The sequence below is a fragment of the Callithrix jacchus genome, chromosome 13, assembly GCF_049354715.1.
Source record: "Callithrix jacchus isolate 240 chromosome 13, calJac240_pri, whole genome shotgun sequence".
Classification (NCBI taxonomy): domain Eukaryota; kingdom Metazoa; phylum Chordata; class Mammalia; order Primates; family Cebidae; genus Callithrix; species Callithrix jacchus.
Genome location: NC_133514.1, coordinates 5,111,203 through 5,399,560, shown reverse-complemented (window position 1 = coordinate 5,399,560; position 288,358 = coordinate 5,111,203). Strand labels below are relative to the sequence as shown.

General features: G+C 45.4%; 2 protein-coding genes, 2 non-coding genes and 2 pseudogenes across 61 annotated transcripts; 2 read left to right on the top strand and 4 right to left on the bottom strand.

The window, feature by feature from the left end:
• The first annotated feature begins 121,795 nt into the window (after nucleotides 1-121,795).
• LOC118147035 (U6 spliceosomal RNA) lies at nucleotides 121,796-121,895 on the top strand (annotated as a pseudogene).
• A 27,957-nt stretch (nucleotides 121,896-149,852) lies between these two features.
• On the bottom strand, nucleotides 149,853-149,968 carry LOC118146967 (U5 spliceosomal RNA). Its single transcript, XR_004733150.1, has one exon. It is a non-coding gene; the product is annotated as a U5 spliceosomal RNA (small nuclear RNA).
• A 12,734-nt stretch (nucleotides 149,969-162,702) lies between these two features.
• On the top strand, nucleotides 162,703-278,001 carry LOC100398008 (uncharacterized). Of its 50 annotated transcripts, XM_078347042.1 has the most exons (12): nucleotides 162,840-163,012; nucleotides 163,461-163,643; nucleotides 167,535-167,658; nucleotides 193,781-193,842; nucleotides 198,873-199,016; nucleotides 199,734-199,853; nucleotides 199,992-200,114; nucleotides 200,467-200,632; nucleotides 202,484-202,644; nucleotides 205,871-205,921; nucleotides 208,128-214,077; nucleotides 217,428-225,823. In XM_078347042.1, the coding sequence occupies exon 12, from the start codon at nucleotides 222,471-222,473 to the stop codon at nucleotides 225,225-225,227; it is 2,757 nt and encodes a 918-aa protein (XP_078203168.1). In that variant the 5' UTR covers nucleotides 162,840-163,012; nucleotides 163,461-163,643; nucleotides 167,535-167,658; nucleotides 193,781-193,842; nucleotides 198,873-199,016; nucleotides 199,734-199,853; nucleotides 199,992-200,114; nucleotides 200,467-200,632; nucleotides 202,484-202,644; nucleotides 205,871-205,921; nucleotides 208,128-214,077; nucleotides 217,428-222,470; the 3' UTR covers nucleotides 225,228-225,823. The 50 variants fall into 50 exon arrangements, with proteins under 50 accessions (XP_078203197.1, XP_078203192.1, XP_078203194.1 ...); XM_078347037.1 differs by lacking the exon at nucleotides 199,734-199,853 and having other exon boundaries at nucleotides 199,919-200,114; XM_078347059.1 differs by lacking the exons at nucleotides 163,461-163,643; nucleotides 167,535-167,658; nucleotides 199,734-199,853 and adding an exon at nucleotides 243,862-278,001 and having other exon boundaries at nucleotides 199,919-200,114; nucleotides 217,428-217,547.
• LOC118147017 (U6 spliceosomal RNA) lies at nucleotides 190,656-190,759 on the bottom strand. The gene has a single exon (XR_004733198.3). It is a non-coding gene; the product is annotated as a U6 spliceosomal RNA (small nuclear RNA).
• Nucleotides 197,488-246,062, bottom strand: LOC118146714 (ATP-binding cassette sub-family C member 6-like). 9 transcript variants are annotated; one of them, XR_013525419.1, is made up of 11 exons: nucleotides 243,920-244,233; nucleotides 241,635-241,830; nucleotides 240,365-240,557; nucleotides 233,215-236,007; nucleotides 232,798-232,938; nucleotides 216,389-218,881; nucleotides 211,002-213,737; nucleotides 209,969-210,148; nucleotides 208,471-208,544; nucleotides 206,012-206,106; nucleotides 197,488-203,428 (listed from the first exon to the last, which is right to left on the bottom strand). XR_013525419.1 is itself a non-coding variant. In XM_078347073.1 (10 exons), exons 7-10 carry the CDS (start codon nucleotides 211,085-211,087, stop codon nucleotides 206,063-206,065), a joined length of 384 nt encoding a protein of 127 aa, XP_078203199.1. In that variant the 5' UTR covers nucleotides 211,088-213,737; nucleotides 216,389-218,881; nucleotides 232,798-232,938; nucleotides 233,215-236,007; nucleotides 240,365-240,557; nucleotides 241,635-241,830; nucleotides 243,920-244,233; the 3' UTR covers nucleotides 197,488-206,062. The 9 variants fall into 9 exon arrangements, 2 of the variants coding, with proteins under 2 accessions (XP_078203199.1, XP_078203200.1); XM_078347073.1 differs by having other exon boundaries at nucleotides 197,488-206,106; XR_013525421.1 differs by lacking the exons at nucleotides 197,488-203,428; nucleotides 206,012-206,106; nucleotides 208,471-208,544 and adding an exon at nucleotides 245,954-246,062 and having other exon boundaries at nucleotides 208,939-213,737; nucleotides 243,920-244,086.
• LOC100402518 (palladin pseudogene) lies at nucleotides 269,673-270,408 on the bottom strand (annotated as a pseudogene).
• Nucleotides 278,002-288,358: the final 10,357 nt, after the last annotated feature.

Here is a 288,358-nt window from a genome sequence, read left to right as displayed (position 1 = left end):
TCATTACATAGACTGTTAAAAACGTATGCATTTGGCAAAGATATTTTAGAGTGTAACTGATCATTTACTTCATTTAGTTTGCACTGTAAGCGTGCAGTGGTGAAGAGCACTGTGACTCCTGGTGCAGTCTGGTCCTACTGCCCTGATTTCTCCTACGGCACCACCTTCATGTTTACAGCATTGAAACAATCGCCAATGCAAGAAAAAGACAAACAGCATTCTGGTTTTACGATAAAAGTAATTCTCACCATGAACGGCTGTTGGCTGCAACCAGGAATCTGAGGATCAAACTTTGGAGACTCTAAAATATGCTCTTATAAACATCACAGACAATTTTATCGTAAGGAGTATCGTTCTTTCTTAAACAACGCGAAGGTTACCTTTCAAGTTATTACCATAATAAATTGCAAAATACTCAGATTGCCTAAAAAGTCTTTTAGAATTTGAATCCATTTTCAATATTTTTCCTTTATAGTTTGATACTCTTATTAAGAGATGGTGTGTATTAAGTGAAAAGTAAACACATGTCCACATCGAGTGAATTAATACACGTCCCTTCTTTCATTTTTGGACCCAAATTGGCCCATCACAAAACTCTGGCATTTATTTTGAAATCCAAAACAAAAGATTGATACTTTAGTAATAATTTTTTCTTTTTTTTTAACTTTACTTTTCTTGTTGGTTTATGACTCGTTTGTATAGTTATTAGCAATGTGCTATTGTTTAAAAGTAATCTCCAAGTCTGATTTATTAACGATACTATGTGGCAATCCAACAGAAAGGAAAGCTCACTTGCACTTCAGTCTCTATATTATTATTTATGACTGACTTTATTAATTATATCCATCACCAAATAACAGGGTGGGCTTTTAACCAGATCCCTAAGATAATGTATACCCAGGGTGGGCTTTTAACCAGATCCCTAAGATAATATATACCCAGGGTGGGCTTTTAACCAGATCCCTAAGATAATGTATACCCAGGTGGGCTTTTAACCAGATCCCCAAGATAATGTATACCCAGGGTGGGCTTTTAACCAGATCCCCAAGATAATGTATACCCAGGGTGGGCTTTTAACCAGATCCCTAAGATAATGTATACTCTGGTGGGCTTTTAACCAGATCCCTAAGATAATGTATACCCAGGGTGGGCTTTTAACCAGATCCCTAAGATAATGTATACCCTGGTGGGCTTTTAACCAGATCCCTAAGATAATGTATACCCTGGTGGGTTTTTAACCAGATCCCTAAGATAATGTATACCCAGGGTGGGCTTTTAACCAGATCCCTAAGATAATGTATACCCAGGGTGGGCTTTTAACCAGATCCCTAAGATAATGTATACCCAGGGTGGGCTTTTAACCAGATCCCCAAGATAATGTATACCCAGGGTGGGCTTTTAACCAGATCCCCAAGATAATGTATACCCAGGGTGGGCTTTTAACCAGATCCCTAAGATAATGTATACCCAGGGTGGGCTTTTAACCAGATCCCTCAGATAATGTATACCCAGGGTGGGCTTTTAACCGGATCCCTAAGATAATGTATACTATAATTTTGGTGCATATCAGCTGCAAGGGATATGTCAAATTTTATACCCTTACGTATCGAATTTCACCGTGATTGTGACTTCTCTGCTTCTGAATTCAGTTAATGAAGGTTTTTACGTGATAGGACACAAATGAATTAGGCACATTCTCGATAATCCCTAGGCAGAATTTCAATAATGATAAAACCTGCCACCAGGTGAATGATAACATAGGCATCATCCATGGGCTTATTTGGGAATTAAAAAAAAGAGATAAATCTAGGTGTAAGATACATAGTCCACATGTAGATTATATTTATTGCAACACACATAAAATCAACAGATGGTTTTAAATATGGTCTTCACCCATGACCTGAATGGTTCGTGCATTTGAAGTTTTAGATTAGCTTCTTGGATCTTATGACTCGTATTTCAAACTGTTCTCCTTTAGAGAAAACAAAACAGATCACTGTGGAGAAGCATGTAGCTTGTTAATCCCTTCCCAAAAACGTAAAATGAGCCCCTTCCTCCCATAACAGGATTTCTCTACCTGCATCAATGGCACTCACCCCCATAAGCTCCAAAGTAAGCTTTGTTACCCGACTCAAGGGACCACTGCCCCCACAATTTCTCCTAAATTTAGTATATAACATTTTTTCCCTGCAATATGAGTACTCTCTAATCCATAACAAAAAATGAGCTTGTGAAATTTTAAAAGAACATTTTTTTACCTCGCCATCAGTTGCCATCAAAGATTTGTCTTCCTAAGTTCTATCCAGCACCTGTGAAATTTGGCCGTGTGTTCTTCGTTAACAGCAAATGTTTGATCCATACGTGCTTGATTGATCCTTGATGCCCAAGTTACATAAATGCTAATGCTCACATCTACAGTGAGTATTGTCACTGCAGGTGACATAGTGGCTTATGCTGTGTGGCTGGGCCACCTGTCTGACAGCCACATTTTTTCCAACCATGTGTGATAGGATTGCTTCGGATACAGAGTTCACAACAACATCCTTCAAGCATGACTGACCTAAATTTCACAGTCAAAACTGACTCAGAAAACCCCACTCCCATTAAGAACGCATCTCCTCTATGCCCTTACATCAAAATTGTGCTATCATACCATGGTGGCGCCACATTGCCTTATGATCTGTAGATGCTAAACACAGGTGCCACCTGACAGTGAATTTGGTTGCACCTCAGCCTTTCCTGGAGCCAGATACCAGATTTGGCTCATTTTGGTCTTGGGGATACACAAAGCCCCCATGTGATTTTTCACATTCCCATGCTTCTCCTTCACTTAGAAACGCATCTTGCTTTGTTTTCACATGAGAGTTATATTTATCCCGATGTAATAATCCCACCATGTTCCTCATCACTCATGTCAGTCCCCTGGAATCTCAGTCACTCTTTAAACCTCTTACCCGGGATCATCATTCCGTGCATTGGCCAGGAATTCTTTGAAACTACAAAAGTTAGGAAACATTATTTACATTTGTGTTACAGGTCGATAGAGCCCACTGGGGAGTGGTTGGAAACCCTCTCTTCACAGCTTGTCATTTGCCCACCCGCTTCACAGGTACATAACACAAGGCCATATTGCCACAGAAATAGATTTGACAGAAGCATCTTTCCAAGCTCCTGTCAACCTTGAAAAATGAAGGAGAACAAAGGAGTTGGGGGAAATTGAAAGGAAATTTGGTGTGTGTTTTTCTTATGTCCTTTTCATTCAGCGAATGGTCCTCTGAGGATTACCTTCTGCCAACCTGCGCTTGGATCAACTTTGAGCATCTTACTTTCAAATGGCTGATACACAGAGTGTGCTCTGAGGCTAATTTCAGGGTCATGGAACTGTTTCTGGGTCCAATGGTGCATTCATGCCCTTTGAGTCTCCAGGGCTGGAGAGGCTGCTGGGAAGCAGGAGGGCCCTGGTGACAGTTCCAGTGCCAAATGGAGCCGGCACCTGTGAAATTTGGCCGTGGGCTCTTCGTTAACAGCAAATGTTTGATCCATACGTGCTAGATTGATCCGTGATGCCCAGGTTACATAAAGGCGAATGCTCACATCTACAGCTCAGATTTGGCTTGCAGAAACTGCATTCTGTTAAACCATGCTTGCCACGTGAAAGCACCTCTTCCCGTCCTCACTGAGGATGGGGAAAGTCATTCTTATTGGACTGCAGAAACACTTCCCAATCCCCCAAAGCACAGTCCGTAGAATCATTAAACAAGCCACTTGGACCAGACCACAACACTTCTAGTTGTAGTTCTATGTTGTTATTGATGGACAGTTCACCAGAGAATAGTTTACAATCATTTTTCAAAATCAGTTCTTATGTTTTTGTCTATTTTATAACTATCTGAATTTAATATGAAATAATGTTAAAACCATGTAGTAAAACTAAGGTGAAAGCCACAACTCATTGACTTACACATTTCTTTGATTCTGTTAAACCTTGCAAGGTTTCATTCAGTTCACCATGGAACAAAGCCTTCCTGTGGTCCCTATCTGCCATCTGCAGTGTGGACACAGTGATGGGTAAGATGTATTCTTGTCTCTGTGAGGCCCTCAATGTGACTCAGGATTTCCAGTTCTCATTGTTGGAAGCTACTTATTGTAAACCATTCCCCGTCATGAGGAAAGCTAGAATCACTGAAAAAAAAAAAACATATTTTTAGAACCCTTCCTGAAGGCATCAGAGCTGACAACATAGGGAAAACTTACGAGTTCAGACTCCTGAGGAGGTTGGAGGCCAAGAGCATTTGTGGCCACCTGTTATCCAGGTCACAGGCCAGCTCCAGCGGGAAAACTCCAGGGCTGAGCTCCACTTCTGAAAAGAGCAAAGAGAGAGGGTAGAAGGCATCAGATCTCAGGGAAGAAGGTATATAATTAGGTCTTCTTTAATGCACAATTGTAAAAGACCACAAGATTTTGTTTGTGTAGTTGCTTCTCCCTGGAACGTTATTCTCCTCTGTACATAAGGAGTCAAAACCAGCTTCCAGCTTTGGATCATTTCTGAGGGGGGCTCATGGCTTTCTCCTGGACCCTGTATCTTACACACATCTGCAGTATCCTTGTACTTTTTTACAAAGTGAGAATACATATTGTTGATATCAGTTGTACCAGATGGAGGGTTGTGCGCAACGTGGTGTGAGTATGTCGACCAAAAACGTGGCACATGCATCAGAACCTGCAGCAGCTTGTCCAACGGGGCGTGTAACAGTCACACAGCGGTGTCTGCTCCTATGTAAACAGGAAAATGTTGCGAAAGAGTAACAAAGCCACCACAGGTATTACTGTGGAATAAACGTATCACTTTTAATAGTGCAGATATTCTAGTACTCAGAAGTATAACATAAGATTTTCAGGTTTTGTAACTGAGGACAAAGAAATCGGGACAAATTTCACACCGAAACAAGAAAATCTGAACAAAATAAATTGTAAGCCTATATCAAGGAATTGGAGAATTAATACAATATTCAAGAATTACCCATCCAAGATTCTGAAGATAATAAAATTAAGAGGGTAGCAGAGCTGCCGTCCTTCTGGCCTGGCTTCCACTCCAGAAGAGGCACCTAGTTTGGGATGCAGAGGCCTGACAGTCTGCAGAGCTAAGGAGACATCACTTGGACCGGTGAGCACCTACAAATCCATCTAGTTGCTACTGATGTCAAGGATTTCCTTCATATTGATCATGTACATATTAAGAATAGATTTATAAGGCTGGACGCGGTGGCTCACGCCTATAATCCCAGCACTTTGGGAGGCTGAGGCGGGTGGATCACGAGGTCAAGAGATTGAGACCATCCTGGTCAACGAGGTGAAACCCCGTCTCTACTAAAAATACAAAAAATTAGCTGAGCATGGTGGCGCGTGCCTGTAGTCCCAGCTACTCGGGAAGCTAAGGCAGGAGAATTGCCTGAACCCAGGAGGCGGAGGTTGCGCCATTGCACTCCAGCCTGGATAACAACAGCAAAACTCCATCTCAAAAAAAAAGAAAAAAGAATAGATTTATAAAGGTAGTTTACTCTAATGTATAAGAACTAGACTCAAACCCAACCCTTGGATTCAAATTCCATTGTGAACAGTTTCTAGGTATGGGATGTTAGGCAAATCGATTAAATTTTATGTCTCAATTACTCACATGGAAAATGGAGAAGATAACAGGGTCTTTCTCACAGGCAGACTGTATGCATTAAATGATTAAAGTGCTAACCGTAGTTCCTGGTAGGCAGTAAACACTGTGACGTGTTTATTGTCAATATTGCTATTAACATAATTAATTGATTCCTATGACCTTCATATTCAAGTATTTATGCTCAAGCAAAGGAGAGTTTTTCTCTCATTACATTTCCACAGTTGTGATTTTCATATATTAAAAATATTGGCTTCTATATATTAATGTGTATCCTCCTAAATTATTAAATGTTTTTATTATTTTTAATTTTTGTTGACTCCGGAATGTATTCCAGGCACACAATCATATTACCAGCAAAACGCGAATGCTTAACCCTCTTTGTCAAAATTGTATACTTTCCTCTCTTACATATTTGTTGAGGCTCATTTTCTCAGGATAAAGTTAAATAATATAAATATTAATAAAAATAATGTGTATCTTGTTTTGATCCAGATTCGAATTGTTCATGCCTGTTGTCTGTTTTTACATGATGCTAACTTTTGAGTTAAAATAGATTAATTTTTGTAAGGTTAAGGATATCCCATCTATTCCTTATGTAGTATCCCTTTTTTAGATTATCAATTAAGTATACTGATTAGAATAAAAGAGCTGATATCAATCAGGAGCCTTCTATACCACCAGCATGGCACTGTTTACATGCATTTACTCATTTCTCACAGTGTTACAACAAACTTACCATTATTATCCTCATTTTTCAGATAATCAAGTTGAGTGAGCCATGAACATGTCAAGTAATTTGTTGGAGGCTGGATGTCTAGGAAGAGGTAAATGTTGGATTCGAGGGCAGAAAGCTGCTCAGGTGACGGTATAGCCACCATGCCATCTCCAGTCTTGGAACTCGAATGCCACCTTTAACTAAAATACACTTCACTGAGATCAGTGAAAGTGGTCGATTCAGGAGTTTTCCAACAAATGTGTAGTTACCTTGTCAGAAATGTACTCCCTCTTCATGTATTAATGTTCACATGAAGGTGCACAAGTAAGACTTTGTTAGAAAAAACCTTTCTACAAGACCAAAGAATTTGAACATTGAATATGCATGTGGATTTGTGAGTGGTGCAATGGCATATGTGACTCAAGCATTACACACACTGAGTACATTTAGTAAAGGCTGGCTCAGTGGATAAATTTCATTTGTGAAAGAATATTCTTGAGAGATGCTCCGAGCAGATACACAAGAAGCGGATTTCAGCAAAGAGCGTCCTGCAGAGAGACACTCAACAATGGCCATAGTATCAACAGGCACTGCTCCTGAAACCCTTCCTCAAACAGGAGTTTTGGAACACATGAGTGGATATTAAGAATCGCCTTAATTAAGGCAAAATTTACAGACAGCAAGAAGTACTGACCTTAGTTGTACAATTCAACAAGTTCAAACAAATGTGCCCCATGGGTCAACATCATCCAAATCAAGATAGAAAATATTTCCATCTCCCCACAAGTTCCGTCAAGGGCTTCCCCGGCAAAGTTCGCCTTCTAGAGGCAGCCACCGCATAGATCTCCATCGCTGCTTAGTCAGTCATGCCAACCTTGAACGTCACAGAAAGGGAAGCGGAGAGTAAGCACCCTCGTGTGCCCTTTCATCATTCAAATGAGAGGCATCCGTTTCATGGCTACCAGCCACCCATGCATTTCTGTTCCTGAGTAATGTTGTGTTGTATGAAATGTTAAATGTTTCATAGTTTTCCCACTGCTGATGGCACTTGAATCAGTTCTGGCTCGGGGCTGTGGTAAACAAAGCTGATACGGGATGAACATTCATGTAAAATCCTTGTGTGCACTTTGGCCTTAATTTTTCCTGCGTTAATGCTTAGGAGTCCTAAGCTTAACCGTATAAGACCCTCATTTAGAGTTCTGAACTTCCATATTTCTAACAGAGTTTCCAAATAAAATTACACACTGCTTAACAACCGTAAGGGTAAAAAGGACTGCAGAGATGGCCGTGGCTCCACAGAACTATAATGGAGCTGAAAAATCCCTATTGCCAACAACATCGTGGCCATCATCACACTGTGGTGCAGGCATCATAGGCACTACTCGTGTGTGTCCGTGGTTTCTGTGGTGTTAATCCCACTGTGTTGCCAGGTCTATGTAAATGCCACACATGCAATTATGCTCAACACATCATACCTGATAATGATAATGACTGACTGTCTTAATGGCTTACATGTTTACTAGACCAGGCTTCTTATCATTATTCTAGAGTGTTCTTCTGCTTATCAGATAGGAAGTTTGCTGTGAAACCGCGCACCGTGCTGTGCTGACGGCACCTCGGGCGTCTCATGCTGACCTCATTCATCTCTTGGTTGCACCATTTTCTCTTGTGTTTGATTTAATTGTTATCACAAAAGAGTCAAAAAGTTTTCAAGTATTTAAAGGCTTATAAGGTAAAAAATTGCATTAAGCTAAGGCTACTTTATTATTGAAGAAAGAAAAATTGTTTTTTATGAATTGAGTGTGGTCTAAATGTGCAGTGCTTATAAAATCCACAGGAATGCACCGGGATGCCCTAGTTCACTCACTACTCACGTGTGACTCACTCAGAGCTACCTCCAGTGCTGCAGGCTTCATGCATGGAAGTGCCATTTTTTGTTTTCCTACTCTTTTCTTTTTTTTGAGATAGCGTCTTGCTCTGTCGCCCAGGATAGAGTGCAGTTACATGATCTCAGCTCACTGTAGCCTCCACCTCCTGGGTTCAAGTGATTTTCCTCCTCAGCATCCCCAGTAGCTGGGGCTACAGGTGCACACCACCACACCTGGCTATTTTTTTTGTATTTTAGTAGAGATGGGGTTTCACTGTGTTAGCCAGGATGGTCTCAATTTCCTGACCTTGTGATCCACCTGCCTCAGCCTCCCAAAGTGCTGGGATTACAGGCATTAGCCACCATGCCCAACTCCATTTTTTCATTTTTTATTCCATGCTTGTAGTATAGTTTTTCTATGTTTAGTCGTGTTAAGATACATAAATACCAATGTGCTACAGTTATCCACAGTATCCAGCGCAGTGACATGTTGTACAGTTGTGTAGCCTGGTAGCAAAAGACTATCTCGTATAGCCTAGGTGTGTGGTAGACTACATGATCTGGGTGTGGGAAGCACAGCCTCTGATGTTCACCCAACAAAATCGCCTAAGGATGCATCTCTCAGAAAGTATCTCCACCTTCAAGTGACATCTGACTATATATTTATAGCACCACATGTGTTTTTGTAAGAAAAAGAAAAGGACTCAATGCCATGATCTATTTTCTTGTCCAAGAAATGAGATAAAGATTTGCATACAAAACACAACATATGCAGATGAAAAGAAGTAACAGCAATCACAGTGGAAATTAATGAAATGGAAAACTGAAGACTTATATCTTTGAGTCTCCTAAAATTGATTCTATTTGGAGAGACTACACAGAAAAAAGAAACAAGAGAAAGAGAGAACATAATTCATTGCCAATTTATATTGCAAAATATCAACAGGTTATATCAACACAAATTATAAGGATATTGAAATAAAAGTAAGAGACAATTATGAACAACTTTATAACAATGTCTTTGAGAATTTAGATAAAATGGAAAAATGTCTTGGAAGACGCAAACTACCAAAGGACACTTAAGAAAAAATAGACAACCCAAATATCCCTATATCTGTTGAAGACAGCAGATTGAAAAATAACATGCATGGGCACACACACACACACACACACACACACACACACACATTTTTCAGGCCCAAATGAATTCACAAATTCTTCCAAATATTTATGAAAGTATGTATATGATTCTACATCAAATGTGCCACGAAATGGAAATGAAAAAGAATGGAATTCTGTCAGCTCTCTGTGAGACCAGAAGCACTGAGATACTAAAGCCAGAAAAACAAATTCCAATAAAGCAGTTTAACATTGGAAAGATCAAAACGGAAGTTACCGTATTAAAACTGAAGAAGGTCAAAATATGACAATCGGAGGCGGCTGAAAGAACATTTGATAAAATGTTGCATTCTTTCCTTGTGAAAATTTTCTGCAAGCTTGGAGGACAAAGGAACTCCATAAACCTAAGAAATGGCAACCATGAAAAGTTAAGATTGGATACATTTTCTATAAGGTCAGGAAAAAGGATGGGTGGATGGATGCTTCCTTCAAGATCTGTTTGAATATAACAGCCAGTATAATGATGAAAAGAAGGGTAATAAAGGCACCCAGATTGCACAGGGAGAAGGAAGCGGTTCTCCGTCCACAGGAGGCACGATTGTCTGTGTGGCTGCCCGGCGTGATCCACGGCAGAAAAAGAAGTTACTAGAATTGGCGAGTGAGCTCAGTTTTGCTGCAGTACACAAAATCATTTAACAGAATTAAATTTCTAATAGCAACAATTAGAAATTAAACCTGAAAATATTTAAAATTTAAAATACCATAAAATTAAGGAAAGCCTGACCTTTTTTCTCACGGTAGTGTGGGTGTAGAATACGCTCATGCAGGGCTCCCTTACCCTGTCAAAGGTGCTTCCTCTCCTCATCTTCCATTCAGATGGTTGACTTTTTCAGCTTCCACATTCAATGAAAGAATGTTGTCCCCACCAGCAACTTGATTTGATTTTCTGTTAAGCATAAAGTTTTGTACCACTAAAGAATATAGACATTTGTAAAGGAGAAAACCTTGAGCCCTTAACTAATTTATTCATTAATAAGTTAATACTTTTTATCTCTAAAGGAAAACACATTAAGAGGATTGCTGAAAGGAGAACATATTCCTCCAGAGCTGTAGGTATTTCAAAAGCCATCACCAAATCAAGCCACACCAACAGAATCCTGGATGCGTGGGCCACATGGAACTCCTCTCCTAATGCTTTCATTGGGTGCTTCTGGGCAGAGCACATGATGAGCGGGGGTCCTGGCAGAGCCATCACTGAGGCTATGTGAGGGCATTCCTCATTCTGATTGCACGGTGTACTCCACCTGAGGGTTGTCTGCTCTATCTCATGGTCAACTTGAATTGTACAACTGATTAAATTATCTCTTTTGAGTTGAAGACAGCACTTGAAACAACATGGAATTTGAAAGGGGAGCTGTTACCGAAAGAGCTACTTCTTTTTTGGGGGGGGGTGATGGAAATATTTTGGTGGTGATGGCTGCACAGCCTTCTGAACAGCCTTCTGAATATGCTACTACCAATAGATTGGATGCCTAAAGTGGTGAATTTTAGGGGCCAAGAAAGGAGGACCAACTGAGGCTAGGAATCAGACAAGCTTGGACGACATAGCGAGACCCCATCTCTATACAAGTTTAAAAAAATTGGCCAGGCATCACCGTGTCGCTGTAGTCCCAGTTACTTAGGAGGCTGAGGTAGAAGGATTGCTTAAGCCCAGGAGTTTGAGGTTGCAGTGAGCTATGATTCTGCCAAACATTACCGCCCTGGTGACAGACTGAGAATCAGTCTCAGAATAAACAAACAAGCATATAAATAAATAAATAAAATGGTGAATTTCATGTTATACAAAATTTTATTACAGCTCCCAGCTTCTATCAATTGGGAGCCAGCCTATGCTATTTTGATACAAGGGATTCTAAGTCCACATTGGAGTGGAAGGAAGGCTGTGCTGAGTCAGATACCTACCATGAGCATTCTTGTGGGGAGGAAGGGTCTTCATTGAAACACTGACTGAACCTTCCTGGAAGCCAAGTGTGCAGCCAACTCAAACACTTTTGACATCATAGTGGCCTGCATTTTAGATGAATTCCAAGGGCTATTAAGCTACTACATTTTAATTCTTTTCTAACTCCCCTTTTAATATATGCTACCTTGTACAATGTATAAGTTACCTATAAGCACCGCAAGAAATGCATTATTACTGTTTGTAGTTATTCCTTAATTAAAAATATCAACCATTTGTGTTTCAGAACCTCCTTTTTAAAACACAGCTGTTAAGAATAGTTAATGCAATTCCTCAACCGATCCAAGTATTGACGTGTTTTCTGGCACCTACAGGAGGAAAGAGGAAAAAGCACATTCCTGATTAGAATCGAACCCACCTCGTTTTTAAGTAGACACAGAGCAGGCTTATTCTGACAAATCCTTGAGGGTACGGTTTCCTGTGTGATTCCTGCCAGAGGCTAACTAGAAGGATTTGAAGAGATTAAACATGAATGTCTATTAGACCCACTTTCATTTTTCCAGTTCCTGAGATTTGTTCCTATTAGCAGGTATTAAGTCTGGTCATGACGGGGCAGCCCTGTGTGGGGGCTTTATGCTGTGCCACCTCAGCTAAGAGGAGAATTTACGGATTAGTCGGAGTTATGCAGCAGGGCGTGGCCAAGCTGATGCATGAAATCCAACATGACACCATACTTTCTGAGTTAGCAGGAGGCAACAGAGGCTTAATGCATGGTGTTTGGAAGGTGGACATGAAGCAAAATCCAGACCTTTAAGTTCTGAGACTGGAGCAGAGGCGCAGGCACCAGGCATGGCTGCTCTGGGTGCTGAGCGCTGTTCACCTCTTATCTCACCCTGGAGTCCAGAATGGGAGCTCCCACTGCACCCTGAGCACCCACACCCTCCCGGATGCTACCTCTGCTTCTTCAGTGCCAAGGCAAGATGCCCGTACTCACTTCCAAGATGAAGACATCCCCTTCTCTTTTCAGATATCCACATCCTACAAGTGGGAGGCATGGAAGGTGCTGTCCTCTCTCCCCTCACTACAGATCCATCTCTCCTCCCTGATGGGGAGCTGTGCAGACTTCAAGCTTCAGTACAGATGCAAAAATAGGAGCCTAAAGGTCCTGGACCCTAGCTACCCCTGCGCTCATAACTGCACACACACATCCATATTTTTGTGGTTCTGGTTTCTCTCACCACACTGTGCTGGATAGATCCTGTCCCAAAAACTTGTACTGGTTAAGGTAATGCTAAAATTTGAAATTTAAAAAAAAAAAGGTTTCTTCTTAATAGAAATTACTCACTTGCAGTCTTGCATGTGCTGGCATGTGCAGTCTTGCATGTGGGTGGCGGTGCCACTCTCTATGGTTGTGAGGAGACCCTGACTGATGGTTTTTGTGTCTTCACCCCAGGTTTTCAAGGTGGCCTATGCATCAATAATGAGACAGCTGGTGGGGAAGAATGCAAGCATCACCCAGGAATGTACATGAGCCAAGCTGCAGATGCCTCCCACAGGAGCCCCGTGGCAGGGCTCTGACCACAGCCTGTGGGCCACATGCTGCTAAATCAGCTGGAAACTTACCCTCTTTGTGCCCAGGAAAAGAAGGACACAGATTTGATGACCACATACCAGTGTCTTCCTGAGACCTCATCTGAGATGCTCTTTGAAGTTAACTTTGTTTTCTTTATGGAGGATTGAGGACAATATTTCAGATAGATTTCCCCGAAACAATGTTTTTAAGACTTTATGTTGTGAAATTAAATTACTGTCTTGCGCAGATCTGGTCTAGAGGATAGCGGTGCTGTGAGCAGCCTGCATTCCTTGTCAGCCCCGTCACAGATCCGTTTTGATCAGCGAATCGTCACCAACTCCTACAATCTGTATATGCCACTAGGAAGGTTACCTTTATGAGAAGTTCTGCGTACCCCCCTTCGAAGATGGAACTGAGGGTTGAGAAGAGCTAAGTGACACACCTCAGGAAAGAGAAATTGATGGAGCTAATTTTGGAATCTATTCTTTTTTTCCTTAAACAATCTTCCAACACTAGAGTATTCTAGAACTTCTGAGTCAATTCTGAGAGTTAGGTGTGAAGAATAAGAAATTACACAGAGTTTTTTTTTCATTGAAGTGTTCAGTTAAGGAAGCTTCTGCTTATATTTTACTGGTATATTGGTATGTGTTCACATAGATCAAAATTGCCACTTTAATTAGCAAATTTAACAACAATTTTCTGTCAAGTTTTTATTTATTTTTCTCTGGGTTATTTTCTTCACCTGCTGTTTGAGGTTTAGCAAGCAATATATTTAAATATACACTTTAATATAAATTTAACTATCTCCAAAATAATTAATGGAGATATATTTCAAAAATTTCACACATCACTGGTCAAATCCAGATGGCAAAATTTTCATCAAATCATGAACTAAAATTAGAGCTTGTGATTGATTAAAAAAAAAAACTTGATTATTTGAAAGTATATCCCGTTTATTTTTCTATTCCTTACAAAACGTTTCTTTTAAAGTAAAGATGTCTCATCAGTTTGAATACAAACTTTTTAATCTGAAATTCCATGTTAAAACATAAAGAAAAAGTCTTAAGAAACCTTTTTCTCAGCTACTTTTCCAAAAGTGATTTCTGCACTCACTGATTTGCCTTCCTGCTGGCTCCAAGACCCCTGCAGCCGGATAATACCCCAGAGTCCATATCTGACAGCAAATGCCAGAGTCAGGCAGGCAGATGGCAGTGGGGGGTAAAAAAGGAAACCAAGATACCATCCTTCCTCTAGGAGCTTAAAGATTAGTTGAAAAGTGGGTCCTATTTTTCATGATAATGACTTAGTAGTGGAGTAAGTAGAAAATGAGTGAACAAGTAAAACCGTAGAAGATTAGATCATTGCAGTCTGCTGTATTAGGCAGGGCTCTCCAGAGAAACAGAACCAGATGGAGGGATGGGTGGGTAGATAGATATTGATATAGATAAATAAGCAGATAGATAGACAGGCAGATAGGTAGAAGATAGATAGATAGATAGATAGATAGATAGATAGTGATGATAGATAGATATAGATAGATAGATAGATGATAAATAGATATAGATAGATGATAGATAGATAGATGATAAATATAGATACATGATAGATATATATAGATAGATGATAAATAGATAGATGATAGATAGATATAGATAGATAGATGATAGAGAGATGATAGATAGAGAGATGATAGGTAGATCTAGATAGATAGGCAGATAGGTAGAAGATAGATAGATAGGCAGATAGGTAGAAGATAGATAGACAGGCAGATAGGTAGAAGATAGATAGATAAATAGATGATAGATATAGATAGATAGGCAGATAGATGATAAATGATAGATAGAGATAGATAGATAGGCAGATAGGTAGAAGATAGATAGATAGGCAGATAGGTAGAAGATGGATAGACAGGCAGATAGATAGATAGATAGATGATAGATAGGCAGATAGATGATAGATGATAGATATAGATAGACAGATAGATAGAGATATAGATAGATAGATAGGCAGATAGGTAGAAGATAGATAGATAGGCAGATAGGTAGAAGATAGATAGATAGACAGGCAGATAGATAGATAGATGCTAGATAGATATAGATAGAGAGATTGTAGATAGATATAGATAGAGAGATGATAGATAGATATAGATGATAGATATAGATAGATAGATAGATGATAGATAGATGGATGATAGATAGATAGATGATATAGATAGATAGATAGGCAGATAGGTAGAAGATAGATAGGCAGATAGGCAGAAGATAGATAGACAGGCAGATAGATAGATAGATAGATAGATGCTAGATAGATATAGATAGAGAGATGGTAGATAGATATAGATAGATAGAGAGATGATAGATAGATATAGATGATAGATATAGATAGATAGATGATAGATAGAGATAGATAGATGATAGAGATAGATAGATGATAGATAGATAGATAGATGATATAGATAGATAGGCAGATAGGTAGAAGATAGATAGGCAGATAGGTAGAAGATAGATAGACAGGCAGATAGATAGATAGATGCTAGATAGATATAGATAGATATAGATAGAGAGATGGTAGATAGATAGATATAGATAGAGAGATGATAGATATAGATGATAGATATAGATAGATAGATAGATAGATAGATGATAGATAGAGATAGGTAGATAGATGATAGATAGATGATAGATAGATAGATAGATGATAGATGATAGATAGATAGATGATATAGATAGATAGATAGATAGATAGGCAGATAGGTAGAAGATAGATAGGCAGATAGGTAGAAGATAGATAGACAGGCAGATAGATAGATAGATGCTAGATAGATATAGATAGAGAGATGGTAGATAGATAGATATAGATAGAGAGATGATAGATAGATATAGATGATAGATATAGATAGATAGATGATAGATAGATATAGATAGATAGATGATAGATAGATAGATAGATGATAGATAGATAGATAGATAGATAGACAGACAGACAGACAGACACTCTCAATGCCCCAGTAAAGTCATCACTGAAGTGGACAATCATAACCTTATTTTCTTAGTTGATCTTCCATTTAGCCAGTCCCTTGAGACTCACAAAGAATAAATATTTCTTTTTAAATGTTTAAGTTTCTGTAATCACTGGATTTGGGAAATTGCCATGTGTAATAATGTTGGATGTGTCATGTACTGATAAGACACAAAAGCTGGAAAAAATTCAAGATTTGAAAACACGCAAAGACAGATTCACATCTTGGCTTCATCCAGTAAAGATTATAAAATCCCAGATAATTATTAACAGAAATGTCCATTTCACATTGTTCAATGACCAATATAATCTTAATTTGTGCAGGTATAATATTTGTTTTTCCTCCCTTCCATTTTAGGATTCTATCTGACCGTAATCCTTCTCTATTTGTCCTTCTTTTCAATTTTTCCTCTCATAATCCTGCTCAAAATGTTGCCACAAAATTAACCTTTCTTCCTGTCCTGCTGACCTTCCAATCCTTTCATTAATACCCTGCAGAACTCCACCTGACATTCACATTTTCACACCTTCTATCTTCAAGACCCTGTGCATGACAGCAATTTTCCCTTCATTACTTATAGCTTTCTGGGGCCACTTCCTCAACTGAAATCTCTTTAAATAACGCCTTTATTTTCTTAATTCATACCTCTGTGCTCTGCTAAATGAGTTAGCCCAGTCAAGCTTTTGTAGTCTTTTGAATTTATTTCCTGCCTCTTTAAAAGCTATATCCTCCAACTTTATAAAGGAGAGAAGAAAATAAAGGACTAATAAAGAAAAAGAAAGATAAGAAATAACTCCAAGTGAGATTACTTTGTTAACACCTTAAAATAGGAAAGAAAGGTTTTTTCCTGAGGTTTAAACACATCTTTACATCTTTTCCATTTAAAAAATGATGATTCGTTGCTACTTAATTTTTATTCTTTTTAGAGGACTGCTTTCTGAATGACTTAAAACTTAACAATCCTCACTCTAAGTCTCAGTTTTTTCTGAGGCCGGTTAATGTACCGATGGACCTTTCTCTGTATTGTATAATGGTTAGCAAATTTTTGTTAGATTGATTCTTGTTAAGAACTGATTCTTGTTAAGAACATTTTCAAAGTATTTGCTTTCACCTTTTGTAAAAGGAATGAAACAAATAGCTCCGGCATGTGTTAGTCAGATCAAGTTCTATTTAGGTCTGAAAGCAGGTGTGTTTACGTTTCCTCCCCATCAGTGCCAGATCCCAAGGCAGCACAAACGTTTCACTACGGTTTTATCCTGTATTCCGCATATGGTTTTATTTTACATTGGATCAGCTTTTAAATATATTCTTCACATGGACAATCGCTGGCAGAGTCCTACGTGTTGTCATAATACATGTATATACGTGTTGTCGTAATACATGTATACATCTTTAACCATGACGTGAAAAATATCCATTCTCATAGCTTTTGTGGTGCTTCTGAGGTACAAGTAGATTCAATGCCTTGTGAGTTTTATTATTATCTCCTAAAGTCAGCCAATTAGAGATGCACTGGTTTTCTTCATCCAGGAAAAATAAAGCTAGAAATTATAAGCTCGTGCAGAGCTATTACAGAACTGAAAATGCAAATGAAAAGACACCTCTTGAGGAGGCACTGGCATGGTAATCTCCCTTTTCTTTTTGATAATTAAAGGTGGAGGGAAACCCAGTCATCCGTGGTATTCTCTCCCCTGAACACCAATCCAATGTCCAGGTGAGTGGTAGAATCCAACCAGATCTAGTTGTTTTTTCTGTTCAGTAGTAAATCCATTTACCACTGTACTTACAATGCATTTTTCACTGCACAATTCACTATGGATTTATATTATACCTGTGTATACCCATTTCCTATTTGTCCTCCCCATTTGAAAGTAAATCCCATGGGTAAGAAACACCGTAGCCTGTGACCAGGCCTGGTACTCAAGTCTAACTTGTTCCTCATCATCAATGCATCTGGAGTTCCTCCTCCTGTTTGAAAGACAGAAAATTCAGGGTAAGAAAGAAAAAGTGAAGAAGGAAGAAAGGCAAGACAGAAGCAGGGTTGAAAATGAGGGAGAAAAGGAAGGAAAAACATGTAGATGAATAATAAGCTTTCTTCTTTATTTAAGTCAATAGCACACTGTCTACCAAGTTGCCCCAATCAAAAATCCAAGAAGTCATCTTTGTTTTCTCTCCTTCCCATAAACTCCATGTCCAATTGCCCCACCTCAGAAGCCCCAGAGGCGCGACCTCCAAAGTGTAAGGTTTTCCTGCACCTCTGACCCTGAACAAACCATCAAGTGTTCTCCAGACCCTGAATCTGCCTCCTCACTGCCTGGCTTCTTCTTCCTTTTCTGCTTCCCAGTAGCACATTTTACAGAAGGCCCCTAAATATTTTTAGAAAGCCTGAATTATTTTTATAGCACACCCTCCTGAAAACATTCTGAAGCTTTACAATTTCTATTAAAATAGAATATTTTTCTTGATGTTTTCTGTTTGTTTCCCCTACTCGAGTATAAATTTACTGATGGGAAGAATCATATTGAGTTTATGACTGCATTTGCAGCCCTAGGGCACTGCCTGGCTTAGCGTCATCACTCAGGAGATATTTATTATGTGACTGAATTAGGAATGAATGAATGAATGAATGAACTTTGTGTGCTCCAGTGTTTCTGCTGCTGCTCTGTAACAAGGGAGGCCCTGCTAGTTTCACCTCCCCCATCTTGGGCTCTGTCATGCTGTCACCAATTCAGGTTACACGATCTGCTAGTCACACCTCCCCAATCTTGGGCTCTATCATGCTGTAATCAATTCAGGTTACACGATCTGCTAGTCACACCTCCCCAGTCTTGGGCTCTATCATGCTGTCATCAGTTCAGGTTACACAATCTGCTAGTCACACCTCCCCGATCTTGGGCTCTGTCATGCTGTCATCAGTTCAGGTTACACGATCTGCTAGTCACACCTCCCCAATCTTGGGCTCTGTCATGCTGTCATCAGTTCAGGTTACATGATCTGAAATGTTCCCATTTTTTGTTTTGTTTTGTTTTGTTTTGTTTTGAGACTGAGTCTTGCTCTGTTACCCAGAGTGGATCTCGACTTACTGCAACTTCCGCCTCTGGGTTCAAGCAATTCTCCTGCCTCAGCTTCCTGAGTCACTGGGATTACAGGTGCCTACCACTATGCCTGGCTAATTTTCATATTTTCAGTAGAGACAGGGTTTCACTATGTTGTCCAGGCTGGTCTCTAACTCCTGACCTCAAGCAATCTGCCTGCCTCAGCCTCCCAAAATGCTGGGATTACAGGTGTGGGCCACCACACTCAGCCACATTTTAAGACTTTTGTTTGCCATCTTGCTCAGCTCTTTGCATAATGATAGACCAATGTGTTTTCCCTCGGTCAATCCTAATACTTCTTAGAAAAACAAAACAAAACATAGTCTGTAGGCACTTCCCAGTAAACAACGGCTTCCCTCACTCTGGGAGAGAAACACCAGCTTCCAGGCACAGGCCAGTGTCTGCTTGTTCTTCTCCTGTGAAGTCACAGGGGTCACACCTGCTGGCTAGGTGGGCCCTCATGGCAGGCATCCGGGTAAGCTCAAGTCAGTGGAGAGGAGGAGTCCCGCTCCCTGGAGCATCCGCAAAATAACACTGGTTACCACCATGACAGTGCTTCCTTGGGTGTGGGTTCTAATTCCATATCTAAGACCCACATCCGTGCAGGTCAGCTGTCAGGGCGGAGCCCATAGGATTCTGGAGTGAAGTGACACCTGCCCCATCAGCTGGAGACCCCCAAGGATGCAGGAAGCTGACAGGCACTGCAAAGGCTTTCCATCTGAGACACACCGGTGCCTGCCTCAAGCTGGAACAGAGCCTCTGCCTCCCAGGAGGTGCCGCATGCCCCTGCTGCCTCCAGCTGTGCCCAGAGCTCAGCCTGGCTGCCTGGAGGAGGTTGCTGGGTTCCTGCCTTTGCATGAGTCTATTCCCGTATTCCTGCATGCATCAGTAACACCCTCGAACAGAAAGAAGAGGATTCTATTTTGTGACACTTTTACCTAAAATCAACCTCACCAACACACAAATAAGATAACAGACAGATAAACTAACAGTTGAATTCGAGTATGAAATATTAAATCACATTACATACCAAGTATCAAGTATCTAATTATATAAAATGCAAAGTATGACCCATGGAAGTGAATAAGCAATTCTAATGTCAGAACCAGCTGGTACTCAGGAAAGGAAGTTAGAATGCCCTGGGACTGTGAACTTTCACGCCGGCATCTAGGCAGATAATGAAGGGGGGTGGTGCCTTTAGACCTTGGCTTTAGTCTGACGTGGGATTCTGGGCATGGTGAAGGCGGCTGTCAGGTCACAGCCGACATGGTCTGGTTAATTCCAGGAGGACTTCATTCTCACACTCTCCCAGCAGAGCCCCGGATAGGTTCAATCCAAGATCTAGTCCGTCTTGCTAACTTAGCCACTACTTTGCTTTCTCTTTCTAAATTAGGTCTCTTAATTCTGTCATCAGGTTATCAAATTTATATTTTTATATGTAAAATAATATAGTAGAAAAAGCACAATTTAAAAAATCAATCACATGGGAATTACATTTGTGTTCTCACTCCCGGCAGAGAGGAAACCACTCCTTATGTTGTGTTTTGGAACTGTACTTCTGAACTGTATCTTTCATTTTAAAGGTAAGAGGGCTGATTGGCCAGCCATTGTACTTACTTGCAGGACAAAACAAATTATATACTTCTCATCCGTCTCATACTACTACCTGCACAAACAAAGCAGCACGCTACACCTCTGCATCAGTAGCAGGGGTGTCCGCTGCCTTTTCTTTCTGCTGGAGAATCCTCAGGCTCGTTTTTATTCTTTTAGTTTGGACAGCTCCTTCTGAAACTCCAGAAGGGTGTGGTACATCTCTGCTGCAGGTTCCTTTACTTTGTATGCTGCTTTTGCTTTATGGTGCTTTGCAGATATTGCATTTTTCACAAATTAGTATTTAGTTATTTGTTTGACACACTGTGATGGTACATATTTATGGGGTACAGTTTAATGTCTTCATACAGATAAAGGTTATGTAATTAATACATCTGAACATTTGGTTTGCCCATCGTTTTATGCATTTATCATTTCTTTGTGGCGAGAAGCTACAGAAGCCTCTCTGGCAGGTTGCAGTGGCTCAAGCCTGTAATACCAGCACTTTGGGTGGTCAAGGAGGCAGATCACTGGAGGCCAGGTGCTCCAGACCAGCGTGGCAACATAGTGAGACTCTGTCACTACCAGACTTAAAAAAATTAGCCAGGTGCAGAGGGGCACGCCTGTAGTCCCAGTTACTCGGGAGGCTCGTGTAGAAGGATCGCTTGACCCCAGGAGTTCAGGGTGGCAGTGAGCTATGACCGCATTGCTGCACAACTTATATTCTCTTATAATGTTTATTTTTATTTTTTTGAGACAGAGTCTCAGTCTTTTTGACCAGGCTGGAGTGCAACTGCATGATTTCGGCTCACTGCAACCTCCATCTCCTAGATTCAAGTAATTCTTCTGCCTCAGCCTACCAAGTAGCCAGCATTATAGGTGCCCACCACCATGCCTGGCTAATTTTTGTATTTTTAGTGGAGATGGGGTTTTGCTGTGTTGGCCAGGCTGGTCTCGAACTCCTGATCTCAAGTGATCTGCCCACCTCGGCCTCCCAAAGGGTTGGGATTACAGGCATACACCACCACTCCTGGCCTTTAATTCTTCTCTTTGTATCTACACTGGTTTTTGGCAATCTCACCCAGGATATGGCTTTAATACAATCCATAAACCAGTGGCCCCCAGAACTATATCTACAATTCAATCTTCCTACAATTTTCCTAGAATTTCAAGTGAACTCTTTAAACTGCTTAACCTGTTTCATATTTTAATTCCAGAATCTTATACTCAATGTCTTCCTTCACATTTTGTTTGGGTATCTAAGTATCTAAAAATTAATGTTGTGCCAGCTAATATCCCCTCACCAAACCCTTGCTCTCCTGCAGCCAGTGCTCAGCAGAACATTCCATAGCAATCCTTATGTAATTTGATAATGATTGTTTTTAATTTTAAAGGAGCTACCACTGTCCATAACAAAACAGTTTTGAAAAGTCAGAAACCCCACTTAAGATTAAACCATATTAGAATCTCACAGCTATTGTTCTATTTATTTTGTGAATAATGCCTATTTAAAATTCAAATGCTAGTTTTCACTGAGCTTTACATTTGCCTTAACAAACACTCCATAGCATTTCCCTGAGCCTCAGAGGATATTTGAAACTCAGCCACAGATTAGAACAAGAACTTTGAGCACTTCATAGAAAATTATATATAAAGCAGAAGGAAGACAGTTGTTTTCTGAAAATAGGGAGTTAACCACCTGGGTAGGTTTCAAAACTTTTCTAGTAAAAGCCAAAGCAATTCCCTATCTCATTCTTCTTAAAAATGAAAAGGAAAACCAGGCAAAGCTTTGTTCTAATTCCCTGATTTCTCTCACTTGTAACTTTGAAAATGCACAACAGAGTTAATACTTAGGTTTCATTAGAAAGCTCTTCCTTCGGTCCCAGTTGGAAGCTTTTAAAAACAGCGATGAGATAGAAGAATTGCTGAAGTTCTCCGTTACACAATATTAGAGAAAATTTTCATTGAAAAAGATACTTTTCCTGATTGCAAAGTATGGGCATAATAATTTATTCATACATTAAAGAGAATGGGGCTGTGGCTGCATTTGATTAAGCTCTGCTCATTTGTTTCCTCCAAAAGGCCAAAACATGAATACTTTGATCAGGTTTTCCTGACCTTCCAATGCAGGATTTTTCTCAGCCCCCTTGCCGGACTCATGGCAGGAGAGCCCCTCCACTCAGCCCGCTGTGCCCAGCCCCTTGCAGGAGGAAGCACATGAGTGAACAAGTACGGTGTCTGGCCGACTGCTCCAGGTGCTGATACAGGAGCAAGCTCCATGCACGGCCTGCAGTGGGGCCCAGGTGGAGTTGCCTGAGATCCCAAAGCCCCAGAGGGGTGCTATAGTGCTCTCTTAGTTCTGCCATCCGCAGACAGCAGCGTGTTAGCAGCTCAGTTGGCCCCTTCTCTTGTCACATGGGGCTGCTGCCCCCGACTGGTGAGGGTGAAGGACCGGTGTGATGGCCTTTCTGGATACTCACTCGGTAGGTCTCAAGCTCTTGTCTGACGTCCAGGTTGCGCGGACGACTGAAGAATGGGGAAGGTGGAGAATTTTACTGAGCGATGAAAATGGCCCCTAGCAGAGAGGGGAGCTGGAAAGCGAGCACCTGCGTCAGCACTGAAAGTAACCATTATTCTCATCTCCATTGGCATACATTAGTTTTGCCAGTTTTTGAATGGCAAGAAATGGTACCCAACAGTGTACATGGCCTGTTCTTGGCATCTGTTGCTCAACATCATGTTTTTGAGATCCATCCATGTCATTGCAGGTAATTGCCTTCTTTTCTTTGCAGTGTAATGTTTCATTACAAGAACATACCAACATCTATTTACCCATTCTTACTGGATGGCTATTTGAATTTCTTCCAGCATTGGACTAATGTGAGTAAGGCTGCTATAAACTTTAACTTTTGTAGTGTCTTTGGGTGAATATAAATCTATTTTTGTTGAATATTTATCTAGCAGTGGAAACACTGTGTGTTAGGAAATATTCACAGGTGAGTTTAGTAGACACTGCCAGTTTTTCGAAGGCATGAATCAGTCACAGGCCTTCCAGGAATATGAGAGTTTCGGTTAAAGATGGTTAATATAACTAAAAATAGACAGTAGAACAATTTTAGAATATAACAGAACAGCATTTTTTAAACAACAGAAAATACTAATTATAAAAGGAAACAAAGGGGTACTACATCGCACTACATTAAAATTCAGAATCTCAGCTTATCAAAAAAGTGCCATAAAAAGAATGAAAGAAAAAGCCAGAACAGAAGAAAAGGCTTGAAACCTGTTTATCCAACAAATGACTCCTACCCTGGATGCATGGACACCTGCCAGAAATTATCGTGGGAAAGGACAGACAACTCCATTCAGAATAAGCACAGGACGTACACAAGCACTTCCCAGAAGATGCCAAATGGTGCACTCGTGGCCAAGTGCTCAAAACCATCAGGCATGAGATCAGGGCAAACTGGATCATCAAAAGTATATCCTCACCAGAACGAGAAATGAATATGGCTGGCAGTGGCTGGTGCTATCTAGAGATGGAAGTTTACTTTTTTTTTTTTTTTTTGAGACGAGTTTCGCTCTTGTTACCCAGGCTGGAGTGCAATGGTGTGATCTCGGCTCACCGCAATCTCCACCTCCTGGGTTCAGGCAATTCTCCTGCCTCAGCCTCCCGAGCAGCTGGGATTACAGGCCCGCACCACCATGCCCAGCTAATTTTTTGTAATTTTAGTAGAGACGGGGTTTCACCACGTTGACCAAGATGGTCTCGATCTGTTGACCTCGTGATCCACCCGCCTCGGCCTCCCAGGGAGTTTACTTTTAATTAGGAGAGATTTAAATACATTCAGCCACATTTGGACGTTATGCTCTAGTTAGAAATCAGAGTGTGAAAATACTACAATTAACACCTCTTAGTATAACTAGTCCAGACAGGATCTGGTGTGTGCTATATGCACAGTTAAAAGGTTAGTAAAGATTTTGGATAGATCAATAAGTATAGAACTATAACAAAAACAAACTAAAAATTCTACCGAACAATAAACAATGATTTGAGACTTTAATCAATTCTACGACAATCCAGTCAAACAGTAAGTTACCCTGGGCTTGAACGTGTACAGGGATAGGATGCACTGCCTCCTGAGGGGGTACATCTGCCTCCTGAGGGGGTACATCTGCCTCCTGAGGGGGTACATCTGCCTCCTGAGGGGGTACATTCTTTCTTTGGCCAACTCACAGATCTTTCAAAGTTTTTCTTAGGAAAAAAAATATGTCTTCCAGTAACTTCTACAAGTTAGTCTATATTTCACTTACCAAGATACACAAAGCCATCCTGTTATTACCTTTGCAAAAATAACAATTTCTCTTTTGTGTATCTGTATTTTAAAACTCAATAGTCATTGGTCCAAAAACTTGTCACATTAAATAATGCTAATATTTGAAACACAATTTATGATGCACGAGGTCCAATTCTTCCCTATAACTCTAAGAAGGTGCTAGACATGTCTCTCACAGATGCAAAATCCCAATCCATACCCAGGGCTCCCCTGGTGAAAGGTTAGGATGGGAAAGATTACCCCAAGCAGAGGTGAGTCTGATTGTGAGTTAATGACTCCAAAACACAGGGCAACAAAAACAAGAACATTGCACTCTGAATGTCTCAATACGGAGCTTGTGTTTCTGCCAAAAGATCTCCTGCAAGTTTCAGGAGGGGACCCTATATGCCAGTTACAAGCACTGCTGCAGCCCTCAACTCACGCCACAGCAGCTGAGCTGAGCCCATAGGATGCGCAGAGGCTGTGGGTGGTGGGACACGTCAGTGCAGCCAGGAACCATAGGGGGCCTTGCACAGAGGAGAGGTCCTGAGAGTGTGTTTAGCTGCACGCCTTCCCTGCTGTGGACCCCAGTCAGGAACGCACACCCAGGACTTCTGGAAAGAGAAGGTAGAACATTTGCATTCTCCACCAAACCACAATTCTGTGGCTCGAGAGACTTGCAGATAGCAAATACCCTCCCACCTGGCTGTCTTGGAAGCCACACAAAATGACCCTACAGCTGGCTCTGTCCTGAAGATGGCCTGGCTCCAGGTGCTTCTCTGACTCTGTGTCAGGCAGCAAAGGACAGCATGTGCCCAGCATGTCCACGTGGACTGGGGCTTTAACTGGGCCAGCGTGCCCACAGGGAATGGCTGCAGTGTCAGCACAAGGCCCTGCTACTGTCCCTGTACAGATGCATCATCTCTGAAGCTCAGAAAGCAGTGGCTTAAAGAGAGTGCCCTGTCTCCGGGCACACTGGCCTGCCTGCCTGATGTCCACATTGTCAGAGCTGCTTGCTCTATCCAATGCCGCCTTTTAACGGATATTTACAAAATGCATTCCTAATGCGATAGCGAGAAATCGAAGTTTCTCAGCAAAATGTCAACCCTTTGCGCTCTCCTTCCTTGGGGCAAAATTCTCCCATTTCAGCCACACTACAACAGTGGCAAGTCGAATTACCACCCAGCAACGTCGGAGAATCTACTTAGCGGGTAAGCGCAGCACAAACTACAGCCTGACTACCCCAGGTGCATTATTGATGATGCTCTCTTGAGCCCTAAAACCAAAACTGTGCTGTTGTCCCGTAAAGCCAGATTTCAGAAACAGATATGTGATGTTTGTGGGGATTTTCGTTTGTTTTGTTTTGTGGTTTTGGGGGTATTTTTATTATACTCTAAGTTCTGAGGTACATGTGCAGACCTTGCAGGATTGTTACATAGATATACACATGCCATGGTGGTTTGCTGCCTCCATCCCCCATCACCTACATTAGGTGTTTCCCCCATTGTTATCCCTCCCCAACCTCCCCACCCCCCCGCTATCCTTTCCCTAGTCCCCCACCCCGCAACAGACCCCAGTGTGTGATGCTCCCCTCCCTGTGTCCACGTGTTCTTATTGTTCAACACCCGCCTATGAGTGGGAACATGCAGTGTTTGGTTTTCCATTCTTGTGTCAGTTTGCTGAGAATGATGGTTTCCAGATTTATTCATGTCCCTTCAAAGGACATGAACTCATCCTTCTTTATGGCTGCATAGTATTCCATGGTGTGTATGTGCCAACCTATCATCAAATCTTGATCACATCAATCTAATATTATTTATGGTATTAAATGGGTTCAGATTAATCAATCTAACTGCACAAACTGTCAGACACCGGATTGTCATTCTGTCTCTGCATGACCTCACACCTGTGATGGAGTTATTTAGGCTCCTCCATTAATGGGCTAATGGCATAACACCAAGAGCCATCTTGGTTTAATGCCCTCTAATGTCATCATTTATCTCCCCCACATTGTGACTGGGTGGGTTCTTGTTCCCAAATATTTTCTGCCCTGCCTGAAAGGTGATCCCAGACGCACAGCCTACCACACCTCCCTGCTGTTCAGCATCACATGGTGTGGATCTGCCACATGTTAGAGATCTCTTTTCTACTCATGGAGGCCAACATCGGCCCTGGTTTGTCATCGTGACTAGCTACGCAGCTCTTACAGTCCATCTACGTGCCCCCATGGCCCTGGTGAGGATGTATCTCAGACATGTAATCAGTGTGAGATGCTGATCACAGACGCTGCCTCTAACCTGAAATAGTGCCACTTCATATTATTATTATTATTTTGAGATGGAATCTTGCTCTGTCTCCCAGGCTGGAGTGCAGTGGTGCAATCTTGGCTGACTGCAACCTCCGCCTCCTAGGTGGGAGCCTCGGGCTCCCAAAGTGCTAGGGTTACAGACATATTTCTTAAACAGATTGAGTTAAGCCAAGAAGATATCAATTTTCCAAATCTTTTTTTAAGAGAAATTCAGCAATTTCATTAACATTTCACAATGAGTTGGCTTGGATGTTTTCAAAACACCAGGTTCTTTCTTATTAGAGAGATAATGCCCCCTACCAAATAAGATACATTCTAATAAGCAAAGTAATTTAGAAATTCACTTTGTTCCTGTGTCTATTTTCCTAGATAAAGGTAATTACAAGGTCCTTCTGTACCTGTCAGAGGCTGTTTTTTTTTATTTATAATTCATTTTCATATAATTTAATATTAGGCATTGCTTTAGCTTGCAGGAATATTTAAAATGAATTTGTATTGATTTCCTTACTTCTCTGGAAGATGAGCCTTAATTCGTTTTCAGAATAATAAAAAAGTTCCCATCTTAAAATTGCTTTATTCATTTTTATTTTGGGTTTTCATAGGGGACCAAATAGAAGATATCTGGCCTTCTCCAAGGCCATCCTGCAGACACATATGGCAGCAAACACTCAGCAAAAAGGTATTTCTCAGATTGTTTTTACTTTCTATGTCCCAAATATCCAGTTTCAAAACTGCAAGGAGAAGAAAAGAAACAAACACAGGTTTCTATCTTGAGGTCCTAAAAGCTGCAAATGAGAGCTGTCTTATGAGGAAACAAAAGAGAGCCTCACGTCAGTCAACGTCACCTTAGAAGCCCTTGTTTGCAGGTGAAAACTGAGCTGGGATTGAAGGTCAGGCTGTAACCTTGGACAGGGTCTTATGAGGAAACAAAAGAGAGCCTCACGTCAGTCAACGTCATCTTAGAAGCCCTTGTTTGCAGGTGAAAACTGAGCTGGGATTGAAGGTCAGGCTGTAACCTTGGACAGGGTCTGGGAATACCAAAGAGCTACACAGGACACTCTGGGAACTTCACTAGCGGAGCCACCAAGGTGTGGGTCAGCAGGAGGGCATGATGTAGGGACAGCCCTGCTTCTACCTGAGCAGTGCATGGTTCCTGCAAACGGAGCCACCCAAAGTCACGCGATCACAGGGGCTTTAGAAGACATCCCCCCTCTGCTCAGCTGGCGAGTCTGAAATGATGACCATTACAACCCCTGACAGGGCTGGCCCAGAGCTGGGGTCTCCAAGGCCCCTATTCACAGTGACCCACAGAACAGAGGATCCACTGTCTAACACTAACCTCACCAGAGCATTACTATGACTGCTTCATGGCAAGTGCCACTGTGACTCGTCATCGTGAGATAGAGAAGAGTTTCCAAGAGGAACCTTTGCTCAAAGACATTGAGGGGGATCAGAAGATGCTACCAGAACAAATGCCATGCTGGCCTGAGGAGTATTTTGAGCTGATGGCAACTGAGGAACAGCAAAGGCAGGAAAAGCTCTAAAACTCTTTGGTAAACGAAATTCACTTTTACAAAAGATATTTCTATTTACAAATGTGCCTTCTCTCTTACCTGAAAGAGAGCAACTCGTATTGCCTGGGATGACTCTTACCTGCATAACAAACCTTAATAAACATCCCTTACCTGCATATTCTCCTCGTCTTCCCATAACTCATCCCCCAGAAGCACCAAACTTCCCTTCCTTCATCTCCCTTCTTCTCCACACTTGATCATCCTTAGTAAAATCTCATCTTGAATTTTAGCTCCCATAATCCCCATGTGTCATGAGAGGGATGAGGTGGGAGGTAATTGAATCGGGGGGTATGTTTTTTCCCCATGGTTGTCTTGTGATAGTGGATAAGTCCTACAAGATCTGATGGTTTTATAAAGGGTCATTCCTCTGCACATGCTCTCTTGCCTGCTGCCATGTAAAACATGCCTTTGCTCCTCCTACACCTTCTGCCATGATTGTGAGGCCTCCCAGCCATATGGAACTGTGAGTCCATTAAACCTTTCAGAGTTTCACCACCAAGTATCAGCTTACCTCATTGTCTCATTTAGTTTTTAGGGGCAGAGACTTTGAGCAACACGAGGAGAGAGGAGGGCCCAGGAGAGAGGGTCTGTGCTTCCTGCCTGGGATTGACTGATCACCTGATCACCTTCCAGGGCTGTTGCTGAGAAACTATACCTTGGCTTCCACAGAAACAGCAGCAGAAGCCACTGAGAACAAGTGATTGTAGGGGCCAAGGGAGAACTTGTCCTTCACCATCTGAAGGTTAGCTGAAAAATCAACTCACAAAAGGCAGGTTAATCAGAGAAAAGGCACATAAATTAATGTGTAGACACAGGAGCCTTCAGAATGAACACCCAAAGACATATGCTTAGGTTCAGTGAGGTATGGACAGCCATATAGAAATGTGATTGCAGTGCCGGGTGTGGCGGCTCACGCCTGTAATCCCAGTACTATGGGAGGCCAAGGTGGGTGGATCACCTGAGATCAGGAGTTCAAGACCAGCCTGGCCAACATAGTGAAACACCATCTCTACTAAAAATACAAAAATTAGCCAGGAGAGGTGGCAGGTGCCTGTAATCTTAGCTATTTGGGAGGCTGAGGCAAGAGAATTGCTAGAACCTGGGAGGTGGAGGTTGCAGTGAGCCAAGATTATGCCACTGCACTCCAGCCTGGGCAACAGAGCAAGACTCCATCTCAAAAAAAAAATATGATTGTACAAAAAGGCCAATGCTCTCCTTCTGACAGACTGACCAGGGAAACCCAGCAAGGACTGCGTGTCAAGATTCTTCTTGGCCTCTCTGGACAGGATTTCTTCCTTCTGGGTGTGGAGCAGGACCGTCTGTGGAATGGGGGTCTTAGGAACTTCAGTCAAAGTAGATCAGATACTTTCTTTATCTGGCTACTTTTTACACAAAAAGGCAGGGGGAAAGTTAGAATCATATTTTTAGGTTTTGTGGCTGGCTTTGGGGAAAAGGGGTTCTTGTTTCTAAGAGCCACCTTTGATGAGAGGGATTCTAGTTTCTATGGCCAGCCTTGGGGAGAAAGGGCCTATGAGATAGGAAGGCAGGAAGTAAGAGAAAAACTTTTGCTTCTGAGGCTGCTTCCAATGTCTTCATTTTGGGGTATTCTCTTCTGAGCCCCAACATGGTGCAGAATCAGGAGAATCCAGGTTCCTCCCATAACACGTGGGAATTATGAGAACTAGAATTCAAGATCGGATTTGGGTGTGGGCATAGCCCAACCATATCAGCTGCTAAGACCTATCAGCTGTACGTTCTCTCTGCTGCTTTCACCTGTTCATGCTAGAAGACAACAGGATGCCTGGTGTCTCCTCCTAGCTTTATAAAGATAATCCATTTCAGTTGCCAAACACCGAAGCACTGATAGTGAAGGTCACTGAGTGCCTTCAGTCGCTCTTTGGCATCTGTAAGTGGAAGAGAATCCAAAAAAGAAAGGAAAATAAAACAATACAGGGATAACCCAGCGCCAGATAATGCAGGGAGACAAAGAAAGGATCCGCAGTTTCTAGGAAGGTAAAAGTTCTGTGCAAAATAAAACACATCTAGAAAAAGTCGGTAGGTAATTGTTTGTTCCTGCACGGCTGGAAACTGTTCTTTCCTGCACGACTGCCTGATCAAATGCTTCGTCTGCAGGAGCCGCAGATCCCCAGTGATGCACCCTACAGATTCAACCCACAGATTTCCCCAGTGCGCACTGCGTGGGCCTAGAGATGTTCAGAGTATTTTGTCGTTATGCTTTTTCTCAAAATGATACATTTCCCTGCTCCAAGACGCAAGATGCATCACCAGGAGAGAACGTCAAACACCAGCCCCGCGCCTCTCTTAAAAATGTGGGGAGTAAAATTCATGGGGAGAAGGAATTAAATCAGTCCGCTTGAGCTGGAGGAGATATCTACTCAAGGCATGACTTGCGTGGTGTGTCTGGAATTCGTTTGAATTTGCTGCCCTCGAGTCAGTCGGCATTCCCATTTGCCTTGTGTTCAACACCAAAAAAAATCTTTTCAGTACTGGAGTGTCTGAAGTTGAAGCAAGTGCCTCATCTGTTAATGTATTTGTTCATTCAATGATTACTTTTTGACCTCCAAGTGTGTTACAGGTGCTGTGAGAGGGCTGGGATCCAATGTGAGCCAAAGTGGGGGCCGAGTCCTCACGGGGCCCATTCACAGATGAAGGATGTGGGTGTGGTTCCGACTGCCATAAACACAGAGGGAGGAAGCTCTGTCAAGGCAGGGAACCGTTGTCAAAGAACATATTTCAAAAGCTGTGTACTCTGCAGAGAGAGGTGTTTGTGGAGAGTGCTTTGGAAAGAAGCTGTGCACGACTGGATCTGTTAGTGATAGTGGGCTGTGGCTGGTTGGGAAGGGCTGGGTGGAGAACACTCTCCAGACAGGGACACAAGCAGGTGCCAGGGCCCTGGGGCAGAGAGTGGGCCTCTCATGTGTCCACAATCCCGCAAATACTCTGTCCCCTGTCTCCACAGTGCCTTGGACTCCTCCTCAAGGAGCATTCCCCACGGCAGCGGAGGTAATGTTTTCCAAAGGCAAATCTCACCACATCACTCCTCTACCCAAAATCCTTTGATGGCATCCCAGCATATTCAGAATTACAAAGAATAAAATCATTTTCCAGCTGGTCTGCAAAGTTCAAAAACAGCACTATCCGATAGAAATAGAGGCAAAAAACATACATAATTTAGGTACCAGCAGACACTACGTAAAAGTAAACAGAAGCAGGCAAAAATAACTCCAATAGTATATTTTATTTAAGCCGATATGTCCATAATATAACTATTTCATTGTGTATTCAAAGTGAAAAATATTGACCTATTTTACATTTTATTTTGTACTGAATTTTCTAAATCCAGTGTGCATTTCACAGCTACATGGGGAAGAAAAGGAGGATCATCCTCGGCATGCCACCCAGATTGCTTTTTAATTATACATTAGCAGCGCAGAAGGAAGTCACGGGTCGTATTTCTTGAAATAAAATGCTCCAGCGCGGCCAGTACCCTGAGGATAAAGATGCTAAAGGAGCCCATGCCTGCTCTCACTGCTTACATCATTTTTAAAAAGAAAAAAAGAGCTCAATTATGTGTCACAGGGTATGTGCATAATTCTCACTAAAATGTAAAATCCAAAACAAGCTAATGGACATATCCATTACCTCACATGTTGACCTTGTGTGTGTGGGTGTGGTAAGAACATTTAAGATCTATTCTCAGAAAATTCCAGTATATAGCATAATATTGTTAGCTATAAGCACTGTGTGTTTGGCTTATATCACTCAACGTAAGTCTTCCGAGTGGATCCATGTTGCCTGCCACAGATGGCAGGATTTCCTTCTTTTTTAAGGCTTTATGTCAAATATCATCTCATGGGACATGTGCATGGTCCATTTTCACCACAAGCAGATTTGAAAAGAGGAAATAAACAGCACTGATTAAAAAGTATGAAATACATAGATACCTTTTTATTTTTCAGATCAATAACAATGCAGCTCAGCAGAGCAACAGATTCAAGAAGCAATTAGATTAGACTCCTTCCACATGATTTATGTGCATCATTAAAGGTCTGTAAGAATTCATTAAGAAGTTACCTAAATCACCTTTTTTCCTTACATCTGGGTTTCTTACACATACAGACACATACTTATGGAAGAAAACAAAGGCATTCCATCACATTTTCCGACCGTAATCAAAATGAGTGGTTAGAAGCATACTGACACAAAGGTACTCTTTTTCTAAATTAACATGAAAAATTGGCTATTTCTTTTCCATTTATGCATTACATTTTTGTAATGAATTTATTATGATACCATAGTTTGATTCTTGAAGAATGAAGTCCTTGCTTACTCACTAGAGGTGGTCAACTCTCACAGCATTTTCTGAAATCATAAATTTGACATTTGAGTGAAAAGCTCAGTCATATCTGTTACTTACTGAGACAAAGGACTCTTGACAGCTGCAAAAAAACTCACCCTCTTTCACTTAACAAAGAAAACCCATAATTGCATCACTCCTGCATTTTGAAATTAACACAAAGAAACAGAGAAATCTAAACGTGCAGTGTTCCCCCACAGTATTTCCACACCCTTTGCTACTTGTGAGACTGTGTCCAGGCAGATGCGTAGGTGCATGGAGACCTTCTCAACGTGTAGAAAGTGCTTTCCCACAATGTCATGGCTATTTATTATATGTCTCGCATTTACTTGTTCTCCATAAACTAATTAATGTCTTATGTTGCTGGGACATTACTTCAACCCAAGCTTGACCCCTGCAGGTGTTGAAAATTCCCCTGTGCCTCACAACTCAGCACAGAAGTCCTACACCAAGCGGTAAACGGAGTTGCAACAACTTTCACTCTAGGATTTTGCATAAATATATTTCGGAAGTCCTGGGCTACCTAGGATGCTCTGTAATTCTAAACTTCCCATCTGAATGCATTTTTATTTGAAGCAGACAGTGTTCCAGCATGAGATGCAAAAACCCAGTGACAAAGACGTTAATGCTAGTTTGAAGCAAAGAAGAGAGAACAGAAGAAGATTTTGAAAAAAAAATCAGAAATGGAAGGGTAAAGGTAATGCAGATGAGGGGAAAAAAGGAATAGAAAAGAATAAATACCTGTGCATGTGCCTGTGTGTGTGTACTTGTGCATGTACACAAAACCACAAAAGCCATGTGAAAGACTCTTATTAGAAAGGCAGGGATGCATTTTTATTTAATTCTGATCTCTACCATAAAACAAAATGTGAGACATTGCAAACTTCAGCAAGAAAATTAGAATTCAGCCTCATTTTATAAATTCAGGGGTAGAGTTTGGTCTGCCTTTCAGCAGCCAGACCACACCAACACGAAGAAGACAGACAGCCCACTCAGCGTTACTGGCATGACTCTGGCATTGGAAATCCAGATGAAAGATTTCTTGTCACTGACATAATTGCATTATTCAAGCCTTAAGGTAAATCAGGCTTAGGTTAATAACATTAATCTCTCCTTTATTTCCCTGGATCTTATATGTAATTCCTAAGGTGTGAGGATGATAAATCAACAGGGTTCTTAAAGGCACGTGAGCCTCTGTGTTTATTGCGTGAAAGCAGTGAAGGGTTGGCTCCACCATATTAAGCCACATAATACAAATGCGTACTACTAGGTGGAAGAAGCCCATCTGAAAAGGCTACATACAGTGCGATTCCAACTCTATGACATTTCTGGGAAAGGCAAGACTATGAAGACAGTAAAAAATCAGGGTTTACTGGAGTTTTGGGGAAGAGAAGGATGAACAGGCAGAGCACAGAGGGTTTTTAGGTCCATGAAACCACCCTGTATGATACCATAGTGGTGGGTACATGTGATTACACATCTGTTCAAACTCCTGGAACCCTACAACCCCAAGAGTGAACCCCATTGCAAACTGAGGACTTTAGTTACCAAAAGGTGTCATGCTGGCTTACCAGTTGTAACAAATGCACCTCACTAGTGCAAGAATTTAACACAGGGGAGACCTAGGGGTGGGGTCAGAGGATACAGGGGAGCTCTGTACTTTCTGTTTAATTTTTCTGTAAACCTAAGTCTGCTCAACAAAGAAAGCCTATTAATTTTTTAAAAGATATGAAACTCTTTTATCTCTTTAAAAGATTTTTTTCTCAAATAAGATACTCGGTGTATTTTATAAACTTAAAACCATTACATAAATATTTTAAACTTCTGTGACAGAATTTCTTTTCAAGTAGATACAAAGATCTATTTCCTTTGAGGCACACTTATTTTTTTCTTTGTGAAACCATTACAGTTCAGTAAATCTTAAACACATAAAGTTTAACTCATCTTCAAGTCTACATTTATGAACCTGTGTAGGAAATGACCCTTAGGAATAATGAGTGGGGTGGAAGGGTTAATGATACATCATGTAACACGTGCATCTATCATCAAACAGGTGAAAAAGACCCATTCTCCCAAGTGATTGTATACATTTTAAATATATTATAGAAGATTGATTTATGATTGAGAATTTGAAAAGCATGATGTTATTATCAGACTTATAAATCAAATACTAAGTGAGAGAAATCTGCATTGATATTAAATCCATAATGGAAGGCAATTTCACACAAAATATCTCATTGTTTCCCTTTATTTCATTGCCCATTATGCTAATGTCCATAGTGGGAGGGTGGTTGAAACTGGACCTTGGAGGGGAATATTGAATGAAGCTTCCGTGTGTGTGTGTGTGTGTGTGTGTGTGTGTGTTTCAATTCATATCTAAGTCTTACAGAATTCGAAAACTGTAAATGCAAGGTGGAAGGCAGGTTTGGGAATCAGACTTGGCATTTTCTTACTAACTCCTTAGAAATATGCACAAGCTAGGGATTAAAAGTTTCCTTTTGCTTTGAAAATGATCATGACATGCATTTTTGATGCAAGCTCGATCCTTGGGCCATGCCTCCTCATTGAATCAACCTCAAATCCAGATAAAATTCAATCGCTTCTTAAACGCATCGATGAGCAGACAATTAAATAAGGAATTCTTACTCTCAGCAAGGTGAGGGTAAGAAAAAGCTGCAAGGAGACCACTGAAGTTGTCTTTCCCCCCACGGTAAGAAGTGAGCATTGGTTCTCACAGCCCCCAGGGTCTGAAACCTGGACCCACTCAGTAGGGAAATCCAGCTGGAGACTTTCTCTGTGACTGCAAAGTTGAGCCTCAAAGGGCTGCACCCCAGTCTGGGGTAAATCAGAAATGAACCCATTCACCATTAGTAGCAGGAAATGCGATGTCTCCAACTCCAGGGCCAAGGGGGCATGCACAAGAGAATATGAAGCGCAGGAAAGTCTCCAACCTGACTTCAGTCTAAAACTTAGAGTCAAGCTCCCGGCACCTGAGAGTAGCAAACCCAGTCCAGCTAAGCAGGAAAAGGATAGCTGAGAATATAATGCTTGAAAATGTATTTGATGGGGCTATCCAAATTAGTTCTAACTTAAGAATGAGTTAATGTTTCTTTAGCAAAAATATACTTATTTTACATTTTAAAAACGCATATGATCTATTGAAACACTGCAGCAATATGGAGGGGCAAGAACCAGAGGCTATGGCTGCAGTGTGTGGAGAACGAGCCACGAGCTGGGAGCTGTGCCGCCTGGGAAAATAGACAAGGACCTGGGAACAGGGTGTGAACAGAGGATGATACCGTATGTGACCTGGGAACAGGGTGTGCATGGAGGGCGATGCCATGTGTGACCTGGGAACTGGGTTTTCACAGAGAAAAACATTGTGTGAAACCTGGGAATGAGGTGTGCAGAGAGGGCAACACAGTGTGTGACCTGGGAACAGGGTGTGCTGAGGGTGACACTGCATGACCTGGGAATGCAGTGTGCACAAAGAGTGACACCGTGTGTGACCTGGGAATGGGGTGTGCACACAGAGTGACATCGTGTGGGACCTGGGAATCGGGTGTGCAGAGGGTGACACTGCGTGACCTGGGAACGCAGTGTGCACAAAGAGTGACACCGTGTGGGACCTGGGAATGGGGTGTGCACAAAGAGTGACACCGTGTGTGACCTGGGAATGGGGTGTGCACAAAGAGTGACACTGTGTGTGACCTGGGAACGGGGTATGCAGACGGTGACACTGTATGTGACCTGGGAACAAGGTGTGCAGAGGGTGACACTGTGTGTGACCTGGGAACGGGGTGTGCAGAGGGCAACACTGTGCGTGTGACTACGGCACACATTTACATATGTAACGAACCTGCACATTCTGCATATGTACCCTAGAACTTAAACAAATGTTCATAAAAAAAAGTCAATTCTAGATCTCCATTTGAAGTTTCCTGTGAATACAGAGAATTTAGATCCCACATTCACACTCCGGCATGCTGCAGGACATCCTTGGCAAGTTATGGGTTTTCCAATATTTCCATCCCATTGCTTCAGCTCTTGCCCATCATAGGTAGACAGCCTTTCCCAAACCAGATGGTGTGAACTAATTCTGCAATTGCTCTGCTGGTATCATCTATTGTTATTATTTCATAATAAACAGAACATAAACCGTTGTGCTTGCCATGAAAACATTTTGTGTATTGTGAGAAAACCATAATCACTCCATGTTAGAGAAGGCCTTTTAAATATCTGTAGCTTGGGATAAACTACTCACCATATGACAGAATTTTAGAAAAACTACTTTTTAAAAAATGGCATTATTTGTGAGCATTTCTGAATCATATCTGACTTTTATCTACAATAAATTAAATCACTTTTAAGAAAATCTAATTTTACTGTTCTAATACTTCCATTCTTTTTTTTTTTTTTTTTGAGACGGAGTTTCGCTCTTGTTACCCAGGCTGGAGTGCAATGGCGCGGTCTCGGCTCACTGCAACCTCCGCCCCCTGGGTTCAGGCAATTCTCCTGCCTCAGCCTCCTGAGTAGCTGGGATTACAGGCACCCGCCACCATGCCCAGCTAATTTTTTGTATTTTTAGTAGAGACGGGGTTTCTCCATGTTGGCCAGGATGGTCTCGATCTCTTGACCTCATGATCCACACGCCTCGGCCTCCCAAAGTGCCGGGATTACAGGCATGAACCATGGCTCCGGGCCAATACTTCCATTCTTTAGGTTGAGTTCATGACATTGATGACTGGTAACCAATGCACTGAGGGACTGATTTAAGCTTAAACTAGTTTTATGCCAAAAGTATAGCTTTTGTTCCTCCAACCTGAAAGTCTTCCAAAAGGAGACCAGAGCATTCAATACTGTATTTGGCAGGAGGCATCACGTTCCCTTCAAGATTCAACACCAGACGATGAAAAAGACAATGAGTTACCACCACATGGCCGGAGGCCTGGCAGCAACTCTATGCCGAAGTGAGTTTTTGCAGAATAGAGGCCACAGAGTGTCACAAAAGAGTTCATAATAATCCTGGGACTCATTATAAAGGAGGAGGAAAAAATACTGACTGAAGGAGACAAAGGAAGGCCCGTTGGCTTAAGTTCCCTGTAAATTCTGGATATTAGACCTTTGTCAGATGCACAGTTTGCCAGTATTTTCTCCTTTTCTGTGGGTCGTCTATGTACTCTGCTGATAGTTTCTTTTGCTGTCCAGAAGCTCTTTGATTTAAGTAAATGGTCACTAGACATTGAGTGTGGGAGTGCACAAAGAGGGAGACAAGAAGCACTGGAGCCTACCTGAGGATGTGGGAGGAGGAAGGGCGGGAAAGTCACCGATCAGTTGCTGTGCTCGTTACCTGAGGGACAGAATACTCTGTATAACAAACCCCCAAGACACATGTACCCCTGAAACTAAAATAAAAGTTAAATGAGTAAATAAGTAAATATTAAATCTGACCGAGTTAATGATGAGAGAATTAGTGAACTAGAAAAAAAAAACGTGTCTGGAAATCATCAGTACATGTAAACTATGTAGATAGTTTCTACATTTCACAGAATAGTTTCTAACATTTCACAGAATAAAAATTTGGTGAAAAATTAAAACGACAATGAGGTCGGGCGCAGTGGCTCAATCCTGTCATCCCAGCACTTTGGGAGGACAAGATGGACAGATCACGAGGTCAGGAGTTAGAGACCAGCCTGGCCAACATAGTGAAACCTCGTCTCTACTAAAAATACAAAACATTAGCCTGGCCTGGTGGCAGGTGCCTGTAATCCCAGATACTCTGAAGGCTGAGGCAGAAGAAATGCTTAAACCTGGGAGACGGAGGTTGCAGTGAGCTGAGCTGGCACCACTGCACTCCAGCCTGAGTGACAATGCGAGACTCCATCTCAAAAATAAAATAAAATAAAATGAGATACCACTACTTGACTATTAAAATGGCGGAAGCCTCAGAACATGCCTGCTGGATGTGCCCAGAGGAGTTTAAAACTTATGCCCACAGGAAAGGCTGCTGCACATAGAGGCTTCGGCAGCTTCATTCATCCTCTGTTTTCTCTTCCCAAACTCCCTGGTTGGCCTTTGGCATTCCTCGTCTCAGTAGGATAAAAAACTGTTTGTTTTTCCCTGTAGGGACAAATACATGAAACATCTAATAAAATGCATCTCTCTTTCCGTTTTATAACGGCCTACATGGTGGCAAAAAGATGTCTGAATCTCTTCTTCAGGGAAGTGTCTGTTCATGTCCTTAACACACTGTAAATACAGCATTTTCCAACTCGGCGACTCTCCATCCTGACCTCTGCTTCTCTTGTCGGCATAGGAGACCTGCCCATCTTCCCGGCAAAGGCAAGGCCCTCCCTTGGGTGCTCCCTAAATCCCCATCCTTTCTCACACTTTTCTCCCCATTTCTCTGGCAACACTTCTCATAACTACATCATTTCCATGTGCATCAAAATACACTGCCAATATCTTTCTGTAAAATAAAGAAGCTTGATGCCATGACTTCAGCCATAGCTCCGTCTCCCTGATCCCTTCATAAGAAAACCTCTTCAAAAGGGGTCATGTCTTTGGCTCCAACTTCTCTCCTTCCCTTTGCTGTTGAATAATCCTTCATCAGTCTTTCTTCCTGAAACACTCTTTGGAATGTCACAATTACCCCCACAAGCTGCTCACCCTGTCAGCTGCACTGGGATGAGTTCACAACTCTCCACAGAAGCCCAATCTTCTTACCCTGTCAGCTGTGCAGGGACACGTTCACAGGTCCTCCTCGAAGCCCTGTCATCATCGGGCTCCTGTGGCATCGTCCTCTCGTGGTTTTCCTGCCACTGACTTTGCCCTCGATCTTTTCACAACAACAGCCGTTCAGACCCCCTTTGTGTAGCTCAGGCAAAAAGCATGGAAAACGCTCCGAATCTTATCTTTATCTCACGTTCTACTTTCAATTTAACCAGCAATCCCTTTGGCTCAGTCTTCAAAGTGAATCCGGAATCTGACCGTTCTTCACCCCTCCGCTGTTTCCACTGTGAACCTCCCGTCGGTTATCTGCGATTTCCCACAGGCTCCCTGGGTGCCCCTCCTCCCACTCTCTGTCCTCAGTGCAGCAGCCAGAGTGACCCTTTGACCTGTGCTAAGTCATGTTCCCCTCTGCTCAAAGCCTCCAATGGCGTCCATGTATCCAAATAAAGCCACTAGAGCGGTCTGTCTATGAGGGTTGCAGGCTCCGTCCCTCCACGTGCCCTGCTGTGACTGCACCCATTACCACTCCCTCAGTATTGTGAGCACCCACTCCTTCCTCCATCAGGTCCATGCACAGGACAGGCCCCTCCTGCCCTGGGCATCACACCCGTCCTTACCGCTACCTCCCAGCCTTGGTCCTCCAATGATGGCAACGCTGGCCCCACACTCCATCAGGCTCTTTCTGACATCCCGTTTCCCTTTTCTCCTGTTTCTTTTTTTTCTCCTTAGTAATTATCGCCCTCTGACAGTCTATGCATTTGTTTATGTGTTTGTCTGTTGCTCATCTCTGTTAATGAGAGGGGGGCTTTCAGGAGAGCAGCCAGGGTATTACGGTTTGGATTTTTGCGGTTCTGTTTTGTTTTTTCCCCCATTGCGATAGCCGGTCAGATGTAGGCTCTCATTATTTGTAGTTGAAAGAGTGAACGATAAAGATTCTATAGTCCTACATTGGTGTGTTCGCTGTTTTTAGTTTTAGAATAACAGAGCCGTGGAGCGAGGCAGAATTATAGTGATCATTAAGTTGATATATGAGAAAACAAGGCCCCAGGTGATTCAGATTTTAGAGGATGGGAGAACAGATGTGTGACTGGAATTCAAAACTCCAAGTCTTCCACCAAAATTTTATCCACTGACCTCTTTAATCTACAAGATTTGTTGCATCGGTGTTTGCCACATGTGCTTGAAGTGCCATTATGCTATAGTAAAGGTTCATATCATTTTTAGCCTGGCAAGTTCTCGTAGGAAATCATTCAGCGATTACCTGTCCAAAATATAAACAGGCATTTCGGTGCTTATGATCTGAGCTCCAATATCTGCACAAATTTCACAAGCTTTTGAAAATTAATTTTAGAGCATTTCTGTGTGATTTTCCAAAACATCAGGAATGACACTGGGAGTGCATGTGTGCATGTCTGTGTACATGTGTGCGTGTGTGTGTACATGCGTGCATGTGTGTGTACATGTGTGCATGTGTGGGTTCGTCTCTGGAATCTCCCTGCTCTTAGTGCAGTTCCTTGAGATATGTTGGAGTATGTGCCTGACCTCTCACCGGTGGGAAGGCCAGGTTTATTGTGTGAAAGCATACATCTGTGGATGGATGAGCCCTTAATAACACAACCTCTTATATGTGAATAAGCTTTAAACAGGAGATGCAGGCTCAGAGTGGAGAATGCTTGATTTTTAGGTTCAGTCATTTGGGTTTGGGATGTGGTTGGAAGAATTACTAACTATATGACCTTGGAAAAGTAAGTAACCCTCGTTGAACCTCAGGACACTAATTCTTCTAATAAGGTAGAACTGTGGACCTATTTTGCACTTTTGAAACTAAGGTGAATGATAAGAGATGAAAGAAATTCAACCACAAATGCTAGCAGTAAATGACATGTTTTGTTCCTGTTATTGCTTAGAAATTTGTAAGACATACCCAAGTTTTCTTAAACTCCTCTTATTATAGTTTATTGTTAGCAAAGCAGAGGAAGCAAGACAAAGTACTCAAAAGTTCATCAGCAAAGGTAAACATTTAGAAAAGCAGAGATAAGAATGAAGGCAAAAATAAAAAGGAAAGGAAGTCACATTCAGTGGGTTAGTAACTGAGCAGGTGGTGAGGAGGGTGATGAAGACAGAAATGTGCAGCTGTAAAGTGTTTCTCTAGGACAGAGATCCTGGCCCTGAATGGGACCCCAGAGAACCGTGATATGGTTTCGCTGTGTCCTCACTCAAATTTCATCTTGAATTGTAGTTCCCATAATCCTCACGTGTCATGGGAGGGACCTGATGGGAGGTAATTTTATCATGGGGACAGTTACCCTCATGTGTCTCGTAATGGTGAGTGAGCTCCCACAAGATGTGATGGTCTTATTAGGGACTTTTCCCCCTTTTTGGTGGGCACTTCTCCCTCCTGCCACCTTGTGAAGAAGGATGTGTTTGCTTCCCTTTCCACCATGATTGTAAGTTTGCTGAGGCCTCCCCAGCCCTGTGGAGCTGTGAGTCAACTAAACCTCTTTCTTTTATAAGTGACCCGGTCCTTTATAAATTATCTGCCATTACAAGCAGCGTGAGAATGCACTAATCCAAACCATAAGAAAGAAAGAAAACATTATTCCCTCGCATATAAACAGTAACTAAAAATAACTCCAATTAAAAAAATCTTGGAGACACAAGAACTGCTTTGTATTTTATATCCTTGCATCTGCATTTCTTGAACCAGACCATTGCTGGCCAGTCTAAAGTCTACTTCTTCATACACTGACATATGTAAGCCAAGTCTGGTTTTGATGTTTTATTTAAACCTTGCCTAAACACAAATGCAGTGGCCTCCAGTGTTCACCTTCCCCTCCTTTCAGAATGCGTTTCTTGTGATTAAGAAACAGGGTGTAAACAGAATATCCATCAGTACTTTCTCTCCTGGCATTATCAATTAAGATCACAATAGAGACTTCTGCAGCAGATATTATGTTTATATCAAGTTTATGAAAATACATCCATCACTGAATCTCCGGGCACAAGTGTTCCGTAAAATGCAAAAGACAAAGCCTACTGACACAACGATAATTGTGCTGTGTCATAGATTGCAGATGGATTTGTTTGAAACAGAAAGCAGAATCCCAGTGGAGATGCAGTCACATCATTCCCTGAAGAAACTTGTTTGGTTTCTTGGGCCAGAAAAATAAGTGAGAAGGAAGAGGAAAGTGTTTAGCTCAGCCTGACTCTGCTAAGCTACAGAGCAAAGAAACAGAGGGAGAGAGGAAAAAATAGCTCTGGCATCCTGTTATGTGTGGCATGTTTCTATTCCTAAATGCTTCTTTCTTTATAGTTACTAAGGTCACACAGCACCACATTCAATGTTTTGCCTTTGACAGAAGATGAAAAAGACAATTTAAACATATGTTCTACTATTCGCATAGCCCTATGAGATAATGTTATAAAATTCTCTCCATCGTCCCCGTTCTTCACTCTTTCCCTTGTTCGTGCATCATTTTCTGTGGTTTCCATCATTTTCCTCACCGCGTTACTGCCTTTGCTGTGCGATGTAACTCTCTGTCTACTTCTTCTTTCTTGCTGTTTTAATTCCTGTTTTTCATGCCTTTCATATACTGTTCTACTCCAGAAGTTTCCAACTAGCTGCCTTCTGGCCACATCTGGTTTGTGTGAATATTTTATTTTATTTACGGATGTTTATAAAACAATATCAGTTCACAGGTAATATTTAAAAATTAGATGATATCCCTGATAATGTGCCATTATGACTTGTCTTGAAAAGTTAGAAATCTGGCAGAATCGGACCCACCTTCCAGATCGTCAACAAGTGGATGCTCAGTGTCACTGGGTGGTCTTTGGTGTTTGGAGTGGCTGCATTCTCAAGCTGGGGGACTTGTTTACTGCACCAAGCTGGCCCCTGCAGGCTCTTGATCTAAAGTTGCCACTTAGTATATTCGGTACTCTATGCCAATTGCATTTTTGCTGTTGTTGTATTTATTATTAGTCCATGACCGTTCAATACAAAAAGTGCACATGGAATACTGTGTACAATATTATTCTATAAACAAGCATTGGCTCTATGAGCAAAATAAGAAACATGTCTTCCTTTGTGGAAGCCTACCTTCCAGATGAAGAGACACCCATATCACCAAGTACGTGGGCCAGCGTCTAACCTGAGTGGTAAACTTTTTGGTTTCATGATTCACTGGTAAAAAATGAGTTATTGTGCATAGCCCGCCCTAGATACTCTGAGTAAAATGTTTCCCTCGTCCCCTGAAGGAATTAAGGTGCCTTTGTTTATGAAAACCTAACCTCAAAAGGGCAAAGATCTCAGGCACTGTAGTAGGAAAGAGGGCTTCATGGCATTAATGAGGCTGTAGGGAGTGGGGATCAGATGTAGAGACAAACATTCTTGCTAAGAAGGTCACAGTGTGGGAGCTGGAGGGGAGGTACCTGAGGGCTGGACTTGCTCCTGCTCCAGCTCTTATGTGGCTCTGCAGAGGCAGCAAGGGACATGAGGAGGCTTGTGCGACTGTTTGCAGACGTGGGGATGTCCCAAGGGCTCTGTTACTAATAATCACCTAATGAAATGGGTGGCTTTCCTCTTAGAAACCCTTAGAACCCACAGAAAGGAGGGAATGCTTGAAATACTGAACATCCATCCACATACATGGATGGAGACTTCACTCGGTTTATAAATTTGCCTTAAAAAATTAAAGGAATACATTTCATCAGCCTTGCACCTCAATTGCTTGAAAGAAACTTATACCCATTTCATTAGATTGAAAAACTATCACGGAGGCTTGTATAGACATGACTTAAAACAAGCTGAATTCTCAAGGGAAAAAGGATCCCACAGGAGGTGAAATTTCAATTGCATCGTTAAAAAATGATTGTAAGTTTGAAATAGAAAAGTAGGTCGCTAGGAGGCTATTTCAGTTAAAAGTTTTGGCATAAGCAAAGATTCGTAATTGTGAAAATGACTGTCTGTGGGGAAGCGGAATGGAAAATGAACGGCAGACCAGGGATCTAACTAGGAGATGAGAGGAGCGAAGCCGGGAGGACTTGGAAGCAGAGTGCAAACGGCTGAGCCTACCAAGATAAAAACAATGGCTTCATTCACTCAACCAATGCTGAGTCCTTTCAAGGGTACACAGCTCCTTGAGTGTGAACTAGTAAGGAGCCAGAAGTTCTACCCTGGCCAGAAGGTACAAGCAATAAGTTTCACCGGATATCAGTAGAGGAAGGTGGACTTCCACCCTCACCTCACGGTAGCGAGCAGCACCTGTCCTTCACATATTAAACAGTGTCGAGAGAAATAGCCGAAATAAGGATATGAAAAAGACAAAGCAATATAACATAACTTCCAAAGTGTGCAAACTTCAATGAAAGACAAAATCATTCATCATACCAAGAACCAGGGATTTCTCAATAGAATTCTTAAAAATAAATAGATACCAAAACTGAGATGGCAGATAATTGGAATTATATTATAAAGATTTTAAATCGCCATTCTAAAAAATGAAAAATCGTGATCACGCTTGAAAACAAAAAGAAAAAAGAAGAAGTCTCATCAAATAGAAAGTATTAGCAAAAAAATTAGAAGATACAAAAAGGGAACCAAATGGGAATTTTAGAACGGCAAAGTATAACCACAATAATATAAACACACCCACGATAGATGAGCTTAGCAGCAAATTGGAGGAGACACGGAAAAATATCAGAACAAATAGAGAACAATAGAAATAATATTATTCTAAATATAGAACAACAGAAACTACCCATTGTAATTGTTCATACTGAGTGTCAACTTGATTGGATTAAAGGATGCAAAGTACTATTCCCTGGTGTGTCTGAGGATGTGTCAACGGAGATTAACATTTTATTATTATTATTATTATTTATAGTTTCGCTCTTGTCACCCAGGCTGGAGTGCAATGGCGCAATCTTCGCTCACCGCAACCTCCGCCTCCTGGGTTCAGGCAATTCTCCTGCCTCAGTCTCCTGAGTAGCTGGGATTACAGGCACGTGCCACCATGCCCGCTAATTTTTTGCATTTTTAGTAGAGACGGGGTTTCACCATGTTGACCAGGATGGTCTTGATCTCTTGACCTCGTGATCTACCCTCCTCGGCCTCCCAATGTGCTGGGATTACAGGCTTGAGCCACTGCGCCCAGCCGGAGATTAACATTTGAGTCAGTGGAGTGGAAGAGGCAGACCCAACCTCAGTCTGGATGGACACCATTTAATCAGCTGCCAGCACAGCTAGAACAAAGCAAGCAGAAGTTGGAAAAGCAGACTTGCTGAGTCTTCATCTTTCCCCTGTGCTGGATGCCAAAGTTTCTTCATAATCAATCATAAGCAGATTTTTTTACATACAATTCCCTTCAACCTTCATTGTCATGTCAAATTAATATTTAAATATTTAAATTTAAATTAGAATTTTAAATTGAAATATAAGCATGTGGAATCCTATGAATGATGTAATTCCCAGAAGGAAAATAACACATATTTCCTACATGCATACAGAGAGCCATGAAACATTTCTAGGGATCGTATGTGAATATCAATGCTATCGTTGTGTATATGACCATAGGCTCACATAGTGAGGAAGAGACCACACAGGATACAATGGTTCGCAAAGTAGTCTTGAGGGCATGCGATCCGGATTTGAACCCCATTTCCATTATTCACTACTGATACAACCTTTCTGAGCATGATTTACCACCTGAGAAAAGTGGACACAGTCTCACTGCCTAGCTACTATGAAAACATTTTAAAGATAATATGTGTGAGTTATTTTATGACTTATATTGATGTCACGTGATATTACTGGGACTATATTTATTGGTAAGTGAAGCTCCTTTTCAAACTTTATCCAATTTCTCTCTCACTCACACTTATTTCCAACTTGTTTTTGTCATATTATGCTGTATATCCACAGGTGATTAAATCTTTTTTCACTTTGAAAAATATGGTGGGTCATTTATAGAAACATTTGTGAGATTGGCCACTGAGTAGTTCACAGTTTCTGGCTTACACTCCTTTTGTCTACCTATTATTTATAGACAATTTAAAACACTATGGACCAACCCAATGCCTCTTCATTCACCTTGAATGAGAATGGAGTAACTTTTTTAATAGGAATGTTAGAAATTCCTGGACCCACGGCTCCTATTTGCCTAGTTCATTTGAAAAGCCTGGAGAAACAGTTGCTGTGAAGCATCCTATTGTTGTATTGTATTTTGAAATAGCATTAAGAGGGCATTGCAGATATATCTAAGAAATGACGCATGCGATGGAAACATAGAAATAATAGCTTTCAGAACTTTTAACATCTTAAAATCGTATGTTAGAGAAAGTAACTACAGATAATCATCGCCTAAACTTTTATCATTAATAAAAAGTATCCTTACTCATTTGACCTCATAACTGCATATTTCAACCAAATGAGTATGTGGCTTAAGGTGGCAGAGCTAAGAAGCTCTGGAATGTGTCGTGTCCATCATTCTCAGAACTGTCAACTAAATTAGGAATGCAGAATCACTACCATCAATTTTGAAATCCAAGAGAAGGACACAGCTTGAGTTTTCAGATTGCAGGTTAAAACTTTGGGAAAAGTCCTATCTTTGAGATTAATTTTAAGTTAAGTTCATATTTGCCTTTGCACATGAATATGCTGAGTGTTTTAGCTATCTTTCCTGGTCTGCACGGGCAAGCTAGAGAAGACTTCTGTTTTGCAGGTCAAGATTTGCAATCACATAAAGCCAACCACCTTGCACTGCCCCAATGACTTTGGTGCAACAGATAACTAGCAGCCCAAAAAGCTGTGGGCAGGAACAAACCAAGATTTGGCTAAAAAAAAAAAATATATATATATATATATATATATATATGTATTGTATATATGAAATATATATTATTATATATAATATATCATTATTATATAGCATGTATTATATATTTTATTCAGATATATAATAAATATAAAGTATATAATATATTTTATAAAATATTTTTATTTTATTGGATATCTTATAAAATATTGTATATACAACATAATCTAATATATACAATATAAGACATTATATATCACATATATTTTCTTTTCCCTTTTGGTGGACCCTGCAAATGTCTGAATCCCCTAAGCTCTGAACCATCACTTCTATCAATACCCTCCAGTGAGAAAATATGTCTTTTATATAAAATGATACTTTCCTTTATTGCACAAAACATACTTGTCATTGCAAAACTATAATCCAAAATAAGCACCGAAAATGGAAAGAAAGAATTCCTCCCATTTCTGTGCAGTATTAGTGCCTTCGTGTTTCCTTTATGGTTTCTTTTGAGGAAGACACACAGTTTTGTATTTATCTGGTCTATTTAATTAATATACTGTTAACCAACAAGTATGTTCTTAGTGATGATTTGGGGGAAGTTCTGGGATGGAGCGCTTTTCCAGTAAGTTTACGTGGGGCAAATGGGCCGTCATTCATGTCATTATTTTGATCCTATTTGTGTTGCTCTTGAATACTACTGAGATATTCAGCCTGTGTTTTCCTGCAGAAGAAAGTCAAGGCAGGAGAGCAGCCTGTCTTCTGACCCCAGATAGGTTCTCTGAATCTTCTGCCTTTCTGACACCAAGGTCCTTACACCTTAGATTCCCCTTGCCTGCCTCCATTCGTCATTCTGAATTATCTTGTGGTCTTGCTTCATTTCCCCCATAAGTTTTGCTTCTAACTTTGCATGTGCATCATATGCTCCCTGTGTCTACAAACTGCCCAGCCCTCCTTTCCTCATTGCAGCTGATGGTGGGACACAGCTGTTCCCACAGAAATGCTCCATCTCCCCATCACTGACAGGCAAGCACAGCATCTTACTATTCTGCAATAAGATGAAGCTCCCTTCCTGTCACTAGCCATAAACTCCCCACCCCATCTCCTCTCCCTGCGCAGTGATTTCTCTTCCTCAGTTTCCCCTCCCTCCTTCACCAACCTCTCACCCATTAAAGGGTTCCATCTAGCCCGAAAGCAGCTCACTCTTCTCCAGCTTCAAATAACAGCCCTTAATGATGTTCCTTCTTTCAATGTCCGTGGATTTCACAATTCACACCCATGAGAATTACCCAGGGATAACCAGAGACTTTTTTTTAATGGAGACAACCGGGACCCGGATGACCTGAGCCAGATGGGTGATGCTGGCAGACATCAGAGCACAGTTAGGGAGCTGGCCTTGCAATGTCCATGTGTCCCTCTTCTCCTCCTCGCCAAGGCTCCTGTGGGCTGGCCAAGGATTCAAGGAGCCTCCTCAGGAGTCTTCCCTCTGGCTTTCCTCACCAGTTCCTCCTGCCTTCTCACTTCACCTTCTCTCCTTGGTCTATGGGATGCCACGGTGGCCTCGTTTCTACCCCACATCTCCAGCACTCCCCCACTCCCCCACTTCCTTCTTTGCTGACTCAACTCTGAAAGCAGAGGCTCCCTGGAGCTCTTCCTGAGCCCTCTTTTCTTTCCAGGCTCTCTTCCTAGGAAACACTCTCCTAACCCATGACATTTGAAATCACGTTCTCATGTTCCAAGAGGTTTCTCCTCTGAGCTCCAGGCTGGTTTTGTGTTTCTAAATTACCATTTGACATCGCTGTGTGGAAGTCACAGAATTATCTCAAATGCAACAGGTCCCAAACTTAATTACTTATTCTGCTTGTCTCCAAAAATTTATTCCAAAAATGTAAGCATTCTCTTCCCACTCTCAGCCTTCCTTTTCATCTTCACTCACATCTAATTCACCATCAAAAACTCTTCATTCTACCTCCAAAGCACAACGCAAAACCCTGCTTCTCTGTCTGGCCATCTCTGAAACAAGACATCAGTATCTCTTGCCCAAATTCACAGAACAGCTCGTAACCTTATGCCTCATTTTTAATACTATTCTCCTTATAGTTATTTGGCTGATAACATAATTATTGAATTCTTTTTTGTTTTTTTTTTTGAGATGGAGTTTCGCTCGTTACCCAGGCTGGAGCACGATGGCATGATCTCGGCTCACCACAACCTCCGCCTTCTGGGTTCAAGCAATTCTCCTGCCTCAGCCTCCCGAGTAGCTGGGATTACAGGCACGCGCCACTATGCCCAGCTAATTTTTGTATTTTTAGTAGAGACGGGGTTTCACCTTGTTGACCAGGATGGTCTCGATCTCTTGACCTTGTGATCCACCCGCCTCGGCCTCCCAAAGTGCTGGGATTACAGGCTTGAGCCACCACGCCCGGCCTTGAATTCTTAAGATAATAGCCCAATCATTGAAAACAAGGCAATAAACTAGTGTGAATGCTCTGCACTTTCATTTAAAATCAGTCAATGACTCCCTGGTAAACCTGGGATAATTCCAACACCCTCCCCCCCGGCCTGGTCCTAATACTCACCCTGTGACCTACCTTCCCAGAAACGCTGATAGTAATCCTGGCCACCTGTCTCTGCGCCGGCCACTCTCCTCTTGGGACAGAAGCCTGTTGTCCCTCAGCTACCGGCTCCCCGTACTGCTCACCTCACCACTTCGACAACTTTCTTCCCTACCATCTCCTCCCCAGTGTGAATATGTTTTTGTTAATCCTATTTTCCCTCTACCCTGTCTTGCTCACAATTTCAGAATTCCTTCAAACATGTCCTATCTCTCTCTTCTCTTTGTCCTTTTCCAACTTACAGAGGATGTCCACAGGCTCGTCTTCCCGTGCCTCTAAAAAACTGTCTTTCAGAGTGACCACACTTTTTATTTCCAAGAGTTCTTTTGTATTCTCTGACTGTTGCTTTTCATACCATGTGGATATTCATTGTAGTTCTTAGTATCTTCATTTTTCCTGTGTCCTCGGAGTTCTAGCTTCTGGTTTTTTGTATGTCGGTTTTTCTGGTAACTTAGTTTCTCTCTTTCGTGTTGAAAGATATTGCCCATGCCTGGTTACCCTGAGCACACAGTTTATACTTAAGAATGGGACACTAATGTTGTGATGAAATGCTTTGTGGGCCCAGGTCAGCCTCTGGCTGGTGGACCCCACTTTGCAGGTGCATTGGGTTCTGTTAGGGAATCTGTGATGTCAGTGTTCAGGCCCTTTATCTGTACCCATTTTCTCGACAGAAGAATCTTCCAACACCTTTTTCCTGCCTGTCCATCCTTCACTGCAGATGTCCTGATAGCAAGGTGAATCCCCATGTGTGTTCAGAGATATTCATCTGATCCTCCTGCTATGAGCTTCATGACTCAGTCTCCCCACACTGTGCCCAGGACAGAGAGCCCAGGCATGGACAGAGGCTGGCATGGACAGACCCTGGCATGGACAGACCTCAGCACGGACAGACCTCAGCATGGACAGACAGCAGCATGGACAGACCCTGGAAATGGACAGGCCCTGGCATGGACAGACCCTGGCATGGACAGACCTCAGCATGGACAGACTTCAGCATGGCCAGACCCCAGCATGGACAGACCTCAGCATGGCCAGACCCCAGCATGGCCAGACCCCAGCATGGACAGACCCCGGCATGGACAGACCCTGGCATGGACAGACCTCAGCATGGACAGACTTCAGCATGGCCAGACCCCAGCATGGCCAGACCCCAGCATGGACAGACCCTGGCATGGACAGACCTCAGCATGGACAGACAGCAGCATGGGCAGACCCCAGCATGGACAGGCCCTGGCATGGTCAGACCCCAGCATGGACAGACTTCAGCATGGCCAGACCCCAGCATGGCCCGACCCCAGCATGGCCAGACCCCGGCATGGACAGACCCCGTCATGGACAGACCTCAGCATGGACAGACCTCAGCGTGGAGAGCAAGTCTGAAATCTATAGGGCAGACTGGCAGGCTAGAAATATAAGCAAAAAAGTGATTGCACAATCTTTTAGGCAGACTGTGTTCTTTGGGAAACCCCAGTCTCTGGTCTTCTGGAGGAAATCTACCCATGTTATGGGGGACAATCTGCTTTACCCAAATTCTCCTGACTTAAAGCCAAGTCCCTTCCACACGGGAACTTCACAGCACACCTAGACTACTGTGTGCCGGAACCACAGGCACCACAGCCTCGCCAAGCTGATGTGGAATTGGCCATCTCACTTCCGAAAGGCGTGAGTCCGCTCCCCAGGAGGTGGTTCTTCCTCAGCTCTCCCTTAGAAGCTGCAGGATTTTATTCGTCATGGCCACACGGTCTCTAACCCAAATGAGGTCTCCAGTGTCTTAACGTTTGGCACTTGTTAGATGAAACATGCTCCAACTCATGTCGAGGCCAGGTAGGGTCCTTATTTAAATTGGATTCTTGTGTCTACATTAGACAGATTTTTGGGGGGATACCACACAGGGAGCGCGACTCTCCATTTCTGTGTACCTACTAAAATAAACATTAAATTATCATTTTTCCAGGGGATGTAAGGGAAGAAAAATAAAAGGAAAAATCACACACTTAGATAACAAAAGAATGGAAGGTGATTTGGTTTTAGGGGGGCATTTTGGGCTTTAAATCTCTGCAGACAACCCGGCTTCTAGCAGAGGTCCTGAAGCTCACTTTCTGCATGGTCAAATCACATAATTTACTCATAGCTCAGGATCCCTGGGCAGAGAAAACAGCTTGCTTTCTTTTCTTGCCAAACTCCCAAGAATACGCAGAAAAATCCTCTAACAATTTCAAAGATTCTTGAACAAGATGGAAAGGGATAAACAATGAAATTTGAAGCCCTTTTGGAAATTCAAATCCAAATTGTTGATTGACATCAAATGCAGAGAGAAACAAATTAGGTTCTAACTATGACGCAGCTTATTTTACAGATTCTCATCCAGCATAAAGAAATTATATTGTGACCTGGCTTCGTATTGCCTATCAGTAAAATACATAAAACAACCTCTACTTAATCATGTTTAGGAAGGAGTAGGATTTAGTTCCTTTGAAATTATATATTTGACTTTTTAAAATTTCTGTATCTTCATTTGCACATTTGAATAGATTGCTTTCACAGTGACATTTTTCTAGGTTTGTTGCTTCATGGTAAGGAGGGGATTATAGCTATCTGCCCTAAAAATGTAACCGTCTTAGACTATATGTGAAGGGAATGGGATGGAGTTGATATTTCTAGTTCATGCTATTAAAATAGTTTACCATATGAGATTTCAAATTCACACTTACAGTTTATATTATTTATAATAGTTTAGGAAATCTGTTTGCAATGTAATTCACTGCCCTGCAAAGGCATGCCTCTTGCTAATGAACTGGTGGCTCCCTACCTCTCAAAAATATATGTTTAAAAATTAATGTTTAATTTAATTTTCAATTTAGAAAATGTATAAAGACAAAAAGGAAATTTAGAAAACAGCATGAGAGATTTAGTAGTAGACATTTTTTCCTTAAATTTATCTCACCAATGTTCTGCCCTGAAAAGATTAATGCCATCTTATCGAAAATACCGCAAAGATAGTATTATAGTTTTTTAAGGCTGTTTAATATTCATGTAATCTTATTGCAAAACAGTTATTTTCCTTTAAACTTTATGAACATGTAACATCATTGACCATTTAAATAGGAAAACCACGAATCATTCTGAACATGTGGTTTCTGTGAGACCATCATGTTCATGTTTTGAAAGAAAACAAATGTCTATTACTATGTGATAGGATCTATTATTATTTAAAATCAAAGTTCCTTAGGGTTGTAGTGTTAAAATATTGCAACAGGGACTGCTTAATGCCATTTTGTTAAAATCAACTGAGATCCCTCCATGGCAGCAGCGTCAGAGACTCAAAGAGGTTCCACCATCTCATGACACCAGTATCACACCGTGCCCCTTGGCAGTTCCAGGGCAAGCCTGGGACCAGGAGGGCCACTCAAATACCCTAGCCCATCATGATCTGTGTGGTTTCTACTCACAGCTCACTGGTTATCGTGAGTCACAAGGCCACACCCAAAGTCAAGGCAGCAGGAGCGATGATGGACTACAGGAACGAGGAGAACTGGGTGTTGTGACTCTCAGTCTCGCCGACCCCACCCACACTCAGAGCACGGCAGAGGCAGAGTAGTGCAGGGTGGCAAGCACACATTCTGCAGGCACGTGGTTAGGGTTGGAAGGAAGGTGCCAGCATTTGCTTCCCTATAATACTGGGGCAAGTCATTGAAGTGCTGAAGACCTAACACTCCTTGCCTATAAACTAAGAAGAGAAAAATATCTGTCTCTGGGGTTCTGCTAAGAACTGAGTTAACACGTGTCAGGCACTGAAACGGTCCTTTGCACCCAGGAGCACTCAGTAAGCACTGTGTAATACTGTGAGCTGAGTCTACCAAAGACTCAGCTGTGCCGACCAAGACCACGTTTACCTTAAGCACAGTAAGTGGAAAAGCCCATACCTAGTTTAGAACTTCTTCCATCACTTGAAGAGAAAGAGCTCAGTCCAAGTTTCATTTTGGGTTTAGCATCGAATATAAGATGTCGAAAGGCAACAGGCTCAGTCCTCTTGGCTTCTTTTCCTAAGGAAGGGCTGAAAGGTAACCCCCAGGTTCCCAGGTGTCTGCAAGAGGTTGGGACACAGAAGAAGCAGTTTTGCTGAAGCAAGTGTATTCTTAGAAGCGGTAAAATTTCACCCCAAATATTTCAAATTTTTGCATTGAAGAAATTAGGAAAAAAAAATAGAAGATTATGCTACCAAGCAAAAGAACTATTTTCTTTTTCTTGGGATTTTATCCATGTTTTGATGGAATAAAGGACAAGCATTTTGCTCCAACTCCAAGCAAATACCAAGAAAGAGAAGGCCTTCCACACCTCCCCAGCCCCCACACTCCAGCCCCATTCTCTAGGAACCACTAGAAGAAGATTAGCACCAGCACATGGCACGGTTAGCAAATGTGTGTGTTGTTGCACTGCTATTCTTCAATACTACCTGTGGCAATTTTTTTCTTTCAAACCGTCTATACTTTAATGTAGCAGAATACATCTAGAACAACTTAATAGAAGATAATTTGGCCAGTTTTCGAGGGAATGCTTCTAGTTTTTGCTCATTCAGTATGATATTGGCTGTGGGTTTGTCCTAAATAGTTTTATTATTTTGAGATATGTTCCATCAATACCTAGTTTATTGAGAGTTTTTAACATAAAGGGCTGTTGAATTTTTTTGAAGGCCTTCTCTGCATCTATTGAGATAATCATGGTTTTTGCCTCAGCCCCCCAAGTGGCTGGGATTACAGGCACCAATCAGTGTGCCTGGCTAATTTGTGTATTTTTAGTAGAGATGGGGTTTCTCCATGTTGGCCAAGTTGGTTTTGAACTCCTGACCTCAGGTGATCCACCCACCTCAGCCTCCCAAAGTGCTAGGATTATAGGCATGAGCCACCATGCCTGACTGACATGCATTCTTTAATTATTATGGTCTAACACAAATGTTACTTGCCATACCAACACAATAAAAATAGAAAATCAGAGCATTTAACTCCATTTACCCCCTCAGTCCTCACCTTCGTAGCCATGCATTTTTATTTTATATATATGTTAAATACTGTAATTATTACTGTTATTTTTATAGTTGGTGTTCACTTAGACAATCTACCAATGGATTTTTTAATTGTTCTTTATCCTTTTCTGTATGTTCATGTTTCCATCTGAAATAATTTTATGTTGGAAGAACTTCCTTTAGGATTTTCTTAACTGCAGGTATGCTGGTGAACCCTTTCACTTTTTCATATTTTTTCACCTAAAATCTCTGTATTTTGCCTTCATTTGGGAAGAAGTCTCACTGGGCATGGAAATCCAAATTTGCAATTTTTTACTTTGAAGATTATATAGCTGTCATTGCACTTACTCTTATTTCTATCATCTCGGTTGAAAAGTCAGCTGTCTAAGTATTAATGCTGTCTGGTCGCTGTTATTCTTTAGTAGTAAACACATGAGCAGCTTTTCATCTGGCTGCATTTAAGGTTCTTTATCCTGGGTTTCATCAGTTTGATTAGCATGTGCTTATAGGTAATCGCTTTTGTGCTTATCAGACTTGGGATTTGTAGAGCTTTTGCAGTGCACAGCTTCAGAATTTGGCAAATTTTCTTTCTTTTTTATTTCAATTTTTATCTTAGATTCAGGGGATGCATGTGCAGGTTTGTTACAAGGGTATATTTCAGGATGCTGAGCTTTGGGGTATGAACAACCCCATCGCCCAGGTCCTGAGCATAGAACCCCATGGGTAGGTTTTCAGCTCTTCCCCCACTCCCTTCCTTCCCTCTTAAGCCATTCTTAATGTCTATTGTTGCCATCTTTATGTCCATATTTACCCTATATTTCACTCTCACTTATGAGTGAGAACATGCAGTGTTTGGTTTTCTATTCCTGCATTAATTCACTTGGGCTAGGCCTCCAGCTGTATCCATGTTGCCGCTGAGAACATAATTTTATTTTTTTGTGTGTGACTGTGTAACAACACGTTGTTTATCCAGTCCACCACTGGGGGGCACCTGGGTGGATTCTAAGTCTTCCATGTGTGAATAGTGCCAGGATGAAGGTATGAGCGCACGTGCATTTTTGGTGAAATGATTATTTTGGGTCGATACCTAGAAGTGGGATTGCAAGGTCAAATGGTAGTTCTATTTTATTTCCCTCGGCTCTCACAAATAATAACACTGATAATTTTGCTTGAGGATTTTTCTCATTTGATCTACAAATACAAGCACAAATTTCAATAAAGCTCTTTCAGAAGACAACTACATGTTATACAAAAAATTTTGTCCCAGAAAGTCAAAACTTTCTTTTTAATAGCACTGCAAGTACACTGTTGCTGTATTTCTACACTGCGACAGCTTGGAAAGGCAGGGTTTTGTGTACAGAAATTTGTTCTCCAAATATTCATGTTTAAAAGTTGATCCATATCACTTCTTGGCATATAAAGCATGCTTACGTCTGAATTTCCGTAATATATCCAATAAGGTAGAATTTTTCTGGAGAGCACAATTATCATCTACATATTACTAGAAAATGCAATCTCATATTATGCTCTGGTCTCATTACAGTGAGAATATGGCACTATGAGGGGGTTTTTATCAGTGCAAAATTGCATTATGTTCAAATTCATCCATATGTTAGTTTACATTAAATCCCATCTATTTCTACAGATGAATGCAAATTCTTGGATTTACTGGCCTGTATTTTACCTGGAAATTGGTGCAGATAGAAGGCGAAGAAGTAAGAAGGGTTGCTGTCTAGGAGATTTAAAACGAGTCAAAATTAAGTTTCCTTGGAACTACTATTCTTTTTTAAAGCCACGATTAAAGGAAAATAACATAGAAATGGAATTTATTCTAAATAGAAACAAGGAAAGCCATAGTCAACAAAACCCTTGAAAATTGGACTATTCTAACAAATTATACTAACGATGGGAATCAGCATTCCCATTAGGATTTGTAAATTTCACATAATCCCATCAGGCTTGCTTCTTCATTATCAAGGTTCTTTGAAGAAATTTCCTATTTGAATCCCTCAAAATAATGACTTTGGGGTTTGTTTTCACATCAGCTATGGGTGCTGTTTCACCAAAGCCATAGCTAAAACCTTGAGGCCGTCAGTATCCCTTTCTCCCCTGCAACAATGCCGTTCACGGAGGCACTCTTTCTTTCTTTCTTTTTTTTTTTAAATTTAAATAGTATTTATTGTTTTTTCCTATGTCTTTTTTTTATTGCATTTTAGGTTTGGGGGTACATGTGAAGAACATGCAAGATAGTTGCATAGGTACACACGTGGCAGTGTGATTTGTTGCCTTCCTCCCCTTCACCTATATCTGGCATTTCTCCCTATGCTATCTCTCTCCACCTCCCCACCCCGCACTGTCCCTCCCCATTCCCCCCAACAGACCTCAGTGTGTAGTGCTCCCCTCCCTGTGTCCATGTGATCTCATTGTTCAACACCCACCTATGAGGGAGAACATATGGTATTTCATTTTCTGTTCCTGTGTCAGTTTGCTGAGAATGATGGTCTCCAGGTTCATCCAGGTCCCTACAAAGGACATGAACTCATCTTTTTTGATGGCTGCATAATATTTCATGGTGTATATGTGCCACATTTTCCCTGTCCAATTCTTCTTCGCCCATCTTGTGCATAACGCCTTGGTTTTACTTACATTTGCCCTCATGATCTTGTTGTTCATTGGTTATCAGTCGGTCAGTCGTCAGTCGGTTGGTCAGTTGGTTGGTTTTGCTGGTTTTGTTTTCACAGCCTTATAAAGAAGGAAATACACATTTCACACAATTCACCCATGTATGGTGTACAATTGAATGGTCTCTAGCACATTCACAGAATTATGCATCCGTCACCACTTCCAATTATGAACATTTTCCTACCTGGAAAAAAAACATGGTTTATCGATCCATTCATTATCTGCTGGGCATTTGGGTTATTTCCACTTTTTGGCTATTATGACTATTGCTTCTTCTGAACATGTTTGTACAGGCTTCGTGTGGACCTGTGTTTCCTGTCTCTGGACTACACACCTGGGAGTGAGCCGTATCTTTAACCATGTGAGGGACGGCTGCAAACACTGCAGGACTTTCTGTCCCTGGTATCAGTCCTCTCTTACTTTACCATTTTAGCTTCATGACAGGTCTTGTGACTCTCTCTGCATTATTCTCCTTATATTATCTTGGTTATTTTTAACCTTTTACTCCTTGTAAATATTAAAACCCCCTCAACATCTGTATAAAAAGCACAGCTTGGATTCTGGAATTACAATTAACCTGTAGACTGTTGGGTGTACACTTGAAAGCACTTTAATATTGGCTACTGCTCATGGAGGTGGAATATCTCTATGAAGATAATCTTTAAGGATTTTTAATAAATGTTTGGCATATTTTTGTACAGTTTTGCACATGAATCATTAATTTTATGCCGATATATTTGATAATATTGTTGCTCATAGAAATGATATTTCTAGTTATATTTTATGATTGCTGTGTGTTTGCAATAACACTTGCTGGGACCTCTAATGAAATGTCACATGGGCACCATGAGAGCAGGCATTCTTGTGTGTCTTTTCTACATAAATAAATCCATCTATATTTTCTCTCAAGACTCTTTCTATTGTAGGACTTCTGTAGTTATCTCTTAGGAGGTTAAGAAAATCTTGTTATACTCGGAGTTCTCTTTTATTAATAAGTGTCACATTTTATGAAGCTTCTGAATCAATTGAGATAATCAAATGTTTTCTTTGATCTGTGATTGAGCTGAATAACTTTTACATGTTTTCTTTTTTTTGAGACAGAGTCTCGCTCTTGTTACCCAGGCTGGAGTGCAATGGCGCGATCTCGGCTCACCGCAACCTCCGCCTCCTGGGTTCAGGCAATTCTCCTGCCTCAGCCTCCCGAGTAGCTGGGATTACAGGCACGCGCCACCATGCCCAGCTAATTTCTTGTATATTTAGTAGAGACGGGGTTTCACCATGTTGACCAGGATGGTCTGGATCTCTTGACCTCGTGATCCACCCGCCTCGGCCTCCCAACGTGCTGGGATTACAGGCGTGAGCCACTGTGCCTGGCCAGCTTTTACATGTTTTCTATTACTTTTTCATCTTTGCATTAGAGAACCAAACCAACTTGGAAATGTGCATATCTGTAATATGATGTCGATTTTCCTGGCTAACATTTCGCTTATGGTTTTAGAATTGCATGTATCATTGAGACTGTCCTGCCATTTTCTTTTCTGCTACTGTCCTGTGTGTTTGGCATGGAGACTGCTTGCTCAATAAAGTCAATAAAATGCCCCCTCTTTCTGTTTTGTTTTGTTTTTTCTGCTTGTGTAAAATTGAAACCGTGATATGCTTTGGCTGTGTCCCCACCCAAATCTCATCTTGAATTATAATCCCCTCGTGTCATAGGAGAACCTGGTGGGAGCTAAGTGAATCGTGGTGGCGGTTTCCCATATGCTGTTCTTCTGATAATGAGTTCTCACAAGATCTGATGGTTTTATAAGTGTCTGGCATTTCTCCTGCTGGCACTCAGTCTCTCTCCTGCCAACCTGTGAAGAGATGCCTTCTGCCATGATTGTAAGTTTTCTGAGGCTTCGTAGAACAGTGAGTCAAGTAAACCTCTTTTCTTTATGAATTATCCAATTTTGAGTATTTTGGGTATCTTTTCATAGCAGTGTGAGAACGGACTCATACAAACTGTCTTTAGAAGTTTGGTAGAGTTATTTATGTAATTATCTGAGTGGTTGCACTCACCTGTAAAGTTATTGGAGACTGGAAAATCCCTGGGGCAATTTTTTGAACTACTAACTCAATTTCCTTGATAAAATTAATCAGACCCCTCTTCTCTTAAGTCACTTTTGGCAAGGTGTATGATTTAATAACTTTTCCACTTTTATAAGATTTGCATTTTATCTGAGATTTACAGAGCATTCCATTTTATCTTGGATTACTAAAAACTAATAAAATTTTTAATAGTTTCTAATTTTGATATCTGATACAACTGTGGTTATGCCAACATGTTATTCTCTATTATTATCAATTTTCCTTTCTCTTTTTCATCTCGCTCAACCTCGCCAAAATCATGCTCCTTTTGTCTATCTTTTTAAAACCATCCAGCTGTGTTAACGCCTTGCTTTATCTCTGCGGCTGATGAAGCTTCAAGGCCTTTGGCACTACTGTTGCCTTCTTCCAACTTCTTTGGGGTTGGGTCTTGCTCTTTTCCTCACATCTGAAAGTATTCCCTTCGCTCATTAACTTACAATTTTTTTCTGTTCTCATATTGTTTCTAATGCGTAAAATTCCCATGAAAGTCCTGCTCTCCCGGGACTGAGTTTTGATGTGTTGTTTGCTTCTATTGCCTGCTGGTGGCGCCAGAGGGTACAGTGAACATGACCCACCCACTTGATGTGAAAATGTGATGTCCTACTGATCGCACCCCAGGGTCCCCACTGCGCTTTTTATGTAACTTTTGTGTGGAACGCATAGGTTGTATTATAACCATTGGTCTACATGTCTCGAAAGCGGACAGTGAATTTCTTGAGGACAGAGTTGTGTTTCTCCTAGATTTGTGTTCAGGGATCCTAGGCCAGCTTTGTGCTGTTTCAAAGCAGGAACGTAGGAAAGGTTCTGGGAATATACATGTATAGTATGAAATGGGTAAGACAGAGTGTGCAATGATGCAGGAGAAATATGATCTGTTTGGTTATGAAGGCACAGAAAGGTATATAAACCACTTTGAAATGTGTGTTTATTAATTATATTTAACTTGGAAAGATGCATTCCTGCAGCATCCATTAGGATGAATGCAAATTATGCCAGCCTGTAAATTCGGCCATCGACCTGGTCCTTCTCACGGCAAAGTCACAGGTCAGCACATAATGGTTGTACATTATAACGCTCTCGGGAGCAGCCCTCTCACAGGGATGCCGTTTGAATCAGCTAATTGATGACTGCCAAGGGCTTTGGCGAGGCAAGGCTCTGCGTAACGGATAATTACTATTATCATCACAGGGACTGAGATATTCGGCATTGCTCTGTGAACAAAGGGCCCAGAGATGAATTTGCTGTAAGATATAATGTAGCTAACAAAAGAAGTGTGGAAATATGGAACATGCAGCATCTCAAGTAGCTGAGTTTTGTTTAGAACGTTGTTTCTGCTTTGTGTGCCTGATAAGAACATCAAAACGGGCAACATAATGGGCTTTTTATACACCCAGAAAGGCATCCCAAAAGATTGCTCGTTTCCTTTGCGTTAGAAATATGTGACTTTGCATGCAGAGAAGAGTTCTCAAGATTGCCAGACTGAGCACAAGTCGTCAGAAGTTTAGACAATAAAGAGACATCTGAAAGACACCTGAGACAAGGCAGAATATCCTGCTTTCAAGGTGTCATACCCAATGTGTGTAATTTCCTGGACCAATTTTTTTTTAATGGCAAACAGATTTTCTTAAATAAGTTTGGGACGTTCTGACCAGGTGCAGTGGCTCACACCTGTAATCCCGGCACTCTGGGAGGCTAAGTCAGGAGATCAAGACCAGCTTAGCTAACATGACAACACCCAGTTTCTACAAAAGATAGAAAAAATTAGCAGGGTATGGTGGCTCACACCTGTCGTCCCAGCTACTTGGGAGACTGAGGCAGGAGGATGGCTTAAGCCTGGGAGGTTGAGGCTGCAGTGAGCCTCAGTGATGCAGATGGCATCACTGCACTCCAGCCTGGGTGACAGAGTGAGACCATGTCTCAAAAAAACAAACAGTAAAATAATACATAAATTTGGGGCATTCTTTCTGTTATCCTGGCAGAGAGGGTTGGTTGGTTTGGGTTTGGTTTTATTTTTACCCTGGGTCATTAGATTACAAGAACACACACAAGTTTCAGCCGGAATGGGTGGCACCGCCCACTGATGTGGTCTGCTTCTCAGCGCAGCTCATGTCAGCTCACACCGTCAAGCCAGCCAGCTTCGCTGTAACCTGCCCAGAAGAGGAGCTGAGGAGCTACCGGCTGGGTTTCCAGTGATACCAAGTGGTGCCCTTCTGTCTTACACCACTGTCTGAAGCAGGAGGGGAGTAGGAAGATGGAGACCAAAATGGGGAGTCCAAGGAAAGCACAATCAAAAGCAAACAGTGCAAGGCCTCCATGGCCCACTGTGTTGGGCCATGGATCACAGGGTCGGAGAGCTGCAGCTGGGATGGTGAGATTATTTTCCATGTGAGCTCACATGGAAGGAGCTGAGCACCACTCCTGAGGGTCCAGTGCCCTGTCCTGTGATGACTCAGAGGAGCTACGCCTCCTGCTCCAAGCTCCCGAGCTGCCCCCAACGGAAGACCACTTCACCAGTGTTCTCCTGCAGTGTTTTCCTGGATCCTTTCCTGGGCACTAACAGGGATAGGAATGGGAGACAGAAGAGAGAAGAAACAAAGAATCCGTGACAGAATCTTTGTTAAATTCCGTAATTACAGAGGCTTTGGGGGCTTTCCAAAATATTATTACTGGGGGAGCAACAGCTGCTTCGGAGAGCCCAAGCCAAAGGTAATTCTACAATAACATGGCGATATCATTTGTCTGATTGGTTTGAGGAAAAGCAAATCAAAAAGGAAACAGTTAATGATCTTGGCTTCTAACATCATGGAAGGGTCACTTTCCCACACCCTGAAGCTGCGGGGCATTTTCCTCTCGGGGTAGCCAATTAGTAGCATTAATGGGAGGGGACTCAGATTAATTGCGGCACGAGCCACCTGCTAATGCATTCCACCCATTACTCTCAGCGTTCACCTGTCAAGCAGTCTTCGAGAGCTTCCAAGGAAACGATAAAACAGGTTGATCTGAAAGCCTCTCATCTCCCATCTTTATCTCATCCACCTCCGGCTGGGTAGTTAAGGAGCCACAAAATGGACAAAGGCCAGGGATTATAAAGAAATCCGAGGAGAAAGATCAGGATAATGGGCAAACTTGAGATGTGATTAATTACGGAATGCACTCACTCTCCCTGGGTGAATCAGCCATAAACCGTATGACTTTGCCCTGCCACCACGGTCTTCACCTATTTTATCCTCAAAAAGAGCAAATTGCAGCTCTGCAAGTGACATTTCGCCCCTTCTTTGGCAGGAAGGGTCAGCAGGTTGAATAACACGCTCCAGACAGGGCTGCTCTGGCTGCACCGTGCATGTGAGTGGCCAGGAGAGCTGGCAGAAATGCAGGATCCCAGGCAATGAGTCTGGGGGCAGGGCTAGGTGCTACAGGCCTGTGGTCTTTTAGCTGCAGGCACAGACCAGGCTGAAAGTTCTGCAGCTTCCCATCCGTCTGTTTGCACACCACAGCTGGGAAATATGTCTGGAACGGGGAAAGGAACAGTCACTGGAAAGTGAACGCCGTGAGAGCCACTTGGAACTTTTATTCTCTGCGCAGAATCCTGCAGCCCAGCTAAACACCATGAAGAGGTTCCTGATGGGAGTGGTGGCTCTACCTGCCTGGCCTCTGCTGAGTAGGCAATGAGAATACCCATCCAGCACCCAGGGTGTGATGATATCAGAACTGCTTCTACGTCCGTGGCAAAGGGCATGCCTCACATTCCACAATGACTTTGGACCCGAGTGGGCTTCTGGATCACCCCAATGCTGACTTGTTCCACGGGTTCCCACAGCCTGAGTTATGTTCCAGAAGACCTGGGGTGCTGTCACTCATGCCCAACACCACCCGCCAGGAACAAACACGTGGGAGCTGGGGGTGGGGGGCTTTCCAGCCCCTTCATTCTTGCGGTTTCATGGCCCAAAGACATCAGGGGGTTCCCCACGCTCATGCGGATGAAATACATACCAAACTTGGGTTTTAGATGAATTATTTTGCAGAAGAAATGTGAAATTATTCGAAGTATTTTATCTACTATAGACTAACTGTATTGTTTTTAATGTCTTTTGCAGATCTAATCGCCATAGTAAACTCTTTCAACTATATATTATGGAACATATATTTATCCAACAAGTAAATTATTTAAATAAGTGCCAAAGAGATTTCTAAGCAAAATCATTTCATATGCAAAAAATGGGACCCAGTATTAAAAATACATTTCAGCCACTGAAAGTTTTTAATTAGTATTTTAAATGACCCAGAATTCAAGTCCCTGTCTCTAATTTAGCTATTTTTAAAAATTTACATCTTTAAACAAAACATTTTCTCCTACATCTAAAATCACACATAGTGAACGATTTAATCGTGTTAATCCCACGGCATCACATGCCAAAGCAGACACTCTATCATGCCTTTGAGATGGGCTGCCGTGCAATCAATCACCATGTGCTTTTGTAGGCGTGTGTCCCTAACAACGGCACCATCTCTTCAACCTGACGTTCTGTTACTCTCAGCCACACTGGACACCTTTGAGGGAAGTGGGCTTCAGCGCTGAAGATTTGTGTTCGAGATCCCATGCTCCAGGGGCTCCATCCAGGCTGGCGGTGGCAGTGGGTGCCTTTCCTCAGGCACCGAGGCCCATGCTTTCCTGAGCCATCCTGGGTGACTGGATGACAGTCACTGCCCGGAGTCCTGCCGTGGACTCACTGCCCGTGTTCCCAACCAGCAGACCAGAATTGAGTGAGATGGCCGGTGTCTCAGGCAGGGAATGTGTTAGAGTTCACAGAACCCTTCATTCTCCCTCGGGACTTTGCTGGAGGCCTGTTGCCTTTCTGACAAGACAGAGAACTGTCCGTCTTGGCTCATCCCTTGGGAAATCCTCTTCCAAGCCGACCCTGATTGTCTCCGCCTGTGGAGGGGACGCAGACCGCAGCCCCTGCCTCGAGGTTCCCAGAGCTGCTGATTCCAGATACCAAGACTGACGCCGAAGACAGCATCTGCTTCCCTGGCATCCCGAGCTTTCCAAAAGAACAGAGTTTTAGAAACTAACAAAATAAAGTGAGAACTGGAAAAAAAAGTTTACATTAGCTCTGAGAGAATTTGCTCTATCAGTATTAGCACAGTGCCACCTAATGGAAACGTGAAATGAATGTTTAGTCTTGAAAATTAGATTACAAGACACCCTATCGAGTTATGCAGAAGGCACTTTTCCTCCATTTGTGTACTGTTTTTCAAGCAAATAATGACCTGGATGTTTTAGATGATTATGATTTTAGTTGGACAAAAATATCCACAGGCTAGACATTCACAGAATTCTTCTGTCACCATGAAAATATACTCAGAATTTTTATTTTTGTTTTGCTGTTTTGTAAAACACATAAAAATAGAACTTCACATTTTTCTTCATATTTTAAAAATACCGGGCCTGGCGCAGTGTCGCACACCTGTAATCCCAGCACTTTGAGAGGCCGGAGAGGGCAGATCATCTGAGGTCAGGAGTTTGAGACCAATCTGGACAACATAGTGAAACCCTGTCTCTACTAAAAATACAAAAATTAACTGGGCATGGTGGTGGGCACCTGTCATCCCAAATTCTCGGGAGGCAGAGGCCAGAGAATTGCTTGAACCCAGGAGGTGGAGGTTGCAGTGAGCCGAGATCACGCCACTGCACTCCAGCCTGAGTGACAGAGCAAAACTCCTCAAAAACGAAACAAAACATAACCTATTAATGGGGCACTCTAGTATCTTAAAAACTTTGTTTTAAGAAATAGCACAATTAATTTAGCATAAAATTGCATCATTTTAAACAGTTTTTATTAGAAGTAGATTTTCAAAGATGTTGCAAAAGATTTAGAATGAACTTAAGGAGATCTTTGCCCACATGTTACATAAATGACAATTGTAGGGGAATGCCGTAAAGATCAAGGTCATCTGTCACCAAATCTTTACCAGGTTTGACACAACATCTCTTTTTAATCCGTTTTAAATCTTCACATGGCCTCGGTGACTCAGAATGAAATAGACAACATTTTCTGGCATATTGTGTTATTCGTAATTTTACACCATTTCCTTTACATTTCAACGGATATTTCCTGATTCCTTTTGATGTTTAAGTGCCTGTATGAACATAATTATTTGTTAAAATGTCTCTCCATGATATGATCACACTTTAAAAGGAAAAGAACTCCTCTAATACACTGCAGGTTTTCCCAGGTGTAAGATTCTATTAATTATCATAAGAAGAGTCTCTAACCAAGTGCATGGCCATTCTCAGCTCAGCTTTACAAACAAGGCACATTCATGACAAACGTTCTACTTAAAGTGTCTTTATTCAGCCTTTCATGACAAATGTTCTATTCAAAGAATATTATTCTATTTAAATTTTAAGTATGTAAATTAGAATATTAAACACTATTCAAAGAAATGCTCTATTTAAAAGCTCTATTAAATAGCACATTCATGACAAATCTTCTGTTTAAAGTGTCTTTCTATTTTGCCTTCCTATTACTATAGTTAAAGAAAAAAATATAAAAACATGAAATTCTGCTTTGGTATCTAAACCTCTTTATCAGCGTACTCAACACACATCCACATATCACCACGGGCCACCCTGTGCAGACGGGATGAACCCCATTAAAAAATCGAACAGTAGAAACACTGAAATTGTAAAAGAAGAAAAGGAATGATTATTTCAATTGTATAGTTATGAAAAAACTTCAGTAACAGCAAATGTAGAAGTTTCCCAGGCCAAGATAATCCGCCGGAAACTAAGCAGATGGTGCCAGGCTGAAGTAATCAGAGCGCATCGCAGTTAACTTAAAGCTCCCCATGTAATGTCAAAACATAAAAATGAGATGCACATTGTCGGTCGGTTGTAGCAGCCTGTGGCCTCCGCCAACTTTTGATTAAGATCGTTTGATGTCAAGAACTTCCTGTTCTGTGAACAGTGGCATCCCATGGTTATTCCGCGATGCACATAACAGGTGCAGAAAGATCCTGAGGACGATATATACCATTTGTTTGGGTAACGAGAGCAGGAGTGAGTAGTTTCTATAATACTAGGATGTTTCTGTAAAATATACGTTTATGTTCTGGAAATTCTGCCTTTAATCTCAGATTAGCATGCTCTTCCAGGAAACAGGGCTCCTCATAAGAATTTTGAAGGATCTGATGAATTTGGAAAATTAAATACAAAATACACATTAAGCATAGGAAAAGTTTCACATCAGGAAAAATGTAAAAGGTAGTTCTAAGATGTTTTTTATTAGTATAGCAAAAATGTAAAATATGCTCCAAGCTCATGATCTACATGCAGGAGGAGCACTATATTGAATAAACTGATAAAGAAGAGATTCTAACGGTCAGTACATTTATTTATTTGTTTCTATGTTTGTTTGTTTTGAGATGGGGTCTCCCTCTGTCTCCCAGCCTGGAGTCCAGTGGTGCAATCTCAGTCCACTGCAACCTTTGCCTCCTAGGATCAAGCAATTCTCCTGCCTCAGCCTCCCAAGTAGCTAGGATTACAGGCATCCACCACCAGGCCCAGCTAATTTTTGTATTTTTTGAAAAGACACAGTTTCACCATGTTGGCCAGGCTGGTCTCAAACTCCTGGCCTCAAGTGACCTGTGCTCCTCTGCCTCTCAAAGTGCTGGGATTACAGGTATGAGCCACTGTGCCTGACCTCTAATGCTCATTTCAGAGAAATAAAATGTAACACCACAAAATGCAAAATCAAGTCTCAAAAGAGATGTTAAACTTTGGGGAACGGTAAAAGAAGGGTATTTCCCATTGACTCCTTTAGACCCTGGGCCGCAGACCTTGTCAGGCACAATGCGTCAGTTTAAACCTGGTGAGGCTGCTGTCAGCATCTTAAAGAGTCGGAGAGGCCATGTTGGTGCTGAAACTATTTAAAGGAGCCACTTGACCTTTTTCACAAAATAGGTCTGATTTTCCAAGTGAAACGTTGGAGGAGAAGGTGGTAGCTGGCGGCCACATGGTCCCTCGGGAAGCGCCTGTAGAAGAGAGGCTGGCAGCCATGACGACCAGACATCTGGGTGCCCGGTGTCACTAGGAATTATGGTGACACAGACAACAGGCTTGTGAAAAATCTCTGGAAACAACTGTTTTGGTTTTTTAGAAATGGTTTTAATAAAAATCCCCTAGTTGTATAATTTAGCCTGTCGTTCAGTGCTTTAAACGTCAGACAGCTCAATTCTATGTTTCCCCTAAAATAAAACACTTGGGAATACATGGCGTGAAATTTGTGTCACCCTTGTGGGCACAGCAGGCTGGCTTCTCTGTGTATTCCGCAGCCCAGGGAATGTCTTCCTTCCCACTTTTTTATCAGGACTAATTTTTCTCTTCTGCCAAACTTGTCCCAAAATATGACTCAATTCCACTTCTAATCTCCTAAACCCCAATGTTCTATCCCATTACTCTTTGACTAAAATGTGTTCCTTTCAAGCAAATACTCGGTTACATTTTCATGAGATATTTTCTTGTATTTTTAACAAGTGTTGCTAAAAAGTGTGGTTTAGGCAGGACGCGGTGGCTCACACCTGTAATCCCAGCACTTTGGGAGGCCGAGGCGGGTGGATCACAAGGTCAAGAGATCAAGACCATCCTGGTCAACATGGTGAAACCCCGTCTCTACTAAAAATACAAAAAATTAGCTGGGCATGGTGGCGCGTGCCTGTAATCCCGGCTACTCAGGAGGCTGAGGCAGGAGAATTGCCTGAACGCAGGAGGTGGAGGTTGCGGTGAGCCGAGATCACGCCATTGCACTCCAGCCTGGGTAACAAGAGCGAAACTCCGTCTCAAAAAAAAAAAAAGTGTGGTTTAAAAAAAAAATCAGTGCCATATATACTTCAAAGTCAATACTAGCGGTTGCTTAGTTTTATGTTTTCAAATTTTCTAGATTTCCCAGAATAAGTGTTTGGTTTCAAAACAGAGTTCAGTAATATGTCAGAAAAGAGAGACCTTCTTGCAAAAATACAACAGACTCAGGAAAGCTAACAATATATCTAAGTTCTGACTCAATTCTGGCATCCAGTTGCATCAAATGGTGACATAATCAAAGCTGGAGACGCAGTGAGGAGTTCAGAGAAGTGCCGAGCTCTCCCATCTGCTGTCGTAAGTAATCACTAAGAAAACGGAACGCTAGATTGAAAGACACTGCAGCTCTGTGACCCTTTCAAAATTATCCAAAAGCAGTAAATTAAAAAAGAAATTGCCTCCAGAATGATGGCAGTCTCACACAAACAGGTGTATTGGCAAAAGCCTGTGGAAACCAGGGATTTCACACTTCCCTTAGCAAAGCTCATGGTCTTCCCCCAGCCTGGGCATCAGCCTCAGGACTTGGCTACACTGAATGTCCAGGCAGATCTGGAAGAGTCCAAACCAGGGTTTACTTATCTGTTTATTGTGACAAATTGCACTAACACAAAATTTACTGTTTTAGTCCTTGTAAGCGCACAATTCAGTGGCACTAAGGACATTCACGTTGCCGTACAACCGTCGCCAAGATCCATCTACAGAACCTTTTCATCTTGCAAAACCAAAACTCTTACCATTAAACAAAATAACTCCCCATTCTCCCCACCCCCTGCCCCATGTAACTCGCATTCTGCTTTCTGTCTCTATAAATCCGACTACTCTAGGAACCTAATATAAATGGGATCATACATTCCTGACTGCTCTTTCACTTAACACAATGTCTTCAAGGTTCTGCTGTGTTGTAACATGGGTCAGAATTCCCCCCCTTTTTTTTAAAGGCTGAATAACATTCCACTGGGCTGGGGTGGTGGCTCATGCCTGTAATTCCAGTACTTTGGGAAGCTGAAGTGGGAGAATCCCTTGATCTCAGGAGTTTAAGAACATCTTGGGCAACATAGTCAGACCCCAACTCTACAAAAAGCAAAAAAAATTATCTGGACATGGTGGTACACAGCTCTTGTCCCAGATATTCAGGTTGAGCTGGGAGAACTGGTTGAGCCCAAGGAGTCAAGGCTTCAGTGAGCCATGAGAAGAACCCTTCACTGCAGCACGCTGTGTTTAAAAAAAAATTCATTTTATGTATAGACTGTATTTTACTGTTACATTTGCCCATTGGTGGACACTGGGTTGCTTTCATGTTTTAGTTATCGTGAATAATGCTACTATGAACAAGCCTAGGTTTGAGGACACTCGTCATGAAATATGCATCACAGGGGAGGTTTCAAAGCAGTGCCCAATCTGTATGCAAAACCCCGTGCTAACTGTCCAAGTCAGATACAAAGTAACTCAGGGAAAAAGATGGGACGTTCCCAGCCACAAAGACCTCGGGTGCCTTCCGGGTCTAATAAATCAGTTCTAAAAATGCACTCTGGACACCTGCTTGGAGCTCTGGGTTCAAGACACCAAGCATTCATTTTACCAACTATGAAAAACATCAGTCCAGTTTTAAGTTAGAGAAGAGAAGAAAAAGAACGTACTGCTTTCAGATGCTTTTGGTTCAGCTAAAATTCAAAACCAGCCTCAATACTTATGCTTACCCTTCTCCCAGTTTGGCATAGAGCTCAATCTTCAAATCCTCATTTTCTTTTGTACAAAAACCATAAAAATGGTCATTTCTTATTGCCAACGCCTACACCAACGCATGTTCCTAAGGATGATTTTTGCCCATTTTTAAAGCCCAAGAATACAGCAAATCATGTGCTATTGATGTGAGCGCTTACTAACTCTCTTAGCGTGAAAACTGAAATGTCTCCTCGATCCAGTGAAAGCTTCCACTAAATTTTGCCAGTGCCAGTCATAACATTTGGGTCACCTCTGTGCCAGACACCCTCAAACTGAAGAAGCTTTTAGGCACTACCTACATCTGGCTGGGCAGAATGGCTCAACACCTGTAATCCCAGCATCGCGCGAGGTCATTTAGCCGGGCCAATGCTCTTTCTCTCTTAGCATTTCTCAGACTATTCCTGTGAACACTTGTCCAGTGCTAAAAATTTAACAGCAATATCCTATTCTACTATCATCCTCACTGGACAGATTTAAAAACTAAATTAGATACGTTAGCTAATTTGTCCATGGTCACAAAACTAGTAAGTGAAATGACTTGGCTTTAAACCTAGAAAGCCTGACTGAAGTCTGCACCCTTAAGCATGTGCCACAAGGATACTGCTCTACTGTTTCAAAGGTCAGAGGAATTGGTAAACGGTGTATTATTTTCTCATAAAGGCTTGGACCAGCCTGGGCAACACGGAGTAACCTCATCTCTATAAAATAAAAATAAAGATAAAAGAACTAGCTATGCAGAGGCTGCCCAAACCAATTGCACTGAGATTTCTCTATGAGGGTCTCAGCATCTGTCCACACATTTCCGAACCGCCTAGGGGCCCTTATTGTACTTAGTTTTGAAGATCATTGCTCTAGAAAGTGATATATATTTTCATTAAAATTGAAGACAGAACCAATAATTTACCGATAAATTGAAAACCGATGAATAAATAATTAAAATTACAATGATACAGGGAAACTTTATGCTTCTTCACTTATCTTTATGCTTGTTCTCTTATCGTTTAGCAAAATTGTTTAGACTTTATATCTCTTTTTTTTATGGAGTTTTGCTCTTGTCACTCAGGCTGGAGTGCAATAGCACAATCTTGGCTCACTGCAACCTCTGCCTCCTGGATTTGAGCAATTCTCCTGCTTCAGTCTCCTGAGTAGCTTGGATTACAGTCAGGTGCCACCACACCAGGATAATTTTTGCATTTTTAGTAGAGACGGGGTTTCGCCATGTTGGCCAGGCTGGACTCAAACTCCTGATCCCAGGTGATCCACCTGCCTCCGCCTCTCGAAGTGCAGGGATTACAGGCAGTAGCCGCCATGTCTGGCCTCCTTTTTTTTTTTTTTATGTAAAAATGACATAAAACCTTTGACACCCCCCTTGGCTTCCACTCCAGTGACTGCATTCTGTGGCCACAGGAAACATCCTGTTCCTTCCGCTCCTCCCCACCCTGCTCCTCGAGTGCAGCCAGGCTACACCCATTTGTCAAATATTCCTCGATTCCCTCAACCTCATTGACCCGGTTCCTCCTGTGATCATCTGGGCCTGTACTTTCTCCTCGCTTCCTAGAACCCTCTAATCTTACACTTCACTCACACATAGATCAAGTTCCTCCGCTTCAAGGCCTCCAGAAGCTTCCCGAGCCCACGCCCTGTCGTTCTCTGAGTCCCCTCGCACTCAGCACCCCGCCTTTCCCTGGGAACCCCAACAAGATAAAACGATGTTGCTTCAGTTACCTTAACAGCACAAGCTGCCTGTCTCCCCTGCAGACTGTCAAACTACCGGCTCCAAATTCCTGGCAAAATGTGTCCACTACCTTCGCTTAATGATCGAGGGAGAGGCATCTGATAGGTCAGTGCAATAACAGGGAAGATGGTTCAAAGCAGACCTGGTTACGTTTGATGTCGTCGGAAACACCAAGGACTTGGTTCCCCACTAATTCCCAAGCTTTCTGAAAGCACAGAACGTGCTTTGCCCCCTGGCACACAGCTTCAACCAAGTATCTAATAAATACACGTTGGACTTAATAAAAACAAATCTTCCGCTTGTCTATACTTTGACTTATCCTCTAGTGAAGCAAATGCTCTTTCTATGTAACTAAAAAGAAGATTCCACACACCAAACAGGACCACTCCTTCTTCTGTGGTCCCTTCCCAGCACTTTGGCGTCATTTTTAGTGACTCTCTTTCAGCAGCCATGTTAATAGTCCCCAAATCTGGCTGGGAGCCACACTGAGATGTCTTTAAACATACAGACCTTAGGCTCCGTTGCAGCCTGAATCACAGCCTCCGGGGTTGCAACCCTAACAGTGTGAATTACTGATCACACACAAAAAAAGGAAAAGGATTATGATAGAGGTCATGTTGCTGTAAAGAAGATTGTGGTTAATGGAGGTTAAATAGACGGTCAATAAAGTTCTCTGTGTGTCGTGAGAACATGAAAAAGCCATCCAGTCAGAATGGCCAAGTGGAGAAGCGGGTAGTCTTGGAAGGCTCCCTGGAGGAGAGGAGGGCTATGTTGAATCCACCCTACCCAGAAAACATCAAAGAGGAGAAAAGGCGGATAGGAGTCAGAAGACCTGGTCAACTGTGTTCTGTGTGGGTTTGGACTGCAGGTAATAGAAAGTGGATGAACGCAGGAGTTTTTCCCGAAGAGGTCAGGTTGAAACTCGAGTTTTGGAAATGCCGTTCTGCCTGCATTATGGAGAAGAGGTAAGGATCCGCTTGCCTTCAGGCAGAGAAACTGTGTAGTAAAATGTTGAAGTGCTTCATGCAGAAGAACTTTTTAGCACAGAGAAGCTAATTCAGCCTACAGGAGGGGGCCGAATTGTCCTGAGGGGGTTTGGGTAGACGAATAAAAAGTCAAAAAAAATCTGAGAAGCGTTTTCCGAAGAGGCAGGTGAGAAATGCACTCACAAGTGTCAGAGCATCCCAAATGCTGCCTTTGAATCCTGCTACTAAGACAAGAGTAAGAAAGTAGCACACTTGGAGGTGCCACCCTCATGCTCTCCCAGTAAAATCAAGAAGCCCAGACAACATCAGCACCAAGCGTGCAGAGCCAGTGCCAGGTTGGGACCGAATACGGGGCGTCAGTGCAGGCTTGTACAAACGCTGCATTCTCAATACTCTTGATGGCAGGAAATAATGGCGGGTCAAAAATTATGAATGTTTGGGAGTCTGAGATTTTAAAATGATTAAGAAAAGGCTGATTCTGTGAAGTTTCAGGAATTCCTTTATCAATGTATTATAAGTTATATATATGTGTGTGTGTGTGTGTGTGTGTGTGTATGTATATACAGACACATACACTCGTACATAACATATATATGCAGACACATGCCAAGAGATGTATGTCTTAAAGAGTTCTTTAAAATATATGCATTAAGCATGGGCATAATCCTATTAGCAGCATTTTTCCATGGTGTGTACTGCTGTGGTGTATCTCACCATTAACAGCTTTTGGATTTAATGGAATAAAACGTTGGATTTAATAGAATGAAGTCTGATGTCTGTGTCCTTCTAAAATTCCTATGTAGAAATTCCTATCCCCAAGGTGATGGTAGGAGGGGGTGACAAGGGTGGGGCCTTTGGGAGGTGATTAAGCCATGGGGGTGGGGCCCTCTCAAATAGTATCAATGCCCCCATAAATGAGGCCTAAAAGGGCTGGTTCACCCCTTCCACCATGTGAGGATGCAGTAAGGAGCCTCCACCTATGATCCAGGAAGCCCTCAGCAGACATGGAGCCTACAACAGCCAGATCTCTGGCTTCCGGCCTCAGAACTGTGGGAAAGGCACATCTGTCATCTCACAGTGTCCCAGTGGTGGAATTTTTATTACAGCAGTCTGGATGGACAAGACCTATGGCTTCTGGGGTTGACTCATTCTCACATGGAGAAAGTGCTACAGTGAAGACCATCTTCATCAATCGTAGCCTAAATGGCCCCTGGAGAAATTTAGGGAGGTTTCAGATTACGTTTTCATCTCAATTAAGATGAGCTTTATCTATCTTTAGGTTTCAAACATTAAGTTTGCATTGTGGGCAAATCCAGGAAAGGCATATTTTAAATGTCTTAAATTTAGGACCCATGTTTTTAATCTGCTTGTACAATACGTCCCACAAGTGCAGTCATGTACTCCATAACAGTGCTTGAGTCAACAAATTACACTACAGTGGTCCCATACCCTGCAGTGGTCCATACACAAACACACACACACACGTGCGCACGCACACACACACACAAGTACATATATGCTGATGCATGCCAAAAGATGTAGCTCAAAATCTACACGGAGACAGAAATGTAGACGACTGTCTTGAGCACAGCTGTACTTCATCCAAACATAGCCACTGGTCCAACTTTACTTCAGAAATTTCACAGATTCTAAGATGTCTAACAACACACTTCTCCTTATTAAATGAGGCATGACTGTACATACTAGAGGGCAGGGAAGATAGTAAATGTTCAATTAATGTTGATGATTGATCAAATCAGGTGGGAGGGTAGGGGGTCGGGGGTGGGGGGTGCAGGGTAGGGGAACGATTTGTCAGACATTTTGGTGAATACAAAGCTTCGCTCAAGTCAAAACAAAAATATCCATAAAACCCAATTTAAACAAGAAAACACACAGACAACAAAAAACACAGAACAACAATGGCAAAACGGCCAAGCAGGACAGCGGCACGTGTCCCTGAGGCCCAGGCCATCCCTACTTCCCACCGAACCCCACGTTATGGCCCCATCCTTGCTCGGCCTCTCCTACCCTGACCACACAGTCCGTCAGGAGCCTTCCTTGACAGGAGAAGGAAATGGAAAGCATAGTTCATTTTAATGGAATCAAAATGACCTAGACCTTCACACATTAGTGTCACTAGAGCTAACTCACATTATTTGAAGATCTTCCTGAATGTCCAGCTTGGGTTAAGTGAAGCATTAATTAGAGATGAAAAATGTTATTTTTTTTTACATAAATTAACACTAAGTAGGTGAGTTTATTTGGTGTCTGAAAAAATAAAACCTGAATAACTCCAGCTTCAGACACACCAGACAATACAGTTAAACGTACTCAACTCACTTTTAAAGTCAGTCCTTTCCCGCTGGCGCTTCCTAAAGCGCCAGAGAAATCAGCATCTTTCCAGGATCGATTTGTTTGTGTCTCCAGGAGCTTGGATGAAGCCCTGGTCAGCTGAATGATTTGTTAAGATACCTTTTAAATGCTCTTTTGGGTATAGAAAGATCGACTTGGAATTTATGATAGCACAGAAATCAGCTTATAGAAATATATGAGAGCTGTCATACCAGGAATTAAATGAATCCATGATGAATAAGACGTACTGATATCCACTTGTTAAAGGAGCTCAGCACCTTTCTTGCTAACAGGCAACAGGACAGGCACACGCAAAGTTTACGCTCACATCCACCAAGATGGGAAACAAACGTTATTCCAAACTTTTTTATTGTTTACAATCAGGAAGCTTGCAAAAAGCATCTCTCCCATTTATTTCAACATCTGAATTATCCTTGAAGATCCTATGTGAAATATTTTCGTTTCTCCTTCTGCTTGTGCTTGCACATGTGGCATAAATTGGAAGTAAAACCCTTGAATGGTGTTTCATACCAAACGCCAACCCTGGTGTCCAGCTCTGAGCAAAGCTGTGAGAGGAGACAGCATCTCCCAGATGATTATTCTTTCTTTCTGTTGACGACACCTACCCATCAACGCCAACTCTGGCTGCCCGAGGCCACCATGCCAACACTACTCAATGGGGTACCGTGTGAACCCTGCCTGTGGATTTACCAGCTCCCGACAACCCAGCCAGAGCACGCCTGTCTCATGCTTCCTACCCTGCTCCCTGCTCACTAAAAGCTGGCTCTTCCATGCTGCCAGCTTGGTCTTCACTAATGCATGCATATGTTTCTCCTCCCGGCATACAGGTGTGTTTATTCATGTGGGCTCTCGGAACGTGTCCATCTCGCATGCAGCCTGGAAGCTCCTCCTCGGACCTTTAAATCAAATTTCACCTGATTCCATCCACCCAAAACCTACTGGGTACGACTGACAATTTTATTCAATTCTCAATTCCTCTAGAATCAGCTTTTCTGAAATGTAATTTCCTCTCGAAAGGAATCAATGGTGCATCTAAGATCAAGAAAACTTTCTCCTGCGCAAACGACAAACCCGTGCAAATGACACATTTATTTCACCATTGAAAACTGATCCACTGGAAATATTGATCATTCCAGCCAACAGGGAGTTTGTGTAGGGAAACATGTATGACCATGTATATTACTTGTAAAAAATGTGTTATTGGAATCGTCCTTAACCAGAAGCAAATCATGATTTAGAGACTAAGGTGGGTATTTGGGCTCCAGTGGATTTGGAGTTAAAATTTGGAAGTTTGAAAAAGCTGGAGGTTCCTCTGAGCCTCTTTTTAAAAGTAAGCTGCATAAGCTGCCAATCTTTATGAGGCCTCGTTTCATTCCCCTTAAACACGGCCTTGAAATTCCATATGTGGGAGAATACATGAATATTGAATCAAAGGTGCATGGCTGGCATATTTTATGAAGATTCCCTGCAATCTAACTATAAAGCACCACCAGGAAAAAGAAAATATTACTTTTATTCTGTTTGACACAAAATTATGCAGCAGAGCTTCCAGTCAAAACAGACATTGTTAGAAAATGTGATCATTTTACTTCAACATTTCCCCTTGCTTTCAGAATTTTTACAAAGATACTGCTCTGGAAGGCACAATGTGGGCACTCTTAAAATATGATCCACTGAGCAATTGCTAAGTTAAAATAATAAAAGACGAAATCACATTTAAACAACACAATCACCTGGGCTTAGTAAGTTGATATTATACTCCTTGAACATTCAGGAGCACAAAATAGTTACATAAACCCCAGGGATCACAGCAGCCTTCCTAGTCACCGCGGTTTCCAAATCACTTAGCAGAGGAAGAGCTCAGAACCGCTCTGCGGCACTGACAGTTCCCTCACACGGCAAATGCGTATGAGGCACCTGTGCACCAGAGAGCGTGCAGGTGACAAGCATACAGCCAAAGGAAGGGCTACGGTCCCTGCTTCTGCCAAGCTTACAGGCAGGCTGTAAAGGTGGACGTTTGACTGGTAATTAGCCAGAATCCCATAAAGGAGCCTCTCTTGGTTTAGAGATTAGGAAAGGCCTCTTGGAGCACTGGAGCAGCTTTGAACCTGAGGTATACGGGAGCAAGTGGCGTGGAAACGGAAAAGGCGGTGAGGAAAGCCGGGAACAGCGGAGCCCGTCAAATGCTGGAAACACAGGGCGGAGGGGCCACGGATCTTGAACCTCAGGTGATGGCAAGGCTGGGGGGACGAAGTTGGAGGGAGAGGTGGGCCGTGAGTTTGAGAAGGTTTTGTAAGTGATAAGTAATCTGGACATCTTCCCAAGGGCCAATGAAGGTTAAGAAATGATTTTAACACAAAGCCATTATGGAATGAATGGTTTCCAGTGATCATCCTCATGGTTGTGTGGAGACAGAACTCTCCAGGTGGTCAAATGGGGCGTGCAGAGTGACGGCTGAGAGGCCGCCATCCTTGTCCGAGGGAAGTGACTTTGGGTGGGAGTAGAGATGGGAAGAAGGGATGAGCTTGGAAACATGTGCAAGAATCAGAGCCTCAACTTTGAGCAGATTGTCCTTGAACAGCAGCCCCCACATGAGGTGCCGTCTAACAAGGGTGATGAGAAAGTGGACTCCCACCCGTACAAGGGTGAGGACGGTAAAGGCTCCTGACTCAGTGTCGTGTGAGAAATGCTGACAGAATAATAGTCGAGGTGGTACCTGTGAAAATCCTTGTTGATTTGTGAGCAAAGATGCGTAAGAGCTACCTACAAATGCAGGCAAAGCTGTCCTGTGAAGAGTGATCTTGTTTGGCTTCACAGAGCAGAACTAGCATCTCTGTGGAGAAGCAGCAGGGAAGCCCGTCTGAAGTCAGCCTGAGAGAGCTTTCTAACAATCGTGGCTATGAATCATGCTTCCTCCAGGACGGGGGTCTGTTCCCCAGGCGCAGGGGTTCAGGTGAAGAGTCAGCAGTCCCCTAGCATGAGGCGGGGAAGCACAAACATCAGCGAGTATTTGATTTAAAAATTCAGTTCAAAGAGAAGGCAAAAGTAGGCTCTGGGTAGCAGACGTTGGGTGGATTCTAACATAAATCCTTCTAACAGTTTATGTCGCTGGAAACAAAAAGGGGAGAAGGCTTTTCAGAAAACACTGAGGTTCCTACGTTCTTGCAATCTGTGAAGACTTCTTGCTCCTTTTAATACCAAGTGACATATGAGCCATGATTGAGAATCACAAGCAGGAAACACACGGTACAGGACGCCTTGTAAATATTGATTCTTAGTCCAACTGCAACTCACCTGAGGGTGATGCTTCCAAAGCAGCCACTGGGCTCACGTTGAGTCAAAGCAAAGCAGAGTCACCCCAGCCCAACGCCTCTGCTGGAACGCCCAGGCCCCAAAAGCAGGAGAAGGACTGGGTCGCTTGCCCAGGCAGGGGTGTCTTCCGGAGCCCATGGCTGCAGCGTCCACAAGCACACTCACCATAATTGGCACAGAGGGCACAGCACACTCACCATAATTGGCACAGAGGGCACAGCACGCTCACCATAATTGGCACAGAGGGCACAGCACAGTCACAATTGGCACAGAGGGCACAGCACGCTCACTGTAATTGGCACAGAGGGCACAGCACACTCACAATTGGCACAGAGGGCACAGCACGCTCACCGTAATTGGCACAGAGGGGCCATGTTGTTGTTTGTAGCATCTCAAGCTTCCCTCCCTGAACTCCTCCTCCAGGTCAGCAGAACCATCCTTGGACACCAGGGGAGAGGGGCTGCTGCTCTGGGCCTGGTGCTTGAAAGCTCCTATGCTGGTCCTTCATCTGCTCCTACAGGGCAAAGAGTCCACTGAACCAAAGGCAAGCCCTGACCTGGAAGCTGAGCCCCCTCCATGTACACTCATTCAGCTGAATGAGACCAATAGCACACACAATCACATGTGTGTATTCACACACACCAGCTCCTGGCCCTCATCACCCAGGTGGCCCATGTCTGACCCAGGCTCACCTGGGTATCTCCTATGACTGTGCCCTCATCATGGGAAGCCTTAGGCCTAAAGGCTGGCTGAGCTCAACAGTCTATAGAAAGGTGCGATGGAGCCTGGGCTCATGGTCTTGGATGGGGTGTCCACACACATACATAGGAGGCCCCGGACTGGGGACCTGGTGACGGGCAGGATGGGAAGGCGGAAGGTCCCCGCTGGGGGCCAGCCCTCCCCAGGTCCCCACTCCCTGGCATGCAACTCTAAGAAATAAGAATTCTAAGTGCAGACCCATCTAGTTCAGACGTTGGCAGAGTTTTCCATAAAGCACCCTACAGTAAATAGGTTGAGTTTGATTGGCCACGCAGCCTCTGTCTCAGCCCCTATCTGAGCCTTGTGGCATGAAAGCAGCCAGCACGTAAGTGGCTGAGTGTGAGCTCTGCACAGACAAGACCCAGATGTGAGTGAGCTGCGCTTCACACCCCCAGCTCTGTGTGTGTTTGTCAGGGTGAGGGGCTGGAAAATAGAAATAACCTCTCAAGTATTTGGACAAAATACATGGGGGCCTCCTTGTGTGCCTCCACCCCATCTCCCATGGGTCGCCAGGGTGTCCTTGAATCTGGGGGCTGGGAGTTCAACAAGTGATCTTCTGTTAGGAGGGCAGCATCTCAGATGAACACAGGGACCACAAAAGAGGCAGAAGACCCGGAGACCCCGGTGCCCGGGCTTGACCACCCTTGCAGGAGGAGAGTAAGAGGGGGATGAGCAGGGGCTCTGATCCTATCTCTCCCTTGGAGACACGAGTGACTTCACCTCTGCCTCCTGGTGTGGGCGTGACTGTGCTGGCCTTGGAATGCTCACAGTGGGTCCTTCCCTTCTCCCTCTCCACAGCTACCCACACTTGAAGGCCAGGCTTGCATCCACGTTTCCCTGCAGGTCTCACAGACACCACCTCTGACCAGGCTTCTCTGGGTCACTCCAGCTCTGTGGGGCCAAGCAGTGTGCATCGCAGCACCTGACATGCTGTTTCTGGTAGACTCGCGGGTGTGTCTTTCCACATACATTATAAAACCCTGGGGGCCCTCACAGTGCCCTTATGTCTGTCACTATCCCCACCCCTGCATCAAGCCCAGGGCCTGGTACCTCACAGGCACTTCACAGAGGCACCTGGGTTGGCACTGCATCCTCGTGGGAAGGAACGAATTGTGGAACTCGTGCCAGCATGGGTACTGTCCACCGTATGTCCCGTGTCGTCGGGATGAGAAGGGGAAGTTTGGTTGGCAACCAGGAGTTCACTTCTCACCATCATTTAAGCCAGAGTTAAAATTCTGTTTCTGTTTCAAGAAAAACACAGAAGGTCGGTTTTTAAACAGATCCCTCTGCTGCTCTCGCTGGTACCTGAGCAGACCCACCCCTGCCAGCTTGCTCTCTCTCTCTGCATGCAAGCATCTTTTCAACAAGAAAGGCAATGTCTGCCTTCTTCACAACCAGGTCCACTCACCATGTCCACTCGGGGAGAATTCAGCAAAATATGCTCCCTTAATTGTTATAATTAATTATTGCTCTTTAAATTCACCCCAGCAGTTGCGATCTGGCTGTTAGCCCTAAAGCCCACTTAGCAGTTTGGGGTGTTTTTTAGGTTGGATTGAGCTGTTCTAATTCTCCTTTTTGGGAGCACTCCAGGCACTCCAAACAGCTCACCCTCACTGATAAATGTCCTTGGGTCAAAAATAATTACCGAGTGCAGATGGAGCCATCAGAAAGGAGACCAGGCCACGTTCCCACTGCCCTGCGCCCCAGGGCCCACGGTCCTAGCATAACAGCTGAGACAAAGTGTCTTCACCCAGGCAGACAGCTCTCCTGGAAAAGCTGCAGAGACCCCAGCACTGCTGGCCCAACCCATTCTCATCTTCAGAGCCTGATGATGAGAAAGAGGAAGAAAATCGGGGCAGGATTCTCTCCACCCCATGACCCCAAAGAGGACACCATGCAATAATTCAGGACGGTTTTCACAGGCCTCTCAGACCCGGCCTTTCTCCCCGAAGCACCCGATTCAGCCCACAGCAGCTCCTGATTCCTGAGGCCGCAGCAGGGCGCTAAGCGGCTGCAGGTTCTGTAGGTGATGGTCAGACGCTGCCACTCAGGTAGGGATGGACCCACCTTTCTTCCCATGGTTAATGCAGCCCCCCTCCATTCAAGGTTGAGAAAACACACAACACACAGTTCCCCACAGCTCCAGAGCCACAGCCCGAATCAAGGCAGTGATGTCCTCATTTGCATTCATTGATCCTTCCCTGAGCCCCAACCTCAGATGCTCCCCATGACACCTGACTCCAGGGTCCAGGGGGTGGGAAAGGCCTGTTCACATGTGCCCATGTATGTGTGCACACATCAAGAGACACACTTAGGATATTCCAAACAGAAAGAAGAACGGCTTCAGCAGGTATAAAGGCAGGCGTGCACTCACACCTGAGTTCAGGGCAGCAAGCTGGGGGGACGTCAGCGATACCATGTAAGCGGCCAGGGCGTCATAAGAGTTTGTGGAAAAAACTCATAGAAAATCAGAAAAATTGACCATTGATAATTCTCAGTCTCCATCAAAATTGAGCAAAAAGCACATAATTTCCCTATGGGCATAACACACTTGGCTACTTCTGTCCTCCTTGATATTACATTTACTGTTGGCTCATGGATCATCACAGCCTGGCACCCAGCACCACGCCAGGCCCCAGACTGAGTCCTACAAAAGTCACTGACCTGGCGTGAGGCTTCAGAGACAAGCAGGAGCTTTCTCCGCACTGGAAGGAATGGACGCTGCATTCCATTAAGCACGTTTTGCGCACTGTGAATGACATGCCCCCTGTGATGCAGAAGAGGCCACGCCTGTTGAGATGGTCAATTTCAACCTGTCCAAGGGACTGGGCTAAGAGATGCCCAGGTTGCTGGCACACCTGAATTTCTGTGAGTGTCCATGAGGGAGTTTTTGGAAGAGATGAGCATTAGATTCAGTGCACAGAGTAAGGACGATCCCCCTCCCCAGCGTGGGTGGGCTCCATCCAATTCATGGAGGACTCAGATAAAACAAACAGGTATCCAAAGATGCTCCTCCTCCTCCACCTTCCCCGACCTTGAACACTGACCCTCAACGCTCAGGCCTGCAGTGCAGGGAGTTACACCAGTGACATTCCAGGGTCCCCACCTTGCAGACCATGGGACTTCTGAGCCACTGTGATCACAGAAGCCGATTCCCATAATAAACCTCCTCCTGTGCCTCACTGTATGTCCTGTTGGTTCTGTTTCTCTGGAAAGCCCTGACCAATACATCTCTTCCTCCTCGCCTAGCTTCCTGGAGGAAATTATAACCCTGTTGTGCCCCGAGGTAGGCAGGAGTGAGCCAGGGGAGAAGGGCAGACATGGAGAAAGAGTCAGCCAAGGTGACGGTCACCAGGACTCACCATCTCTTCATGATGACACATGATGACAGCAGAAGAACGCTCATCAGCCTAAGGTCACCATCCTGTCTATCGTGGGCCAGTCCACGTGACTCTGTGCTGCGGTCACACAACCGGCACTTGTGCCTTGGCCCACGCACACTGGAAGAAGCACTTCACTGCCCGGGAGTGGAATAGTGGAAGAATGGTGTGACTCAAACACACCAGACTTTGAGAATAAACAAGCAGACGTTCAACCCCGTCCAGAGAGCCGGGAGAACCATCACTCAGGGCTGAGGCCATACTCCAAGGTGAGATGCAAAGCAACCCTTGCACCCTCCTCTCTACAGCCTCCCAGTGCCACCAAAGCAGAGAGGGGCTACGTGGGGATGCCCTGCAGGGAGGGCCTTGCTCCCCACATGCAGGCAGCCTCCATGAACTGGCAATGCCAGGCCCTCTCGGAAGTCCAGTCCCTCAAACCTGAGCAATGCGGAGGCCGCTTTGATGGAAAATATGTTATTCTCAGAATATATGTTTAGGTTCCATTTTGAGGAACACTGACCTCAGAAGCTAAAAATACATCCCAGAAGGGAAAAATAGGTGCATGTGCATTGCAGATGACCCCTTGCCAAGTGATTAGCCTTCACGATGAGGAAAAGCAATTTTACTGGACTCTCACTGAAATGAAAACACAAAATTTTAAAAGAAAATCCTTTTTGTTAAATTTTATTGTGCAGAGAGCCTGAGGATTCTAATTTGAGAACTCCTGATCTCAGGGGTGTATTTATAAGACTTGGGGAAAGAAGAGAAGCCTCAGTGCAGTCCTGCTAAAAATCAGAGTTGAGACTTGGTTAAACAACAAAGGAATTTGGAGAAGGAAAGCGTGCTTTGAGCAGATTTCAGCTTTGCCGGTCACATTTCCTCGTTCCGCTGACTCATGACCAACTCCTGTGGCAAAGGCTCTGCCAGAAAAAGCAAGTAAAATTAATAGCCCTGAGTGGCCTGATTCCTAAGGAGACGCGCAAACCGGCCTGCGGGGAAGAACCCAGTGGCGGGGGATTTGGGGGCAGGTTGTCCTGGGCTCAGGACGTCACCGGGGAAACACACAGGTGCAACCAATGTTCGCCTTAGGAGCAGAACCGGCAGAGACGGCCCTGGGCAACAGTCAGAAGGGCAGGGACAGCATGTCCAGGCTCACAGGCCTGTGCTGGGATGGCCTGGAACCCGGGGGCAGGTTCCTGAGACCCGCTGTCCTGTGCAGAACAGGAAGAGGAGAGCTGGTACCCAGGGGAGGGCTCTCTTTGCACCCTGGGACTCAGAGGGAGTGGCTCGACGTCAGGGCTCTGTGTATCCAAGAAACCACGCCCATGGAAGCTGATGCTTTGTTCTTCCTGGGAGACTTTCCGCATCACCTTGCTACTGGGCCTACAGAAATCCGAGTTGTGTGCAAGATTATAAGCCTAATTTTCATCCCTTACAGTAAATAAAAGGAGGCTCGTAGGCAGCAAGACGCTCATTTCAACAGCCCTGGTGTCCAGTCTACAGATGGCTTCTGCCCATGCTTGGCAAAAATACTGCAACGACTGCCTTGTGCGCTGTTGGAACCGTCTAGTGTCCATGGCAGAAAACCTCACGTTCTCTAAACATAAAAGGAATCCCCATCGAAGTATCCACTGAAAAGCTGGGGCTGACTGGGGTTAGTGTCAGAGGCATTTGCTGATGTCTTCTGGTCCTGACTTCTGCTCTGGGGGCCTCAGCCTCACCTCCCATTCACCCTGGACAGATGCCCTCCCCACCGTGAGCTCTCCTCCAGGCCGCCTGCTCCCTGTGCATCTGGGCTCAGGACCAGCTCTACCTGGGCAATTGGGTTTGGCATAAATCACGCCACCCCACCCTAAGAGAGGTTCTGCCCCACGCCTGAGAACAGTGCTCCTCGGCTATGGAGCAGACAGGGACAAGGGCAAGACTGGCTGGTCCAGGAAGCACGTGGGTGCCCAGACCATGTCAGAGCAAACCTCCAGGCCCAGGCGGAGACGCAAGCATGTCAGCCCTACCACGTGTGCGCAGTTCTCAATCTTCCAAACTACTCTGCCCAAAATATTATCTTCATTTACACACGAGAAAGCTGAGTTTTACAGAAATTGGAGACACTTGCCTGGTTCACCAGAATATTGGTAACACAGTGTGTGTTCAAAGCCCAGGCTTCTGATGGGAAATCCCATGTGTTGACAGCATAGTGCTTTTGCTCTGATTTCCTTAGGAATGGGATTTCCCCGTGGCTGAGTGCTGGGCCCAGACTGTGTTACCACCCCTCTCCCACCCCCATCACCACCCCTCTCCCACCCCATCACCCATCACCACCCCTCTCCCACCCCATCACCACCCCTCTCCCACCCCATCACCCATCACTACCCCTCTCTCACCCCATCACCACCCCTCTCCCACCCCCATCACCACCCCTCCCACCCCATCACCCATCACCACTCCCTTCCCACCCCATCACCACCCCTCTCCCACCCCCATCACCACCCCCTCCCACCCCAACACCACCCCTCTCCCACCCCATCACCCATCACCACTCCTCTTCCACCCCATCACCACCCCTCTCACACCATCACCACCCCCTCCCACCCCCATCAACACCCCATCACCACCCCTCTCCCACCCCATCACCCATCACCACTCCTCTCCCACCCCATCACCCATCACCACTCCTCTCCCACCCCATCACCCATCACCACCCCCTCCCACCCCATCACCCATCACAACCCTCCCCCACCCCTCTCCCACCCCCATCGCCCCCCCACCCCATCGCCACCCCTCTCCCAGCCCATCACCCATCACCACTCCTCTCCCACCCCATCACCCATCACCACCCCTCTCCCACCCCATCACCCATCACCACCCCCTCCCACCCCATCACCCATCAACAAACCTCTCCCACCCCTCTCCCACCCCCATCGCCCCCCCACCCCATCGCCACCTCTCTCCCACCCCATCACCCATCACCACCCCCTCCCACCCCATCACCCATCATCAACCCTCCCCCACCCCTCTCCCACCCCCATCACCCCCCACCCCATCACCACTCCTCTCCCACCCCATCACCCATCACCACCCCTCTCCCACCCCATCACCCATCACCACCCCCTCCCACCCCATCACCCATCATCAACCCTCTCCCACCCCTCTCCCACCCCCATCGCCCCCCCACCCCATCGCCACCTCTCTCCCACCCCATCACCCATCACCACTCCTCTCCCACCCCATCACCCATCACCACTCCTCTCCCACCCCATCACCCATCACCACCCCTCTCCCACCCCATCACCCATCGCCACCCCCTCCCACTGCATCACCCATCATCAACCCTCTCCCACCCCCATCGCCCCTCCACCCCATCGCCACCCCTTTCCCACCGACTCCAGCTGGCAGGTCTCAGTCATTCTTTCCCCTGTGTGTAATCCCTTTTCTCTTGGGCTGAATGTTCTTTCATGACTGTGATCACTATCGATTTTTAACTTGATGTCTGAGAAATATGACATTTCATCCATGTCTGTGATATGTCTGAAAACAGGATTAACCACAAAAATAAAAAATGGAGGACGTGAGTTATTGACTTTAGTTCAGAAAGCAAATGGGGCTGAGGGCTGGCGGCTCTCACCGCATGGTGGGGGAGTCACACATTAAACCTGCCCTGGGAAATACCAGCCCAGGTTCCCGCCTTCTGTGCAGAGCCAGCAGGGGCGCAGGGGAGGCGGAGTCTCCTGTCACGTGCAGAACCACCTGCGGGATACCCTGTCCTCTGTCTGGGATGACCAGGAAAAGCAGCACTGTTTCCTGGCCGGCAGGAGGTGACAAGGCCTGGGGCTGTCTGCTCTCAGCTTTGCTGCTTGGTGGCCACATGAAGAACTGGACCAAAGGACCTGGGAAGGAGATGGACACGGACTGATGTCACGCACTCTGCAGACCACCCAGCCCTCAGAGAGACCACCCTGAGCTAAGATGACACAGCCCAGGAGTGGAGCACTGAGTGTCCTCACATGGCCTGTTGGTAAAAATGTCCTGGTGAGGAGTGTTAGTCCATTCTCACACTGCAATAAGGAACTATCTGAGACTGGGTCGTTTATGAAAAAAGAGGTTTAATTGACTCAGAGTTCCCCACAACCAGCATGGCTGGGGAGGCCTTGGGAAACTTTCAGCCACGGTAGAAGGGAGAGGGGAAGCAGCTACATCTTCCCTTGGTGGAGCAGGAGAAAGGGTGAAGGGGCACATGGTACACACTTTCATTTATTATTATTTATTACTGTTAGAGACGGGGTCTCACTCTGTCACCCAGGCCAGAGTGCAGTCTCTTGGCTGACTGCAACCTCTTCCCCCATCAGGTTCAAGCAATTCTCATGCCTCAGCTTCCCCAGTAGCTGGAATTACAGGTGTATTCCATCATGCACAGCTAATTTTTTTTTGTATTTTTAGTAGAGACAGGGTTTCGCCATGTTGGCCAGGCTGGTCTAGAACTCCTAGCCTCAACTGATCCACCTGCTTCAGCCTCCCAAAGGGCTGGGATTACAGACATGAGCCACCTCGCCTGGCAAGCTAACACTTTTAAACAACCAGATCATCACGAGAACAGCAAAGGGGGAAATCCACCCATGATCCATCCAATCACCTCCCGCCAGGAGCCCACCAGTGTTGGTGTTACAGTTCCACGTGAGACCTGGGTGAGGACACAGAGCCAAATCATATCACTGAGTAAACTTGTCGTTATGATTTGGACAAAACAGTTTAGTAACTAGCATGTAAACAAGTTATAATTGTTTGTCCCACTGTCCTTGGCTTTTAACGTTATTTATTTATTTGTATCAGAGACCAAATGTGACCCACTTCCATCAGGAAACACATGTACTAAACTAGAATGTAGGTCCCATGAGTTCCTATCTTGATTTGCTGCTTACTGACTAGCTGCCCTCAGACTCTTTCCTATTTATAAAATACTAAGTCAACCAAAGCCTTGCTTAGTCCCACATCTGAGAAGTCCCCTCATTCAGAGGCTCGGTTGGAGGATGGGATGGAGGACGGTAAGGATGCTTTGTGATTCCTCTGCATCCTCTCAGAGGCGGATGCGTAAAAATTACCTTAAGTGAGAACATCGGTATTCTTTTCTGTAATTTCTTTCTACTTTAAGTTCTGGGTTACACGTGCAGAATGTGCAGGGTTGTCATATAGGTACACATGTGCCATGGTGGTTTGCTGCACCTGTCAACCCATCACATAGGCTTTAATCCCCACATGCATTAGGTATTTGTCCTAATGCATCCCTCCCCTTGCCCCCCACCCCCTAACAGGCCCCAATGTGTGTTGTTCCCCTCTCTGCATCCGTGTATTCTCATTGCCCAACTCCCACTTATGAGAGAACAGGCAGCCTACAGAATGGGAGAAAAATGTCGCAATCTACCCATCTGACAAAGGTCCAATATCCGGAATCTACAAGGAACAAGTTTACAGGAAAAAAAGCAAAAAAACCATCAAAAAGTGAGCAAAGAATATGAACAGACCCTTCTCAAAAGAAGACATTTATGCAGCCAGCGAACATGAAGACAAGCTCAAGATCAGCCCTCGCTAGAGAAGTGCAAATCAAAAGCGCCGTGAGATACCATCTCACGCCAGTCCCAGCGGCGATCATTACAATGCCAGGAACACTGGCGTCCGAATAGGATTTCTTTGCACATTGTCACTTAAGCCTGTTGGAATTATGATGCATTTATTGTCACTTCCACTGTCTCAGAGGAGACAGAGTTCCTCCGTGGCTATTGTGCAAGTGATGATCTCCTAACACCAGAGATCAGATTGATGCTCTGAGCCTTTCTGCTGTAGCTGGCTTCTGTTTCCTTGTAGACCATATTAATGTAGCCACATCACTACAAACTCAGTGTGAAGAAACATGGTCAATGTTGGCTGGTTGCAGATAGCGTCAACTTCTCCCTTAGGAACTTGATGTCTGCAGTGGACAAGGATCAGCGGGAGGAGGAGGCTCTAAACTGTTCCTTCCTAATCACAAGGCTGCACAGAAGCCGTTGCTTGCAGAGACGTGTCACACACCGACGTTTCTGTCCTGTAGCTTCAAACACTCAAGTAGTAAGTGAGGCTCAGAGACGTACTGGCTTCTGAGAGAAACTCTAGCCCTAGAACTAACAGAAAGTGGACATTTACAGAATAATTCAGCAAACTCTTAGCAAACTCCTACTATAAGAAAAGCGCTTGGGTAGAGATCAGTAAAAACTGTTCTCTGCTGAAGAGTTGAAATCACTCCATTTCAGCACAGTTTCACAATGAGACAGGGGTAACACCAACCATTATGCGGACGTGCTCAACCCCCGGGATGGTAAGTTCAAATAGAACAGGAGCTGAGTACGTGTCCTTGTCAGTGCAAAAGTCAGAAAAAGGCTTTGCAGTCAGATTTAAAATCCAAATGTGAAGTTTCTTATTCTAAGCTGAGCCTATGTCCTGGAGAGGGAAGGGGACAGGTGGTCCCTGCTGCTGTGTATCACAGAGGAAGCAGGAAAAGGTCTCTAACGCCTGAAATCTAGTCTAGGGGTACCCAGCAGCCTTCTATGTTTTCCTCGCCCGGGAATCTGGGAGAGTGGCCCCTCCACCAGCTTAAGGGTGGACTTGGCCATGTAACTTCCTGTGGCGGAGGAAATACAAACAGAATCAGGCAAGGCTGTTCTGGAGAAAAGCCTTCCAGCACCAGTGACTCGCTGGCCTTCCTGGCAGCTCCTGCCAGCTGACGGTGATGCCAAGGGGCCACTGAGGCAGACCACGGTGACCACAGCCCGGGGCCTGGGGCAGATCCTGACTCCAGGGTTCCAGAACTAAGGCAGAAGGAGCCGAAGGTACAACTTGCTTAAGACTTACTGATTGTGTGGGTGTTTTCCTGAGCCAACCAACTTAGAGCATGTTTAGAAAAGCAATGATAGGGATGGGCGCGGTGGCTCAAGCCTGTAATCCCAGCACTTTGGGAGGCCGAGGCGGGTGGATCACGAGGTCAAGAGCTTGAGACCATCCTGGTCAACATGGTGAAACCCCGTCTCTACTAAAAATACAAAAATTAGCTGGGCGTGGTGGCGCGTGCCTGTAATCCCAGCTACTCGGGAGGCTGAGGCAGGAGAATTGCCTGAACCCAGGAGGTGGAGGTTTCGGTGAGCTGAGACCGCACCATTGCACTCCAGCCTGGGTAACAAAAGCGAAACTCCGTCTCAAAAAAAAAAAAAAGAAAGAAAGAAGAGCAATGATAGAAACATAGTTTGGTTTAGGAATGTTATTCTGATTAACACTCCACTCCATTGTCGTTCACTGCAATGCAAACTCAGAAGTGCCAAGTCCACACCCATTGTACTCCTCCTTGTGTGGTATAAGCCCAGCGCGCAGCAGGCAGAGAGTGAACGGTGCTTGAACAAATGACGGAGCCGTGGACAGAGAAGTCTGGGAGGTGGTGGGGATGCACAGGAGCCGGGCGGTGGGCTTGCATCAGAGCTGGGAGGTTGCGGTCTCTGTGGGTAAAGTGCATCATGCTAAATGCCCCGTGGGAAGCAGGTGCTGGATTCACAGCCAGGAAGGGGCCGCTGCTGCCTGTGAGGAAGGGAGGACCCAGGAAAGCTTCTGCAGTCAATGCCAACAGTCACCATCACTGCGCTCACCTGTTACAACGTTGTCCTGCTGATGATTTTGTTAAACCTCTGCCTTCACAAATATGAAGTCAACATTTTTCTTTCATTTGTATTGTCTCACAAGAGGGAGAGAAACATTCATTAAGAACAAGTCACCTGCTGTAATTGAGGAGTTATAGACAATCACGGAATGAAGCCACCACACCTTCCCCAGGCGCTCCTAAAGGCCGACCCCTGGAACACTGTCCCTGAGATGCTGGAACCCTGTGAGATGAGCAGGGAAAGTATCTCGGAAACACCCGCTACCCACAATACCTTGAAAGATTTAATTGGGTTTAAATTTCATCGCAGAAAAGGTTATTTCTTGAAAACGCATTTGAATAAATACTTAAATGGGGTGGGGGGAAGTGCTCATTACCAATTATGCAGAAAGCAAAAAATGTATATATTAAATACATTAAATATCCCCCCTCCTCAAACACGCAAGTACTTCAAAATAACTGGACGACGATCTGGGTTTCATCAGTGATGGGCGTGGTCGTGCCAAACCCACTCCTTGCTCCTGACCTCCGTGGACTGGACAGAGTCGCCTGCGTTAAGGGCGATATGCACAATTCAGGCAGGAGGCTCAGTGGACAGAAAGGGGCTAAGTCCTGCAGACAAGGCTCCGCCCATCCTGGGGAGCCGCTCGGCCCTGAAATACGGATCAAGAGCGCCGCCTCGTGGCCACAGCGATTGTTGCGGCTGCAGCTATTGGGTTGTTCGTTGTTGATTTACACAACCTTTCTCTTTTTGTTCATCTCTTTTCTTCTCTTGTCTCGGATTTTTTTTTTTTTAAGCAAAGGTCTGTGAAGAGGCCTTGCGTGGTGGCTCAAGACTGTAATCCCAGCACTTTGTGGGTCCGAAGCAGGAGAATCACCTGAGGTCATGAGTTCAAGACCAGCCTGGCCAATGCGGTGAAAACCCGTCTCTACTAAAAATATACAAACTAGCCGGGTGTGGCGGTGCACGCCTGTAACTTCGGCTGCTTAGGAGGCTGCGCAGGAGAATCGCTTAATCCCAGGGCACGGAGGTTGCAGGGAGCTGAGATCGGGTCACCGCACTCCAACCTGGGCGACAGAGTCAGACTCCGTGTCAAAAAAATATATATATATATATGTGAAGAAAATCACCTGGAATCTCTAAAGGTGCACCTTGCTCTCCTTGGAGAGGGCCCAGGGCTGCAGTCAGCCAGAGCCAACACAGCCCCCGGGGTCCAGGCAGGAGATGCAACCGGGAGGCATTCAGGCCACAGCCTCCCCGGAGTCCAGGCAGGAGATGCAACCAGGAGGCATTCAGGCCACAGCCTCCTCGAGTGCTCTCGTCATCACATAAAATCACGCTCCTGATTCTTATACCACAACTTATTGTTTAAACGCCTCAAAATTAACATGTAAGAAGTTCTCTGTGTTGGAACAACTCGTTTTCGTTTCATATAAAATTGAATACCTTATTAAGGAGCTTGGTATTGCTGGAAGATAACCCATGTCAATGTATCTATGTCATCATTACTACCACGTGTTTCCTTTTATTTTCTGAATCCACACAACAGATCACAGACAGCACAAACCCTGCAGCCAACAGGTCTCAGTGCGAAGCCTGCAGCCACGCTTGGATCCACTCTCTGACAATGAGAGGAAAGATGCTCACCTCACTTTTAGAGTCAAGAAGAACAGCAACCTAATGCTTCCTACGTTTTTGTGTTACAACGTATATCTGGTCATTACTTTTCTTGTGCTACAGTTATGTAGCCCAAAGAAATAAAATTCACTCTCCCACCTTATCAGCTACGTTGACAACAAAAAAAGATCTTGTTTTCTGGAATTATGGACATAATTGGGGAGCTGCTGAGTCACCCAATGCCAGGGTGAAGCCCTCACAGGACAGCGTGACTCTCAGGGACAGCTATGCTGGCAGGGAGCTCCCTTTCCAGTGCATGGCTTCACCGCAGCTGAGTGAGATCTGCCTAGAGCTACAGGACTTCCTGGCAGGCCCATGGGCAAGTGCCCGAGAAGGGCTTCTTGGTGACCTGCGGCCACGCCAGCCCTTCTCAGGTGAGCTTCCCACTGCAGCTGCCCTGCTCTGGGCTTGGGTTCCTCTCCCTGTGCTGATTTCCATGTAGAGACTTTGAAAATTCCAGCAAGAATTCATGCATGTGTGAGAGTGCACAAGTGTGCACGTGTGTGCATGTGTGAGCACGTGTCTGTGTATTCATGTGAGACTGTGCACGTGTGTGCATGTGTGAATATGTGGCTGTATATTCATGTGAGATTGTGCACATGTGTGTGCATGTGTGAGCACGTGTCTGTGTATTCATGTGAGACTGTGCATGTGTGTGCATGTGTGAATATGTGTCAGTGTATTCATGTGAGACCGTGCACGTGTGTGTGCATGTGTGAGCACATGTGTGTATTCATGTGAGAATGTGCACGTGTGTACATGTGTGAGCACGTGTCTGTGTATTCATGTGAGACTGTGCACATGTGTGCATGTGTGAGCATGTGTCTGTGTATTCATGTGAGACTGTGCACATGTGTGAGCACGTGTCTGTGTATTCATGTGAGATTGTGCACGTGGGTACATGTGTGAATATGTCTGTGTATTTATGTGAGACTGTGCACGTGTGTGTGCATGTGTGAGCACGTGTCTGTATTCATCTGAGACTGTCCACGTGTATGCATGTGTGAATGTGTCTGTGTATTCATGTGAGACTGTGCACGTGTGTGTCTCTGTGTGAATGTCTGTGTGTGTGCATGTGATAGTGTATGCCTGTGTGTGTGCATATCTGTGGATGTGTGTGCATGTATGTTTGTGCACGTGTGTGCATGTGTACACCTTCACTCCTGGCCTGATCCAGCCCCTTCCACACAGAGTCCTCTTTGACTCTTTTGCTTCACGCACATTTATTATGACTATGCACCCTGCATTTTATTTTATTTAAGTTCTGGGATACATGTGCAGGATGTGCAGGTTCGTTACACAGGTTAACATGTGCCATGGTGGTTTGCTGCACAGATCAACCCATCAGGTAGGTATTAAGCCCTGAGTGCATTAGCTGTTTACTCTGATGCTCTCCCTCCCCCTGCCAACCCCACTACACAGGCCCCCATGTGTGTTGTCCCCTTCCTGTGTCCCTGTGATCTTACTGTTTACCTCCCACTTATAAATGAGAACCTGTGGTGTTTGGATTTCTGTTCCAGGAATACACACCCACTTGGCAAGTCTTAAAAACCTTGACTTGCCAAGTGAAAATCCATCGTCCTGACCATGACTAAATGCTCCTCTGAGCCGGAGGTTGCGGTGAGCCGAGATCGCGCCATTGCACTCCAGCCTGGGCAACAAGAGCGAAACTCCGTCTCAAAAAAAAAAAAAAAAAAATGCTCCTCTGTCCTCCCGTTATGCGGATCTTGGCCTCTACTTCCATTGTCATATTCTCTCTGTTCACCTTTAGCTCCCACAGCTCTTCAACCCTCATCCACCCTCTATTTCAACATGAGCCTTCAGCGCCCCGGGGGAAGATAATTTAGACACGGAGGGATGCAGTGTGAGAGTGCATAAGTGTGCATGTGTGTTCATGTGTGAGCACGTGTCTGTGTATTCAGGTGAGACTGTGCACGTGTGTGCATGTGTGAGCACATGTCTGTATTCATGTGAGGCTGTGCATGTGTGTGCATGTGTGAGCACATGTCTGTATTCATGTGAGGCTGTGCATGTGTGTGCATGTGTGAGCACGTGTATGTATTCATGTGAGGCTGTGCATGTGTGTGCATGTGTGAGCACGTGTCTGTGTATTCATGTGAGACTGTGCACATGTGTGCATGTGTGAGCACGTGTATGTATTCATGTGAGGCTGTGCATGTGTGTGCATGTGTGAGCACGTGTATGTATTCATGTGAGGCTGTGCATGTGTGTGCATGTGTGAGCACGTGTCTGTGTATTCATGTGAAACTGTGCACGTGTGTGCATGTTTGAGCACGTGTCTGTGTGTTCATGTGAGACTGTGCATGTGTGTGCATGTGTGAGCACGTGTCTGTATTCATGTGAGGCTGTGCACATGTGTGCATGTGTGAGTACGTGTCTGTGTATTCATGTGAGACTGTGCACACGTGTGCATGTGTGAGCACGTGTCTGTATTCATGTGAGGCTGTGCACATGTGTGCATGTGTGAGTACGTGTCTGTGTATTCATGTGAGGCTGTGCATGTGTGTGCATGTGTGAGCACGTGTCTGTGTATTCATGTGAGGCTGTGCATGTGTGTGCATGTGTGAGCACATGTCTGTGTGTTCATGTGTGAGCACGTGTCTGTGTGTTCATGTGAGGCTGTGCACGTGTGTGCATGTGTGTGAATGTGTGCAGTAAAAGCACTCATACATTCCGCTTCCGTCTTCATCCAATTCCATAGATCGTTTCATCATCTGAAGGAGTTGTTCATGGAGTCATGACTCACAACGTTAGATTCACAATAGCCTCACTCGTGCCCAGACCTCGTCAGGCGTATCTCAGGGGCTGAGATGGGCACAGCCTTCAGGGGGCTGCCCTCTCAAGCCCTGAGACCCCCCCTTAAAGGACCCCCAGCTCCAGGCTGCCTCCCCCTCCCTCCTCTAGCTTTTCAGGGTGCTGATCATATTCACACCCTCTCCCAAACTGGGGATGAGGGAGAGAAAATGCTGAGACACACGTTTTTATGTTTCATACCCATTACTATCATACTGGAATGCCCTTTAAATCAGCAAGAGGCTATCGTATAAAGAAATACTCCCTTCCCCCAAAAAATATGGTCCTGGATTGGTTTTCTATCTTGAAGCTTCTTAGGGGATAAGGTTTGTGCCAGGCACACAATGAGAAGGGTAAGGATCCAGCCAGTTCCCAATTCCAAATCCCGGCAGGAGAACAGCGCTCAGACCCTTCTCAGTCAGTCGGCTAAGAGAAAACCTCTGCTACGGACCCCTGCTGCCGACAGGCCTTGTGTCTCTTGCGTCTGCCTGTGAGCATGTGTCTGTGTGTTCATGTAAGACTGTGCCCTCATGGAGGGCAGAGGGCAGGAAGAGAGACCCACGGAGCTGTCACTCACTGATGTGCCCTCTATGTCACGACATCTCTCGCAGCCCTCATGTGTCGAAGCTTTTATGTGCTCATTTTGCAGCTATTTATGTGCCTGTTTCTGCCAATGGGCCATGATCTTCTTCCAGCCATGCAGCAAAACTTTACCATCTTTTTAACCTCACAAAATGTCTCAGGATAAAAAATAGGTATAATTCATCAAATGTCCACTTTGTGCCATAAATGGCACTATTTTATTTCAGGTGTATAGACACTGGGATGTAGTTCAGTTAGCCTCATTTTACAAACTTGTGCTCTGAAGCCAGAGATGAGACCCCCAAGATGCCCATGTGGCCCACACAGGAGCAGAGTTTCTACCTGGCCATGGGCCTCCACCCAGGACCACGGCCCCCAAGCTGGAGCGGGATTTCCACCCGGCCATTGGCCTCCACCTGGGACTGTGGCCCCCATGCAGGAGCAGAGCTTCCACCTGGCCATGGGCCTCCACCCAGGACCACGGCCCCCATACAGGAGCGGGGTTTCCATTGGGCCATCGGCCTCCTCCCGGGACCATGGCCCCCATGCAGGAGTGGGGTTTCCATTGGGCCATCGGCCTTCTCCTGGAACCATGGCCCCCATACAGGAGTGGGGTTTCCATTGGGCCATCGGCCTCCTCCCGGGACTCCACCACTGTATGCTCCCCCCAGCATGCTGAATTCCGACAATTCAAACAGAAGAGAGGCTACTGTAATTTTTGGCTATTTTAGAAGACAGAACAGGACCAGTGGATGGATGATAGACAATGGCAGCTTTAAGCTCAGCACAGGGAAGCAAAGCAGTCCCACACTCTTTTCAAGCATCAGGGATTTTCAATTCCCTCAAAGGCTCCACACCATAAACTCATCTTCGGATCTGCCTCCTCCTCTAAGTGTCCTTTGCTAGGCGTCTGTGTTGTAGGTCTAACTAGCCCAGAGAACAAGAAAAATTACATGTATTTAGTTCTGAGACACAACTTATATTTTAAGATTTTATTTTTCCGATATGTTGTCTCACTCTGTCGCCCAGGCTGGAGTGCAGTGGTGCAATCTCAGCTCACCATAACCTCTGCCTCCTGGGTTCAAGCGATTCTCCTGCCTCAGCCTCCCAAGTAGCTGGGATTATAGATGTGCACTGCCACACCCAGATAATTTTTTTTTTTTTTTTTGAGACGGAGTTTCGCTCTTGTTACCCAGGCTGGAGTGCAATGGCGCGATCTCGGCTCACCACAACCTCCACCTCGTGGGTTCAAGCAATTCTCCCGCCTCAGCCTCCTGAGTAGCTGGGATTACAGGCACGCGCCACCATGCCCAGCTAATTTTTTGTATTTTTAGTAGAGACGGGGTTTCACCATGTTGACCAGGATGGTCTCGATCTCTTGACCTCGTGATCCACCTGCCTCGGCCTCCCAAAGTGCTAGGATTCCAAGCTTGAGCCACTGCGCCCGGCCGATATTTTTTTTTTTTATTTGTAGTAGAGATGGGGTTTCACTGTTTTTGGCCAGGCTGCTCTTGAACTCCTAACCTTATGATCTGTCTGCCTTGGCCTCCCAAAGTGCTGGGATTACAGGCATAAGCCACCATGACTGGCCTTATTTTAAGCTTTTAAGATGTGCCATAGAGTCAATGACATGGGAAATGGGCACCATGGTTTTTAAAAGTCTGGATTCCAGCTTGATGACCACATGGAGAAGGTGGGTCTCAGAGTTGGGTTGTAGCATCTGACATACACATTCTACATAGTTTTCAACTTTTCCTTATGATTCCATAGTATGTAACACTCTCCACTTGTGAAAGAAATCACACAAACACCCCTTTATCTAAAGAGTAAATGTCTTCACTGTCTGCTTTTGATCTTCTAATGTCCTATTATTTATTAGTTAAAATATTCGAGTATTTCATAAACATCTGAAATACGCCACCGGAACAGGAGCGTAAACGTGCATTCATTCTCAGAACTTCCCAGTCTAAGGTCTAAGGCCAGTTGCTAATTAGCACAATAAAAACGGGAGCCAGAGAGGTGAGCTCGGGGCCTACAATCACAACTGCAGCCTGTGTCTCCCGATTATTTTACGTTTTATCCACACAGAGTTTAATTAAAGTGGCCTCAGTTATTAGGGGAGAATAATGCACTCATTATACCATAACCTACACAGTTCAGTCAAATACAGCAGTGCTGGGATCTCGTGTTAATGAAAGTGTTCCACAGCTGGGAGGATTCCCTGGCCTGGATTTTATGGATGCTGGGGAGGAAACTGCCTGCAGAGGAAGCTCACAGACCCCACTATCAGCATTCATGGGACCCTCCTTCCACACGCTGCCTCTTCCCATGTGGGCAGATCACCTGAAGCATGGGAGCGGGTTGTATTTTCTCAAATCCACGGCTCTAAAACACAAAGGGAAATCAATTTGTCTGTGTATCATTGCTCAGTAGGCAACTTATGAAATTACCATCGTGATTGAATCTGTTCAGGAAGATAGCTAGGACACGGTTGTTCTGCCCGGGCCGGTGGCTCCTGCTCCCGGGGGCTCCACGTCCTGCCTGGGACACGCTGATGTCAACAAGAGAAGCTGCGGTGCCTTCCGGGTAATTCGATTCTTTGTTTCCCTTAACTCAATTCCCAGGAATCCAATTCCTTCAAATCATCTGTCCTTTACGTTCTGAGATGGGCTTTAATCACTTTCACTTTGTTTTGTAATGTTTAATTCCATCAGGATTGATTGAAACCATCCCTGGAAATAAATTTCTTTTTAAAGCCACTTGCAGAGGTGGTGCTGGCAATCGACAGGAGACGGTGCCTCTTCCTCCCCCGCCTCCCTGCTCAGGCTCTCCTGGCGTCTCACTTCCAGGAGGGTGTTTACAGTGTCTGCGCCGTATCCAGGCAGCCGTCAGCCGACGAGTAGAACTGCTGCTTTCCTACAAACTGACCCTGACAGATTTCCCTTTTTTTTTTTTTTTTTTTTTTTGAGACGGAGTTTCACTCTTATTACCCAGGCTGGAGTGCAATGGTGGGATCTCGGCTCACTGCAACCTCCACTTCCTGGGTTCAGGCAATTCTCCTGCCTCAGCCTCCCGAGTAGCTGGGATTACAGGCACGCGCCACCGTGCCCAGCTAATTTTTGTATTTTTAGTAGAGACGGGGTTTCACCATTTTGACCAGGATGGTCTCGATCTCTTGACCTCGTGATCCACCCGCCTCGGCCTCCCAAAGTGCTGGGATTACAGGCGTGAGCCACCGCGCCTGGCCCCTTTTTTTTTGAATGGACTTTTGCTCTTCTTGCCCAGGCTGGAGTGCCATGGTGCCATCTCGGCTAACTGCAACCTCTGCTCCCAGGTTCAAGCCATTCTCATGCCTCAGCCTCCCAAGTATCTGGGATTACAGGCACCCACCGCCATACGCATCTAATTTTGTATTTTTAGCAGAGATGGGGTTTCATTATGTTCGTCATGCTGGTCTTGAACCCTTGACTTCAGATGATCTGCCTGCCTCGGCCTCCCAAAGTGCTGGGATTACACACATGAGCCACCATGCCCAGGTTGCCTAATTATTTTCAGAAGTGGTTCAGGCCATAAATGATACTCCAAGCTGGAAAGTGTGTTCTCTTGTGTGGGGTAAAGGGGTCGGCCTGAGGAGAACCCTCCTCCAGAGGGACGGATTTCTCACAGACATCACAGAACGCATACGGGTCTGAGGGGCACAGGTCGGGCGTGTGTGTATTCAGTGAAGGGAAGGAGCGGAAGGGCACCTAGAGAGCCTGGAGCACCTGTCACTGCACGTTACCCCAGGACGCAGAGGCTCACTGCAGCCATGTTATCACCTGTCCCAGTTTCTAGGTAGGAGCTCGGGCAGGCTCACCTGGTGAGCTCTGTGTTTCCGCTAAGGCAGTGGGTGATGCTCAGCACTGCAGGGGCTGGACTGGGGGGTTCAGGACAGCGTCGTCCACATGTCCGGTGCCTTGTGGGGAGGCTGCAGGGTACACGGGCCCAGACAGGGCCTGCAGGTGCTGGGGATTTAGGGAGATGCTGGGAGGCCTCGGGCTGATGGAGTTCCTGAGCTGCACTTTGGGACCGTGAGTTCCAGTGAACAAGGCAAAGCAAGGAATTTCTAAGCCCCCAGGGTCACCTTGACAGTCCTCTGGGTGTCCGGTGCCACCAGGAGAACTCCACGGGAACGCTGCTGGCCACGGCTCACCTTTGCCAGGTGAAGCTCCTTGGCTTCACTGGATCTGCCCAAGGGCGGGCAGCGCAGACAGTTTTGCAGTTGCCTTGGGTCTATACCGCAGGCATCCACCCCGTCCCGGAGCCTCCAAAGCTTCTCTGAAGGGTGCCAGCCCCAGCTCACTGCCATTTCAGTTGCCGCCCACCACCCAGTCCAAGGCCCATCAACAGCAGGTGTTTTAGGTTTGCGATGACAGTAACCGACCTTAACAAACAATGTTTCTGTCAGTTGTGCATTGCTGGTACTCAAACCACTTCCACACAGACCGGAAGCTGTGGGGTGAGTGATGGGGGCTGAGACTGCCTTCCCACGCTCGAATCTCCAGGACCTGCCAGCATACATGGAATACGGTAATACCCAATACATATTCTATGAACGTTAGATGAATGAGCCATTCTCAGCTATTGACAAGAAAATAAGCCCGAGTGACGCCGGGGATCTTCAGGATCCCATTAAAATCAGCAGGTTCTGCAGCACGATTCAGACTGAATGAAATCAGAAGACACAGTGTTGGCTCTGAGAACCATTTGTTTTCTTTTAAGGCACTTAGCCATTAGTCAGTGTCGGGAAGAAAGAGACAGACTTTTGGTCAAGTGTTTCCGAATAATATAAAAACATTTTTTTTCTGCCCTCAAAAAGGAAGAAACATCATCAGCATGTTATTTCCGCAAGTCCTGCCTTAAAAAATAAAACTTTGAATAAATTATTGGAAAGGAGAAAAGATCAAATATCTGAAATATAAGTTTTCCAGAAAAGTATTCATAAAATTGTGCGTGTGTGTGTGTATATATATGTGTGTATATGTGCATAGAATATGTATATGTATGTGCATATGTGTGTACGTGTGTGTGTGTGTGTGTGTGTGTGTGTACAGGGGAAAGTCAAGGGAGGAGGATGTGATTTGGGAATATGTCATCTACAATAGAAAACACTAATCATTACTTAAATCAGAAGAATAGATCCTATTTTATGTAAAGCTTATTTCAGCAAATGTTTAGCCAACTCCAGCTGTCAATATGACTATAGATATGGTCACTCAATCCTGGCTCTTAAATCTATATTTCAAATTTGTAATTTTCAAGATGTCTTTTATAAATAGCATGAACACAGCTAAAGACATCAAGTTTGTAAGCTCCATCACAGCAGCACGCATCAGTAAGTCAGAATGCTTGGAATTAAGTCACTTAAATTTCCATTTAAAATAGCAGTTGAGAAATGCTACATCTCACAAACACTCTGTTCCTATTTAAACAACTTACCAATGCAAATGCCTTCATCCCTTTTTAATGAATAAATATGTGTTTAAAAATCTGTGAAAATAGCTTATCACAGTTAAACTCTACATTTGAATGTGTCCACGGAATGCAGTGGTGTTCATCAGAATAGTGAGTGAGTATCGAGCGCCTCAATGCTCGCCTGGGGTAACATTGATTCTCATAAGAAATATAACGTTTCTATTCAAATGGGCCATCTGTTCCAAGCTTCTCACAGGATTAGGAGTACAGTGTTTTGCCGTTTCATCTCTGCCCTTCACAATCCTTTCACCCTCCCCAGTAATGCATGAAGAGTTCTGAATTCTGAGTCACAAATTACCTGTGCATTTTGCATTGATAATTAAACTAAACTTGGGAAACTTGTACAAAAATATTTTTTAAATGGACATGGGTCTTAGTGGCTCTGACCCTCGGTCTAGCTGCTTACGTCACAAGCGGTGAGAATCTTGAAGGAAGGTTAATCTTGTTGTGTTGTGAAGGCTGCCTCCACCACCTGGCCTGGCCCCGTTCTGCACTGGGCTCCTCCTTCACGGGGCCACTCTTTTCTGCCTGGGCTGCCATGGCGCAGTGGCCCAGGCTGAGCTGCTCAAAACACACGAGTTTCTTTCCTCGCAATCTTCGAGGCTGGAAGTCCCAGATGAAGGTGTGGGCGGGGCTGGCTCCTCCTGGGGTCTCTCTCCTCAGCCTGTGGACGCTGTCTTCTCCCTGTGTCCTCACAGGGTCCTCCCTCCGTGTGTGTCTGTGTCTAAACTCTCCGTAAAAGGACACGGGTCAGATTTGATCAGGGCCACCCATACGACCTCATTTAGCCTTAACCGTCTCTTCAAAGGCTCCATCTCCAAATACGGTCACATCAGACGCTTCAACACATGGTTTGCAAGGACACAGTTCAACCATAATGACCCCTCCCCATGTCGGTGAGGGCAGACGGAGGCATCAGATAGGGCCTGGGTTCTCCTCCAGGCGTTCAGCCCGGTGGGGAGGTCCCCACGTCTAAATGTCTGAATGGACTGCAAGCACATGTGCGATTGTAATTATCCAACCTGGAGTGAAAAGAAGGCACACAGAACCACCTGTGGGGACCTGAAAATCTCCACGAGACCTTGGCACTGGATCTGTGTTTGTAGGATGCCTGCTGGATGCAGGAGGGAGTTAGGGCCAAGGGGAGCCAGCTCACTCAGAGACAAAGGGTTAGATGGCGCATTGCTACTGGGTGAGTTACATGGTGCATTGTTATCCCACGGTCCTCAGTGAACCAAGACTCACACTTACCTTTGACCCCACGTGTCCCTGAGCTCTGCCTGAACAAAGAGAACAAGGCCGAAGCCACACTGGGCTGGCCCTGGACTTGAGTCCTGGGAGGGCCAAGCAGCTCCTACGTTGGCCATCCGGGGGCAGCCGGCTGCCACAGAAGAATCCACCTACCCTGGAACTGCCTCCTGGAGGACTGAGCTCCCCGCACAGCCAGCACCACAGAGCAGCCCTGTGAGTGGGGATCTTGCAAGTGGGTCCCCCAGCCCCAGTTGGCCCCCCGCAGAGCAGTGAGCAGGGAACACACGGTGATGGCTTTAAACAAGGTGACGTCACGGTAGAAATGAGGAATGCAGGGAATGCACACAGCTGCAACCAGAGCTGCAGCTTCACCCTGCAGCTGACGGAAAAGTTAAAACCACATGATGGCAAAACTGCAGCAACAGTCACAATAACAGTGTGTGAAGGCAGGTAACGTGTCCACACTGACAGCGGACAGAAGGAATTCTCAGCCTCTTTGCCGTTCCCACACCCTGTTGCTCCCAGCGCCACTGACGCAGTGAGGTGTCTTACGCTGTGATCATAAAACGGGCTCTCACCAAACAGATGACCTGTGTTCAGGTGCTCACTGTGCCCAGCGTTTCAGCTATCAGTGTGAGGAGTTTTGCTTAGGAATACAAATAAGTCATGTTAAATGTGAGAAACAAACTCACCCGCCCAAACCCAAAGAATGGACTCAGAGACCAAGAGAACAGTGAAAGTGAGACTTTTTTTTTGAGATGGAGTCTCTGTCACCCAGGCTGGAATGCAGTGCTGTGATCTCAGCTCACTGCAACCTCCGCCTCCCAGGTTCAAGCGATTCTCCTGCCTCAGCCTCCCGAGCAGCTGGGATTACAGGCACCCGCCACCACGCCCAGCTACTTTTTGTATTTTTATTAGAGACGGGGTTTCACCATATGGCCAGGCTGGTCTTGAACTCCTGACCATATGATCCGCCCACCTCAGCCTCCCAAAGTGCTGGGATTACAGGTGTGAGCCACTGCGCCGGAAGAAAGTGAGACTTTTAATGATGGCCTTGCAAGACGGGGTGTCTGGTCAGGCACACCACACAGTTTATCCCCTAGTGTGCAGCCGGGTCCCTCCCCCACTCCTCACAGGCTGAGTGCTGTGGGGTCACAGCCTTCCCGGACGTCACCTGCTGGTTGTTGGGCTGGGGTGGTGGCTGTTCTCTCTAGGGTTGTCCTGCTGCATTTTGTTGCAGCCCACAATGCATTGCAACCGCAGTCAGCTCAGGGCCTCTTCAGGTGTTTGACTTATGAGGGAAGTCGGGGCAGGCTGATAAGGACAGACACAGGGAGCTATTTTCAGGCTGGTAAACTTCCACCTTAGACTAAACGTCTTTGGTTTGGGTGAGGACAGCTAAGAGCAGGGAAGGCAGGGAGGCCAACAAGCAGGCATTGACTATCCAGACAGGGCCCCAGTCTACCCTGAGTCTTCTGGACTTTGCTCACCTGAGCCGGTTCAAGGCCCTTTGTCTTGGAAATGGACCACTGTGTACATTGTCTCCTTCATAAAGAACCTCAATGATTCCAGAAAGCCACCCAGGCAGGCGTGTTGCTAAAGAGTACCTACCACACAGGAGACACACTGCTCAGGCCCCACCCTCCTAAAGCACATGGATCCCAGAGCAGGGACACACAGGATTCTTAAAAACCACGGCAAAATCTGAGCTGCATCCTCACATCCTCGGCAGAAGTGAAGGAGTAGAAACCTCCGAAGCTATTCCAGGCTCGCCTGACTCTGGGTGATAATGAGCCACCGTGCTCCTCACTCAGGGCTGGAAGGTCGGCGTTTGGCTCACATTCTCAAAGATCCAGCATCCACCCGCGACGGAGCGCCTCTGCCTAGGTCACTCCTAGTCCTGATCTACCCAACCCTCCTCCGTCGCAGTGAGCCTGTCTTGGCCCTGATGTCCACAGCAAGGCACCAAGGCAGCCTCTCCTTCTGCCCTCCCACCCCAGACCTTCTTGCTGCCCTGGGAGCCGTCACTATCATGGCTGAGCACAGGGGCAGCTGGGTCAGGGTGTGGGCGGGGCAGGGGGTAGGAGGGGAGTGCTGATGGAGAGACGCCCGGACCGCAGTGAGGACAGGGTCACGGTATGGGGCGGGGCATGCGGTGGGAGGGGAGTTCCGGTGGATAGACGCCCGGACTGCAGTGAGGACGTGGTCAGAGTGTGGGTGGGGCAGGGGGTAGGAGGGGAGTTCTGGTGGAGAGAGGCATGGACCACAGTGAGGACTTGGTCATGGTGTGGGGCGGGGCAGGGGGGTAGGAGGGGAGTTCTGTGGAGAGACGCACGGACCGCAGTGAGGACGTGGTCACGGTGTGGGGCGGGGCAGGGGGCAGGAGGGGAGTTCTGGTGGAGACACGCACACGCCTCAGTGAGAGTTATTATGGCCACGAGCAGATAGGAGCAAAAGGCTGCTTTCAAATAGTATTTACAGCTGGGCGCAGTGGCTCACTCCTTTAATCCCAGCACTTTGGGAGGCTGAGGTGGGTGGATCACCTGAGGTAGGAGTTGGAGATCAGCCTGGCCAATATGGTTAAGCCATGTCTCTACTTTAAAAATACCAAAATTAGCCAGGCATGATGGCAGACACCTGTGACCTCAGCTGCTCGGAAGTCTGAGGCAGAATTGCTCGAACCCAAGTGGCAGAGGTTGCAATGAACCAAGATCATGCCACTGCACTCCAGACTGGTGACATCTGTCTCCAAAAACATAGTTTTTAGGTTGTGTTTTTTATATGACTTTCTTTCTCTTCATCTTCAGGATACTGAAAAACAAAGTTTAATTTCCTAACCTCTTTTAAGATCTTTTTTAAGACCAAAAATTTGAAGCACATGTGAATGATCTGTATGTGGAAGAACTACCGGAAAACAGTCCTTTCAAAAGTCCTTCATGGCATGGAATCCCAAGGCTGGAAAACATCATTCAAGTGGGCAGATTAAATTTGTTATTAAAAGGTAAGATGATAATCTGCAGACACAAATTCAGAAGAGATTAATTTGATGAAGATGGGCCTTTGTCCCCCTCTCATTATGACTCATTTATACTTACAATTAACATTTAGATTCACTTATTGAACAAACATTTATTTAGTATAAGCATCAGGATCTAACAAGAACCTGGTCCGTGGGAGGCTTTATATTGAGGAAAATGCAATTGAGAGTTATTGAGCATTTTTGGGGGAAGAAGGCAAGAATGGCACACACACATCAGTCACTGGTGCATCCAGAAGAGAGGGAACGTGTTTCAAAGATGAGTAAAGGCAGGGAGGTGTCAAATATGCTCATATATTCACATACCTCACCCATTCTGTGTGGGGTGACAAGTGCCACGTGGGCATGGCGGGATTGCAGAGATGGACTTGTGTGGCCAAGTGGAGGAAGACCTCAGAGCTCACAAGAGCAGTGGCGGTCATTAAATGGTCTCAGCAGTTCCCTCTGAAAATAATTTGGATCCGCCCTTTAGAAAGGTTATTCTGGCTCGATTTTGAAGGGTAACGCATGGGTGGTTTGAGGGTGGAAGGCAGGAACAGAAGGCCTCTCTGCTGATGGAAGGAATGTAGAAGTGGGTACGGTCTTGCCTACATTGAGGCTGTGCATCATTGGGACTGAGTTCTAAGGGAGAGGACTGGTTTAAGACACTGCTGCTTGCTGTGCTGTGGGAAAGTTCATCTAAGATTCAGAAACAGAACTGAGCTGGTTTGGGAGAAAAGTGACTTTTGCATATTTATCTTATAAAACAGGTGACTGTGGAGACATTCAGGTGGTCTCACCTGAGTGTCTCTAAATTGCTATTTTCAAAATTCAAGTCACCAAAATGATTTTTTTCACTATCAAATAAAGGCAAAATGGACCATGTTTAAATATTGGCTGGGCACAGGGGCTCATGCTGGTAATCCCAACACTTTCGGAGGCTGAGGCGGCTGGATCGCCTGAGGTCAGGGGTTTGAGACCAGCCTGGCCAACATGCCATAACCCCATGTCTACTAAAAATACAAAAATTAGCCAGATGTAGTGGCACACACTTGTGGTCCCAGCTATTCAGGAAGCTGAGGCAGAAGAATTGCTTGAATCTGGGAGGTGGAGGTTGCAGTGAGTTGAGATCCTGCCACTGCACTCCAGACTTGGTGACAGAATGAGAGTCCATGTCAAATAATAATAATAATTAGCAGTGCACAGCTGTGTGAGAAAGGCCTGTAAATTTCTTCTAAAAGCTTTATTATAATGCTAATATCAGCTGTGTTTTTACAGATCAGAACTTCTTACAATACAACTGAAGTTACTCAGCCAAGAACAAATACAACAGGTAAAATAGTCGTGAAATCCTTTTCAAAGGCACAGATTCATCTTTATGCTTTCAAAAATTAATCTTTTAAAATGATAGAACTGCTTATTCCTTCACCTCCCAAGAAATCTTGCAGAAACTCAATACAGGAACTCCTTGATATATTAATATGGACAGATGCAGTGTAGGCATAACTCAAACTTTTTCTTTCTTTCTTTCTTTCTTTCTTTCTTTCTTTCTTTCTTTCTTTCTTTCTTTTCTTTCTTTTCTTTCTTTCTATGCAGAGGCTCACTCCGTCACTCAGGCTGGAGTGTAGTGGTGTGATCTCAGCTCACTGCAGCCAGGCTCAAGCAATTCTCCTGCCTCAACCTCAGCCTCCTGAATAGCTGGGATTACAAACGTGCAGCATCACGCCTGGCTGAATTTTGTGTTTTGTATAGAGATGAGGTTTCCCCATATTGGCCAGACTGGTGTCAAACTCCTGGGCTCAGGTGATCCTTCTGCCCGAGCCTCCCAAAGTGCTGGGATTACAGGTGTGAGTCACCTCACCCGGCATTAAGTTTTCAACTTTTACCGGTGGTATCCAAGAGAATACAACGTGTGGTGCACATGCAAGCCACATAATTTGACATCTTCTAGTTTAACCTGAAATCATTACAAATATGAAGTATTTCATGTTCTCGACTTCATACACATATATTCTTTTTGTTGGCAATTGGTGCGTCTTTCACAGTCACAGCATATTTCAGTTTCAAGTAGCCACATTTCAACTGTTCCAGGATAGCAGTTACCTGGATTTAGACCTGAATGTTTATTCAAATACGCCCTGTTCCTAAAATAGCAGATACCGTAAGTGGCTCGTGAATATCACAGTCTAAAAGGAAAGATCTAAGAAGTCTCCGTTGAACAAATGGTGTTACTTTCTTCTTTCCTTCCTTCCTTCCTTTTTCTTTCCTTTTCCTTTCTTTCTGTTCGTTCTTGCTTTCTCGCTTTCTCTTTCCCTCCCTCCCTCCCTCCTTATTCCTTCCTTCCTTTTTTTCTTTATTTTCTTTTCTTTTTTATTAATTGTACTTTCGGTTCTGGGGTACATGTGCAGATCATGCAGGATTGTTGCACAGGTACACACATGGCGATGCGTATCACCTACAACCCCCCATCACCTACATCTGGCATTTCTCCTCATGTTATCCCTCCCTGACCTCCCCACCCCCTCCCCACTGTCCTTTCCTTGCCCCCCCGCCAAGGCCCTAGTGTGTGATGCTCCCCTCCCTGTGTCCATATGTTCTCACTGTTGGACATGCACCTATGAGTGAGAACATCAGTGTTTGGTTTGCTGTTCTTGTGTCAGTTTGCTGGGAATGATGGTTTCCAGAGTCATCCATGCCCTACAAAGGACATAAACTCATCATTTTTTATGGCTACATAGTATTCCATGGTGTGTATGTGCCACATTTTCCTTGTCCAGTCTACCATCAGTGGGCATTTGGGTTGGTTCCAGGTCTTTGCTATTGTAAACAATGCTGCAATGAACATATGTGTGCATGTGATTTACTAATAGAATAATTTATAATCCTTTGGGTATATACCCACTAATGGCATTGCTGGGTCAAAAGGAATTTCTATTTCTATTTCTAGGTCCTTGAGGAATCGCCACACTGTCTTCCACAATGGTTGAACTGGTTTACACTCTCACCAACACTGTAAAGGTGTTCCTATTTCTCCACATCCTCTCCAGCACCTGTTGTCTCCAGATTTTTTAATGATCACCATTCTTAGTGGCATAAGTTGGTATCTCAATGTGGTTTTGATTTGCATTTCTCTAATAATCAGTGATGATGAACATTTTTTCATGTTTGTTGGCCTCATATATGTCTTCTTTTGAAAAGTGTCTGTTCGTATCCTTGGCCCACTTTTGGATGGGCTTGTTTGCTTTTTTCTTGTATATCTGTTTTAGTTCTTTGTTGATTCTGGATATCAGCCCTTTGTCAGAGGGGTAGATTGCAAAAATTTTTGCCCATTCTGTTGGTTGCCAGTTCACTCTAATGATTGTTTCCTTTGCTGTACAGAAGCTCTGGAGCTTATTTAGGTTCCATATGTCTATTTTGACTTTTGTTGCCAATGCTTTTGGTGTTTTAGTCAAGAAGTCCTTGCCTGTGCCTATGTCCTGAATGGTTTTGCCTAGGTTTTCTTCTAGGTTTTTTGTAGTGTTAGGTCTTATGTTTAAGTCTTTAATCCATCTGGAGTTAATTTTAGTGTAAGGTGTCCGGAAGGGGTCCAGTTTCTGCTTTCTGCACATGACTAGCCAGTTTTCCCAACACCATTTATTAAACAGGGAATCCTTTCCCCATTGCTTGTTTCTGTCCAGTTTGTCAAAGATCAGATGGTTGTAGGTGTGTAGCATTGCCTCCAGGGCCTCTATTCTGTTCTATTGGTCTATATCTCTGTTTTAGTACCAGTACCATGCTGTTTTGATTACTGTAGCCTTGCAGTATAGTTTGAAATCAGATAGCATGATGCCTCTGGCTTTGTTCTTTTTGCTTAGGATTGTCTTAGCTATGCAGGCTCTCTTTTGGTTCCATATGAAGTTTAAGGTGGGTTTTTTTCAGTTCTGTGAAGAAGGCCATTGGTAGCTTGATAGGGATAGCATTGAATCTATAAATTACTTTGGTCAGTATGGCCAGTTTCATAACCATGAGCATGGACTGTTTCTCCATCTGTTTGTGTCCTCTCTTACTTCCTTGAGCAGTGGTTTGTAGTTCTCCTTGAAGAGGTCCTTTACATCCTTTGTTAGTTGTATTCCTAGGTATTTTATTCTCTTTGTAGCAATTGTGAATGGGAGTTTGCTCATGATTTGGCTCTATGTTAGTCTGTTATTGGTGGATAGAAATGCTTGTGATTTTTGCACATTGATTTTGTATCCTGAGACTTTGCTGAAGTTGCTTATCAGTTTAAGGAGATTTTGGGCTGAGATGATGGAGTCTTCTAAATATACAATCATGTCATCTGCAAATAGAGACTATTTGACTTCCTCTTTTTCTAATTAAATACCCCTTTTCTTTTCTTGCCTAATTGCTCTGACTAGAGCTTCCAATACTATATTGAATAGGAGTGGTGAGAGAGGAAATCCTTGTTTAGTGCCGGAATTAAAAGGGAATGCTTCCAGTTTTTGTCCATTCACTGCCTGTGGGTTTGTTGTAAATAGCTTTTATTGTCTTGAGATATGTTTCTTCGATACCTAGTTTATTGAAAGTTTTTAGCATAAAGCACTATTGAATTTTGTCGAAGTACTTCTCTACATCTATTGAGAAAATTGTGTGGTTTTTGTCTTTGGTTCTGTTTATGTGGTGGATTACATTTACAGACTTGCATATGTTGAACTAGCCTTGCATCCCTGGAATGAAGCCTACTTGATCGTGATGGATAAGCTTTTTGATGTGCTGTTGCAATTGGTTTGCCAGTATTTTATTGAAGATTTTTCATCTATGTTCATCATGAATATTGGCCTGAAGTTTTCTTTTTTTGTTGAGTCTTTGCCAGGTTTTGGTATAAGGATGATGTTGGTCTCATAAAATGAATTGGGAAGGATTCCCTCTTTTTGTATTGTTTGGAATAGTTTCAGAAGGAATGGTACCAGATCCTCTTTGTACATCTGGTAGAATTCTGTTGTGAACCCATCTGGACCTGGACTTTTTCTGGTTGGTAGGCTATTAATTGCTGCCTCAACTTCAGCCCTTGTTATTGGTCTGTTCAAGGTTTCAACTTCTTCCTGGTTTAGGCTCAGGAGGGTCCAAATGTCCAGGATTTTGTCCATCTCTTCCAGGTTTACTGGTTTATATGCATAGAGTTGTTTGTAGTAATCTCTGATGGTAGTATGTGTTTCTGTGGAATCAGTGGTGATATCCCCTTTTTCATTTTTTATTATATCTACTTGATTTTTCTCCCTTTTCTTTTTTATCAATCTGGCTAGTGGTCTATTTTGTTGATCTTTTCAAAAAAACCGCTCTTGGATTTATTGATTTTTTGAAGGGTTTTTTGGTGTCTCCATCTCCTTCAGTTCTGCTCTGATCTTAGTTATTTCTTGTCTTCTGCTAGCTTTTGAGTTTTTTTGATCCTGCTCCTCTAGGTCTTTCAATTTTGATGATAGGATGTTGATTTTAGATCTTTCCTCACTTCTCATGTGGGCATTTATTGCTATAATTTCCCTCTAGACACACTGCCTTTAATGTGTCCCAGAGATTCTGATATGTTTTGTCTTCATTCTCTTTGGTTTCAAAGAACATCTTTGTTTCTGCCTTCATTTCATTGTTTATCCAGTCAACATTCAGGAGCCAGTTGTTCAATTTCCATGAAGCTGTGCAGTTCTGAGTTAGTTTCTCAATTCTGAGTTCTAATTTGATTGCACTGTGGTCTGAGAGACTGTCATGATTTCCATTCTTTTGCATTTACTGAAGAGAGATTTACTTCCAATTATGTGGTCAATTTTAAAGTAGGTGCAATGCAGTGCTCAGAAGAATGTATATTCTGTGGATTTGAGGTGGAGAGTTCTGTAGATGCCTATTAGGTCTACTTGGTCCAGATCTGAGTTCAAGTCCTGGATATCCTTGTTAATTTTCTGTCTTGTTGGTCTGTCTAATATTGTCAGTGGAGTATTAAAGTCTCCCACTATTATTGTGTGGGAGTCTAAGTCTCTTTGTAGGTTGTTAAGAACTTACTTTATGTACCTGGATGCTCCTGTATTGGATGCGCATATATTTAGGATCCTTAGATCTTCTTGATGCATTGATCCTTTTACCATTATGTGATGCCTTTCTTTGTCTCTTTTGATCTTTGTTCATTTTAAATCCACTTTATCAGAGACTGGGATTGCAACCCCTGCAATTTTTTCCTCTCCATTTGCTTGATAAATCTTCCTCCATCCCTTTCTTTTGAGCCTATGTGTGTCTTCGCACATGAGATAGGTTTCCTAAATACAGCACACTGAAAGGTCTTGACTTTTTATCCAATTTGCCAGTCTGTGTCTTTTGATTGGGGCATTTAATTTATTTACATTTAGGGTGAATATTATTATGTGTGAATTTTATCCTGCCATTTTGATGCTAGCTGGTTGTTTTGTCCATTAGTTGATGCAGTTTCTTCATTGTGTTGATGCTGTTTACCATTTGGTATGTTTTTGGAGTGGCTGGTGCTGGTTGTTCCTTTCTTTGTTTAGTGCTTCTTTCAGGAGCTCTTGTAAGGCAGGCCTGGTGGTGATGAAATCACTCAGCAATTGCTTGTCCATAAAGGCTTTTCTTTCTCCTTCACTTATAAAGCTTAGTTTGGCTGGATGTGAAATTCTAGGTTCAAAGTTCTTTTCTTTAAGGATGTTGAATGTTGGCCCCCACTCTCTTCTGGCCTGTAGGGTTTCTGGTGAGAGATCCACTGTGAGTCTGATGGGCTTCCCTTTGTGGGTAACCCAACCTTTCTCTCTGGCTGCTCAAGGGCATTTTTTCCTTCATTTCAACCCTGGTGAATCTGACAATTATGTGCCTTGGGGTTGCTCTTCTTGAGGACTATCTTTGTGGTGGACTTGAATGGTGGCCTGGCTTGCTGGGTTGGGGAAGTTCTCCTGGATAATATCCTGAAGAGTGTTCTCAAGCTTGGATTCATTCTCTCTGTCATATTTGGGTATACCTATCAAATGTAGCATAGGTCTTTTCACATAATACCATATTTCTCGGAGGCTTTGTTCATTTCTTCTTACTCTTTTTTTCTCCAATCTTGCCTTCTCATTTTATTTCATTGAGTTAATCTTCAGTCTCTGATATTCTTTCTTCTGCTTGGTCGATTTGGCTATTCAAGCTTGTGTATGCTTTGTGAAGTTCTCATGCTGTGTTTTTCAGCTCTTTCAAGTCCTTCATATTCATCTATAAGCTGTCTGTGCTAGTTAGCATCTCATCTAACCTTTTTTCTAGGTTCTTGGTTTCTTCTTGGGTTAGCACATGTTCTTTTAGCTATGAGAAGTTTGTTATTACCCACCTTCTGAAGCTTGTTTCTGCCAATTCATCAGATTCATTCTCCATCCATCTTTGATCCCTAGCTGGTGAGGAGTCTTGATCCCTTGGAGGAGGAGAGGTGTTCTGGTTTTTGGTGTTTTCATCCTTTTTGCTCTGGTTTCTTCCCATCTTAGTGGCTTTATCTACGTGTGGTGTTTGTAGTTGGTGACTTTGACTTTCAGATGGGGTATCCGAGTGTATGTCCTTTTTGTTGATGTTGAAGCTATTTCTTTCTGTTTCTTTGTTTTTCTTCTAAAAGCTGGGCCCCTCTGCTGCAGGACTGCTGGAGTTCCAATCCAGACCCTGCTTGCCTGAGGATCACCCATGGTGGCTACAGAACAGCAAGGGCAGCTGCCAGTTTCTTCTTCTGTTACCTTTGTCCCAGAAGGATACCCACCAGATGTCAGCCTGAGCTCTCCTTTATGAGATGTCTCTTTGGGTATATGGGGGTTGGGGAGCTGCTTGGGGAGACAATCTGTCCCTTATAGGAACTCAAGTGCTGTGCTGGGAGCTCCATTGTTCTGTGCAGAGCTGCTGGGCAGGTACCTTTAAGTCTGCTGCAACCGAACTCATAGCCCCCTGTTTTCCCAGGTGTTCTGTCCTAGGAAGGTTGGCTTTATTTATAAGTTCCTGTCATGCTGCTTCCTTTTTTCATAGATGCCCTGCCCTGCAGGGAGTAGTCTAGTCACAGTATGCCAACAGAGGTGTTGCTGAGTGCCACAGGCTCTACCCAGTTGCTATGTGAACTGTCTCGGTAGTGGTGGTGCCTCAGTAGTGATGGTTGCCCTTTCCCCCACTGAGCTGGACCATCCTGGGTCCAGCTGCGCTGCTGCCAAACTCTCAATCCAGAGCATTTCAGATTGCTTGTTTTGTGGGGTGGTGCCCGCCGAGCCAGATCACCTGGCTCCCTGTCTTTGCCCCTCCCTTTCAGTTGAATGGGTGACTCTGTCTTCCAGGCATTCCAGGTGCCAGATGTAATGGGCACCCAGGTTTGTGTGAGTTTCTATGTGACAACCCAGCACTGGCTGAAGCCATTATGCTGAAAACTCATGGCACTTTTCAGTCCGGGAATATCCTGGTCTGTGGGCAGTGAAAATTCATTTGTATATGTGGTGGGCAGTCACCCTCTGAGTTGTTCTTGCTAGGAACTGCACTCTGGAGCTGTTTCTATTCTGCCATCTTGGATCCTCCCCTTCCCCTTTTCTCTTTCTTTTCTTTCTTTGTCTCACTCTGTTGCCCAGGCTGGAGTACAGTGGCACAATCTCAGCTCACTGCAACATCCACCTCCTGGGTTCAAGCGATTATCCTGCCTCAACCTTCCCAGTAGCTGGGATTACAGGCATGTGCCACCACGTCCAGATAATTTTTGTATTTTTAGTAGAGATAGGGTTATGCCATGTTGGCCAGTCTGGCCCCGGAACCCTGTCCACAGAGCATCCTCCCGTGTCGGCCTCCCAAAGTGTTAGGATTACATGCGTGAGCCACCGTGCTTGGCCTGTTTTCTTTATTAGAGCTCTAAGTGTACCTTTCTTTCTTTCTCATCTTTTTGTTCACCATTGTGCATTGTCAGAGTAAGTGACCACAATTTCAAGATCATCTACTACATTAGGAACTTACGTTGCCAAGAAGCAATAAATGACCATGTAGTGTAAACTTACACATTTTCAGTAAATAATTGTTGGGAATCAAGTGTGAATTTTGTGTCTATTAAGTGTTTACAAATTGGCACAGTTAATCATTTTCATGAATATTTAAGTGAATTAGTGTTCTCAAGTTGGGTTAATGGATGTGTCCTAAAATACTGCTCCTTCAGCTCTCATAGTACCTTGGGGAAATTAGTGAAGGTCAGTCAATGTGCCAAATAGCTTTTGTTTGGATTATGGCCTGGAAAGGGGTTGAGAACTTCTGTAGTAGAGTAAGAAAATTATCCTGGTCCAGCGGTCCTGCAGTGGAAAAGACAAAACTCAGTGCTTAACTCATAAGTTAACCTCCTCAGCTTTTTTTTGAAACAGAGTCTTTCTTTGTCACCCAGACTGGAGTGCAGTGGCATGATTGTGGCTCCCTGCAATCCTTGCCTTCCAGATTGAAGCAGTTCTCCTGCCTCAGACTCCTGAGTAGCTGAGATTAAGGCTCACACCACACGCCTAGCTAATTTTTGCATTTTGGAAGAGACGGGTTTCATCATGTTGGTCAGGCTGGTCTTGAACTCCTGACTTTGTGATCCATATGCCTCAGCCTTCCAAAGTACTGGGATTACAGGTATGAGCCATAGCACCCAGCCCTCAGCACGCTTTTGATTTAGCCCAAGAATCAAAGTATTGGTGAAGAATTGAAGATTCAAACTTACATATGTTTTGCTAAGGGAAGTCATAGAAAAAGAAAATATTCCTGGAGGTAGATCTCGAGTGTGGATGAGTTTAAACATGAGGAAACCTGTAGAAGGCTTCATTCTCAAGACAAAGCTCAGATTCGAGGTTGTGATGAGGGCGGTCACCGCTTTTGTTATGAGCAGTTGTGACAGTGACTGCGGAAACTGAGAATGTGAAGCCTGTACTATATAAAGCATATGCCAGTGCCATAGAAGACACTGCAAGGGTTGGGTGCTGGAGCAGTGCCAGGCCTGCCATCGTCACCAGAGTGCAGCAGCTGTCATCAGAAGGAGAATCTCCAGTTTTGCCATCACTAACAGCTGTTGACCTTCTCCCATTTAGAAAAGATCTTGGAAGGAATTAAAGGTGCTTGGTGATTGATTCCTCACTCTAACATAACCTTACCTGACCTGCCAGTGGACCATGAATTTGTTTCTGGACAGGACACTTCAAATCACAGACCACATGGCAAAAGAATTTTGTGGCCATCAGAATTGTCTGCTTAAACCCACCATGGGTATACCCTGTCCTCAGCTTGGTGAAACATAGCTGTCACACATGAGAATGTGGTGAAGACAGGGACGTGATAGAGCCTCCAAGAGTGGAAGGTAACACCTGGCTCTGTGAGGAGAGTGTGAAGTCCTACCTGGGAGGAGCAGATGCTGGAAAAGGAGATGAGGGTAGGCAAAAGAGGAGGCCGAGCAGCGAGCGAGTAGACGTGCTTCACCTCAGAGGAGGAGAGTCCGATGTCTTTATTGGTAGTGTCCAAATGGGTTTCATTCCGGAGTTATTTTCTGTGGCTGAATGTTTCAACTACTCTGAAATCCATGGGGAAAAAACAACTCATACTAAACCCCTGAGATGCTAAGCCTTCCTTTAAAGTAAGGGAAATGTTACAAGATTTTCTGAAACCAGCAACCTCTGGCAATGTTTTCAGACCTTCCCCAACATTTCCACTGCCTTTGTCAGCAATCAGAGGTGACCTCCACACTGAGGCGAATCTTCCACTCCCTTCACCCTGTCTCTTTTCCTCGTTCCCTCCTTTCCTCATCCAGTACCTCCAGTTGGCCTCCATTGGCTCCAAGTCCACTTTCCTCCTCATCCCCAACTCCTCCACACCAGCCCTGAACACCTGCTCATGTAAGTGACATTCTATGTGTCTTTATTTTTTATTTTTATTATTTTATTTTATTTTATTTTTGAGACAGAGTCTCGCTCTGTTGCCCTGGAGTTCAGTGGCATCATCTTGGCTCACTGCAATCTCTGCCACTCTGGTTTAAGTGATTCTCCTGCCTCAGCCTCCCACGTAGCTGAAACGACAGGCACCCACCACCACACGTGGCTAGTTTTTGGATTTTTAGTAGAGATGGGGTATCACCATGTTGGCCAGGCTGGTCTCAAACTCCTGACCTCAGGTGATCTGTCCACCTTGGCCTCCCAAAGTGCTGGGATTACAGGTGTTAATCACCATGCCTGGTTCATTATTTACTATTTATAAGAACGTGAGCTCACTCCTCGTGTAACATTTATCCCTGTATTTTAGATGGGAGTTGCTGAGAGGGTACGAGGTTTGGTGTCTACATCCAGCCTCTCAGGGAAATCGCCACTTTGTTCAGATTCTCAACTGTATTAATGAGGTTGTTTGCCAGCTTCATAGCTTACTACTGTAAAGTAAGTTATAAAGAGAATTTTTTTAATAAAAAGAAATAGATTCCGGCTGATTGTGGTGGCTCCTGCCTGCAATCCTAGCACTTTGGGAGGCCAGGGTGGGTGGATTGCCTGAGCTTAGGAGTTTGAGACCACCCTCAGCAACATGGTGAAACCCCATCTCTACTAAAACACACACCAAAAAAAATTAGCTGGGCCTGGTGGTAGATGCCTGTAGTACCAGCTACTTGGGAGGATGAGGCACAAGAATTGCTTGAGCCTGGAAGGCAGAGGTTGCAGTGAGCTGACATCACGCCACTGCCAGCCTGGGTGATAGAGATAAACTCTGTAAAGAAAAAAAAGAAATAGGTTGACTCAAAGGAGGGGGACCCTCTGTTAGTAAAATATATCTAGTACCAGATGCTTTTTGATCTCCTAATGACCTATCAAACTGCAGGTCTTTTGGCTTTGTAATATATTCAGTTCCACATTTATTCATTTAAGAATTGAAGACTTTTTATATCTCCATTATGTGCCAAGTACTGGGTGGAACACTAGGTGGCAGAGATGAACAAATCTCTGTTCCCAGGATTTCACAGTGGATGTTGGAATTTAGTGCCATTTAGCTTCATTCAATACTGCAGTAGTCCCAGGATTTTCCAGATGATGCTATCCTCCAGCGTCCTCTAATTCAACTTCAGAATATATCCCAGACTCTGTCCCTCTTCACGCCTCACTGCTGCCACCCTGCATTCATCTGCCATCATCTCTCACCTGGATTATCTCAGTAGTATTGTAACTGGTTTTCTTGTCTCCATGCTTACCTCCTTCAGTCTACTCTCTTTCTCTTTATTTCTTTTTTAGACAAAGTCTTGCTCTATTGCCAAGGCTGGAGTGCATAGATCTAGGCTCACTGCAACTTCCACCTCCCCAGTTCAAGTGATTGTCCTTCCTCAGCTGTCCTAGTAGCTGGGATTACAGGCATGAGCTACCATGCCCAGCTAGTTTTTTGTATTTTTGTTAGAGACAGTGTTTCACTATATTGGCCAGGATAGTCTTGAACTCCGGTCCTCAAGTGATCCGCCTGCCTTGGCCTCCCAACATGTTGGGATTACAGTAGTGAGCCACCATGCACAGCCAGTCTACTTTCAATATAACAACTAGAATAATCCTTTTACAGTGGAATTAAGATCATGTTTACCCCTCTGTTCAAACTCTCCAGCGGTTTTGTTTTGTACATGACCTTGCCCCCGCTACCTGTCTCACTGTGCTTCCTGCTGCTCTGCTGCTCTTACTCCTCTTTATACGCACTGAGCTCATGGTGTTTCTTTTAGCATGCCAGGCAGGCTTCACCCTGTCCTGTCTCTGGGCCTTGTTTCCTCTGCCTGGAACATTCTTCCCCTAATGTCTGCATGGCTCACTCTCTTACTGCTGTGGATTGTGGTTCAAAAGTCACTTTATCAAGAGCCTCCAGGCTGCTCTGAGACATGGATCACTGCTTGCGGAGGTCAGTCCTGCAGACCTTGACTTAGTAACAGATGAAGGAAGTATGCTCTTACATACAGAATACAGTGTAAGAGTTGGGCTAAGGGGTCCTCAGCTGCTTTTAGAGGGTGATTGCAGCTAATTGACTATAACTCCTTGTTCCTTCTTGTATTTTATTCAGTATAGCTCTAATAACAGAGGTTTTAAGTCAACATGCTTGTGGATAATTCACATGGTTAAAAGACTGGTTTTACAAATGATAAAAACTTTGGTTCTTGGACCCAGAATAAACACCATTAACGGGTAATTCTTTTTCAACCACCCCTGAGAGGGCCATCTAGCACAAAGTTTACATAAGTAAACAGAGTAGAGACAAAGGAATGTGGGGTAAACAGACTTAACTGGGGGAGCTTTTATTATCTTAATCTTCACCTTATGACTTAAAGCTCTGAAGCAAGAACTGGCTGTCTTCAGCTTGGCTCATTAAAACTTTTTTGGCTCTCCAAAATGTTTGAGACTATAATCTATGACTTCCCTAATATTTCCCTTAATATTTTGCCAGCCACCCTGAGTGAATCCGAACACTGCCCTCCATAAAATATGTTCTTAATTCATATTTTCTATTTGATGTCTGGCTCCCCCCCCTCCTTCACTAAAATGTAAGCTCCATAAGGAAAGGGATTTTGTCTGTTTTGTTCTGTTATATCCCTAAATACCTAGAAGGTACTCAGTAAATATTTGTTGGTTGAATGGATAAATCAGCCTATTATTGAATCAGTTAATATCTTCTGTAGAAGGGCCTTCTCATACCAGTGGGAAGGTATGAAAGATGGTATAGGGAAGGACATGGTCAGAATGGCTCTATCTGTGTGGAATAGTTTTGCTTAGCATAATCCCAGCAGGCTCCTATTGGGGTTAAGTCACAATTTTAGCCTTATTAGTATCACTCTTTAATCATAAAGTCAGAGGATGTTAAGATTGAAATTGATCTGGGAGACTATTCTGTCCACTCTTCTCATTAATGATGTGAGAATAACAGAGCCTAGAGAAAGTAAGCTGATTACTCACAATCGTAAAGCTGGGGGTCAACCTGAAATTAGGCTTCTGACATCAGATTCTGTCGTCTTTCCTACATGTGTTCCCCCCGGCTGAGACAGTTTATGGGCTTTCAGATTTGACAATTTTCTCTCCAGTTTTTAAACAGGGGCTTTTATCTGGGCATCTATGTAGCATAGCTGGACGAGGACCCTGCAATGTGTGGAAGATCCCAAAGGTTGACCCGTGTGAATGGGAACTACCGCAGCTGTGTCAGGAGTACCACAGGCACACTCACACCTCCATTCACTGGAGCTGTGTATGGTGGAAAGGAAACACAAATCAAGACCCTTTGCTGCTTCAGTGCTTTTATTGCATGTCACAGTCTAATGTGTCTCCACTTAAAGTCAGACTTTTTGATGAATGGTCGGACCAGCGGCAGGCCCTTTGGGTTGGAGGTCTCGATCTCACCAACTGTTCATTTCCTTGGTGGACTTCCTTACTTCAGGCACGTGTGTGTAGCTGGTCTATTGTCGAGTTGTCAGAGGGGTGTGGAGCCCTCTCTTTTTGGGACAGTTGGTTCTCCTCGTGCAGCATGTCCTGAAGCTGGCCTGTCTCCATCCTCTTTCTAAGTGTGTGAGGTCTTTTGTTAAGCAGGGTAAAGTGAGAAAGGACTCCTAAAGAGAGAAAAACTCCTCCAGCATTTGCTAAAACATGTTTGTGAACTGACTAAGATGTAATTGGATGGCATGAAAAGGCTAAACTTTATTTAACTTTTTGCCATCTGGTTTGTGATATATGGTGCCTTAAATGGAGTTTAGTAGAAACTCCATTTTACATTTACATAAAATGTACATTTTACATTCACAGAAAACTTCATTTTACATTTACATTCAGTAGAAACTCCATATATATATATATCCCACACATATATTGAGATAGGGATTTTTTTCTGTTGCCCAAGCTGGAGTGTAGTGGCACAATCTCAGCTCACTACAACCTTTGCCTGCTAGGTTCAAGTGATTCCTCTGCCTCAGCCTCCCAAGTAGCTGAGATTACAGGCATCTGCCACCATGCCTGGCTAATTTTTGTATTTTTAGAAGAGACTGGGTTTTACCATGTTGGCCAGGCTGGTCTCGAACTCCTGACCTCAGACCATCTGCCTGCTTTGGCCTCCCAAAGTATTGGGATTACAGGCATGAGCCACTGCACCCGGCCGAAGGTGTCATATTTAATTCTACTACCTGTGGCCTCTTATAATATCAGTCATGCATGAAGCCCATGGTTTTGTTGCATGTAGTTTTACTGAAACAAAGGCTATGGACTTTAATAGTTTATGCTGACATATTCTAGTTTGCATCTGAAATGTACTCTGAGGGTGCTGACTTCCAGATAGTCATTTTTGGCTTCCAGATAGTTATTTTTGGGTCAAGGGAATTTCCAAGTCTTTTGAGTATAGTAGCCACACCACTTAGAGAGTTTCATTTTAGTTTGGTTAAAATTTTTATTTTAGCTTAGTTTTCTTAGATTAAGTGGGCAAAATAAGAAAGAGCAGAAGCCTTTGGGAGGCTGAAGCAGGTGGTTCACAAGGTCAGGCATTTGAGACCGGCATGGCCAACATGGTGAAATTTGATCTCTACTAAAAATACAAAAATTAGCTGAGTATGGTGGTGTGTACTTGCAATCCCCACTACTTGGGAGGCTAAGGCAGGTGAATTGCTTGAACCCAGGAGCTGGAGGTTGCAGTGAGTCGAGATTGTGAGTAGAGATGGGGTTTCTCCATGTTGGTCAGGCTGGTCTTGAACTCCCAACCTCAGGTGATCCACCCACCTTGGACCCAAGTGATGTGATTATAAGCATGAGCCATTGCGCCCAGCCTCTATCTGTTTTTACAATTATACTGTTAAATACATGATGTTCCATGACAGTGGTAATTTTTAACGACAATTTTTAACTGAGTGGAATTACCGTAAAAATAATAAAAGTGGAAGTTAATATTTACTGAGCTGTTATTAGGTGCATATAAATACCATAGATTTTAAGCTCCCCATAACTCTTCCTTCTTTCACTTACCCATTCCATCTTAAATTACTCATGCTTGCTTCAGTAGCACATATACTAAAGCTGGAGCAATAGAGAGATTGGCATGGCCTCTGTGCAAGAATGACGTGCACATTTGTGAAGTGTTCCATATGTTTTTAAAACAGAGAGAAATACCACTCCTAGACTTCCACTGTTTTTGTGCATACGACCTGTTGTTTAGGTTGAATTATATCCAAAGGTGATATTTCCAGAAATGAGATTACTGTGAGTCACAGGGCATTAGCATTCTTATTACACTCGATGTAAATTGCCAAGCTTTCAGGCGTGGTGGCTATTGGCCTATAATTGCAGCGCTTTGGGAGGCTGAGGTGGGAGGATTGCTTGAGGCCAGGAGTTGCAAGAGGCAGTATAGTGAGCCACTTTATTATTTTTTTTAAATTTCCAATCTTTACCCTGGAAGGCTTGTATACAATTGAAACACCACTAATAGTATAAGAAAATGTCCTTTTCACCGCACCTTTGCTGACACAGGGTATTATAACTTAACAAGTTATTTTTTGTTTATTTTTAATAAATAAAAGACTTCATATTACTTTATTTTTGTCACATTTTAATATATTTTCTTCTATTAACGTATTAGCTTGCGTGCTTTTCTTTTGTGTGTGCGTGTGATGAAGTTTGACGCCCAGGCTGGAGTGCAATGGCCTGATCTCTGCTCACTACAACCTCCTCCTCTTGTGTTTCAGCCGTTCTCCTGCCTCAGTCTCCCGAGTACCTGGGATTACAGGTGTGTACCACCATACCTGGCTAATTTTGTATTTTTAGTAGAGATAGGGTTTCTCTGTGTTGGTCAGGCTGGTCTCAGACTCTGGACCTCAAGTTTTCCACCTGACTCAGCCTCTCAAAGTGCTGGGATCACAGGCGTGAGCTACTGTACCGGCTAGGTTTATTTCTTTATTGTCCCCCTTTATTTTTTGAGAACAAATCTCGCTCTGCAGCCCAGGCTCGAGTATAGTGTGTAGTCCCGAATCACCACAGCCTTGACCTCTGGGGCTCAGGTGATACTTCCATTTCAGTGACTGGGAGTGTAGGTACTTGCCACCATGCCTGGCTAACTTTTTTTATTTTTAGTAGCGATGAGATCTTGCTATGTTTCAGGTTGGTCTGGAATTCCTGGCCTCCAGCGATCCTCCCACTGCCCCCTCCCCAAGTACTGGTATTATAAGCAGGAGCCACCATGGCTGGGCTGTCCATGTCTTTTCTGTTTATTTATAGAGTTCATGTGTCTTTTACTAATTTGATCTATTTATTTAACCTACTGTTAAATTATGAAAATATTAAATACTTTTAAATAAAGAAGTGAAAATTTTCCTTTACTCTTTAGACTCATAATCTTACCTCAGGAAATAATTGGTCATATTCCTCAAGACACATACAGGCTAACTGGATATCGCTTCTCATTTTCATATTTCCTGGACATCTGTTTAAATGCCTATTGATCTGTCTTAATCTTCTTCACAGTTGCATAATGTTTTATTACATGGATGTATCACAGTTTACTAGTCAGCTGCTGTAGACATTTAGGCTCCTTCTAATATTCTCTGTGAGCTCTTTATATCATTAAAAATTAACTCCCTCAGCCAGGTGTGGCAGCTCACACCTGCAATCCCAGCACTTTGGAAGACTGAGGTGGGAGAACCGCTTGAGGGTAGGGGATCACCACCAGCCTGGTCAACATAGCGGCACTTTGTCTCTACTAAAAATTTAAAATAAAATGAGCTGGACGTTGCAGTGCACACCTGTGGTCCCAGCTACTGGGGAAGCTGAGACTGGAGGATCACTTGAGCCTAGGAGGCTGAGAGGCTGAGGCTGCAGGAAGCTGTGATCACACCACTGCACTCCAGCTTTAGTAACAGTAAGACTGTGTTTCTTAAATAAAATAAAAATTAGGTTGGAAGATTACTGAAGCCCTGGAGGTTGAGGCTGCAGTGAGCCGTGATTGTACCACTGCAGTCCAGCCTAGGCAATAGAGCAAGATTCTTTCTCAAAAAAATAAAATAAAAATTAACCCCTTAGCATATTTCCCAGCAGCACCTTCCCTCCTACATGTTTCCTAGAAGCTCGTGGATTTTGTTTGCTTTACACATACCATTTAAAACTTCTAACTACTGATGTCAATGTCATTCCTTCTTTTATTTTTTAAGAATGTCTTTTTGTCACTTCCAGCTGGATCTACCATGAAAGACTTCAGAGTCTGGGAAGAGACTGACTGGGCAGCATGTTATTCAGGTACAAAAAGACTTAGATGGCATCTCAGAAATGATCAAATAATAGTGCATGTGTCTAGTGCAATGAGGGCTCTTCTGGAGAATGAGAGAAGTTTCCAGATAAGGTGGCCTTGAGGCCAGGTTTCGAAAGATGAGGAAGAGTTGTATGAGAGTGGGGAGGGAAGGGGGAGGTGGAGGCATGGGGAGCAGGCTGGGATGGGATGGAGCGTTCCCGGCAGGGAAAGCAGCTCTGTAACGACCTGGACAATTAAGAAAGCACACGTTGTTCAGGGAATGGGGAATTGAGTGTGGCAGGAATGCTTTGGAGAGAGTAATTTTCCGGTATGGAATTTTGCTCTAGAGACCCCATTCCAGTTTCTAATATTTTGATGTTGTCATCCACCACTGTCCCTGTCAAATAGTTTGGAATAGGTGTCATGTTCACGATAACGTAAAGCATAATATTTCATGAATTCTCCCAAAATCGCAGGAAGGTGCCACAGTTATCCCCATTTTATGAATGAAGTGATGAAGACGTAGGGCTAGTGAGTGCTTTGCCGAAGCTCACATGGATATTAAGACTGAGTCAGACGTAGGGTCTGGTTTGAGTTTACTGCTTGCTCTGTGGATGAGCACCATGTGTTGCTTCTGCTGTGTGGTCAAGCAGGCAGGTGAAAGAAAAGCCTGTTTTTCTCTCTAGTCACACACTTCCGACTGAACGTGTGTGTGGAGTTTCTACACCAGATTCTCCAGTGCTCTGGATATTAACTGAGTATCTCACAACATTGTTCTGACACTACCTGGAGCTGGTGCAGATCCTACAGGTTAGGGGCTCAGTCCCATGAGACTACCCTCACTTCAGATTCCAATGGCAAGTACCAGGTTTTCACCTGTACTTTTGACCAACCTGTTACAAATCGGGGGTTTCCAAGACCCCCTTGTTGGATTTATTTGCTAGAACAGCTTATAGAACTCAGAAAAACAGCTTGTTTTCTATTTTCCTGAGACACAGTGTCTCAGTTTGCTGCCCAGGCTAGTGTGCAGTGGTACACTCATAGCTCACTGCAGCCTCCACTTCCTGGGCTTAAGTTGTCCTCCCACCTCAGCCTTCCTGGTAGCTGAGACTACACACCTGCACAACCACATGTGGCTAATTTCTTTTAATTTTTGTAGAGATGGGGTCTTGTTTTGTTGCCCAGGCTGGCCACAAATTCCTGGACCCAAGTGATCTTCCCACCCCAGTCACTTAAAATGCCAGGATTACAGATGTGAGCCTCCACATCTGGTCAGTTCATTTCCTATTACTGGTTCATTGTAAAGGATACATGTCAGAAACAGCCAATAAAAGAGATGGCATACTGGATGCAGTGGCTCACACCTGTGATCCCAGCAGTTTAGGAGGTCGAGTTGGGAGGATTTCTTAAACTCAGGAGTTTGAGATCAGCCTGGGCAATATGGTGAAACCCTGTCTCTGTAGTGTGGTGGTGCATGCCTGTAATCTCAGCTACTCAGGAGGCTTAGGCAGGGGAATCGCTTGAACCCAGAATGCGGAGGTTGCAATGAGCTGAGATCATGCCACTGCACTCCAGCCTGGGCTACTGAGTGAGACTTCATCCCCAAAAAAGAAATGAAAATAAATAAATAAATAAATAAATAAATAAATAACCAGGTGTGGTGGTGTGCACCTGTAATTCCAGCTACTGGGAAACTGATGTGAGGATGACTTGAGCTGGAGACTGGGGAAGCTTAGGTTGCAGTGAGCTGAGATTGTGCCACTGCACTGTAGCCTGGACGAAAGAGCCAGACCCTGTATCAAAGAAAGAAAAGAAGAAAAGAAAGAAAGGAAGGAGGCCGGGCACGGTGCTCAAGCCTGTAATCCCAGCACTTTGGGAGGCCGAGGCGGGTGGATCACGAGGTCAACAGATCGGGACCATCCTGGTCAACATGGTGAAACCACGTCTCTACCAAAAATTACAAAAAATTAGCTGGGCATGGTGGCGCGTGTCTGTAATCCCAGCTACTCGGGAGGCTGAGGCAGGAGAATTGCCTGAACCCAGGGGGTGGAGGTTGCGGTGAGCCAAGATCGCGCCATTGCACTCCAGCCTGGGTAACAAGAGCGAAACTGTCTCAAAAAAAAAAAAAAAAAGGAAGGAAGGTAAAAGGAAAGGAGAAGAAGGAAGGAGGGAAGGAAGAAAGGAAAGAAGGAATGAAGGAGGGAAGGAAGGAAGGAGGGAAAGAGGGAGGGAGGGAAGGAGGGAAAGAAGGAAGGAAGGAGGGAAAGAGGGAGGGAGGGAAGGAAGGAAAGAATGAAGGAATGAAGGAAGGAAAGAAAGAAACAAAGAAAAGAAATGAAACAAAGAAAAGAAAAGAAAGAAGCAAGCCCAAGGGAAGGTAAGTGGGGAGGGGCACAGAGCTTCCATGCCCTCTGTTGAACATGCCACCCTCCCAGCACATCCTGTGTTTCGCCACCCAGAAGCTCTGCCAACCCTGTTGTTCAGGGTGTTTATGGAGTCTCTATTACACAAGCATGATGGATAAAATCTTTGTCCTTTGGTGATTAAGTCAGTCTCCAGCCCCACTTCCTCCTGGAGTTCAGTGGGTGAGGCTGAAAGTTTCAAGCCTCTACTCATGTGGTTGCTTCCTCTGTCAATCAGCCCTCCTCCTGAAGAAATCTAGGAGCAAACAGCCACCCAGTCATTTCAGCCACAACCTGAAATGTGTTCTTATCATGCTGGAGATCCCAAAGTTCTTAGAGGGTCTTGTGTTAGAACGCTGGGACCAAGACCAAATATTAAAACTAAAGATGCTCCTATCACCTCTATCACTGAGGCCTTTATAAGCTTTAGAAGCTCTGTGCCAGGAACCAGGGACAGAGACCAAATATGTATTTCTTTTCTTTGTTTGAGACAGAATCTCCCTGTGTCATCCAGGCTGGAGCACAGTGATGTGATCATAGCTCACTATAATTTTGACGTTCTGAGCTCAAGCGATCTCCCACCTCAGCCTTCCAAGTAGCTGGGACTACACATGCACGTCACCCATGCCCAGCTCATTTGTGTAGAGATGAGATTTAGTTATGTCTCCCAGATGGATCTCAAACTCCTGGGCTAAAGCCATTATCTCATCTCAGCCTCTCAAGTAGCTGGGACTACAGATGCACACCACCATGTCCAGCTAATATTTATTTTTTGCTTTTGTAGAGGTGGAGTCTCACCATGTTGTTCAGGCTAGTTTCAAACTCTGGGCCTCAAGCATTCCTCCTACCTTGACCTCCCAAAGTGTTTGGATTATGGGTGGGAGCCACCATGCCCAGCAATCACAAAGATCTTTATGAAAGAAAGAAGGTAGGAGAATCAGAATTGGAATAGGAGATGTGGTGATGGAAGCAGAGGTCAGAGAGGGAGATTTGAAGATGCTTCACTTCTGGCTTTGAAGATGAAGTTAGGGGCCATGATCCAAAGAATGGGGGTGGCTTCTAGAAGCTGGAAAAGCGAAGGGAAGACCTTAGAGCCTCTAGAAGGAATACAGCCCTGCTGATACCTTAACTTTAGCCTTAATAGATCTAGTTTGAGCTTCTGACCCCAAGAACTATGAGATAGCAGATTTGTGGTATTTTAAGCAACTAAATGTAGAGTTGTTTTTTGGCAGCAGCAAGAAGAAATGAAAATGAAGCCAGGTATGGTGGCTGATGCCGGTAATCCCAGCACTTTAGGAATCCAGGCAGGAAGATCACTTGAGGCCAGGAGTTCAAGACCAGCCTGGGCAACATAGGAGACCCTGTCTCTATAAAAAATAAGACTGGCTGGTGCAGTGCCTCACTCCTGTGCTCCCAACACTTTGAGAGGTTGAGGAGGGTGGATCACCTGAGGTCAGAAGTTCAAGACCAGCCTGGCCAACATGGCATAACCCCATCTCTACTAAAAATACAAAAATTATCTAGGAATGGTGGCACACACCTATAATCCCAGCTTCTTGGGAGGCTGAAGCTGGAAACTCACTTGAACCTGGGAGGTGGAAGTTGCAGTGAGCTGGGATTGCACCACTGCCCTCCAGCCTGAGCAAGAAGAGTGAAACTCCATTTCAAAATGAAATAAAATAATAAGCCAATCATGATGGCATGCACCTATAGTTCCAGCTACTAGGGAGACTGAGGTGGGAGGATTGCTTGAGCCTGGGAATTCGAGGTTGCAGTGAGCTGTGATTGCACTGCTCCACTCCAGCCTTGGTGACAGAGTGAAATCTTGTCTCCAACAAAAAAAAAGAAAAAGAAAAAGAAAGAAAGAAGAAATCAACATGGTGAGAATGGGGGTAGATGGAAATGTTAAACAGACTGGTCAGGGGCGGCCTCCTAAGTGAAAACTGAGCAAAGACTTGTTGGAGGGGAAGGAGCTGTCCAAGGTGCTGAGGGAAGAGCATTGTATTCAGAAACAACAGAATAGTGTCTTCGATGTGTCTGAGGCTCTGGAAGGAGGCCAGTGGAGCAGAAGGAGACAGGGAGAGAATTAGGGGAGGAAGCCAGGGAGTTGCTGGGCGGGGATCAGTACATATCTTGTAAGTTCTGGGAGGTTATTGCTGGATCTTTGGCTTTTACTTTGAGATGGGAACTGCGGAAGGTTTCCGAGCAGAGAGGCGACATGATTTGCCTCCCGATTTAAAAGCCTTCTCTGACTGTTTAGTTCAGAAACCATGTGGAAAGATTTGGGTAGAAGAATGGGGGCCAAGCTGTGGCAGCATCCAGGTAGGAGATGATAGTGGTCCTGACCAGGGTCATGGCAGTGATGAGAGATGGTCAGAGGAGAGAAGTAGGGGAGGAGGCCAGGGAGTTGCTGGGTGGGGATCTGCAGTACATGCTGAAGACAGTCAACCGAATTTCCTGACAGACTGGACGTGGGGTGTGAGAGAAGGCAGGGGTCAAGCTTTACTTTGATTCTTATTCAATTATTAAGCATTTAAAAAAAAACACTACTGCCTTTCCCAATCTTACCAAGTATGGGATGCTAGATTAAAGAAATCTCTTCAGGCTCAATGCAGTGGCTCATGCCTCTAGTCCCAGCTGTCTGGGAAGCAGAGATGGGAGTATCTTTTAAGGACAGGAGTTCAAGACCAGCCTGGACAACATAGCAAGACCTACTCGCTACAAAAATATTTTTCAAAATTTAATAAAATAAAATAAAATAAACATAGCTAGGTATGATGATGTGTACTTGTAATCGCAGCTACACAGGAGGTTGAGGTGGGCAGATCTCTTGAGGTCAAGAGCTTGAGGCCAGTTTGGACAACATAGCAAGACTCCTCACTCTGCAAAAACTGGTATGGAGGCACTCAACTGTAGTACCAGCACTGGGGAGCTGAGGCAGGAAGATGGCATGAGCCCAGGAGGTCGAGGCTGCAGTGAGCAATAAGTGCACAACTGCACTCCAGCCTGAGTGACAGAGCAGGACCTTGTCTCACGATGCAAATAGAGATACAAATAAAATAGTGAAATCTCAAGTCAGAGCCCTTTGGTTCTGCAGCCCTTGTAACTTCAGAGCCAGGCAGTAGGATTTTTATCACTGGAAATGAGGAGACCCCTGTCCAGTGCTGTTGCCTTACTAATCAGGGTTTTTAAAAATATATTAATTGGAATGGGCATGGTGGTTTTTGCCTGCAATTTCAACACTTTGGGAGAATGAGGCGGGTGGATTCCCTGAGGTCAGGGGTTCAAGACCAGCTTTGCCAACATGGCAAAACACCGTCTCTACTAAAAAAAATACAAAAATTAACCAGACATGGTAGTGGTAATTCAAGCTGTAATTCAAGCTACCTCAGAGGCTGAGGCAGGAGAATGGTTTGAACCTGGGAAGCAGAGGGTGCAGTGAGCTGAGAATGCACTGCTTCCCTCCAGCCTCAGTGAAAGAGTGAGACTATTTCAAGAAAAAAAAAGTATTATATCAACATGTAATGAATGGTTTTATTATTATTATTATTTAAGATGGAGTTTCACTCTTGTTACCCAGGCTGGAGTGCAGTAGCCTGATCTTGGCTCACTGCAACCTCCACCATCTGGGTTTAAGCAATTATCCTGCCTCAGCCTCCCGAGTAGCTGGGATTACAGGTGCCTGCCACCACACCTGGCTAATTTTGTGTTTTTACTAGAGACAGGATTTCACCATGTCCGAGGGCTAGTCTTGAAATCCTGACCTCATGTGATCTGCCCACCTTGGCCTCTCAAAGAGCTTGGATTATAGACATGAGCCACCGTGCCTAGCCAATTTTATTATTAATATGTAATGAATAATAAATATTTTTAAATTTTTGTTTTATATTAGTTATATCAACATGTAATTATTTTATTGTTAATATGTAATGAATAAAAACATTTTTAAATTTTTTTCCTATTTTTTAACTTTAATTATTTATATAAAGAAAAAGTCTTAGAGATCTTATATTAAGGTAAAAAATGTAAAGGGATGCTAGACCCCAAAAGATTTAGAACTTCTAGTTTAGAAATATTCAGAGTAAACCACATACAACTTGCTACTTGATCTATTTTCTTTCTTTCTTTTTGTTGTATGAGATGAGTTCTCCCTCTGTCACCTAGGCTGGAGTACAGTGGTGCGGTCACAGCTCACTTCAGGCTTGAACTCCTGGGCTAAGGATCCTCCTGCCTCAGCCTCCTGAGTAGCTGGGACCGTAGGTATACATGATGACACCTGGTTAATTTTTAAATTTTTTCAGGCTGGGGACGGTGGCTGACACCTGTAATCCCAGCACTTTGGGAGGCCGACGCGGGTGAATCACGAGGTCAAGAGATCGAGACCATCCTGGTCAACATGGTGAAAACCCATCTCTACTAAAAATACAAAAAATTAGCTGGGCATGGTGGCGCGCACCTGTAGTCCCGGCTACTCAGGAGGCTGAGGCAGGAGAATTGCCTGAACCCAGGAGGTGGAGGTTGTGGTGAGCCAAGGTTGTGGTGAGCCGAGATCGCACCATTGCACTCCAGCCTGGGTAACAAGAGCGAAACTCCGTCTCAAAAAAAAATTTTTTTTTTCTTACACATGGGGTCTCACTTTGTTGGTCAGGCGGGTGTCAAACTCCTGGCCTCGAGTGACCCTTCCACCTCTGCCTCCCATCCTAGAGGTATGATTCACCACAACGAGGACTTGTTCAATTTTCTGAAAAAATAGAAATTTCTAAAGTAAAGCTGTGGGATGATGGCAGGAAGATAAAAGTTAAAAAAAAAAGCAGAAGAATCAATTGTAAAGATTTATTCCCACGTATTCTTTTGACAGCAAGAAAAACTTGTAGTAGATACGTTTTTTACAAACAAACAAAAGGCAAATGAACAATGTTGTACAGGAACTTCAACACACACTGTAATATTCCCACTTTTCCGGTCTCAGTTATGGAGATTCTTCGTGGATCACTTGACTTTCACCATCGGTAGGTCGATCCTCTGATCATTCTTATCAGCTTCCTCATCTGGTAACTTCTCTCCAAGGTATGTCATGTCATGATCATATCGTGACATGCTGCTGCTGCACGAACACAGCCAGGGTCATTCTATTACACACGTAGAATACTTCACTCATTTCTTTTTTTAGGTTCTGTCTCTGTGTTTTGCATTTTTCTTACCTTTAGTGTCAGAAACTTCAGAAAGTCAGTTCTACTAATTTATCGCCATTTGCTTCATTAATTTATACTCTGCTTATATGCGACTTTCCCCAACAGACCTCATAACAATTTCTAACCTGTTTTTTTTTCTCTTTCTGAGACAGGGTCTTGCTCTGTTGTCCAGGCTAGAGAGCAGTGGTGCTATCACAGCTGACTACAGCCATAATCTCCGAGGTCCAAGTGACCCTCCCACCTCAGCTTCCCAAATGGCTCAGACTATAGGTGGTTGCCACTATGTCCAACCAATATTTGGACTTTTTCTTTACGTGGGTTCCAGAGGACTGACTGCGAAATGTGAGTATGCATGAATTTTGGTACATGCTGAGATGTGGGGCTGGAACTAATCTTCTCTTTATACTGAGGGATGACTGTGTATATGTTTTTAAAATTATGCTGTAGGACACATATTGTTCCATAGCCTTGAAAATGATAGTTTTTATGCCAAATAATTTTTTTTTTTGAGATGGAGTTTTGCTTGTTACCCAGGCTGGAGTGCAATGGTGCGATCTCGGCTCACCGCAACCTCCACCTCCTGGGTTCAGGCAATTCTCCTGCCTCAGCCTCCTGAGTAGCTGGGATTACATGCACGCGCCAACGTGCCCAGCTAATTTTTTGTATTTTTAGTAGAGACGGGGTTTCACTGTGTTGACCAGGATGGTCTCGATCTCTTGACCTCATGATCCATCCGCCTCGGCCTCCCAAAGTGCTGGGATTACAGGCGTGAGCCACTGCGCCCGGCCAATGCCAAATAATTTTTAATTGAGTGGAATATTAATAATAAAAGTAGCAGCTGGCCAGGTGTGGTGGCTCACACCAGTAATCACAGCATTTTGGGAGGCTGAGGCAGGAGGACGGCCTGAGGCCAAGAGTCTGAGAGAGGCTGTGGTAACTACGGAAGTCACCATCCCTAGAGAAGTACATGAGCTAGTCTAGTGTGTGGCAGGTGCCTGTAGTCCTAGCTGCTTGAGTCCAGGGAGGCTGAGACTGCAGCAAGTCATAATCAGGCCTCTGCACTCCAGCCTGGGTGACAGAGTGACACCCTGTCTCAAAATAACAAAAGACTAGCAGTAACATTAACTGATCTTCGCTTAACCACTCTGTCTTAAATTACTCCCAGATTTTCAGTGTTTGTGCAGATGACCTTTTGTTTAGATTGAATTGTCTGCCATGGTATTTCCAGAAGAGAGATTACTGTGAGCCATGGTGAATGGGCATTCTCATTGCCCTGGATATAAATTGACAAGGTTTTGGGTGCCTCCCAGCTACAGTCCCAGCACTAAGGCTAAGGAGGGAGGCTAAGGCAGGAGGATTGCTTGAGGCCAGCAGTATGGTGAGACACTGTCTCTATTATTTTAAAATATTGCCAAGCTTTACCTTGGAAGGCTGATATACAATTTAAACCCCCCCAGTATAAGAAAGTGCCCATTTCACTGCATCTCTGCCAGCACGTGGTATTATAATTTAATGTTTTTAAATATTTAAATAGAGAAAAGACCTCATTTGCTTTATTTATTTGTCACATTTCAACACCTTTCCTTATCTTAGTTTATTTATTAGCTCTAGTTTTCTGTCTGTAAATGGTTGTCTTTGTTGTTTTGTTCTTTGAGACGGGGTCTTGCTCTGTCACCCAGTCTTGACTGTGGTGTCATAAATCATGGCTCACTGCAGCCTTGACCTCCCAGGCTCTTACTAACCTCCCTCTTCAGCTTCCTGAGTAGCTGGAACTACAAGTGTGCACCTCTACACCCAGCTGATTTTTTTCTCTTTTTGGATAGAGATAGGGTCTCGCTGTGTTGCCCAGGCTGGTCTCTAGCTCCTGCCTCGATCAATCCTCCTGTATTGGCGTCTTAAGTTGAAGGAATTTCAGGCATGAGCCACCATGCCTGGCCTTGGCTAGTCCTACATACTCTCTCGAGTTCTCTTTGCTTTGTGCTAGCCAATCTCTCATTATGCTGTTCCCTGTTAATAACGAATAACTCTCTGTGTCAGGTTTTGCCACTTTAAACTCTTGAGTGGTTTATGTCTCATGATTGGACTCTGACTAACACAGAGTTGATGCTAGGAAGGGTTCCAGGAGATAGACCCACACAGATGGGGTTTGGGCATAGGTTTGGTTATCCAAGGGGCAGTGCTGAGCTCCTTGCCAATGGGAAATGGGATGCTGGTGATTTTGGGAAGTGACCTTATCATGACCCAGACTACCACTTACTGTTGATTGTGATGAAATGCCAGTGGACGTACTTGAGCAGGGGTGCCCAACCCCTAGGCCACGGAGCTGTAAGGACCCACACAGCAGGGGGTGAGTGGTGTCTAGTGAGGGAAGCTTCACCTGTATTTCCAGGCACTCCCTGTTGCTCACATTCCCCCCTGACCTCCGCCTTCTCTCAGATCAGCAACAGCATTAGATTCCCTGTTGTGAACCAGGCATGCGAGGGATCAGTGTTGCATGGTCCCTGTGAGAATCTAATGCCTGAGGATCTGTCGCTTTCTCCCGTCATCCTCAGATGGGACCATCTAGTAGCAGAAAGACAAGCTTAACATGCCCACTAATTCTATATTTGGTGAGTTCCATAATAATTTCATTATATATCACAACATAATAATGGAAATAAAGTGCCCAATGAATGTAATGTTCTTGACTATTTTGGCTCTGCTCCTGCCTCCCAGCAGCCTCTCCAGGCCTAGAAATGTTTCCAGTTGGCCTCTACAGGCCAAGCTCATAGCTCACAATGGTCCATTTAGGTCCATACCCTGCCTCATGGTTGTCTTTGCAGATGAGGCTACTGCCTCACAGCAGCTTCCACAGGCCCAGGTTCATCATTACAGTGGACTCTCTAGGTCCAGCTCCTGCCTCCCAGCCTTCTCTCCAGGCCCAGAACTTCCTCAAGTCGACCTCATCAGGCCCAGCGCTTGCCTTTCATCATCCTCCCAAGGGCCAGCTTTTGCTTTACAACTACCTTTCAAGACCCAGCTTCTGTTTTACAGTGGCCTCTTGAGGCCCAACTTCTGCTTCCCAGCAGCTGGTACAGGCCCCGCTCCCCCCTTACAGTGGCCTCTCTAGTACCAGCTCCTGTCTCTGGGTGGCTTATCTGGGCCCAAAGTGTCCACAGGTCGACCTCTCAAGGCCAAGCTCTTCCTCCCAGCGGTGCCCAGAGGGCCATCGCCTGCCTCACAACAACCTCTTTTGGCTCTGCTCCTGCCTAGCTCCTGGCGGCCTTTTTAGGCCAAAAACCGCCTCAAGTCAAGCCCTCCAGGCCCACCTTCAGCCTCCCAATGGCTTGGACAGGCCCAGCTCCTGAGTGACAGTGGCCTCTCCAGCCCAGCTCTTGTCTCACAGGGGCCTCTCCAGCCCAGCTTTTGCCCCATGGAGGTCTTCCCTGAGTAAGTTTTTACCTACCTCCTGGCAGCCACTACAGGCCCAGGTCCTGCCTCACACTGACCTAATTAGGCCCAGCTCACAGCAGCCACTACAGGCCCAGGTCCTGCCTCACACTGACCTAATTAGGCCCAGCTCACAGCAGCCTCTGCAGACCCAGCTCCTAGCCCCTGACGGGCTGTCCAGGACCAAAACTTCCTCAAGTTGGCCTTTTTCGGGCACAGCTCCCGCCTCTCACTTGCCTCTTCAGGCCCAGTTCCTGCATCTCAGCCTCAGCAGACAACTTTCTCAAGTCTGCCATTCCAGGTCCAAATCCTGCTTCCTATCAGCCTCTCCAGGCCCAAACTCTGCCTGACAGCAGACTCTGCAGGCCCAGCACCTGCCCCTGACACACTCTCCAGGCTGGAATCTTCCGGAAGTCGGCCACTCCAGGCTGAGCACTTGCCTCACACTGGGCTCTTTCGGCCCAGCTTATACCTCTTGGCAGCCTCTCCAGGCCCAGCTCCTGCTCCCATCTGCCTCTACAGGCCTAACCTCTGCCTCACAGCAGACTTCATGCCCAGCATCTGCCTCACTGTGGCCCCACAAAGCCAACGTCCTGCGTTTCAGCAGCCTCTACATGCCCAGGTCCTGCCACCCAATGGCTCCTTTGGGCCAAGCTCATGCCTCACAGGTGCCTTTCCAGAACCAGCTTTTGCCGCATGGCAACCTTCCCTGGTCAAGTTGCTGCCTATCTCCCGGCAGCCTGGATAGGCCCAGGTCCTGCCTCCCACTGGCCTCTCCACGCAAAGCTTATGCCTCACAATAGCATCTCCAGATGTAGCTTTGGTCCAACAGTGGCATCTCCACGCCAAAAACTTCCTCAAGGCAGCCTCTCTAGGCCCACCTACTGCCTCCTGGTGGCCTCTGAACACCCAAATCCTTCTCAAGTTGGCCTCTCCTGGCCCAGATCCTGCCTCCCATTGGCCTCTAAAAACCCAGTCTCCGCCTCATGGAGGCTTCTCCAGGCACAACTAAACGTCTTAGCTGACGGTACAGTCACACCTGGTGCCTCATGAAAACCTCTTTTGGCCCAGCACCTGCCGATCTGCCATCAACAACTATAGGCCAAAACTGTCCTTCAGTTCACCTCTCCAGGCCAAACATCCGACTCCCAGTGGCATGTGAAGGCCCAGCTTTAGCGTGAGAACACCCTCTGCACAACCCACACTTTACTTCTTGAGCCTTCTGGCCGCCTCTCTGGACCGAGCTCATGCCTCTCACAGCCTCTCCAGGCCCAGGTGCTGCCTCCCGGAGTCCTCTCTGGGCCCAGCTCTACTCCCAGCTACATCGACAGGTCCACCCCCTGCCTCACAACCAACTCGTGGACTCAACTCCTGCCCAGCTCCTGGCAGCTTTTGTAGGCCCAAAAGGTCCTCAAGTCAAGCTCTCCAGGCCCACCCAGCTCATGCCTCATGGTGGCCTCTCCAGCCTCAGCTCCTTGCCCTCTGATGGTCTCCCCAGGCCCCAAACATCCTCAAGCTGGCTTCTCAGCCTGGCTATTGCTTTCTCCCAGTGGCCTCAGCGGGCCCAAATGGTCCTGAAGTCAGCCTCTCCAGGCCCAGCTCCTGACGTCCCGGCAGCTTGTCTGGGCACAAAACTTCCTGACGTGTGCCTCTCCAGGGCCAGCTCCTGCTTCTGGTCAGCCTCTTCAGGCTCGGCCTCTGCCTCAATCATGGCAGCCTCCGTAGTCCCAGCTTTTCCTCCTGGCCATGTCTACAGGCCAAGTCCTGCCTCATGACTGCCTCTTTTGGCTCAGCTCCTGGACAGCTCCTGGCGGCCTTGCCTTTGTAGGCCCTAAGCTTCCTCAAGTGGAGATTTCCAGGCCTACTTTCTGCCTCCCAGTGGCCTTGACAAGCCCAGCTCTGGCCTCCCTGCAGCCTCCCCAGGACCAGCTGCTGCCTGGCAGTGGTTTCCCCAGGCCAAGTTCCTGCCTGCCTCCCAGCTGCGTCACGTTGGCCCATTGAGGCCCAGCTCATGCCTCTGGTAGCCTCTCTGGGCCCAGCTCTGGCCTCTAGTGTAGTAGGCCCAAGTCCTCCCTCACACTGGCCCAGCTGTCTAGGCCGAGCTTATGCCTCTGATGGACTCTCCTGGGCCAACTCCTGCCTCCCAGTGGCCTCTCCAGGCCCAAAGCTTCCTCTCATGGGCTCTCCAGGCCTGGCTCCTGCCTGTGGTAGGCCCCTCCAGGCCCAGCCTCTGCCTCCCAGTGGCCCCTCCAGGCCCAGCTCTTAGCCTCACCATGGCCTCCTCTCAGGCCCAGCTCTTAGCCTCACCGTGGCCTCCTCTCAGGCCCAGCTCCTGCCTTTTTAGCAGCCTGTATGTACAGGCCCAGCAGTGGCCTCCTAGTGGCCGCTTTAGGCCAAACTGGTGCCTCCCAGCAGCCTTTCCAGGCCCAGTGTTGGCTTTCTGGCATCCTCTCCAGGCCCAGAATGCTTCCAAGTTGGCCTCTCCGGGCCCAGCTCTTCCTCCCAGCTGTGTCTACGGGCCCACCTCCCACCTCACAACAACCACATTTGGCCCAGCTCCTGCCTAGCTCCCGGCAGCCTCTGTAGGCCACAGCCTTCCTCAAGTCGGGCTTTCCAGGCCCACCTTTGGCCTCCCAGTGGACTGGACAGACCCAGCTCTGGCCTGACAACAGCCTCTCCAGGCCCAGCTCTTGCCCTTGACATCAGCCTCCCCAGGCCATCTCTGCCTGCCTGCCTGCCTGCATGGCAGCAGTGTGGACAAAGCTAGCTCCTGCCTTTTGAAGGGCCTCTTTAGGTGCATCTCATGCCTCACCATGGCCTCCCCAGGCCAAGGGAGGCTCCTGCCTCTCAGCAGCCTCTGCAGGCCCAGCTCCTGCATCCCAGTGGCCTCTGTAGGCCCAGCTCGTTCTTCACAGTGGCCTTCCAGGCCCAGTTCCTGGAAGTCTTTTGGCAGCCCCTCTGGGCCCAGCTCATGCCTCTTGCAGCATCTCCAGGCCCAAGTGCTGCCTCCCGGTGTCCTCTCTGAGCCCAGCTCTTCCTCCCAGCTGCATCTACAGGCCCACCTCCTGCCTCACCTCGCAACAACCTCTGTAGACTCAGTCAGCTCCTGCCCAGCTCCTGGTGGCCTTGTAGGCCCAAAATGTCCTCCAGTCAAGCTCCCCAGGCCCACCCAGCTCATGCCTCACGGCGGCCTCTGCAGGCTCAGCTCCTGCCCTCCGATGGCATCTCCAGGCTCCAAACTTCCTCAAAGCAGCTTCTTTCAGCCTGGCCCTGGCCTCCTCCCAGTGGCCTTGGCAGGCCCAAATGGCCCTGAAGTCAGCCCCTCCAGGCCCAGCTCCTGCCCTCCCAGTAGCTTGTCTGGGTGCAAACTTCCTGATGTGGGCCCCTCCAGGGCCAGCTCCTGCCTCCCATCAGCCTCTCCAGGCTCAGCCTCTGCCTCCCTCATGGTGGCCTCCCTAGGCCCAACTCTTCCTCCCCGCCTGGTGTACAGGCTCAACTCCTGCCTGGCAACAACCACGTTTGTCCCAGCTCCTGCCTAGCTCCCAGCAGTCTCTGGAGATACCGATTGCTCGGACAGACCCAGCTCCTGCTTGACTATAGGCTCTTCAGCCCAGCTATTCCCTGTATGGGCCTTTTCTGGCCTCGTTACTACCTGGTTTTCAGCCATTTTTGCAGACCTTTCATTTGACTCACAGTGGCCTCTTCCTCCCCATCCTCTGTGTCATGTCTGCCTCTCAAGATTCACCTTTTTTTTTTCATGGCGGCCTTTCTTATGCCAGCTCGTGCCCCACCATGGCCTCTCCAGGCTTCTCTTCTGCCTCTTAGTGGACACTCCAGGCTCATCTCCTGCCTCATGGTGGTTTTTCCTGCCCTGCGCTTGCCTCACAGTGGCCTCTTCTGGATCCAGCTCTATAGGTCTTTGATGGTCAGCAGCATCCAAAAGCCCGAAGCTTCCCTGGACTCTCATTTGTTCACTGTTTAGCAGTGTGTCTTGGCTAAATGCCTGTCTCTAATTTTAACCTGGAGAGTGGAGTTTTCACAGACTTGTAGTAAATTCTGCCTGTGTCTTTTTACAGTGACGTCTCTTTTATTTAGTGTCTCATGGTTTTTCTTGTCTTCCGGGGTTCGGAGGGGAATGGGCCTCTGCTTGGGCTGTTTGTCTCTGCCCTGGACGTGGTAGCTTCTCATTTCATGTCTTCTTTTTTTTATATTTTTTACAGTTAACTTTTTTTCCTTAGGGTCTTGCTCTGTCACGCAGGCTGAAGTGTCATCATGTGATGGTGGCTCCACTGCAGCCACGGCCTTTTGGCCTCCACTGATTTTCCCAAGTCAGCATCTTGAGTAGCTGAGACTACAGGCATCTGCCGCCACCCCTGACTAATTTCTGATGTGGTTTGAGAGGTTGGTTCTCACTGTGTTGCTTAGTCTGGTCTTAAACTTTGGGACACAAGCACTCCTCTTGCCCGGGCCTCTCAACGTGCTGAGATTACAAGCATGAGCCATCATCCATGGTCTGTCATTTGCTTGCCATGAAGTACTAGGAATTCACTTTTTGATTAATATTAAATGTATCATTAGATACATTTGTGAATATAGAGATATTTTAAACTTTTCTGGGATATTAATTTGTCTTTCAGGCTGGAGCACAGTGCTGTGATCTCGGCTCACCGCAGCCTCTGCCTTCGTGGCTTAAGTCCTCCCACCTCAGCCTCCTGAGCAGCTGGGACCCTAGTTACAAAGGTCCATGCCCATCTAATTTCTATATTTGTTGTAGAGACACACTCTCACCATGTTTCCCTGGCCAGTTTCAAACTCCTGGGCTCAAGTGATCCTCCCCATCAACCTCCTGCTGTGCTGGACTACAAGTGTGAGTCACTGCACCTGGCCTGTCATTCTCTTTTCATGGATCATTAAGAATTTACCTTTTAATTAGTATACTATAAATACATATGTAGATATGTGTGTATATATTTGTATGTGAATATGTGTGTATATATATTTATATGTGAATATATGTGTGTACATATTTATATGTGAATATATGTGCATACGTATTTATATGTGAATATATGTATGTATTTATATGTGAATATGTGTGTATGTATTTATATGTGAATATATGTGTGTATGTATTTATATGTGAATATATGTGTGTATGTATTTGTATGTGAATATATGTGTGTATGTATTTGTATGTGAATATATGTGTGTATGTATTTGTATGTGAATATATGTGTGTATGTATTTGTATGTGAATATATGTGTATATATATTTATATGTGAATATATGTGTGTATGTATTTATATGTGAGTATATGTGTGTATTTGTATGTGAATATATGTGTGTATGTATTTATATGTGAATATATGTGTGTATATCTTTTCAAAGCATACACACACTCCCACATACACACTGTGAAAGAGATATTTCCATACCTAGAAATTGATAAGCTGCTTCCAGCTTTTGAAACCACCCTTAGCTTAAACACAAAAGGAGTATAAAATATTATTATTAATGGCCATGGACCAAGATGATGATGAGTCAATAGTGCTTTGCACCTGAATCCCCTTTCAGCGGAGCATCTCAAAGGGCTGGATATATCTGAACATCATACCCTTTCACATAGGTTAGCACGCTTTGTAATTATTACTTCTGTTGAGACTTCAGTGTGACCCTCGTCAGTGTGAAATCAGAAACTGTTTCCCAAATCATATCAATGTTGAACAACAGGCTTGGTCAGGAAATAGTTATTGCACTTGGTTTTGGAATATTGGGGCTCAGGAATTCAGGGTGCCCTCAGCTCCCCTGAGAGGATTTTCTCCATGCTCTTGGTCTCCTGCCCTCTCAAGAATGAGAGAGGGGACCACAGTAAATGCCAGACTCAAAGTGTTTGTAGATTTATTTAAAAAGAGAAAAACAGGAGAAGGAGAGAGAAAGAGCGAACTCTCACACTGAGTGAGAGAATCCAGAGAGATGGAACCAGGAGGGGAAAGCAGCTTCCACACTGAGTGGACTGGAACAGACAGTATTCATGGAAGGGACTCAAACACGGAGTCCGAAGGGGTGTGGACGAAGGGGACTTTTAACCTGGGAGGAACCCCCACCTTCTCTAAGACCCCAGGCCAAAGAAAGGAGTTCCTTAGAACTTCTGCTGGAGTGACTGACTCTTAGTTTCCTCCTGCGCCCGTGAAATTGAAACATAAACCATTAAATCTCCCAGAGGGAGAGAGACGGGAGGGGGCGTGGTGCTAGGAAGTTCTGGCTCTTAAAACTACGCCCCCTGGTGGACACGGAAGAGAACACATTCGCTCATTCTGTGGAGACAAGTTCTGGCTCTTAAAACTACGCCCCCTTGTGGACACGGAAGAGAACACATTCCCTCATTCTGTCAAGACAAGTTCTGGCTCTTAAAACTATGCCCCCTTGTGGACACGGAAGAGAACACATCCCCTCATTCTGTCAAGACAAGTTCTGGCTCTTAAAACTATGCCCCCTTGTGGACACGGAAGAGAACACATTCGCTCATTCTGTGGAGACAAGTTCTGGCTCTTAAAACTACGCCCCCTTGTGGACACGGAAGAGAACACATTCCCTCATTCTGTCAAGACAAGTTCTGGCTCTTAAAACTATGCCCCCTTGTGGACACGGAAGAGAACACATCCCCTCATTCTGTCAAGACAAGTTCTGGCCCTTGAAACTACGCCCCCTTGTGGACACAGAAGAGAACACATCCCCTCATTCCGTCAAGACAAGTTCCGGTCCTTAAAACTACGCCCCCTTGTGGACACGGAAGAGAACACATCCCCTCATTCTGTCAAGACAAGTTCTGGCCCTTGAAACTACGCCCCCTTGTGGACACAGAAGAGAACACATTCCCTCATTCCGTCGAGACAAGTTCCGGCCCTTAAAACTATGCCCCCTTGTGGACACGGAGAGAGAACACATCCCCTCATTCTGTCGAGACAAGTTCTTGGCTTAGGCAGATGGAATATTGTAGAAAAATTGTCTGTGTGTGTGTGTGTGTGTGTACATTCTTGCACACAGATGTGGAGGTAGAAGTAGGGGGTTGAATTTGATAAAACCAGGAGGGAGCAGGCTGCTGAAAGGGGCACTGTTTTGGCAGCAGCTGTGTAACTCTAGAGTTCAGAAATAATTGTAAGCCTCAGTTTTGTCTCCTGCAAAGTAAAGATTATAATTTCTGCCTTGATATATCAGTTAGGTGGTCCGCTATATGCAAAACATCTAGTATATAACAGGTGCTGAATAAATCCTACTTTCTGTAGCTCATTCTTAATCACTGCTTAATTTTTAGAACTTTAGAATAACAAAGGCTCTTGTAAAAATTATTTGTAGTTATTATATAAAATCCAAGTCTCATAGAAAAGTACAAAGAGGCTGGGTGTGGGGTGGCTCACACCTGTAATTCCAGCATTTTGGGAAGCTGAGGCAGGCAGATTACTCGAAGTCAGGAATTTGAGACCAAAATCAGCAACAAGCAAGATCCCATATCCATAAAAAATAAAAAACCAATTATGGTAATGTGCACCTGTAGTCCCAACTACTCGGGAGGCTGAGGCAGGTGGATCTGAGCAACAGAGTGAGACCCTGTCTGAGAGAGAGAGAGAGAGAGAGAGGAGAGAGAGAGAGAGAGAGAGAGAGAGAAATACAGAGAAGCAAGTAACAAATAATGAAATTTTCAACGACCAAGAAATAACTCTTAACATTACGTGATATAGCTGGGCGAGATATCTCATGCCTCCAATCCCAGCACTTTGGGAGGCCGAGCTGGGCAGATCACTTGAAGTCAGGAGTTCGAGACCAGCCTGGTCAACATGGCAAAACCCCATCTCTACTAAAAATTCAAAAATTGGATGGGCATCATGGTGGGCACCTGTAATCTCAACTACTCAAGAGGCTGAGGGGCAAGAATCGCTTGAGCCTGGGAGGCAGAGGTTGCAGTGAGCCAAGATTATACCATTCCACTCCAGCCTGGGTGACAGAGTGAGACTCTGTGTCAAAAACAAAAAACAAGCAAACAAAAAAATAGCTGATAATTAATTCAAAACTCTTTTTGTGCTAATAGGTAAACAAATGGATTAAAAATAGCTACTTATTTTGTGTGTGTTTTAGTTTAAATATATATGTAACTTTCATTTTGCTTGATACAACAGAAGCTCAAGAAGTAGAAACTGAGGTAAGGTGGGAGCATTTCCAAACTTCAGATAAATGCCCGTGTGCAAGTGATACCTTTTCATTCAACATTCACTAAAATTATGAAAAGGGTAAAAGTGTCATAATTCTTTTAATCTACAGTTTCTACTTTCACCCACAGCTGCTGTATTGTTGAAATTGGTGCATTTTGAGAGTTTCTATTTAATGAGTGTATTCTCGGATGACATCTTTCTTGGGAGAATATTCTTGATTCATTTTCCATTTTTTTAGTTCTTTCGTTAAGTTCTGACTCTACTGTCATCTAGTTCTGGCTGGGGCTATGGGAAGGTCTGAGGCTGGCTGGAGGTTCCTCTCACATGTGCGGTACATTTTCCTGCTGAAAGGCCAGTGGCTCACTGCAAACTCTGACTCCCGGATTCAAGTGATTCTTCTGCCTCAGATTCCTGAGTAGCTGGGATTACAGGCATTTGCCACCACATTTGGCTATATTTATATTTTAAGTAGAGAGGGGGGGTTTGCCATGTTGTCCAGGGTGGCCTCAAACTCCTGACCTGAGGTGATCTACCCACCTCAGCCTCCCAAAGTACTGGGATTACAGGTGTGAGCCACTGCAACTGGCATACCTGGTTAATTAAAAGTTATTTTTGCTGAGAAGGGGGTCTCAGTATGTTGCCCAGGCTGGTCTTAAACTCCTAGCCTCACATGATTCCCCTCCTTCAGCCTTCCTAAGTGCTGGGATTACAGGCATGAATCACCATGCCCAGCTTCATTTTTTATTAATTAGCTCAGTTTCAATTTCCTATTATAGAAATACCACCAAATAGAAAATGTCAATGTTAAGGAGGATTTCCATGAAAAGGTGGCAAATCACAAAATCTCTCTTCCTTGATGCTTATTCATATCTTTTTTCTTTTTTGAGGTGGAGCCTCACTCTGTTGTCCAGGCTGGAGTGTCATGGCACAGTCTTGGCTCACTGCAACCTCTGGCTCACTGAAACCTCCACCTCCCTGGTTCAAGCAGTTCTCCTGCCTCAGCCTCCTGAGTAGCTGGGATTACAAGTGTGCATCTCCTCACCCAGCTAATTTTTGTATTTTTAGCAGAGATAGGGTTTCACCATGTTGACCAGACTGGTCTCAAACTCCTGCACCGGCCTCAGCCTCCCAAAGCACTGAGATTATAGACAAGAGCCACCGTGACTGGCCCCTTAATACTTATTCATTCTAATGACATTTATTGCATGCCTACTGTGTGCAATGACTAGATTATGTTCTGAGAATGAACAAGATGAGACTCTTGACTTAGGGAGCTTCTGTTCTGATTCAGCCTGAGTTTGAGAGAAGACCATGCAGACAAGCAATTCAATAGATAACAAGCTGGTTTTTGAGCGTCATATCTGCTTTGAGAGAACCAGGTTGGGCGAGGCAATGCAGAGGGGCATGATTTCTCTTCATAGGATGAGGAAGGATTTCCTTGTGGAGGTGACGTGTGAGCTGAGGTCTGAAACAGGAGAAAAATCCAGCTCTGGCAGGAGGTGTGGGAGTCCATTTTGGGCAGGGAAGAGCACGTGCACAGGTCCTGAAGAGGGAATCCACTTGGCATTTACAGGAGCAGAAAAGAAGCCCAGATGCCCAAAGCGCAATGAGAAAGAGGAAAAGAATAGAGGTGGCAGACAGGGTCAGACCATGCTAGGATTGATTTTTTTTTTAAAGCGACATGGTCTCACTCTGTCACCCAGGCTGGAGTACAGTGGCGCAATCCTAGCTCACCGCAGTCTCAACCTCTCCTCTCTCCTGGGTTCAAGGAATTTTATCATCTCAGCCCCTCAAGTAGCTGAGGCACAAACCCCAGCAGGCCTGGCTAATTGCTTTTCATTGTTATTAGAGGTGGGAGTATTGCTGTGTTGCCTAGGTGGGTCTCAAACTCCTGGACTCAAGTGATCCTGCCATGCTGACCTCAAAAAGCACTGGAATTACAGGTTCGTACACTACATCTGGCTAAGATTAGTGGTTTAAAAATGCTTTAAATGTTTGTGGGTGCATAGTAGGGATATATATTTATGGGGTACATGAGGTATTCTGATACAGTCATGATATGTGTAATAATCACATCAAGGTAAATGGAATACCCCTCACCTTAAGCATGTATCCTTACAAACAATTCAATTGTGCTCTTTTCCTTTTTTCTTCTTTTTCCGTTTTTTTGTTTGTTTGTTTTGAGATAGAGTGTAGCTCTGTCTCCTGGGCTGGAGTGAGATGGTGCAATCTCAGCTCACTGCAACATCCACCACCTGCCCCCCCTTACCCGTTCAAGTGATTCTCTAGCCTCAAGTTCATATTCAAGGGAAGAGATGACAAATGCAAAAAATTTGAAGACAACTATTCACAATAGTGAAGAGTTGGAATCAACCTAAGTTTCCTTCCATCAATTGAAAAAGAATAAAGAAAATGTGGCAGCCGGGCATGGTGGCTCACACCTGTAATCCCAGCAATTTGGGAGACCAAGGCAGGTGGATCACCTGAGGTCAGGAGTCTGAGACCAGACTGGCAAACATGGCAAAATCCCATTTCTACTAAAAATACAAAAATTAGCTGGGTGTGGTTGTGTACACCTGTAATTCCAGCTAGTTTTGGGGCTGAGGCAGGAGAATTGCTTGAACTTGGGAGGCAGATATTGCAGTGAGCAGAGATTGCACCACTGCACTTCAGCCTGGGTGACACAGTAAGACTATGTCTCAAAGACAAATAAATAAAATAAAAAATCAAAGTGAATCAGACGATAAAAGGACTACATTAAAGCAACTGAAAAAAGTGATGGAAATTGGAGACCGTAGTCTAGCACTGGGTTGTCAGTTGGTGACCCTGAGTTAGAGAACCTAAAAAAATCCAAAAAAGCAGGGCTGGGCACGGGGTCTCACACCTATAATCCCAGTGCGTTAGGGAACTAAGGTAGGAGGATAGCTTGAGAACAGGAGTTCGAGAAAAGCCTGGGCAACATAGGAAAACCCCATCTCTAGGAAAGTAGCAAAAATCAGCCAGGTGTAGGGGTGCATGCCTGTAGTCCCAGCTACGTGGGAGCTGGAGGTGGGAAGATATTTTGAGCCCAGAAGTTTGAGGCTGCAGTGAGCTATGAAGACACCACTTTATTCTAGAACCTGGGTGACAGAGCAAGGACCTGTCTTGAAAGAAAGGAAGAAATGTAAGAATGGAAGGAGGGAGGATGGAGGGAGGGAGGAAAGAAAGCAGGGAAGGAAAGGAGGAAGGGAAGGGAGGGAGGGAAAGGAGAGAGTGAAAAAGAAAGAAGGAAAGGAAGGAATGCAGAGATAGAGAAGTACATAATCAGTAGTCAAAGGGCACACCTTATACCTGGAAAAACTATTACGGAATGACTGGCCTAGAGCCATCTGGCTAAGCTACTGAACTTCAATGATTAAAAAAAAAAAGGACTCCACTGGCCTTTCAGCAGGAAAATGTAACGCACATGTGAGAGGAACCTCCAGCCAGGCTCAGACCTTCCCATAGCCCCAGCCAGAACTAGATGACAGTAGAGTCAGAACTTAACGAAAGAACTAAAAAAATGGAAAATGAATCAAGAATATTCTCCCAAGAAAGATGTCATCCGAGAATACACTCATTAAATAGAAACTCTCAAAATGCACCAATTTCAACAATACAGCAGCTGTGGGTGAAAGTAGAAACTGTAGATTAAAAGAATTATGACACTTTTACCCTTTTCATAATTTTAGTGAATGTTGAATGAAAAGGTATCACTTGCACACGGGCATTTATCTGAAGTTCGGAAATGCTCCCACCTTACCTCAGTTTCTATTTCTTGAGCTTCTGTTGTATCAAGCAAAATGAAAGTTACATATATATTTAAACTAAAACACACACAAAATAAGTAGTTATTTTTAATCCATTTCTTTACCCATTTGCACAAAAAGAGTTTTGAATTAATTATCAGCTTTTTTTTGTTTGCTTGCTTTTTGTTTTTGACACAGAGTCTCACTCTGTCACCCAGGCTGGAGTGGAATGGTACAATCTTGGCTCACTGCAACCTCTGCCTCCCAGGCTCAAGCGATTCTTGCCCCTCGGCCTCTTGAGTAGTTGAGATTACAGGTGCCCACCATGATGCCCATCCAATTTTTGAATTTTTAGTAGAGATGGGGTTTTGCCATGTTGACCAGGCTGGTCTCAAACTCCTGACTTCAAGTGATCTGCCCAGCTCAGCCTCCCAAAGTGCTGGGATTGCGGGCATGAGATATCTCGCCCAGCTATATCATGTAATGTTAAGAGTTATTTCTTGGTCGTTGAAAATTTCATTATTTGTTACTTGCTTCTCTGTATTTCTCTCTCTCTCTCTCTCTCTCTCTCTCTCTCTCTCCTCTCTCTTTCTCTCTCTCTATCAACAGGGTCTAACTCTGTGGCCCAGGCTGAAGTCTCAAACTCCTGGGTTCTAATGATCCACCTGCCTCAGCCTCCCAAGTAGTTGGGACTACAGGTGCACATTACCATATTGGTTTTTTATTTTTTATGGAGATGGGATCTTGCTATGTTGCTGATTTTGGTCTCAAATTCCTGACTTCGAGTAATCTGCCTGCCTCAGCTTCCCAAAATGCTGGAATTACAGGTGTGAGCCACCCCACACCCAGCCTCTTTGTACTTTTCTATGAGACTTGGATTTTATATAATAACTACAAATAATTTTTACAAGAGCCTTTGTTATTCTAAACTTCTAAAAATTAAGCAGTGATTAAGAATGAGCTACAGAAAGGATTTATTCAGCACCTGTTATATGCTAGATGTTTTGCATATAGCGGACCACCTAACTGATATATCAAGGCAGAAATTATAATCTTTATTTTGCAGGAGACAAAACTGAGGCTTACAATTATTTATTAACTCTACAGATACACAGCTGCTGCCAAAACAAGTGCCCCTTCCAGCAGCCTGCTCCCTCCTGGTTTTATCAAATTCAACCCCCTACTTCTACCTCCACATCTGTGTGCAAGAATGTACATACACACACACACACACACACACACATTTTTCTACAATATTCCATCTGCCTAAGCCAAGAGCTTGTCTTGACAGAATGAGGGGATGTGTTCTCTCTCCGTGTCCACAAGGGGGCGTAGTTTCAAGGGCCGGAACTTGTCTCGACAGAATGAGGGGATGTGTTCTCTTTCCGTGTCCACAAGGGGGCGTAGTTTCAAGGGCCGGAACTTGTCTTGACAGAATGAGGGGATGTGTTCTCTTTCCGTGTCCACAAGGGGGCGTAGTTTTAAGGGCCGGAACTTGTCTCTACAGAATGAGGGAATGTGTTCTCTTTCCGTGTCCACAAGGGGGCGTAGTTTTAAGGGCCGGAACTTGTCTTGACGGAATGAGGGAATGTGTTCTCTTTCGTGTCCACAAGGGGGCGTAGTTTTAAGGGCCAGAACTTGTCTCCACAGAATGAGCGAATGTGTTCTCTTCCGTGTCCACAAGGGGGCGTAGTTTTAAGGGCCAGAACTTGTCTTGACAGAATGAGCGAATGTGTTCTCTTCCGTGTCCACCAGGGGGCGTAGTTTTAAGGGCCAGAACTTGTCTCCACAGAATGAGCGAATGTGTTCTCTTCCGTGTCCACCAGGGGGCGTAGTTTTAAGAGCCAGAACTTCCTAGCACCACGCCCCCTCCCGTCTCTCTCCCTCTGGGAGATTTAATGGTTTATGTTTCAATTTCACGGGCGCAGGAGGAAACTAAGAGTCAGTCACTCCAGCAGAAGTTCTAAGAAACTCCTTTCTTTGGCCTGGGGTCTTAGGAAGGTGGGGGTTCCTCCCAGGTTAAAAGTCCCCTTCGTCCACACCCCTTCGGACTCCGTGTTTGAGTCCCTTCCATGAATACTGTCTGTTCCCATCCACTCAGTGTGGAAGCTGCTTTCCCCTCCTGGTTCCATCTCTCTGGATTCTCTCACTCAGTGTGAGAGTTCGCTCTTTCTCTCTCCTTCTCCTGTTTTTCTCTCTTTTTAAATAAATCTACAAACACTTTGAGTTATTTTCCCATAATCCCCCCCATGTGATGGGAGGGACCCAGTAGAAGGTAAATGAATCATGGGAGCTAGCTTTTCCCATGCTGTTCTCATGATCGTGAGATCTGATGGTTTTACAAAAGGCTGGTTCCCCTGCACACGCCGTCCTGCCTGCCACCATGTAACACGCGCCTTTGGTCTTCCTTTGCCTTCCATCATCATGGTGAGGCCTCCTCAGCCACCCTAAACAGTGAATGCATTAAACCTCTTTTTTAAATAAATGACCCGCTCTCAGGCATGTCTCTATTAGCAGCATCAGAATGGATGAATTCAAACCCAATAGCCTAAGTGGGTCCAGCCACCACTCCAGAAGATACAGGATGATGAACCCTGGCTGCATCCACACAGTGCTAACTCAGCGTGTGTGCAGAGATGTGCGCTGTGGGGTACGGCAGCCCCACCTAGATTTGAAAACACGTACTACACAGCCAGGAGCCCCTGGCTGAAATTTGTCACAGAGGCGGAGCCACTGCAAAGACTCCACCAGGGCAAGCCTAATGGAGCTGCAAGGGTGGGGCCACCGCTGAGAACCAACAACTGTAGAGTTTTTAAATTTGTGTGTTTTTTTATTTTGCCTCGTGAACACAAGGCCTCAAAAAATTGTATAAAGACTCATAACTGTTCCTCTCCATGGAAATCTTTAGTAAAAGGTGAAAGATTTATAGGACCTGTAGAGAAACCAGAGTATTAGGTGGTTTTTGTTTTGTTTTTTTTTTGAGACAGAGTCTTCGTCTGTCACCAGGCTGGAGTGCAGTGGCACAATCTCAGCTCATTGCAGTCTCCACCTCCCAGGTTCAAGCCATTTATTAAGTGTGACTTAATGAACTCGGGGTCCTTACCGTCTCATACCATGGCTAACGCAACAGGTTGCATCTCCATTATTCTTTCATTTCTTTAGTGTGTTCCACATACTAGCAGCTGATAAATGTCTTTAAGCATCAGATTTATTGTGTGGTTTCCCTTCAAAAAAAGTCATAATAACTTGTCATAAAATGAGAGACTGATACCCAGGCTATTGACAAGGCATTTCAAAACCCCAAAAGTATAACCCTAATCTAGCTTTTTTTTTTACCTTTTTTGAGATGGAGTCTCACTCTGTCACCCAGGTTGGAGTACAGTGGTGCAATCTCTGCTCACTGCAATCTCTGCTTCTTGGGTTCAAGCAATTCTTCTACCTCAGTCCCCAGAGTAGCTGGGATTACAGGCGTGCGCCACCGGGCCCAGCTAATTTTTGTGTTTTTAGTAGAGACGAGGTTTCACCATGTTGGCCAGGCTGGTATCAAACTCCTAACCTCACGTCATCCACCTGCCTCAGCCTCCGAAAGTGCTGGAATTCCAGGCATGAGCCACTCACTGTGCCTGGCTGATCTGTCGAGTGAATAACGTGCAACTCCAGCCTGGGAGAGCTGAAGACACGTTACTTCAACCCACGAGAGCTTCTGCGCGAACTGAGCCCAGCAGGCACAGCAGCATATTAGCCCTCTACTGCCAGCTCCAGAGGGACAGGGCTGCCCTAGGCTTTGGGGACTCAACCCTCCCAATGTGTCCAGGCAGCAGCACAGGAAATAAACATGATTCTGGAATCCTAAGATTTAATTTGTCTGCCTTGCTGGGTTTTGGACTTACTTTGGACATGTTACTTCTTTCTTTAGGCCTATTTCTCCTTTTTGAAATGAAAATGACTGCCAGGAGTAGTGGCTCATGCTTGTAAGCCCAGCATTTTGGGAGGACAAGGTGGGTGGATCCCCTGAGGTCAGGAGTTCGAGACTAGCCTGGCTAACATGGTGAAACCCCCCTCTACTAAAAATACAAAAATTATCCAGGTGTAGTGGCAGCCACCTGTAACCTCAGCTACTCAGGGGCCTGAAGCAGAATTGCTTGAACCCTGGAGGTGGAGGTTGCAGTGAATCAAGATTGTGCCACTGAACTCCAACCTGGGCAACAAGAGTGAAACGCTGTTTAAAAAAAAAAAAAAGGAAGCCTCTACACTATGCCTGTCTTACCATTGTATTTTGGAAGCACATCACTTTATTTTTATTATTATTTCACAGGCTCACAGCCGGAGGAAAATTTGCCTCAAGATGAATTGTGCCTTGGGTCTCGCCCATATCTGATTTAAATGAGACTCTGACGTTTAAACTTTTGCATCGGTCCTGAACGAGTTAAGACTTTTGGAGCTATTGGGATGGAATGAATGTATTTTGCATGTGAGGACATGAATTTGGGTAGTCAGGGGCAGAATGCTGTGGTTTGGATGTATCTCCCAAAGCTCGTGTGTTGTAAACTGAATCCCTAATACAACAATGTGGAGAGGCGGGACCTTTAAGAGGTGATTAGGTCATGAAGACTGTGCCTTAATGCATTAATGTGGTTATTGTGGGAGTGAGGCTCATTATTACACGAGTGGGTTCTTTCTGAAGGATGAATGTAGCCCCTTCCTGCTCTCCATCACCATAAGATACTTTCTGCCATTGTCCGACAGAGCAAGAAGGCCCTGTACCTGGACTTCTTAACCTCCATAGCCCTGAGCCACAAAAATCTGCTCATTATAAATTACCTGTCACAGCAGCATAGAATGGATGAAGACAAGTGCCTCTGAGTGATTCACCCTGGAGAGAAGAAACTGGTTAAAACTGCAGATTTTTGAGTGTTTCCGAAAGCTCTGAATCTAAATCCCTAAATGTATAAATCTCTGGATAGCTAATTTTTAACAACTTTCCTGGTGATTCTTAAGCACATTAAAATTGGAGCACAGGCTGGGCGCAGTGGCTCATGTCTGTAATCTCAGCTCTTTGGGAGGCCAAGGTGGGCAGCTCACAAGGTCAGAAGTTCAAGACCAGACTGGCCAACATGGTGAAACCCTGTCTCTACTAAAAATACAAAAAAAATTAGCTGGATGTGGTGGCACTTGCCTGTAGTCCCAGCTACTAAGGAGGCTAAGGTAGGAGAATTGCTTGAACCCAGGAGGCAGAGATTGTAGTGAGCTGAGATCATACCACTGCACTATAGATTGTAACAGAGCAAGACTCCATCTCAAAAAAATAATAATAAATAAAGCACATTCTTAGATCTCTGCTGGTGGGAATCACATATGAAACAAAGGCCAAGAATCTACATTTTTTAAATGCTTTTTTTGAGATGGAATCTCACTTTGTTGCCCAGGCTGGAGTGCAGTGGTGCGATCTTGGCTCACTGTAACCTCCACTTCTTGGGTTCAAGCAGTTCTCTGGTCTCAACCTCCTGAGTTGCTGTGATTACAGGGTGCCTGTCACCATGCCCAGCTAATTTTTGTAGTTTTAATAGAGCTGGGTTTCACCATGTTGGTCAGACTGGTCTCAAACTCTCACCTCAGGTGATCCACCTGCCTGAGCCTCCCAACCTTCTGGTATTAGAGGTGTGAGCCACCACGCCCAGCCAAGAATCTACATTTAAACGCAGTTGTTAAATTTTCTAAGTAACTACACACATTTGTCTATTTTGTGGAATTGCTGGAACGTAGATCAGTTAAATTTTGGATAGCTTTAACCCAATATGGTAATTTTAGGTTTTGAATGGCAGTTTATTTTCAGCCATTGCTTCTGAAAGAATTTAATCTGATCCAGTGTTGGATTTTCTTTCACTCATAGAGACAAGAATAAAGATAATACCTAGAGCATTTATGGAGCACTAACCACATGCCCACCACTTGTTCCTCATCAAACCCTCTGAGGCATGGACCACTGTGCTATTGCCATCCCCATTTTATGGAGAAGATAGCGAGGCAAAGGGGGGTTAAGTAACTTGCTAGGCACGGGCAGCTATTAATGTGGTAAAGCTGGGGTCCCAAGCCACTCTTGTCACCAATGCAACACTGCATCTCTGGACTCCAGACCAATTTCTCTGATGCTCAACATTTGCCTGCATTAAATGCACTTTTGTGAAATATATTACTTTTATTTATTTTTTGAGATGGAGTCTCACTCTGTGGCGTGATCTTGGCTCACCGCAACCTCCGCCTCCTAGGTTGAAGCAGTTCTCCTGCCTCAGCCTCCCGAGTAGCTGCGATTACAGGCGGCCATCATGATGACTGGCTAATTTTTGTATTTTTGGTAGAGACAGTGTTTCACCATGTTGGCCAAGCCGATCCTGAACTCCAGACCTCAGGTGATCCGCCTGCCTTGGCCTCCCAAAATGCTCGGATTACATGCATGAGCCACCGCACCTGGCCAAATATATTTCTCACATAAAAGGGAAAGTTTTCATTGTGCTGTGTTCTACTCATAGCTAAAAGTTTCCTAACGTGGGCTTTGTTCATTTTTCTTCTTCTTCCTCTTCTCTAGAGAAACTAGAAAGAAAGAGCATTGCTCTTAACCCAAAGAAGCCTCTTCTAAAAATTTCTGTATCAGTGAAACTAATTAAACTGGAAAATATCACCAAGTAAGTAAATAAAACAAGATACAACTTTTTGCTAATTATTTTTGAATAATTTATTCCTGGGCTCCCTATGACTCATTGGGGAATTGCAAGATACTGGGAAGTCTCTAATTAGGGAGTTTTCGAATAAACAGAAGTATAAACATTCATAGGAGTTAGATTGGAAGATGACTGCTTTTAACATACAGACCCACCAGAAAATAGCATCTTGGTGGGAGTTATTTATTAATGTTTTAGTTTGAACAGAGAACATGCACACTGATGACCTCAAAGGTGTTCTTATCCTCGTATAGTGAAGGAAATGTACGCAAGGCAAGGTGAACGTGGTACGCAGGGAGATCCAGGCACAGCTGGTGTTTGGCTTCGCTATTGGCTGCAATGTGGACTGTGGACAAATGAACTCACACTTTGTGAATGGTCCTTAGAGAGGAAATCCTAAAAGGATTGCAGGACTTGCAGCCGTCACACAGGAGATTGAGTCTTCAAGGGAACAGAGTGCTGGAGAACACGGAGACACTCAGGTTAGCTAAAGAGGATGAAACATGAGGCTGGGCACAGTGCTTCACACCTGTCATCTCAACACTTTGGGAGGCCAAGGCGGAAGGATCACTTGAGACCAGGAGGTTGAGGCCAACCTGGATGACATAGTGAGACCCCCATATCTACAAAAACTAAGAAGAAACCAATTGGACCAGGAGCAGTGGTTCATGCCTATAATCCCAGCACTTTGGGAGGCCAAGGCAGGCAGATCACCTGAGGTCTGGAGTTCAGGATCAGCTTGGCCAATATGGTGAAACACTGTCTCTATTAAAAATACAAAAGATTAGCACAGCATAGTGGCATGCATCTGTAATCCCAGCCACTACAGAGGCTGAGGCAGGAGAATCACTTGAACCTGGGAGGTGGAGGTTGCAGTGAGCCAAGATTGTGCCATTGCACTCCATCCTGGGCAATAGGACAATACTCTATCTCAAAAAAAAAAAAAAAAGAAAGAAAGAAAATAAAAATAAAAACAGAAACCAATCAGGTATGGTGGCATGTGCCTGTGGTTTCAGCTACTCAGGAGGCTGAGGTGGGAGAATTGCATGAGCCTGGGCAGGTGAGACCCTCTCAAAGAGAAAAAGGAGGAGGAGGAATAGGAAGAACAAGGAGAAGAAGGAGCAGAAGGAGGAGGAAGAGGAGGAGAAAGAGGAAGAAGTAGAAAGAGAAGGAAGAGGAAGAGGAAGAAAAAGAAGAATCTGGCAGAGCACAGTGGCTCGTGCCTGTAATCCTAGCACTTTGGGATGCTAAGGTGGGTGGATTACTTAAGGTCAGAAGTTCAAGACCAGCTGGACCAAGATTGTAAAACCCTGTCTGTACTAAAACTACAAAAATCAGCTGGGCATGGGTGGCAGCTGTAATCCCAGCCTGTAATCCCAGCTACTCGGGAGGCTGAGACAGGAGAATCACTTGAACCTGGGAGACAGTGGTTGCAGTGAGCTGAGATTGCACTACTGCACGACAGTCTGGGCCACTGCAGAGTGAGGCTCCATCTCAAAAAAAAAGAAGAGGAAGAAACAAGAAGAAATGGTTTCTGAGTGGCCATGAAGAGTAGGAAGGAAACCCAACCTACCTCTTGCTAGGTCTATGGGGAAATCGTTGATTAAGCAGAAAAGGTCACCTGAGAGAGACTAGGTTTGGTGATAAGAGATTCTAAACGCTAGAAGGAAAGGAAGATACTGGAGTTACTCTTACTGAGTAATATATGACCCCAAAACTTTGGGCACTTAAAATAAGGATTATTTTTTTTCATGGTCTGGGAGTTGACTGGGGTCAGGTAGGTGATTTTCACTAAGGGTCTCTCAGGCTGTTGCAGTGGCTGGGGCTGGAGTCATCGCAAAACCTACCTGAGTCTCAGGTCTGGCAACTGATGCTCGCTGTGATCTGAAAACTGTGCTGGGACTGCTGACTGGAAGATGAAAATGTGGCCTCTCCCAGTGATCTGGGCTCCCTCACAGCGTGGCTACTGGGAGAAAGAGCGAGCATCCCAGGAAGACCATGGACAAATGGTGTCACCTTTTATGACCTACCGTGAATCACTGCTGCCAGTCACAGACCTTCTTGAATTCAAGGGCGAGGAGCACAGACCTGATCTCATCATGGAGCGATGTTAAGGTCATGTTTGAAGAAGCACGTGCTATTATTATTGTTGTTATTATTATTGTTTTTAGGAGGGGCCGGGTGTGGTATCTCACGCCTGTTCTCTCAGCACTTTGGGAAGCCATGGCAGGCAGATCACCTGAGGTCAGGAGTTCAAGACCGGCCTGACCAACATGGAGAAACCCCATCTCTACTAAAAATACAAAATTAGCTGAACTTGGCGGTGCGTGCCTGTAATCCCAGCTACTCTGGTGGTTTCGGAGAGCCGAGATCGTGGCATTGATCTCCAACATGGGCAACAAACAGCAAAAACAACAAAGAGGGAGTCGCCACGTCCCAGGCTGGAGGGCAGCGGTACGATCCTGACTCACTGCAACTTCTGCCTCCCGGGTTCAAGTGATTTTCCTGCCTCAGTCTCCTCAGTAGTCCACAGTCTATACTGTTTCCTATTTAAAATATTTAAAAATTAGGTCAGGCATGGTGGCTCACATCTGTAATACCAGCACTTTGGGAGGCTGAGGCAGGCAGGTCATCTGAGGTCTGGAGTTCAAGAATAGCCTGACCAACATGGAGAAGCCCCGTCTCTACTAAAAATACAAAATTAGCCATGTGTGGTGGCAGGCACCTGTAATCCCAGCTACTCAGGAGGCTGCGACAGGAGAGTCACTGAAACCTGGGAGGCAGAGGTTGCAGTGAGTGGAGATCACACCATTGCATTCCAGCCTGGGTGACGAAGTAAGGCTCCAGTCTCAAAAAAATTTTAAAAAAATTAAATATTTAAAAATGAGGAGCACAAGGGATAGCAGAACTTGTTGCTGCCACCTTGGAAAATATAATCTGCCACAGAAGGCATGTAGAAAGAATGTTAGAGTTGAAGATTTCAGAAATCTAGCCGTTCAAAAGATCACAAGAGCCATTCGTGTGGCAGCTTAAGGGGAGTAGAAGCAAAGGTCATGAAGGGTGGTGAGTCAGGTGAACTGCATGCTCATCCATGTGGACGATGACATCCTCGGGAAAGCAGAAGGACTTCAGAGAACAGATGACAAAATACGATGTCATTCATTATTATTTTTTAGAGACAGGGTGTTTCTCTGTCGTCCAGGCTGGAGTGCAGTGGCTCAATCGTAGCTCACTGTAGCCTTGAACTCCTGGGCTCAAGCAATCCTTCTGCCCCAGCTTCCTGAATAGCTAGGGCTACAGCGTGTGCCCCCATGCCTGGCTAACTTTGTATTTTTATTTTTTGCAGAGATAGGGTCTTGCTATGCTGCCCGGGCTGGTTTGTAACTCCTGGCCTCAAGCGATCCTCCCACATTGGCCTCCCAAAGCATTGGGATTACGGGCATGAGCCACTGTGCTCCACCAAAAAACACTCTATTTTTTTTTTTTAGATAGAGTTTCACTCTCATTGCCCAGGCTGCAGTGCAATGGTACAATCTCAGCTCACCAAAAGCTCCGCCTCCTGGGTTCAAGTGATTCTCCTACCTCAGCCCCTTGAGTAGCTGGAATTACAGGCATATGCCACCATGCCCAGCTAATTTTACATTTTTAATAGAGATGGGTTTTCTCCATGTTGGTCAGGCTCGTCTCAAACTCCTGACCCCAGGGGATCTGCCTGCCTTGGCTTCCCAAAGTGCTGGGATTAGAGGCATGAGCCACCATGCCCGGCCTACAAAACACTTTTTTAAAACTTTTCATCTTTTTTTTTTCCGGAGGGGTGAAATAATCTCTATGATGAGGACTTCCTCTTTTGGGGGAGGAAAAGATGTTTGCTGTGGGCCTATTGTTTGTGCAAACATCCTAATAGCAAACATTTTTTGACTGTCCATTCATTCAATCAAAATATGTATACTGGGGCCAGGCATGGTGGCTCATGCCTATGGTCCCAGCACTTTGAGAGGCTGAGGCAGGTGGATCACTTGAGATCAGGGGTTCGGGACCAGCCTGGTCAACATGGTGAAACCCTGCTTCTACTAAAAAATTAGCCAAGTATGGTGGCTACTTGAGAGGCTTAGGCAGGAGAATTGCTTGAACCTGAGAGGCAGAGGTTGCAGTGAGCCGAGATCACACCACTGTACTCCAGCCTGGGCAACTGAGTGAGACTCCTTCCCAAAAACAAACAAAGACGGTGGCTCAAGCCTGTAATCCCAGCACTTTGGGAGGCCGAGGCGGGTGGATCACGAGGTCAGCAGATCGGGACCATCCTGGTCAACATGGTGAAACCCCGTCTCTACTAAAAATACAAAAAATTAGCTGGGCACGGTGGTGCGTGCCTGTAATCCCAGCTACTCGGGAGGCTGAGGCAAGAGAATTGCCTGAACCCAGGAGGCGGAGGTTGCGGTGAGCCGAGATTGTGCCATTGCACTCCAGCCTGGGTAACAGGAGCGAAACTCCGTCTCAAAAAAAAAAAAAAAAAAAAAAAAACAAAAAAAAAACAAACAAAGAAAAAACCAAAATACCCACAATGAGAGCCCCCTACAGAGTCATCAAAAATCCTCAAGCTGAGAGCACTGACAATGCAAAAGATTGGGAGGATGTGGTGTGACAGAGACTCGTGTAGCTCTAACGGGAGGTTACATCGGTACACCCACTTTGGAAACCTGTTTGGGAATGTGGTGGTGGTGGTGGTGGGAACACACTTAGATCTCCTTATTTTATTTCCTTAAAGACAGTTTTCCTCTGTCCCCAGGCTGGAGTGCAGTGGTGCCATCTCTGCTCCTTGCAACCTCTGCCTCCTGGCCTCAAGCAATTCACCTGCCTCAGCCTCCCAAGTAGCTCAGACTACAGGCACCCAGCACTATGCCTGGCTCATTTTGTATTTTTAGTACTGATGGGGTTTCACTGTGTTATCCAGGGCAGTCTCAAACTTCTGACCTCAAGTGACTGCCCACCTCAGCCTCCCAAAGTGGTGGAATTACAGATGCACACCTGTAAGAGAGCATACTGGCTGGGTGTGGTGGCTCACACCTGTAATCCTGGCACTTTGGATGGCTGAGGTGAGCAGATCACGAGGTCAGGAGATCTATACCATCCTGGCCAACATGGTGAAACACTGTCTCTATTAAAATACAAAAGTTAGCTGGGCATAGTGGCACATGCCTGTAGGTCTAGCTACTAGGGAGATTGAGGCAGGGGAATCACTTGAACCCAGGAGGTGGAGGTTGCAGTGAGCCGAGATCATGCCACTGCATACCAGCCTTGGTGACAGAGAGAGACTTTGTCTCAAAAAAAAAAAAAAAAAAAAAAAAGAGAGAGAGTCTACTGCAAGAGGTCGGGCTGGCCAAGACACTCCATCTGCTAACACTGGGGCCCACCACAGGCTTCATGCTGAGGCATGCTCCTCCCAGCCTGTGCCAGCCAATGACTCTGCATGCCAGGAATTTCAGATTCGGGCCATTCCTGCCTTACGACAGCTCCTACGTGGACAGTCTGCTGGGCTCTCTGCAGAGCATCAAACAGTTGTCAGACCTGCACTGTGGCCAGTACGCTCTCCAGGAATATTTGTTTTGTTTATTTTATTTTTAATTTTTTTTAGACAGGATTTGGAGTACAGTGGCTCAATCATGGCTCATTGTAGGCTCCACCTCCTGGGCTCAAGCAATCCTCCCACCTCAGCCTCCCCCGTAGCTAGGACTACAGATGCATACCACTATGCCAGGCTAATAATTTTACTTTTTTTGTAGAGACAGGGTCTCGCCATATTGCCCAGGCTGGTCTTGAACTCCTGACATCAAGTGATCCCCCTGCCTTGGCTTCTCAAAGTTCTGGGATTATAGGCATGAGCCACTATGTCCATTCATGCCTTTAAATTTTTTTTTTGTTTTTTACTTTTTATCATTATTATTTTTGAGATGGAGTCTCGCTCATTCTGTCACCCAGGTGGGAATGCACTGATGTGATCCCAGGTCACTGCAACCTCCCCATCCTGAGTTCAAGTGATTCTCCTGCCTCAGCCTCCCAAGTAGCTGGGATTACAGGCACCCATCACCATGCCAGGCTAATTTTTGTATTTTTAGTAGAGATGGGGTTTTGCCATGTTGTCCATGCTGGTCTCAAACTCTAGACCTCGGGTGATCTGCCTGCCTTGGCCTCCCAAAGTGCTGGGATTATAGGAATGAGCCACCTCACCCAGCCCATCCATGCTTATTCTTGCTCCCGCTTTCCTTCATTCTTCACTGGCTTTTTTTTCTTCCTATAAATCTCTTGCGCATCAAATTTCACCTTGGCATCTGCCTCTTGTGTTATGTAACCAAACTGGTATCAGCTGGCCTGGTTCCTCCTGTGTTCATCGTACTCTCCTGCACAATGGCTACCGGGAGTGCCCTTCCTGCAGTCCGGGAAGTACAATTTACGTTGATGAAAGATCCTTTGTCTCAGTGATAATTTTTCTTTGTGGCACAGAGCATGTATTTCCAACACTACCTGAGCACAGGAGTTCGAGACCAGCCTGGGCAATGTAGCCAGACCCCATCTGTATGAAATTAAAGAAAATTAGTCAAGCATGGTGGTCCACACCTGCAGCTGGGATCACAGGCACGCACTACCATTCCCAGCTAATCAGCAGAGGCAGGGTTTCACCATGTCGGTCAGGCTGGTCTCGACCTCCTGACCTTAAGTGATCCACCTGCCTTGGCCTCCCAAAGTGCTGGGATTACAGACACGAGCCACTGTATCAGGCCCCAAACATTTTTTATTAAAAAGACAGGGTCTCCCTTTGTTACCCAGGCTGGAGTGCAGTGGCACCATCATAGCTCACTGCACCCTTGAACTCCTGGGCTCAAGAAGTCCTCCCACTTAACCCCCTGTGGAGCTGGGCCCACAGGCACTCTTCTACTTCCCACAATTCCCTCCTCTTTTGCTTTATAATTTTCCTTTTTAAACCTTTTTAAACATGTTTTGGCTTAGCTGTTCCGCCTGAGTTTTTATTATTTATTATTTATTTATTTATTTGAGACGGAGTTTCGCTCTTGTTACCCAGGCTGGAGTGCAATGGCGCGATCTCGACTCACCGCAACCTCCGCCTCCTGGGTTCAGGCAATTCTCCTGCCTCAGCCTCCCGAGTAGCTGGGATTACAAGCACGCGCCACCATGCCCAGCTAATTTTTTGTATTTTTAGTAGAGACGGGGTTTCACCATGTTGACCAGGATGGTCTCGATCTCTTGACTTCGTGATCCACCCGCCTCGGCCTCCCCCGTCTGAGTTTTTAAAAGAAAAAGCTTCTCTGTCTTTTCTCTTTACACTTTTTCTATTTAGTTTTACCTCCCACCTCTCTCTCACACACACACTTTCTCTTACTATTTTCTGACATACATGAATCCCTTTTTAACATTTTGCTGGCCTTGGGCCGCTGCTTGTGCTGCTGGCTATGTTTACCTTCTTGCCTATCACGTTGTTCAGTGACTTTTCAGGGCTAAGTGCCTGGAATTTTTCTCGAAGAAACTCAAGCTTTTTTGTTAATGTTCATGCTTGATGGGCCTGCAGGCACTGCACCGTCTCACTTGGAGCCCCTGAATTGACAGGGGCACCATCTACCCAGGTAGTCGATGCTATCTCACTCATCAATTCCACTCCGGATGTATTCCCAATAGAAATGAGGGCTTATGCTGGCTGGGCGGGGTGGCTCTGTAATCCCAGCACTTTGGGAGACTGAGGCAGGAGAATTGCTTGAACCCAGGAGGCAGAGGTTGCACTGAGCCATTATTATGCCATTCCACTCCAGCCTGGGCAAGAAGAGCAAAACTGTCTCTCCAATTAAAAAAAAAAAAAAAAAGAAAGAAATGAGGGCTTATATCCACCAAAATTCATTCATAGAATGTTCATAGCAACTTAATTCGCAATAGCTAAACATGAGCCAGATGTCCAACAGCAGTAGAATGCATAAATAAAATTGGGGATATCTAATATAATGGATTATTACATAGTAATGAAAAATAACAGTCACTGTCTGCAATAACATGGGTAAAACTCCCAGGCATAAAAGAAGGCAGATGATCAAGAAATCTCGTTAACAAGAGATCTCAAAGGAATCAATAAGAGGGGAAGCTGCAGAACTCCACTTAGATTTATGAAAATCATGGATGCAGAGTCAGGATGTTTTATTTTATTTTATTTTATTTTATTTAGTAGAGGCGGGAGGGCGGTTCACCATGTAGGCCAGGCTAGTCTCAAACTCCTCACCTCAAGTGAGCCACCTGCCTCAGCCTCCCAAACTGCTGGGATTGCAGGCGTGAGCCACCTGCCTCAGCCTCCCAAACTGTTGGGATTGCATGTGTGAGCCACCTGCCTCAGCCTCCCAAACTGCTGGGATTGCAGGCGTGAGCCACCTGCCTCAGCCTCCGAAACTGCTGGGATTGCAGGCGTGAGCCACCTGCCTCAGCCTCCCAAACCGTTGGGATTGCAGGCGTGAGCCACTGTGCCTGGCCCATAAATCATTTTTTCAAAATAGTTTTTAAATTTAAAACATACTTTTGCAGATTAAAAAAAGGTTTTGCACAGGTTGCACACAAAGTGCCTGGAGGTGGTGGTGGGAAGATCAGGTCATAGGAGGATGGCTCAGGAGCCCAAGCATTGGCCAGAGTTGATTTGGATTGTGTCAGAAATATCAAGTGATGACGAAAAAGGGAAAAAGGCTGGCAAGGGGTTGGCATCCCAGAGGGAGGGACCGACGGCTCACCCAGCCACCCACAGTGGGATCCTTGCTACAGGTTCCGGGCCACCGCTCCCCCAAGGCCCTCCCTCCCGGTCCCGCCCCTCGCCCCGGCCCCGCCCTTCACGTGCGCCGCCTCGGTCTCCGCCGGCCAATCCAGCCTCCTCGGCGGCTGCGCGCTCCACCCCCGCCCTCCGTGCCCATGCGCACCTTCCCTGCTCCGCCCGCCTCCTTTTGGGGCGGTTGGGCCCAGAGCAAGCGACTCAGCCAATGGGGTGTGGTGGCTGCGTCGCCCAATGGGCGGCGGAAGGAGGCGGAAGCTTGGAGGGGTTAAATGGTGGCGTCCTTCCTCCTGGTCCTCCCGGGAGTGTTGGTGCCGCCGTGGGGGCGGGTGCCCCTGGTACGGCCTGTGCCCGCTGGAATCCCGCTCTCCACCTACGCCTACCGCGCGGAGCGGGAGAAGGAGCGGCCGCCGAGCACGCGGCCCTCTGCGACCTGGGGCCCTGGGTGAAGTGCTTCGCCGCCCTCGCCTCCAGGTAGCCACCGGGGAGTGGGCCGGGAGCGGGGACCGCGCCGCGGGGGGAACGGACGGGGTGGCGGCTGGGTGTTCCTGCCCCAGGGACGGCCTGAGCCCGGGCCTCGAGGTGCAGGTGGCAGGCCCAGAGGCCGCCAGGGACGGATGAGGTCACAGAGTGCAGACGGGAGGCCGGAGCGGCCGGGGTGTGGTCGGGCGGGTGCCGCGCTGGGCTAGAGAGCGAGGGTCTGAGGAGGGTGGGTCCCGGCCAGCCTGACTGGTTTCCTGGTTCTCAGGAGGTGGGCTGGGGTGTGGGACCCTGTCTGCTGCCCCCGCGAGGTCAGCGGCCACCTCTTGTCCCCCCATCCCTGCAGCCGAAGCTTTGGGAACAGCGCTGACTCGGCGGGGGGAGGGTTTGCATTTCCCGGTGTCTTTCTGATGCTAGGACAGGTGTCTCCTTTGTGCTCCAGCGCTACTCAGAATTTGCAGACTTCCTAGGACGGTGACATTTGCGGGCAAACACGAATTGGACCCTACTCTGGAAGAAGATAGCGGCACTTAACATATCTGATTTCTTGGATTTCCCCTCGTGTATCTCGGTGTGCCAGGAGGGGGAGTGGTCTGAGTTTAAGCTTAATTGGAGAAAAGGACAAGTATGTTACCTGCATGGTGGTGTTTCAGGCATTGGGATGACTTTTAAACGCTGTTGCTTATTAGTGTAATAGGAAAACCCCCGACAGGTTAAAAATACACGCTTCGCTAAACTTGAGCAATTGGTTTGTGTTACTGATCATTTTAGTTTTTTTAATATTGTAATTGGTTTGTCTGTTACGTTTTGTTTTAATGCATTAAATTTCCTAGGCAAGTTACTTTGAAAAGGGGAGGAATTTACATTTCAAAGATGGCTACTGTTTTTTCTTTTTTGGGTTAGTTTGGGGGGGATTAAAAACATAACAAAAGTTGAAGGAATGATTTCAGAATTTATAGGTTACGATTTTAATAGAGACTGTCTAATATTGAGATGTTTGTTGTGGTCACATTTGAGCAATTTCTTCCCCTCCTGTTCATTGGTAAATTGGTATGGAGACAGAAATGTACAGCTCACTAGTTTATTTCGACTCACATATTGTTGATTACGTGAACAAGGTAGCATTGGAGTTTGTCCTGTTGTTGGTTACAAACTTCAGGGTGTGGATCTTTCCACTTAGCCTTCTCATGGACCAGATACTCTATCTCATTTGCTCTTAAACCAAAATCCTGTAGCTTTTTACAGGGGAAATAATTATCATGGCCAAATGAAACATTTTGAAAATGCATTTAAAATGCGTTTACAGGGGAAACTACATAGATGTGACAAAAAGCTCACATTTGTTGTTAGTGGTTATTCCGAACCAAGATAATAGGCTGATTAGACTCTCAGATACCCTTTGAGAAACATAGTGTCTTTTATGCAAAATGTTTGTTATTTCCACTTTGGGAAAGGTGTTTTAAACTCATAAGTACCTTCCACCTGAAGTTAGTTGATTGAATAAATAAGGAAAACATGATGCAGCAGCACGTTTCTTGTATTTAAGAAACAAGAGCTAAAAATAACTTTTCATCTGAGGTTAATATGGAATTTAAGCAGAATTATTACCAATTGTAGACTTTTTTTTTTTGAAACAAGTATGTGGGCAACACCCCCCATGGGCACTAAGGAAGGAGAACTGCAGACCCCAGGCACAAGCAGTGCCTGAAGAATATCTTAGTTTATAGTGTTCTTGCTCAGTTGTTTCCTTTATATAATCCTGCATATGTAATCATATATTAGTTCATAGAATTAGTGTTTGAAGTGTAACTTACTGCTTACATATATCTGGCTTATATAATCATGCTTAATACTTGTATCTACTTAGTCCTATATAATCTTTGTATTTAACGGTCTAGGTACTGTAGTCGGAGCTGTACTGACACATTCAGTGCTGATTTATATCATCCTTCTATATAACCATACACTAGTTTGTAGGAGGAGGAATGCCTAGAGCAGTCACAGAACAGAAGCAGTAAGGACAAGAACCAAAGACCCAGGCGGTGGCGTCCCTGCCTGAAATGGCATGGGACTGCTGTATGGCAGGCTTGGAGCAAGAGCCTCTCCACCTGATAAAGGAGTTGTAGCACCTTGCATCCAGTTCCTGTGGAAAGTAGGCCTGAGGCCTGAGATCCTGGAAGTAATCGGGGGAGAACAACCCCCCTGGTGTGACCAGTCACAGCGGCTGTACACCCTGTCAGTCTTTTCTTGCTTCTGTGCTAGCTCGAATCATCCTCCCATAAATATCTTAAGAGAAGAGCACAAGTCTGTCAGCTCCTACTGCATGTAATTTACAATATCCTTCTATTAGAAATCCTTGGAAGTCTCCAGTCCCCAGATAAGCAGTGTTGTGCGTGACACCTGTTGCACACAGCCCACCTCCTTGCCTCGGTGACCTAATGGGGGGTGGACCCCTTTTCTGCACATGACCCTCCACTACTGTGCAGGGTACCCTGCTACGCACAGCCCACCCCTTTGTCCAGGTGACATAATGGGGTGGACCCCTGGCTTGTGACTCACATGATTATGTATGCCCATTACTAAGCCTATAGATGATGACTTCACTCGTGACCCTGCCCCCGCTTATACCTAATAAATACACATGCTCATGGGCATTTGGGGCCATCACTGATCTCCACTCACAAGTGGCAGGAGCCCCCGAGTCCAGATGCTCTTCACCAGTTCTTCAGTGTCCTGTCTCTTTACTTCTCTGATCCTGTACCTCAACACAGCATAAGGGACACCCCACAAACCTGTGGGGCCCCAACAGCCCTACACAAGTAGTCTAAAATAAACGGACCTTTTAACATTGGGGCATGGAAGGAGTGCTTTACTATATGCTTAAGTTCTTAAAATTGACTTTAAAAAAAAAAAAGTTTTGAACCATTTAATAAGCATACGCTCCAAATGTTCTCATAGTGATATGTCCTGCAGGAGCTGCACGTGTGCATCAGAAAACATCAATGAGTACATTAAAAGTATGTGTAGGTACATGTAGGACTCGAGGTAACTGGATCTCTTCACAGTTTCCATTTCAATTTAGTGTGTTGTGACTGAAAGTGCTGTTTCGGTGTGTAGCTGTGGACATAAAACAGTTTAACTTAGACGCTTGTTAAAGGTAAAAATAAGATATGCTCAGAAGAGTAACTAACTTACTTGCTCTCTATACAGTAAAATTATTTTAAGAAACTTGTTCGGTTTGATCAACCTGTTTATAAACTACTTACAAAAATCAAGTAGTTTATGAAATACTCATTTAATAAATGAAATTTACAGGTTAACTTATTTTGGAAATTAGGCTGATCAAAATCACGTATATATACGTATATAATCATATATATATATATATATATATATATACACACACACATATACAGACTAAATTTCTTTTGGAAGTAGGTAGACAAACTTTGAAAGTCTTTATTTTGTCAAGCTGAGAGACTTAAATGAAAGATGATTATTGGACACCTCAAGTTAGTTTCTTTTGAGTAGCGATTGCCAGGTAGCAGTACTACTCAAAGATGTGACCCTTAAGAAAAGAAAGTTTGAGCCCAGCTGGGTGTGGTGGCTCATGCTTGTAATACCAGGACTTTGGGAGACCGAGGCAGCAGATCACCTGAGGTCAGGAGTTCAAGACCAGCTTGACCAACATGGAGAAACCCCATCTCTACTAAAAATACAAAATTAGATGGGTGGGCTTGGTGGTACATGCCTGTAATCCCAGCTACTCGGGAGGCTGAGGCAGGAGAATTGCTGGAACCCAGGAGATGGAGGTTGCAATGAGCCGAGATTACACCATTGCACTCTAGTCTGGACAACAAGAGCGAAATTCTGTCTCAAATAAATAAGAAAGTTTGAAGCCACCTGGCTCACGCCTGTAATCCTAGCATTTTGGGAGGCCGAGGCAGGTTTATCATCTGAGGTCAGGAGTTCAAGACCAGCCTGACCAACATGGAGAAACCCCGTCTCTACTAAAAATACAAAATTAGCTGGGTGTGGTGGTGCATACCTGTAATCTCAGCTACTTCAGAAGCTGAGGCAGGAGAATGACTTCAACCAGGGAGGCGGAGGGTGTGGTGAGTCAAAATCACACCACTGCACTCTAGCCAGGGCAACAACAGCAAAACTTCATCTCAAAAAAGAAAGAAAAAAGGTTTGAGCCCAGAGAAAAGTTAACAGATGTAAAAGGTTCTGAAGAAAGTCGTCTTCCAGGACCCGGCGTCAGCTCATGGTTTTGGATGGCTTACACTCAACTTGATTCTCATTTCACAACCCCAAATGTCCTCCTCCAGACACAATAGGGTGAGGTTAAAGAGACAATCTTGAGGGGCATGTGTTATCCGTGTGTAAAGTCCCCTATTATTTTGGGGTCATAAGTATGTAAAAGGCCAGACTTTTAGATTTCTAAAGAAATATTTCCCCAGAATTAGGAGGCTACAATAGAAATGCTGATTTTTTTTTTTTTTTTTTTTTTGAGATGGAGTCTTCTCGCTCTGTCACCAGTCTGGAGTGCAGTGGGGTAATCTCAGCTCACTGCATGCTCTGCCTCCTGGGTTCAAGTGATTCTCCTGTGCCAGCTTCCTGAGTAGCTGGGATTACAGGTACGTGCCACCACACCCAGCTAATTTTTGTATTTTTAGTAGAGACAGGGTTTCACAATGTTGGCCAGGATGGTCTCAATCTCTTGACCTCCTGAGCCACCATGCCTGGCCTGATTTTTTATTTCTACCAGGTACAGCCAGTAAAAAGAAATATCACACTACTATCTCCCGTCACTCAATTTGAAAGAACAGAATCTCTCACCATAAATTTTATTTTTTATTTTTTTAAGATGGAATCTTGCTCTGTCACCAGGCTGGAGTGTGGTGGCATGATCTTGGCTCACTGCAACCTCTACCTCCATGGTTTGAGTGATTCTCCTGCCTCAGCCTCCTGAGTAGCTGGTACTACAGGCATGCACCACCATGCCCAGCTAATTTTTGTATTTGTAGTTGAGACTGGGTTTCACCATGTTGGCCAGCTGGTCTTGAACTCCTGACCTCAGGTGATCTGCCCACCTCAGCCTCCCAAAGTGCTGAGATTAATGGCATCAGCCACCACACCGAGCCCTAATATGCAGACTATTGTATGTAGGAATTTCCTATATATTAGACGCCCTCTAAGCAGGGTTTCTATGTAAGAATAGTACACATGATCTGCAAAGGCTTGACAAATTTATGCTGCTTAACACTGTAAAGGTAGTCCAGTTGTCCTATGGTACATGCATGGGACACACACCATAGGGAGTTGGTTCCAGGACCCCGATTTCTACCAAAATCCTGGCATACTCAAGTCCCCACTACGAGCCCTGCAGATACTGGGTGTGTGAAAAGTTGTGCCTCCGTGTATGTATGCATGCCTGCATTTGGTTGAAAAAGATCCACGTATAAATGGGCCCATTCAGCTCAAACCCATGTTGTTCAAGGGTCCACTGTATTTGAAAATCAAGTCTACAAAAAAAGTTGCCTTGTTTTACAAAATGTTGGATTGCTACCTCTCCCATATCCTAAAAAAAAAAGTACCATCTATTTACTACCCTATTGAGATAATAAAACTTTTAGAATAGAACCTAGGGCAGGTATGGTGGTTCATATCTGTAATCCCAGCACTTTGGGAGGCTGAGGTGGGCAGATCACCTGAGGCCAGGAGTTTGAGACCAGCCTGGCCAGGATGATGAAACCCTGCCCCTACTAAAAATATAAAAAAATTACCCGGGTGTGGTGGTGTTCACCTGTAATCCCAGCTACTCCTGAGGCTGAGGCAGGAGAATCACTTGAACCCTGGAAGCGGAGGTTGTAGTGAGCCGAGTTCATGCCACTGCACTCCAGCCTGGGCAACAAGTGAAACCCCATCTCAAAACAAACAAACACCCTAGAACTATTTATTGCTCCTTGCTCTGCCTGAGACTCAGAGGTTAAGTGACTTGCCCAAGATAACACAGGTCATGGAAAGTTGAGGCTTGACACCTGGCTTCCAGGGTACTTATTCAGGGTCACCTGTGTACCCCCATTGTACAAATTAAATCTTGTCTCGGTAATGCATTTGCTGCTTCAGATCTGAAAGATAACAAGGCCTGTACAGTGAAAAGTCTACTTATCCCTCCCACAGACAGTTCTCCCTGTCAGTAGCTGCTGTGAAACTTTTCGGAGCCATTTGATGCAGAGACTAACATCCATATGACCACATTTTTCCTCCCCCCTTTTTTTTGTTAACAGGGGTGTGTCATGTGTATGTTCTGATAGGTAGCCTGCTTTGGCTTGGCATTTGATCCATTACTCCCATACTTAAATGTTTGTATTTATATTTAGTGAAATGTTAATAACTGCTGGCACATAAAAGAGAATTTGTTCTAGTAGTTTTGACTAACCCAGATGAATTTCAAGAATAAACTTCTTAACATTGTCATTGTTTCTTGGTATGGAAATTTTAGAAGTGGGTTGAACTGCAAAGAGTCCAAGAGGCATAAAGAGTTATCACAAAGAAGTGAATCTCGACTGTAGTAGAGATGAATGTTAACACTTACAGATGATACTTACTATGTGCCAGGCAGTGGTCTAAGTGCTTTACACGTCTTATTGAAGTCTCACAAGAGTCCCATGAGGCAGGTAGCTTTTATCACCATTTTACAGATGAGTAAACTGAGCCACACAAACTGACACTTGATCCAGGTAGTACAGTGGCAGAGGCCTGATTCTAACCCAGGCAGTCTGGCTCAAGAGTCCAAGCTCCTTACCACTACTCTTTCTTTCTGTCTTCCTGTCTTCCCTTCTTTCTTGTGTTCTTCCTTTCCCCCCCCCCATCCTTCCCTCTCCTTTCCTTTCCTCCCCTCCCCTCCCCTCCTTTCCTCTCCTTTTCCCTGCCTTGCCTTCCTTCCCCCTGCCTTGCCTTCCTTCCCTTCTTTCCCTTCCTTTCCTTTTTTCTTTCTTTCCTTTCTTTATTTTTTGAGGCATTGTCTCACTCTGACTCCCCAGGCTGAGTGCAGTGGTGCAGTCATGGCTCACTGCAGCCTCAACCTCCCATATCAAGTGATCCCCCACCTCAGCTTCCCAAGTAGCTGGGTCTACAGGTGCACACCCACCATGCCTGGCTCATTTTTTCTGTTTTTTTTTTTTTTTCTGTAGTGACAAGGTCTCACTTTGTTTCCTGGGCTGGTCTCAAACTCCTGGCCTGAAGCGATCCTCCCACCTTGGCCTCCCAAAGTGCTGGGATTACAGCTGTAAGCCACCACAACCAGCCTGTTACCACTACTTCAAATTCTACTCAGATCTAATATTGTTAGAGTGATAATCGTATCAACCAGATTTTTTACATTGCCAAAAAAAAAATGCTGCCATTTTTGGTATCCGTAGGACAAAAAGATACAGAGTTTGTATTACAGCTTTTACCTGTTCAGAGCACTCTTCGGAAAGGCAAGGACATTACTGTGAAGGTACTGGTATTCGAGAAGTAAATTCCTGGAGTGTTTTTCTTACAATCCTGATGGTGTGAGGGCTCGGTTTGTCACACCCAGTTAGCTAACAGATAGGCAGTGGGGGTGAGCTATGCGGAAGACTTAGCTGCTTAGCCTAGCGGGGAAGGAGATAGGGGATCTAGGCACCTGGAGGGAGGGAGAGGGAGCAGAGTTTGTTTGAACTGTCCTAGGTTGGGGTAGCTCTTTCTGAGGGAGGCCTTGTCATGTGGACCTGCCGCACACAGAGATGGGAGAATTGGACCTGAGGTGAGCTAGCTAAAGTACCACACAGATCTGGAAGTTTAAGAGGAGTTCATTTCCTCCATCATCAGGAAGAACTTGAAAGGGTAATAAACTGTAGTCACTTGAGAAGAAGAGCAAGTGGTCATATTTGAATGTAACATACTCAGCTGGGTTGGGAAAGAACCGGGATCTAGAGCTTGGCCATAAAAAGTGCAAAACCAGGCATTCTTGTAAACCATGTACTGTTGTAAACACTGACGAGACATGGCACTGAGCCCCGGGCCTTGCTTCTGAAAGCTTGTACAGGCTGAGGATCCCTAACCCGAAAATCCGAACTCTGAAATGCCCGGTGAGCATTTCCTCTGAGTGTCTTATTGGCACTCACAGTTCTGGGGTTTTGGAACATTTTGGATTTCACACTTTCAGATTTGGGATGCTCACCCGTATATAATGCACATATTCCCAAATCTGAAAAATTCCAAATCTAAAGTACTTCTGCTCCAAAGCATTCAGATAAGGAATACTCAACCTGTAATGGATTGTACTAGACATGTATTAGATTACCAGTGTTCAAAATTTGTATCTCAGAATCCTTGTTCTGTGTCAGTGAAACAGGGATTTATATGCCTTTGATTCACATTTTAATGTTTTAAACTTTAAAATGTTATAAATGTTTACATACACTCAAGTGCATATCATGCTAAATTTTAATATATTGGGACAACTGATTTGTACAACCAGGTTATCTCATGAGCGTTATACCGAGTGAAGGCTGGGCATGGTGGCTCATGTCTATAATCCCAGCACTTTCTGAGGCCAAGGCGGGTGGATCACCTGAGGTCGGGAGTTCAAGAGCAGCCTGACCAACATGGCAAAACCGTGTCTCTACAAAAAATACAAAAATTAGCCAGGCATGGTGGTGCATGCCTGTAATCCCAGCTAATTGAGAGGCTGAGGCAGGAGAATTACTGGAACCCGGGGGTGGAGATTGCAGTGAGCTGAGATTGCACCACTGCACACCAGCCTGGCTGACAGAGCAAGTCTCTGTCACAGACACACATAAAAGAGAGAGTTGAAGGTTACATACTGTATGTTTGCATTTATGTAACATTATTAAAACTGCAGGGATGGAGAACAGATTTAGTGGTTGCTAGGAGTTAGGAATGGGAGGTGAGGGGTGGTGTGGTTCAAAGTGGTAGCATGAGGGAGCTGTGTAGGGATGGACAGTTCTCTCTCAGGTGTGTCATAACATTTCATACAGCCACACGCACACACATACTGCACACAAATCCCAGCATTCTCAACTCCCATTTTGCATACAAAACTGGTGAAACCTGAATAAACTTGGGATTGTACAAGGTCAGTTTCCTGATGGTGACAGTTTACTCGAGTCACATAAGTAGCAACGTTGGAGTGATTTGGGTGAGCGTACTTGGGACCTCCCTGTGTACTTGAGGCAGGTGGGTCAGCTGAGTTCAGGAGTCCTTTGTCTGCCTGCACAGGGGCTGCTGGGCTGCCATGGGTTCAGTGAAGCTGCTGTGTCTTTAATTTACTCAGGAAAGTTGGGCCGGCTCATGCAATGGTGGCCGCCCCTCCCCCACCGAGCTGGATCGTTCCAGGTCCTCCCTAGGTGCAAAACTGCTCTGAGAGTATTTTTTCAGTCTGCTGGGCTTTATCGAGGGGAGTGGGGGGGACCCATCCTGCTGTGTGGGCTGTTTCCCTGTTTTTAGTTCCCCTGCCCTCTGGGAAACCAAAAACAGGGAAAGAGCCCGCACAGCAGGATGGGCTGTGTGACCCGTCCAGTCGGCTTTCTGGCTTTTCCTCAGCCAGGCTTCTGCCTGGATCTATGCCGACAGCTCCCGCGCTGGCCGAAGTTGCTGCTCTGCCCTGTTCAGGCAGCTCGCTGAGGCTTTTCAGCCCGGCAGAGATCTCCTGTTCTGTGGGTTGTAGAGGGCTTGGGGGGAGCACTGTTTTCGAACCGCAGTCCCAGAGGGGGAGATCCCCCTGTCCTCCTGTGGTTGCATGCACCTCTTGGGTGGGGCAGTGCCCTGCCTTGCCTCAACTTGCCTGATTTGGTTTATACCCACTGTCCAACCAGACCCACAAAATGAACCTGGTACTTCGTTTGGAATCGTGGAGACTACTCAATTTCTGCATCTGTCTCTCTCGCTGGGAGCTTGACCATCTTGGAATCCTCCTCCCTGTGGCTTCTTATAGAAGTTTGATATCTGATAGGACAAATATGCTTATTTTCCTATTTTTCTTACCTGTTCTGATGAATTTACTGTTTCCAGTAAATTTCAGAATTATTTTGATGGGTTTTAAGACAAATTTGATTCGAATTGTGCTAAATTTATAGATGAACATGGGAAGGAGTCAGTTCTCACTAGCAGGTCTTTCCATCGAGGAGCGTACTGTATGTGTCTGTTCTGGAGGTGCCTCTGATAATGGTTTTCACCAAAACGCTCCTTGTAGCACTGTTTTCTTCTAAACACATGTATTACAGTATTACAAAAATAGAGTAAATTAGTTGAAAGAAACGCCTCACGTCTCTCCCTGTTTTTATTTCTCTTTTCACTTTTAATTTTGGGTGTCTCGAGACTTTATCATGATACGTGGTATATGGATACTCAGGCTCTTGTAACACTTGGCAGTGTGGTATGATCTCTCTTTCTTACTGTCATTACTGTAATGATTAAGGACTAAGCAAGTTGATAACTATACTTAACTCATGTTAGATATGAAGGCTGTTTCCAGTTTCTGAGAGTACACATTAAGGTAGTGCTTTTACTCTTCCCTTATTTGAAAAATGTTTCAGAAGGAGTTGTTTTATTTTTTTGGAAAAAACTCTTTGAGATAATATGTAATTGTTGTGAAAATTTCATATAATATTGTAGCTTATAAAGAAGAAAGTACCTTTGCGAAGGCGAGAGTTTTGTTCTCCAAACTTTGAGTCACTGAAGTGCCTCCTTGTTACTTTTGCCATATATTTCTGTCTTCTGTACTGTTAATTCATAACAGTTTTCTTAAAATTCACTAAAAACTCAAAATCCTTAGTGATAAGAGCTGTGAACTCACACATTGATGTATATTAGATGGATACATAATGTTGATTCATGTACACTGCTGTATATGAAGAAATGTATAACTGATGCATATGAAATAATTTATTAAAAGTATGTATACTTTGCGACACACTGGCACAGTGAGTGGAAGTACAGGTTCTGAAATCAAGGTTTCATGGTTTTAAATCCTGATTCTGCTGTGTCCTCCCTCAGTGATACTAGATAATGAACATAGGCCTCTGCTTCCATTTTATTTGTTAAATGAGGTTAGTATGCCACCGGCCTTGTGAGGTTATTATGAAACTAACCAGCAGGTGCACAATCAGCCAGCACAGCCCTAGTACGTAGGTGCTCCACAAATACTAGCTGTCATTCAGTAGGATAATTTGTAAGTACTGTGTATCTCCTGCAAAGCTAGTTCTCATGCAAGCATCTCATTTTAAAGTGTTTACATAGTATTCCTTGTAAGAATGTACTATGATTTATGAAACTTAGCATTTTATCATTTTTTTGGTCAGGATTGGTTTCTAATGTGTATCACCAGATTTCCATCCCAAAGGAACATATTAATTTGCTGTTCTGTCAGTTTAGACTCTGTGATTTAAACTGTGGTGGGGGGCAATAGTGAGTTTAAAAATAAAACTTGTTTCTGTTTTACTTAACATTATTATTCACCAGTCATTAAGGAAAACATAAATTAATATTTATTCTTGTTGAATCTGTGCAATTTTCTGAGAGGTAGGTAAGCCTCCCACCCCCTCCGTGTGTGTGTGTGTGTGTGTGTGTGTGTGTGTGTGTGTGTGTGTGAGATGCAGTTTATGTGTCTGGTGCTAGAAATTGAGAAATTACGGTAATTTCATAATATTCTGGTTGGGGATCCCTGGAATATCAGAGTCGTCTCCAATCTCTAGCCACTGTTTCAAAGGCTATAGGGTCCCTGGGAGAAAGATTGGTATTAAATATTTGCACTGACAAATGGAAAACAAAAGGACTGTGCATTTTATTCTTAACTAGGTAAAGACTGGAATGAGCCCAGCTGGTTGATGTGGAAATGCTGGGTTTTTGGAATCTAGTTAAACTTAAATTGTTTCAAACTAAAGTAGGCCATGAGATGAACACTTTCCATCTCCGCAGTTGTCAAACACACCTAGATCTTCCCCTCATTTCACTCCTTTTGTCAGTTGCCCTGGTCGTGTAACCAGAGCGAGCCCATTTGCCCTGGCTGACTGCTGATCTGGCCTTGGACACCTTCCCTGGCCTCTTCTGCCAAAGCAATAGGTTCGGCCCTGGCTGTCCCTGACAGTGTGGGGTACAGGAGGGAGTGACAACCTTTTCAGCCACTTCAGTCACATGGAAGGAGAGAAGTAAGCTTGATCTGTGTACTGACCTTTTAACAGTGATTCTGCCCAGTGACACACAGACCCAGTCAGTGTTCTCACATCTGCCTTCCTCCTTCCTGAGAGTCAGGAGAAAGAAGAGCCCAGGCTTGATTTCTCATCTCAAAAGACAGCACATAAAAACTTGCAGCCATTCTCGGCCGGGCGCAGTGGCTCAAGCCTGTAATCCCAGCACTCTGGGAGGCCGAGGTGGGTGGATCACAAGGTCAAGAGATCGAGACCATCCTGGTCAACATGGTGAAACCCCGTCTCTACTAAAAATGCAAAAATTAGCTGGGCACGGTGGCGCGTGCCTGTAATCCCAGCTACTCCGGAGGCTGAGGCGGGAGAATTGCCTGAACCCAGGAGGTGGAGGTTGCGGTGAGCCGAGATCGCACCATTGCACTCCAGCCTGGGTAACAAGAGTGAAACTCCATCTCAAAAAAAAAAACAACTTGCAGCCATTCTCAGAAGCATTGGTTTTCTGTTGCGTTGTTGCTTGTGTCAAGTCAGCCAGAAAGAGGTAGAGTAAAAACTGACTTGCTGAGAGTTACACATAATCCATGTCCCCCCACAGCTGTGCCTCAGCCTCCTGCCAGTGACTTCTTACTCCTGAGATGTTCTTTGCTCTTTCTTAATGGTTCATGACATGTTCTTCATTTTCCTCCTATCACTTTCAGTTTTTTTCTCTGGCTTATTCTCCTGTATTTGGCCATTAAATGTGGATGTTCCACCAATCAGCCCCAGGCCCTTCTGTCATTCTTCTTTCCCTAAACAGTCACAGCCATGTCCATGGCCTCAGTCATGGGCGAATCCAACATTTTCATCTCTACCCCAGCCTCTACTATTGAGAACTCCATCTGCTATTGCCTGATTGCCTACTGGACATCTCTACTTGGAGGTCTCAAAAGTATTCTAAATTCAGCATGTCCAAGATTTATTTCATATTCTTCCTCCGAAAATGCTGTTTGCTAGCTTAATGAACGGCATCACTGCTTGGGCACGGTGGCTCATGCCTGTAATCCCAGTACTTTGGGAGGCTGAGGCGGGTGAATTGCGTGAGGTCAGGAGTTCAAGACTAGCCTGGCCAACATAGTGAAACCATCTCTACTAAAAAAAAAAAAAAAAAAAAATTGGCTGGGTGTGGTGGTGGGTGCCTATAATCCCAGCTACTTGGGAGGCTGAGGCTGGATAATTATTTGAATCCATGAGCAGAGGTTGCAGTGAGCAGAGGTTGTGCCATTGCACTCCAGCCTGGGTGACAGAGCAAGACTCCATCTCCAAACAAAAAGAAAAGAAAGGCATCACCACCCAAGCAATTGTGCAAGTCAGAAACCTGGGACATTTCCGGGATTCTTTCTCTCTCCTCCCTGCCCCCCACCAAATCCAGTCAATCACCAGGTCTCATTGATTGTTTTTAATCTTTTTCTATTGTGAACTATAACATACACACAGTGCTGGGCACAGTGGCTCATGCCTGTGATTCCAGCACTTTGGGAGACCAAGGTGGGCAAATCACGAGGTTGGGAGTTTGAGAACAGCCTGACCAATATGGTGAAACCCCATCTCTACTAAAAATACAAAAATTGGCCAAGCTTGGTAGCACATACCTGTAGTCCCAACTACTCAGGAGGCTGAGGCAGGAGAATCACTGGAATCTTGGAGGCAGAGATTGCAGTGAGCCGTGATCGTGCCACTGCACTCCAGCCTGGGTGACATAGTAAGACTCCGTGCCCCCACCCCACCCCCAAAAATACAGAAAAATCATTGAGCATTTTTTGTTGTAATCAACAAACCCTGTAACCAATATTCAGGTCATTAAATAGACCAATGCCAGTGCTCCTACCAGCCCTAATCAGCTATATGCCTCCTCCTCAAAAATGTTACCTCTCTCCAGACTTCCGTGAAAATCATTTTCTTACTTTTCTAAGATCGCACCCAAACTTGGTAGTTTAGTTTTCCCTGCTCTTTGAACTTTATATAAATGGAACCATTTAGTTTGTTTTCTTTACTTGGCTGTTAGCACTCAGTGTCATTTTGTGAGATTCACCTGTTTTTGATGGAGCTCTAGTTTGTTCATTAGACATTGCTGAATAATAGTCTACTATGAATCGAACATAATTGTTGTATTCACTCCCTCTCTTTTTTTGGAGACTGAGTTTCACTCTTTTCACCCAGGCTGGAGTGCAGTGGCTCGATCTTGGCTCACTGCAACGTCCACCTCCCGGGTTCAAGCAATTCTCCTGCCTCAGCCTCCCGAGTAGCTGGGACTACAGGTGAGCACTACCACACCCCACTAATTACTCTATTTTTAACAGAGATGGGGTTTTACCATGTTGGCCAGGCTGATCTCAAACTCCTGACCTCAGGTGATATACCTGCCTTGGCCTCCCAAAGTGTAGGGATTAGACGTGAGCCACCATGCCCAGCCTTCACTCTCTTTCTGATGGATATTTGTCTCCAGTTTACAGAAATTATGAATACTGCTGCTATGAACATTTTTTTATATCTTCAGTTTTACTCAGTAACACCAGACTGTTTTTCAAAGTGGTTGCACTAGTTTAGATTCCTACCAACAATGTGTGAAAATTCCTGCTTATCCACCTCTCTATCAAGGCTAAGAATTGTCAATCTGTTAAATTTTATTAATCATTCTGGTAGGTACATAATGGGTTTTTGTGTGTAACTGAGGTGTATATCATACACAATAAAATGTGAAAATGTGCAGCCTAAAAGAACATTTTACTTAAAAACATATCTCTGTAACCACTACCCAGATGAAGATATAGAATATTTCCATCACCCCAGAAAGTTCTCTGATGCTCTTTTCCAGAAAGAAGGTGCTATTCTATCCACACTGTTTTGACTTTGGCCTCTATACATGCGTTTTGCTTGTTTTCCAACTTCACACAAATGAGCTCAGAAGGTGTGGACTCTACTGTGTCTGCCTTCTTTTACCAGCATAATGGTTTTTTGCGATTTATCCAAGTTGTTGATTACTCTTTTTTTCTTGCTGAGTTCTGTTGTGTGATTATATTACATTTTGTTTATTCATTTTCATATTGATTCTAGGTTTTGGATATTGTGAATTAAGCTGCTATTAACATCCTTATTCTTACAGTTATTCTCTTGGGTATGTATCTAGGAGTGGATTTCTGGTTTATGGGGTACATGATTGTTTAACGTTATTAGAAATGACAGAACAGTTTCCCTAAGTGGTTGTACTAATTAACACTCCACATTGGTTTAATTTGCATTTCTCTGAGTACTAATGAGGTTGCGCAGCCTTTTATGTTTCTCTGTTGTTACTGTTGTTTGGCCATGTGTATATCTTCTGTTTGAGGAGCTCAGTGAAGTCTTTTGCCTAATTTTTTGTAGGTGTTCCTTATTGGTTTGTATAAGGGATTATATATTGATCCCCTCCTCTCCCTGCCCCGTATCGTTGCAGCGAGGAATTACTAGCTAGTGGCTAGCCTTTTTATTCTCTTAAAGGCATCTTTTCACAACAGAAAACTTTTTCATTTTTGTTTTTAATGATTACGGATACATAATAGCCATACATATTTGTGGGGGGATGCGGTATTTTGATGCAAGCACACAATGCATAACTACCAGGTTAGGGTGGAGTCCCCATCGCCTGAAGCATTTCTCGTTTCTTCATGTTGGGAATATTCCAGTCCTAGTCTATTAGGTATTTTGAAATATAAATTACTGTTAACCGCGTTGCCCTCTTGTGCTATTGAACACTAGACTTCCTCGTTCTTTTTAACTGTATTTTTGTTCCCATTCACCCATCCCTTCTTATTTCCCACTTCCCGTCCTGTCCTCTGTCTACATGGGTTCAGTTTTTTTCTTTAGCTCCCACATATGGGTGAGAACGTGCAGTGTTCGTCTTTCTGTGCCTGGTTATTTCACTTACCATGACGTCCTTCAGGTTTGTCCATGTTGTTGCAAATGGCAGGACTGCATTCATTTTGATGGCTGAATAGTACTGCATTGTTTACAAGTACTAGGTTTGCTTTATCCATTCATCTCGTGATGGAAACTTAGATTGATTCTGTGCTTCGGTCATTGTGGACAGTGCTGCAGTCAGCATGGGAGTGCAGGAATCTCTTCAGTGTACTCATTTCCTTTCTTTTGGGTGTATACCCAGCCGTGGGATTGCTGGATCACACAGTAGTTCTATTTTTAGTTTTTTTGAGAACACTAAAAATTGTACTACTTTACATTCCTAACAACAGTGTACAAGGGTTCCCCTTTTTCCACATCCTCGCCATCATCCATCATTGCCTGTCCTTTTGATAAAAGGCATTTAAGTTTGAGTGAGATGGTACCTCATTGTAGTTGTGATTTGTCTTTCTCTGATTAAAGAAATTTTTCGTTTTAATGTCGTTGAACATTTCTGACTTTCCCTTTGTAATCAGGGCTTTTTATCCCTGTGTGAAGATAATGTACATTATTTTCTGTTATTGTTTCCTTTCACATTTAAATCAACAATCTCTGGAATTTTTGAGTGTGTGGTGTGAGATGGGGTCAGTTTGCTTTGCTAGGTGACATGATGATGATGATGATGATGTCATTTAGTTCCATTTATTGAAAAGGCCATCCCCTCCTGCTCTGTAGAGGTTCCTTGGTCACAAATCAGGTGATTGTGTATACAAGGATTTGCCTGCCTCTTCTATTCCTGAGACATTTTCAGAGTGGATGTTGGCCAGGTCAGAACTATTTTCAGAGTAACACTTGGTGATTTTTTGCCTCAGACTCATTCTCTCACAAGTGTACCATAGGGTTTCCCAGAGGCCACATGAAATGCTGTGTTGCAACAGATTGAATGCAGACACAGATGAGAGAACCAAGCTGTCTCCCAAATAAAGATTTCCAAAAATGTCAAACAGTGCAACTCTTCTCACTCATTTTTTTATGTTTTGAAAACCAGTTAATTTTTATTAAAGTGCTACTTCTGTTAGCATATAATAGATTTCTTGTTATTTTTAAATGAATGAATGGACATTAAAAAATTTACTGTTTTGGCTGGGTGTGGTGGTTCATGCCTGTAATCCCAGCACTTTGAAAAGTTGAGGTGGGCAGATCATCTGAGGTCAGGAGTTTGAGACCAACTGGGCAACATGGTGAAAACCTGTCTCTACTAAAATTACAAAATGAGTGGGATGTGGCGGCGCATGCCTGTAGTCCCAGCCACTTGGGAGGCTGAGGCAGGAGAATTGCTTGAACCTGGGAAGCAGAGGCTGCAGTGAGCCAAGATCATGCCACTGCACTTCAGCCTGGGTGACAAAGGGAAACACCTTCTCAATAAATAAATCAATTAATTGATTTTCTGTTTTAATTTCTAATGTGATAAATGTAATGGCTATAACCCATGTTAACTGAAGCATTTTAGAATCTCAGTAGTTTGCAGGAATGTCAAACCAAAAAGTTTGAGAATCACTCATCTAGTTTCCTGTCTTGATATTCAGTGGATAATAAATCTTGGTTATGTGTGGCCCTGGGCCCTGTGCATTTTTCCACATACATTTTAGAATCAGCTGTGATGTTCCACAAGAATATCTGTTAGGATTTTGATTGGAGTTGTGTTGAATAGGTTTGGAATAATTGAAAATTTTTTGTTCTGTTTTGTTTTTAGTTACACCTGCTGTGATGGGAATTTGAAATCTTTATACCATTCAATCTTCTGATTCATCAACATTATTTCTCCATGTGTTTTGGTCTTTAATTTTTTTCCTCAATATTGTTATATAATTTTCTGTATAAAGGTTTTGCACATTGTCCAAACAGAATTTTTTAAGGAAAAAATTCTACTTAGAAATAAACTAGGCAGGCACAGTGGCTCATGCCTGTAATCCCAGCACTTTGGAAGGGAGGCCAAGGCAGGAGGATCCCTTGAGCCCAGGAGTTTGAGACCAGCTTGGGCAATACAGTGAGACCCTATCTCTACAAAGAAAAAGTAAGATAAACTTAATAATTAACAAGAATTAACAAGAAAATGAAAGATACTTCTGAAAAATATTATAGAACTTTACTGAAGCTTGCAAAAGAATTGAATAAATGCTAAAACATACTTTGTTCTTGAATAAGATAGCTCTCACATTGATAACATGTCACTGTCCCCTCTAAGTTGCCATAGTTTATACTGTTAAAATGACGCTTTTAAAATATATATCTGTTATGATTTCTAAGGTTAAGGTATGCCTTAAAACCGAAGACATCTTCCAGGTACTTCCGGCCATGTGGTAATCATGAAGTTAGGTTAGGAGCATCTTAACCAATTTATTTTACATAAACTTTCCTTTGATTATAAGCACAAGTCAGGAGTGATATGAAAACAAAAGCGTTTAAGTCTAAAGAAGCACGTTCAATTGGCATAAAATAACTGCATCTTACATTGGAAATGACTTAAATTTAGTGAAATAGGCCAGGCACAGTGGCTCACTCCTATAACCCAGCACTTTGGGATGATAAATGTGTCCGCACGTGCGCGCGTGTGTGTGTAGATATATACAGATATCTACACACACAGGCATATAATTTGTGAATTTAAAGTAATCCCAATTAATATTTGAATAGGCTTTTCAAAACTTGATTCTTAGATTTATATGAAAAAAATTTTTTTCACAAAAATTCTCTCTGTTCATGAAGGGGTACTGGTGCTGTCAGATGTTAAAGTGTATGTTGGAGCCAAGCCAATCTGAGCACCAGGTCGCTGGCGCAGAGTTGAGAGCGCTAATGTAGCCTCATTTATAGGAATGTTTTGTGTGGTCAACACTGGTATATGATGAAAATAGTGAATTATTTAGTAAATAGTATTGGATGAACTGAGTAGTAGCCATTTGGGAAAAAAGAGAACTTGCTTGCTGTCTCACTTTTTCTTTTTCTTTTCTTTCCTTTTTTTTTTTTTTTTTTTAATATATGGAGTCTCCTTCTTGCTTCAGGCTAGAGTACAGTGGGGTGATCTTGGCGCATTGCAACTGCCATCTCCCAGGTTCAAGTGATTCTCCTGCCTTCACCTCCCAAGTAGCTGGTTTTACAGGCATCTGCCACCACATCTGGCTAATTTTTGTGTTTTTTTTTAGTAGAGACGGGGGTTCACAATGTCAGCCAGGCTGGTTTTGAACTTGTGACCTCAAGTGATCCATCCACCTTGGCCTCCCAAAATGCTAGGATTACAGGCATGAGCCATGAAGATCGCACCACTGCACTGCACTCTGGCCTGGGTGACAGAGCGAGACTTCTCATCTCAAAAAAAAAAAAAAAGAGAGAAAGAAAACAAAAAAATAAAACAGACAACCTAGACATGGCAGAAACTCTAGTATAAACAAAATTGGGACTCCAGTGATAAGCTGGGAGAAAGTAGTTGCCATGCGCATGTTCAAAGGGCTAATTTCATTTACAAAGCCGGATCGCCTGCTGATAGAAAAGGCCGACAGCCCAGCAGACAAGTGGGCACATCAGAGACAGTTCAGAGGACAGACACGTGGCTTCCATACATAAATGTATGAAATGGTCCTCAGTGTCAGTCGTTATAAGAGAAAAGCAAATTGAGACCATACTGAAGGCATTTAAAAAATATCCAATTAGCCAAGATTAAGAAGTTTGATTAGCTGTTGGCTAAGGTGTAGGAAAATAGATTTCTGTATATTAATTGTAAGATTCTAAACTCTATGGAGAGTAATTGAATAATTATTAAAATTTAAGAACACACATACCTCGTGTAGTATAGATAAGTTTAGATAAATTGTGATGTATTACATAATGGGATACTATACAGCAATAGGAATGAATGAATTACAACATGAATGACTCACAAATATAATGCTAGGTGAAAGAGCCAAACACAGAAATATACGTTCAAAAAGAGACAAAACTGTTGTGTTAGAAGTCAGGCTAGGATTACTCCTGGGAAGCTCACTGTATGGAGACATGAGGGGCTTTTGGAGGCTTATAATCTTTTTTTTTTTTGTCTGTGTTAGATGGGATTATATTGGGAAAATTTATTGAGCTATGAACTTAAGAATTACGTACTGTTCTGAATGTATGCTATACTTCAGTACGCATTGTTGTGTAAATAAAAACAGCATGCATACACGCAGTCACACAAAGAATGCACATAACTTTTGTTTCAGCAGTTTTATCCTTGGCATATAACATATACTTACACACTTGCATATGTGAGGGTGAAAAGTAGCACGAAGGTATTCGTTGCTGTGTTTGTAAGCATAAAAGTTTGTACAAAACCTAATTACTCATAAGTAGGGAGCTGGTAAAATAATTAAGTCATATAGTGGATTAGTAGCAGCTCTTAAACGGAGTAAGGCAGCTCGATATGAAGTAATTTAGTAAAGTCTCTAAGGTGTAGTAAATGGAAAGGCCAAAGTGCACGACCAGTATGTGTAGTGTGCTGCTGTTTGTGTGTGGGTGTGTTTTATCTCAAAAGGCGTACATTTGCAAGCACATATAGATAGAATATATTTGGAAAGATGAGACTATATCCTAACACTGGCTGTCTCCGAGGAGTGGAACTGAGTGGCCAGAAGGCACAATTGGGTGATACTTTCTGTACTAATTTGTGACTTAAATTTTAATTTTGAATTGTGATAAAATGCATATACTAAAACTTACTACCTTAAACATTTGTGAGGGTACAGCTCAGCAGTGTTAAGTACCTTCATATCGTACCACCAGTCTCCAAAACTTCTTCATAGCCCTTAAACAAGTACTTAATCCGTCCTCCTGCCCTCGGCACTCACCATTCTACTTTCTGAGTCTATAAATTGGACTGCTCTAGACAGCTCATGCCAGTGGAATCATATAGTATTTGTCTGTCTGTAACTGGCTTGTTTCACTTAGCACAGTGTTCTCAAGGTCCATACTATTTTGTGACTTTTGAATTCTGTTCATTGTTCATTTATTACCCATTTTCAAAAGAGCGTTAAAGTAAAAAGACATGGCATTATTCAGAGCTCGTTGATGACATAGTTAAAAGTTGATGGCTGGTGTGTCTTTTTCATTTGAACCAATATTAAATGCCAGTTTGGCCAGCGAAACAACTTTATGCCAAAGCACCATTTGAAGCTGTGTTTATGACATGTTTCTCCGTTTGTCATCTGTGGGTACCCCCAAAACACAGGCTCAAGTCCCCGGCCTCTTGATTCTGCTCAACAGTTTCCCACCTTGGCTTACTGTCCAACTTTGGCCTGCTCTTCCCAGTCTACCTCTTTTCCCCAGCAACAAGCTGCTTCTTTCTATGCCAAGGTCATGGCTTCCTCCTTGCAGATTTTCCTCACATCTCTGATGTGGAAAAAGGGGGGGTTTCATTCTGCTTTTTAGTGCTCCTTTGAGATCATTATTCTGGAGCCCTCTGTAATAATATTGTTTCTCATGGATTGAAACTTACTGTTTCCAGTAGGATTTTTGACTAGATGTGGGAAAAGAAAAACAAGTTGAAATCACTCTGAAGCTTATGGGAGGATTGGGTATCGTTAACTGGCACAGAGGGAGAAAGACGGGCTCTAGGTGGAAGATATGTGACTTGCTTTTGAAAATAGTGGTGTGAGTTTCAGACGTGTAAAAACAGCTAAGGTTATGAGCTGGAAATGGGGACTTTAAAAATAGGTGTGTGCGTGTGTGCACGTGTGTGTATTGAAAATACAGGAAAATAAAATGTTACCCATAAAATAGGTCATGATTCTTCATACTTTAAGTGAATTAGCTTCTATTTTTTTTCCTCTGGTTGTATATGTATGAAAGTATTTATATAGCCAGCGTGGTGGCTCACGCCTGTAATCCTAGCACTTTGGGATGCTGAGGCCGGAGGATCACTTAAGGCCAGGAGTTTGAGACCGGCCTGGCCAATGGTGATACACCATTTCTACTAAAAATACAAAAATTAGAGCCAGGCATGGTGGCATGTTCCTGTAGTTCCAGCTACTCGGGATGCTGAGGCATGAGAATTGCTTGAACCCTAGAGGCAGAATTTGCCGTGAGCCAAGATTGAACTGCCTAGGTGACAGAAGATTCTTCTAAAAACACACACACACACACACATATATACACATACAGACACACACTTTAAAATGTAGAAATTATATTTTGTTTCCCACTCTGTGAATGAAGAAGTCCCAGGCCAGTTGCATAGTACTGCTGTTAAGAGAGAGCCCCGAAAGAGGCCATGAACGAATTCGTGGGACTTGTTAACATTTTACAGGGTGAGATCCTACACAGTTGTAGAAGAAAATGTGGCAATATGGGAATTTGGAAACTTGCCTAGAGTTTAGTGTCAAGCTAAGAAGAGCAGAGCACATTCCAAGATAAAAGGAGGAAAAACATTGTTTGGTGTTATAAAGAGGTAGAGCTTGATGAAGACTAAGCCTTTAGGTGCGCAATTGAGGGCATAGTGGCATGCATATTCTTGTAATCCCAGCACTTTGGGAGGCCTAGGTGGGAGGATGCCTGGAGCCCAGGAGTTTGAGGCTGCAGTGAGTTATGAGCCACTGCACTCCAGCTTGGTCAAGAGTGAGACCCTGTCTCAAAACAGCAACAACAAGATACAAAATTGAGAAACTATTACTTGAATATATATTTCTGTCCAGCAGTAATGGAATAACAAAGACTGGATTTACCTTGCTATTTTAAGCAACTAGAAAACTCGACAATATATGAAATAGCAATTTATAGGCACCGGGTGACAGGCAACACAAAACTGTGGTCACTGAAAGGTGGGAAACAAACCTGCTGAGTTGTCTGGTTGCTCCAGTTTATTATCTGGAGGTAGTTTTCAGGGTGCAGAGCAGGGATGGGGAACCCAAATAGAGCCTGGTGTCTTATACTGAAGTGAGAGGACAAGATGGGGATTGGTGGGGAGGGAAGATTATCATAATTCGTGAGACAGAGTACCAGAGAGGTGGGAGTTGTACAAAGAACTCGAGGCAGGTGAAGGAGCCTCCTGAAGTCAGGTTGAGTCCTGACCTACACATGCATGAGAGGAGAGCACATGAGGCCGGAGAAAGAACCCCACTGGAAAGGAGCAGGCCAAACGATTCCTGGAACTCACACAGAGCCGGGAATAATCTGTGTTGCCATTAGCCAGAGTATATACAAGGGCATCAGAAGGGCATGGCTTTCTGTAATGAGGCTAAGTTAGCCCTAAGTGAAAGGGTACTCTGGACCTACACTAACAATGAAAAAGCAAGGCTTGGAAGATCCAACCGATGTAAGGGATCTTACCTGTGTGTTAGAGCAAAGTCCCCTGCTATTTAAAGGAATATACAAAATCCACAACACAGAACTCACACTGTTAGGCATTCAATAAAATGACCAGGCATGCAAAAAACCAGGAAAATGTGACATAATCAGGAGAACAATCAACAGAACTAGATTTAGAAATGGCAGAGATGATGAGATTAACAAAGACATGGAAACAGCAATGATAAATATGCTCTCAGTTCAGAAAAGTGGAGGAGACGGTTAACACAATGGGAAGAGAACTGGAAGGGATATTTCTAAAAGACCCAAACAGAACATCTAGAGTTAGAAATAAATGTTAAAGCACAATGATGGCATTAACAGTAGTTGAGGCAGCGCACATCAGTGAACTTCAAAGAGAGCAGCAGAATCTGTCCACAATGAGAACAGAAAGAAAAATGGAAAAAATTGATAGAGCATCAATGACTATAACAAGGACAGTTGTTAGAGACAGAAACAGTCTGACATATGTAATCAAAGCCCCAGAAAAGAGAGAAAGGGGAGAACAGAAAAAAGATTCTAAAAAATAATGACCAGAAAATTTCCAAATTTGATGAAAACTATAAGCCCACATATTTAAGAATCCCAATGAGAGTAACTATAAAGGTAACCACACCAAGGCACATCATCATCACATTGCTGACAACCAATAATAAAGAGAAAATCCTGAAAGCAGGCAGAGAAAAAGTACACATCACTTACAGAGTAACAGAGGTAAGAATAACAGCAAACTTCTCATCACAAATTTACCACATCAACAGACAATGGAGAGACCTCTTGAATTTTCTTTTTTTTCCCCCCTGAGACGGAGTCTCACTTTTGCACAGACTGGAGTACAGTGGCATGATCTCAGCTCACTGCAGTCTTTGCCTCCTAGGTTCAAGTGATTCCCCTGCCTCAGCCTGCTGAGTAGGTGAGATTACCGGTGCATGCCACCACACCTGGCTCATATTTTTGTATTTTTAGTAGAGAGAAGGTTTCGCTATGTTGGCCAGGCTGCTCTCAAACTCCTGACCTCATGATCTGCCTGCCTTGACCTCCTGAACTGCTGGAGTTACAGCTGTGAGCCACTGCACCTGGCCTGGAGACACATCTTTAAAGTACTTTTTTTAAAAGCCTACTGGGGTTGGGTGCAGTGGCCAACACCTGCAATCCCAGTAGTCTGGGAGGCTGAGACAGGAGGATTGCTTGAGTCCAGGAGTTCAAGACCAGCCTGGGTGACATGGCAAAACCCCATCTCTACGAAGAATACACACACTAGCCATGGTGGCACATGCCTATGGTCCCAGCTCCTTGGGAGACTGAGGTGAGAGGATTGCTTTAGTCCAGGAAGCAGAGGATGCAATGAGCTGTAATTGAGCCACACTGCACTTTAGCCTGGGTGACAGAGCAAGACCCTGTCTCAAAAAAAAAAAAAAAAAAAAAGGCCTACTGGAACTTGTTGCCAGCAGACCTCCACAAGAAATGCTGAAGTTGTTCAGGCAGGAGGCAAATGATTTAAAATGGAAACTTAGATCTTCACAAAAAATTGAGAAGTGCTAGAAATGGTAAAAGTGGAGCAAAAATAAGACACTTTTTTTTAATCTCCTTAAAACAGTTGTATTGAAGGTGAGTGCTAACAGGTATGAGATTTCCCTTTTTGCACGATGGACATGTTCTGCAGTTAGAGGCGATGGCTGCACAGCATTGGAAGTAAAGAAACGGTAGCTGCAAAAATGATCATGCATTTTAAGTTTTACAACACATGGGAGTAAGAAGTATGACAGTAGCACAAAGAATGGAGGGGGTGGGAGGGTGTAAGGAACCTTAGTAAGGACTGATCGGTTGATTGATTGGTTTATGAGACAGTCTCGCTTTGTTTCCCAGGCTGGAATGTGGTGGCACAATCCCTGCTCACGGCAACCTCTGCTTCCTGGGTTCAACAATTCTGCCTCAGCCTCCCCAAGTAGCTAGGATTTCAGGTATGCACCACACCCAGCTAGTTGTTGTGTTTTTAGTAGAGATGAAGTTTCACCCTGAGGCTGGTCTCAAATTCCTGACCCCAAGCGATCAGCCTTCCACAGCCTCGCAAAGTGCTGGGATTGCAGGCCTGAGTTACCATGTCTAGCAGAAGCATTAGTAAGGTTCTTAAGCTGTACACGAAGGGGAATTGTCAGATTTACATCTAGAAAATTAAAAGTTTACGTTCCCACTGCAAATGTGTGGGAGTGCCAGTTTAACCATATCCTTGTCACATGTGATATTCATTTAAAAACATGGCCACCCAGATTTTTTAAAAACTTGATACCCCAGATAGCCAATCCTTACCATGCTTGAAGGATATTACTTTGTTTCTGAAATCTTTGAAATTCTATCAGAATCTCTTTGCCTGAAATTTGGCTAAAACATAGAATGTATATATTCATTGTTCCTTCCTTCTCTTGCCCTCTCTTCATAAGCATAGTTTGCTTCAGTCACTGCTTCAGCTTCATTTGTTGTAGAATGTGAATATTTTGAAGAGACATTCCATGTCTCTCTTATTCTCTATTGTATCATGGCTGTAGTATACTAGATACTTGATGCTCAGTACATTTGTCCAAAAATGCTGTTTTCTTTCTATACTGGTAAGGTTGATCTGTAGATTTCTTTTCTTTTTTTTTGGAGACGGAATCTTGCTCTGTCACCCAGGCTGGAGTGCAGTGGCACAGTCGACTCACTGCAACCTCTGCCTCCCAGGTTCAAGTGATTCTTCTGCCTCAGCCTACCTAGTAGCTGGGATTGCAGGTATTCACCACCATGCCCAGCTAGTTATTTGTATTTTTTTTTTTTTTTTTTTGAGACGGAGTTTCATTCATGTTACCCAGGCTGGAGTGCAATGGCGCGATCCCGGCTCACCACAACCTCCGCCTCCTGGGTTCAGGCAATTCTCCTGCCTCAGCCTCCCGAGTAGCTGGGATTACAGGCACGCGCCACCATGCCCAGCTAATTTTTTGTATTTTTAGTAGAGACGGGGTTTCACCATGTTGACCAGGATGGTCTCGATCTCTTGACCTCGTGATCCACCCGCCTCGGCCTCCCAAAGTGCTCTGATTACAGGCTTGAGCCACCACGCCCAGCCAGTTTTTTGTATCTTTAGTAGAGACGGGGTTTCACTATGTTGCCCAAGCTAGTCTCGAACTCCTGACTTTGTGATCTGCTCATCTCAGTCTCCCAAAGTGCTAAGATTACAAGCGTGAGGCACCGTGCTCAACCCAATCTGTATATTTCTAACATTTTTTCTTTCATCTTGGTCTATTTTGTCCTTTTGAGTTGTGGGATAACTCATTAACTGATTTTTTTTATGTTACTAATTTTTGTTTGGTAATATTTCATCTGCTACTTACTGCTGCTTTTGCTGTTTTAAATTTTGCAAACCCTGCTTTTCATCTCTGAAATCTTTCCTCAGATTATTCTAATTTCATTTTTAAAGACGTAAAATTTACTCAAACCTTGCGTTTTATTTTCTTCAACTTATACCAGATACTGTGAGACTGTCAAGCTTTTAAATCTGTTTTTCAGCTCTAGGGCATTTAAACTTCAATATTCGTGTGTTTAAAACCCGTTAGGACTAGGAAATAAAAGAGAATGGAGTACCCATTTCTTCCTTCAATCCAGCCACCTCAGCACACAGTTAAAATGTGGTATTGGGGCTGGACACAGTGGCTCACGCCTGTCATACCAGCACTTTGGGAGGCTGAGATAGGTGCATCCTGTGAGCCCAGAAGTTCGAGACCAGGCTGGGCAACATGGTGAAACCCCATCTGTACAAAAAAGTAGCCACACATGGTGGCTGGTACCTGTGGCCCCAATATTCGGGAGGCTGAGGTGAGAGGACTGCTTGAGCTCAGGAGGTTGAGGTTGCAGTGAGCTGTAATTGTACTCCAGCCTGGGTGACAGAGCAAGACACTGTCTCAAAAAAAAAAAAATGAAATTTTTATTAGTATAAAGTTAGGTATAAGAGTTTCATTTGCAAAGATTACCATTTGGGAGTAATCTCTAGACATTTTTCATTTCCTAGACTATTTTGTTAGACCCCCAAAGGTGGAGAACTGGTTCAGGAAAATAAACAGAGCTTGAATACACGCTGCCATTTTTGAGAGGAACACGAATTCAGAACTCGAAAGAACTGGAGTTATTCCTTTTTTGTTTTAAATCATACAGAACGCTTCACGAATTTGCATGTCATCCTTGCGCAGGGGCCACGCTCGTGTCTGTATCATTCCGATTTTAGTATGTGTGCTGCCGAAGCGAGCACAGAATTGGAGTTCTTTCTTTCCTGGATTACACGTTGGAGTTTGGCCCTGGGGACAAAGAAATGAATGTGAGTTCCTCTTCTCTAGGAGTCCAGTCTAATGCTAGACATACACGGTAACAAGCACAGTCAGTGCGACAGGAATCGGTCATGTGAAAGTAAAGGAGAAGAGATACAGAATTCATGTTGATGTTTTCCACTGAGGGGCCAGCATGGGTTTTATGCAGAATGGAGGACATTTGAGATTGCATTTTGGGGTTGTAGGAGACTATAACCTGGGATGGGTAAAAATAATTACGAAGCAATGCTTACGCTCAGGTTGGAAACCTTGAATTTGTGCTGGTGCTAATTATGGTTTTTTCCTGGTAGGATTTACTGCCCATATACAGGGTGGAAAAGGAAACTAGTGCATTTACTCAAAACAGGTGATTTGAAGGAAAATGGGACTGAGCAAAGTAGTGCTTTATAATCAGCCCCAGTTTTCAGGATAAGACTGCTAGAGACTCATCACTTTTCACATTCTGATGTGAAATTGATCATTGAAGCCTAAAGTAAAAATAGAGGTTTTTGGCCAGGCGTGGTGGCTCATTTCTGTAACCCCAGCACTTTGGGAGGCTGAGGGGGGTGGATCACTTGAGATCAGGAGTTCAAGACTAGCCTGCTTACCAGCAGTGTGAAACCCCATCTCTACTAAAAATACAAAAATTAGCCCAGTGTCCCGGCTTATGCTTGTAATCCCAGCTACGTGGGAGGCCAAAGCAGGAGGATCACTTGAACCCAGGAGACAGAGGTTGCAGTGAGCCAAGATCACACCACTGCACTCCAGCCTGGGAGACAGAGCAAGACTCAGTCCCCGCCCCCCCCACCCCAAAAAAATAATAATACTGGTGTGTTTCAGCCCGTTGCTCTTACTCTCCTTGTCCAAGCTCAAATTGTCCCCTTTTTAGCCTGCAGTGCCACTTCTGCTTGGCTCTTGGGCCTTCTAACAATCCCGTTTATACTTAGTTTCCTTGTTGTCCAGGGTGACACAATGTTCTTGGCTAATCTTGTGTATACGCTGCCTAGCAACTTTTCCAAGAAAAATGTGAATGTTTAAAAAGAAAACAAAGTTTCAGTGCCCCAGTCACACCCCAAACCAGCTTAATCAGAATCCCTGGTGATGATAAGGCCCAGATACAGACAGGGTCCTCAGAGTGGAGTGCAGTGGTAAGATCTCAGCTCACTGCAACCTCTGCCTCCTGGGTTCAAGTGATTCTCCTGCCTCAGCCTCCTGAGTAGCTGGGACTACGGTTGTGAGCCACCACTCTAATTTTTGCATTTTTAGTAGAAACAGGATTTTGCCATGTTGGCCAGGCTGGTCTCCAACTCCTGGCCTCAAGTGATCCACCTGCCTTCGCCTCCCAAAGTGCTGGGATTACAGGCATGAACCATGAAACCCCGCCAGGATACAGTATTTTTTAAAAAGTATGCCCAGCCTTGGATGGAAAACCACTTGAGGAGAGTATGCTGCCTTATCGGGCTCTGTAAACACCTTATCTCTGCACGAGGCTGGGACTTTGAGTGCAGTCCTTGGCTAAAGCTCCCCTTGCTACATGGTGACCTGGCTTCCTCTCCTGCTTAAAGCTTGTCTTTCAGAATTTTGACCTGAATCCATCTGTGTTGAAAGCCATCCCAGGATTCTGTGTCAGTCCCTTTCCTTGCCTGTATGTTGAGTTGGGGCTCATCTTCGTGCCTCTGGGAAATAAGTTATTTGATAGCTTGCTTTGAGTCTCTTAGTACTTTCCCTTGCCTTTAGAAGGAATACCACAATATGTGGCCTGCAGTGTAGACTGCTCAGGCCCCCTCTTGGTTCCTGGAGTGTGCCATGCTTTGTGCTACCACCGGGCCTTTGCACATACTGCTGTCTGCTGGGATGCCTTGCCTTTCCTCGTTAGTTCTCCTCTACTCGTCTTTCAGTTGCTAGCTTGACAGTTTTCCTCAGGTAGCCTTCTCTGACCTTCATACACCGGATCAGCCCCCATGCGCTAACTTTGTCTCATCGGTAATATTTCTCTCCCTTCAGGACACACAGCAAGGCCCAGAAGTCACAGTTTTGTATTTGTTCATGTGATCATTTGATGCATGTCTCTCCGGAGTCTGACTCTTCGGGGTCGCACGTCCTATCTCCACCACTTCTAGCTGTGGGAACCTTGAACAAATTATTTCTTCTCTGGTCCCCAATTTTTTATCTGCGAACAGAGATAATACTTTGGCCTACCTTGTGAGGTGGGGATGAAGATTAAACAGGGTGATTGGTGTAAAGCAGTTAGAGCTAGCTATTGACAGGAGAGAACGCTGGCAGGTATTACCGATGACTACTGCCGTGGACCACAAGCTCCATACGGGCTGGGTCATTTCGGTCTGTTTAGATTTGTATGCAGGGTGCGGAGCACATGGATGGTGCTCAGGAAGTATTTGTTGGATGAATGAATGAAGTGGAGATAGTAGTAATACCATGTTTATAGAATTCCATGAGGATATAAAATAATGCAAGTATATAACCTGTCGGTAGCATGTCTGGCTCATAGTAGGTGGTCAATGACTCAATGAGGAAAATGGGGACAATAGGAATACCAGCTTATGAGGCTGTTGTGGGGATCTAAGGTAACCCTGTAGTACCTTGTAGAGTGCCCAGCACATAGTAGGTGCTCAGAAAATATTTGTTGAATGAATGAGTGAAGTTTGGATGATGGCAACACTGGCTCCTAGGGTTGCTTTGGGGATAGAAGATAAGGCAGGTCGATAGCTTGTATTGTGGTTGCACCTGGTAGACACTGTTGAGTGAAACAGGAGAAACTGCTGTGAGTTTCTTTCTCCTGGTGCTTAAGAGAGAATCCTTTTGGGGTGCAGAATTACCATTCTGCACACTGGTCCTCTTGAAGGAAGAATGGGCAGCTGACTACTCCTTGCCAAGCTCTGGCCTGGATGAAAAGTTGGATCGTTCCTTTACCTATTCCTCCCTAACCTGTTCTTTCTTTCCACTAGAATCCTTGCCCAGAGTCCAGCGCCTCTGTCCTGTCCAGGATCAACTTCTGGTGGATCACAGGGTAAGGCTGGGCCCCCAAGACCTCAGGGAGGTGGTGGGGAATGAATGAATGAATGAACATGCTGAGCTGCCTCCTCGACTTCGCTCTCCTTTGCTCTTCTGAAGAGTTGTCTTGACTCTGCCTGTGCTGGTCATGTGACCTCAGAGACACCAACTCTGTCCTGCAAGTTTATCAGCTTGAATGTGATAAACACGTGAGCCAGGAGCAGCTTAAAGCTCTGCAGAAGGCTTGGCCTGGGACAGCCATACCCTGGACTGCACTTGCTTTAGCTTCAGATTTGGGTATTGTTTAGTGTTTTATTTCTTGCCTAGGCATCATGTTCAGTATGACAGATTTGGGTTTTTAAAATATTAGGTATAGTTATTACTGACATTGTTCCCCTTCCACTCTCTGTCTCACCGTAGGAAATGTGGGTTAAACCCACATGTGCAGATATGTAGTCAGGAAGCCCCCAGAGGCAGCCGCTGTCATCGTTTTAGCATGCCTCCTTCTGCTCTTCCTTCTGCTTTTTGAGCTGCAGTCTCGCTGTCTCCCAGGCTGGAGTGCAGTAGCACAATCTCAGCTCACTACAGCCACTGCCTCCTTGGTCTAAGCGCTTCTCCTGCCTCAGTCTCCCAGGTGGCTGGGATTACAGGCGTGCACCACCATGCCTGGCTAATTTTTGTATTTATAGTAGAGACAGGGTTTTGCCATGTTAGCCAGGCTTGTCTGGAACTCCTGACCTCAGCTGATCCACCCGCATCAGCCTCCCCAAGTGCTGGGATGACAGGTGTGAGTCCCCGTGCCCAGACACCTTGTGCTTTTCTTTTTGTACATCTTTTTCTTTCCATTGTCAACATCTTATTGGGGATTATTTGAAGAATCTTTCACCCTAATATGCATCATCTTTTTGTGGTTTTTTTTTTTTTTTTTTTTTTTTGGAGACAGGCTTTTGCTCTGTCGCTGAGGCTGGAGTGCAGTGGCACAATTGTAGCTCACTGTTGTCTCGACCTACTGGGCTCAGATGATGCTCCTGCCTCAGCCTCCTGAGTAGCTGGGACTATAGGCACGCTCCACCATGCCCAGAAGGTTTTTTTTTTTGGCAGAGACGGGGTTTCACCAGGTTGTCCAGGCTGGTCTCCTGGGCTCAAGTGATTCTTCTGCCTCAGTCTCCCAGAGTGCTGGGATTATAGGAATGAGCCACCATGCCTGATCTCATTGTCTTTATGAACTTTTTGTAAACATCTTTTTAAAAAATTAGATGTTTTAAATAATTGTTTCAAACTACTATTAAAAAGCATCACTGGGACAGTTGATGTAATTTAACATTCATTCTTGTTTTGGAAAATTGTGCTCTAGTTACATAAGAGCATGTCCTTGTCCTGGATTGTAAGGGGATACGCTTCTAGTTTTTTGGGGGTAAAGAAATGTAGAGCCTACATATTAATTTTTTTTTTTTTTTTGAGACAGAGTCTTGCTCTGTTGACCAGGCTGGAGTGCAGTGGCTTGATCTGCAGCCTCTGCCTCCTGGGTTTAAGCGATTCTCTTGTCTCAGCCTCCTGAGTAGCTGGGATACAGGCATGCACCACCACGCTTGGCTAATATTTGTACTTTTAGTAGAGATGGGGTTTCACCATGTTGGCCAGGCTAGTCTCAAACCCCTGGACCTCAAGTGATCCATCCACTTCAGCCTCCCAAGGTGCTGGGATTACAGGTGTGAGCCACTGTGCTAGGCCTTTAACTGTTTGAATGGTTTAGAAAAAGATGATGTGTTTGCGTGTGTGTGTGTGTGTGTGAATAGATAGAGACAGAATGATACTGTAAACTTGGCAACATGTTAATTCATAGGGGTGAATTGACTGAATTCTTAGTATGATTTGAGTAATTTTTCTATAAGTTTGAAATTATTTTTAAAGAAAAAATGGAAGTGTTTAACTTTTTATTATAAAAGTATTCTTTTGAAGTCCCAGCTACTTGGGAGGCCAAGGTGAGTGGATTACCTGAAGTCAGGAGTTTGAGACCAGCCTGGCCCATGTGGTGAAACCCTTTCTTCACTAAAAATACAAAAGTTAGGCAGGCATGGTGGCAGGTGCCTGTAATCCCAGCCACTTGGGAGGTTGAGGCAGGAGAATCACTTGAATCAGGAGGCAGAGGTTACAGTGAGCCAAGATCCCACCACTGTACTCCAGCCTGGGTAGAGTCACATAGAAAGACTAATATAATAAAACACAATAAGCTTATCACCCAGATGTCACAATTGCTAATGCTTTGTCATGTCAGCCTTTTTTCCCCTCCTCAACCTGTTTTCTTCTTCTTCATCTTCGTCGTCTTCTTCGTCTTGTTATTCTTCTGTCTGGCTCTGTTGACCAGTCTGGATTGCACTAAAACAATCACGGCTCCCTACAGTCTCCACCTCCTGGCCGAGAGCAATCCTTTAAAGTCGCTGGGACTACAAGTCCTTTCAAGTCGTGTGAGCCATGATGACTGGGCAACTTTTTTATTTTTACTTTTTATAGAGATAGTCAACCTATGTTGTCCAGGCTGGTCTTGAACTCGTGGGCTCACAAAGTCCTCCCACCTTAGCCTCCCGGTGCTAGCATTGTAGGCAACAGCTACTGGGCCTGGCCCATATTAGCCTTTTTTAGTGTAAAGTTTTTTAAAGTTGGCGGGGCATGGTGGCTCGTGGCTATAATCCCAACACTTTGTGAGGCCAAGGTGAAAGGACTGCTTGAGCCCGGGAGCTCAAGACCAGCTTGGGAAAGAGAGAGAGACTCTGTCTCTACCAAAAAAAAAAATTAGTCATAATGGCTCACAATTGAAGTCCCAGCTACTTGGGAGGCTGAGGCGGGGGGATAGCTCTAGGCCAGGAACTGGAGCCTGTGGGGAGCCTTGATTGTGCCACTGTACTCCATCCTGAGTGACACAAGGAGACTCACCAAATAAAGGACTGAGGCTAAGCATGGTGGCTCATGCCTGTAAATCCCAGCATTTTGGGAGGTCAAAGCAGGTGGATTGCCTGAGCTCAGGAGTTTGAGACCAGCCTGGGCAACACAGTGAAACCCCATCTCTACTAATATAAAAAATTAGCCAGGCATGGTAGCATGAGCCTGTAGTCCCAGATTTGAAGGCCGCAGGAGAATTGCTTGAACCTGGGAGGCAGAAGTTGTAGTGAGCTGAGAACACGCTACTGCATTCCAACCTGGGAGACGTAGCGAGACTCCTCAAAACAACAAAATAAAAAAAAAAACCATAAATGAATGAATGATAAAAAAGAGTGAATTAGAGCCATCTTGATATTTCCCTCCTAATAATTTTTCCCTAAATCTTTTGTATGCACCCCCCAAAAGAAAGCCCTTTTATCCTGCATGACCCAACAGAATGAGCTATAATAACCTTGTAATATGTGCAGATGTCTATCCACATTCAGACATCCCCAGCTGCGTGGCTGCCTTTGTTGTCAGCGGGCAGTTGTGCTGGAGAGGGACACAGCATCAGCATTCGTGTGGAGTGAGTGAGCCCCGTCCTCCTCCTCCTCCTCCTCATTGAGAGATACAGTCCCTGCTTTTATCCTTGCTTTCCTGCCGGGGTAGGCAGCCAGGGTAACTCACTTTTATTCTTGTGCCTGTCCAGAGAAGACCACTCATTTCATTGACTCCATCCATAAATATTTTTTTAAATCAAACAAGTAAGTTTTATTGGTGTCTAAAAACAAAAATTCACCCAACATTGAAACATACTTCAAGATTTATATTATTGTTTTCTTTACGTTTTACTCACTGCAGTGTGAGGAACAAATCACAAACACTTTCGAGAAACAGAACATAGTGTAGATTTTACAGAATCCCCGTTTTAAATCTCTGTATTGTGTTCCCCCAACACCTACAGCCAGTCTGTGCGTAAAAAATGACAGTGTTGTCTATACCCTTACAACTTGGCATCAGCCTAAAGATATGGGTAAGACGTACTACTACTACTTCCTGTTTTGAAATTACCTATTGCCTTATCCAACCTAATGACAGTTCTCTAAAAAACTGTTTATTCTATAGGAAATCTCTGACAAGCTGTTATTCATTTCCTTGAGGTTAAAAAAATCTGAGGGCAACGTTTACATTTTGTTAGAAAACATTTTCAAAAGTTTACCTACTATGTTCATATTAAGAATATCTATGGCTGGGCGCCATGGCTCAGGCCTATAATCCCAGCACTTTAGGAGGTTAAGGTGGGTGGATCATGAGGTCAGGAGTCCAAGACCAGCCTGGCCAACATGGTGAAACCCCATTTCTACTAAAAATACAAAAATTAGCTGGGAATGGTGGCAGGCACCTGTAATCCCAGCTACTCGGGAGGCTGAGGCAGGAAAATCACCCGGCAGGTGGAGGTTGCAGTGAGCTGAGATCATGCCACTGCACTCCAGCCTGGTTAACAATGAGACTCTGTTTCACGAAAGTAAAGTCAGTCGAACAATTATTTTGAGAGAGGGGTGAACATGAACATCAGATTATTTCTGGCAGACAAAAGTGAACAAGTATGGTCTAGTCAGTCATTACCTGTTACAGAGATACAACAGCTCTACAGAGGGTATCGCTGACCTACTGAGAGATGATGATCCCTGTTTCTGTGCCTTCTACCACTGGTTCACCTTCTGTATCAGCAGCTGTCACTCTTGTTATGTCTGTATATTTGTTGAGCTCCTACTATGTGCAGTGAACAATTCGAGCCTGTCCTCACTGAGTGGATGGTGCAGTGAGCATGGGAGACAGCATACACTCAAGTATATGAGCCCTGAAAGGGCTAGAGGCAGGCAGTGCTCTGAAGAAAGCAGCGTGGGAGGGGATAGAGGAATGCGGGGCTGAGAGAGCTCTACATACATCAGAGATCTGCAGGATGTGAGGAGGTCATATGGGGAAGAGCATTCCAGGATCAGCAAACCCCCAGTGCTGAGGCCTGGGAGGCCTCCTTGGGCAGCAGGGTAAGAGGGAGGGGAGGTTGGGGAGTCACAGCTTTCTAGGATGGACTGGGAATTCCTTACTCTCTCCCTCTCGTGATCAAAGGCACCCTGGCAAATCCAGGAAACAGCTCTGCCCAGCAGCTGGCTCCAGGTGGGCTGAGTGGAATTCTGGAACTCCTGCCCATGCTACCGAGAAGACCTGGATTTTCTCAGGCACACCAGTGTCAACACCAATGGGGGAGAAAAGGTGGGTACACATCCCCCCCCCCCGCAATCCCAGTCGGGCACAGGGTGCCACCAGGTGGATGAAGCTAGCTGCAGCATCTGCCCTGTCACTCACAGCTCCACACCTCCGCTTGAATGGCTATTGCAGCAGTTCAGAGTGGATTGTGGCAGTAAAAGTTAGAGTGCATCCAACTTGTAGAAGTGAAAGCTTTAGGTGAACTGATAGTCTGAAGACCAAACGAGCCCCACAGATATGTTCTGGAATTTTTTTTTTTTTTGAGACAGGGTGTCACCCTGTTGCCCAGGCTAGAGTGCAGTGCTGTGATCTCAGCCCACTGCAACCACAGCTTCCCAAGTAGAGGGACTATAAGTGGTTGCGACTACAGGCATGTGCCACTATGTCCGGCTCATTTTTGTATTTTTCATACAGATGGGAGGGATCTCACTATGTTGCCCAGACTGGTCTGGAACTCTTAAGGTCAAGCTATCTGCCCGCCTCAGACTCCCAAAGTGCTGGGATTACAGGAGTCAGCCAGCATGTCTGACCCCTGGAAGAAGTCTATTTTTTGTTTTGTTTTTTTGTGGGGTGGGGGGCTTAGACAGTTTTACTCTGGCATGAACTCAGCTCACTGCAACCTCCATCCCCTGGGTTCAAGTGGTTCTCCTGCCTCAGTCTCCTGAGTAACTGGGACTATAGGTACATACCACCACGCCTGGCTAATTTTTGTATTTTTGGTAGAGACAGAGTTTCAGCATGTCGGCCAGGCTGGTTTCAAACTCCTGACTCAGGTGATCCACCTGCTTCGGCCTCCCAAAGTGCTGGGATTAAAGGCATGAGCCACACTGTGCCTGGCCCTTGGTAAGTCTTTATGGCTTATGTCATGAGAATTTTTGCATGCATGCTGCTCTGTGATACACCTGTAGGAGGGTAGAGGAAGCCCATCTCTCAAGAGACCAGGGAGAACTGGAGATGAAGCATGTTATTATTGGCCATTAGCTGGAGAACCTAGTTCCTTCAGAGGAGGATGTGTGGAGACCAGGTCATGGCAACTGGCACAGAAGAGCTGCTTGAATCTCTGACGTATTTCAACAGCTCATAATGGGAAACTCACCCTCGGAGGTGTGAAAAACAGCTTGGAGAAATGAGGAAACGCCTAATGATTAGTTAATAGTTACTGAGTCGAAACAAATAGGGCTTTGTTGGAAATTCCGTCTGCCTCTTGTGTTTCTCTTTTGAGGTCTCAAGTAACCTTTAAAAAACTGAAGAATTCCTTTTGGGAGCCTGGCAAAGGGAAGAGAATCCTTCTTGACCTCTGGCCAAAACACCCTTAAAGGAATGTCTCTGGGCAGTGGGTGAGGGAGGGGGTGTGGAGTTGGGTTGACCAGATGACTGATGCCTGAGGTAGGGCAGAAATAAGGGCACTGTGGGGTAGGGACAAGTCCAGATGCCAGCATTCCCTTCTATCCTGCAGGTTGGCATCGTGGGGCAGATGGTGGCAGACAGGAGCTGGGACGTCGTCCCTGACCCTGGGCATCTTTCGGATCAACGAGTCTGCCAAAAGGAGTGATCACTGTTGACATCAACATCGCCAAGATGGGCCTGCATAACCTCCACTTCAAGATCACCATCATCCCCAGGTGGGGTCTGGGTGCCACGAAGGGGGTGAGCCAGGGGTGGCATGCACTATGACTGCACTAACAGTGATGTATGTTTAGTTTGGGGACAAACACGTGTGGCCCTATTTTTTTTTTTTTTTTTCTGAAATCGTGTCCATGCACTCTGTTGACTGCAACCTCCACCTTCCGGGCTCAAGTGATTCTCCCACCCCAGCCTTCTGAGTAGCTGGGACTACGGGCACATGCGACCACATCCAGGTTTTTTGTTTTGTTTTTTGTATTTTTTTGTGGAGATGGGTTTCACCATGTTGCCCAGGCTGCTCAAACTCCTGGGCTCAAACGATCCGCCCACCTTGGCCTCCCAAAGTGCTGGGATTACAGGCCTAAGACCGCACCCGGCTTTCATTATTTTGATTAGGATATGCTGCTGCTTCTCTGAATTTCCTGTTAGCACATGATTAACAATGTGGAAAATCACTGAGTATCACTTCCGACTTCCTGTCAGTGGTAGTTTTCTGAGCATCTAGAAAAATCCAAAAAGACATGGTCTTCTCTCTGCTGTCAGAGTCAGACTGAGAATCTTTACCCCTTCTAAGAGCTAGACAGGATAAGAATGTTTTGAATTTTAGGTCACGGACTGCACGTGCAGGCCTGTTACATAGACCCTTGGGCGCCTATGGGTCTCATCACCCAAACACTGAACAGGGTGCCTGATAGATTCCCCTTCTCCATCTCTCCTTACTTCTGGACGCTCTGGTTCTGTTGTTCCCATCTTTACATCCATGAGTACCCAGAGTTCAGTTCTCATTTAAAAGTGAGAACACACAGTATTTGGCAATAAAAAATTGTTTTTGTTTTGTTTTTTTTTTTTTTTTTGACACACAGTCTCACTCTCTCCCAGGATGGAGTGAAGTGGTGTGATCTCAGCTCACTGCAATCTCTGCCTTCTGGGTTCAAGTGATTTTCCAGCCTCAGCCTCCCAAGTAGCTGGGATTACATGTGTACACCACCATGCCTAGCTAGTTTTGTATTTGTAGTAGAGACAAGGTTTCACCATGTTACACATGCTGGTTCTCAAACTGCTGACCTCAAGTGATCTTCCTGCCTCAGCCTCCCACAGTGCTGGGATTACAGGGGTAAGCCAACATGCCTGACCAAAATAAGAATTTTCTAGATCAATGCCTGCAGGTGGATTCCTTAATGTGTTGCCTTCTAGTGTAATCTTCCCTAAAGTTCCGTAGAAGATTCTCTTTTGGAGGACAGAAATCCACAGGACTTTACCTTTAGGATTTACCTCTCACTTCTGGAAGTTTCTCAACCCATATGCATACTGACGGCTCTAGGAAGTTCTATGGAAAGGAAATCCATCTTACTCTGTCACACTAAGATTTTCCAGACTTTTTTTTTCCATTATTAAGGAATTTATTTTGGCAGGGGGACAGTCTTGCTCTGTCACCCAGACTGGAGTGCAGTGGCCTGATTTCTGCTCACTGCACCCTCCGCCTCCTGTATTCAAGTGATTCTCCTGCCTCAGCCTCCCAAGTAGCTGGGACTTAGAGGTATATGCCAGCATGCCCAGGTAATTTTTATATTTTTAGTAGAGACTGGGTTTTGCCGTGTTGGCCAGGCCGGTCTTGAACTCCTGACCTAAAGTGAAGTGCCCACCTCAGCCTCCCAAAGTGCTGGGATTACAGGCATGAGCCACTGTACCTGGCCTTTTTCTTGCTATTAACATCACCAGAAACTGATTCCAAGGAGCTCTGAAACCCCACCTTCACCAGTCCCGGCCAGAAGTCTTTAGTCTCACCTCTTCTCTGTCCATGTCATTGTGACGTAGGCATCACATGCTGCCACACTCTCCTCTCTGAACAGGACCCTGTTTTGTTTTCGGGTTCCTTCTGCATGAACCTGAACCCGTTCAGCTAGTACTTGATGGTCTGGATGTCCCTGAAGCTGGCTCACCTGAAGGACTTCATGTCAGCCCTTCCTGATAAGCTGGACCACGAGTGCCCAGAAGGTGGAGAGAACCTCAGGTAGGTGGGAGTAGACTGAGGAAGGGCTTCATCTGGGTAGGGGTGTTTGAAGATTCTGTCCAGATGTGTCAGACCTGGATCTGAGTCCCAGTTGTGCTGCAGATGACCCATTTGTCCCTTCACCCCCAGAAACCTGGAGCCTCAGTTTCTGTATCTGTAAAATGAGTCTTAATCCAGGCTTTTTGTACCATGAGGTATAATAACCAGGATGAACAATGCATTTCCTTTTATATGCACCAGCCCCGTTCAGTTGACGTGGCTATCAGCTGTTAAGCTATAGAAAGGCTTCTGTACCAGTTGGTCACTAGCACTGGTCTGAGCCCCCCTAGTCCCCAGCTGTCTTGGTCCTTCTCCCAGGATACTCGAGATCTGTCCATGACCCAGCAACTAGGGCATTAATGCCTAGCAGGGGAACCTCTGGCATCCTACTCTGGTATTGTCAGTGCCTGGTTCTGGTTTGATTATACGCCCCATGACAACCAACCACAAAGTCTCAGTCACATTCAACAATAAAGCAGTGATCTTTGCTCCCTGGTGAGGGCAGTCAGGCAGGTGGCTCTGCTGATCTTGGCTGGACTCACATCATGTCTCAGGATCAGCTGGCTGTCAGCTGATCTGCTTGGCCTCAGGTGGGGCAAGAAGGGTATGTGTGCATTCCTCATTCTCCAGCAGACCAGCTTGGGCATGTTGTCATGGCGACGACAGGGTCACAAGAGCATACAAATTGCCATGTGCATCTCGCAGTATTCCTTTGGCTGGCGTCCCATTGGCCAAAACAAGGTACCTGAGTGATAGACCCATAGTTGGATAAGGATGGATGACTATGAGGCCTCTTTTTATTTTTGAGGCAGGGTCTCACTCTGTCACTCAGGCTGGAGTGCAGTGGCACAATCTCAGCTGCAACCTCCACCCCCAGGCTCAAGTAGCTGGGACTGCAGGCACATGCAATCACACCTGGCTACTTATTTGTTTTTAGTAGCAACAGGGTTTCACTGTGTTAGCCAGGATGGTCTTGATCTCCTGACCACATGATCCGCACCCATCAACCTCCCAGAGTGCTCAGATTACAGGCATTAGCCACCGTACCTGGCATTATTTATTTATTTTTTAGGGCAGGGTCTTGTTCATTGCCCATGTCACCCAGGCTGGAGTACACTGTCACAATCATGGCTCACTGCAGCCTTGAACTCCTAGGCTCAAGTAACCTCCCCACCTCAGCCTCCCAAACAGCGGGGACTAGGGTTTTATACCACCATGCCTTGTTAATTTTCGTATTTTTGAAGAGATGGAGTCTCGTTATATTGCCCAGGCTGATCTCAAACTCCTGGCCTCAAGCGATCCTCCCTCCCTGGCCTTCCGAAATGCTTGAATTACAGATGTGAGCCACCACACCCATCCAGAAGGGTTATCTTGAACACCCACCATGGGTCAGGCATGCATCTATGCTCATAATAACCTCCATTTCACAGATAAGGAAATTGAGGCACAGAGAGGTTCAGCCACTGGTTTAGGATCCTACTCCTACAAATCTGCAGTTCTATGCACAGTTGCAGCCTGACAAGACTGTTGAAACATCAATCTAATCATATTTTATCACTTGCCTGTCCATAGCTATCTCTTGCTCTTAAAGGAAATTCCAGCCAGGCAGGAGACTCACACCTGTAATCTCAGCACTTTGGGAGGCTGAGGTGGGTGGATCACCTAAGGTCAGGAGTTTGAGACCACCCTGGACCGAGGTGAAACCTCATCTCTATTAAAAATACAAAAATCAGCCAGGCATGGTGGCGGGTGCCTGTAATCCCAGCTACTTGGGAGGCTGAGGCAGGAGAATTACCTGAATTTGAGAGACAGAGGTTGCAGCGAGCTGAGATTGCGCCATTGCACTGCACCCCGGGTGACAAGAGTAAACCTGCATCTCAAAACAAAAAAACCTAAATTCCAAAAATTCTTATCTTGCCCCCACTCATTACCTGCCAGCCTCATGGGACCCCTTTCTCTGGCACCCTAAACCACTTACCACTTTAGAGCCATTGTGCCTGCTGCTTCCTCTGCCTGGAGCACTCTTTCTCTTGCTCCGATTAGTTCCTTGACACATTCTTTGGGGAAGCTCACATGTCACTTCTCAGAGCATCCTATCCATACCAACCGTGACCCTCAGTTGGTCTCCATTTCATCATTTTTTAAGAGGCAGGGTCTCACTCTGTCACCCAGGCTGGATTGCAGTGGTATGATCATAATTCACTTTACCCTTGAACTCTTGGCCTCAAGCAATCCTCCTGCCTCAGCCTCCCAAAGTGTTGGGATTACAGGCGTGAGCCACTGCTCTTGATCATTCTCCAATTTTTTTTTTTTTTTTTGAGATGGAATCTCACACTATCACACAGGCTGGTGTACAATGGCACAATCTTGGCTCACTGCAGCCTTCACCTCCTGGGTTCAAACAATTCTCCTGCCTCAGCCTCCTGAGTAGCTGGGATTATAGGCGCCCACCAACATGCCCAGCTAATTTTTTTTGTATTTTTAGTAGAGATGGAGTTTCGCTATGTTGTCCAGGCTGGTCTCAAAATGCTGACTTCATGAACCACCCACCTCGGCCTGCCAAAGTGCGGGGATTACAGGCGTGAGCCACCGCACCTGGCCCATTCTTACTTTATAGCACTTAACTGTTACCAGAGACCGCCTGCTTTTTAGCCTGCTGGGATAATTATTGTCTATCCTCACTAGCATCCAGTCTCCACCAGACTTAGCCTGGCACACAGTGGACATTATGTGTGTGGTTGCCAGGTGGATGAATAAATGGGTAGGTGTGTGGATGAATGGATGGAAAGATCAAAGAATGGATGAACAGCTAAACAGATGTGTAGGTGAGGGAATGGCTGCTATGTATTGTTGGATAAAGGAGTAGGTGGGAGAATGGACGGGATGAATGGGTAAATGAGTGGGTGGGTGGATGAACATCTAGGTGGATGATGGGATGGATAAGTAGGTGGGTGAAGGTACGTAGCAGTATAGAACAGGAGAAACACTACAAGCTTCAGAGTTAGACTGGCCTAGATTTGAGTCCCAGGCTAGCTATGAGGACACAGAGAAGTCTTTTAACTTGGCTGCAAGTGAGCTGTGATTACATCACTGCAGTCCAGGCTGGGTAATGAGCCACTCTCTCAAAAATAAATTGTAAAAGACTTTTTATGTATGTCTGAAATAGAGCTATTGTATCTATTTTTAGTGTGGTTGTGAGGATTAAGAAAACGAAGGTCTAGAATGGTGCTCAAGAAAGGTGAGTATCACCACTGCCAACTGCTTCATCTGGCGGGAGGACTTGGGCTGCTGGGGGTGGCAGCAGTGGGTGGGCCAAGCAGGTGCTTACCCTGCCATATTGCATGCTGTCCTGTCATGGTCATCTAGAGGAACCACTGGGCTAATGAAGTGGTGTGGTCCTTCTCAAGGACTGACTTGATGGACCTGTTTAGAGGAAATAAAGATGAAGTCAGTGTCTCTCCCAATGGTGGGTGCATGTGCCCAACCCTCAGGCCCACTGATAGCCACTGAGCTCAGGGTATACTCTCTAGTCATTCACTCGTTCCTTCTCCCTGTGTGGTACCCAGCTAAATGCCATCTATTACCCCAGTCAAGCAAGCCCATTCTTCTGATGCCATTTCACAGGATGAACGTAATTTGCCCACCACTGGAACTCTGTTGTCAAAATTTTACTTTCTTGAGACAGGGTTGTGCTATGTTGCCCAGGTTGTTCTCAAACTCAGCTCAAGCAATCCACCCCTCAGCCTCCCAGAATGCTGGGATTACATGCATAAGCCGCTGCACCCATCCTGTTGTCAGAATTTCCATTTTGGCTTAAGCTTTGGTGCAATTGTTTTGCCCCTACTGTTTACCATCAGATTTGTTAGTCCAACTTGACAGAATACAAATTATGCACAATTCTGATGCTGAAAACTTTTTGAATGTCTTATCTGTGGATAAGTGAGCTGATTTAACCTCTGTCCCTTGGTTTCCTGGGCTGTAATAACAGCAGCAATATCTATCCATGTATATCTGTATATACTTGTCTACCTACCTGCTATGTAGTTTAGCCTAAAGCTGCCTCCTTACATATTTTAGGTTTGGCCTAAAGGTTTTCCCATGTAGTGAACTGTAAACTGGACTCCTACACAGACTGCAGCCTACTCATGTGTCAATCACTGAATTTCAGCCAATCAAAGGCAGCCAACTGTTTAAACCACATTCAAACAAAGCAAATGCTGAGCTGCAACCAATCTGGCTGTTTATGTACCTCACTTGTTTTCTGTCCATTCATCTTTGACCATGTGGCTATACTAGAGCCTCTTTGAACATATTCTGATTCAATGGTTGCATGATGTGCGGGTTATTTTTTACTCAACCTCTGTCAGCCAAGTGCTGTGACTCATGCCTGTAATCCCAGCCCTTTGGGAGGCCAAAGCAGGCAGATCCCCTGAGGTCAGGAGTTCGAGACCAGCCTGGTCAACAGGGCAAAACCCTGTCTCTACTAAAAATACAAAAATTAGCTGAGCCTGGCTGCACACACCTGTATGTAGCTCCATCTACTTTGAAGGCTAAGGCACAAGAATCTCTTGAACCCAGAAGGCAGAGGTTGCAGTGAGCCAATATCGTGCCACTGCACTCCAGCTTAAGGGGCAGAGAGAGATTCCATCTCAGAAACAAAACAACGAAAATAAAGCTTTAGACACATTAAATTTGACAGAGGTGGTTATTATTTTATGAGATGGAGTATTGCTTTGTCACCCAGGCCAGAGTGCAGTGGCACAATCTCTGCTCACTGCAACCTCCACTTCTCAAGTTCAAGCAATTCTCATGCCTCAGCCTCCTGAGTGGCTGGGACTATAGGCGTGCAACACCATGCCTGAATAATTTTTGTATTTTTAGTAGAGACAGTGTTTGGCCATGTTGGCCAGGCTGGTCTCAAACTCCTGATCTCAGGTGATTCACCTGCCTCTGCCTCCCACAGTGCTGGGATTACAGGCGTGAGCCACCATCCCCAGCCTTAAGGTATCTAAAGGTTTTCTTTGAACATGACTACCTATCCATCTGATCTTACTTCGAATTCTTGTGCACTGTGAAGACAGTGGGATTGGTCAGTGTGTGACTGAGAAGTGTCCTTAGGGTGGCTAGCTCGGATGGGATCAGCCCCAGTGATCCCCACGGGCGATTGCCACCTTGCACTCCTGCATTGAAGGCACTTAAGCTTGAACTACCTGGTAGCAGTGGCCTGTGGTTCTGCTTCCTAAGACCCTTCTCATTACGAGGGGAGAGTAGCAGGCAGCAGGACCCTCTGCTCCAGACAGTGAGCTGAGAGAAGAGGGGACCGCAGGCCTCCTCCTGGCCTCTTGTCCATGTATTCTGGCCAGCAAGAAGTGGTGCTGTGTGCATAGACCCAAGCCCTGTGCATAACCACCGTGCCAGGCCCTGTGACTGATGCTTTTTAACAGGTGGTTAACAACTATGAGGAGGATCTTTATTTGGAACCAGCCCTGCCCTACTGCAGCATCGAGACAACTCTAGCAAGCTGGCTCGGCCGCCTTGAAAACATCCATCATGCTGGAAGGCATTTGTTCATCCCACGAAATGGCCCTATGGGGACCTAATCACCTTGACCAACTGGACCAATTTTGGTGAATTATCCCTCAGCAGGGCATCATGGAGGAACTTCAGCAGGTGCTCCATCCCTAATGTTGTTGGTTGCCCCCCTAAGTGCCTGAGATGCAGGTAGTCCCCTCAGCTACATCAGCTTCAGCCTGTACCTTTCTGAGTGTGGCAGCATGGTGGACTCACCTCTCAGGTCTAAGCTGGGCCTCCTGCCTGTAGAGGAGTCTCTAGGGTCCTCGTGCTGGTCCCAGGCTCTGTTTCTGCAAGGTCAAGAGAGTCCTGTCACACAACACGGTCCAGATACTCACTTGGACACCCATTGACCATGTGGCCTTAACTGCTCTGACCTCCATTTTCCCTGTTCTGGCTCCTGCCACCTCTCCAGCAACCTCAACACCCCACTCTTGAGTTCTTCCAGGAACATCATTCAAGCATTCACTCAACTCATTCATTTTTTCAATCAGTGAATATAATTGAGCACCTGCTGTGAACCTATGTTGGAAAAACAGCAGTGAACACTGTATGGAGGTATCTCTGTTTCCTCCAACAGCCTTGCTCAAGCAGTTCCTTGGGTCTGGAATGCTCTTTTCTGGCTAACTCCCACTTACCCTCAGGTACCATCTCTCCCAGGAAGGACACCTCCCCACCACCATCCCCCAGATGTGCCAGTTACTGAAAGCAGAGCTGTAGAAGTTTAACCACAGACCTGTAAGCAAGAAATAACTGCTGTGTAAGCTGTTGGGAGTTGGTGGGGCCATACTTGTTAACCAGCATCATCGCAGCAAAAGCTGACCAATAAAAACAGGAAAGCTCTAGCTTCAAGCTTCATGACTGGGACACTGTGAATCAACCAGCCAGGGTGGGCCAATGCTAAGCAGATGTTCTCAGAAGAGACAAAGTTGGAGACTGAGGGAGACCTGGGTGTGAGTCCTTGCTTGTCATGCAGGGATAGTAAAAAGCCTAGTGACTGAAAAACACATTCTCTGGAATCAAGCTGTTTGGGTGCAAATCCCAGTGCTGCCACTTACAGGCCACGTAACCTGGGACTAGTTCCTTCACTTTGGGGCCTGTTATCTGTGAAATGGAAATGATTCAAGTCCCAGCCTCACGGGGCACTAAGTGGATTCAGTGAGCCGATACATGTGATGTGCTATGAGTTGCTACTCTGCAGTCTTTGTGGGTGAGCTTGGCTTGACAACTTTACTTCCAGAACCTTGTCATGTGTCCAGCGCATGTTTTGTTCTTTGGATTATTAGAAACTCTAGCTGGCATGTTGTAGCTTTCTAGGCACCAAAACCTGCTTGTGCTGTCTCCATAGCAACTGCAAGCATGGACTCTGGAGTTGGACACACTCAAGTTCTAATCTGGTGACCTTGGGCAACTGATTTAACTCTCTCGGCCCATCTGTAAAATGACAGCAGTAACTTCGCATGCCTCTGAGGGGACGGCGAGAATCAAATGAAACGGCGTCTTTCTTACAGAAGCACTTAGCTCAGCCCCTGGCTCGCAGACAGTGTTATTGGCTCTTCTTAGAGAGAGGGGACCTATTGGAGAGCCGTCTGCTTCTGGGCATAAGCCTGCAGGGAGGGTGTGACCAGAGCAATCCACTCTTGCCAGCAGGACCCTTCGAGCCTTTTTTCCCAAGGGTGGCAAGAGCCAGGCACAGAGCATCAGCAAAGCCCACCTGGTACCTCCTTCTCCTCTATCTCCTAGCTGTCTGGCTTGATCCAGAAGACTCATGAGGGTCCTCTTCTTGTGCAGAAGCTCCTGGTAGAAACCCATCTCTAATATGGCCCCATCTGCCAGCACCACGATCCAATCAGCCTGGGGCAGGATGTGGAGTGCATGGGTCACAAGAATCTGTCTGGGCAGGGAAGGGTTAAAAGTTAACACACACATGGCCACATTCCATGGCTCACACCTGTAATCCCAGCACTTTGGGAGGCCAAGGCAGGTGGATCACTTGATGCCAGGAGTTCACGAGACCAGCCAGGTCGACAGGGCTAAGCCCTGTCTCTACTGAAAAATACTAAAATGAGCTAGGTATGGAGGCACACACCTGTAGTCACAGCTACTTGGGAAACAGGCATGAGAATCACTTGAAACTGGGAGGCGGAGGCTGCAGTGAGCTGAAATTGCACCACTGCATTCCGTTCTAGGTGATGGAGCAAGACTCCATCAAAAAGAAGGGAGGGAGGGAGGGAGGAGACAGGGAGAAAGAGAAAGAGGGAGGGAGGGGAAGGGAAAAAGGAGGAAGGGAAGGGGAAAGAAAGAAAAGTTACACACATGTGCTTGGCCAGCCTCCTGCAGCAAGGGGTTGGGGTGGAAGTATTGTCCCTGGACTCAGAGTGGGGAGAGCTCCCCTTCTTGTGCTCCTGCCATCTTTCTTGAAAATATCATTTCCAAATAGAGAAACAGAGGGGACTCCTTCAGCCTGCCTCAAGAAGACAAGGAGTCCGTCTGACCGAGGCCAATCATCCAAGGCAGAGCTGTAGTAGTTAAACCACAGATGCATAAGCAAGAAACAGATGCTGCTGTAAGCTGATGGAATCTGAGGGGTTGTTATGTAGCGTCAGCACAGCAAAAGCTGAAAAATACAAAGAGGAAAATTGGACTCAGGTGAAAGGGGGCAGTGAGAGAAACCTGGGTTAGGACTGGATGCTAAGGGCATCCTCTGCCTTTGCCCTGTGCCCTCTGACACATGTTCCCAAACTTACTGTTCCCTGGAGTAGCACGCCAGGCCTGATGACCTGGTTGAAGACGTGCTGGCCAACGTGAACGTCCAGAGCCACCAGGGGGTCATCCAGCAGGTACACAGCTGCCTTTCTGTACACAGCCCGGGTGAAGCTCGGCTGCTGCTTCTGGCTCCCTAGAGATTCATGCCCTGTGGCCACAAAAGGAACAGTGTCCTGAGTCTGCATCTACAGGGTGAAACTGGGGAGCCCAGGCAGGAGCAGGTTGGGGCACATCTGCCCATCAGGGTGAGGTGTAGCTCCCCGTGTCTCTCCCCTGAGACATGCTCGGCTTCAAAGGCACTCCCAAGCCGGCATCCCCTGCACCCTTACCAGCCTCACTTTTCCCCTTCCCAGCATGCTGCCTGGAGGAGTTACCTGCACTTCCCAAGCTACTCTGTCTCCTACTCACACTCTGTATCCATTTGAGTCCAACTTCTGTTCCCTTTCTCCAGATACCACCTAATGAAGACACCTTTCCTTTCTCTATTCTGTGATCCAGTGGTAACTTTTCAGTCCTACTTTTAAAACATTTTAAATTGTAATTGATTTAGTTATTCATATGTAATAGTTGTACCTATTTGAGGGGCACAGGTGATCATTTTGAGACCTGTAGAGCAGTGGTCCGCAACCTTTCTGGCACCAGGTATTGGTTTTGTAGAAGACAACTTTTCCATGGGCCCGGGGGCAGGGGGGTGGTTTCACGATGATTTAAACACATTACATTTATTGTGCACTTCAATTCTATTATTCTTATCATATATTGAGATGGACTTTTGTGCTTGTGACCCAGGCTGGAGTGGAATGGCATGATCTTGGCTCAATGCAACCTCTGCCTGCTGGGTTCAAGCGATTCTCCTGCCTCAGCCTCCCGAGCAGCTGGGACTACAGGTGCCTGCCATCACACCTGCCTGAATTTTTAGATTTGTAGTAGAGATGGGGTTTCACCATGTTGGCGAGGCTGGTCTCGAACTCCTGACCTCAGGTTATCTGCCCGTCTCACCCTCCCAAAGTGCTGGGATGGTAGGCATAAGCCATTGTGCCTAGCTGCTTCTATTACTATTACATTGTAAAACATAATGAAATACTTACACAACTCACCATAACGTAGAATCAGTGAGAGCCTCAGCTAGTTTTGCTGAAACCAGATAGTCCCTCTGGGGGCAATGGGAGACTGCAGTAGATCACCAGGCATTAGATTTGCATAAGAAGCATGTCGCTGCAGGGTGTGGTGGCTCATGCCTGTAATCCCAGCACTTTGGGAGGCAAAAGCGGGTGGGTCACAAGGTCAGGAGTTTGAGACCAGCCTGGCCAACATGGTGAAACCCCATTTCTACTAAAAGTACAAAAAAAAAGAAAAAAAGCCAGGCGTGGTGGCACCTGCCTATAATCCTAGCTACTCAGGAGGCTGAGGTGGGAGGACTGCTTGAACTTGGGAGGTGGAGGTTGCAGTGAGCCGAGACTGCACAACTGCACTCCAGCCTGGGGAACACAGTAAGACTGTCTCAAGAAAAGAAGGAAAGGAGAAAAAGGGAAGGGGAGGGAAAAGGGAAAGGAAAAGCAGGTGTAAGAAGGGTGTAAGGTGCACTAGCATGAGCAGGGTTGCGGTGATGGTGGTGGTGGTGGTGGATAAGTAATCAGGGAAGGCTTCTCTGTGAATGTGACAGAAGAGAGGGATGAGCCCTGGGGAGAGATTTCCAACACTGGGAACAGCAGGTGCAAAGGCCCTGGGGACAGAGTGTGCTGCGGGGGATCAGGGAACATCACAGAGACTCTGGAGGCTGGAGTGAAGCCAGGAGATGACGATGGTAGATGGGGATGATGGATACTAGGGCAAGGTGACAGTGACCTTGCCAGGGACTGTCACGACTTGGGCTTTGACTCTGAGGGAAATGGAGAGATCACCCGAGGTCAGGAGTTTGAGACCAGCCTGGCCAACATGGTGAAATACAGTCTCTACTAAAAATATAAAAGTTAGTCAGGTGTGGTAATAGCAGCTACTCAGGAGGCTGAGGCGCGAGAACTTCTTGAAGGTGGGAGGGGAGGTTGCAGTAAGCCAAGATTGCATCACTGCGCTTCAGCCTGTGCAACAGAGTGAGACTCCCATCTCAAAAAACAAAACAAAACCACACAAGTGGAGGGCTGGGTTTGGCCTGGGGCCAGTTTGCCAGCTCCTGCCCAAGCCATAGCTCCTGTGCATGTATCCGTGTCCTGGACATCTCTGTCCAGACCCTTTGGTGAGACCCAGAGAGGGGAGGCAATTCGATCAATGTCACCCAGGAAGGCAGGGCAGAGGAAGACAGTCTAGTCTTCTCACTCTCAGTTGTCAGAGAGCCCCTCACTGCCAATCCCTACCACAACTCCTTCCCTCTCTGTGTCCATTTCTATTGATTAATGATTATTTATTGGGCACCTAGTATGTGCTTGACCCTGAGCTGAGCCCTTCTTCTCTCCCACTTCCCTGACCACTTCCTGCATTTCTCCATCATACTGCCTACGATGAGTCAGGGACCCAAATGACCCCCAAATGCAATGCCTCCCTGACCCAAAAGACCCCGAGACTCTCACCTGCTCCCCAGATGAAGTGTGGACTCCTGCAGGGACACTGTCCACATCTGGCCATAGGGCACAGGCCTCTAGGACTCTCTCCATCCAGGCTTGGTCCAGCTCCTGCCTGAGGCACACATTCTCCACCACAGAGGTGTTCGGCATCCACCAGGCCTCCACCAAAAATTAAAACACAACTTACTTTGGTCATAGAAGGATGATGGGGACAGACGTATGACAGGCTTTGAGGAGCAGTGGGAGCTCGGCTCTCAGTGGTGGGTGGTGGAGAGAATGAATGAAAGTGAACTTGGGTGGGATGGGGAGGGGTGGAAAGGCATCGAGGAAGATGCCTTCAGGATGATGGGGATATCCTAACAGACAGGCAGGGGGTGGCATCACCTTCCTGCTCACAAACCCCTCCACCTTTGACAGCTCTCCAAAGAGGACAGACCGCAGGGAGGACTTCCCTCTCACCACTGGACCAACTGCTACCAGGAAACAGCCCTGGGGCACGGTGAGGTTTATTCTTTCAATGCAAGAAAGGAGACATGACCTTGGTTAGGGCCCAGCCTGTATCTTTGAGGAAGGGTGAGCATCAGATGGAACCGAGCTTTCCTGCTCTGGGAGTCTAAGAGCACCTGTGGGGCTGTTCTTTTCCCAGTCCTTGTCTGGCTATTTGAGCAACCATCCTGTGCATATCTGTGCATGTGCACACTCATACAAAGCATGCACACATGCATGCACATTTGCACACTCATACAAGCATGCTAGCGTGCACAGCAACACAATGTGGGCACACATCCGCACACAAGTGCATGTGCATACCCAAGCAATCCATGCTCACATACATGGATGTGTGCACACACACACACATGCACATGCACGCATGTCCACCCACAGAGTTGGCAGTAGCCTGAGGGTTTCACCAGCCTGTCCTCCGGCCTTGGCTCTTGCAATAAATAGGCTCTTTCCTCCCCTCCCTGCCCCTGCTCTTGGTCCCGCCCCACTCCTGTCCATGTCCCACAGCCCATCCTCCTGTGATCAGAGGGATTTGTTAAAACCCAAGTCAGCAGTGGCTCACGCCTGTAATCCCAGTACTTTGGGAGGCCGTGGTGGGCGGATCACCTGAGGTTGTGAGTCCTAGACCAGCCTGACCAATATGGAGAAACTTCATCTCTACTAAAAATACAAAAATTAGCTGGGTGATTCCCAAGCAGTTCTCCTGCCTCAGCCTCCCAAGTAGCTGGGACTATAGGCATGGTGGCACATGCCTGTAGTCCCAGCTACTTGGGAGGCTGAGGCAGGAGAACTGCTTGAACCAGGAGGTGGAGGTTAAAGTGAGGATCACACCACTTCACTCCAGCCTAGAACAGAGCGAGAGTCCATCTCAAAAAAACAAACAAAAAACCCAAGTCAGCTCTTAACACTTCCCAGCTAAACCGTCAGTACTCCCATTTCACTCGGTCAAAGCTGAAGTCCTAATGACCATGAACGACGCCCCAGGTCCTTCCACTCTGCCTCAGCTGCTCTTTCTTGGCCACGCTGACCTCCTTGCTGTTTTCGGAACACAGTAAGTCAGTGGTTCTCAACTGGGGGTGACTGCATCCCCCAAGAGTGATTTGGCAAGATCTAGAGATATTTTTGGACGTCAGAACTGGCAAGGAGTGCTGCTGGCATCTGGTGGGTACAGATGGGGTCTGCTAAACATCCCACGATGCACAGGACAGAACCCAACAATGAAGTTTCAGCCCAAAATATCAACCATGCTGAGGTTAGAAAACCCAAGTCCAGGGACACTCCTGACCCAGGACCTTTGCATATGCCGTTCCCACTGCCTAGAAGGCTCTTCTCCCAGGCCAAGCACAGTGGCTCATGCCTGTAATCCCAGTCCTTTCGGAGCTGAGGCAGGTGGATGATCACTTGAGGTCAGGAGTTGGAGGCCAGCATGGCCAACATAGTGAAACCCCATCTCTACTAAAAACACAAAAATTAGCTGGGTGTGGTGGTGCATGCCTGTAATCCCAGCTACTCGGGAGGCTGAGGCAGGAGAATCGCTCGAACCCAGGAGGTGGAATTGCGGTGAGCCAAGATCGTACCATTGCACCCCAGCCTGGGCAACAGAGCAAGACTCCATATCCCAAAAAAAAACCCTGCATGGCTCTCTCTCTCCTTATGATCTCGGCTTGAATGCCAAGCCTTCCCTCACTAGCCATGCCATCGTGCTCTGTCCCCCTGCCCTGGCCTCACCTCTAGCAGCACGTCACCCCAAGAGAGCAGGGCCCTTGTCTGTTTCTTTCACCTGATCCCCAGTACCCAGAACAAAGCATGGCCCATAGCAAGCACTCCATCAATGAAGTGAGTGAATGACAACCAATACAAACACTGCCCAGGACATATTCTCTCCCTTCTTACGGAGTTTCAGGGCTGGCTGAGATTTTTGGCCACAAAGACTAAGCCAGAGTTGGGGACTACAGGTAATGATGATCTGGGACTGATAAAGGTGGTACACAAGTGAGCAAAGCTGATGAGGCTGAACCATGGTGCTCCTCAGCCAGCCCCACCTAGGCAATGTCTTGGCCAGCCTGGGAGCAGAGGGGTGTCTCCCCCTAATGGGGGACACTCAGATGCCCTGGTGCAGGTCCCCACCTGCAGGAGGTGCAGGAGCATCCTGGGAACCTTCCTGGCAGAGCCCCAGCCCAACCTAACCCACCCTCCCATCCCAGGCTGGAAAGCTGCACCATACCCCTCAGGCAGAAAGCAGCAGGAGCCCCATGCAGGTTCTCCCTAAAAACATGAAGTTGGTTTCCATGGGTGTCATTCTTTACCTGTGGAGGCAGGGAGGGCTTTCCTGTAACCAGGCAAAGGTGGCACTGTGTATCGTGATGCAATCCTTCCTGGCAGCTGCGGGGAACAAGAGGCGAGTTACAAGCGCCCCCTGACCTGGCCAGCCTCTGCACTGGAGAGGCCAGGGGCAGAAGCTACAACAGGAAATCTCTCCCACTGAACAAACCATCCTCCTACTCGCTGGCCTGTGTGTGACCCTGCAGGGGTCTTGTTCTTTCCATGGCCCATGATTAATAACCCAGGGGAAGGCAAACCATGGCCCAGAGGCCAAATCCTGCCTACTCTTCTCAATAAAGTTTTATTGGAACACAGCCAAATCCATTCATTTCTATATTTCATGTTTTGAGCAGTTGTGACAGAAACTATGTAGCCCACTAGCCTAAAATATGCACAATCTGGTCATGTATGAAACAGTTAGTGACCTTCTGATATAAATTATCATCTAATCCCAGTCTTCCCAGAGAGTGAAGAGGGTGTTATTAATTTCACTGTGGCCGGGTGCGGTGTCTCACGCCTGTAATCCCAGCACATTGGGAAGCTGAGGTGTGTGGATCACTTGAGGTCAGGAGTCAGACCAGCCTGGCCAACATGGCAAAATCTCATCTCTACCAAAAAGTATGAAAATTAGCGAGGTGTGGTGGCAGGTGCCTGTAGTCACAGCTACTGGAGAGGCTAAGGCAGAATGGCTTGAACCTGGGAGGTTGCAGTGAGCTGAGATTGCACCACTCACTGCACTCCAGCCTGGATGACAGAGCGAGACTCCGTCTCAAATAATAGTAAATACTTATTAGAATATATGTTATATATTTACTTTTTTAACTATGTAACTATAATTATTATAATCAATAATAAATATTTCACTGTGACAAGTGTAATTAGATTAGTGGTTCTTGATCCTTAACACATAGTTAGAATCTCCTGAAAGATCTTCTAAAATCAAAGCTCTCAGGGCTCAGCCCAGATCCATTAAATCCATTCTCACAATCAGCTGCTGTGACGACTGACAGGCCCATTTTGCAGATGGAAACACGGAGGCTGAGAGAGATGATCTACTTGTCAGGATCACCCAGCTAGTCAGTGCCGGGACTGGGATTTGGACCTGGGCGGTACAATGCCATCGGCTAGGCTTTTTACCATGAGGTGAGTGTTTTTCAGGTACACAGTTTGCCCAGGTTCTTCAGTACAAGGGGGAGGGTGGCTTGGTCTGTGGGGTGACAAAAGGATGGGGTGGAAGGGCAAGCCCAGGTAACGCGTCTGGGGAGTCTCATGGTGCAATGGTACTTGCAGTGATGCTATTTCCTTTTTTTTTTTTTCTGAGATGGAATCTTGCTCTCCCAGGCTGGAGTGCAGTGGTATGATCTTGGCTTACTGTGATTTTCCTGCTTCAGCCTCCTGAATAGCTGGAATTACAGGCGCACGCTAAGACACCTGGCTAAAACTTGTATTTTAGGAGAGACAGGGTTTCACCATGCTGGCCAGGCTGATCTTAAACTCCTGACATCATGATCCGCCCACCTCTGCCTCCCAAAGTGCTGGGATTACAGGAATGAGCCACCACGCCTGGCTTGCAATGATGCTATTTTCTAGCTTGACCAAAATGTTGCCATGCTTATCTTGGACTTTCTGCATGAGGACAAGGACCCGGTCTGTTAGAGCAGGAGTCCCCAGTCCCCAACAAACTGGTACCAGTCTGCAGCCTCTCAGGAACTGGACCATACAGCAGGAGGTGAGCAGAGGACAGGCAAGCATTGTGTCACCTGTGTTTACAGCCCCTCCCCATCACCCGCATCACCATTTGAGCTCCACCTCCTGTCAGATCAGCAGCGGCATTAGATTCATAGGAGCATGAACCCTACCGTGAACTGCGCATGTGAAGGATCTGGGCTGCATGCTCCCTATGAGTGTCTAATGTCTGATGATCTGTCACTGTCTCCCATCACCCCCAGATGGGACCATCCAGTTGCAGGAAGACAATCTGAAATATTATTTCATTACACATTACAGTATAATAATAATAAATGTATAATAATGTAATGTGTTTAAATCATCCCAAGTCCACACACCCCACCCTGGTCCATAGAAAAGCTGTCTTCCACAAAACCAGTCCCTAGTGCCAAAAAGCTTGCAGACCTGCGTTAGCATGTTTCCTGCTGTACGCCCAGGATGGCACTAAGTGGGTGCTCAGTGAGTGGTTGCTAAACGGCTAACAGAAACAGCAGCACCATGTCTGTTTCCAGTGACACACAGATGGTGTGATCTGCATGTGCCAGTCCACTGCCTGCAGCCCCCATCTGCCCCCAGTGCTGATGCTGGCTTGCCATTATGGAGCAGAGTGGCCCTCACGCCCCCATCCCTCCCACATCCCTCCTGCCAGACTCAGCACTCACAGCGTCCAGAGGGACTGAGTCCACTGTAACAAGCTCAACTGCTTCCAGGCAGAGGAAGGCGACCAGATGGTCAAAGGACACCCGGGCCTAGGGAAACCAAAGCCCCAAGTCATCCAGCGAGAACAGCAAAGAACTCAGGCTTTGGGTCTCGGTGTCTCAAGACGTGTAGCAACAGCTTCCTGTCTACCAAGTTCTGCATGTGTAAGGCGTGAGGACAAAGCTTTCCAGTCATGGGAAACAATGCACCCCAAGTGGTGACCTTGATGGTGGCGATCTCCCACCTCCAGGCTCCTACCAGTGAGCTGCCATTCCACAGATAAGATCCGGGAAGAGGATGGTGGCTTTTCCAATAAGGTTATTAAGCCATTATATGGAACAATTTCAAATGTTGTCCACCTGGGGGTGCCCTCTCCCAGTCACAAACCCATCTTTGGGGAAGAGACCAGTCCATAAAACAGAGATGAGGGGCTGGGCGTAGTGGTTCACGCCTGTAATCCCAACACTCTGAGAGGCCGAGGTGGGTGGATCACCTGAGGTCAAGAGTTTGAGACCAGCCTGGACAACATGGTGAAATCCCGTCTCTACTAAAAATACAAAAATTAGCCAGGCATGGTGGTGGGTGCCTGTAATTCCAGCTACTTGGGAGGCTGAGGCAGGAGAATTGCTTGAACCCAGCAGTCAGAGGTTGCAGTGAACAGAGATGGCACCACCTTGAGTGACAAGAGCAAGACTTCTTCTCAAACACACACACACACACACACACACACACACACACACACACACACACAAGATTAGGCCAGGTGCAGCGGCTCATGCCTATAATCCCAGCACTATGGGAAGCTTGGGAAGCCAAGTACAAAGTGCAGGAGAATCACTTCAGGCCAGGAGTTCAAGACCCGAGCAACACAGCAAGGCTCTTGTCTCTACAAAAAAATTAAAAATTAGCCTGATGTGATGGCCCATGCCTGTAGTCGCAGCTACTCAGGAGGCTGGGAGCATCAACTGAGCCCAGGAGTTTGAGGACACAGTAAGCTGAGATCACATCACTGCACTCCAGCCTAGGTGACAGAGTGAGACCTTATTTCAGTCAATCAATCAGTCAGTCAATAAAACTGAGCGTGGTGGCTCATGTCTGTAATCTCAGCATTTTGGGAGGCCAAGGTGGGCAGATCACCTGAGGTCAGCAGTTCAAGACCAGTCTGGCCAACATGGGGAAACCTCATCTCTAATAAAAATCCAAAAAAAAAAAAATAGCTGGGCATGGTTGCGCATGCCTGTAGTCCCAGCTACACGGGAGGCTGAGGCAGGAGAATCAGTTGAACCCAGGAAGCGGAGGTTGCAGTGAGCCGTGATCGCACCATTGCACTACAGCCTGGGTGACAGAGTGAGACTCTTTCTCAAAAAATAAATAAATAAGAAACATAGAGATGACTCAGGTATGCCACCATTTCTTGTGTTCATCATGCTGAAAGGACTAGAGATAGCAAAAGAAGAAAAATAAAATTGCCTTGTATAAAAAAGGGAACTGATATGATTGCTTATAGGTGGACAGATGGATGAGCCGCCACGTTCTGAGGGTGTTTATGAAGAGGTCCGCACATTATATGAAAAAATTGCAAATGTTATCCAACTGGGGTACCCTCTCCAAGGCATAAACCCATTTTTGAGGGATCAGGCCAGGTACAGTGGCTCATGCCTGTAATCCCAGCACTTTGGGAAGCCAAATGCAGGAGGCAAGCTCTCCTGGTTCTAAGCAATGGTGACTGAGTGCTGATTGTGTTGGTGACGCCTGCTCTCGTAGCAGACAGGCCCTGTGGTTCTAAATCCTCATGGATATGGCTAATTCCATGGTAACAATTTATTAGGACCTTATTAGGGTCCTTATTAGAACAGAAGACATTCCTATTACCCAGGAGATTCCAAGGGATTTAGGAGCTCTGCATCAGCAACCAGGGCCAGAGACCAAATATTAGAACATAAGATGCACCTAGTACCACTATTGTTCAGGAAATTATACACATTTTAGGAGCTCTGTGCCAGGAACTGGAGACAGAGACCAAACATATATTTCTTATTAAGTCGCAACCAGGAATCTGGATCAAGAGTGAATTCCTTGTTCCCAATGGAACAGGGGACGCAATAAATGGCAGATGGTGGGAGCCGGGTTCCTCACTGTTGAGTAGAGTTACAGACACGGAATGGGGGAAGCCTAAAATGAGCTCTGTGATAATGGATGAGTCTACTGACTGAAGACATAAGCATAAACTCACATCTAGCTTAATATATACACAGATGGTTCCACGTAGAAACCTTTATAATTAAGTGGGGACATACAAGTTAGAATACAAATATACATTTCTTTGCACTGTCAGCTGCGAGGGTCATGATGCAATGACCACATTTAGTGGCTGGACATGTTTTTAATACCATTCTCTAACAAAGAAAATCAGGGCTCTTTGAAGAAATGGCTGAAACTAACCGTAGAACAGAAAATACCCGAGTCAGGATACTTTTGAATTAACAGTAAGAAATTTAAAAAAACATTAAATTATGTCAAAGGAGCCAGTGGAGAGAGCTCCCAGTGGCCATAGGTATAAACAAAATACAAAATACTGTAAAATGGGTAGCAACCACAAGATAAAAGTAGCTATCTGAGTGTCCCCACCAGTGCGTGCAAACGATCAAATAGGTACACACATCTGAGTGTCCACACCAGTGCGCACAAACGGTAAAACAGGTACACACATCTGAGCGTCCACACCAGTGCGTGCAAACGATCAAACAGGTACACACATCTGAGCATCCACACCAGTGCGCGCAAACGGTAAAACAGGTACACACATCTGAGCGTCCACACCAGTGCGCGCAAACGGTAAAACAGGTACACACATCTGAGTGTCCCCACCAGTGCATGCAAACGATCAAATAGGTACACACATCTGAGTGTCCACACCAGTGCGCGCAAACGGTAAAACAGGTACACATATCTGAGTGTCCCCACCAGTGCATGCAAACGATCAAATAGGTACACACATCTGAGTGTCCACACCAGTGCATGCAAACGGTAAAACAGATACACACATCTGAGTGTCCACACCAGTGCGCGCAACGAGCAAACAGGTACACACATCTGAGTGTCCACACCAGTGCGCGCAAACGATCAAACAGGTACACACATCTGAGTGTCCCCACCAGTGCACGCAAACGGTAAAACAGATACACACATCTGAGTGTCCCCACCAGTGCACGCAAACGGTAAAACAGGTACACACATCTGAGTGTCCACACCAGTGCGCGCAAACGATCAAACAGGTACACACATCTGAGTGTCCCCACCAGTGCACGCAAACGGTAAAACAGATACACACATCTGAGTGTCCCCACCAGTGCACGCAAACGGTAAAACAGGTACACACATCTGAGTGTCCACACCAGTGCGCGCAAACGATCAGATATACACATCTGAGTGTCCACACCACTGTGCGCAAACGATCAGATACACACATCTGAGTGTCCACACCAGTGTGTGCAAAAAGTAAAACAGGTACACATATCTGAGTGTCCACACCAGTGCGCGCAAACGGTAAAACAGGTACACACATCTCAGTGTCCCCACCAGTGCGCGCAAACGGTAAAACAGATACACACATCTGAGTGTCCACACCAGTGCGCACAAATGGTAAAACAGGTACACACATCTGAGTGTCCCCACCAGTGCGTGCAAACGGTGAAACAGGTACACACATCTGAGTGTCCACACCAGTGCGCGCAAACGATCAAACAGGTACACACATCTCAGTGTCCCCACCAGTGCACACAAACGATCAAACAGGTACACACATCTGAGTGTCCCCACCAGTGCGCACAAACGATCAAACAGGTACACACATCTGAGCGTCCACACCAGTGCGCGCAAACGGTAAAACAGGTACACACATCTGAGTGTCCACACCAGTGCGCGCAAACGGTAAAACAGGTACACACATCTGAGTGTCCACACCAGTGCGCGCAAACGGTAAAACAGGTACACACATCTGAGTGTCCCCACCAGTGCGCGCAAACGATCAAACAGGTACACACATCTGAGTGTCCCCACCAGTGCACGCAAACGGTAAAACAGGTACACACATCTGAGTGTCCACACCAGTGCGCGCAAACGGTAAAACAGGTACACACATCTGAGTGTCCACACCAGTGCGCGCAAACGGTAAAACAGGTACACACATCTGAGTGTCCCCACCAGTGCGCGCAAACGGTAAAACAGATACACACATCTGAGTGTCCCCACCAGTGCGCGCAAACGGTAAAACAGATACACACATCTGAGTGTCCCCACCAGTGCGCGCAAACAGTAAAACAGATACACACATCTGAGTGTCCCCACCAGTGCGCGCAAACGGTAAAACAGGTACACACATCTGAGTGTCCCCACCAGTGCGCGCAAACAGTAAAACAGATACACACATCTGAGTGTCCCCACCAGTGCGCGCAAACGGTAAAACAGATACACACATCTGAGTGTCCCCACCAGTGCGCGCAAACAGTAAAACAGATACACACATCTGAGTGTCCCCACCAGTGCGCGCAAACGGTAAAACAGGTACACACATCTGAGTGTCCCCACCAGTGCGCGCAAACGGTAAAACAGATACACACATCTGAGTGTCCCCACCAGTGCGCGCAAACGGTAAAACAGATACACACATCTGAGTGTCCCCACCAGTGCGCGCAAACGGTAAAACAGGTACACACATCTGAGTGTCCACACCAGTGCGCGCAAACGGTAAAACAGGTACACACATCTGAGTGTCCACACCAGTGCGCGCAAACGATCAAACAGGTACACACATCTGAGTGTCCACACCAGTGCGCGCAAACGGTAAAACAGATACACACATCTGAGTGTCCACACCAGTGCGCGCAAACGGTAAAACAGATACACACATCTGAGTGTCCACACCAGTGCGCGCAAACGGTAAAACAGATACACACATCTGAGTGTCCACACCAGTGCGCGCAAACGGTAAAACAGATACACACATCTGAGTGTCCCCACCAGTGCGCGCAAACGATCAAACGGGTACACACATCTGAGTGTCCACACCAGTGCGCGCAAACGGTAAAACAGGTACACACATCTGAGTGTCCACACCAGTGCGCGCAAACGATCAAACGGGTACACACATCTGAGTGTCCACACCAGTGCGCGCAAACGGTAAAACAGGTGCACACATCTGAGTGTCCACACCAGTGCGCGCAAACGGTAAAACAGATACACACATCTGAGTGTCCCCACCAGTGCGCGCAAACGGTAAAACAGGTACACACATCTGAGTGTCCACACCAGTGCGCGCAAACGATCAAACAGGTACACACATCTGAGTGTCCACACCAGTGCGCGCAAACGGTAAAACAGATACACACATCTGAGTGTCCACACCAGTGCGCGCAAACGATCAAACAGGTACACACATCTGAGTGTCCCCACCAGTGCGCACAAACGGTAAAACAGATACACACATCTGAGTGTCCACACCAGTGCGCGCAAACGGTAAAACAGATACACACATCTGAGTGTCCACACCAGTGCGCGCAAACGGTAAAACAGATACACACATCTGAGTGTCCCCACCAGTGCGCGCAAACAGTAAAACAGGTACACACATCTGAGTGTCCACACCAGTGCGCGCAAACGGTAAAACAGGTACACACATCTGAGTGTCCACACCAGTGCGCGCAAACGGTAAAACAGGTACACACATCTGAGTGTCCACACCAGTGCGCGCAAACGATCAAACAGGTACACACATCTGAGTGTCCACACCAGTGCGCGCAAACGGTAAAACAGATACACACATCTGAGTGTCCACACCAGTGCGCGCAAACGGTAAAACAGATACACACATCTGAGTGTCCACACCAGTGCGCGCAAACGGTAAAACAGATACACACATCTGAGTGTCCACACCAGTGCGCGCAAACGGTAAAACAGATACACACATCTGAGTGTCCCCACCAGTGCACGCAAATGATCAAACGGGTACACACATCTGAGTGTCCCCACCAGTGCGCGCAAACGATCAAACGGGTACACACATCTGAGTGTCCCCACCAGTGCGCGCAAACGGTAAAACAGGTACACACATCTGAGTGTCCACACCAGTGCGCGCAAACGGTAAAACAGGTACACACATCTGAGTGTCCACACCAGTGCGCGCAAACGATCAAACAGGTACACACATCTGAGTGTCCCCACCAGTGCGCGCAAACGGTAAAACAGGTACACACATCTGAGTGTCCACACCAGTGCGCGCAAACGGTAAAACAGGTACACACATCTGAGTGTCCCCACCAGTGCACGCAAATGATCAAACAGATACACAGACGGGCTGAGGAGAATTCCAAACACCTCATGCAGACATTCAGTCATTAAGGACATACAGCTAACTCCCACTCCTTAGGTGTGGGCTCTGCATGGCAACTTCCTCCAAAAGCATACATACAATACGGACATGGGAAAAAAGTAACTTCACAGTGAGAAACCTGAAAATACTCTCTCAGCCAGGTAATCAAAGTTAACATTAATGGTGATGACACATCTTGTGAGCATGAAGTGACTAGAAATAAAATTCAAAGGCCCTTCCCCCAGTTATCTGTATAGACTCCCTTCTCTCCACCAGGGGACACCAGTTAACCTGGAAGACTGGTTCAGGCCATGATGGGAACGAGGTGGTCAGACATGGCTCATTATACCTTCCTCCCGAGGTGGTCAGACATGGCTCATTATACCTTCCTCCCGAGGTGGTCAGACATGGCTCATTATACCTTCCTCCCTTTTGGAATTCAGGAAAAGCCAATCAGCATTTAACACCAAAACAAACCTTCAATCTGGTAAAAAAAAAAAAATTTGCAATCTATTCTCTCTGAAGCCTGCTCCCCGGAGGCTTCATCTGCATAAAACTTTAGCCTCCATAACCCAGAGGCTCCTTTCTATTGACAACTCTTACAACCAATTACCAATCAGAAAAATTTTAAATCTACCAATAACCTGAAAGCCCCTCTTCACCCTAAACCACTGGGTTGTTGCACCTTTCTAGACTGAACCAATATGTATCTTAAATACATTTGATTGATATATCCTATCTCCCTACAATTATAGAAGCAAGGAGCATCCCAGGTTCTTCTGCGGCTTCCTAGAGCTTATAAACCCTAAAGCCTACACCTGACCCCAACCCTAACCCTAACCCAAAACCCTAATCGCCAAACCCTAACCCCATACCGAACCCCTAACCCTAACTGCTAACCCCTAACACCTAACCCTAACCCCTAACACTGACCTGACCCCAACCCCAACCCTAAACCCTAACCCAAACCATAAACCCTAACCCTCTAACCCTAAACTTAAGCCATAACACTAACTCCAAACCCTAACCCCAACCCTAAACCCTACCCCTAACCTTAACCCCTAACCTTGATCCAAACCCTAACAGCTAGCCCCTAACCCCAACCCCTAGCCTGAACCCTCTCTCTATCCCTAACCCTAACACTAACTCCTGCCCCTAACCCTAACCCAAACCCTGAACTCTAAACCTAACCCCTAACCCTAAGCACTAACCCAAACCCTAACTCTAACCTTAAACCCTAACACTAACCCTAACTCAAACCCTAACCCTAACCAGAACCCTAAACCCTAACCCTGACCCTGACCCTAACCCCAACCCCAACCCTACCCATTATCATTACGGCCATCTCAGCTGAAACCACGATGACATACTCCTTCACACACACTAGAAAGGATAAGATCCAAAGAATGTCAAACAAGTGTTGGCAAGGTCGGAGGGAAATTACAACCCTTAAATACTTTATGTGGAATGTAAGATGGTGCAGCCTATTTTTAACATAGTTTGGTATCTCCTCAAAAGTTAAACATAGGCCAGGCATGGTAGGTAATGCCTGTAATCCCAGCACATTGGGAGGCCGAGACAGGTGGATCACTTGAGTCCAGGAGTTCAAGACCAGCCAGGACAACATAGCAAAACCCTGTCTCTACTAAAAATACAAAAATTAGCCAGACATGGCGGCACACACCTGTAGCCCCAGCTACTTGGGAGGCTGAGGCAGGAGGATTGCTTGAACCCAGAAAGTGGACGCTGCAGTAAGCCGAGATTGCACCACTGCACTGCAGCCTGGGCGACAGCACAACACCCTGTCTCAAAAAAGAAAGGCCAGGTATAGTGGCTAACGACTGCAATCCCAGTACTCTGGGAGGCAGAGGAAGATGGATCACTTGCAGTCAGGAGTTCAAGACCAACATGGCCAACATAGCAATATCCCGTCTCCACTAAAAATACACATATTGCCCAGGCGTGGTGGAACACACCTGTAATCCCAGCTACTTGGGAGGCTGAGACAGGAGAATTGCTTGAACCCAAGAGGCAGAGATTGCAGTGAGCCAATAGGAAGCCACTGCACTCCAGCATGGCCCATAGAGCAAGATCTTATCTTAAAAAAGAAAAACAAAAGCCTGGGAGTGGCTGGGCACAGTGGCTCATGCCTGTAATCCCAGCATTTTGGGAGGCTGAGGCGGGTGGATCACCTGAGGTCAGGAGTTTGAGACCAGCCTGGCCAACATGTTGAAACCCCATCTCTATTAAAAATACAAGAGTCAGCTGGTCATGGTGATGCACGCTTGTAATCCCAGCTATTCAGAACGCTTAGGAAGGAGAATCACTTGAACCTGGGAAGTGGAGGTGGCAGTGAGCAGAGATTGCACAACTGCGCTCCAGCTTGGGTGAAAGAGTAAGACCTCGTCTCAAAAAAAAAAAAAAAAAAAAGACAAGACAAGACAAGACACACAGAAAGAAAGAGATATTCTGGGCCGGGCATAGTAGCTCACGCCTGTAATCCCAGCACTTTTGGAGGCCGAGGCGGATGGATCACGAGGTTAAGAGATCGAGACCATCCTGGTCAACATGGTGAAACCCTGTCTCTACTAAAAATACAAAAATTTAGCTGGGCATGGTGGCGCATGCCTGTAATCCCAGCTACTCAGGAGGCTGAGGCAGGAGAATTGCCTGAACCCAGGAGGCGGAGGTTGCGGTGAGCTGAGATCGCGCCATTGCACTCCAGCCTGGGTAACAAGAGCGAAACTCCATCTCAAAAAAAAAAAAAGAAAGAAATATTCTGTACATTAAATATGTAACAACAGTCTGTTAATCACAATGTATAGTTTGGATAAAACAACAAAAGCAATCACATTACAAAATGGAGAAACAGTTGAACACACACTCCTTCAAGAAGACATGCAAATGGAAAACAGGCACACAAAAAGATGATCAATACCATTATCATTACGGCCGTCTAACCTGAAACCACAGTGACACACTCCTTCACACACACTAGCAAGGCTAAGATCCAGAAATATAAAAGGACAAGTGTTGGCAAGGTCGGAGAGAAATCACAACCCTTAAATGCTTAAATGGAACAGAAGATGATACAGCCCATTTCTAAGATACTTTGGTATTTTCTCAAAAAGTTAAAAATAGGCCAGGCACAGTAGGTAATGCCTGTAATCCCAGCACACTGGGAGGCCGAGACAGGTGGACCACTTGAGTCCAAGAGATCAAAACCAGACAGGATGATATAGCAAAACCCCATCTCTACTAGAAATACAAAAATTAGCCGGGCATTGTGTCACACACCTGTAGTCCCAGCTACTTGGGAGGCTGAGGCGGGAAGACTGCTTCAACCCAGAATGTGGAGGTTGTAGTAAGCCAACATCACCCCACTGTACTCCAGCCTGGGCAACAGCACAGCATCCTGTCTCAAAAAAGAAAGGCCAGGCATGGTGGCTAACAACTGCAATTCCAGCACTTTGGGAGGCTGAGGTGGACAGATCACCTGAGGTCAGGAGTTACAGATCAGCTCAGCCAACATGCTGAAATCCCATCTCTACTAAAAATAAAATAATTACCCATGCATGGTGAAACACACCTGTAATCCAGCTACTTGGGAGGCTGAGGCAGGAGAATTGCTTGAACCCAGAATTGGCAGAGGTTGTAGTCACCCTGTATCAGGCCACTACACTCCAGCCTGGCCAACAGAGCAAGATCCATCTCAAAAAAAAAAAGAAAGAAAACCAAAATGCCTGGGAGTGGCAGGGTGCAGTGGCTCACACCCGTAATTCCAGCATTTTGGGGAATCCCAGGTGGGTGGATCACCTAAGGTCAGGAGTTCGCGACCAGCCTGACCAACATCGAGCAACCCTGTCTCTACTAAAAATACAAAAATTAGCCATGCGTGGTGGTTCGTGCCCGTAAGCCCAACTACTCAGAAGGCTAAGGCAGGAGAATCACTTCAGCCAGGAGGTAGAGGTTGCGGTAACCCGAGAATGTGCTACTGTTCTCCAGTCAAGACTATAGAGCAAGACTCCATCTTAAAAAAAAAAGTAAACAGACAACTCACAGAAGGAAGAAAATATTTGTGCATTATATACCTAAAGCAGTCTGTTAACCACAATGTGTAATTTGGAGAACTCAACAACAAAAGCCTCAAAATTACAAAATGGAGAAACAGCTGAACACATAGTTCACCAATAAGACACGCAAATGCAAAACAAGCACATAAAAAGATGGTCAATAGCATTATCCTCATGGCCATCTCACCTGAAAGCACAATGACATACTCCTCACACACACTAGAAAGGCCAAGTGTTGGCAAGGTCACAGAGAAATTACAACCCTTAAATACTTTATGTAGAAGATAAGATGGTGCGGTCTATTTTTAACATAGTTTGGTGTCTCCTCACAAAGTTAAAAATAGGCCAGGTACAGCAGGTAATGCCTGTAATCCCAGAACACTGGGAGGCCAAGACTTGAGTCCAAGAGATCAAGACCAGCAGGAAGACATAGAAAAACCCTGCCTCTACTCAAAATACAAGATTCAGCCGGGTATGGTGGCACACACCTGTAGCCCCAGCTACTTGGGAGGCTGAGGCGGGAGGACTGCTTCCATCCACGATGTGGAGGTTGCAGTAACCTGAGATTGCACCATGGCGCTCCAGCCTGGGTGACAGCACAGCACCCTGTCTCAAAAAGAAAGGTCGGGCATGGTGGCCACGCCTGTCATCCAGCACACTTTGGGAGGCCAAGGCAGATACATCACTTGAGGTCAGGAGTTCGAGACCAGGTTGGCCAACATAGTGAAATCCTGTCTCTACTAAAAATACAAAAATTACCCGGGTGTGGTGGCATGCACCTGTAATCCCAGCTACTTGGGAGGCTGAGGCAGGAGAATTGCTTGAACCCAGGAGGCAGAGGTTGCAGTGAGCCAGTATCAGGCCACTGCGCTCCAGCCTGGCCGACAGAGCAAGATCGCATCTCAAAAGCAAGAAAGAAAGAAAAACGAAACGCCTGGGAGTGGCAGGGAGCAGCGGCTCACACCTGTCATCCAGCACTCTGGGAGGGCGAGGCGGGTGGATCACCTGAGGTCAGGAGTTCAAGACCAGCATGAGCAACATCGAGAACCCCATCTCTACTAAAAATACAAAATTAGCCAGGCTTGGTGGTGCGCACCTGTAATCCCAGCTACTCAGGAGGCTGAGGCAAGAGAATAGCTTGAACTCGGGAGGTGGAGGTTGCAGTGAGCTGAGATACTACTGCACTCCAGCCTGGGCGACAGAGCAAGACTGTATCTCAAAAAAAAAAAAAAAAAAAAAAACAGAAAGGAAAGTGAAGAAAGAACGCACAGAAAGAAAGAAAATATTTGTGCATTATACATCTAACACCAGTCTGTTAACCGCGATGTACAATGTGGATAACTCAGCAACAAAAACGACCAAAACACAAAATGGAGAAACAGCTGAACATGCACTTTGCCAATAAGATATACAAATGGAAAGCACATAAAAAGATGATCAGTGGCCAGGCGCAGTGGCTCACGCCTGTAATCCCAGCACTTTGGGAGGCCGAGGCGGGTGGATCACGAGGTCAAGAGATCGAGACCATCCTGGCCAACATGGTGAAACCCCGTCTCTACAAAAAATACAAAAATTAGCTTGGCATGGTGGTGCATGCCTGTAATCCCAGCTACTTGGGAGGCTGAGGCAGGAGAATTGCCTGAACCCGGGAGGCGGAGGTTGTGGTGAGCCGAGATCATGCCATTGCACTCCAGCCTGGGTAACAAGAGTGAAACTCCATCTCAATAAAAAAAGATGATCAATACCATTATCATTACGGTCATCTAAACTGAAACCATACTGACGTACTCCTCACACACACTAGAAAGGGTAAGATCCAAGAAATATAAAACAAGTGTCGGCAAGGTCGGAGAGAAATTACAACCCTTAAATACTGTATGTGCAGTATTTATGATGTGCAGCCGATTTTTAACATAGTTTGGTATCTCCTCACAAAGTTAAAAATAGGCCAGGCACAGTAACTAATGCCTGTAATCCAGGCACACTGGGAGGCCGAGACAAAAGGATCACTTGAGTCCAGGAGTTTGACACCACCCACAACATAGCAGAACCCTATCTCTACTAAAAATACAAAAATTAGCTGGGCATGGTGGCACACACCTGTAGTTCCAGCTACTTCGGAGGGGGAGAGATGGGAGGACTGCCTGAGCCCAGAATGTGGAGGCTGCAGTAAGACAAGGATCCACTGCACTCCAGCCTGGGCGATAACACAACACCCTGTCTCAGAAAACAAAGGCCAGGCATGGTGGCTAACACCTGCAATCCCAGCACTTTGGGAGGCCAAGGTGGATGGATCACTTGAGGTCAGGAGTTTGAGACCAGCTTGGCCAACACGCCGAAACCCCATCTCCACTAAAAATATAAAAATTAGCTGAGCGTGTTGGAACGCACCTGTAATCCCAGCTACTTGGGAGGCTGAGGCAGAATTGCTTGAACACAGGAGGCAGAGGTTGCAGTGAGCCAATATCAGGCCACTGCACTCTAGCCTAACCAACAAAGCAAGATCCCATCTCAAAAAAAAAAGGAAAGGAAAACAAAATGCCTGGGAGTGGCTCACACCTGTAATCCCAGCACTGTGGGAAACCGAGGCAGGTGGGTCACTTAGGTCAGGAGTTCGAGACCAGCCTGACCAACATGGAGAAACACCATCTCTACTAAAAACACAAAAATTAGCCAGGCGTCCTGGGGCATGCCTATAATCCCACCTGAAGGCCGAGGCAGGAGAATCCCTTAAACTCCAGAGGTGAGGGCTGCAGTGAGCTGAGATTGCGCTATAGCACTGGGCAACAGAGCAAGACTCCCTCTCAAAAAGAAATACAAAACAACTAGCTGGCCAGGGTAGGGGGAGCTTCTAATCTCAGCTAGTTGGGAGGTTCAGGCAGGAGAGTCATTTGAACACAGGAGGTGGAGGTTGCAGTGAGCCAAGATCGTGCCACTGCACTCCAGCCTCGGTGACAGAATAAGGCTCCTTCTCAAAAAAAAAAAGCAAGCAAGCAAGCAAGTGAAAACACAACCCACAGAACAGAAGAGCATATTTGTGCATTATATATCTAGCAACAGTCTGTTAACCACAATGTATAATTTGGATAACTCAAAACAAAAACAACCAAATTACAAAATGGAGAAACAGTGGAACACACACTTCGCCAGTAAAACATACAAATGGAAAACAAGCGCATAAAAAGACGATGAATACCATTATCATCATGGCCATCTAAACTGAAATCACGATGACATACTCCTTCACACACACTAGAAAGACTATGATTTAAGAAATGCAAAATAACAAGTGTTGGCAAGGTCAGAGAGAAATCACCACCCTTAAATACCGTATGTGGAACATAAAATGGTGCAGCCTACTTTTAACACAGTTTGATATTCCCTCAAAAAGTTGAATAGGCTGGGCATGCCAGCTAACACCCAGCACATTTCACAGGCTGGGACAGGTGGATCATGAGGTCAGGAGTTTGAGACCAACCCTGCCAACATAGTGAAACCCCATCTCTATTAAAAAGACAAAAATTACCTGGGTGTGGTGGCAGGTGCCTGTAGTCCCAGCTACTCAGGAGACTGAGGCATGAAAATCACTTGAACCCGGGAGGTGGAGGCTATGATGAGCAGAGATTGTGCACTGCACTCCAGCCTGAGCCAAACAGGGAGACTCCATCTCCAAAAAAAAAGAAAAGAAAAATTGAGGGTCATCTCACAGATGATCTAATGAATAATGGATTATTTCCTTGACTTTAGAAAAATCACATTATTAACTTTTCTACTTTTAGATAACATAACTGCTATGGGACTGCAGGCAGGTGTAGCAGACTGGATGGGAGATGGCAGCAGGCAGGAGCACTCAGGGTCTGGAGGCCGTGGTTCTAAGGCCATTGGGAAACCCACAGCCTGACAGGAGGAAATCCGTGACTGTCAATAAATATGCTGCCATTACCAAGTGAGATCGCCAGTGGTTGTGGGATGGACGGAAGCTCCTCCAGGTGGGCTGCACTGAGGAGAGCACGGCACCAGGCTAGGGTGGTCCTATCAGGAATGCAGGGTCTGCACCTGTACAGGAGGAAAGGCTGGGTAGACCCAGCGTGGAGTCATCTCTGCTCTTTACATCTGTCAGGGCTGTGACAACTGAGTCAGCTGGGCATAGTGGCTGATGCCTGCAATCCCAGCACTCTGGGAGGCCGAGGTGGGTGGATCACCTGAGGTCACGAGTTTGAGACCAGCCTGGCCAACATGGTGGAATCCAGTCTCTACTAAAAATACAAAAAATTAGCTGGGTGTGATGGTGGATGCCTGTAATTCCAGCTACTTGGGAGGCTGAGGCAGGAGACTCTCTTGCACCTGGGAGGTGGAGACTGCAGTGAGCAGATATCATGCCACTGCACTCCAGCCTATGCCAAAAGAGCAAAACTCCACCTCAAACAAAAAAAAAAAGAAAGAAAATTGCAAGTGTCAGGAACAATTCCCAAAAAGGAAAATTGGGCCCACATGGAAAGAGACATTTTTCTGCCAACAGGAGCGTGCAGTGAAGTGAAGGTCTGTGGACTGGACTTTCACAAAGAAATCTTATATTTTCGGCTGGGCACAGTGGCTCACACACGTCATCCCAACACTTTGGGAGGCTGAGGCGGGAGGATCATGAGGTCAAGAAAGCAGGACCATCCTGGCCAACATGGTGAAACCCCTTCTCTACCAAAATCACAAAAAATTAGCGGCGTGTGGTAGCGCATGCCTGTGATCCCAGCTACTGGGGAGGCTGAGGCAGGAGAATCCCTTGAACCTGGGAGGTGGCGGTTGCAGTGAGCCGAGAACATGCCACTGCACTCCAGGCTGGCAACAGAGCAACACTCCATCTCAAAAAAAAAGAAAGAAGAGAAAGAAACCTTGTATTTCCTGATTTGGGGTTACATGGGGGTCACCTGGAGGAGTGTTTCTGCTTTTGGTGAAATGCTTGGGGGTATTTTGTGTGAACCTGCAAATCTGGCACAGCAGTAACTGCTGGGGAATCGGAGAGACAGGAGAAGTCACACTAACTGCAATCCCAAGTTTCCCGGAAGTATGACGTTACTGGGAAGTCAACTACTTTTTACAACAACCCTGTCAATATGACGTCAGAAAGGCAGAAACAACATCACCACACTTCATAACAGAGGCCAAATCCAACCCAAACCCAACCCCGCACAGGCTGGGAACCCAGCACCTCGGCGAGAGCCAGAGGGTCCCACACTTGGTGCTGTGGACGCTCCAAAGGCCATGTTTGCGTCGCGAGTGATATGTGTGTTCTAAGGGACACATGCGTGTTCCCAGGGTTATATGCATGCGATGGTTGTTGCGTCAGTCTTACGGTGTCATGGGAGTTCTGGGTGATATGTGTGCCCTGACGGGCACATGCGTGTTCTGGGGGTGATATGATTGTGACGGGTGTTGGGTTAGACTGACGGTGTATGGTCATTCCGAGCATTACACGTGTGTTCTGAGGGACACACGCATGTTCTGGGGGTGATATGATTGTGACGGGTGTTGGGTTAGACTGACGGTGTCATGGTCGTTTCGAGCATTACATGTGTGTTCTGAGGGACACATGCATGTTCTTGGGTTATATGAGTGTGACAGGTGTTGGGTTATTGGGTTAGTCTGACAGCATCACCTGTGCATTCTGGGTGATAAGAGCACTCTCAGTCTAATGGTGTAACAGTCATTCCAGGTGACGTGTGTGTTCTGAGGGGCACATGCATGTTCCAGGGGTTAAATGAGTGTGGTGGGTACTGGGTTAATCTGACAGTATCACTTGTGCATTCCGAGTGATGTGTGCACTCTGACACTGTCACTGGCGTTCTGGGCATACGTATGCGCTCTGAGGGACATATGCGTGTTCCAGGGGTTATATGGGTGTGACAGGTGTTGGGATAGTCAGTCTCATTTCTGTGTTCCAGGTGTGTGCACTCTGAGTCTGATGTTGTCACAGGCTTCTGGGTGATATGTGCGTGCTCTAAGAGACACATGCATGTTCTGGGGTTATATGAGTGTGACAGGTGCCGCGTTAGTCTGCGTCATGGGTGTTATGGGTGATATGTGTGCATTCAAGGGCATTCTGTGCACTCTGAGAGACACATCCACATTCCCGGGATCAGACCTGCGCATCAGCTGCCGTGTTCCCCTAATGCGTGTGACGTCTGTATGAGTGCTTACAGTGCACCACAGACAGAGTGTTACTGGTATTATAAGGGGTTATTCTCAGGGTGGTGGGTGTTCTATTTGCTCTCCTGACGCCGCATTTCTGTTCCAAGCCTGCGGCGCAACCCCGTGGCCACATCGCCTTGGGTGCAGAGAAAGAACCCTGGCTGCACTGGATTCACCGTTGTTTTTCATTTCTAATTTTCCATGTGAAGAGTCTCTGCCCCTCGGCAGTCAGGGTGGCAAACAGGAAAGAGTTTACTCACCATGGATGCGGGCTGGAGGTGTCCCAAAGTGAGGGGCGTCCCCTGGTCTGTGATGAGGAGAACCTGGCTCCTGCCCTCGCAGGGGCCTGTGCAGAAGAAATGGGTGGGACGCTGTGGCCTCGGGATTAGAAAAGCTGGGCTCACGCACCTTTGCTGGCAGCCGGGGGCACTGCAGGGCCCTCGCGCTCATGGCGCTGATGGTGGACACGTGCTCTTGAAGTCAGAGGGCGAAGTATGCAGCGCCACCGTTCTGGAAATGCAAACTGACATGGAGCCTGCTAGCCCATGTGTTTCTGAAAGTGAAGAAGGGACAGTTAAATGGAAACCACAGGAAATGTAATGAACACGGATGCTCATTATACGAGTAATGCAGAAATTCACTCCACATCGTCTTCAGACAACTTTAAACTTACCCTAACCCACCTCACCCTAACCCTTCGCCTCAATCCTGACCTCTCAACCTAACCCTGTTACTCACCTCATCTCTCCACTAATCTCCACTATAAACACCAAATGGAACCTCCTGTCTTGCAGCCCTTATACTATCATCTTCAGCTGGTAAACTCATAACCTTTAAAGCCCTATCTCCTGATTGTGTAATACCCTGACACACTAACTCTGGAAATACCGCAGTCTATTCACAATCCCATCCTGACCTCTCCTACTCAGTGCCACGCCACTTCAAGGACTGATCTATAACCTCAGAAATGTAGACTTAAGAATCTTCAACATAATAGAAAATGTAAACCAACAGCATTTTGAAAGCATCAGACACCATGAACATGATTTTTTAGCCTATTAAATCAATGGTGGCCTGCCTAATTCTGTATTGTCTGTAGGGACAGGTTTTTGCCATGTTGGCCAGACGTAAAACAATACCTCCACACTCAACTGATTTGAGACAAGGTCCATAACCGTTAAACTGGGGGGAAATGCTGTCCTCAGTAAGTGATGTAAGGCGACTTGCAATCCACATAAAGGGATGTGAAATTGTATCCTTACCTCGTATCACACAAAAAGTTTAAGTTAAAATGGATCAAAGATCTAAATATGGCAAAACTAAAATCTCTAGAGAAAACATACAGGTAAACCTTCATGACCTTGGATGTAGCAATAGTTTCTTAGATCTGACACGAAAACCACAAACCACAAAAGGAAAAATAAATCAACTGATTTCCTCAAAATTCGAAACTTTTATACCTCAGAAGACATGAAGAGAAAAGCTGAAAGACAGAATTGTTGTAACAGGAAAAACGACTGTCTTCTGTCAACACTCGACACTTCTATTAACAGCTGCGTGGGTTTTTCTCCAGACAGACCAAATCGTGGCTACCAGCTGGGTGTCCCACAGTGCAAGCCAATTCTGACACTACCTGGAGAAAGCATCAGACCCCACCAGCTAAGGGCAGCTTAGTCCTAGGAAGGTAAGTTCGTGCTGCTTGTTGCTTGCAAATTCAATTGACAAAGACAAGGATGGTAAAAAGAAAGTGACTTTATGCCAGAGCTTAGCTGAAGGGAACATACAGGCTCTGCCTTAAGGAAACCGCTTCAGGCTGGGCGCGGTGGCTCACACCTGTAATCCCAGCACTTCAGGAGGCCGAGGCGGGTGGATCACGAAGTCAAGAGATCAAGACCATCCTGGACAACAAGATGAAACCCCGTCTCTACTAAAAATACAAAAATTAGCTGGGCATGGCAGTGCGCGCCTGTAGTCCCAGCTACTCGGGAGGCTGAGGCAGGAGAATTGCTTGAACCCAGGAGGCGGAGGTTGCGGTGAGCCGAGATCCCGCCATTGCACTCCAGTCTGGGTGACAACAGCAAAACTCTGTCTCAAAAAAAAAAAAAAAAAAAAAAAAAAAAGGAAACCGCTTCCACTTTCAGGGCAGAAAGTGGGAGCTTTAAAAAATGGACTTGGCAGAATGGCATGCAGGGGATGGGGTGAGGAGGTGCAGGGTCTGCGGGACTTGCTCTGATGTTTCATCCATTAGGTGGTCTTGCACCATGGGCAGAGCTAGGTTGTAAACTGACTGCTGTCTCCTGGCAATCTCCTGGTAGTGGAGAGTTCCAGAGACACCTAGTTTGTAGAGTTTGGTCCCTGGAACTTCTAAGTCAACACACAGAAAAGCTTGCAGTGTAGCAAGTATCTTGTGGAGAGACAGTAAAGCTTATAATTGCATTCCTAAAGAGCTAAGTAGGAAGCATAGGACAAGAAAAACAGTAAAAGTAATTCATTCCTTCTTTAAGAAAATACGGGTACTTAGTTATAAGATGACAATTACAAATAGTAGGTTCCCAGTTGCCTTATGTCTGACCTGGCCACAGATTGGAGGCTCCCACAACACCCTTATTGGGTTCAGCAATTTACTACAGCACATTACAGAACCCATGACAACAGTGTACTTACTAATGCTCACTTACTGTCAAGGATATTTTAAAGGCTACAAATGAACAGTCAGATAAAGAGAGGCACAATGTGAAGTATGTGGAAGGGGTGCAGGCCTCCCATGCCCTCTCCAGATATGATCCTCCCAGCATCTCACCAAGTCCAGCAACACAGAAGCTCGCACTCTCCCAGCCCGGTCCTTTATTACGTAGGCAGATTGCTTACATTGAGTGGCCACAGGTGATCAACTCAACCATCAGCACCTCTCCTCTTCACAGAGATGGGAGGGGAGATGAAATTTCAAATCCTCCAATGACAAGGTTGGTGCCCTTGGCAGCCAGCCCCACAGAGGCTGTCCAGGTGCCCCCAGCCATCAGTCATCTCATGAGCACATGAAAGACACATCACTTCATACATCCCAAAGTCTTAGAGCTCTGTCTCAGGACCCCACAGCAGAGATCACACATGAACTCTTGCTATTTTCCAGTAACCCACAAAATGGAAGAAAAAATCTGCACATTAGATACTTTATAAGAGTCTGTTATCCAGAATCTATACATAACTTTTATAACTCAACAACGAAGACAACCCTACCTAAAAATTGACAAAGGACTTTCACACACACTGCACCAAGAAGCAAGATGCTTAACATCATTAGTAATAATTAAAACCATAAAGAGATATCCCTTAACTCACACTAGAATAGTTACACTAAAAGAAAACAAGTGTTGACAAAGATGTGCAGAAACTTGAACTATGAAACACTGCTTGTGACAATATGAAACGGTGCAGCCTATGTGTAAAATAATTTGGTGTTTCTTCAAACAGTTACAAATAGATTTACTGTATGACTCAGTGATTCCATTCCTAGGTATATACCCCAAAGACCTGAAAACAAAGGTGTTCAAACAAAAACCTGTATGCTCTTTAAATGTGTCAAGATCATAAATATGCAGGAAAGTCCTGGAAACAGTGCCAGGAAAACTGGATCAGAATAAAAAACACATTATACTCCCAGATGGGGCAGGAGGTAAAAGTGAAATGAGTTTGTGAACTGAATTATCATGTAGCGTGCTGATTTCCTGATCGAGGGGTCATGTGGTGGTAACCTGGGAGAGTGTCCGTGCTTTGGGTAAAACATACCAGAGTATTTAGTGGGACACTGCAAATCTGGTACAGCAATGACTGCTGGGGAACCTAACAAAAGAAACAGGCTATATTTTGCACTGCTACTGGAAGTTTGCTAGAAGTATGACATTATTAAAAAGTAAATTACTTTTTAAAACCATATCAATGCTATGCCAGAAAAGCAAAGACATCAGCAAAATCCACTACAGAGGCTATGCCTCATCCAAACCTGTGAACCCTTATAAAAGCCTCAATGTCAACAGACTCCACTTAGTAAATATTATTTATTAGTATTAGAGGCTACTGTGTGGATACAATAGTGTTATAGCACAGTGCGGATATTACCGTTAGGGCATGGTATATATATGATACTGGTGCTGGGGAACATTAGGGCACGGTGTGGCTAGTATTACGTTAGAATCAGAGGCAATGGTGTGGACATCAGCCTAGCATTAGGGTATGGTGTGGATATTACACTGGTGTTAGGGCACAGAATGGGTATCACAGTAATGTTAGGGCACGGTGTGGCTAGTATTACGTTAGTATCAGAAGCAATGGTGTGGACATCAGCCTAGCATTAGGGTATGGTGTGGATATTACACTGGTGTTAGGGCACGGAATGGGTATCACAGTAATGTTAGGGCACGGTGTGGCTAGTATTACGTTAGTATCAGAAGCAACGGTGTGGACATCAGCCTAGCATTAGGGTAGGGTGTGGATATTATATTGGTGTTAGGGCATGGTGTGGACATCATAGTAATGTTAGGGCATGGTGTACATATGATACTGGTGTTGGGGAACATTAGGGCACGGTGTGGCTAGTATTACGTTAGTATCAGAGGCAACGGTGTGGATATCAGATTAGCGTTACAGTATGGTGTGGATATTACATTGGTGTTAGGGCACGGAACGGGTATCACAGTAATGTTAGGGCACGGTGTGATTATTATATTGGAGGCCACTGTGAGAACACATCTCAGCAGCCACTGTGTCTGGGACGTTGACAATGACATCAGGGTGTAGTGGTAAGGATGGGATTTGGGGATTTCACTTTTCTAGATGAATTTCTTCCTTTGCTGAGTACTCTAAAGACTCTCTGCTCTGCACTCAGGGCCATGGAAAGGAAGCTTTTTACTCACCAATGAACAAGACTTAGTTGACATGACCCTGGTGCTGCCCTGAGGAAGTCGAAGCTCCTTGCTGCTTCTGGCACCTCAGAGGGAAGTTGGTCAGGGGTGGGTTCGTGCGCCCTCTGGTGGCACCAGAGCTCACAGACGCTCTTGCTCACAGTTTCTCAGTGGATGTGCAACCCGTCCTGGCTGTCCCGAAATACTACAAAATTCAATATTCAGTTTATTCAATGTAATAATTTTGGAAATTCTAACAGACATGAAGCCCACTGTAGCCATATCCTTTCCAAAAATGGTGCTGTAAGACTTTGGAAGCCATGTAGAATGAAACGAATATATACACAAATTTAAAAAACACAAAAACCTACTCAAAGTAGTCCATAGACTATAATTTGAAATGCAAAACTATAAAAATACTAAAAGAAATCTATGTGACGTTGGGTTTGGTGTTGAGTTTTAATACACAACATCAAACGCCAATTCATGAAAATACTGACAACACAGACTTTATAAAACTAAATATTCCACTGAGAAAAACTGTATTCAGAGAACAAAAAGACAAGACAGACGTGAGAAGATATTTACAAAACACATACGTGATTTTTAAAACAGGGTAAATATCTGTACAGATACCCAGCCAAAGCAAATATACAGCTAGCAGGCTGGGCATGGTGGCTCCTGCCTGTCATCTCAGAACTTTGGTAGGCTGAGACGGTTAAATCATGAGGTCAGGAATTTCAGATCAGCCTGGCAAACATGACGAAACCCCATCTCTACTAAATATACAAAAAACTAGCCAAGCGTGGTGGTGGGCACCTGTAATCCCAGCTACTTGGGAGGCTGATGCAGGAGAATCGCTTAAACATGGGAGGCGGAGGTTGCACTGAGCCAAGATCGTGCCACTGCACTCCAACCAGGGTGACAGAGCAAGACTCCACCTCAAAAAAAAAAGATGTTAATAACATAACTGATACGTGTTGATATGTTAATAGGAGAGGAAACTAGGTTGGGCCTATATTGGAAATCTGCGGGGTTTTCTTTCCAATTTCAGTGTTAATCTAAAACTAATTTAAAATAAAACCTTTATTGAAAAATTGTAATTTTTTTCAAATATCTGCTTATTTGTGCTATTAATAAGTAGTAATTGGCACTTCTACTTTTTACAGTAAAAGCATTCATAATGCTACAAAGCAAATTATGCAAATATATAATTTCAAAGAAACGTCTTTTTCATGTTTTATGTTAAAATAACACATATACGTAAACATATTTATCATACCTTTTTTCTTGTGGTGTACTTCCCTCCCTAGGAAAGTTGGTCAGCTCAGAACCAGGGAAAAAATATTCATGTTTTGGAAACTACTTCAATTTACAGCTGGACGTCTTCAAAAGTGTAACTTAAACAGTTAAAATAGCAAATTGATTGTGACTGGATCACGTATCTGCTTGTCTTTGTTTCCCAGCATTCTTTTTGGCTACAATACAACAAAAGCAAATATTTGCCACTGGAAAAAAATATTCAAAGACAGGAAGAATGGAAACAGAATTCATGACCATCGTTACTCAATGTTTCAGCAGGATGCTTTCTAATACAGAGACTTTAAAGGGATAGTCAAAGGTATTCCCACAAAGATGCTTTGCAGAAATTGACTAAACTAGAGAAACAAAAGGAACAGGACAATCAATGTGACTTTAGATGTCGCTGTGTCTTGTGGATGAAAATAACTTAGAGTATTACAGAGAATTCCTGGAAGCCCAGCCTCTGGTATGTTTCTAAGTTTAGATGTCAACATAGCTAGCAATGAATATGATAAAAAGGAATGTGTGCCTTATTTGTGTAATCAAACACCAAAGCAGTATTTAATCCTCCAATGAAAACAAGTTATGCCTGAGATACAGTCGACAATGTCAGAATCAAAATAAGCTTCCTGGCCAGGCAATGATGGCTCACACCTGTAATTCCAGCACTTTGGGATGCCAAGTAAGGGGGATCACCTGAGGTCAGGAGTTTGAGACCAGCCTGACAAACATGGAGAAACCCTGTCTCTAGTAAAAATACAAAAATTACCCAGGTGTGGTGGTGCATGCCTGTAATCCCAGCTACTCTGGAGGCTGAGGCAAGACAATCGCTTGAACCTGAGGAGGTTGTGGTGGGCCGAGATCACGCCATTCCTCTGCCCTATTGTTTATGTAAAAATGCAGATTAACTGAACCTGAGTAAATTGTGTATTCAGTGGAAGGCTGATCAAGGATTCAAAAGAATGCAACCTTTTGTTTTATCTACTTCTGACCTAGAAGCACCCCTACTTCCTACTTCTAGTTGTTCCACCTGACTGAACCAAACGACTGTACATCTTACACATACTGACTATGTCTCATGTCTCTCTAAAATGTATAAAAGCAAGCTCTGCCCTGACCACCTTGGGCCCATGCTGTCAGGACCTCCTGAGGCCGTGTCATGGGCATGTCCTTAACCTTGGCAAAATAAGCTTTCTACACTGAGACCTGACTCAGCTATTTTGGGATCACAATCAACAATCACCACAGTGTGACAGTTGACTACAGCCCCAGTACAGACACATCCTATACAGGTTTGCAGCCTGGGAGCAATAGGCTATACCTATAACTTACGTGTGGAGTGGGCTCCACCAACCGGGTTTTATAAGGACACTCTATGGTGTTCGCACAAAGATGAAATCACTAAGGACAAGTTACTCAGAAAGTATCCACATGTTTAGGAGATGCTTGAGTGTATTTTAAATGGCTAAAGCCTAGGAGAAAAAAAGAAACTCAATTCCTGCTGTGGTTTGATAACGAAGGTTAACAGGGTTCATATATTTCATCTAATCTAAGATACTAATGATTAACAGGCATTATTTCATGCACCATCACAAATAGGTTGCCAATTAAACCGGTTTTCTGAATAACAACAAAAATGTGAATTTATTTCTGTTAATGTCAGGGAAGTAAAATGAAGACGAACTACTATTTTGACATGTTAAAGCAAAAAAGGAGGAGTTAGTCCGAGGTCTTGCGTAAGCAAATGGAAACCGAACTTGGAGGCATTTATACTGACCTAAAAAATTAGCCAAGCAACCAGTCAGTGACAAAACGCCCCGCCACCACTGGGCTGTATAACTAGGGACGCTGAGGGAACCATCCTCACAACAGGCGGTCGCCCAGCTGGAGCCAGTGAGAAACCTCACTTTGCTGCCGCCACTGAGAGCTGGAAGCCGCATTGTGGTGCTTCAGGTGTGATTCATGAATCATTCCTTTGCTCAAATACACTGTTTAAATTTATTTCGCGTAAAATTCTTCTGGTAACCCCTAACTCTAACGCTAACCCCTGGCCCTAATCCTCACCCTAAACCCTGATCACACATTACTTTCCACGTCTGCGCTGATATGTCAGTGTTGATTCCTGAGTGCCGTGTTGGCGGGGCCGCGTGGGTACCGCGGGTTTTACGGTAACATTTTTGTACTGAGGCTTTGCCTTTGCATTGCAGGTGTTTTCTACATAAACGCCACACTGCGGGCGCTGTGTTCGTGCTTCGGAAGTCTTACCTGCCTTAGGGACGCTCTATTTGCGTTCTGAGGCTCCAGTGTGGACGTCGCACTGCGGCCACTGGCCTGGGGTGGGGAGAACCTCGGCGGGCAGGATTCAGGGGGGCTTCTGGTGTCGTTTTCCACACCGAGACCTTCTTCCTAGTCTCCGGCCCCAGCAGTCAGGGCTGCAAACAGGTAGGATTTCACTCACTCACCGTGGACGCGGCCCGGTGCCCCCAGGGTCTGTGCTGAGAGCGCTGTCTGCCTTCCCGGTGCCCGCGGGTCTGTGCTGAAGGGAACGCAGCTCCGCCCTCGCGGTGCCCACAAGGTCTGCTCTTACTAGAACCCGACTCGGCAGACCGCCAGACACGTGCGCCGTGACGCCATGCGCCGTGACGCCACGCGCGCCGTTACGCGTCGTGACGTCATGCGTAGCGTCAGGGATCTGAAAACGCAGCATCGGGCGCCCCCTGCTGGCGGCTAGGGCCACTGCAGGGCCCTCTTAGTGCGGTCACCACATCTCCCGCTAGCAGCCGGGGCACCCTCTCCAGCAGTCCTGCTGAATCACTGAAATTCAGTGTTGGGATTGTTCCAGGCCATAGTTTTGGAAATTTCAACTGAAATCAAGCCCACCATCCCGTGCCTCGATCACAACCAACGGGGATAAGAAGAAGCAAAGAAGATGCACAATTGACAAAACTCAACTGATTTCTTTTTTTTTTTTTTTTGCATCAACAATAACGTGTAGGAATAATTAGAACTTAAAATATTAAAATACCATTTACAACAGCACTCCCCAAATCGAACCATTAAGTATAAATCTCACAAAGCATATAAAAAAGCCTTTAGAAAACCATGAATCACAGTTGAGATAAATAAAAACAAACATATATAAGGCCAGCCATGGTGGCTCACGCCTGTAATCCCAGAACTTTGGAAGGCCGAGGCAGGTGGATCATCTGAGGTCAGGAATTCAAGACCAGCCTGACCAACATGGAGAAACCCAGTCGTTACTAAAAAGTACAGAAATTACCCAGGTGTGGTGGCATGTGCCTGTAATCCCAGCTACTCAGGAGGCTGAGGCAGGAGAATTGCTTGAACCCAGGAGGTGGAGGTTGCAGTGAGCAGAGATAGAGCCACTGCACTCCAGTCTAGGCAGCAAGAGCTGAACTCCATCTCAAAAAATATTTACAATATATATGTATATGTAAATGCAGAGATATTACTTGTTTTCCAGAAATACAGTCGTTATTCTGAAGGTGACAGTTCTTTCAAACTTGATCTATAGATTAAGCCAAATCACAATCAAACAACTACCTAAACCCAGAATGGATGACATAAGGCTGAAGAGCGAAGTTTAAAACGTTATACAACCAGATCTAAACACTTACGTAAAGCCACAGTAATAAAGAAAATGTGATATCGGTGAACGACTAGATACAGAATAGCGAACCCCATCATATACTTAAGCCAACTGATTTTTTTCAAATGGGGCAAAGGAAGGCCAAGGTGGGTGGTTCGAGACCAGCCTGGCCAATATGGCAAAACCTCCTCTCTACTAAAAATACAAAAATTAGTGGGGCGTGGTGGCACGTGCCTGTAATCCCAGCTACCCAGCAGGCTGAGGCAGGAGAACCACTTGAACTGGAGGGGAGAGGTTGCAGTGCGCTGAGATCACACCACTGTACTCCAGCCTGAGCAACAGAGTAGGACTCTGTCTCAATAAAAATAAAATAAAAATGAAAATGAAACAGAATCAAACAACAACAACAACTGCAAGGCCGGTTTCCTCTCCGGGAGTCAGACGGACACATCCCTCCCTCTCCGCGCCTGAGAACTACGTCATCACCCAAGCTCGTTATCTGGCCTGACCACGTGGCTTCCCCACAGCCGCCTCTGCATATCATACCCAAGGCCACACTCAGCTCTAAACTATGCATCCCACCCCCAGCCCGCTGTTGAAAAACCTGCAAAAGAATTTTTTAAAAGAAGCCCCCACCAAACCCTGCCTGGTAGTGGTCTGCCCCATACGCCCCCAGAAGGCCCACTTACCCAAGGTCCTGCCCACCCACCAATGACAGCTAGCTCCAGACATTTCCTGCCTCTCAACAGCCAATGAAATTGCCGTCACTTTGTTTCCTGTATAGCCAATCAAGGCCCACTTACCCAAGGTCCCGCCCACCTACCAATGACAGCTACCTCCAGAAACTTTCTGCCTCTCAACAGCCAATGAAATTGCCTTCCCTTTGTTTCCCCAATAGCCAATCAATTGCCTTCCCTCCCCATAAAACCCCACGCCCTAAACAGCCGGGTGTGACTTCTTTGGCCCCTTCCTGGACCTCCAAACCTCGCCTGGGAGTTGAATAGATTAGCTTCTCAGTTTCTTTTTTTTTTTTTTTTTTTTTTTTTTTTTTTGAGATGGAGTTTCGCTCTTGTTACCCAGGCTGGAGTGCAATGGCGCGATCTCTGCTCACCACAACCTCCGCCTCCTGGGTTCAGGAAATTCTCCTGCCTCAGCCTCCTAGCTTCTCATTTTCTTATACTTGCCTCAGTTTCCTCATTTTACCTCAGCAATAAACCTTACAACAACAACAAACCCTTGCTTTCTCCACTACAACTCTCCGCTATGGAGAGTCCCCAACCAAAAATTCAGACATCACAAAGAATCTCTCAGTGTCTCTCAACAGAACCCCTGAAGGAATTCTAGATACTTCTATTTTTTTTTTTTTTTTTTTTGAGACGGAGTTTCGCTCTTGTTACCCAGGCTGGAGTGCAATGGCGCGATCTCGGCTCACTGCAACCTCCGCCTCCTGGGTTCAGGCAATTCTCCTGCCTCAGCCTCGGGAGTAGCTGGGATTACAGGCACGTGCCACCACGACCAGCTAATTTTTTGTGTTTTTAGTAGAGACGGGGTTTCACCATGTTGACCAGGATGGTCTCGATCTCTTGACCTCGTGATCCACCCGCCTTGGCCTCCCAAAGTGCTGGGATTACAGGCGTGAGCCACCGCGCCTGGCCTGATACTTCTGTTTTTTGAGTGATAAAGCTCTGTAACTCGCTGTGTTAAACCAGCAGACCATCCACACCTGCTCTTCCTGTGGTGCAGTCAGAGGGAGCAAGGGCAATTCAATGGAGAAAGAAAAGTGTTTTCCACAAATGGTAACAGAACAACTAGAAACCATATCAGAAAACTGTGAACAAAGACACGAACTTCCTGAAAAAAGTCAGTCAAAATAGAGAACAGACTTAAATCTTCAAATGCCATGTTTTAATACAGAAAAATCTACATGGTGTTGGGTTTTGGAATGAGTTATTAGATATAATATCAAAAGCTAAGGTCTCCCTCTGTTGCCCAAGCTGGAGTGTAGTGGTGAGATCACAGCTCAATGCAACCTCAAACTCCGGGGCTCAAGTGGTCCTCCCAGCTCAGTCTCTCAAAATGCTGGGATTACAAGCATGCCAGACAACACTTGGTTTTCTATGGTGCAATACATGCATGCTTTTTTTGGTAGCAACCATAGAATAAACAAAAACATCAAAAATAATAATACTAACACTTGTCATGAGGAAAAAGCAACTTAAAACAACAACGAGGATAGCACTGAATATCTACTAAAATGGCTAATTTTTTTTTTGAAACAGAGTCTTGCTCCATTCTCCAGGCTGGGGTGCAGTGGTGCAATCTCAGTTCACTCCAGCCTCATCCTTCTGGGCTCAAGCAATCCTCCCACTTCAGCCTCGCAAGTAGCTGGGACTACAGGCATGTGCCACCACAGCTTGTTACGTCTTTGTATCTTTAGTAGAGATGGGGTTTCGCCATGTGACTCAGGCTGGCCCTAAACTCCTGGGCTAAACTGATCCACCTGCCTTGGCCTCTCAAAGTGCTGGGATTATAGGCCTGAGCCCATGCCCAGCAAAACGGCTAGAATCTTCCTGTAAATGCAGTAGAAATTGCAACGGGAACTCGAATTTATTGCAGGTGGATTGCATAACAGTGCAGCAAGTATACACCCACATGTGATTACTTCTGATCACTTTTTTTTTTTTTTTGAGACAGAGTCTCACTCTGTTGCCCAGGCTGGAGTGCAGTGGCGAAATCTTGGCTCACTGCAACTTCTGCCTTCCGGCTTCAAGTGATTCTCCTGCCTCAGCCTCCCGAGTAGCTGGGAGTACAGGCTCCCACCACCATGGCCAGCTAATTTTTGAATTTTTAGTAGAGACAGGGTTTTACCATGTTGGACAGGCTGGTCTCAAACTCCTGACCTCAGGTGATCTACCCGCCTTGGCCTCCCAAAGTGCTGGGGTCACAGGTGTAAGCCAGCCACCTGTTGCTGTACATGCTCAGCAACCTTCGATTTCTGATCTCATGAATGTTTCTCAAATGTTTCTGATTTCTGATCTCATAAATGTTTCTCCACTACAACTCTTCACCTTGGGGAGGTGCTAATCAAACTATTCCAACATCACAATAAGCAAAGGATCTCTCAATGATTCTCAAAAGAACCCCTGAGGGAGTTCTGGAGACTTCTATTTTTAATTAGTGATAAAGCTCTGTAACTCACCGTGTTAAACACCCGTACTAACCACACCTGCTTTTGCTGGGGTGCTGGCCCAGCTCGCAAGGGATGCCTAAGCCCAGGCTGCCCTCTGAAAACTCAAGGAGCACCCTGGCTTCCCAGAACGCAACACAGGAGACCTGTCCATTCGGACACTGCACCTGGAAGAAACACAGTGTTACAAATAGAGGCTCCCTCTGCCAGGCTCAAGGCCTGCTTTCTCATCTGGGTACCTCCTGATCCTGTAAAGACCCTCCCACTCTGGACTCAGGAGAGACTATTGCCCCGCAGCACCCCCCACCCACCCAGTTCCAGGTTGAGTAACAACCATAAGTCACTCCTGCCCCTTGTTTATCTTTTCCCACGTCATTCACTCCAGCAGCACCCGCCGAGCCCTCCTCAATCACCATCAGCTGCAGATCCAGAAGTGGAAAGCAAAACACAGGGCTCAGAGAGGACCTCACCTGGCGAGGAGGCAGGGGCTGGCTCCACTCAACAGCAAGCAAAAAATAACAGGGAATTCAGATGGAACTGGGAGATCCAGGGACTAGCCCCGAGGGGCTGGAAAAGATAATTCAAGGACAGACTGTGTCTCAGGGGACACTCGGTGACCAGACACGCCCAATCCTCTTTCTGCCCATCAGGACAGGCTCGAAGGGACACTGCCTGAGTAGATCCACCCAGTCCTCTTTCTGCCCATTCGGACTGGCTCTGTCTTGGGGGGCACTGAGTAACAAGACCCACCCAGCCATCCTTCTACCCATCAGGAAAGGCTCTGTCAAGGGTGACACTGAGTGACAAGACCCACCCAGTTATCTTTCTATTCATCAGGAAAGGCTCTGTCTCAGGGAGACATTGGGTAAACCGACCCATCCAGTCCTCTTTCTACCCATCAGGTGCCATTGTAAGTGCTTGGCAGTGATCATGACCAGACTCTCTTCCAACAGGACCCTGAAGTGAATAGTGTTAGGAGGCGAATGTGTTACACATGGAGCAGAGTCACTCTGAGGGTCACAGAGGGCAGCTGCAGAGAGGGTCAGAGCAGGTGCACGGAGGAGGAGCTGGTGACCATAAAGTGCACAAAGTTATCAGCCTGGGCTCTGTCAGAGATAAGAGGCCATTACGACCAAATCAGAGGGAGCAGGTGGGAGAGCAGAGATGGACTAGTACAATTGGGACATGTAGGAGAACCACAGCCTGAGAAGGCAAGTTATTTTGTCCCCTGAGTTTACAAGGCTAGAAAACAAGCATTAAAATGCCCTGATCTCAGACATGGGACAACAGGTCTGGAGGTTGAGGCTCATGCTGTCCTCCTTCGTGCCCACCAGAGCAACCACCTAACCTGATGTCCAGCTGCCGAGGGCATTCTTAGGTCAAAGAGACAGGACAAAAGTGTCCCTGAGTGGAGCGAGCAATGAGGAGAGCCCTGCTGAGTGGGCCACAAGAAAAGGGGCCGTGGAACACTAAGCCTTCGAGGAAGGTGCATAGAGCGACGGGTGAAAAAATCCCGATGCTTAAGGCGTGGCAGGGAAGCCGGCAGAGGGCGACCGTCCTGGTCCAGCTCCCTCGGGGCTGCCCACCCGCAATCCTAACCCAATCCATACACCAACCAGAACCAAACCAGAACCCCATCACAAATCCTAACTTCTAAGCCCTGAACCCTAACCCCAGCATTAACGCTATCCTGTAATAGCTCTGCATTACAACTTCTGACATGGATTGAGTTTTATCTGTTTACGCACAGTTAGGAGCATCTGCATTTTCCCTCCACGCCTGCAGGAAGACTTTCCATGGCTTCCTGGCATTTGAGGAAGGGGTGGAGCAGGTTTTGCCCACCGACCATTCCTTAGGCTGCTGTTAGGAATTCACAAACACCACACCTATTAATCCTCAAGCGATATGTATTGCCCCCTTTTGAAGTGAAGCAGTGTTCTTTTCCCCATTCAGGCTCACAGCCCAATGTTCTTCATTAAATCTCTTTTCATGCAACACTAAATTATATGGAAAACGAAGCTTTGGCCAAATAGCCCTGGGTTAAAAAGCTTTCCCTTCACTTACCTGCTATGTGACCTTGAAATAATCAGGGAATAATACCGGACCTAAGTCATTAACATGGAAAAGGTCAATAATTATGCCAAAGAGGTATGCTAATGATAAACACTGTCTATAGAATCTCTGACTTAGAATATGTGGTCAATGAAATGCAATTGCTATAGTTTGTTACAAGTAATAACATTACCTTAAGATAAAAATGTGGTTATGATATTCCTGAAGTGTCACCTCTACTGATGATTCTTACTGTCAATATTTTTTTTTTTTTTTGAGATGGAGTTTCGCTCTTGTTACCCAGGCTGGAGTGCAATGGCGCGATCTCGGCTCACCACAACCTCCGCCTCCTGGGTTCAGGCAATTCTCCTGCCTCAGCCTCCTGAGTAGCTGGGATTACAGGCACGCGCCACCGTGCCCAGCTAATTTTTTGTAATTTTTAGTAGAGATGGGGTTTCACCATGTTGACCAGGATGGTCTCGATCTCTTGACCTCGTGATCCACCCGCCTCGGCCTCCCAAAGTGCTGGGATTACAGGCGTGAGCCACCGCGCCCGGTTTTTTTCTAATTAAAGTGACTATCATTAATTAAGTGAAATATATATAACATCATATGCTAATTCCTAGGCATACTTTTAATATATTATTATATTGTTTTTACTATAATCCTATGACATAAAAGAATACTGAAACTTAGAATGCTTACTTTGTCTAAAATCAAACAGCCTTCAAGTGCTATGATAAAAATATGCCTGATGAACTGGGCGTGGTGGCTCATGCCTGTAATCCCGGCATTTTGAGAGGCAGAGGTGGGTGGATCACCTGAGGTGGGGAGTTGCAGACCAGCCTGGCCAACACGGAGAAACCCTGTCTCTACTAAAAATACCAAAAAAATTACCTGGGCATGATGGCGCAGGCTAGGAATCCCAGCTACTCTGGAGGCTGAGGCGAGAGAATTGCTTGAACCCAGGAGGCGAAGGTTGCAGTGAGCCGAAATCGCGCCATTTTGCTCCAGCCTGGGCAACAAAAGTGAAATTCTGTCTCAGAAAAAAACAAAGCCTGTTAATTATACGTGCTATACTCTTATTTTATTTTACGTTATTTCCTATTACAACAATGAAATGTATCAAAATCTCAAAAGCATTCTTCCACACAGTATCTACCTTTCTCTCTGCCACATATAGAAGAAAAACATCAGTAATATAATAGTTACATAATATAAAATTTATATATATCAGTAATATATCCTCCTGGAGCAATATAATGATGATAAATTAATTGTCATCTCCTCAAACATGGTAAATTGAAGACCCTTTGTATTGTGCTGCATGTGTTGCTTTGAGAGTCTCACTCCTTGAAAGGCCTCTCACGTCCTCCCAGGCAAGGCAGGAGAGACTCAAAGGAGGTTTTCGTCTGAAGTCTGTGGAAGGAAGAAAGCGAGGGGGCGAAAACACATACACACGGGAGATGGAAGACCCAGCAGCTGTGGGTCAGGGATCAGGCTGCAGGGTTCCGTGGCCTCAAAGCTAAGCTAGACACCAGGGCTCCGGAGTTCTGGAGGACTAGCACCGAGGGGTGGAGGGAGGGAAAACACGTAGCAAGAAACTTAAGGGTGTGCTGCAGCCACAAGTAGGAACTAAAAGACATTCTGTCATAAAATATATAAATGGAATTGAGAAAGTAAAATGGGGTGAAGTTAGCCACCAAGAGTAGGATGGTCTGAGTGGTCCTCATCTTGGTGAGGTCCTGTGGGTGAGGCTAGGGCTGTGAACATGTTGAATCCTCCGGTGCTGTCTGTGCAGGAGACATCCCATGTAGACACTGGCTGAGACCATGAGGACCACTATCGTGGCTCCCAGAAAGGATAGTGGGATCGCAGACATTCCCGCCACAGAGAGCTCACACTGACACACTGATTTGGATGGCAGACATGCTGTTGATTGCCAGATTCGGGGTCAAGCAGAGGAGGCAGGAGGAGCCAACATTCTTGGTTATCTTGCCTCTGAAAGCGACCCACACCCTACTTCTGGGGCTGCCAGTGACCGCCTGAAGGCAGCACAGCAAACAGGCAGTGCCAAGTGAAAGACCAGGGGATGCTCTGTGGATGTAATAAACTACTTGACACCCCAAATTCTTCAGAGCGTGTGAAAGTCCCAAATCTTCCATCATCTGATGTATCGCCTTGGAGAGAAGAACAAAGGAGCTGGCCACAACTAAGTTGGACAGAATGAAGTCTGTGGACTTCAGTCTGTGCTCGGTGAGAAAGGAGGAGCTGCGAATGAAAAAAAGGAAGGCATTTCCCAGGATGCCATCTCCCACCTGGAGCAGGAACACAACCTCCAGGGCCACATCCCCGCAGTCATCTGCACCACGAGGCATGTGGTGGTCTAGGGACCCAGGCAGTCTCCCAGAAAATAATGAAAGTAATATGGCTATGCTGCGTTACAGCTGCCCCAGTGAGCCCCAGAATTAAAGGGATCTTGGACTGCACCATCTGCACTGAAAGGAAAAGGGTACTTGAAGACCTGGGAAAATAATTGTGTAGCAGAGGAACCCACAAGCTCATCAGAACACTCACTCACTGTTTTTTGACCAGCACGCTAACACCTATAATTCCAACACTTTGGGAAGCCAAGGTGGACAGATGGCTTCAGCGCAGGAGTTCAAGACCAACCAGGACAATGTGGTGAAATCCCATCTCTAAAAAAATTACAAAAGTTAGCAGGGCATGGTGGTGCACACCTGTAGTCCCAGCTACTTAAAAGGCTGAGGCAGGAGGATTCCTTGAGCCCAGGAGGTGAAGTCTGCAGTGCACCGAGATTGCACCACTGCACTCCGGCCTGGACAACAGAGTGAGATCCTGTCTCAAAGAGAAAACGAAATAGGCTAGAAGCAGGGGTTCACTCCTGTAATCCCAGCACCTTGGGCTCACGCCTGTAATCCCAGCACCTTGGGAGGCCGAGGAGAATAGATCATGAGGTCAGGAATTACAGGCCAGCCTAGCCAACATAGTGAAACCCCGCCTCTACTAAAAATACAAAAAAAAAAAAAAAAAAAAATTAGCCAGATGTGGTGGCACAAGCCCATAATCACAGCTACTCAGGAAGCTGAAGCAGGAGAATTGCTTGAACCCAGGAGGCAGAGGTTTAACATTTGAATCTAGTTGGAGAATAACAAGGAGACCAGCAGGAGGAAAACAGGGACAAGCTCTTTAACCAAAAGCACTTTAACTCCAAAACAGTGAGTCAGGACACACGGATGCTCTGCTCATTAGAAAAGAACAAGCAGCCGGCTGGGCGCAGTGGCTCATGCCTGTAATCCCAGCACTTTGGGAGGCTGAGGCTGGTGGATCACGAGGTCAAGAGATCTAGACCATCCCGGTCAACCTGGTGATACCCTGTCTCTACTAAAAATACAAAAAATTAGCTGGGCATGGTGGCACGTGCCTGTAATCCCAGCTACTCAGGAGGCTGAGGCAGGAGAATTGCCTGAACCCAGGAGGCGGAGGTTGCGGTGAGCCAAGATCGTGCCATTGCACTCCAGCCTGGGTAACAAGAGCAAAACTCCGTCTCAAAAAAAAAAAAAAAAAAAAAAAGAAAGGGAAGAGAAAAATAATAACTTAGTATAGAAACACTCATATACACACACACACACATAGCTCAGTATAGAAACACTCGTATACACACACACACATAGCTCAGTATAGAAACACGCATATACACACACACATAGCTCAGTATAGAAACACCCATATACACACACATCGCTCAGTATAGAAACACGCATATACACACACATGCATCACTCGGTATAGAAACACACATATACACACACACACGTAGCTCAGTATAGAAACACGCATATACACACACATCGCTCAGTATAGAAACACGCATATACACACACATGCATCGCTCGGTATAGAAACACACATATACACACACACACATCGCTCAGTATAGAAACACGCATATACACACACATGCATCGCTCGGTATAGAAACACACATATACACACACACACATAGCTCAGTATAGAAACACGCATATACACACACACACATAGCTCAGTATAGAAACACGCATATACACACACACATAGCTCAGTATAGAAACACGCATATACACACACACACATAGCTCAGTATAGAAACACACATGTACACACACACACGCATAGCTCAGTATAGAAACACGCATATACACATACACATAGCTCAGTATAGAAACACACATATACACACACACACATAGCTCAGTATAGAAACACGCATATACACATACACGCATAGCTCAGTATAGAAACACACATGTACACACACACACGCATAGCTCAGTATAGAAACACGCATATACACACACACGCATAGCTCAGTATAGAAACACGCATATACGCACACACGCATAGCTCAGTATAGAAACACGCATATACGCACACACGCATAGCTCAGTATAGAAACACGCATATACGCACACACGCATAGCTCAGTATAGAAACACGCATATACGCACACACGCATAGCTCAGTATAGAAACACGCATATACGCACACACGCATAGCTCAGTATAGAAACACGCATATACGCACACACACATAGCTCAGTATAGAAACACACATACACACACACACATAGCTCAGTATAGAAACACGCATATACGCACACACACATAGCTCAGTATAGAAACACGCATATACGCACACACACATAGCTCAGTATAGAAACACGCATATACACACACACGCACAGCAGAGGTCAGAAGTCAGGATAATTTTGCTTCCAGGTTCTTGGTGGCTAGCTGTTGAACACCTAAATAGACTTAGAATGTTTGTCGTCAACATTTTACCTACAACTTGAGTGCAAACTGCCATTCTCATCTTTATGTGAGAGGCACAGGAGCAGAGCAGGGAAGCTGAGGAATTAACACAACGTCCCGAAGTCCGTAACGTTATTGCTGGTTTGAGCTTGTATCTGTCTGCCTCCCTCTAGTTTCTTTTCTTACTCTTTCTGGCCTAATTATACAGAAAGTTGGAAACTTGTCACTTTTCTTACACCGAGAAGACACAATTCAAACCACATATACAGCCAAACACAAGTACTCAGTCATTTACTCCACTCCAATCCAAACCCAGAAGAGAACATTTGTGAAGAGAAGATTATCTCGGGTCTCTGATACTGTGTGTGTCTGTGTGCGCTACGTCATGATTTAGAAGGTGTATTATCTATTTCAGATTTTTTTTAAGAAACAGATTCTCTGTCACCCAGGTTGGCGTGTTGTGGTGCAATCATAGCTCACTGCAGCCTCAAACTCCTAGGCTCAAGCAATCAGGAGGAGGCTGCCTCAGCATCCCTGTTAACTGAGATTACAGGTACAAACCACTGAGCCCAGCTTATTCTAAATTATAAGGAGCAAAATCGTCCTTGCTGCTGAGACCAAGTTGGGGCAAAAAGCAGCGAGATAAAGAAGCACTTTTCCTTTCCAGGAAGATGTAAATGCAAAGAGACTCGGAGATGAGCTTGAATTCAGCATGACACCCTTTCCCGTGGTGCCTTTGGGGCCAGCCAGAGACACGTACACTGCCCTAATAACAACCCACTCTCTCAGCTGCTAGGATGTCAGAGTCCCTGCCATCCCCTGCCCTCACACTGTCCCCATCACAAGCTCCCTCAGCCTGTATCACCCACAACAAGCCATTGAAATCTGCCTCAGGCAGGGCTGGGTACAGTCTGCTCTACAGTCTGTTGACCAGCTCTGCTGGAGAACACAAGTCTCTACGCACCTTCCCGGCCACTGAACCTGAGCCCTGGGGATGCTACTAGGCTCACCTTTGCTGCTGTGGCCATGGGCAAAAGCATCAGCCTCAGAAGGCTCAGGAGGCACCTGCTGCCAATGACACAGGAACGGGATTCCCAAGCTCATCCCCCAGTGTAGCCATCACTATGTTACCTGCAGACACAGTGAGGGAGTCTGGAGCATTTCCAGAAAGGAGCAAACACAGGTGCCAGGTGCAAATTCTCAGCATCGCTAGCCAGTGATTAAGTAGAAGGCTTAATGAGCAGTATGTGCAGCTAGAAGGAACACATCTCTGGGCTCCCTGGGGCTGCAGGACAAAATCCAAGCCAAAGTGAGGAGAGGTAAAATGTACTGAGAAGGGGGCATGGACTCTCCTGATAGTGCCCCCCATGTGGGCTCACTGTCCTCTCTACTGGGGAACTCAATACATTCATGGTCACCTGTGGAATGTCCTCAGAGGCAAAACACCACCCACTCCCAGACAGGGGTATGCTCGGTGTCTCCAATACCCAGCTTTCTTGTCTTCCCTCTGACCCTGCCTGTCAATCCACATGCCCTCATGCAGGGGTTCTAACCCCCTCAAAACATTTAGGGGCTTTCAGACATCTGCCCTGCATGAGCCTGACAGTCCTGCACACCTCTACCCGCACCCTCACCCCTAGCGAAGGTTTCTTCTCTTCATGGAATTCTCTGAACTGCACATCTGCACCTCACATCTGCACATCTTCTCCAATCTTTCCTCCTACTCTGTGGCCTCTGACCTTGATGTGTTCGTCTATCCAGAGAGGACTGGAGACATTGCAAGGGAGTCCCCCACGCCTGTTCTCCATGCCTAACTCCTACAGCCTTGTCCCTGGTACTGCCTCATGTCAGAGGACTTCTCCTTATTCAGACGTGACCACTCTGTGAATTATTTACCCTTCCCAAAGTAGTTGAGCAACTCAGGAGATTCAGACGTTTTAGTTGGCCAGGCACAGTGGCTCATGCCTATAATCCCAAGGGAAGTCAAGGCAGCAGGATCACTGACCAGCTCAAGCCAGGAGTTCAAGACCAGCCTGGGCAACATAGTGACAGCTCATCTCTACTAAAAATAAAAACAAAAAAAATAGCCTCTTGGGAGGCTGAGGTGGAAGGGTTGCTCAAACGCAGGAAGTCCAGGCTGCAGTGAGTGGCAATCATGCCACGGTATTTCAGCCTGTTTGATACATGAGACTCTATCTCAAAAACAAAACCAAAAAAACAACTTTTTAGTTATACGTTTCATGTTTCGGTATCATAGACTTCCTCGGGTCAAATCAGGTAGTAAGAACGGTGGTCAGTCCACCTCATATACGTTAAGTTTCCAATTTCAACCATCCAGAAACTGGTGCAAAGTGTAGCCTCCAAGCTAGAGTTTATCCACCTAATTGTGAAAATACCAGCCCCTCTAAATCATGCTCTGTGTTTATATCACCATTGTCTTAGTGAATTCGGATTGCTATAACAAAAATACCATAGACTGAGTGATCTAAAAAAAAAAAATCATGCCTCACAATCGTGAGGACTGAGAAGGCCAAGAAGAAGGTGCTGGCCGATTCAGTTCCTGGTGAGGGCTTGCTCCCTGGCCTACAGGGCTGTATTCTCACACGGTGCAGAGAGAGGTCGTCTCTCTTGTGCCTCTTCTTATGAGATCACTAATCCCATTAATGAAGGTTCCAGTCTCATGAACCAAATGCCATCACTTGGGGATTAGGCTTCAACATTGATTTGGGGGGGAATACAAACATTTATTCCATAGCATTCCACCTCTGCCCCCAATAACTTAATGTCCTTTTTACATGCAAAATACATTTATCGCATCCCAATAGCCCCCAAAATCTTACCTCATTCTAGCACCAATTCTAAAGTCTACAGTCCAAAGTCCCATCTAAATACTGTCTAAATCAGATATGGGTGAGACTCCACGTATGATTCATTCTGAGGCAGAATTTTTCTCCAGCAGTGAATGTGCAAAACCAAACAAACATGTGCTGCCAAAACAACCACAGTAGGACAGACACAGGACAGACACAGCACAGACACAGCACAGACACAGCACAGACACAGCACAGACACAGCACAGACACAGGACAGACACAGCACAGACACAGCACAGACACAGGACAGACACAGCACAGACACAGGACAGACACAGCACAGACACAGGACAGACACAGCACAGACACAGGACAGACACAGGACAGACACAGCACAGACACAGGACAGACACAGCACAGACACAGGACACAGGACAGACACAGGACAGACACAGGACACAGGACAGACACAGCACAGACACAGGACACAGGACAGACACAGGACAGACACAGGACACAGGACAGACACAGCACAGACACAGGACAGACACAGGACACAGGACAGACACAGGACAGACATAGGACACAGGACAGACACAGGACACAAGACACAGGACACAGGACAGACACAGGACACAGGACAGACACAGCACAGACACAGGACAGACACAGGACACAGGACAGATACAGGACACAGGACAGACACAGCAGAGACACAGGACACAGGACACACACAGGACACAGGACAGACACAGCACACACACAGAACAGACACAGGACAGACACAGCACAGACACAGCAGAGACACAGTCCAGACACAGGACAGACACAGCACAGACACAGGACAGACACAGCACAGACACAGGACAGAAACACGATAGACACAGCACAGACACAGGACACAGGACACAGCACAGACACAGGACACAGGACAGACACAGGACACAGGACACAACACAGACACAGGACACAGGACATAGGACACAGGACAGACACAGCACAGACACAGGACACAGCACAGACACAGGGCAGACACAGGACACAGCACAGACACAGGACACAGGACACAGCACGGACACAGGACAGACACAGGACAGACACAGCACAGACACAGCACAGACACAGGACAGACACAGGACAGACAATCCCATCCCAAAAAGGGGAAACAGGGAAGAAGAAAAGGGTCCAGGCAAGTCACCCAAAACCTACCAAGGCAAATTCCATGGGGTCTTAAGGTTCAGTAACAATCCTCTTTGGCCAGGTGTCCTGCCTTCAGATTCACTGGGGTCGACACAGAGGTGTGAAAGGGGAAAAATGGCCCACTGAAGATAGCCATGGTACCTGGGAGATGGCTCTGAGCATGGTTGGAAATGGAAGATGACAGCACAGTCAGAAGCATAAGCATTATGCCAGCAATGAGCATATGATGCCAGTCCCTCGTAACTAGCACACACTGTCCAGGAAACAGGAGCTATCCATCTCACTACTACACCTTGTATCACACTAATGAAATCTTTGCATCTTACACCAAGAAGTTTGGGCTCCGTGAGTCTGGGGACTGACAAGTTTCCCAAAGGCAAAAAAATGTTCATAGTCCATGACTGATTAGAGTCGTCATAAATTCGGGAAAAATATGCTCTAGTTTTAGGGATGACGGCAAACAAGAAAAGAGAGTTGCCTTCATCAGTCTGGGCTGCTGTAACAGAACACCACAGACTGGTGGATTAAAAACAAGCATTTATTTCTTACAATTCTGGGGACTGGCAAATCTAAGATCAAGACTCCGCTATGGGCTGTCTTCCCGGTTTGTAAGTGACGCGCTCTTACTGTGTCCTCACGTGGCAGAAGACTTCCATCTTAGAGAACACACAAATAATCATGAGTAGAATGCTGAAAGAAATATGGACTGCAAAGGCCATTCTGAGGAGGTCTCAGATAGAAATAAAGAACATATTATTGGACAAGGAAGAAACAGCAATCCTTGTTATAAAATGGCAAAGAATTTGGCAAAATTGTGTTTACGATCTAGTGTTTTGTGAAAGGTAGAATTTGCAAGCAATGAAATTAAATATTTAAAGAAATTTATTTTTTATATTATCTTTGAATTGACCGATAAAATTGCATATATTTATAATGTATGTTGCTGGAGAGAATTTGAAGCCAAGTGTTGAAGGAGTGGCTTTAGTCCTCCTGGCTGCTTATCGTAACATGTAAGGAAAAAAATGAATTGAAGATGAAATTTTTATGCAAAAAAGAACTAGAAATTGCAGATGGGAAAATTCTCAGCCTATCCATATTGCACACACAAAAAAACATAGAGAGCATGTTTTCAAGTGTGATGGCTCTGGTGTTAAGCAAAACAAAATTAAAAAGACAAAAAATTAGCATGCTTGGAAGAGGGCACTTCAGTGTGACAGGCTGTTTGATAAGATGAGTGCTGCTGTGGCTGCCTAGAAGCTCGATAGAAAGCACCGTGATAGATTAGCAGCTCTGCCAAGATGTCGAAGGAAAGAATGGATACAAGCATGTCAAGTCTATCCATCTTCCAAAAGGAGCATTCTAACAACTGAAGCTGTTGGAATGGAGTGTGTGCTGCCCGTGATGGAGTTTCCCTATTGCTGGAAGTGTTTATTCAAGGATGCCGTCTCATCAGTCACGGTTAGTACCTCGTGATGTGGCTCCATCAGCAGATGCTAACGGTGGATATCACTGTGGGGTCGAAATATGCGGTGCTTTTAATGATCTTCTTTATCTTCATGCATGTCCTGCATTTTTACAATACAATTATGTTACTTTGTAGTCTGAAAATACAGTCATTTCTATTTATTTAAAAATTAAGAGGGCTCCTTAAATTAGGTCTGACTGAGAAAATATTAGGGATGCAGTAACCCTCCTCAATGTTGAGTATTTGTTTGTTTGTTTGTTTTGTTTTATGTTGAATATTTCTTTTAACAAATTTTTCAGTAAAAAGGTTTCATTTCTAAGACTTTTCTTGAAATGTCATTCCATACACAGTATATAAGATCTGAGAGTCAACTCTGCAAGAGAAACAGACAGATAATAACTAGGAATCAGACACAGAACAGAGAACCAAAGCAGAATTTCTGCAATGAAACTTTAACAGAAGCATAAAAAGCCAACAGACAGTAAAGTTGAACTTGATGACCCTCCTGTTTTGTCAGGGCAGTAGGGAATATGAAGCCTGGACTCAGGCAGCTCTGAGACAGCATAACCTACACACAGAGAGGCCTACACGTAACATGTGAGCAACACTTAAGACACAGTTCCAGAAAGCAGAATCCTGGGTCTGGCTCCTTTCTGGTGTGTGACCTCACATGAGCCACTTAATCTTTTTGTGCCCGTTTCCCTGTCTGAAAAATGGGACGATAATTGCATTTATCTTCAGTGGTTTCTCTGAAGATGAAATGGGTTAACACAGGTAAAGAACTTAGAACAGTGCCTGGTACACAGTGAGTAGAGTACATGCTTCATGCATTTTAGGGTTTTTATCTTTACAAAAGAATTTGATGATTAACTACTCATCTATAACAAGGAGATGGACATAAATGACATTCAAAGCTTTTCCCGTCTCAAACATCAAAAAATGATCTGTGTCTGTGACTTTGAATAATTAAGCAGAAGGATAGACTATACTTTAAAAACACCGAAGCTGCAGATTATTTTCAGCAAAGGTACATGAATTTATAAACGTCTTATTGAAAGCCAAAAAACTTCCAGCAGGCAGGAAATCAAGAATGGGAGGACTTGCGCCTGAACCTATTGTTCAGGAAATTAGGGCGCGTGAAGCAATATTGTTATTTCTCTTTAATTAGACTTCTGTCCTCATTAACTTAGTTGACATAAAACCGTCCTAACAGTTTTCATAAGTCTACTCATGACTTGGGCCTCGCCCTGTTTTTCCCACAATTCCTGCAGTGTTTCTAACCATCTTCTACCACCAAAAAACGTTTAAGAAAAGAACCTTCACGGACAGGGTAGACTGAAATAGATTTTGAAGTCAAAATGTAGGTAATATCATTTCTAATCCTTTTTTTTATTTTTAAAATTACTTTTAAACATTCATTTCAATTCTATAGTCAAAAGACTCACCAGCACTCCCTGGGGACGTTATTAATAATATTCTTTTGACAGACTTAAACATATCAGAAAACATACTAGACTATCTTCCAATTTCTCAATGACCTTACGTTCCTCTCCCGGATTTCAAATCCAGGTTTGTTTCCGCTAACAAAGGACCTCTGGATTAACTGAACTGGAGTCTGGCAATCTGAGCTCAAACCTTAGGTCCATTTTGATTAGCTACATGAATCCCAGCAACTTCTCAAGCTTTGCCACACTCTTTTCTTTCAGGAGAGTTTTCTTATATTAAATACAAAATATATTGAAACCTAATACATGTGAAAATTGTATCGTCATGTTATATAAATAAGACCAAAGGTGTTAGATTAGTGAAATATTGTACCCCCCACCCTCTCCCAAGAAAAGCTGAACATGCTCAGGCTGAAGAGTGAAGGAAACACACTCTTGTTAGAGTATATGAGAGTTCACGGGAAATAAAAGGGAGCAATAAATAAAGAAGACTATTCTCATGTCCTTCATTTAACTCGCTTCTGCACTGTAAGACTAGGGGATTAAAAAGTGTTTAAGAAATGACGGGCCGGGCGCGGTGGCTCACGCCTGTAATCCCAGCACTTTGGGAGGCCAAGGCGGGTGGATCACGAGGTCAAGAGATCGAGACCATCCTGGTCAACATGGTGAAACCCCGTCTCTACTAAAAATACAAAAAAATTAGCTGGGTGTGGTGGTGCGTGCCTGTAATCCCAGCCACTCGGGAGGCTGAGGCAGGAGAATTGCCTGAACCCAGGAGGCGGAGGTTGCGGTGAGCCGAGATCGCGCCATTGCACTCCAGCCTGGGTAACAAGAGCGAAACTCCATCTCAAAAGAAAAGAAAAGAAACGAAAGAAATGACAAGAGATTAAAGGGGCTATCTCATTTCCCCTTCCCACGCTCGGGAAAAGAACTTAGAACAGTGCCTGGTACACAGTAAGCAGAACGCATGCTTTGTTGAGAGAAGGGCTGATGCATGGCCTGCTTATCCGGCACAGGATGAGAATTAATGGAACACCGTGCTCTGTGCTCAAAGCTAGGAAGACCCCCTGGAAGCACCAGAATGTGACCAGGCTGGCTGGCTCTAGCTGCAGCCTTTCCCTATCTGTTTACTGATTGTTTCAGAGTAGAGCAGGCTCTGTACCTCCACGGGAAATGCCAAGTCGCCAAAGCTCTAGATCATCTGCTTGACGCTTTGCTTCTTTTCCACCCCCTACACATCTGTGAGCACATGCTTCTTTGTTTAAACACTCAGTGAACAGTGTGGGCCTCCAGTGCTGGGAGCCTTCGCATCCTCCTCCTCATCTCGGGCCCCTGGGAGCCCACCTTGATGCACTTACTTTTGTCTCTTAATTTCTTTGTCTCTGCCGACCCTGTTACTTCCTAGGTTGTGTCTGGGCTGGTACCCTGACATTTTGGTGCCCAACTGTGGGGTACAAAGACGCTTCAGTGAAGGAACACTCCAGCATACAAACAGGAGAACTATGGACAAAGAAGCCCAAAGGAAAAATGTTAAGCCCGTTACATTAAGAAGCTCTGTAGCTGAGCTAAAGCGCTCGGAGGTGCCAGAGACACACGGGCTAAGGAGTGCGCGGGCGTAATGCTTACTCTGAGTCTGCGAGGACCTCTCTTAAGGAAAGGGGGAGTTAAGTCCGTGCTAGCCGCTTGCTCTGTCAGTCGTTGAATCTGTGCTTTCTTACTCCGTCCTTCTGTTGCTTTGTCTTTCATTGCTTTATAAAGAAGGAGCTGGGGAAAAAGAAAATTGCAACTGGAATGAGGGAATCAAAGATGACTAAGAAGAAAAAAGAAGGAAAAGAAAAAAGCTCCAGTGGGAAGCTCCACCAAGGCCAGCAAGCAGCGCCCCAGGCAGGAGGAGGGAGCAGAGCAAGCAAAAGTATCACCCTCAGTCAACTTGGCCATGGGGGTGAAGAAAAAGAAAAAAATGTGGAAAAAGCCCACAGCAAAGAAAGCGTTGTACTGGGCTGAGCATAGAAAGTCAACACCAAGACAAAAGTATCCCAAATTGCAGGGTCTTTATTGCTGGCGGCCACGGAGGACTCGCGTCTGTCCAATCCGTGGCCCTGAAAGGAGGGTGTCAAGACCTTTTATACCTGTAAAACCACCTCTGGGGTTGGGGGGTGAGGGTGAGGGGCTTCAGACGTTCTGAGGGCTACTAGTAGGATTCTGTAAATCACCTCCTGGGTGGAGATGAGGGTGGGGGGCTCTGGACATTCCAGGGGCCAAGGGACTTTTGACATTCTGATCGTTACTTAAGTGTTCACAAAAGTCAAGATTAGCGTTTGTTTACACATTGTCTGGGTAGGGTGAAAATCACATTCCTTAATTACTTATTACAAGTCACAGGGGCCAAGATGGTGTGGGTTTGGACTGCTTTCCTGCCACATTAGCCTTACAGAGAGCGGTTTCAACAGAAAGCCGAGGTGTGGTTGGGGTGTGCAGTTTTATGGGGCTTTTACCATGTCACAAAAGCTCACGGCGGCATTCCAGCGAATTGGCTCAGCCCAAGGCCAGCAACTGTGTCCCGGGTTCCTGAGCGAGCAGCACAAGCAGAACACCAGTACAGTGCAGCAAGCAGCAGTGGTGTGGGGGCAGGTCCAAATACCCGCATGCCGCCCTCCGGGGCAGGTCCGAGCACCTGCATGCCGCCCTCCGGGGCAGGTCCGAACACCTGCAGGCCGCCCTCCGGGGCAGGTCCGAACACCTGCAGGCCGCCCTCCGGGGCAGGTCCGAACACCTGCATGCCACGCTCGCTCCGCAGCTGTTCCACAGCTCAATTCTGTGTGTTCTTTGTAAACAAGTAACATCCGAAATGGTAATTCTCTGCTAAGGTTTAGGTAAAATGTAAATCTAATAATAATTACTGTTTCATCTCTGAGGTAACTCTTAAAATCCAATTTAAGCAGTAGCCTCTAAAGGGAAAGAAATTACACGTGGCCCATGAATTAGTTAAAAAGCAACTAGAAAGTGGCATGTGAAACCACACCCTTTAAAGGAAAACTTTAAGCCAAATTAAATAGTATTAGTTAAGTTAAAAAGTAAAAATGTTGGTCAGGCGCGGTGGCTCAAGCCTGTAATCCCAGCACTTTGGAAGGCCGAGGCGGGTGGATCAAGACCATCCTGGTCAACATGGTGAAACCCCGTCTCTACTAAAAATACAAAAAAATTAGCCGGGCATGGTGGCGCGTGCCTGTAATCCCAGCTACTCAGGAAGCTGAAGCAGGAGAATTGCCTGAACCCAGGAGGCGGAGGTTGTGGTGAGCCGAGATCGCGCCATTGCACTCCAGCCTGGGTAATGAGCGAAACTCCATCTCAAAAAAAAAAAGGAAAAATGTTAAGCCCATTCTCAAAAAGCAAAATAGCCAAACCTGCCTGATATTGCCCTGTTGGAAAACTTAAAAGATGTTTCAAGAGTGAAACTTGCTGTTCCAGTGGCTGTACACATGCCTTCCACAGCAGTAATCGGGTCTATTCAGGCTGGGATTCAGCAGGCTGGTAGAGAAGGAAATTTAGGAGGACAGCACTTTCCTGTTATAATGCATCCTCAAAATGAGCAGGGACAGTTTCAGGTAACATTTAAACCTTATCATTTAAATTTCTAAAGAAATTTTAAAAAGCAATCAATAAGGCTAATACAAAATGTCAGGCTGCTAAATGGCCTTTGAAAGGGAAAGCTCATTTAATGGAGGGTCTTGGGGCTTGTGAGGGCATTGAAGGAAATGACTTAAGGCTACATGTTAGCACAAACTATGGCAGGGTTGAGGGTAAACAAAGGGACTGCTGCATTTCCTGGGGCTTGTTTTAATTATGGGAAAAGGGAACACACAAAAAAGGACTAACTACAGACAAAATCTAAGAGCAGGACCTCAGCTGAGGGTAAAAACAAAAAATACTAAACCAGGCATTTGCCTTAAGTGTTAAAAAAAAAAAAATTGATGGGCATTTGGGTTGGTTCCAGGTCTTTGCTATTGTAAACAGTGCTGCAATGAACATTCATGTGCTTCTGTCCTTATAGTAGAACGATTTATAGTCTTTTGGATATATACCCAGTAATGGGATTGCTGGGTCAAATGGAACACATGGACACAGGAAGGGGAGCACTACACACTGGGGTCTGTTGGGGGAAATAAGGGATGGACAGCGGGGGTGGGGAGTTGGGGACAGATATCATGGGGAGAAATGCCAGATATAGGTGAAGGGGAGGAAGGCAGCAAATCACACTGACACATGTGTACCTATGCAACTATCTTGCATGTTCTTCACATGTACCCCAAAACCTAAAATGCAATTTAATAAAAAAGAAAAAAAATTGGGCTAATCAATGTCATTCAAAATTTAATAAGGAAGGGAACCCGATTCCAACTGAGGCCTATCATGCTCACTTACTCCCTCATCTCTATACAATGTTTGTCCCCTGCCACCAATAAAAGTGCAACAGCAAATTTGTGTAGCACTCAAAAAATAGGTATTTTTACCTAAGGAGCCTCCACAAAAAGCACCAACAGTTTGTGGGCCATTATCTGCAGAAACAGCGGTTTTGCTTCTAGGAAAATCTATACTCAAGGGACAAAAGTTAACGCAGAAGTGATTAATAGTTATTTTACAGGGGAAATACAAATTGTAACGTCATCTTCCATTCCTTGACGTGCTAACCCTGAAAACTCATAGCACAACTCTTAATTTTACCTTACATCAAATTAGGTCAAAGCAAAGTTAAAAGGACTGGAGGATTTGGAAGTACCAATGAGCAGGGCGAAGCTGCATCCTGGGTATACCAAATCACAGATAAACACCCAGCATGTAAAGTCACTATGCATAGAAAAAACATTTAGAGGTTTAGTTAATCCTAGCACAAATGTGTGAATTATTTCTGTTCAGCACTGACCCTCTTCTTGGCCTGTACAAGATGTTCACTCTAATATAGTCAGAGTGGGGCAGGCCTCGGAAGTTGATCGAAGCAGTCTTACCTTACCATGTAAAGGGCCCGAAGGACAGCCTGGACCTATTCGGCCTATTGTGACTCAGATTCCTATTAACTTGTGGGGAAGAAACTTATTACAGCAGTGGGGAACCAAAGTCTCAACACCTGAACAATTGTGTACCTCGCAAAGTCAACAAATAATGCAGGACATGGGCCTGGAACGGGAAGAGAAAAAAATTACAGGGCTTAAAGGAAACTTTCAAGTTAAGGGACAAAGTTCTCAACATGGTTTAGGATATCATTTTTAATGACAGTCATTGTTAAACCTCCAAAACCAATAGCTTGAAAGTGGTTAAATAATAAACCAATTTACATAGAACAATGGCCACCTACAAAGGGAAAACTGGAAATTTAGAAAAAAAACTTAGTTGTTAAACAATTAGAAAAAGGACATATAGTTCCCACATTTTCACCTTAAAACTCTCCTATTTTTTTGGCCGGGCGTGGTGGCTCACGCCTGTAATCCCAGCACTTTGGGAGGCCGAGGCGGGTGGATCACGAGGTCCAGAGATCGAGACCATCCTGGTCAACATGGTGAAACCCCGTCTCTACTAAAAATACAAAAATTAGCTGGGCATGGTGGCGCGTGCCTGTAATCCCAGCCACTCAGGAGGCTGAGGCAGGAGAATTGCCTGAACCCAGGAGGCAGAGGTTGCGGTGAGCCGAGATCGTGCCATTGCACTCCAGCCTTGGTAGCAAGAGCGAAACTCTGTCTCAAAAAAAAAAATAGCTCCACATAAAATTCAAACTACAACTCCTTATTTGTATTTGGGCACACTGGTTAAAAAAAAAAATACCACCTCAAAAAGTGTCCATCAGAAAGATAATTTTAAAACTCTAAATAATTTCCAGAAGTTACTTGGAAATACCAATTAGATAAGACCTACTTCAGCCATTCCAACTTATGCTATGAGTAATTTGTTTTCCACTCTTTGAGAAGATTTGAGTCTCAACAGTCCTCAGGAGTTAGAAACCTAAAATGGAATTACAAGTAATTGAAGGAAAACATTCATAAGTCTCAGGGAAATAAAATTCACCCCAACAGCCTTTAACATGATAACGCTCCCTCGTCTACACTGTCTCACAGGAGTGGCTGCTCAGAGTCAGGACTCAGTGGAGCGGCTGTTGTAACTTCGTAACAGCAGTCACACTCTCACCTGTATTTGGACCAAATTGCAACTTGGATTGGAACAGGGAGGTCTCAAGGTGTAAAATTACATCGATTTAATTCCATAAGAATAATAGTGCCTCTTACAAAAATTCAAATTCAGCAAGCCTATATTCATAGTGTAGTCCCGTCGTCATCTAGGGGGAGGCTATGGGATGGAGGGAGCTGTGGGTAACAGCCCCCATGGGCACGGAGAAAGGAGAACTGTGCAGACCCCAGGCACAGTTAGTGCCTGAACTATAACTTGCTGCTTACATATATCTAGCTTATATCATCACACTTAATACTTCTATCTAGCATAGCTAGTTCTACATAATCTTTCTATATAATTATATAGGTACCGTAGTCGGAGCTGTACTGACACGTTTAGTGCTGATTTATAGACTCCTTCTGTATAACCATAGTAGTTTGTAGTAGGAGGAATGCCTAGAGCAGTCACAGAACAGAAGCAGTACATGGGAAAACAGCCAGACCAGGACAAGAACCCAAGACCCAGGTGGCGGCGTCCCTGCCTGAAAGGGCATACGCTGTATGGCAGGCTTGGAGCAAGAGCCTCTCCTCCTGATAAAGGAACTGTAGTACGTTGCATCCACTTCCTGTGGAAAGTAGGCCTCAGGCCTGAGATCCTGGAAGTAACAGAGGGAGAAGAACCCCTCTGGTGTGACCAGTCACAGCGGCTGTACACCCTGTCCCTCTTTTCCGCCTTCTGTGCTAGTGTGAATCATCCTCCCGTAAATATCTTAAGAGAAGAGCACAAGTCTGTCAGCTCCCACTGCATTGGCTTACAGTATCCTTCTACTAGAAATCCTTTGAAGTCTCCAGCCCCCAGATAAGAAGTGTTGTGCAGAACACCTGTTGCACACAGCCCACCTCCTTGCCTCCGTGACCTAATGGGGGTGGACCCCTTTTCTGTACACAACACTCTACTACTGTGCACGGCCCACCTCTCTGCCCAAGTGACATAATGGGGGGGCCCCCCTCGCTTGTGACTCATGCAATTATGTATGCCCTATCACTAAGCCTATAGATGATGACCTCACTCACGACCCTGCCCCCTGCTTGTACCTAATAAACACAGATACTTCTGGGCATCTGGGGGCCGCCGCTGTTCTCCGCTCACAGGTTGCGTGGCCCCCCAAGTCCAGCTGCTCTTCACCAGTTCTTCAGCATCCTGTCTCTTTACTTCTTGGATTCCGCACCTCAGCACAGCATAAGGGACACCCCACGACCCTGTGGGGCCAACAGCTCTACAGGGAACAGGTGCCATTGAGATGTCTTTGATGGCGCAGTGATCACTCGTTGGAGAAATCTGCTTCCCATCTTTAAACCAATAGATCTTTGGCTTAGGATTTCCAGCCACTCTACATCTGAAAGTTTCCGGCATTCCCTCAAGGATCTTGTAATGATTTCAGCTTCATCTCAAAGAACGGTGCGTTCCAATTTCCACAGGCACATCTCCAAACTGAACTTCCGCACCTATGCATGCACAGGAGCCCTTTCTAGCCTGTTCTCTAGTCTCTGCCTACAGCTGGAGACTTTGTTTTCCCGAAGAGCTGTTTCCTCTTCTGGCTCCTCAATGTTGAAGACAGTTGCACCGTCAGCACCTGGGAGCCTCCAAGCCCTTACTTATGTGTCAGCCTCGCCGGCCTGTTCAGGAGCGTCCTTCTTGAAGCAAGTGTTCGCTCCAGGTCTGGAACGCAGCATGCCTTGAATCTGCTCATGGGAGGCTATTCCAGCCGTTCTACTGGCCTTCTTGGGAAATCCGGCGGGGGTGACGCCCTTGGGCAGCCCCAGGGCACTGCCAGCGGCCAGGGTTATGGCGGGGAGGAGCGGTGGGATACCTGGCCCGGGCTCAGGAGCGCGAACACATGGGGCACGGGGAAGGCCATAGCGAGGCTGAAGACCAGGGACCGCAGCGGGGGGACGGGAGGCTGTTTGAGACGGGGCTGGAGGCCGTGTCCCACCCGGCCATGGCTCAGGCATTGCGCGAGAGGAACTGCTTGGGGCGTGCCTAGGTGAAGGAGCCGGAGGACTGCCTGGAGGGGGCGGCGCAGGAGGCCAGCAAGCTCGTGGGCTCCAGGGACGCTCGGGGGAGGGGCGGCGGGGCTGCCAGGTGCCGGCCTCCAGTTCCAGTCGGATGTGTTCTGGAGTTGCTGGATCTTCAGCGGGTCCCTCCGCGTCCCGCTGCTTCCGACTCCGCCTTGGGGGTGAGCTAGGGCTGTGCGGACTCCGCTGATTTTAATTATTTTCTCATCCATGAATGCTCTGCACATGGGAGCTGGCCCAACTTACTATCAATGCCAAGATATACGATGAATATCTGATGTTTAGTAAATAGACAAAATCTCACAAGGAGAAAACAAGAGACTTCCTAAGTCATCGCTATCAAATATGGAGAAAGTGACAGTGATGAGCTGAGTTAATCCGTCTCTGTGACGCTCCTGTTTCCCTGTCACTGTGAGACTGTTGAGAGAATATTGTACTTGGGACAAAGTCTGAAAGTATTTTAGCTGGTGAGCAATTTCTTTCCATCTCAACCTTGTCCAGAATACCCATTTCAGACACAGGCTGAAGATTCGTCCGTAACGTCACCCAAAGGAGCCCGCCTAAAAATAAAAGTATCAGAAAATTGGGTAATTTGGTTAAGAATCCCATATCTGGTGTTTTTTTGTTTGTTGGTTGGTTTGCTTTTGTTTTGTTTTGTTTTTGAGACATGGTCTCTATGACTTGACATTGATCCTGGAGAGAGAGAGAGAGGGTCTCCCTCTGTTGCCCAGGCTGGAGTGCAGTGGTGCAATCATGACTCACTGCAGCCTCAACCTCCTGGGTTGAAGTGATCCTCCCACCTCAGCCTCCTGAGTGGTGCATGCCACCATACTTGGATAATTTCTTTTATGTTTTGTAAAGATGAGGGTCTCACTATACTGCCTAGGCTCATCTTGAACTCCTGTGCTCAAGCAATCTTCCAGCCTTGGCCTCCCAAGGGGCTGGAGAAGTCCGTACCTGGTTCTATGGGCTCTTCAAAATAGGGATGAAATTTATTCTGTTGTTGAATTGAGCACTCTTGGCCACTGGCCGAGGAGTGGATACAACCCCTGATCATAATCTTTCTATTTGTGTGGTTGTGTTCAGAGATGTGATTTCCAGAATCTTAACATGACTTCGCACATCTGCTGCCCTGTCAAGTGCTTCAACGAGAAAAAGATCACTCAAGAGAAAAAAATAACTGACTTTCATGGACATTTGAGATAATCAGCCCTAGAAATCTGATATGTGATTGTAACACCTCAAAGACTAGTGAAAATCCGGATTGATTATGCCTTTAGTTAAAAACGTTCTGTCCTTCTGCCTCCTCAGTAGGGAGACTGAGGCCAAAACCACCATCCCACAAACAGCAGACTGTCTACTTCAATGCCACTTTCCTGTTTCATGGTCTCTATGGTGTTCCTTAACAATTCCAAGAAAACCTTTATTTTACATTACTGACATTCCCCAAAGACCCACCAATTCTTCAAGAAAAAGCATCAACAGAGAATTCAACCCCTAAGAATCATTAAATCCTTCATGTTAAAATCCTTTCCTCACTGTTTCTGCCAATCCTACAACCCCAAACTCTTATATCATGCTTTTTATCCAATTCCAAACAAACCCTTGAATTGAAACATCTGCAGTAAACCACATTCATATTCGCAGTAAATCCTACCTTGTACTTTCCTCTACAGAAAACTACCAGAGTTCAGTCAAGGCAGTATTTTTCCCTCATCTCAGTAAATAATAAACTGAACGCTGTTTTGTCAAAAGGTTGGAGAGCCAGCATTTAACAGTGTGGCTTCAATCAGATCTCCTATCATTCTACTATCCAGAAAAGGCTTAGCCTTTTTGAGTTCACGCCAGCACGTTGTGATGTAAGGGTGTAGGAAATGCGGTCCTGATCATTTGATGAGACATCGTATTTTAAATACCTTGTAAACCATACAGCTGAATGCAGATGTGTGACAGGCTTACTATCATCATTACAAGAGCAACACTGCCATCTAATGGCAGCCGCGCAGATAACAGGCACCGCAGCCCTTTTAAAGCAGAAATGAAGAGAGTAACAGGATCTCCTGGTGAAACCCACCAAGTGACAACAGATCACAATTTTATTCTCGCTCTAGTGTTATCAAAACTGTTTTGACATAGAACATTTTGGCCGGGCGCGGTGGCTCACGCCTGTAATCCCAGCACTTTGGGAGGCCGAGGCGGGTGGATCACGAGGTCAAGAGATCGAGACCATCCTGGTCAACATGGTGAAACCCCATCTCTATTAAAAATGCAAAAATTAGCTGGACATGGTGGCGCGTGCCTGTAATCCCAGCTACTCGGGAGGCTGAGGCAGGAGAATTGCTTGAACCCAGGAGGCGGAGGTTGCGATGAGCTGAGATCGCGCCATTGCACTCCAGCCTGGGTAACGAGAGCGAAACTCCGTCTCAAAAAAAAAAGAAATAGAACATTTTGAACCTCTATTATAACTGCTCCTCCTAGTAACTAAACATCACTGAGCGCTTTTATAGTGGAAACAGTAGGTAGGCATCAGAGCCACATAGGCATCACGGAAGCCCAAGATCAGCTCTGCATCATGCACCAACCACAGTGCTCTCCTGGGTCTCCCTTCCTTCGTCTATGAAGAGAGAATGGTGACGCTTTCTGCAAGCCGCTGTGAGGATTAAATGAGATCATCCAAAATGCTTATAAATTATAACTTACAACTAAAGCAAAACCGGAAACAACTGAGTGCCTAGGCCAGTGTTTGGTACAATGCAGATGCTTCAATAAATAAATAGTTATTTCAACTTCTCAGTGGAGTCAAAGAGAAACATATATTAAGTGGTGCCCATAACCTAAAAAGCTAATAGAAAAAAGAGGTCCGTTTAAAGCAAATGCTTCAGTGAACATGTGATTTTAACATTTTATATGAATTAATTTTATCAGTCAACAGAATCAAAATGACTAATCACTGAGCCTAGAAATACCATGTTTGAGTCCAGCTGGGGTATTTATTCCTATAATACTTTATCACTCAAACCTCCAGTTTTCTCAAATGAAAAAGTGATGCTATTTACGTCATCTGAAATTAAACCCGCATCTGAACAAATGCCAAGAAGCAAGGTGATTTTTCTATCAATAATATTGCAAAACATATAATTACAGATTTTTCTATCAATAATATTGCAAAACATATAATTACAGATTAAGAAGAATAGGACACCTGTGCATATTCTCTGCTGTCTGTCATGGCACAGGGGAAGAATCCGGCTCGCCCCAGGCCAATGCACCTGTCCCTGCATACACGGCATCTCCCTCCCTTCCTCCTGACCGGCTCCTCAGCCACAGCTGTCTTCTCTGAGCCGTTCCATATCCCAATGGTCAGAAGGCCACCAGATGGTCACAAGGCCATCTGGACAGCCCATCGCCTGCATGGGGTGGGGGCACTTTATAAACTCACCCCCAGCAGCACATCATGCACACAGTAGGAAGTGAGGGACCATGGACCACAGCCTGAGTCCTGGTAGGAAACAGCTGCCCTCAGAAAAGGGGCTCAGGCAGGTGTGAGGAGGGGCTCTGGGCAAAGCCACAGGTGGGGTCAAGGACAACCAGTGAGTGACAGTGCAGAGCCCACGTTAGGAACCACGGGAACCACGACTACCAGGGTAAGAGTGGCAAGGGAGACACAGAGCCCACAAAAGGACAGTGAGCAAGCCACACCCGTGCATGGGAAGCGCAGCACCACCAACCCACAGCCGGAGCTGGAGAGCTGGACATCCACATCTGATGCTTTGCCCTCCCTCCCTCTCCTGTCCTGCCGGAGCCTTTGGGTGGCAGAACCTGATAAGGACCAGATGACGAGAGCATCACTCTGAAAGCTGCACTGGCAGACGAGCCCTGCAGGGCTGAGAGCTCAGTAGGAAGAGGGAAGCCCAGGTCTGGCGGGACAAGGGAGGATTCAGACACAGAAGAGTGGCAAGTGCACGCACATATCAAGGAAGAAAACACACGCATTTGCTACAGTCATTGTTTCTGTTGTAAGTTACCATCTTAGAGCTGGCTTTTGACTTCTTTTACCAGCTATGCCCCCTTTATCCTAACCCAGTGGCTCAATTAGCAATTGTCACCAGCTAAGTGGGACTAAACCTCTCCTCCTCAGCCCTGGGAGGTGCTGCCTGAATGGAGTCATTCATTACTTTTCACCCTAGAGTTGACAATGCCACCAAGTATTCCAGAAAATCATCTGGGGTGACAAATGCTTCTTCCTGCCTGCAGTGTGGCGGGACGATCTCCTTTTCAGCACTCCATTCATCAGCTGACCCCCAGAACCCCACGACCTGCGAGATTGTGCAGCTCTCCACACGGCACAGAACACACTGCAGAGCTGGGCTCCAGTCACACACAGGAAGATGGAAATGGCTCCTCCGGGAGCCCTTGCTACGTTGTTCAACTTGCCAACAACTAGCTTTTGATATTAATACCTACAAAATAGTGGGAGTAATAAATCATTGCTCTTGAATTACTGTACAGTATTATCCTTCTCTTCTTGACAGCAGCAAAGTTGGTCAAAAAAGAGAATATTGGATATGTGATCCATCAATATGGTTGCTTTTAGAATTCTATTTTTTTTTTTTTAAGATGGAGTTTCGCTCTTGTTACCCAGGCTGGAGTGCAATGGCGCGATCTCAGCTCACCGCAACCTCCGCCTCCTGGGTTCAGGCAATTCTCCTGCCTCAGCCTCCTGAGTAGCTGGGATTACAGGCATGTGTCACCATGCCCAGCTAACTTTTTGTATTTTTTTTTTTAGTAGAGATGGGGTTTCACCATGTTGACCAGGATGGTCTTCATCTCTTGACCTTGTGATCCACCGGCCTCGGCCTCCCAAAGTGCTGGGATTACAGGCGTGAGCCACTGCACCCAGCCTTGCTTTTAGAATTCTTACAGTTTAATAAAACATAATTCTCTACACCCACTGGCTCTTCACTATTTTGAATAGTTTGTTCATTTCAGAACCAACAGAAGGGATGGCGTGAGTACATATCATAATTAGGTTTGCAGTAATTTCACAAGTTATTATTTAAACTCTCTGCAATTTATATTCTAAAGTTACTAACAATCAACAGAAAGACAACATCTGAAATTGTATGGACTGACAGATATTACGCCATTCATAAGGGGGAAATGACAGTCACTGTGTTAATGTAGTGGGCTTTTTTTTTTTGAACTGTGAGTATTAAGTCAAGAAATGTACATCATCTGGATATCAGTTTAATGACACAAATTCCAGCTCAGAAGCTAGAATGCAATTCCCAAGGACATTCCACTGGCTGCATATTTCTGAAGTTAATTTAAGCTACGTGCTGATTCTGTGTTTCCTTCAGTTTTGATTGGTTTGACTTCACGTACTTGTGAATTTTTTCCTACTTGATGCTGAACATGGTTCTATTTCCCAAGAACCTTCAGTCCTCAGTCCAACGTGATGCGCCTCCAACGCGTTTCATTGTGGCTCTCGTGGCGAGAAGAGCCACGACCACGGCACCGAGCGGGGTCTCTCTGCTTGTCCTCTTGTATGTCTCTTCGCCCATTTATTTGCGTAATTTTAAAAGTTTGCTTCCTGTCTCTTCAATCGTTGTGGAGTAGAAGACTTTACAAGTAAGGCAAGAATAGAAACAGGTCATCCACATAAATAATTCACATGTTTTTCTCTCTGCGTTCTCACTCACAAGCCCCACTTGATGACTGTTGGCATCAAGACCGAGAAAAGCTTGCATTTTCATTTCAATGAAAGGCATCTCAAAGAACAAGAGTGAAGCAAAGATACTTCCTCTTGCCTCACTAATCCCAAATTTACTGTGCTCCATCAAAAGCTATTCTGTGAGTGTGTGTGTGGCTGGCAACACACACACTTCCCTGTCATCCTCACCATCTCCTTTCTTTAAGGTACCCCTAGTAGCACATACACACACACATGTACACACGCATGACAACATGCACAGGCATATACATGGGCACACACATACATGTAGAGACACAAACACATGCACAGACACATGTACACACATACACATATACACATGGACACCCACATGTACATATGTACACATACACACATGCACTTATGTAATATATATGCACATATATACAGCACAGATAGACACATATACGCATGCACATGTATACACATACGTATGCACACAATACACACATGCACTCATACACACCTGCATGCACAAATACACACGCAGAGACACACACCTATATATGCACACAAAAACATGCACACATACACACTTGTACATATGTACACACATATAGACATGCACACATACATACACATGCATGCAGACACACACATACATACATACACACATATACATACACACACAGACAAGCATACACACATGCAGACACATGCAAACATATACACACATACGTATGCATGCACACATACACGCATATCACCTACACAGTGCACACACACCCATAAACACATATGTATGCGCACACACACACTCCACCCAAGAGAACGGAGAAATTTCTACTCCCCGTAGTATTAGAGGACGTAATACCCAGGCCTAAGGAACTGGAATTGGAAAATCACCATGAAGATCTTATGAAAACATCCCCCAGTCACCGAGGACAGCAGAGCGTTCACAACACTCTCACTAGGCGCCTGCCTGAGGACAGTTTTTATAGAGGTACATTAAACTGTTTACAATTAAAATGGCTCTTCGGAGTAATTAATAGTTTGCCCTGGTAATTTCATCACATATTGCTGCCGGATGGCAATTATGATTTCATTATGACAGCCAGATGAAGAATGTATTAGGTAATTCTTCAGATAATTTCCTTTTTATTCCTGATTAGGGAGCAAGGTTAGGAGAGAGACAAGGTTATGGCTTTGCTGTAATCTAGTTTTCCTGCTTTGAAAATAGAAGGCTTTCTGGGCTTTAAAGTTTGCTAAGAGGAGCCTCCGAAATGGCAGCAGACATCTTATCTGAACCGTGTCCTCATAGCTTGGAACAATGGGAGGTCCCAAGCACTCAGCGCCAGGGGAAACTGGATGACTGCTCTTTCATTAACGTGGAGAAACAGAAAATGCAACAGATGGGGGCGCAACTGATACTTCCTGGATTTCCTTCCCTGAGATATGAGGGATTCAGAAATACGGAAGAAAAACCTATAATGAAGAAAAATGCAGGGGATTTCCCGCCTTGGCCAGAGGTCGCCAGCTAGGAACGCAGGCTGGCGTGGAGGGGAGCTGATACCCTGTGCGCCCTTCCACCCACAGATAGCCATGGGAGGCAGAGGAACCTTTCCTCTCCCCAGCCAGACTCAGCCCCTTGAATGCAGGGCTCTGCTTTGCATCCCGACTGTGACTCAGAATTTCTGTGCTTTGATACAAGCCATTAGTAGCTTGTCATTAAACACTGAGGAGCCGAATGTATGACAATAAACAGGATATTGGAGCTGGGAGGACCATGTCAGCATCTGCTTTAATATCTTCCTTTTCTCTGTAAAATAATAATCTCTACATGTTTTTGCAGTGCATTCTTGCCCAGTTCTTTTCTTTTTTTCCTTTTTCTCAGCTTTTCCTGTATTTATCTTGGAGGAAAGGTGCCGAGTATCTGATTTTCCACATCAGTACGACTCTATTCATCACTGTGTGAGGCTCCGGCCTGGGGGAGGAGTGGACAGAGTATTTGTCCCTCCTGTGGCGGGCTGTCCATCACTTCCACTGCATCCCAATTGCAGGCTTCTGGCCCAGGTGTCCAATTTCCCACAGCAAAGAGCAGGCCTGCGTGGGAGGTGGGATGGATGAGAGAGGGAAAGGGCTCTCTCAGCTCCAGCTGTCATGCAGTCTCTGTTCTTCACAGGCACAGCCCCAGTACCTCTGCACTCGCTCCTCGGAAATTCAGATACTTTTACGTTCTCAGAGAATAAAGAGAAACTCAGATTATTGCATCAAACACCTATTCAGCTCAAAATTACTATGCAGGGTTATAATTAGGTACACTGGTGGTCTGGCTTGGAAAAATGAAAAAGACGGAACCAAGCCAGATTTCACTCCAGATGAAACTACTTGGTTCATATGACAGGTGTCAGGAAGTCGCCTTCCTCTTCTCAAATGCTCTGGCGATGAGATTGAACTTCAGATTATGTCAAATGCCTTTGGATTTTCCAAAGTATTTAATGCATGTGTAGTGAGTCATAGCATGGAAATCGTCTGTACTGTATGACTATACCAGAGTGTAAGCCTTCCCTGGGATACTGGAGCAGCCACATGAGAGGCTGGAGCCTCTAAAACAGCCCCCGCTCAAGGCACAGAAACCAACGTTCCCTGCGGATAAAGCAGCACAGCCAGCTACATCCAGGAGGCAGAAACGTAAAACCCCAATTGGGTGAGGAAAACCACCTAGCAATTTCCAAGAAACTGGAAGTAAAATTGTCCAGTAGCAATAGCAAAGTCCTTTTCACAGGGCTTAAGAGTTCAGGCTCAGCACTTTGCATATTGATGACAGAGAGGAGAAAAAAACCATATGCTGTAAAACTCGCGTCCGTGGCCCAGACGTGGCCCAGACAGGAAGGGTCCTGCAGCATCCTCCTGGAGGAGACGCGCCTGGTCTCTCTAGCTGCTGTTATGGGAACCTGGTCTCTCTAGCTGCTGTTATGGGAACCTGGTCTCTCTAGCTGCTGTTATGGGAACCTGGTCTCTCTAGCTGCTGTTATGGGAACCTGGTCTCTCTAGCTGCTGTTATGGGAACCTGGTCTCTCTAGCTGCTGTTATGGGAACCTGGTCTCTCTAGCTGCTGTTATGGGAACCTGGTCTCTCTAGCTGCTGTTATGGGAACCTGGTCTCTCTAGCTGCTGTTATGGGAACCTGGCAATGCCAGGATGTGTTTTACCCTCCATTTCCCCCATTTGGTTAGGGTGAGGATGAGGCCCCCGTAGTGCCCCAGCTTCTCTGCATCATTCAGCCCTTTGCCTGAAGCTGAGGCCTTTCAGGTCACTTCCGATTTGCTGTCAGCTTGATGCCAATTGGGATGCAGAAGGCAGCAGGGCTGAGATCTCCAATCTGGATGTCCTATAAGCAGCCACCATCATGAGGCAGGGTGTGGGGGGCCATGAGAGGGTTAGGCGCATACCCGTGGCTTTCCCAGAGAAAAGCGGCAAATGTGAAGTGATGAACAGCGACACCCCTCTTTCCGCGTTCGGGACAGGGTGGAGTATTTTTCCCATTGTCTTACAGGATTCAACAGGAATCATTCATGAACGAAGAGGGACTTTCAACAACGGATCCACGGAGGCTATGAGGCCTGGCAAGTGGTCTCTTTGCTTATTGAAAACAGGTGACAGGCAGGGTCTGTGTGCCCCAGCCGCCTCCCCTGGAGAAGGAAAGCTGCCATGGCAGGGGCAGGAAACCTGCAGCTCGATAAGAAAATTCTCTGGAGTGATCCCCGCTACTCCTACTCCAAACGTGATGCTCCCTTCCCAGAAGACACCCCCAAGACAGCCACGCAGAGACGGGACCGTGGGCGTCAGGACACTGCTCCACGTTCTGCTTTGAGAGTAGCCAAGGGTGCAAAGGCCCGGTTGAATCTGGTTCTAGAGTAAGCCTCAGACCCCAGGTCTAGATGAGCATCACAGTTCATTTCAGGAGTCATCTTGACAGGGCCATGGTGCCCACACACTGGTCACACATTCTACGTGTGTCTGTGAGGGGGTCTGGATGACATTAACACTAGGAAAGCAGTACAGAGCCAAAGGGAGCCCCTCACACTGTGAGTGGCCTCATGCAATCCACTGTTGAATCCACTGAGGGCCTGAGCAGAACAGAAAGCTGCCCTCCCCCAGCAAGAAGGAACTGCTCCTACCTGACACTGTCAGCTGGGACATTGGGGCTTTTCTGCCTTTCAATTTGAACTGAAGCATTGGCTCTTCCTTGGTCTGGAGCCTGCTGGTCTTCAGACAGAAACTCACACCCACACCGTCAGCTCCCTGGTCTCCAGCGCACTGGCTGCAGGTCTCAGGATGTACCAGCATCCATAATCAGCTGAGCCAATTCCTTGCAACAGATCTCTTTAGATATAGGTATAAATATAGACACAGATCTGGATAGGCATAGATAGGTATATAGAGCTAGCTAGGTGTAGACATAGATACAAATAAATACAGATGCAGACGCAGACAGGTTCGACAGAGACGCAGATAGATACAGATACGAGGTACAGACAGATATACATATAGGTAAAGATTGGTGTATACACATAGATAGGTGTAGATACAGCTACAGACAGGTGCAGATACAGACACACATAGGTATACACATAGACATAGATATAGATACACATCCTGTTGGTTTTGTTTCTCTGGAGAACTCTGACCAATGAAACAAGTGTTTTAAATTAAACTAAGTCCAGCTGTAATCCCGTGATTTTGACCCATACCTGGGGGTAAATTGCACACTCAGATTGTGAGTAGGGTGAGCAGGCAGAGGCTGCGCAGCTGTCCCCACGTCCACACATGAGGGCCACACGGCACCCCCACCAGCCTCTGTGGCTGCAGGAGCTTCTGCCCCCACCAAACAGGCTTGTGAAGTTGGAAACCGAGTGTCAACTTAATTGGATTGAAGGATGCAAAGTATCGATCCCAGGTGTGTCTGTGAGGGTGTCCCCAAAGGGGATTCACATTTGCGTCAGTGGCTGGGAGAGGCAGACCCGCCCTCCATCTGGGTGGGCACCATCTAATCAGCTGCCAGCATGGCAGGCAGAGGAGCGTGGAAGGACTGGACTGGCCGGGTCTCCCAGCCTCCGTCCTCCCCCCGCTGGATGCTTCCTGCCCTCGGACATCGCACTCCACGTTCTTCAGCTTCTGGGCTCTTGGACCCATACCAGTGGTTTCCCAGGGACTCTCGGGCCTTGGCTACAGCCCGAAGGCTGCACTGTCGGTCATGATTAATCCCCCGACACCAAGCGCTCAGTCCTGTGGGCCTCAGAATGGCTTCCTGGCTGCTCTGCTTGTCCATGGCCTATTGTGGGACCTCACCTTGTGATCCTGAGTCAATCTGCTTCATGCACACCTATTCTATGAGGCCTGCCCCTCTAGAGAACCCTGACTCATACGCTGCTTCAGCGGGACCCCGCCCAGGAGGCCGGCTGCTTCTCTCTCTCCTGGCCAGGGCAGGACACGAGGAAGGCTTGGATACAGGGGCCCGGTATGAGGCAGCAGAGAAACTGGAAGCCAATGCCAGGGCTGCCCTGGCATGCGGCTAGATGGGGTGGGGAACAGAGTCTAACAGGGCCAATCCCTAATGTCTGCTGTGTGCCACTGGTGTTGATTCTGCCGCCGCCTTTCCACACAAAGGCCCTATTGTCTTCTGCATGTGACATTTTATTCCTGGAGCCTGTCCTCAAGGTGTACCTCCCTCGGCTGTGCAGAGGCTGGCAGGGCTGTGCAGTGACAGGGCTTCCACACCATCCCCAGTCTCTGGCCCCTCCATCAGGACCACCCCTGTCCCCAGCCATGCTTTCCATTCACCGCTAGGCCTCCCTCTGCCACGAACGTTAAACATCTCTCTATGCGTGATTCTGACGTGGGAATCCACAGAGCCCTGTTCCACGGGGACTATGAGGATCCGGGGGTCCTTCCGTTCAGTTATCTCTCAGGTTTTACATTCAGCGTCAGGGCTTCAGAAATAACGTCAGGGCCGATTCACGTCTTTAGCGTGAGTCAGATGGTGGAGCGCTGTCCTGGGGACTCTAGTCTCACGGCCGTAGTTCATTCCATGCTATAAGTTAAGGTAAGAATGGTTTCCCTGCCTTTCCACTTTCCCGCCATCAAAAACACCACCTGAAAAGTACCTACCAAAACCCGAATGTGGTTCTAGCCTCTCATTCAATATAAGTAACGTGGGAGAGGGTCTCGCCCCGGGGTCTCTTTGATGCATACTCATTTCTGATTGAGGTCTCAACAAAGAACAGGAGTGGCTTCACGGCCCAAGCGGATTCGAGCGTGCCAGGCTGCCGTAGACCGTCTGTTGTTTGGACCCGGCCTTTCAGGACCAGAAAGCTGAAGAAGATTCCTGAGTCACAGGCCAAATAATTACAAAACCAGGACGCAAACTCAGGTCTCCACCTTTTAGTCCAGTGCTGGAATGAGCATCTTTGTAAGACAAGGGGCAGCGCGAAACTTCTCTCTCCAGATTCCTGCTCTTGATGAGCAAGCACAGGTGTTATTTTGATTATTTTTGTCCCTAAGCAAATAATTACCTATTAATCTTTTTTAACCAATTAAGCTACGGTGCTTCATTTCAAGGAGTCTCATTAAAAGTAATGGTCTTTTCCTGCTGGAATTTAATCTTGTTTTCTTTATTAAAATGTTTATTTTTGTAATGCCCTCAAGAAAGTCTGAAGCGGAAAGGGGACGGTTTTGATCCCACGAGGGTGATTTGGGACGGTGTCATCACTCCTGTAGGGCGTTACACTCATCACATTTTTATGAAATGAACGTTTTCCATATTTCACAAATTGGGAAGCGTTATTGCCTCTTTTAAGAAATTTCAAGCTATAGAATAGGAAGCACTGTCTAGAATGATTCTCCACCTTTATTTCTAGAAGCACTTCAGGATGAATGGTGCTCATAAGTGAGTGTGCAGCAGAAAGGTCTGTGTTTCGGCTCCGTGGAGGCGTGGGGCCCAGGGCACGCCCCACATCTGAGACCGCGTGTCTTACACAAGGAGGCAGCAAGAGCAGAAGCCAGCGCTGAGCACCCTGGGAGGGCTCGGCTGCAGACTAACGCTCCGCGGGGATTTCCAGATCCTTGATTCTTCTCAGCGCAGGTTATCTTCTTCAAATCCAAATCTCCTCAGAAGCACACACACAGGACAGCCAGGAATCCACACTTGCTCTGGTTGAGTCGGGTCTTGGACGTCTGAGACCATTCTCACCACGGTTACCCATCCAGGGAAGACTCAAAGAGGGCTCTTCAGAAGCGCTAGGTCTCACTGGACCAGACTGAGAATTCCAGACTTAGCAAGCCCATGCATTTTGCAGATGAGGACAGCGAGGCTGGGAAAGCCTGGCCCACCCACCTGAAGACCTCAGGGTGCTGACTCATAGCCATGGCCAGAATCCACGTGCTCCCAGTCGCCCACTACCTTGGGTCATTTTCAAGGGGTGTCCCCAGATCACAGTCCTTCTGTGGATGAGCTGTCAGCGGTGCTGACCCCTGAGCAGTCGAGCAGCAGGGCCAGGCACAAGTGCAGTGGCCCACCCACCCCCACCCAGGCCTTAGCACTAGGCCCCACAGCCTCTCCTTATAATCCCCTCCCAGCTCTGCTGATGGAAACCAAGCCGGGGTGGAGTTTTCCCATCTGGGAAACAATGCCTGCCATACAGCAGATCCATGAAACCATCAGAACCTTTTTTTTTTTGAGACGGAGTTTCGCTCTTGTTACCCAGGCTGGAGTGCGATGGCACGATCTCGGCTCACCGCAACCTCCGCCTCCTGGGTTCAGGCAATTCTCCTGCCTCAGCCTCCTGAGTAGCTGGGACTACAGGCACGCGCCACCCTGCCCAGCTAGTTTTTGTATTTTTAGTAGAGACGGGGTTTCACCATGTTGACCAGGATGGTCTCCATCTCTGACCTTGTGATCCACCGCCTCGGCCTCCCAAACTGCAGGGATTACAGGCGTGAGCCACCGCGCCCGGCCAACAGAACCTCTCTTTACCCTCACTGGCACGGACACAGTCTCCTCCCAAGCGGGGTGTGTCTTTGAAGAGACTGGTGCCTGGAAGGGACTTCTTACTGTAGAATAATTTTTTAATTAAAAAATGTAAGACTTCTATTGTCTCTTTTATGTCCCTAATATATTAAAGAAATTGTTTATCATCCAAGTGGTTCAGACTCATTACCAGTTAACAGGAAATCTAGGAAACAAGTTGTAAAACATCAATTAAGAAAATAAAGAAAATTCGCAAAACAACACACACCCAAAGATGCTCAGCTCAAATACCAACAGGACAGTTTCATCACATAATTGCCAGAGGAACTCCTGTTCTAATAAAAATGGGAGCTATGTGTGATATATCATGTAGCAAATTGTTATTACACTCGAGTCATTTTTAAGTAGCCAAATAATTAATATGGTCCTGCTCTTCTAATTGTTCCCTACATAGAAGATATTTTTCAGAGAGTACAATGAAAAATAATAAGTTGCTCTTAAAACTCAAGTGATTAAATGACCTGTAAGAGCGATGTTTACCAGAGCTGGGCGATGCTTAACTCTGAGTGAAATGTACAAGCCTCATTAGAAATGAATGAAAAACACAGTGATGTTATAATTCATTTCCCCTAATGGGCTGTCATCCTCTCCTCCCCAGCAGGAATTAGTGTATGAAGTTTAAACTCTACACATTACTGTACTGTGTAACTGGTAGCCTAATAACTCAGTTTTTCTAACCAGTCAGTTAACAATAATTACAAGACGGCAGAAACAATGGCCAAACTTCCAGGTAAGAGAGCAAATGCTTTTCAAACACTTTAAAAGTTCTGATTTACATAAAAGCCATTAATATGTTAATTATAAAGAAATCCCATTCATTTATTCATTCAAGCCATACCCACAGTTGAAGTTTAGGCTACTTCAACTTTCCTTGTGTGATAAAAATCTACAAAACTGCCTCTCTACACTCCTCTGTATCCCGAATGTGTGGTACCTCTTAATCATGATAATAGTAAATGTGAACATTAATTAGATAAGTGCTTGCTATATAGTGGCATTTCATTAAATAATCTGACTACAACCTTATGCGGTCTTTTATTCCACAAGCAATTACCAAGTTCCTAACTCTGTTCTAAGTGCTAGTGATAAAATAATGAGCCCACCTAGCCCTGTCTTCGTGAGGCCCAAAGTCCAGAAGTTTAGATGAAAGACAGGCGCACAGATTAATACATAAAATACACGGAGTGCTGTTAGGAGGTGGATGTCTATCATAAACAAGGCACAGTTATTGCCCCTGTTTTATACATGAAGGAGCTGATTTTAAGGTAACTTGTTTGAGGACACAGGGTTAAAAAGCCACAGGAATTTTTTTTAGCAGTTTGTCAATTCTATAGCCAAACTCTTAATCACTGTACTTTGTGACTTGCCCATGGCTTGCATAGGGTAATATATACATATACATAAATGTGCATAATGTATACACATAACATATATTTATATAATATACATTTTATGCATATATACATATATATGCACTGTGTGTGTATGTGTGTACATGTGGGTGTGTATATCTGGAGTTGCTTTTTCTTAATTAAGATTAGTTACTAATTAACTCATTCAAAAACATAGCAAGTGCCTGACATGGATCAGACATTATAAATACAGAAATGAATAAATACGGGCCTTGTCTGCTTGTGACTCATCTCCAGCAGACTTTATAGGCAGAAGGAAGGAAGGAAGGAAGGAGATAAGGAAGGAAACAGGGAGGAAGGAGGAAAGGAAGGAAGGGAGGGAAGGAAGGAGGGAAGGGAGGGAGGGAGGAAGAAAGATGGGAGGGAGGAAGGAAGGGAGGAAGGGAGGAAGGAAGGAAGGAAGGAAGGAAGGAAGGAAGGAAACAGGAAGGGAAGGAGAAGAGGGAAGAAGGAAAGAAGGAAGGGCGGGAGGGAGGAAAGGAGGGAGGGAGGGAGAGAGGGACAGATGGAGGGAGGACAGAAGGAAGGAAGGAAGAGAGGGAGGGAGGGAGGGAGGAGTGAGCACTACTGTACTTGCTGCTGCCTCTAAAAGAGCCAGACGGAGCTGATGGCCCCACACAGGCAAGACCCACTGCGTGCCTGGCAAGATCCTGTTTTTTGACCAATATTGTCTCATTCAATCCTCACAAGTTACTAAATATCAGCAAATTGGAATAGCTTTCATAAGAATAAGTAAAAGAAACTTTAGTCATGTATTAAAGAACACAGCAGACATGTAGCCTACTATTATGAGTTATTTGCCTTGTGAAGAAGATACTGTAACTGGCACAATCTCCAGTCCTTGCTTCAGTCAAAAGCCTGTTGGTCAGGCATACTCACGCCTGTAATCCCAGCACTTTGGGAGGCCAAGGCGGCAGATCACCTGAGGTCAAAAGTTCGAGACCAGCCTGGCCAACATGGTGAAACTCCGTCTCTACTAAAGACACACAAGTTAGCTGGACATGGTGGCGCACACCTGTAGTCCCAGCTACTTGGGAGGCTGAGGCAGGAGAATCGCCTGAACCCAGGAGGCGGAGGTTGCAGTGAGTTGAGATCGTGCCACTGCACTCCAGCCTGGGCAATACTGTCAGATTCCATTTTACAAACAAAAAGCCTGTTGCCATCTTATCTCAAAAGCCACCAAGTTCACTATCTTGAAAGCATGCCTGGATTCACATTTGAAATTTTAACCAGCCGTCTCCTGTGGGGGCCTGCAAGAGCATACAATTGTTTTCAGGTTTGCCTAAATAAAGATCATTTGGGGGCACTATTTTACTCGTCCTTTCAGCCTCTTCGCCTGCTAATGATCATTTTTAGAACCCACATAGTTTATAAACAGACTTTAAATTCTCCACCCCAGCGCAGAGCTGGAACCCGCCCCTCCTCCTCCCAGCCTTTCTACAGCTCCACTCCATGCCGAGCTGTCTTCTCAGCGCCGCATATTTAAACAAGGAACATCCTTCTTATTTTAATCTCTCTTCCTCCCACTTCCTTACTTGCACTGTTTGGATAAATAACCTCAACTTGGAGAGAATGATGAACATGGAGCAAAAACAACAGAAGAAGCAAATTACTTCCCACCTACAACACGGCACAGCAGGACTGATCGTCTCTGGAGACGTCCACCTGATCCGCAGGTGCGAAGAAATGCCTGCCTCAGGATGTGTTTACTTCCAGAGCGTGTGCTGGGAACACTGAACATGAAAGTCATTAACTAGGTGTCTAGATTGTTTTAATAATGCCATTTAAAATGCAGCCGCCCCTGTAGGCCACGGGGGGTGGGGCTGAATGAGCAGCGCTGTGATCTGGAGGGAACATGCTGAGTTTATAAAATCACACCACGTGTGACTGTGGCCTCAGTGGGGATTAGAGCTCCCACACCACGGAACACCGAGGAACAGGCAGCCTGGACCAGACGGCTAAGCTACCACACCGTTGCACAGAACGAAATTCACTAGCTTTCTTTCCTATGTTTCTATAACCTGGGTGTTAACAACTTTTGCGTATTAAAATGACATGAGTTTTTTTCCCCCCAAGATGTCCCTAAACCTTCACTTAGATGGCATGCCCTCCTGGCTTCAGAACAGCCAATACAAGCTATACAGCCCAATGGATTGCACCTGATTTAAGGACAGGACAAACTGGTGTGTGCACAGAAGCTGCCCATGGACGAGCCCCGCCAGGACAGCCCTGCCCAGTGCCAGGGTGGAAGACGGTAGCCGCACCCTCCCCGGCCTTGCCCCGCAGCCTCAGGTCTGACCCTCACCCCGTCCTCTTCCACGTACTCCTCGCAGTGGCACCGCGCACGGAAGAGCCTCCCTTCCCAGCCCTCTGTCCAGCTCCCGCTTCAGCTGATGGACCTGGGGGCTTTCTGGCAAAAGCTTTTCTAAACAGAGGGCTGTGGATTCACTGTTCTTCACCTGTTGCCAGCCAAGCCTTGAGGACCACAGTGAGGCCTTTCGAAGACTTGGAGACCTGGAATTTCTGACTCATTTGTTATCAAACTCTCATGTTTTCCATGTGCTGTTTCTCCATAGATTTCCTAAGCTCACTCACTTGAACCTTATGCTGCAAAAGAACAGGGATCTTGTTCACAGCACCTTTCACAGACCTGGAAGAGTTCTAGCATTTAGAAGGGAAGTATTAAATACTTTTTAAAAGACGGAAGAGTTGC

Bases quoted from the DNA above. Each gene is read 5' to 3' on its own strand.
- LOC118146714 (XM_078347073.1), bottom strand. From the start codon at position 211,087: ATGACCCCCTGGTGGCTCTGGACGTTCACGTTGGCCAGCACGTCTTCA. The intron at 210,149-211,001 runs GTAAGTTTGGGA...TTCCCTGCCCAG, and splicing joins GCGTGCTACTCCAGGGAACA to ACAGATTCTTGTGACCCATG. The intron at 208,545-209,968 runs GTGGGCTTTGCT...TTGACCTTGCAG, and splicing joins AGAGGAGAAGGAGGTACCAG to AAACAGAGCCTGGGACCAGC.
- LOC100398008 (XM_078347058.1), top strand. From the start codon at position 222,471: ATGGTAAAACAGGTACACACATCTGAGTGTCCCCACCAGTGCGTGCAA.